Genomic DNA, 288,358 nt, shown 5'->3' with positions numbered 1-288,358 from the left:
GTGGTTAAAGAAAACATAAATGTGTATACCCCAGTATAATAAGAAGCTCAATTTAGTAACTTACTACCTTAGTGTAATGACCCTTTTCCTCTGAGAACTGGCTTTTACTCCAACCTAAACTAAGGCAGAGGAAACTCATTTTGACTGTAATGGCTACATGTATAATGAGATTAGGCTGACAGAATCCTGTTCTCTCTTTGCAGCCCAAAGGTATTCAATTCAAAACCTCCCTCTTTGCTTGGAAGGGGAAGGTGCTAACATTGGACCTGCTGGTCTCTTACCAGTCTACTCAAAACACATTTTCTTTTTTATTCCATCAATCTGACTTCAGTAACGAAAAATACTTCACAAAAAATGTTATCTAATGCTAAATCTCTAGATAAAGTTGCCTCCTTAACCAATAAACTCTGTTAAGCCTTCTAAGAAACCACAAAGAACATGCTGCTTTATGGAATATGAAATGAGGACCATAATCTTTCATTTCCTGGCATTCATATATACTTAATTGACTTATTAATTTGGTAACTTCTACCCATCCCAGCTAGCATGAATGTAAGAGAAAGAGAAGAGATTTTCAGTTTAAAGTTGTAGAGTGTATACAAAATTTTAAGCTTCTGCAAAACATTTTAGCAGACTTGCAGAGATGCAGGTATGTAGCACAGCAGCCAGATATTGTGCTGAGACACAGAGTAAAACTCTTTTGCTCTGTCCCAGTGTAACCTTTTCTCCAACTCAAAGGAGCAATAACTTTCAAGAGAAGAAGTGCCCATTTTGATAATTAATTCTATTTCTTTCACCTAATTATTTTTGGACCAGAATCATCCTAGTTTCAGTTGAAGCCTCACTTTGTGAAATACATCTTACCCTCAATTAGTACTTCAGTATAGATGAATCAGCCGTGCTTTGAGAGGGATTGTTTCAATTCTTCCACTTCAAAAAATACTAGTCTTTTTGACTCTAGCAGTAGAAATCATTGTGCTTTCTCTGTGGGATTAGATACCTCTCTGTAGGAGAAATATTTTTCACATCAATATTTCTAAATTGTTGTCAACAATTGCCTGTAAAGACTTGTGATCCAGGGCAGCAGTCAGTGCACCATCACATTTCCTTGGGACAATATCATACTCTCGTGTAGTATCACTGGACAGGATTTTTCAATTTTGGCACCAGCTATTTTAGCAGTTTTCCATCACATGTCTTTTAGTTTTAACTAGAACTTTTTTTTCCAGTGGTTTTACATTATTTAAAGAATGCGCAACAGAAAAACATACTCTTTCTGTGTGAAAATGACTTTTTTATTTTGGTGGAAAGCAGAGCACCACCATTATCTTAAAACAATAACTACATATTTTCCAAAGAAATAAAGTACAAAAAATCAAAAGACTACAAGCTTCCCTAATTTCCTTCAGGAAGAAACATGCACAATGGTTGCTGAATCTGTCAGTCCCCACGTGAAAGAAATAGGAGTATTGTTGAGCATAGAAATTCCCCAAGAATTCAATCCATCAGACAGAACTTATTATTCACAGGTTCAGAATTGACATGTCGTGAATCTCTTGTACTTCCTAGCATTCTTGATTCTCATCTCCTGTGATCAGTCTGCTTCTTACCATGGCCTGTGGTGCACCACAGACACCATTACAAACCTGCTGTTAAATCAATCACTGGGTGGCACCCAAGAGCCAGCTAAGAGATGTATTGAATTGCAGACACTCTCTAATAGACATATTTTAACAATTTCCTCCGTCTTCAGCAAAATTATGCTAATATTTTAGTTGAGTTTCCTTAAGTCTGGAACTCAAATTAAGTCTGTCTGTTTCGTTTTTATGATAGTGCTTGAAATCACTTGCAGACAAGGGGTTGTTGGACCATGAGATTTATAGTGGCAATGCCACAAAGGTGAAACACATCCTGAGGAAGAGGAAAGCAATCTGTATAGCCAGTGTTTTCACTGCAGTAAAGTTTATAGCAGTATTAAGGGAATGGTTACAAATCAGTTTGATGGTGTTGATTTCATTGAGAATAAGTATATTTACACTTGCAAGCTTTCTCTTAATAATTTTCGGTATGTTTTACACAATGGGGTTAGTGGAGGTTGAATCTGAGCATATTTCGGGAGTGACAAAATCTGTTTTTCTTTTTCCCACCCATCCTTCTACTTTACTTCACAAAAATAGCTTTATAACAGTTCCTAAGGGGCTGAGTCAAGGTTCAGCTATTTCACTGAGGCTCACTGATGTTTCTGAAGATGCTGCAGAATCTTTTATGTTCAGATGCTTTTGGTTATGATGTAGACGTGTGGGAAGTAAAATAAAGTGTATGAGTACCAAAAGTCACCCACTTCCTCTATTGGCTTCTTACCACCAGTTAATTACCTGGAAGGCTGGGGTTAGATTATATCATTTCCAAACATAAAGCTTTCTAAACGATGCAGGTTATAATAATTTTTCTTCCCTGCTGGCAATTGAATTGTTCACACCTCATTGTGCCTCTGTAGCATGCAAACTTTTCACCTGCAGAATATCTCTAAATTCAGTCACTTTGGGGCAAGGGAGAACCCTTAACACGTAAATATATAACAGATGTACAAGTGTAGTTGTGGATGATTATATTAGGTAGGGACAATAAAACAGATGACTTCTTCAGATAATCTTCCAGTTAAGAGATAATATTTGTTGAAGGACACTTGGGTCTGAAAGTCCTTTCCAGAGTAAATGAAGAGCTAGCAGCAGAAAACCAGAACCAGGGAGTTAAAAAAGAAAAAAAAAAAAGAAAAGGTAGACTCATGGTGGGGTTTAATTACTATTTCCAGCAATGGCAAGAGAAGGGTACACAAAGGGGAATTATGCAGCAGCAGCTGCACCCAGTGAGAGGGGGCAGATGGGGAGTACCCATTACCTGAGCAGGGATGCTGGTCAGCAGGCAGAAAAGGGCAGTGGAAAACATCTGTCAGATACCCATTTTGAAGGTATATTGCCTAAAATGCATCAGATGGTAAGGGCTGTATGCCCTGGACTGCAATGAACATAAGCCCATTTTCTCTCTCCTTCTCTCTTTGAATCCGTCGAGAGCTGTCCTTCAGCCAAGAACTTTACACTGTAAGTCCTTCAAAAAATTGGCTGTTGTTGTGGTGTCCTTGCACATCATGTCCAAAGCCTGCCCTCAGCACAGTCCCACAGTCCAGAGCAACACAGATATTACACTCAGCACTTCCCACTAACCACCTACCCCCCCGGCTTTCCCCTTGGCTTCTCCTCTGCTTCCTTCACATAGACCCAATTTTTGTCTCTTTCCTTTCCTAACTAAAACAGGCTTCCAATTAATGTTTGCCTTTAGGATGGTGTACCCTCCACAGTGCGGAGCAAGGCAAGGTCACAGACCCCACTTCCTTCCTTAAACTAAGTAAGCACAATTGTACGGGCCACACAAAGATGACTGTCCTTGTTCCTCCCTGCCTTTGTTCGTCCGTGCAAAAGATGCCTACAATCCAACACCCAAATAGGAAGGCAAAAACACATCTGAAAGTATGATAAAATCATCTTTGACACTTATGAGAGCTCTGATTTAAGATATAGACAACACATGCTTAGCTTCTGTCCCCAAATAACATGTAAGAAAAAGTTGACATGCCTGCTCATAGACGCTGTTTGGAGTGTATTAAATAGAACATCAATAGCTTGAGAAATGAGAATTCTCTAGAGATAAAGAGGTTAAGTCTTTTCATATAACAAATTAAGCTCCTATATAATTCTTAAGCTTTTTTATTTCAAGGGGTAGGAAAATGGTCTAGTTTTAGAAATTAAAATACTCTAAGTTAAATCCTTTCAGTGATTTTCTCTATAATGAAAAAATATTGTACTTTTGTGGAGAGCAATGAATAGTTATGGTAGTTGCCTTTTTCCTCTCATTTTAAAGAACAATAGGTCTATTCAAGAAATGTGGTTTTGTTCTTTTATTGAGCAATTTAAATATTCTAGTTTCCAGTTTCCTTATTTTAATGTTTGGTCATTCCTTGGAGTAGAAAAGCAATACAAAACACTTATTCCAGTATCACAACTTGGGACTTTATTTTTCTTCAGATAATCTTTTAAGAGTAGAGCAATAATTATATAATGTCTTTATAGTGAAGAGATTTTTCCTATTCTGTTTCTTACAAAAATGTTATTCATAATAACCAGAAGTATAACGTCAGCCTCTGTAAAGTTTCTGTGCCTTTGTGCAATGAGCATTCAAGGTAGGTTTTCAATCGGCAAAACTGGACAGAAACAAGAAGAAAATGTAATCATTCATTCCTAGAAAAAATGTTAAACCACAGGGGATGTGGATGTCAATGTGCACGCTCATCTGAGGAAGAGTAACTTTGCTCTTACCACTGTAGAACTTTACATCACTGAGTTTGCATTTATTTCTGACTCACACCCTCCTGGGTGACACCAGAGCCAGTGCAAGTTAAAGATTTCAGAAGGGAATTATAACAGGGAGGGCAAAACCTCAGTATATGTTTGAACGTGGTACATAAGTGCCACTTATCAAGGTATGGTAATACCTGATTCATTCATATATGGACTTTGCAGGTATGAGTTAAATACAAATATGTTTTTCTACATGATTAACTTGAAACCTGACTCTGGTCTGAGTTCAAGAGTGCACACTGCCAGATCACAGTAGGACTGTATCCCTAACCTGAGTATCCCAAGATACAATTTTTCTGCAGCTGAGAAACTGGCCTATTTCCCTCAAATTCACACTTGCAATGTGGCAGCGAGTGGTGAATAATTTGTACATGACACAAAGAGATGTCCTTTATGTTGTGTTGTTTTAATCAATTTCAATTAGCCATTGGACAAAAGTTATTTTAGTTTCTAAGTTCTGTATTTGACATGATGGTTACGATAAGAAGGAAGAATCAAATTAACAAAATGCAAGGATTCTTCTCTTGAAAACTTACAAGCACATTTGAACGTGGCTTTAACATGCTATAGAAATTACTGAAAGCAATAGTTTTGGTTATTTCTTGGACTGCAGGACTTCACTTTCTTCCTTTGCTTACTGTTAAGGAGCCACACAACTTGTGAGCCCTGTGTGGATTCAGAGCACACTGTGCCTTGAGGAACAGCAGAACAGGAAATCTGTCTGGAGAGGGCTCTTTCCCTTAACACAACAGCTGCTTCTGTTCAACGTGTTTATTCAACCTTAGTCAGATCTGGTCATTTAAGAGGTTGCATCTTACTATGATAACAGGTCCAATGGCATATTGTCATGGTTTAACCCCAGCCAACAGCCAAGCCCCTAAGCAGCTGCTCACTCACTCCCCCACCAGCAGGACAGGGGAGAGAATCAGAGGAGTAAAAGCTAGAAAACTTATGGATTGAGATAGACAGTTTAATAGAGAAGCAAAAGTCATGTATACAAAGGAAAGAAAAACAAAGAAATAATTCACTGCTTCCCAGGGGGCACCCAGGTGCTCAGCCATCTCCAGGAGAGAAGAGCTCCCTCATGTGCAGTTGTTACTTGGGAAGACAACCCCATCACTCCAAAAGTACCCCATTTCTCCTTCTTTCCCCAACTTTATGTACTGAGAATATCATCTGGAATATCTGGTTGGCTGGTTTGTTTGTTGGGGTAACTTGTCCTAGCTGTGTCTCCTCCCAGTTTCCCATTAATCTGTTACCAATAACTTTTTTTTTCCTCAGCAATAAATGACTCATTTCTTCAATGTAATTACCCATTTCTAACAATCAGTTCCTATATTTGTCTCATATATGTCCTTTAGTGATGCCAGTTTTCCCACTAACCAAAACAAACTGTATTTGCCTCTTTAATTCCAGTTGTCTTTTCACCACATTTAATTGAATACTCAGACCTTCTTTCCTCTCCAGCTCTGCTTCATTCTGCACTAGATATAATAATAGCATTGATCTTTTCCTATTTTATGTAGTTAGACATTTTTCTCTCCCATTTCTGTCTATTAGAAGAGTCTGGCAGGGGCATAAAATTATTTTCTCCCTTAGGAAGCCTAATCCATAAACTCACCATCCAACTCCATGCCAAGAAGAAATATATGTATATAAACTGCAGTCATTCTGCCATCTGCTAGCCTACACATGTCTAGCACTAGGCCAATTATATGGAGAAGTTCCAAGGCTACCACCATATTTTCAATATCAGATTGGAAATATTTTATCTCTTACTAAGCCAAAATAACATACCAAGAGTACCCAGTTAGAAGCCACCAAATAAAATGCTAGCCCTCTTCTAACTGAGCTGAGTAGAACACCTGTTTTGCTCTGAATGTCCACTTCTCACCTTAGAGCTGCTCTTACTTCAGTGCTCTTGTTTAGGGTGGAAGTCTTTTAAACCTCTGCTCCCAGGCATCAAAACTCATTCTTGTTAATTTACATCACCTGCAGGTACCTAGCAAGCTACGTTTTTTTCTGGGACTTTAAAAGGAACCACATGCTTCATTTTGTCTGCCAGTCAGATTAAATAAAATTGAGGTAATAGTTCAATACTCTGTGATTTCTGTGGAGACAATCAGATGTTCTTTAAATTGCAGTTTCTACTGGATATTCCCTCTCAAGATCATGTCTAACCTTAATGCTTTATTTGTATGGCAGTTCTAATAGGCCTTCAAAATTAGCCAGATAGCCAAAAAGTCATTCAAGCTCTCTTCTTTGGTTGTTATAATTTTCTTCCCTCCAGCCTAGATAATGCATAGTGCCATCACAGCTTTTTGGGATACATTGTTGTGATAATCTGTTTAATCAATCTCTTTGAGTGCATAGACTCTTCAATGGGGTTACTCACTTCTATTTAAAATATATGAAAAAAAAATATTTACCTTCACTTTCAAAGCCATCATACCCTACTTCCAGCCTACTGATACATCTCTTTCACTGCTAAATTGAGTCCTTCAGCAGTATGCGACTGTAATCTCGTCAGTTACGGACATTTTTAAGCAAATTCTATGCTTTCTTCCAGAATCAGCAAAATTTTGCCTCCATTTCCCCATAAAGATATCTCAGAGTCTTTCCTCAAAGCTCTTCTTTTCTGGGATGGCTCCCAGAAGCTAGCCATGTAGCCAAACCTCATTTACTGTTGTCTTGCAGTTGGACTGTGAGTTCTTTAGGGCACGGAGAAAGATGGGGATTCCCCACATGATGCAGTCATAGTCATTGTTCCTAACTGCTTTGATAGTGCAAATAATTATGCAAAATAGCAGCTGCAATAGCAGCAAAGAGTTGCAGCTGTCTGACTTATCTAAAACACTAAAGGATTTTTCAACAAGGCTTTTCCAGATGTGAAATTCATCATGAGTCACCACATCATGAGTCTCTTACTGTTCTGGTCACACAACAAAACCAATCAATTAGCTGAATTTTAGAAAGAATTTATTGATAAGATAGCTTTACTGTCAGGTGATTTGACAGATTATGAACAGTGCCATTTGCATATTTTTATCTTAAATGTTTGATATGTTTAAAAATGGCTCAACCTTAACTAGATCAGGCATTTTTCATTTTAAACAAAAACAAAAATGATTGAAATGGAAATAAAACCTTTTTTTTCATGAAGATAAAGTTAATACCATATATGATGCCTCAAATATTTCAGGAAAACTCAGAAGAAAATTGTACACTGAAGAAAAAATGTGCTGCATAAAAAGGCATACTTGTTTTGGATGCTGGCATTCAATCTGTATTATTAGTTTTCCAGTGCTGGTATAGACATTTCTCTAGTAAGTTTTGCACAAAAATCATGAAAAGCTTCTACACTACTACACCAGATTATTAATTGATACAGAAATTTAAAATTCACTTTGCATCTCTCCTTATGGTATAGATACTCTAATGTTCTTTCCCCATTACTGGAGATTCTAATTTTACATTTAAAGAAAAATCTAAGGGGTTTTTCCCCCCAGTATTCCTGAAATGTGGTATTTCTGATGTTACCCTAGTGTTCGTATAATCTACTGGGGAAAAAATAAAGTAATGGAAGTAGTTCAAAATCAGTATGAACTTTCTGAGAGCTAGAAGTGCTCTCCTTCTCTGACTGCTCACTCTTCATCTGTTTTCTTCTCATTGAAGAGCTCAGGCCTATCCCTGTAAGACCTTACCCCATGGTGGATGCTGCAAGTGAAGGTGGTGCTCAAGTCCCCCACAACTCTTCCAAGCCATGACCCCCTCACTCATCCCTCCCACAGGACCCACACTGACTGCATGTGAGAATGACTGGAAGCAGTGATTCTCCAATATTCATCTGAGGAAGAAATGAACAAAAATTCCCAGCTGGTTTTTTTGGGTTTTTTTTTTGTTTGTTAGTTTTTTGGGGGGGTTGTTTGTTTGTTTGTTTGTTTATTTTAATAAAGATGGAGTAAAAGCCACAAGCTGGTAAGTCTTGTGCTGGTAACCTGCAACACCTGCAAACCTACCACTTCTTCCAGCTCCAAGGAGAAAGAGTTGCTTCCTAAAAATGAATTTGTCTTTGCTCAAAGCTAATATGTCACCTGCTGCCTACATCCTCCAGGAACTTGTCATGCAATAAGCTTAGGAAAACAACTGTGACTGGTGTTCACACAGACTGAACAGACAGATCCAGCCTCCTCCTCACAGCTGCATCTGTTGCTGTGGACAGAAGTATTCACAGTCCATTTGGATCTCTCAAATTCACAGGACAACTTATTGTGTGAACAGAATTATTGAATACATACATTAATGAATGAATAGTTTCTAATTGTTTAGGCAGAGGACTGCTGCCTGACAGAACTTTGAGTCAGTATATTTTTAAAGTTATATTTTACACTGCTTTTCTTCTCATTTTGGAAACTAAGCAGAAGTTTGAATAGTTACAATTGAAGCAACAATGTGATGAAAAGTATTATCCACTTTAGATCTACTTAAACTTGTCACATTCAGTAAACACAGTGCAGAAAGAACAGATAGGAAATTTAAATGGCTTTGCAGTAAATTTATATTAGTCCAAACTGCTTTTTCAAATGAGGTCAGTAGGGTGCATTTTCCATTTAAGAGAGCCATCCAGACTTAGAAGACGTTATGCTGTACATGCTGGATTTTTCAAAGAAGAAAAAACACAGTTGGCAGGCAATTTAAACAAATACTACGTTGTCAGTTAATCCTTATAACTTCATGGCAGATATTTATTGTAAAGTAGGGTTCACATTGTTTAGACCTGATTTGATATTAATGTTTTTAATATCGAAGTAGTACTGGAACACAGACAGAAGTGTATACGTAGTACTTATCTACCTAAGCATCTGTCAAATTTTGGGGTAGGAACTATGCCACTACTTCCATTCTGCTGTAAACTGTGGGTGGTCAAACAAAGGGCTTGGTGATATTAATGCATTTAAAATTAAACTGTGGCTAGCAATCACTAATAAACATGTACAGTCAAGATACTCACCCTCACACTGGTGTAAATTTGGAATAGCTCCACAGGTTTAAGTGCGTGGCTGAAACTCACAGCACTAGGGAAAAGGAAGCTAAATGCAGTCCTGGTCTTATCATAAGTAAATGAAGAATCTCTTGCTTACCTTCTCCTTACCACAAAGCATTCCCAAATAATACTTCCTGGGATCTTAAAAACAAAAATTTAAGCTGTCTACTCTCCTGTCATAGCTGACCATACGCTGTGACTGTCCTCTCCTCTATGGCTTCAGAGTGTTGCAGGCAGTGACAACAATTTTATTAGGCAATGCAAATAGGAATACCAAAATGGAGAAGCACACAGAGGTGATCTGATGTGGCAGAGTACAAGAAGAGTAGCCAAAGCGTTACAGGAAGAAGAAATGCAGGCAACCTGTGTTCTTTCTCTCTGTGTATTTTTAGGCGTGCCCTGTGTGAGTGGTGAGAAGTGAGGACAAAGGGTACTGCTGGGACAGAGGGCTGCAGGAGAGAATGGAGAAAAGTAAGGTTATGTCCTGGGGCTGTCTGCAGGAGTTTCCAGCCCCTGAACACCCAAAGAATATCTTACAGTGCAGGAATGTAAAGGTAAGGAATTTTAGCATGTACAGCTCAGTAGTTCAGTGAGCTGTCCTCAGTTCTCAAGCTTTCCTCTGGGGCTCTGCAGGTCTTCCTTTTGTAGGGGCAGCTGCTAATTTTTTGCCTCTTTTCTGTCTTCCTACCCCTTATATGTGAAGAGTTTTCTAACCATGTTTAATCCCATTTTGCGTTAGAGGAGTGAAAAGTTGTGTGAATTGTGCTTCCACAGGAATTCCCACAGTGAGGGAGTGATCAGTGCTGCATAGCTGTCTTTTCATGCTTTATTAACAGATATTTATATTCCATAAATACCATCTCATACTCTGCCCCTTTCCTACAATGCCACCACTTTACTGGGAAACCTAAAGCCCCATTGGTCCTTTAACTCCCCTTTTACACTGAATCCAAAGTAAATAGCATTGCATTGAGAAAGATTGTTTGAAAGATTAGGTTACTCAATTAGAGGGATTTATTCTACCTTACCAACTTCCTTATAAACATTTTCATTTGAATTTTCAAGGGCAGGAGTCCATTCTCATAACAGGCATGGGCCAGGCTCCACATACTGTCTGACATTTCTTCGTGTGGTTTTTCTTAATCAAAATTGAAAGCTTCTTTTATCAAGCCACATGTTCACATCACCATGGATGTAAGCCACCACGGAAAGCTCAGAAAATCAAGGTCTCTGTCAACACATTTAGACATCAGCTGATGCTCCGCATAAATGGGAAGAGTGGATGCTGCTGTTATCCAGGGAGGTGATAGGTTGCTACTCAGCGACTAAGATACAAGAACAGAGATATGAGCATCACAGAGTCCCTTACTAAATTTCTTCCTGGGAGACAGCCATCATGTCCTGGAAACAGCAGTGTTCAAAGCTCAATGGCTCTGATTCACACAGAACTGTGCATGCGGATTTCCCTACACTGCTTAAGACTCCTAATAATGTTAGGAACGGTTTCTTTACAGGTTTCACAGATTCATAGTTTTCAAGGACAAAAAAATCCAACTTCCTATGCTGTGAGGGCTACCACTCTCCCCTGAAATAATTAACAGGAGCAAATGGAAGCAACAACCTCTGTTTGCACAGTTGGGACTAAATAAATAACAAAACACAATACCTACAGTAGATGATGCAGGAAACCAGAAGAACTGAGCTCTATTCCCACTGCCCCTGCTGTGACCCTCCTAAATGCCCACCATGTTCAGTCCTTTGGCTCTCTCTGCCACAGGACACTGCAGTGCTCCCCCCCATTACAGGATCCTTGCAAATTTTACTTCAGAAAGAAGATACCAGGGAGACACAGAGCAGTCATTTCCAAATGGTGTGCCTTTCAACAGGTTTCCAGTGAAAAACTGGAACCCAAGGAAGAAACAGTGTACTCTGATTGAAATTATGGCACTTTCCAGTCACTTGCAATGTAAAGTAGCCAGTCATAGTAATGTATATTTTTCCCATTCAAATAAAGAATGTGTATTATTATTGCCCTTTACATTTTTATTTTCCTTATTCCTTTACAATAACACATTCACTGACGTTGACTTCTACAATGTTCACCATACCAAGCCCACAGATCCTTGGAAAGGACTGAGTAGTATTTTACAGAACACTGCCAAAATATTCGTGAAGGTATCAGTGTGAGTTTCTAGTGTGAAATGTGCTATCTTCTGCCCAGAAGTTTCCACCCTCATAAGAATTAGCTACAGAAGAGGCTTTATGAAAAATACAAATATTCTATTACTGTGTGACAAAGGGGCTGAATAGATCCAAGCAAGGAAATATCATGAATAACCACCTTTTTCTGTGGTTCTCTAGGAAAAAAATGGCAAGAATCAGCAGAAGTCCTGTGTATCCCAGGGTCCCGCCTAATTCAGAGGTCTGAACAATCATGGACTTGTTACAGTGCATCTAGGAAAGAAAAAACAGAGACAGATAGACAGAAAAGACACACAAGAAAATATGGAAGATAAAATAAAATCCTTTTGCATCGCTCAGCCCAGTAGTTAAACAAAGCTTTCCTTTGCATCCCCAAAATAATTTTTGTTTAATCAATCAAGTAAATAGCATCATTTGAGTTCACATGTGGCTGGCATTGACACAGTCCTGCTGCTCCAGTATTAACTATCCTAGAGCTGCTAATAAGAGATTTTGATTAGAAAGGTTTGTAGTAGATTACTCAGCCACTGAAAGACCATTGCATAATGGCCATCCATATGTGAGATTGATGCCTATTTTGGGTTTACTTAGAAACAGAGGTCAGGCAAAGTTAAAAGGATAAAAACAGATTTATTTAATAAAGGGCCTTCAGGTACATTAAGGGCTTTGTCTGCCCAAAATAGACGATGGTCACGTTTAGACAGATATAACTTTGGTCTATTTGCACACCAGAGGTTAATTCTCCAATTACAGCTTCAGGTAGTGAAGTCATATATTCCCAGTTTGCTCCTCCCCCTGATTCACTTCTGTTTGTACTTTTTGGGGCTTGAGGCAGAGGGTGTCCTTGGTTCTCAGGCTTAGAAGGATTGTTTTGTCTGACCAAAATGTGAAGAGAGCTCACTAACACTCTATATGGAGTTTAGGAATTATACACTAATGCAGTACAGGATCTGAAAAATATAAAAGCTAAATTCTTAAGGCACCAAAACGTGTTCACTTTACTCAAAATTGAAAGGAAAAGCAGTGAATAGCATATCAACACAGAACAGGAAAAGAAAGATATGTTGTTCTCAAAGGAGCACCCATATGATTAAAGGTGAGCATGCATGTAACATTTGCATAGTCAGAAGCTTACAGAGGGACAACAACTATTTTAAAGTTAAGATAGGCCACCCATTCAAGGTTAAGTTTACCTGTCACAGGGGGAAAAAATCCTATTTTTGAGATAGCATTTTTCTCCGTGACAGCATGTCCATTTTTGCTTCTCCAGCAAAAATACTTTTTAAAAATTGCAATTGGTTTTGCACTTTATGTTCATGACTTATTTCAGAGATTCATTCTAATACCCCACATCCCTCTCAGAAACAGAAGACTTTTTCTCTGTTTTCTTACTGAAAGTCCACTTGAGCCCAGCACTGAGTCTTCAGTGGCATTGGTTACAATAGGGCAGAGTGTGTAACACAAGTTTCAGGAAACAATCTATTCTTTAAGTACATTCACTGGAAATAACAGTTTAGGAGTTTTCCAAGTCTGCATTTAAACCTGAACAATAGTATCTGGACCTATCCTCTAGGAACTTGTCTAGTCCCTTTGTAAGCCAGTTCAGGCTCTGAATATTCTGTCCCAATGAGTTTCATAATTTAACTATGGTTTAGTTCAAAATATTCCTCCTTTGATTTTCTTGAAATGCAGTGCCTAATAATTGCATTGAGCGCATTGTTATTATAGAAAATAATCATCCTCTGTTTGTTTCTCAATACTATTTGTTAATCTTACAGACCTCTATCAGACTCTCCTCTCATATTTTATGGGAATTCAGAGATGACTCTTTTCCCAGAAGCTCCTACCCTATTTTTCCTCTCACTTCATGGAAGCTGGTGTATGCTCCTAACCACCCTTGTTTAGTGCAACGGGGAATGAAGAGGGTATTCAAAAGATGGAAAAGTCAAGATTTGAATGATTGTGTTTCCTGTTTCTAATTCTTTCTCCACAGTTGTTAATATTACATGGCTTTAGGACCAGTCCTGGACACTAAGCTGGCCGATTCATCTAGCAAATGATGACTCACAAACGTATGTCTTGACTGGTCAGATCTAATCTGGAGCTTTTGTATGGGACCATTCAGGTTGTCTGGTTGGTTACAGACAGTCTCTGAAATGCTTTTGTTTGTATCAGCCTTGCTATCGAGAATAAGACCAGGATGAAGGATTGAGGCGTTATCACTCTAGGAACTGGGACAGCAATTCAGAAAGGGAAGATAGGAAAAAGCCTTTGTCTCAACTAAAGAGGATATAGCATAATTACTGACTGATCTGCTCTTTTTGAGACCAAAGATGAAGCATCATTTTGAAAACACGGTAAGAAATCAGAAGGGGCCTCAATGACACATCTGTCCCAGTCACTCTGACATGCCGTACTATTGCCAAGTGTGTGTGTGCCAAGACACACCATACTTCTCTCCTGCAATGACTACATTCTTGGGCTAGCACAGTCAAAGCTGTTGATCTTTGGGACACATTATAAGCCTATTTTATTCCTCAGTCATTAGTGGTTTTCTAGGGACCTAAGAGCAGTTAAAATGGTAGGAATGAGAAGTATTAGTGGGTTGCTTGCTGTATTTTTTAATGTGGGTCTTGGTTACTTCAAACTGTATTTTTGTTATTTTTTTCTGTTCATAGGGGTGATATTTGAAAATTTCTAAATCACTTGGAACCTCACATAGGCAATTCCTTCAGGACAGAGTAGTAGAAATAAATAAACATAATCTAGCCTGCTGCTTCCCTCCTTTTTTTGACATCTATGGCTGGAGTCAGCAGGCACCACACCAGTGCCCAGTGGTGCTGACCATCCTGTTGCCACCAGAGCCAGCAAGTTGTTTCAGAACCTGAGCCAGCAGAACTGGCATCAGGCACCATTTGCAATCTTTGCTCTGCCACATCCCTGAGGGGTTTCTAACAGAGTCCAAAAGTACAGTACTTTAGTAATACATCATCATGGTGATGAATGTAAAGTGTTTCTTCACTTGAACAATCCCCTATTATCTAAAAGCTCCATGTTAAAAAGAAATATTTGTCTTGAAGGGAAAACATTTTACTGTTCCTCATCTGTTTTTACAAATCCACACTTAGTCTGGCAAAGATATTCACTGTCATTTTAAATGAAAACTGACTGAATGTTACATCAGTTTAAAATTAACTCATAGTGCAGTTAGAATTTATTGTAAGGCAGCTGGTTTTTATTCCTATTTTTTGAAGAGAACATATGGATTATGACAGAACCTATTAAATATCTCTGGAGTGTATGTGGGAAGCTGTGTCATTTTACTCTGAGCTCCATCATTGAGTTTCTGTCTGAACATCTTAGTCTCCTGTAGGCTCCCATCAGGTTACAAGAAGATAGAAACCAGAAGAGAGTTTTGTAAGCATGCCTGAAAATAAAACTGGGTGAATGGCAGTTTTCTTTCTAAGGCTTTTTCTTACTTGTTCAGCTGACATTTGAAATAAGTCCAGGCTGTTCCTTTGCTTGCCAGAGTTAAAAAAAGATGAAATGTGCTCACTTGAATGTATGAACTGAGGATCATCAACTTTTCACCTCAAATCTGCATTATCTGGTATGATGGATGACCTGTTACACAGCAGTATATTTTGTAGAGATTTACCAATGCTTTTATTAGCTTACTTGCTGTTCCTAAACCTTATGGCAAATATATTCCTGCCACTTGGTTCATTTTATTGTGTTATGGTAGCAGTGTTTTCATATTCAGCAAAGCAAGAGAGCATTAAGATAGAACACAGCTGTCAGCCCATGCCTATAATGCCCTCCAGCAGCTTCAGTGAGAGGGTGAGCGAAAATAGCTTACTCAGTGGAAGCTGGATGGGAGATTTCTAGGCAGGCAATTACCTGGCTGGGAATTTGTGGAGGAAACTGTGGTTAATGCCCCTCCTCTCCTGAAAAGTGCATGGGATCTTTAGCAACCACAATGGTCAAGATTTCAGGGTTTAGTTTAATTATGGGGAGACGCTCTGTACCATTAACACAGAGAGGAAAGGAGGGGTAGAGTTTGGTATGCAGAGTGTGTGTGTGTTTTAAATGCCATTTGATAGCCTTTAAAAGCTCTGTGCTGGAGCAGCTCAGATGCTTTCTTGTTTAGAAAACTTATGAAGCAGAAATTCTGTTGAAAGAAACTTCACTAGAATACATTAAGATCTTTCATTTGTTGGCAGCTGACATGACTCTTACTGGTGTTTACAAAGAAGAAAATGTAATGTTTCATTTTATTAAATTGCAGAATTAGTCTTACTTGTTGCACTGTTGCAAACTTCTCAAGTGTTTCACTCTGCTTTGTTTTAAAGTATGCTTTGTGTTACTACCTGGTAATTAAGGCACTGATTCTATAAACAATGTCCCTGTGAGTTGCTGCTGCCTTCTTTGTCTGTACATTTTAAACATAACATTGCTGACACTAAAGGCAAATATTCAGTATTATGAACTGTATGTATTTTGACTTATAAGAGTTTATAGAATCCTTTGTGTATGAGAGAAAAAAAAAAAAAAGCAGAGTTTGACCATTATGTTCAAAGCTATTTTCAAAACTGGGATAACAACATTCAGACATAACAATAGGAGCCCTTTTATTTTATGTTTCCAACAACAAATACAATATTTCTGAAGAAAAAAAGCATTTTTCCACCACTGATTTTCAGCTGAACAAATAACAATTCATCTTACCAAAAGAGATGCTTACAGAAATACAAAGCAGTTAGAAGGAAATTAGATTATTTGAATACACTAAGATTCTCTTAAGTTGAAGCAACAGTGAAAAATTTCATCATGCTGACCTATCCACCACCACTTTTAGCACTGATGACACACTTGTGGCTTAAACTGGAGACATAAATCAGACTACTACTGACAAATCCAATTAATTTTGTGATCCCAGAAAATCTACGTATCTTTCTGGCACAATTTGAACTTACAAACAAGAAGACAGAGAACCAGCATGTCTGGAAACTTTTGCAAATACAGCAACATGCTGCTGCAGATCTACAAAGTAGGAATAATTCTGAAATTTGCATGAAGAATAGGTGTAGAAAAAGCTTTCCAAGGATAAAAAAGAACAATTGTAGGAATAATAGTCTGGGAAACTGGTGTGTTAAAAAGGCATAAGGCTCCAGTGTACTAAGCAATCTGTAGTCAGTGAAATTTATGTGGTGGGATGAAGTCTGTAAATTGCACTATTCACATTCAAGGTTATATAGTTCAGGGTACTGTTCATATTGTTTCAATATTTAACTGTGGTGAAAATAACTTTTCTTTGTTTTATCTGCATAGGAAGCTTATTTTCCACAGAGATTCCAAAAGTCAGTTTTATCCTTTAAATATTTCCTACTGTGCATCTTTTTTTCTCCAATATAAGTGATTCAGTGGTTTGAATAAAAGCCCAACAGACTGAGTTTCACCATGAATACAGCAGTCGGTGATCCCCTCCATACACGACCAGGAGATGGAAAAGGATCAAACCTTTTATAATTATAAATCACACGGCCTCTCTGGAGAGGCAAGGGAACCACTGCATGAGATACAAAAGGGTAAAGGAAGTGCTTCAATTTGCATTTTGCAGTACTACAAACACATTCTGTTGTCCACAGGAGAACATCTGCTCTCCCACCACCTTCAGTAACAGACTAATTTCCTCTCAAATCAGTCCTGCTGCAGTGGAAAGACAAAGGTTCTTTGTAGTCAAAATAAAAATAAAAGGTAATGTATTTCACAAGTTATGTTTTTAATAAATCCAAAAGAGCTAAAATATTTTAGTAGAACACCATCAAGTAATCCAACCACTAAATGCATCTCCAGTCCAAGATCACATGGGCTTCTAGCAGTCAGTCCACTTTGTTCCCTCTTCCATGAGTAGATCATTCTCCACTAAGTGAGGGTGAAAGAAACTTCAGAAGAACAAGGGGAAAACCACATCACAGCTCTCTTGAACTGCCTTTGGACCAATGAGAAATAAAGTTTTGAAAATTTCCTTTGTTTTATCCAAGAATATAGTGCAGTCATAATCTTACCCATTCTTTACCACTTGTCTTCCATAAGTCTTTTAATTTATGGGAATGTAAAGAAAGAAATAGAAAAAGATTGGATGGGTATCCATTAGAATATGAATGAAGGAGCATTTTATTTCCCCAGAAAAAGTAAATTCAATCTCACAGAATCACGAATGTTTTGTGTTTTCAGGGACCTTAAGGATCATCTAGTTCCTACTCCTCACCATGGGCAGGGACATCATTCACTAGAGCAGTTTTCTCAGAACTTCACTCACCCTAGTCCTGAACACTACCAGGGGTGGGGCACCCACCATTTATATCTAATTTATACCTACTGTCCTCCACTTTGAAGCCATCCTCCCCTTGTGCTGTCACTACGGCCTTGTAAAAAGTCCCTCTCTATCTTTCTTGTAGGCTCCCTTTCAGGTACTAGAAGGCCCCATTTAGGCCGCCCCAAAGCCATCTCTTCTCCAGGCGAAACAAACCAAATTCCCACAGATTTTCCTCATATGGAAATTCCTCTAAGCATTTCGATGTGCCTCCTGTGGACTTGCTACAGCAGCTCCATGTCCTTCCTGTGCTGGGGACCCCAGAGCTGGACAGGGCATTGCAGGTGGGTCTCATGAGGGCAGAGCAGAGGGGCAGAATCCCCTGCCTTGAGCTCTGGCCATGCTGCATTTGGTGCAGGCCAGGACAAGCTGGGTTTCTGGGCTGCAAGTGCACAAGGCTGGCTCTGTCCAGTCCCTCAGCCACCAGCACCCCCAAGGGCTGCTCTTGATCTGTTCAGCCCCAGAGTGTGTTGAGACCAGGGCCTGCCTTGAGGTTGCTTTAACTCACCGCTTCACAGTGCAGTTTTGGAAAAATTAGTATTAGTGTAGAGACATATTGTAATTTTTTTTTGTTTGGCAGCCGTGAATGAGAGGAGTGAATGCAAGGCAGACAGACGTGCGACTATCAGTTTCTGAGGCTGTTTTTCATTTTCTCCTTGAAAAAATGTTTTCTTAGAAAGGCACTGGATGAAATTCAGCCTTAGTGTGGCAACAGGAACTGCACAAGTGCCAAAATGAACAACATGAGCTGCAGATGATAATTTTTCTCGTTGAGGGTCACAATGCATCTACAATATTTGTGTTTCCCCTTCTCACTGCAACTTTAGAGCTATAGTTGGATATTCTCCTAATGGTGCTGTGCTTATCAGATGCAGTCTGTCACCCAGACCATCTTCCCTACCTGCAGATTATTGTGGATCTCAGGAATTTCTCTGAATAGTGGTTGTGAATAGGAAAAACAGATAGTTTTCTTGTAGACTGTATTACACAAATTATTCTCTTTTTTAGGCATGATGGAGGTTTAAAAAGGGTATCAATAGGCCTCTAAGGAGTTTTCATCTCAATCCAATGCTAAGCTTAGCTGTTGTACTTGCTAATTCTCAGGGCAAAATCTCATTTGTTCCACAGGACTCTTTTTCTTGTTTGACATGTGTTCACCAGTGGGAATTCCATCACCCTTTGATTTAATTCTTCCAGATGTTTCATGCATCCTATTAAGAGCCTCTTCAAAGGAAGAATAGTCATTGGTCTAGAAACCAGTTTCATTTTCATTGTTCCAGGGAAGGCAATAATTTTATGCTAGGAAACAGGAGCAAAAAAGTGTATGGGTAGTTGAACATATATGTGTCTATATGTGTATATATATAAATCAGTAATGAAGAACTCCCTAAAATCTTGTCAGTTAAACCCAATGGAAATATACTACATTTAAGCAGTAAATACATACATTAAAAAAATACATTCTATCTGAAGGTAACAGTATCCTTGGGAATGGAAGATTTAGGGCTTTTAACTTCTCCCCTTTCCATATAATGTTTTGCTTTGTGTTTATAAAGGGGTGTTGTTACAAAGAGGGGTAGTTTATTGCACCTGAAAGCCATAATGCCCTCATGAAAGACTGTAACTAAATAGACATTTGTAGAACAGATTTTACATTTTGGTACTTAAAACATTGTTACACTTCAAATAAGAAAAGTCAAAAGCATGGCTGAATCTTTGTGCTCACTCAGAACTTAAAGGTTGCTTGTATAGTAATTATTTTGTGAATGTTTCCATATTGGCTATTTGTATTATTTCCTGTAATCAAATTCACTGCAAACATCATTCCACTCTTATCTTAATGCATTTTCATCATTGCCATAAAACTATTCTTCAGGGATCATTACCTTTTTTTAATTCATTCATGACTTTTAAGTTTGGGAGCAAGGGTTAATTAGCTTTTTTTTTTTCAGCAAGTTTGACATAATGTTGTTCCTTTCCTGTTGCTCAAAAAAAATATATCACATCTGAATTTCTCATCCTAAATGTTAAAGAGAACATCCAACTAACACCCTTTTATAATACACTAGATTAACAAGTTCAAATCACTGGGTTATCAATTAATTCTTTTTCAGGAGTCTCTGCAGTTCCAGCTACTCTGTCTTTCAGGTATCCTGGAAAGGTACAAATGTCAGCAAATGCCAAATTTCTGGTATAAATTTATATATAATGGAAAACAGTTGGAAAAGTAATTTTCCTTTGTCTCAAAAAAAAAAAAAAAAAAAAAAAAAAAAAACCCAAAACAGTACTAAACAGGGAAAATATTTGATATCATAGGCTGTGTCACAAAGTCCTGTAGTTTTCCAGTTCCAGCTCTTTATCTCCAATAATTTGTCTCCAGATAATATATGGCATAATAATATGTCCTGTGTAATAGGACAGATTTTGCTGTCCTGGAGTTTCACCAATAAATCAGGTGAAACTGCACTGATTGCATGAGATTACAGCTAGTCTTTGGTTCAGCATTCCTTGTGACCTGACTATTGTAAGAGCAGAAAATGTTTCCCTCACTTACACATGGTACTTGAGAGGAACCTGGCCTGTAATGACTGTAGGAAAGATGTGCTGGCCCAGCTGTGCTCAGCCTCCAAGCTGCCATCCATGGCTCACCTGGATCTTGTCCTTTGGGTTGTAAGGAGGACCCACCTTTCCATTAGCCATGTAAGAAAGTCTAGAGCTGAGAATGCTCAGTATCCTGTACCAGAAGACTCACCCTCAAACTCAAACCCAAAATATCTGTGGAAGAACATCAGAGCCACACCTTTTTTTTTTTTTTTTTTTTTTTTTTTTTTTTTTTTTTTTTTTTGTCTTAGTGCCATAAATGTGTTGAAAATTGAACTTGGTAATTTTTGCTCAAAGTGGGCTAAAATACATTTATCAACAATTCTGTGAGCTTCAAGTTATTAATATTAATCTTTCTGAAATGGAATATATGTGCCAGACATATATTTGACCCTGTAGAAATACAGCAGAAAGAAACATTTGGATTTAACTAATTTGAGAGTCTTCCCAAAACAGCAGCTAGACATAGCATCTCCAGACAATCACATCTAAGACAATGTTCCCAGTTCCTACAGAAACTGCAACCCTACAAACATCATCACTTTTTCCACTTTAGCTGCTGAAAGAAAAATCTCCAGCTTCTTTGCTGTTACAATTTCTTTTTGACAAAAGTGGAAATATTTTAGAAAATCTGTGTTAGTCCACCCTCTGCCAGCAATAAGTCAAGGTTTTGGCTTGACAATTATTGACTCAGGTACAGAAGGAGACAACTGAAACCTTCCATGTGTGGCTGGCAGTTAGGTTGTTATGGATTATTAGGCTCACAAAAACAACTAGATCACAATCTGTAATTACTTGCACGTGGCAACAGGGACCTTTTTGGTTCCTAATACTAGAACATAATGCAATCTAATGGCTACAGGTGGGACTAAAATTACTTTTTAAGTGTGTAATTGTTCCCTGAAGCAAAATAATTCCTTATGGCCTTTGTCTTGAAGCCTTCCAGCTGAACATCTTTTCTCTTCATTCACAAGTTACTGAGTTCGATAACGTTCACTAATTTTGGTGCTGATCTAATCACTATCAATAAGGGTGACACAAGGAAATTAATTCTTCAACAGGGAAGAATGAAAGCCTGTGATCTTGAGAGCTCTTCCAAATAGGCTGGGTTAACACAATATTCCCTCCCTGAACGTGAAATTTATGGATGCAATCCATATCCCCTTGCCCTATCTGAAGTCAAGTTTATCCTTAAGTCTTCTAAAATACATCCTATTTTTGCTGAATATGTGTGCTTGTATGAGTTGTTTATCCCCTCAAGTTAAAAAAGGTATAAGATAGTGCATTAGGGTAAATAATGTCAGTCTCTAGTTCTGATGTTTCTATCTCTTTTCCAAAAGAGGAAGGTTGATAGTGATTAGTGGTGGTGTAGACGTGAGGATCCAAGTATTTTATTGGGGTACAGTCTGTAATTAGTTCTTTTTATTAACTTTGCTTCATATTCACCCTTCAAAACTTACCCCTAATGATGCTGTCATTATTTAGCTCGTAGGAAAACAATGTGATACACTTTGGAATGCAACTATCTCTGAATTATTTGAAATACTGTTACTTACAACTTATCCATGTCCTGAGGTCCAAACCATATTTGGTTTCCATTTTAACAGAATAGAACTCTTCTTAAAGAGGGGTGTGTTAGACGAAATGTTGAGTGAGTGTAACACATGCTGGTAGGGTAAGATGGAAGGGAGGAGCGCCTAGGAGGAGAATGTTCCCAGGCAGAAATGAAGGAAGCTGTAGCTCTTAAATGAATGGCAGGTTTCTTTCATGAGAAGGAAGATCAGTAGCAGTGGTCCCCAGTCATCACCTGCTCCACATATACTCAAGGCAATGACTCCTGATTGCTCCTTTTTTGTTAGCAGAGGTTTTACTCCACCTTGGAAAGAAAAGGGATAACCCAGTGTGAACTGAGTAGGGGGTAAAATGAGTGAAAGAAGGATTCAGCAGTAATTCTGCATTTCCTTGATTTTGTCAGTTTAAAGTTGACCTCTTAACATTAATGTAGATTTTGTCATTTATTTTTTATGCCTGGTGTATCTACCTTAATACAGGGACAACAGTTCATGCTGAGTGTTTTATACATAATTTATATCCAATACTAAAACCCTTTGTACTGCTTTAAGGGGTTATAAATTCAGTACAGCTGAATGGATATGTTAATGCAAAACTCCTGGCCTACACATTTTACTTGACATGAATTGCCTATGATTTTCCACTCTAGACATTTTGCCAGCAATACACATAAAAAAAGAGTTCCAGAATATATCAATGAACAATAAAAAAGCTACCTTCTTGGGAATATTCACATCTCTAATAATAATTATCCAACAACGTTGGGATCAGCTATTCATTGTTCACATTATGTTATTATCCACAAAGAAGTGCTATTTCCAAGACTTGTACACCATCCAAAGTTGTGGTTGTAGAGAAGTGTAACAACACTATATCCAATTTTATTGTGCTCCATTCATATCAAGTTAATGAAATACTGAGCGTTCTATTTTTTCTTGTTTGTTTACACTTTGGCTAACATGAGATAAACCCACTATTATGATACTTAAAAGTCCTCCTCAGTGTATTACATTGTGTTCTGTGAAATTAATACTATAAAATGCATCCACTTCATCCTTACTGCTCTATTTATTATTGGCCCTTCTATCTCTGCACAGTGACATTAGTGGTTAAGATGCTTCCTAGATGCAGCAAGCATAGTCCATTCCCACCAGAACCTGAACGTGTTGGGAGCAATTCTATAGATTGTGCCCCTTATACGTCTTGGGTTTCGCAGCTTGCAGGACTAAATATTAAATTATGATGTGACATAACAAAATAGGGAGAGAAAAGAGGGAAAAAAGCATGTGCAGAGCCAAGACAGAGCAGTGTGAGCTATTTAAAGGAGCTGTATTTGCAAGTTTGGAGCTCTACTCTAGGTGTTGGCACACACCAGTGTGCATGGACAGAAAATACTATGTCTGTCATGGGATCAATATTAAAAGGAAAACACAAAAGGACTGCATGTTTGTTTGGAACTCTCTGGTACTGCACTCCTTTATATGTGTGCAAACATGGTCCCTCCATCACCTAGAGGGCTTTTCTTCTCGTGCAGTCTCCATTCTTTGCACGTCTACAGTGGAGCCCCTTCATGAAGAACTTTCCAGGTGGAGACACAGCCACGCTGTAGAGCTGGTGTGGAAGTAGACAGGCAGATACCAAAGGCAGGCTGTGGTAAGAGCAATGAAAGATGTAGGAAACAAAGCTGCAGCCATTTTAGACTCTCTTTTTGCAGCAGGAGCTGGAGGAGAGCTCCTGCTGCTTTAGCCCTGCTGTGACTAAACAGAAGAGGGTCAGAATGCTGCTCTTAAATCTCTGGGTCCACCAGTTTCCCCTTCTTTCAATAACTGCTCAATGATGCATAGGATCATAGCCTCTCTGAGTCCAAGCAAGGATGGCTTTCTCCCCACCAAAACCCCAGGGGCATCCATTCTATACTGCAGAGCCAGATTTCATCTCTTGGAGAGGGAAAAGTAATGAATCCAAGAAAACTGGAAGGGAAATTCAGGAAGCCAGAGCATCATTATTGATGTTATAGCTTCTCATGAAAGGCTGTAAGGGATCTTTAAAGTTTAAAATAAGCTTTCAAAGCTTCAGTTTTATGTTCAAATAAAATAAAACAAAACAAAAATTAAATGAAAAAGGGATTTACTTATGGACACAACTTCTCTCAAAACCACACGGGAATTTTGATCAAACACAGAACCTTGAGGAAGTGTATTGTATTATGTACGATATTTCCAACAGCCCCCAAACTTCTCTTTGCAGCCTCTCATCCAGGTGCCTAACCAAACCAAACATGTCTTTAACTCATCCAGTCCTGCAGCCTCTCAGTCCACCCTGTTAAGAGTACAAGCCCTTAAGAAATATATAAATTTACTCTGTAAGTGCTGTGGAAACATGTCCAATGTGCCTTGTAGTGATATGTACACAAAAAACTGTCATCCCATGTAGAGTTAAAACAATACTCCCTTTCTTGTTTGCCAGGGAAATTGTTTGTTTGTTTTCCTGAAGGGGAGCACAATTGTTCAGACTATTGTAAGCTGAGTCAAAAGAGATTTCAGCAAAGAGTTACATTTCATTGAATTATTTGTGACAGCTTTGATTAATTGCAGATGTGCTAATCAGATTTTTTCAATCTCTTATTAACTACAGTACCTTTTTTTTCAGGACCTGATTTTCCTTCTTTGCTGGCGATAATGTAAACCTGACCTGAAGGCTGGCTTTGGTCCAGCCTTGGCAGCTTTCAGTCACTGCACAGAGGAACAGGTAGCCTCTGGCTCTTTGTTTGTTTTAAAATTTCTGTGATGATTGTGATCTGGCAGAAAGAAGACAGATCCAGATCTTGTTTTAAACAACTGTTGTAATGGGGAAGTTTTGTAAGATCCCTTAAAGCTAGTGATGAAAACAGGACAACTCTCCTCTGTCATTACACTCCACCAAACGTCAAAGATCAGAATCTGTCCTGGGTATTTAGGAAAAACTCCCCCTGAAAATTAATTAAGACCTAGAGTTTTAAATGTCACCATTATATATATATATATTTAAGAGATAAAAGGAAAAAATTACTTTGAGGTCACAATCAACACCTAAGTTAATATAAGTCAATTCTCTTTATTTTACTTACAGGCAGCAAGCAGTATCAGATTTCAACACATCACACACCTGCATCTTCAGGGTTTGTTTGCTTTCCATCCCATAACTGCATTCAGTAGACAATAGTAACAGTCAGTAAAAGCACAATATTTTCTAGGCTAAAATGAATGAAAATCCACATCAGAGTTGCAAGAGTTTATGTAAACATTAGAGACAGTAGGAGAAATTTGGGATATTACAAACAGCCCATAATTGTGCCATCAGATTGCTCAGAAACCACATGAGTTAACACCAAGGCATGATCAGTAAGGACTGATGTTTGTCATTGGGCTGCTACTACTCCTGCAAGTCAAGTTGTCACCTTTAGGAGTTTTTTGTACTCCTAATTCAATATGGAATTAATGAAAAATTCAAATTTTTTTTTTCAGGGCACAAAAACATCAGCAAGAACTAATAGGATTTTGTTTCTCTTTCCTCAAATTGCTTATATATGAGTCTTGACCTCCTGAAGTCAGTAAAAGGACTGTTTTTATGAAGCTTTGGATCTGCTCATTAAGTGCACAAGGGCTTTTGAACAGGAGGGCAGAGCACAAAGGTCCACACGTGTGGACATCTCTACAGCAGCGTATCTGAGTGTACAAGCAGGGGGCTCAGAGGGCGAATGCAGAAATGCTCTTAGATTTTGGGCATTTTTTGGGTTTTTTTTTCCCTCAAGGAGAGGGAACTTTTCAGCTTGAAAGTAATTCATCAGTTCAGCTTTTAGAGAAGAGTTACATAAAGAAAAAGGAAAGTTGTGATAAAAAATGTTAGCTTTTCAATGCGTCTTCTGACTATTTGTAAGTAATTGAGGTCTTTTGGGAGGAGACTTTCCTCTAATTATCTTCCCTTTTTAACTTGAGGTTAAGAACCTAATAAATCTCTCCAAGTAGTGCCCCTTCACCCCACAGACATCTTGAGCAGTACCACTGAGTTTCTGTGGCATGCAAGTAGAAACTACCACCCATTACGGCTACTTCATAAAATTACCTGCAAGCTGTCTTTCTGCTTTTACTGTTTTCCCCTTAAATTGGTTGGAAAATGTAAAAAATAGCTAGCTCAAGATGGAAAGAAAAGATGTGGTAAAAATGTGGAGTATTTGACTGTAAGGAGCTCTTGAAGTACTGGAAAGAGTTTCCAGAAAAATACATAGGAATCACCCCCCCTTGGATTTTTTTAAAATGTCTTTAAGCTGGAGACTTTAAGATGAGTGTCTTCTTAAAAGGAAAAGATTTGTTTTCTTGGCAAGAAGGGCAGGAGAGCAAGTCCTCTAACACCCATGGAGTTCAGGGATCAGTAGGGCAAAGCAGCTCAAAACCTCCCCTGGCTTCCACATGAAAAGCTGCTTGACTTCAGACTCCCCTGACTGTCATTATCAAGACATATCTCCAGACATGTTGCCACCAGATTGTCAGTTTTCTGTAATATGCCATTGGAGCTTCCTGCTACTCCTGCTCTAAAATATTCCTTCTTCTCCCTATGTCAGGCTCTTCGCTTTCTGGGGTTGCCAGCAAGCATCCTGGAGCATCTCACACATCTCCTCCTGTGATGGGTGTTCAGAGATTTCCTTTTCTTCCAACTGTCATGCATTCTTCAGTCCATGAATGTGAGGGTCAAGAAGAGAATTCAATTATACAGAAGTAAACTTCAAAAGCAGAATTATTAAACTATGTCTTTTTCTATACAAACTTGCCATGATTTGTATGGAAGATATTTTCATTTCCCAAAATGAAGAACAAAGGAGACAAGAGGAACAGTTGCAGTGAAAACATACAGATCATTTTCTTACTGACAACGTATTCTGTCTTTCTGTAAAACTGAAACATTTGAGAGACTCGTGTTTCCTGTCTCTCTTTTTCTCTCTCTCTTTGATTCTCTTTGTCTAAGCCCCTTTTTATTTTTAATCTTCTTTTGCAATTCCACTGCTGGAATTTAGCATTTCTTTTCCAGACAATCTTTCATGTATCCAACAGCAGGAACATTTTCTGCACAACCCCCAACTTCATCATGATGAAACATCTTCTGTGAGATCAGACTTGGCTCCTGATTGCTAACACCGGCTGTTGCTACCAAGAAACCTGGGGACTTTCCAGGTGAGATGTGACAGATTTCAGCATTGTACTTTACATATTGAATCCAACACTAGTTTAGTGCTTATAATGCAGAGTTGGAGAGGACTATTTATCTAAACAAGAAATAATTAAAATATTTAAATGCAGGATTTTATTTTAGTCATCCCCACTTGAAAGTTTTGACCTGATATTAGGAAGAATCTGGTCCTTCTTTAATCCTTCTTCTTTTGTATTTTACCTATGGCAGAAGAGAAAAATAAACATTTAGAATTTTTCTCACCTACTGCACAGTTAAATTTCTCATGTTGGAAACTTGGCTTACAGGTCATGTGGTAAGACATGTAAAAAAAATAAGAATTACCTGAGTGATGGAGGATGCTAAAACTATTCATATCTATACAGAAAGACAGTTGTTCTAGTTGCCTGTAGAATGCTTGAGTATCACTTGATTACTAGTCTTTTATTTTTATTCCTTTATCACCTGAATGTTTTAGTACCATCAGTGATGGATGATATTTTTCTGCATCTCTTCTGCCGCTGCTATGCGGTGAAGTTCAGCCACTCTGTACAAAGGTTAGGCCCAGTTAAAACAGCCTGTTAATTATTTATGAGACAGCAAGAAGACCAATGGGACTTCCAGTTGTCCTTCTGGAGCAATAATGAGACCATTACAGTCTATTTAACACCATGAAAAACAATATCCACAGGTGACCTTTCAGAATCATTGCCAAGTTGGATTTATGGCCATCATGTACTCTCATCAAGGAAGAATATCAAAGAGGGGCTTAATGTTAAGCTGGCACTTCAGCTGGTAACAGCGTCCTGAGGTTTGACAATAGTAAAATCTCTTCATTTTCCTTAATTTTGTTTAAGGGAGGGAATTAATCTCACAGACAGAAACTGATAGCTGGTATTTTTTTTTATAAGTTCTGGGAGCCTACTGAATACTTTGGGCATGTGCTGTGATATGACACAACAACAGTGCTGAGATATTTCTGTGTCTGTTTAAATAGTCAAAACATCTGTATGCAGAGAAAAACCTCAGCAGTCCATTCCTTCAGCCACAGAGTCTCTGAAAACAATGCCGGGTATTGAAATACTGAAACCTTTTTCAGTAGCAGTCAGGACACTGATGTACAAAATCTGAATATCACCATCACCTCCCAGGGATGGGAATTAACTTAAAAATAAAAAATACATGAAACTTTGTTTCCAGTTAGTAACTAAATCAAATGAAAAATATGGTTTGCCTGTCCTTTATGCTAGCAAATTATACTGAGGTAGATACAATTTCAATCCTGATCCCTAGGTGGGCTTGAGGAGACACGTACATCTATCAGAATGGTGACTATAGAAAGAAATAAAGGCTTAATCTAAATGCTGTCACTGAACAAAACAGCAGTGTGTAGGACACATGCAGCTGTGAAACTGCAGATGGAATAACAAGGAAACAGAAGCTAACTGCATGTCTTGAAACAGATGTGAAGCAGAAGGGGCATGTTCCAAGCAGCTGATTAAAAAAAAAAAAAAAAAAAAAAAAAAAAAGCTGCATTGAATGAATTATTGTATTTGATTGCTTATCAATAAATAAATAAATAAATAAATAAATAAATAAATAAATAAATAAATAAATAAATAAATAAATAAATAAATAAATGAAAATTGGAGATATACAGTTTTGAGAGATAGGCTCAGTCCTTGCCTAAATGCCTGCACAACAGCATGGCTGCATCTTCTTCATGTGACACAAAAGTGTGACCCAAAGTACCAGTGCCATGGGAACTGACAGGGAAGCAAAGCCTGGCACTCAAGGAAACCTGAATTCAAGCAGAAGACACAAAAGTGATGTTTATTCATCTTCTGTCATGAGCATCACATTTAGGGTCAAAGAGGTAACACCTTCCACCTTCTGTCTCGTCTGTCTCTTTTTCACCAAAGGACCAACAATAATCTTTTGCTCCCCTTCAGAAAAGGAACAGGCAGACAGTAGTTTTCTTCACTGTAAGGATCTGCTTAACTCCTTTGGTCATATGCCATTTCTTCATGTTGTCTCAGACTTCAGATATGAGCAACACCGACTCTTTTGCAGAGCTCTACCCAAGAAGTCTCCTCCTGTGTCCAATAATCCATCTGTCACTGCAGCTGCACAGCCCCAGCTGTCCTTGCTGCTGCTGCTGCTGGCTTTTGTGTTCCCAAAATTGCTGTCCCTAATTCCCTTCTGCATCACCATCTACCTCTGCCTTCAAACAGTCCCTTTCAGCCTACCAGAAAGGGTTGCAAAACTCAAGCATGTGTCTTCTCACTGCTGCCAGAGCCTTAACCAGTTCCATAAATTGCTGCTTGTGCTGCCTAATGCTGTAATGGTAATATAAATATTATCTATAAATAATAATGCAAAACTTTCAAAGCTGAAGTGACTGCAGATTCAGCAGAAATTTTTGTGACTCTTTTTATGTTGAATAGTTCCAAGACCCTCACACCTTCTGGAAAGGAGGAGTTTATTGAACTCCTATTCAGAAGGTGATTCACAAGGAGCATTCTGAAGGTAGAATTACCAGATTTTGCTTTAGGGCAACAGAATATGTATTCCTATTTGCCCTTCACAGTTCAGAAGCTAGAACAACTGCATATCCTCCTATAACTCATTAGCAGTAAGGAAATTGTAGGATTAAGTGTAGTATAACCTTCTCCTTCCTCCACTTACTTTTAAAATCCTTGAACTTTGTAACATGGACTTCTTTTCTTTTGTTTTCTTTTCCTTTTTTTCTTTTTTTTTTTTTTTTTTTTTTTTAATCCCACAGTAAATTAACTGGAGACTATTCACAAGTTAAATATTAAATGCTCTTATATCCAAGATCACCTAAATCCCAGGAACAATGTTGGCTGCTTTCCAATTCAAAGGCCTGTAATCTGTGTATTTTCTTCCAGTTCACTTTCAGAGCTCTATTTAATTCAGTGTAGTATGGTGGTCATCTGCAATTCAGTATTTTTAAAAGTCAACAGATATTTTAGGAAAAAAAATGTAAAAAATATGAGGTAAAAAAATATGTCTGTTCTTTTGAGGGTTTTGCATGAGCATTGTATTTGTGGTCTGCTCTTAAAGCCCTCTGAGATTCATCCTCTTTTCCACCTCCTTGCAGAACCTGATACACCATGTCAAAAGCAGAGCCAATATTTGAGGAATAGAGTATCTGTCCAAGTGGTTTCATCTGAGTTTTCACTTTGGATCTGTAGAGTACCTGCTAACAGGGAGCAGATTCCTCATTTCCTGCTGTTCTACGTACAACTGCATCGAAAATGGAACACTTGCATTGTCTCTGTTACTAAAATCGGGCCACATCCTCCCATCAAGTGATGTCTTCCTCAGGTACTCATTTAGCACTTTCATATTCCACTTTGAAATAAACCAGGGAGCAAAGTATCAGACAAGAACAACTGGGACATGATGTTTGGGGAGCAAATTATCCACACAGACCATCAGGTTTTGTCTATTCATTTTTACAGGTTCAAGAGAAATCATGACCAAAGGCTGCTTAGTCCCTACCCTCAACCCCCAAACTACAGTAAAAACAATTTTTAAGGAGAAATTGATTTTTGAAAAATTCTGCTTGTTTGTTTTAAAGGGACCACCACAATGTGTAAGTTCTTCAGAGGCCACTCTTCTTTAAGTCAGGTTGCTGCCTTGCTTTTCCAAACTAGTGTTCTCACCAAAGTAAAATACTGTATATTTTTGATCTGCCAGAGTTTGCTTCCAGAGCACAGGGAGCTGTTCTGTCTGAGCAGCAGCAGTCACCCTTTCTTCCTGACTAGCAGACACATGCTTTTGGTAATTGAATGCAGCTGTTCTCCTCTGTGCCCCTTCTTAAGCTTTTGAAGGAAATCCTACTTAGAGAAATGCCTGTGCCTCCAGCAGGGATCCAGAACACGAGGGAACACCGACTGGAAAGACCACATTTGCAAAGGGCAGGTACCAGCTGACCCCGTTCTTAAATCTCTGCAGCAAATTTGGGATGAGTGATGTCACAGTATAATTTCAACTACCTGAATTTCCTGCTGGCATTTCCTTTAAAGAATTCCACAAGTGAGATAGCCTCCTGGTGTCTTGGATGGAGGTGGCAAATTATTTTTGCAGTGAGATAAGAACACAAAAGAAGACTTCTGTAGACATCTATAGATGGCTTATCTTTTACCTGTTTGCACAGTTGCACTCATAGAGAGGTCGAGGGAGCAGAAGAGTCCTCAGTGATGGAGCCCTGGGTCAACATGGCCTCTCCCATAGTATCATGAAATTTTTGATGTAGGTGAGCCAGCAAATACAGCCATAAAAAGTTCATTTCACTCCTTTCTTTAAGACTTTTGTTTGTTATTTGTAACATCACCAGCAAACACAATTTTTTGTTTATACCTTCGCATGTAGATGAGACACTAAATGAGGACTTTGGATTTTCATAAGTAAGCACATATTTCAGCATTGCAAATTTTGGAAACAGGCTTTTAGGACAAAAGATTAATTTCTATAAATACAAATGAATATACTGTGACAGCTAATGGAAGGCATAAAATTAATATCAGAAATTAAGTCTCAGGAGAGGTAATAATAACAATAGCAAGACCTCAATAAAATAATAGCTTTATTTAAATTATGCAATTCCTGAGAGATATGCCAATGGAAGCATGACTGACAAGGGCAGTGGAAGTGCTGTAACTTTTAAAATGGATTTTAAATTAGGCAGATAGTTTCATTGTCTCAGAGTACAGACACAGGATCCAGTAGATAATGCTCAAGGCATAAGCCCAGATCAAATCTTGCTGCAGCAGCAGTATAAAAAGGAGCACAGAACAAGCAGTCAAAAGCCTGCTGACCATCCATTGAAGTGAGGGCACTTGAAAGCCCCTATTTGCTTTTGTTTCAGCCAGGAGTACAGTTCTCAGCATATGGGTGATGTAAAAATAACTCTCAAGGGTTGTGTCATGCATCCATCCACAGCATTTTAAATAAAAATGGGCTGATGTTCTAGAGATTAACTGCATTATAAGCATGTCTGTAGTACTCTGTGGAGTGAGGTGCAGTGTTTCCTGAGGCAGGGTTAAAATGTCCTTACTCTTGCAAAATGACATATCAGCCCAACTAGTGAACAACAATGCCCAAAGTGACAACAAAATTCTACTCTGGACATGAGGAGTGCAGGCTTCAGGCTGCTCAGGGAATTAGTAAGTAAAGTCCCCTGTGAACATTTTTTTGCAGATGCTAGGGTCCATCAGTGCTGGTTGCTATTTAAACATCACCTCCTAAGGGCACAGGAGCAGGCAATTCCCAAAGTGAGAAGTCAAGCAGGTGGGGCAGAAGGCTGGCTTGGCTGAACAGGAATCTTCTCTTGGAAATAAGGCATAAGGTGAAAAAGGAAGGTGTATGCCAAGTGGAAGCAAGGTCAGGTGACATGGGAAGAATACAGAGATGCTGCTCACTACTGCTGGGAGAAAATTCACGTGGCCAAAGGTCAATTGGAGTTGAAGTGGGCCAGAAATGTGGAGGACAATAAAAAGAGTTTTTTTCAAATATACTGGCAAAGGGCAATATAGAAGCAGCATCTGCCCATGACAGGATGGGGACAGTCTTCTCACAAACAGGGACAGATACAAGGCAGAGGTATTTAATGCATTCTTTTCTGTTTGTCTTCAACAAGAATGCAAACTGAGCTCAGCTCCCTGAGCTGGAGGACCATGACTCTGAGAATTATCAACTCCAGCCAGCCCTGAAATTGTGTGAGATCTGCTTCATCTGGAGCCCTACAAATCTATGGGGCCTGGTGGAGTTTTTCCAAGAATCCTCAAAGAACTACCTGATACCATTCTAAAGCCTCTCAATGATATTTGAGCTGTCTTGGGATTCTGGAGAGGTCCCAGCTCACTGGAAGCTGGTTAACATTGTCCCAGTTTTCAAGAAGGGCAAGAAGGAGCAAGAAGGCAAGGGCACTGGAACAGGCTCCCCCAGGGAAGTGGTCACAGCACCAACCTGACAGAGCTCAAGCAGAGCTTGGAAAATGCTCTCAGGCAGATGGTGTGACCCTTGGGGTGTCCTGTGTAGGGCCAGGAGTTGGGCTCAGTGATCCTGATGGAATCAATTTAGCATATTCTGTGATTCTATGAGTTTTATTTACACTGAGACAGGACTGGCTCAGGCACACCTACATCACCTCAAAAGGCATTAGCAGGCAACATGTGTCCATAGTCCTAAAGAAAAATTCTTCCACAACTAGCTACTGATAGTTTTACTACACTAAAAAATCTGTCACAGTGCTTCACGTGACTCTAGCTGAATTCTGCCCTCTGAATCTGGTAGCAAACTCTTCTGTAATTAGAAATCCAGGAAGAATTAGGGCAGCCTCCAAAATGTGAGCAGTTTTTACAAGAACTGTTCTCATGATTTGATGAATATCAGTGAGACAGCACAGCTCTAGGTGAGGATAGATCACAGCTCTTGAATACTTATTTATAGGAAGAGAGGAAGAATCTGTTAATATAACAGCACTTCTTGGCCTTTACTAAAACAAATGTTCTCAAAAGCTGAGAAAAATGCCAAACTAAAGAAGCCAGAATTTCTTGAGGGGAAATAAGCATTTTTCCATTGTCTTTTTTCTTTTACTCCTTAATTTTTTTGACATCATTTGAGAATCTTTTGGCTGCAGAAGCAAGTCTGCAGAAAAGAAAAATAAATTACTGATTCCTTCAGTTTACACTCTGGCATAAACATTTTAAACCTTGACTGTCTTGATTGCCTTCTGAATTAAAGCACTTCTGCTGAATGTGGTGATTTATTTATATTTTTGTTGTTTCTGTTGGCATTTTATGTTCATATATTTTTTGAACTACTTAATATAAAATAAACTCACACGCTGATAACTTTGAATCAGTGAAGTATTTTTAAAACCACATGTTTACAATAAAACAGTGAGAGCTTTGAAATCAAAGTTAAACTCAAATGAAACTAGGAAAAATGTCAGAAAGTTTTCTGTGCTTGTGAGTCTGATTCTGCCTCAACTCTAGTCTTTCCCCAGTAAGCCAATGAAGATACTTCACATATGCTCCCTTCAAGGAAAGCAGAATTCAGGCTTGTGTCTCCTCTTTTGGCTTAGATAATGAAAAATCCCAAAAGCTGAAGAAATTGAGCCATGTAGATAAAAGACTGCCTTACGAGACCCAAGGTTTTCATTCTTTCAGTGAAAATGTGAGTGTTGCTCCCTCTACTCTTGAATTTTTTATGCTCTTTGTATCCTTTTTGAAGGGGATTTTGGGGGAGAGTTTAAATAAAAGTCGCTTACTAGCTGCATTAAAAGTTTGAAATACATTGTATCACATCAACTCTGACCTGGTATGGAAGAACATTTTTCATCTTTACATTTTTGGCAGATTTGTATTGTGTTTTGATGGCAGGGAAAAGACCAATAAATGACAAAGACAAAAACGTCACTTGCTGGTAGTCAGACCTTTTCTGTGAAAATATAAACTAAATTAATGCTCTCTGAAGATTTCATCTTGCTTTAATTATAACTTAATAATGTTCTGGCAACTTAGTTTGAGAAAGGTAAGAAAAGTTAGGCATGTATTAGCTTCAAAGATGCCCCACACTTTAAAAACTCTAATTTTATAAGTAGGAAAAGGCACTTTTGGTGTGCAATTTGTGTCATCTTTAGTTACTGCTGTCTGGTTCATTGAATTTCAAGCTCTGTGACTGCAAGCTTGGCCTGTGCTTTCTGTTCTGACCACTTGAGGGAATCATTCTGTAGCTGTGGTCTGTAATTTTTTTTTTTTTTTTTTTTTTACACTAAGGAAGTAAGAAAAATTATATTTGTTGCGGAAAGTTTTCCAACTTTACTTCAACATGAAAGACATCACAAGGCACCGGCTCAGAAATAAATTACTCCCTACATACTAAATATCCAGGAAGGGAAAAAAATGTTGATAAATGAGAGTCTTGGGAGTTGCTAAGTGAGGTCCCTGCACACAATTTATGATCATGCACTCTTGGACTTCAGAATGATTAATACAGCTAATTCTCAGTAGAGTAAGAGCTGTTTTAGCCCAGGAGAGAACTGTATGCTATTGTTTATAGAAGCAGATAACATCAAAGTGGCCCACTGCTTGTGTTAAGCAAATAGAGAATTCTGGGTCAGTGCAAATTAATCCTAAAGGAGTAAGAAAAAGTTCTTAATGACTGTTAGATCGGTGTGTTATCACTTTTCATGCAACCAAAAATGGTAGAACTGTTAATGAGAATTACAAATGGCCTTGCTGGCTGCAGCGTGCTGGCAGCTGTCTATGAGCATGGTGACCATCCAGTCCTCTGGCAATCTGTAAATATGACAATCGCTAATGGAGTGAAGAAGATTTAGGCAATTCTCTGAGATATTTATGTGACTTCAAAATGGTCCCTGGCAACAAATACATGAAGTGCTTTACACTGTAATTAGCAGAGTGGACGAAAAGCCTTAAAACCCTTAACTTCTGTTCATACAGTAAGATCCAGTTTGCAGAAATAAATTAATTGAATTGACACATGTAGTAACTGTGGGGAGAAAAGAAAGTCTTGTTGGCTGTGTCTCTTAAGATGTGTTTTCACACAAAGGCAATTGAAGCACACATTTCATATTTGTTTAGAAAGAATTGGGACTGACAATATTGCAAAGTCAGCTACAAATTTCCTTAGAAGCATTGCTTTGCTCCCTTAAAGCACAATTTAACAGCTTGACCACAAGAAGGCCTAAAAAATAAACATCCTTTCTTGGTTTTGTGAGTTGGTTTGGGTTAGTAATGATTTCTGCACCTCTGAACATATCCCAACACATTATAATTCTGTTCCAGTCCTTTTGACATGATCTATGCATCACATTATGGGATGTAGCATGGCTGCTGACAGGTAAGGAGTGAGAATGGGTTGTAAGGGTACACTGGCCTTGTAAGCTGTGGGCTCCTGAGCTGCGCTGGCAGAGCAGGAGGGCAAAAGTCTCCTCAATTCTAGTTGGCAGGTTCATGCTTGTTTACAAGTAATCATAAAACAGTATCAATATTGCAATTCAGAGCTCTGTAAGTACAATTACTACAATTTAACTCTCCCACTATTGTCACCAGAAAAGTTATCTGTCTGTTAAATTTGTTTTGAAATAAATTGCCTCGTTTCACACAGGATCATTACATCAAGAAACTATTCACACAGTTATTAGGTCCTCTGATATATTGCCCTCTGGTAGTATGGTTTTCACTCAGCAAAATTCACACATACGTTTCAGTGCTTGACCCATAAAGCAAACCCTTTTCAGAATGCAGTAGCAGAAAATATAGGCTCCCCCCCTTGACTTACAGCTTTCCTTTCTACTGCTTCACATCTGGGGTGCATTTTTGCATATGGAGGCATTTTCCAGTGTAAGCCAAGGATGTGAAATACTCCTGTGTGGATATACAGAGGTAAAATGTCCTGCATAGGACACCAGATCTTTTTCTCCCTTACATTGATACCCCTACACGGGAGAGTTCTTTGTTCAGGGGATGCAACAGAGCAGAGCTGTAGCAGTCTTGTTTTATTCTAGTATCAAACTTCCCTGAAGGCCTCTAAGCTCTTTTGTACATATCTGGATGGGAGGTAACAGAGATCCCTATGTATGCTGTGTGGAGCAAATGAACCAACTTTTTAGCAACACACAGAGGAACTCAGATATTTGCCAAATAACTTTGGTGGGAAAAGTTGCTGACTTGCAAAATGGATAGCCTCCTGCAGGAGCCTTTACTTAGAAGTGACAAAAATCTCCCCTACACAAAATGAAAATTCATCTTCTCTTCCTCTCTTTAGCCCTTCTCACTTAGTTTGAGGAAGGTAAGCAGCTTTCCCTCTTATCCATGATAAATCAGTCCTCTAACCAGGAGCAGGCTGTCATCTTTGTCCTAGGGAAAATGACTGTAGGTGTCTCTCATGCCCACTGTCCCATCAATGCTTAACCAAACCATTTGAATTTAATTTTTCTAATCTTCTCACAGTAGTTTGTTCATTCTGTCATCAATCAAATTTGATGTTTCTCTCTGAACTCACTCCAGTATGTCTATATTTTTTGCTGGTATGTATCTACAACTAAACATAGTGTAATGAGTGCAGAACAGAGCTACAGTGTAATGGGCACAAAGAAAAAAACAACCTGTTTTTGACTGGGGTAACCACTGTCTAGCAGTCAATTTACAAAGTTTATGTCTGAAAAGGCAAAATGAGCTATTTTTCATTTGCAGATAAACTTCTGAAATCTTCCACCTCCACTCTAATTCCTAGAAAAGAGAGGAACAAAAGGAAAGCAATTGCTTTTGATACATCTCTGTCTGCCTCTCAGAACACTGTGCACAGACCCTTAAAATACCCTGCAGACTTTCTCAGTGCCTGGCTTATCCTGTTCACCCTTTCTAGCATCATCTGAGAAATACACTGTGCAACTGGCCAGTCTGACAGCTTTCACGATGCCGAAGTTTATGGCAACTGTAAATCTATTAAGCCACAATTTGCACTTAATAAAATGAAACAGCAAGTAGTTAAATGAAAGCTCAATCTTAAACTGGACAACATTTTTCAGGAAAAGTCATTGAGCCTGCTGTTGCTACTGCTGCCTTCCTCTGAGAAATTCAATCGTGCTGATTGAGGAAACCTGGAGAGAGCTGGCTATTCCTTCCTTTGGTTTGTAATTGCTCCGTAGACCATTTAATCATCTGTAGATGAAACAAAGCCTGTGCTGTGGAGTCCCGGAAGGGCAGGCATGCTCTTATCAACTCCTTCCTACCCACCAAGCAGAGCTGGGAGCTCATCGTGATGCTCTGAGCAGCCCTGCTGTCGAGGCAAGGAGCTGAGAGCAGATGGGCTCTTCCTGCTGTCACTACGCCAGCCTTCCTGCCTGCCTTGATTTCATTACAGCAAACTCTGCACAAGCCAATTTTTCAGGAGTGGGGTTTGGAGCACAGAATGAAGGTCTTTCTGCCTGAGAAGGCAGGCAGATACTGAGACACCCGCCAGGACAGGAGCTGCTTGATGCTGTCTGGATGAGAAGAGATAAGCCCTGAAAGTTAGATAAGATGAGCAAGGATTTACTGGCTCCTGTAAAATACATTCCTCTGTCAACCTTAAAATGTCTTTCTTCATACCACTGACTCTGAATGTGGTCCATATTGCATTGCTGCTGAGTGTCCAAGTGAATGGCCCTGTTTCACAGATGAATAGCCTGGTCAGAAACCATATCCCCAGTTTCATTAATTTGAAGAAAAAAAAAAAGCCTGGCCAGGGAAGGCACTGAGAGTGAGCTCGAAAACCAAAAACCTCATCCATCATACTAATTGGTTTAGAATATTAGCATTTATTTGAGATTTCAAATCCATTTGCTCCTGAATATAGGTAATTTGCCTAACAGCTCAGCACTACACAGTGCCTTTACACAGGTAAAGCTTGACACTGCCCTCTGCTCCTAGTTCGTATTTTCTGTACCAAGAGAATGCAGCACTTAAAATAGTTACAAGAACTGACTGCTCCTGGAGGGCATTTCTGGGCACATATCTTCCCCCTTTCCAAAACTTTTGTCAGGAAGGATTCTTATGAGGATATTTAATTCACAAAAAACACTCAGTGCTGACTAATGCTTGCCAATTAAGTCAGCCCATTGAATCAACAGTTTCCTGTTACCTGTTCCTTCAGGTAGAACAGCGGCTGATACCCCTGCCCTTTCCCAGGCTTCTGTGCAGGGACCTTTCCTGCCTGAAAACAGTGGGGACACCTGTTTTCTGAGCTCGGAAGGCCAGCACCTGAAATCCTAGGAATGGGCCTGCTATTGAGTAAAGGGTGCTTGATAAGGCAGCCACTGTGATAGGCAGCGGAAATTTGATGATGAAAGGAGATGCCTAATAGATTAATCTGGTGTGATTTGCCAAAACACAGGGTTTTCTGGAAGATTATCCACACTCGCAATAGGAAGCCCTTTGTTTGGTAAAAGTCCCCACTTATCATGGTATTCTTTATCTCAACAAGAAACATAATGGTTTACTTGTTTACATGCATGGCAGATATATTCAGAGCTGAGCTAAGGAACTGTGAACTCCTTTTCATTTGAAATGCTTCCAGCAGGCAGGTTATTAGCTGAGGGGGAACAAGCAGTTGGACACACATAAAATTTAAATCTGCCTTGCTTAGATTGGCAAAAATGAATGTTATTTCATCCACTGGGAAAATGTTTTACTTCCTGCTCAGATACTTTTGGAAGAAAATCACAAGCTCATTTGTAGCCATCATATATGTATGTATATATTTTTTTAGAGTTAAGTGGTATGTCTACAGAAACGTATTTGTTACTTTATACCAGTTATTTTCCACTAATATTAATTATTTTATTAGCTTGTCTTTACTTCTTCAATTTTGCTTTGCTTACTATAAAATGTGACTGATGGTTTTACATTATTTATACTGAATGTGTGGCTGGAATCTAGCCCTTGATGTACCTTGGATAGAACTGCTTTGGTTTCTGGAACTGATTTCTAAATACCTCACACATCCGGAAGTGCAGAACTACCAAAGTACTGTGTTCTTGAACTCTGAAAATAAACAAAAACTGCCGTGTTAGAAAACTGCTTTATTAAAGCCTTTTTTAGCAATCTTACGTCTCCAAAGTCTTTCATAGTGTGCAGTGTTAAGCTTGCTGGATACACAATGCACATGCTGCACAAAGAACGCACATTTCATTAAAGGAGCTGAAGTCTCACGGATTTGTTATCCTGTGCTCCTCGGCAGCAGTGTACTGTGTGCACCATATAGGATTTAAATTCACGGCAGAGGCAGCCAGTTTCCAAATCATACTAAGTACAGGGTAGGGGGGGTCACTTCAAAGAGGACTAAAAGAAAGAGAAGGCAAGTATGCAAACTGCTCACCCTGATGAGGATTAGTTACGTGGACCTACCTGCAGCCAGCACCAGTGTGAGGAAGGAACAGAAATTGCAAAGATGAGCAAAATGGATATGGAAATCTGATAAATCCACCAAAAGAATAGATGTGCAAAGATTTGTCTGTCTAGACCAGTGGACAGCTACAAATGGGGGTTAGTGCCTCATGCAAATGGATGCAGGGCAATGAAACATTACAATGGAGTAATGTTTGGCATAGATTTTGTTTTACTTATAGGACATATTTTATGGTATATGAAGATATTGGAAGTCTACTTTCTTCTTCCATATTCATATTTTACATTACTTATTTTACAATGTGCTCAGGCACACATTGTACTTTTTTTCTGTCTGCTCCAAACTTTCCTATAGCTGAAACTGCTTAAAGCCAAGTCCTGCAATTCAGCCTAGTCAGTGCACAGCTAAAACTGAGGAGTGCAGGGAAGGCCTTCAGAATTTGTTTGAAGAAAGAGCGAAATCATCACAATCTTTGCAAAATTTCTTCTTTGGGCTCATGGTGTCAATACATTGTCCATAAAAAAACCATCAGGAAAACCAAGTTTCGAATGTCATTTCCCTCTGTTATGTTTTGCACTATTTTCACTGAAGTGTCTGAATGAAGTCACATGCTGGAATATAACAGCAATTTCTGTCCACAATCAATGGGATGCTTTCAGAGGAAAGCTCTCAAGCGAGTGCAAGCCATACTGAACTGTGGCAGTACAGACAAAAAATAACTTTTAATGTGTTTCTTGGCACTTAGTTCTTTCTTCACATTTATTAAAACAATTGCTTTCAGTACTTTCTATATTTTCTTATTTAATGATTAAAACATTCTAAATAATTTTGCTGATTAAAACATTCTAGTAAAGTTGAGATGATTAAACATTTTAGCCTATTAAAGCATGTACTTCCACTAAAAAATGAAAACACCTTTCATTAGGGTATGGTCAGCCTTATTTTTCACACCCCTCCCTCATCTTTAACTATTCAGTGGAGGCTTCTAAAAGGTTCCTTGATTTTTTTTAATTTTTTTTTTCTCACGGGATGGGGATATTGTTTTGTAGGGGTTTTTTAATTGGTTGGTTTCTTTGTTGGTTTGGGGGTTTTGTTTTGTTTTAGTAAATGCACCACACTCATTTGTTTGTTATTAAAAGTTTATGGTTACATCACCCAACACTAAAAATAGAATATTTCCTTTTGCATAGATAGTAAAAATATTTCATCTGCCCAGGAGTTCTCCTAAAAAGTACCTTCTGTGTTGATCAAGTTTCTGCATGCACAGTCATAGATAGTCTATGGCTTTGAAACCCAGCCCCAGGGATAAAATTTGCCTGGTGGTGTTAGAATGTACTCAATTAGAAGATAACTTCTACATGTAACTTCTGTCTTGTTATAGTCATGCTGGCAGAAAAAGTGTCAGTCTACATGCCAAGTCACCTCTGGGAACACAAGGTTCCTTGAGAAAAGGAAATACAATGCTCAGCTGAGGAAGTGCTGCTGCACCATTCTAGAGCATAGTGCACTCCAGCGGAATCTGCAGCAGTGCTACAGGTCAGAGCAGACGTGAAGTTTTGAACAAACCTCCTGGTTGTTCCCACTCACTACCCTTTGGTTCCCAGCACAGAAGTGGTCTAAGAGCACATTCCACAAACATGTATTGGATGAAACTAAGCCAGATGTGCTCCAGGACTGGACCTAACTCACTCCAATAGGCAGCAGAGGTCCCAGACACAGTCACAAGCTAGACCAAAGCAAAGCCCCTCTGACACGCCTGGTCCTTGGGATCAACAGATTTGCTCGCCTGATCTGCTCATACCAGCCTGTACTACCTGCTACTGTACACATAATGTGTGACCAGCACTAATTTTGCCATATGGAAGGACGTCTATGTGAATGAAAACCCAGCAGTGTATTTCAGAGCAGGTTAAGATCTCCTGGCACAAAGAGAAGCACTGCGTCTTGAACGTGGTGTTTTGCTGAGAGTCAAGGCTTCGGTTGAAGCAAAATATCTTAGTAGATGCACAGAAGTCCTGACAGTCCTGCAGTCCTGACTGCCTAAATAAAAAAAACTCTGTTTCAAATCATTGCCCTGTGTTGTTGTGAATGTCCGTCACAGGAAAATATCCTAAGGATGCATGGAAGAAAATTACACATATATAACGATAAGGTGGCAGGCGATGGCCCATCTCTGGAGAGTAACACAGGCCCTTCAGTATTTCTGTTTGCCATTAGAGAGGGCCAAGACAGACCTTTGCTGCTGAAGCTCAAGGACTACTTTTTTTGCTTTGTTGCCCCAATAAGGTCTAGTAAAAGATACCAGCTCTGCTTGCAAGCCTTGACTCGGTTGTAAACTTAGATCATCCAAGCTACAACAACAAGAGGACAAACTCCACATAGTGCAAATGTAATTTGCAGGGTCAGCATGAAACTGATCCTGCCTCTTGGATGAAGAGAGAGCTATATATGTTGTGTCACATCCACAGAGCTGCCAGCACCTGCTAAGAATCTTCAACACAAATTGAAGCCAAAGTGAGCTGAGGTCACACTTCAGGCATGCCAGGATGGATGAAGTCATTGTGTTCAGCCACTCTGGCTAAATGCAGTGGCGATGTATAGATATCACACACCCACAGTCCTCTGCCCATCCTGTTCCAGTTGTCCTTGGTCCTGCATGATGGAGGATATGCAGGAAAGGTAGCCTCTTGGCTATATGGAGCAACTACAAAACTGATTTCCACAATGTTAGATTAGGTACAAACATTATAAACACAGCCAGAATTTAGGCCATCATATTTTCAAGGTTTTCCAGAGGATATTTTATATGGCTTAAATTGATCTTTGAAACAAGTGGGTGAGGCATATAGTATAATATTAATTTAGTTCTACTGACATCCCTAATGGAAAGACAAATGTTGTAGAAATCTTTACTAAACAGAAGAATGACTTTGGCATGTCAGCTCTCCATCACTGGATCTGAGGAAACAAAATGTTTATTGTTTCCAGGTCTCTGAGATCTTTAAAAAAAAAAAAAAAAAAGTCTTGGATTTATTTTTGGCAGCTGAAAATAAGAGTTTTCAATTCAGACAAAAGAATTCTTGTTTCTGGTGCTCATCCAAAAAATTAAATACAAAATAAAAAGTAATATACTTCTGTCTGTACCTTAATACCAATGAAGTGTGTGCTCTAATTTTCTACTCCTCTTGAATCATGATCTTTGTTCATGGATACATTTGTCTTCTTTAGCTCAGCTCATCTTCACTGAATCACAAGAACACATGATGTGTCACATCTCTTCACTCTGTCATTTGGCTGCACACATCCAGGAATTGACACTGTAGCTAAAGGTCATCAGACCTACAAAATTAGTATGGTCTTCACACAGAAACTCACACCCTTTCATGTTAGAGAGACAGCTTCTATTATGCTGTTTGGTGCCCAGCACACCATAGAAGTAAATGCAGCTGTTTAATTTTGGAGCCAGTAGACAGTTCCCATGAGCAGCAGCAAAATGACAACTGTTAGACTCGTGCTGTCTGCTTGTCCCTTCCATGTGTTCACTTTCCTATCCCTGGCCTCTGCACCCTGCCCATGGCTCATCACAGTCTGCAAAACTTGACAGAAGTATGTTCAGTTCTTCTCTGGAGAGGAGTCACCTTCCCAGTGTCAGCCTTGCAAGGCTCTTCTCTTAAATCCAAACCACCGGTGGAGAGAGATCCCTCCCTCTCTTCTCTATCCTCCTGCACAACACACATGGCAGAAGGATCTTGGTTGTCCTCTGCCAGTTCAAACAAAGGCTGGTCAGGAGGAATGAGCACTCCCATTGCCATCCTTTTCTACCACACAAAGGATGATCATTTATAGTAATTTACAATAATACAGCTTTGGAAAATATATATTGGAGGGGAAAGTGTTGTTTTAAGACCTACACAGAAATTTCAACATTCAACTAAGAAAAACGCAGTCAAATTTTAGTGGTAAAATATTTAAATCCCTGCATATTTGACAGATTATTCCATGTGAATGATAATGATTTGTTGTAAATGTCACCATAGCAGCTACACATAAATATATGCAGTCTAGTCTGACTTCAGAATAAAGTCAGCTTTATCTTTATTACCTGGTACCCCACCAAGACTAGAAGTATCCCCTTTGTGTTGTGGAGATATGAGACCCAATGTTTGCCCTATTTTTTCTTTTACTTAAATAGTGAGAAAATTGCAATGTAAGCTAGCCAGAAAATTTTGGCAGTTGCATGTTGGATAGACTTAAGGGGTGAAATATGAGAATTACAGAGACAAAAATGAAGGATGTTGTCAAGAACAGAAATTTAGACTTGGTAGCCACCCTCCTGGAGATGGTAAAAAAAAGTTATGAAAATGAATTAAGTTTCCAAGGAGTGAGTTAGAAAAGGAGAAAGGAAGCAATGAAAGAACAAAGCTTGAGACACCATGAGAGGAAGAGGAGAGGAAGTAAGTGAAAAGAGTAGAGGAAAGAGGAAGTAGAGTGGCTCCAGAAGCATTAGGAAATCAGACTTGGGAGCAACTCAGATGTCTGAAGGAGTGATCACAGAAGATGAGGGATGGAGAAGCAGCAAGAGAAATCCACTTGAAGAACATGAAAACACTCCAGGAAAGCTGGTGTGGAAAAAGGCATATGAAAGGGCAGTCCCTGAGACAGGGAATGAAGAGGAAATAGAAAACGACAGAGCCCATGAGGGAACCTCTCAGTCCTCTCTGCATGTGGCCATGCCACCTCTGCCCCTCTGGCCCGGTCTGGGAGGAAATGTGATGGCAAGTTGCATGGCTAATAAGGTAGCTGAGGATCTTCATGTCCTCCTCTCACAGAGAAATTTTGTTGCTTTAGGTCCATCTTGAGGGGGAAAGAAACCTTTTCTTATATTGTTGTGACTGTTTATCTTGTGCTGAGAGCAGGGTCAGAAGAAGCTCCTTTTCCACTTAGGCTCACTACACCACACACCTGAAGGCATTTAAGAGTAGTGACTAAGTTGGGAGTCAGGTTTCTCCAGCTCCCACACAGCCAGCAGAACAAGAGAGATCCTTCCAGGCAGCAAGTCAGGACTCCCAGCACAAAAGTCTCTTGACTTCCCTCTGGCCTGTATAGAGGAGCTGAGGATTCCAGCCCCCAGAGGGTTAGAGATCCACCACCAACTCTCCCAAGCCAGCTCCAGATTTCTTATACTGAAATCAAAAGCTATAGGCAAAGAGCAGTTAAAAGCTTAACCTTGTATGTCTACCAAGACTCCTCTTTTCCCTTTTTACTTTTTTTGAGCATGTCATTTCTTAAACACTCTTCACTTGGGACAAAAAATGGTGATACACCTATTGCTTCCAAATTTGAAAATACTTAAAACACATATACAAAATAATAGGAAGCTAACTTTAGTAACCTAAGTAAAGCTAAAATAAGTATTTTGTGGTGTTAAGCTTAGCATGTTGTCCTTTAAAAAAAAGCTTACATTGTTCACCTTGGTGGAAAAATACCACAGATCCTGTTTCAATTAAACGACTTCATTGAAAAAGCCATAGCATGAAGATTGAATGCTAGTATTTATTGAAAGTGATAAATTATCCAAGGATTATACTTTATAAACATGAGATTCAATGTCTAGGAAAGAATGTAATAACTACCTTAGGTATATTCTAGAAACAAGCTGTTCTGTGAGTAGTTAACAGAGCCTGAGCCCCTGTGTGTTTGTGTCTTATATCCTCTGCATGTTCCTCCTGTATTAACCCTATTCATCTCTCACATCCCCACCTGATAATCCCTTTTGGCAAGAAAGGGAACGGCCTGAAGCCGTCCCAGAGCCCTGGGTGAGCTGGCTGAGGCGTGGCCGTGAGTGCTTGCATGCACCCAGGCAGAAGCAAAGCTGACTTTGCCGAACAGGGGCCAAGCTACCTGGAAGAACAAATATCCTTTTTCTCTGCCATCCAACCACAAATTTTCAAGGCAGTTATTGGAACTTAATGATGTTTGGGATTTCTCCTCCTTTCTCAAATGTGGTTGAAATTGGCATGAATTTTTCTGGGGAGATGAAGGGGTAGTAGGAGGGAGAGAGTGAGAAAAAACTGGGCTAAAAATAACAATGTTTGGATTTTTCCAGGCCATTTATTCCGAAATATTAGAAAATGAAATATGTAAAGTAATACCTTTCCTCCCCCCAACTAAAAACGCACAGTACCAGACACAAATGTATTATTTTTGTTTTGATCTAGGAATACATTTTCATATACAATGACATCTGCATTTTCTTCAATTCAGAGTACACATACTTTGAGGTCTGTATTTTTCAACTTCTGAAAGGATGGACAGCACTTTAGAAAGCCGTTTGGACAGTGGGGGAAGACCACTGTCCAGTGTGTGGATTATTGTGGATATAAGCCCACAGCTGTGTGAGGAGCACATTGATAGAACCACATCTGTTTACATCTTGTTTCCCAAGACTGCCTAAATGATTTAGAGTTAATACTTGATTACATGGTTATTTTAATAATTCTGCAATGGTCCATAAGAAAAAGCCTGCTGTCTTCAGCAGTCTTGTCTAATTCATACTCTAGGTTCCACAACTCTTACTGATACTATGTCTTTACAAACTAAAGGGACTCTTTTTAATAGTCTATGCCATTGTGCTCACACTACTCATCATGAAGCTAGTTACAATTTTGGGGAGTTAAAAGCCTTTATTTAAAGTAACCAGGCTCAAAGGCTGGTGCATGGGCATAACTGATAGTAGTAGGGCTTGGAATGAAATTCAAGTCCTACATACTAATGCCAAAACCAAGACAGAGTAGGCTCAGGACAGCCCTGACTGCTTTTGACATTCTAATGCCATAAATAAATATCAATTACTGTATGTGAGAATGTTACCTTCCCTCAAGTTCATACTTTCACACTAGTTTCAATCTGGCTACTGCCTCTCCATTATCAATCTGTGCTCTCTTTCCCATGCCTGCCTCCATGGCTCTGACTGAATGTTACAGAGGTGCAACACACCAGATCAGCATGCCATGGATGAGATGCAGATGCATCTAGCAAAGGTTTTGAGCTTCTGTATGTTGTAATTTATAGTCTTCACAAGTGTCATTTTAAAGGAAGAGATTTACCCCCATACACATTTATCTCTTGTCTTTCCTCTTACCACACAACCTCCTGCATTTCTTTACTTTGCTCTTCTGATTTAGTATCTATTGTTTTGTTGTCCTTGTGTCCTTACAGAATGCCACCATTTTATAGATTTAGATGTCAATGGTGCAAAAAAAAGCAAAAGAAAATGGATCAGTATAAACATTGGCTTTGCAGAGACCTGCAATGGGCAAATGGCCAAGGAAACTCTGCTGCAACGAGAGAGAAAGCAAAGAAGCCAAAACTTTTAACTTTCACTGCCTTCAATACACATCAGTCTAATGTTCATTTCATCAGGAAAAATATGACTGACTTAGAAATCTAATTACATTGACCTTCAGGGGTGTTTTTTTACTTGCTGTCACTCCAAAGTCAGTAATACAAACTCTCAGAATATGATCTTAGTGCCCATAGTCCCTTGCTCTTGCTTCTAAAAACTAATGACAGTGCCTCTGTCCATAGTCCAGGTCTCAAGATGCCAAACTGTTGTTCTCTTTTTTGTTCCCACAGGAATGTTGCTGGACGCATGGATGGAGCTGAGAGTTTTCTTCAGATCAGCTTTTTGCGTATGCACTGTTTCACATTGAAAAAAGTCAAGAATCACACGTATGGAGAACGAACAACTTTATAGGGAAATAATGGGTTTGTCTGTTCTTGATTTCTTACATATTCGGTTACTTTCTGAATATATCATATGGATTATTGTACTCCAAATGCACTTTGGTGTAGACATCTACCAACACAATAATCAGTAGTGTTTACATTACAATCAGACTTGACTCATGCCTGTAAATTCATCCCCCATTTTTGTACTTACACACAGATTTTCTCCCCACTTTTCCCCCCAACAGACCACATAAAATGCAAGGAATGGTTCATAAAATCTAAACTCAAATCTGCAAAAGTTGCAAAATATCAGGATAAGGCTGCTGCTTAAGGTAGAAAAACAACTAGGATTGGGAGGTGGTCATCTGTGGCCCAACCCTGGAGGAAGATCTGAGATACTCTCAATGTATTTTAGCACCAGAAACAGAAGGAAATTTGAATGGTGACCCACAAGCATCTCACACCTCAGTCTAGGTTGTAAATCAGCCAAGATAAAATGGCTTTTAAGAATAGCAAAAGAGAGCAAGCATCCACTGACATGACATTTTACATAGTGGGTAAAATCATTTCAGGCAAAAGTAAGGCTTGAAGGTGCACCTTTGGGAGCTGCAGGTACCTGCATTCCAAATCTCATTCAGCTGTATTTCAACGTGTGGAAATGACAACTGCAACTCTTGCTCTCTGTGGACAGGTTTGCTCACGAGATTCTTATAAAAGATAGGAGATTTTGAACAGCAATTTTCTATGAAATTTGGATGAAGAAAAAAAGAAGGATCAGAGACAAGCAACAAGACCAACATTATTTCAGGCAGAGACACCATTTGAAGCAGTGAAATTGCCTGTCCCTAGTCCTGCCACAGTACCTGTGTGGCTGGTGTAGAGAACTGAATGTCAAATGGATAGAAAACTGTGGAAAACACAGTGCACCCTCAAACACTTGCCAGTCTATCTGGAAGGCCAAGTGACTTGACCCACAGTAGAGCAGTGTATGGAAAAGCCTTCACTATTGGAAGCACAAACGGTCTCTTGATTCGATGGAAAGCACTAGGAAGCAAAATCGTCAGGCAAAGATCACAGGTGTTCACAGGAACATAAATTCAATGAAAATTACCCAGAGGGTGAATTTAATTGGCAATCACAGCACTGTTTTGTCAGGTCTAATAGTTCCTCACCATGCTAAAAATCTAAATGCAACAGTACAGCAAAATAATAATTAAAAAAATATATGCGGTCAGGAAAAACATCAACAAAACCTCACAAAGAAATATATCTGGCATAAAAGTCCTAAAATAAACACTCTGCCAAATACTTGTTGGCAAGGACAAGTTTCCATTTAAGTTTGTAACATGACAAAAAAAATTCTATAAACTATTATTTGTTTTCTGTGTAAACTCTGCCTGTATGAAAGGTACCATGCTTTTTCTTTATTAGCCTTTTAAATTGGTGAAGTTTAGATTTTGTTCCACTCTGAAATTATCCTGAAACATACCCTGCACCAGAAGAACTGTGGATTAACAGTAAGCATAAGGAGTTTAATATCACAAACATCACAAAATGATAATTAATTTATGTAAAATGCCATAGTAAATGCACATCGTAAGATTGCAGTATTGTGGTAAATACATTTCTTTAAAAATTAACACTCATGCAGCAGATATCTTTTTTTCTGTATTCTTTAAATGTCCTGACTTCAAATTTCAAAATGCTTTTCTATGTCAATGACAATCTTAATAAACTACAATTAGTTCCACAAGGCACTTTCTGATGCACAAGCCCCTGGCTTGATTGCGGTGAATGGTGGGTATTTCCTGTGTTTAAGTCCACATATGGATTGAGTAAGGCAGTGGCAGAGAGACTACTGTTTTCCTTCACTACATCTTCATTTCTTTTTCAGAGGGTAAGCCTTTTTTGTTTTTCCTGGCTCTGTTGTCAAAACATTGACCAGAGTTTTGGCTCATGGTATTGGAATACGAGGCCAAAACAATCCTCTGAAAACCAGTGTGGCAAAATGTATTTTAAATCTATACATTCACCATTCAACCATGGGAGTAACCACGCCCACTGCCCCACTCTGTGGTTTAAAAACAACATGGGTTTGCCCCCAGAACGGTTTGATTTATTTGACAAGCTTTTTCAAGCTGGGTATATCAACATTTAAACTGTTCTGAGGCTTGGCTTCCTACATCACATGTACAGCAAGTATTAAAACACACTCTAATCATTTTCTGCCTCTATTAAACCAGACAAGGTGAATGCATTGTGCATTCTGAAAGATTTCTCTGAAGACCTGTCCGTCTCTCCAAAGACAGATAAGCTAAAGTGATTTTTTTGATTTTTTTTTTCTCTGAAACTTACAACTGGGACTTTTCAAATATTACCTTTATTAGATCCTTTTTGGAAAATACATTGTTATAATTAATATGTAGACTTAATTACTGTTTCTGACATGCTATAGTCCAATGCAAAACAGTAAGAGATGACACATTATAGAGAGTTCTTCATAAAATGTAGCAGAATGCACAAGTACACTGTGAGAGTACAAAATATTTTCATGCATTATTACAGCAATTCTCTTTCCTCGGGGGTAACAAAGAATACAAACAAAAACTTGGATGTAAAAATGAAATCAGGACAAGACCAATTTTGCACACATGACTGGGAAAATTGAAGCACAGAGATGGTGGGTGGTAGATTAAATAATCTATCCAAACAGAATCTAATATTCTGAGTGCTGGGGTGCAATTCCCCTGAACCAGAATCCCGGTATAATTTACTCCCAGCTTTTTTTTTTGTTCCGCTTTTTTGTGGTGGGTGCCACATCACTGAACCGGGCCTCTGTTGGTGCTGCTCGCATGGACATGATCTATGTAACAGTCACATAGAGAAATATATTCATACACATGCAACAATAAGCCTAAATTTAAGGTAAAGTGGTGGCTCTACCTTGAACCACCTATAAATGACCCGTGTGACACTTGAACCAAATTTAAATATCCTGCCAGAATTTACTCCCAAACGGCACGGCGGGAAGGAGAGAGCAGGCCAGGAAGCGCTTCTCGCCGTTAAATCGAACATAAACTTCACAGCCAAACCTGCCCCGTGTGTGCGTGCTGCGGAAAGCTTTACAAGGCTGGCGGGGGAATGCAGACGTGTGTGAAGGCACCGACACGCGTTGCGGCTCCTCTGCCGCCCTCAGCGCGGGGCTCCCCGGCCCAGCTCCGGCCGAGGGCAGCGCGCCGGGAAGCGCCGGCCCTAATTGAAAGAAAAGCAAAAGCAATTAGCCCGGGGGGAGGGCACTCCGCTTGATTGGCCGCTGCTGATGGATGTCCCTCCGCCCCCGGAGGCCGCCGCGGCCCCAGCACACCTCGGGCCTCCGGAGCTGCGGCGGGGCCCGGCCCGGCCGGGCTCGGTCCCGCCTGGCGATCCTCACTGCTCTGTGCGCAAACTCTTTCCCCCAGCGCGCCCGTCTGCTCCTCCTGCTGCGGATTCCCGACGGCCTTTCCTCACGAAAACCGTAAAAACCCAGCGCTGGACTTTAGCGGCTTAAAACACAGACCTAAAGGAAAAAAAAAAAAAAAAAAAACCAACCAACGTTAAGCAGCGTTTCAACAAACCCTATAAAGCCGAAATGCGAGACCAAGAGAGAAAAGAAAGGGGGAAGGACGAAAAGCTGAAAGTATCAGCGGGAATAGCAAATAGCTTAGTTTTCACTCCAGACACCATAACTTGTTTTACGATTAGTGATCTGTTTAAAGATTTGTCCTGGAAGTACTTGATATTGGGTTACAAAAGGTTACGCTAATTGCATTAAGCCATAATGACCCATGAAGCGCTGCAAAGGCTTAGAGAAATCACGTTTCTCCCATAAAGAAATAAATGTAGTAAATAAGTAAAAATAAAATAAAATAAAATCACAGCAGGGCGACGGGGCGGGACTCCCGGCGGAGGCAGCAGGGCGGGAGGCAGCGCCCCGGCGGCGGGGGGCTCCAGCCCCGGGAGCCCCCCGGTGCCCTCGCCCCCCGCCCGGCGCGGCCCCGGCGGGAGGGCGTGTGCCGGCCCTGGGCGCAGCCGCCCGCCTTATGGACCGGAATTAAATGTGTCTACCAATAATCTATAGTCTCGCTCGCCGGGGCAGAGCAGACAAACAAAATCGTTCCAAATGAAAAGAAAACACTATTTCTTAGAAGTGTTTAGGAGGGTGCACAGCAGGGCATATTTTCTTTCTTACTGGCAAGGGTTTGTAACTGGATCCCTTAACATTACTGAGAACATGAAAACATGAAACAAAAGTATTGATCCAAGAATTCGCCGAAGAAAAGTATCCAAATACACACTGGTTTATTTGAATTTTTTTTTTTAAGGTTACATCAGATGTTTACGTGGGAAGTCCAAGCTTGAGAAACAGCCCCTCCGTGCCTCATTCAAACACACGGGGAGGAAAGTGTCGTTTGTGTTGTTAAATTTACATTACGTTCCCTTTAATTGCATCAGCTGCTAGATAGATCTAGGAATAATGGCATTTAAGAGGAAAATAGCAATCATCTTCAGAAGACTGCAGCATAATGGAGGAACCTAATTAATTTAACTTTGCAGTCTTCCATAATGGCTGCACTTTATCACTTCCACAGATGGAGCTTGAAGGAATTAACAATGCTGTTTATCCCAGCAGACATCTCTGACTGTGGTTAGCCAATGGCAGATTTCCCATTAAAGATGCATTTCTTCACTTGAGGGAAACCAACCCGAGCCCTGGCAATAGCTGTTGAAACTTGCTATTACTATATGTGTGTGGGATATTGAAAACCTGAGAAAATGCACGATATGTGTCTCTTTATGGTCTCATCAAGTGACGCTGGAAGAAGACAGGGTGTTTCCTTGCTTACCAGAGCCAAGGTTTTTCCAGTACCATTTCGGTTTCTCTTCCCTTTGTTTCCCCCTTCACTATTTTTTTTTCTTTACAACGTATCCTGCAAATGTATTTTTTTCCTTTAAAAAAGTCAGTACGTGTCTTTTTCTAGACATGTAGAATTCAACCCCTCTCCTAGATGATTTGCAATGTTTACAGGCTTTTCATGCCTGAGAAACCTGAGTAGACCTGAGGTAAGCACTCCTCCACACACAAAACACAGTAAAAACCGGATTACTTGAACAAGTTGATTGTTTATTATTTCAGGAAACAATGCATTTTCCACGCTGCCATATTCTTGGGTGCGCACACACACCCTCCAGTCACCCGTGGGTGTCAGAGGAGAATCGAAGGGAGAGATATGCAGTGATACCAACCTAGGTATGACCCACAGCACTTAAATGCTCTACACCATTACCCGCATAGCTGGGCTATTAAAAAGTGTTGTTTGGCACCTTTGAGAGGGGTATTTTTTACCCCAGCAGCAGGGACCTGGGGAGTCAGCCACAGCAGTGAAGCAGATGAGCACACCCGTCCACACCACTGTCTCTACCCGCTCTGTACAAATAGAAATGTTTTGCGGGGACTTGGAGCCAAGGATGGTTCGGCGTTCTATGTGCTTATGTATTCCGAGGTGGTTCTTAAAAAGTATTGGTTTTTTGTTGTTGTTGTTGTTTTTGTTTTTTTTTTTTTAAGGCTAATTGACATCCGGAGTTTATTGTTGCGGCTGATTTGGGGGAGGGAGTGAGGCGGGGCGGAAAAGGGCGGGTTTGCGCGCTTCCAAGTGCCTGGCAAGCAAAACTCCCATCCTTGAACTTAGACCTTACCACCGTCCAAAATGACAATTTCGTACCGTTCTTACACCCTGGCAGAGAAAGCGTCTTTTCCATCCCTCGTTTTTATGCAGCAGCGTCCAATAGAAACCAGCCCATGCATGGAAAAAATGCAGGGCTGCTGGTAAAATTCATACAGCTCTCAGTTTTTATAAAGTAAAGGTGAATAGCAGCCCAGGAGCCACCTGGGCTGCTTGCACCCTGTTATTTAGGAAGGCAGGTTTGGCTCCAAACCTGAATTTGTTAATCTGGCAGGTACCTGCACCAGCAGTCAGTGGCGTGACAATGAGTATTTAAGTCATACTGTCATTTCTCTCCTTTTCAGAATAAGTCCCCTGCTGCTGAGAGCTTGGAGGGGAGAAGCGCCTGCCTTTCACCCCAGCCAGGAGTGCTCCCATCTCAGGGCTCCTTCAGGCAGGTGCGGCAGGGAGAGTGCCGGGATCTGAGCCGCTGACCTGCGCCGTGACGCGCCCAGCTCATGAGGAGACAGTGATGCCGCTTCGCTAACTGGTCTGGGCACCACCATCTGAAAATAACCTGGCACATCTATGTATCTATACTTCCACGGGGAACAGGAAAAATATTTAAAAGGAATATATAGACGAACGGGCGCAGGAAGTAGCGCGGGGGATCTCAGGCTCCGGCTGGCACACAGCTTAAGTCTGAGAGAGGGGCAAAACGTGAGATGCAACTGCGTGAAAATCAGCTACACCAGAAAAAAAAAAAGAAAGAAAAAGAAAAGAAAAAGAAAAAGAAAAAGAAAAAGAAAAAGAAAAAGAAAAGAAAAGAAACAACAGCCAAAACTCGGGGCGGGAAAAGATACTAGACGCGGCCGCACGGTGAATCCCGCAGAGGCGCGCTGGCAGGGCAGCGCCGGCGAGCCGGCTGCACCTGCTCTGCCCGCGGCCCCCCCGCGCACACCCGCCGGGCCCGGTGAGCTGAGGGGAGCTCTGCGGTCTCCCGGGGCCGGGGTGGGGATGCTGCCGGGTGTCCGTGATGCGGTCGCTGCAGGTGGTTAAGTTTTGCTTATGATGTAGGATAACGCCGCTGTGGGACCGTGACGCTCTGCAAATCCCGCCCGTGCTCCAGCCCCTTCTTACTCGGCAGTCACATATCCCCAGTGATACTGATTTCACTGAAAATAAAGTTGTTTTTTATTTTTTTAAACCGGCAAAGGGTAGCTATTAAAAAGAACACAAATTCCAGCGGGAAGCTTTCCCGCATGCTGCGGGATCCCACTGTCCCCTCGGAGGTGCGGGAAGGCCCCCGCCGCCCCCGTGTCCCGCGCAGAGCGGTGGGCGGGAGAGGAGCGACCGAGGCGGGAGTAGAGCAGGGAGAGGAAGGTGGCCGCTCCTCCCCTCGGCTCGGGGAGAATCGCCAGGGAATCCAGCAGGACTTTCCTGTTTACTCGGCCCCAGTGGCCCCCGCTGGTGCTACCTCTGGTGCCGGCGCCCCAGGGCGGGGAACACAGAAGCGGGAGCACGGGGAGATTCTGGCGGCTGCGGTCAGCCAGGAGATGGGAAGGCTGCAAGGCTAGCTGCTCTGTAGCTGGGACCTGGGCTGTTCTTGTCCTGCTCAGCCAGGGAGCAGAGCTGCTGTGCGGAGGCAGCAGCATCCTCCCCCTTCCTTGTCTGAACAGTCGAAGGCCAAGCCTCCCTGGCGTTCCCGCAGAGCTGACCTGCAGCTGGGTCATCAGGGCCGGAGCAGAAGTTCTGACGCGCCCCCCGGTATCACACCCCCGCCCTCCTCACTCATCCCCCGCAGCTCAGGCTGCCTTCGGCTCCATTGCAGCGCAAGCCGCTGCTGCAAGGCGGCCGGGCCGGGGCAGGGCTGGGCCGGCCCCAGGTAGGGCGCGGAGCAGGGCGGCTGCCGCGGGCGGGGAGCTGCGACCGCCTCCCCCGGCGCTTCCCGCCGCCGAGAGCGCTCCGTCCGGAGTTTGAAACGGGGAGATCACGTAAATCTTAAAATCTCCTATGAAAATTAATAAAAACACACGAAATCCTAGACAGTCCATAGCAACTGATTTTAAACTACCGTTTTACGCGCTTCATTATCCACCTAAATATAACCACGGCGTGATTTAATGTAGTTCACGGAGACCACAGGCATTTTTGGCTTCCCTTAGCCTTTTTATTCTAGCGTCAACATTTGACTGTATCTGGGAGTTGGGATAAGACCAAGGAACAAGAAACAGACTGCATTCGATGTGTTTGTCTCGGTGTCACTTCCAACCAACTTGGGGAACCCCTAGCGCTTCAAACTCTGTTTTTTTCGGTAATTGTCCCCGTGCCTTCGTTTTCTGCCACCGTTATGTCCCGACTGCAGTTTCTCTGGAAGCTGGAGACCCCGGTCGGGCTTGCTGGAGGCGCGGGTTGGCTTTAATCAGCGTAGTCAGAGAACCAGAATCAGGTGTGGATTTGTTTCAGGGCATGTTTGCATCAATCAGTATTTTCGTTACAATCTTGTCAACAGTTTTAATTCAAAGCGTATGCTAAAGACGAAGAAACTGAGCCATACAAGGGAAAGAGTTATTTTTAGAAAAATATCGTTAAACAAATTGGCATGGATGAAATATTCTGACGATACTAGAGGCTAACATTTTTTTCTTAGCTTTATCAACAACGAGGCGGCTCGATGCTGTGTGGCAGGGCGGTCTGTAATTTTGGCGAGCCTCGACCGTGGCCTGCCAATCCATAGGAGCGCATCCTCTCCTCCTGAACTTTTCCTGTCCGTCTGTGGCAGGCGCAGACAGAGCCCCGCGCTTGGCCCAGCACCAGGAGCGGCGGTGCGGGCACTGAGGTCTGCGAGCGGGGTCACAGCGGCAGCCCTGGCGCGCCTCGGGGCGTTCCGCGCCGCCCGCACCCCGTTCCCTCCCCGCGCCCTCCGGCGCAGCACCTCCCTGGGGACCCGCGGAGCATCACCCCGGTGCTGCGGGCAGGGAGGGGCGGGAGCTCCCATCGGCTGCCCAGGCTTTGCGCGGCGGGCGGCGGAGAGCTTGTACGCGGCTTTGCGGGGGCAGCCGATGCAGGCGCGGCTCTCTGCCCGGCGCATCTCCCGCGGAGCCAGGGCCGAGCCAGCCACCCCACCGCCCCGCCCGGGAGGTTAAACTCACCGGATTACAGGCTAACCCGACCGAGAAGCGCTCCTACCTGCGCTGTATTTTTGGCTTAGCTATTTGCGTGGGGCTGGGGGGCCCGGCTGCGCGGACGCCCCTGCGTGCGTCTGGCCGGCTCTTTTAGCTCCCGCTCTCCGGCATCCCCAGCTCACTTTTCACATCAAATAGGCCATTAACTTTTGATCCTGCCTGTTACATTCCAGGTTTCCCAGTGATGTTTCCTGCACACTGAGCCCCCCCCCCCCCCCCCTTTCTCTCCCACTTCGCATTTAAACACGACCCGGTAGATCTGAATTTCTGTCGAAAATGTAATTTTGAACACATGCACTCATTCGTCTCTTCGCGCTTGGCCTCACACCGAAGTCCCTCTCGTAGGAGGGACCTAACTTTTTAGATGCCCCAGAAGAGCGTTGAAATTTTGGCTTGCTTACATCTTTCAGCGACCGAGCCAGAACGAGACCTATTAAAGCACCGACTAGTGCCTGCGAAGACAATAGCCATAACTTCAAAGTCCTTACGCGACTATTGGCAATGGCTGCGCTCAAGCGCTAAAAAAAAAAAAAAAACCAGAAAAAGGGATCAGTGGGACATTCTCTACTCCCGTTTAGAACGTTATTAAGCAGGAGCAGTGACTCAGGCTTCAGCCGAATAGATTTTGCGGTTTTTCTCCCCCATATGATCTAGTTTCCTCTCTTGGCCGTAAGAAACCACTGGAATGACCGAACAGGGTTGGAGGAGCCTCTCTTGGGTGTCACAGGAGGTCACCTCAGCGAAACAAGGGTCGGTCCATGGTGGGTGGAAGGGGATGATTTCACGCATGGTTGCACCCCAGTCCCGGCCCACCTTCCGGCTTCCCCCAAACCTCGCTGCGGGGGACCGAGGCGGCAGAGCCACCGGGTGCGCTCCTGCCACGTCCTTCGGAGCATCATTCAAGGGCTCCACGTCCCTCGAGCCTGGAAAGTCCCACCAAACAGCCAGGGAGGGGAGTGTTCAAAGCACTGGGCTCAGCACCCCCTGGCCGGCTCCGCGCTTCCCCGGGCCCGCGGAGGCGGAGCGGGGCGGGCGGCGAGCGCGGCGCGGCTGGGGCAGCTGCGGCCGGGAGGCACCGCTTCCCCCTGCTCCCTGGTCTGCTCCTAGCACGTTTGCACTGCCGAATTTCATAGTGGGAAAATATTTACTTAAAATTCGCCTTTTCGTTAAATTTTTTGACAAAAAATTCTCTTTCTAGAGTATTTCCAGACGTGTAAACCACGAAGGAACTTGAGCAAACTCAGAGATGGTAATTTTAAATTCAAACATTTCTCACCAGATATCTAAGGATGATACTTTTTCCTATTAACCTGTCAGAAATGTGTTGCAATGCCTTCATATAATTTTACTCATTAAAAGAATATATTTTTTTATTTTGTCATCATTACAATAAATATTTGCCTTGTGAGTTAATATTTTCTTCGAAGACACCTTAACCTCCTGTTACAAACACTATTTCCTCAGATATGCTAAGAAATTTTCTGCATTGAACCTAGTGAGGATACAGGTAATGACAGATTAGCAAGACTTAACATTGTCAGCAAAAATGATTAAATTACACCGACCAGCCTCTTGGACTGCTGGGAGTTAAATCGAGTCATAATGTTCTAAAGAAAAACAAAGAATGTGAAATACGTACCAGTTTCCCAAGACTCCTTTGATTGAACTTCTGTACCTGATAAACTGCACTTCAAAATTTGCTATAGTGACTGCACTTAACTACTTTATAAACGGTCTTATGTTAAATAATGCGCAAGTCCATGTTAGCAGAATACGACATTAAACAAGTGGCTTGTCACTCTGAATGGTTCAGCCTCCCTTTAATACCGACATTAGGTACACAGGCTTCTGATTTCAGGCCTTTACTGCTGAAAAATCTCATCTAGAGTTGTGGAGACAGCAAGGTTAAGGGTGTTCTTTCACTGCACATGGAGTATTCAGTTTTAAGATCTTAATGAGCTAAGGCACAATTAAAATTACCAGACAGTTTAAAATACATTATTTCATTGATAATTTACTCTATAATCTGGGTTTAGCCAGTTATTTCATGGAGTAAAATTTTGTAAATCCATGTATTCATAAATAGTTCGGGGAGTAGTTTCACTAAAACATAAGTGTCTACATTGTTAGACCTTAGCATCCGAGATTCATTTTCAGATATTGAAAAAACAGTGCTCAAAAGTCATTGGAAGTCAGAGGGACTTCTCCCACTGACCTGGAGACTGTGGGAAGTTTCCATCTGCAGCGACACAATTAGCAGATTATGAAACTGGAAGACGATCTTATCTGCTCCTCCACACAATGCTAAATGGCTGCTTTTCCCACCTACCTCCATCTTCATTAATTCTAGACAACCACCTATCAGAAAGATAGCGACAAAATAATGCATTACTAGGGGAGTGGGGTGGGGGATGAGCAGCATGACAGAGGGAAAAATATTTTAAATTATATTTAAATCATCCAATCACATGGAAGATAACAAACATTGGTGGTATTGAAAACATAAGCATCACATATGAAAATGGTTTCTTTGGGGGAGTTAAATAAAGTATAATAAAAAATTAGAAAATGAGACAGATTAATATTTGAATGGACTATTTGTTATTTGTCTTCTCCTGGGACCTTTTAAAGGAATTGGTGGAGACCTGTTGTCACATGTGGCTCACCAACACGGCATTGTGGCTGCCAGTTTGTACTGGATCCCAACAGCATCTGTCTCAGAAATGTTTCCAGGTTCCACTAGAAGCCATTAGGCGCCATTTGAATATTGTCTTTTTTCGTAGTAATAAAAATCTTGCTTTTAATTACATCTACATGTAGCCAAGATGTAGCATCTGATCCTGGAACTAAAAAGCTGAGTTTTATTTGTCCTTTTTTGCATGGATAAGTCAGGTTTATACTCATGGCAGTGCTTTTGTTCATAACAAAATGCCCGTCGGTGACTGAAGGAACCAAAGTCTGAAAAGACTTTAAGAGAGACAAAAGAACATTTACTAACTAAGGAAGTCCCGTTTTATACTTCCTTTCCAGTATGAAACTTAAGTGAAACATATTGTAGAAATTGAATGTAAGCTTGAGATGCTTGTAGAAAGTTAAACCCCAGTGCTGGGGTTTTTTTAAACTCATCAGGGCAAGGTAGCAGCAAACCACAGTAGACCTGATCCAGAAAGAAAATGTCATACAGATAGGACACAAAAATGTCCCTGGAAATGAACTCGAATCCTCCAGTCTTTTAAACCACACTGTACTCTTGAATGATGAATTTTGTATTTGGATCCCTTGCTTAGCTGAAAGAAGTGTAAAGACAGCTCCCTACTGGCAAAGTATCTGAGGAGGTTACAGAATGCTGTTTATTTCAGCTAGTGTCTGGAATAAATTATGTTCAAGAAATTGGCTCCTGATACTCCTATTTCAGATGAGAATTTGTACAGAGTGCTAAGTCCTAACACTTCTGGCCAAACCATGGGATTCATTAGGATTTGCCATTCATCATACCTGCCAGAAGCTCTCAGATTTGGAGAGGTGCTTGTTTTGAGGAGTGAAAGAATAACAGAAGAGAAACTGTTTACCTTGGCATTACTGTCAGTTCTCAAAGGCACCGGTCTTTCAAATTTCATGGCTATGAGTTGTCAGACCTAATATGCTTTCTTACTATTCCTACTGAAATTCATTAGCTACATAAGGAAGACCCACACCAGCTTCAGCTGACATTATAGGTCGAATAAACCACTTAACATTTCAGAGGTTTCTATTGCAGATAAGGGGATAAATGGCAGCAGGTGACCTGACAGCTCTTGGGGTGGGAGGGAGTTTTCACAACTGGTTTTTAATCCAGTAGCAACAGCAGATGCTTGACAACTCATTAGACTGGACTCTGGGAAGCAGGATGGCAATCTCACTGCTATTCTAAACATTTTGATCTATAAACCATGTTTACCAATTTCCTATTGTGAAGGATAATTATGCTGATTTTTCACTCAGTGCCTAACTATTATATAGGCTTCACTTGGTTCTTCTCACAACATTAACAGCTTAAAAACCTGCAGAAAAGTAAAGCCAACAGAAATACCTCTAAGCCAAATCTAAGACAATCCACATCACTTACCATCACAATGTCCAGGGCTTCCTGTAGGAAGGAGGTCCACTCTTTTATAAGCAAGTTGAGGGCACTCATGGTCCTCCTTGGAGCTGTATTGCCAGCATTCTCACATGCCTGTGCAACAATTCTGCCCATGCTGCAGGGGACATTCATATTTTATTCTGAGGTATCCAACACAAAAATAAGAGCACCTCTGGGGAATTAGATGTGCTCTGGCAGAGACCCTCTTAAATATTTTTGGTACGCGTATAGTTTTTGAATACTCTCCTACTTGCTCAAAATTACTAAATAGATATGAAATACAAATATTTGATTTTTATTTTTACCAGTAAGATTTCTAGGTGAAAAAATAATTTGGACATACACTTAGCCCCACACGTAATTTTGAAAAAAGGCTTCATGCCAAAGTGGATAGTTAAACAAAGATCATGAATTTCTGAAGAAACTGCTCTGTGCAAGGTAGAATATGGGTTGCACATGTCTATTCCACAAGTCCAGGACAAAGTAAGTTGCAGAGATGAGGTTTTCCATTTTGCTTCTAGAGATTTTTATAGAATCACATGTGCTGTTCTCCATTACATACTCCACTGCAAGGCAGCAAGTGGATCTGTGACTTTACCTTTCCTGAGTCTTTCTCAAAATCTGTGAACCAAAATTTTTACAGCCTACAGATCACAGCTCAGGTATGCTACAGCAATTTAATCTGCTTCCCTGCAGTGCAAAAATCCATTATCCCATTGTTGTAGGTCAAGGTGAATTTTGGCTACTGGATTAAATAGGAATTAAACTCAGTTTTGTACCTTAAAACTATGTAGAAAAAGAAAGACAATGTTCAAGTAATACAGGTACAATGAAAATTTAAAAAAATATATACATATAAACATCCTGTATTTGTCAAGTCCAAATACAGCCTAATGTATTAGGACGTTAGGCTGTATTTAACTTCAGAAGAATGTGGACTCCATCTCTGTGAGTATTTTTTATATGGCCCCACGTGTGACATTTTAATTAACTCTCACTCTTTAATTTACAGGACAAGAAGAAACATGTGGAGGAAAAAACCCTTACAATTGTTAAAAAGTTAAAATGGATTCCATGTGATTTGCGTCCTTCAGGACAAACATTACATATTCTAGTGATTTAAATGGCATTACTTGTATATACATAAATGCTTGTGGGGACATAATTTCAATTTCTTTAAAGGTAGAGAGAGGTGTTTTGCTTTCTGAAACTGGCATAAAAGCACACTAAGAGAGCTGGGAAAATAGTGGAAGAGTATGTACTGAAGACAAAGAAGTGGAATGGAAGAACTTGAAGCAATGACAACTTTTTTTTTTTTTTTCCTTTTCTGGTTTAAGGGAGGAGGAGAAGGCCTGGACTGCAGTGCTCATATTTACAGCTATAGGTAAAAAACACTTCAGCAGCTCTGCTTGCTTCAGTGTCTGGACCAGGTTGCCAGACTGAGCAGGGCTTTCATCTGTGTTATGATGATGTCCGTGCTATACACCTTATGCAGGGTGTAAATTCATGTCGCCGGGATGAGGAAGCGAAGAGGATGTTCTATCATTGTTCTGCAGTAACTTTATAACTGAAGCATAAGACATATGGAATCTGACCCATGCTTTCTCTCTTCATGCTTAATGAGGAGGGGTGGATGCGTACAAGCTCGGATTTTAGGGATGGCCCGAAGTCCGCGGGGTCAGGTGCCATATGCCTAGCACAGCTTCTCCCAGCGCAGCATTCCCATGCAGATCTTGACGCCTTGACTCATTCTGTGCCTTCAAGCGATGGCTTTACCCACGATGGTGAGGAGCAGCGGTGTCAGACAGGCCCCTGGGGCCGGGGGATGCTGCCGGTACCTTTCCGACTGCCCACCGTGCGGGCCCGGCGCTGCCAAGACAGCGGCGGAGCTTCCAGCTGGGCTCGGGCGTGTAACCTGCAGCCGTCCCTTACCTCCCGCAGCGCTGCAGGAAGCCGGCGTTCCTCAGGGCCCATCCTTCCCTCGCTAATAACATCATAATTCTCAGAAATTTAAAAAAAAAAAAATTGAAAGAAAATAATGATTTTAAAGCGTGTGTTGGTGGGGCGGCCATGGGGGGCGGCCAGCGGCGCTCTCGTGTGTGACGGCGGGCCGAGAGCGGCGGCGGCGGGCGGCGCGGCCGGGCAGGCGCGGGAGCGCGGCTCGCCCGGCGCCGCGGGAGCCCCGGTGCCGGCCGGGGCCGCCGGGCGCTGCGGCGCGTCGGCGGCGCTGGACGCGTGTTGTGTGCCGGAGGACAGCGCTGCGGACGCTTGGCCGTGTGTGAGCGTGTCCGCCTTCGCCCCGCTCCCGGGGCTGCCGGCGGTGGGCACGGCAAGTGCCGGGGGAGCGAGGAGCGCTCAGCTCCTCCTCCGACGGACGGGGAAAAGAGAGCGATGCCGGGGCACCGACGGCGACCCCGCCGAGCGCCTCCGCACCGGTATCCGGGCACGGCCCCGCTGGGGCGGCCGCCTTCCCGCCGGGAGCCCGCTGGCTGCCTGCCTCCTGCGGGTCGGGGCACGGAGGGATGCTCCGGTGCTCCCCCATCTCCGCTCCGCGCATCCCAGCACCTGGGGAGTGCTGAGCAAGGGCAGCAGGGAGGGGATGCACCCACAGGTGTATCCTGCCTCAGCTCGCTTTCTGGGGTTCTTATTTCTCCCGCCGTCACCTAGGACCTTCAAAGTGATGGATGGATGTGGCTTCTTATGAAATGGTTTTGGTCTCTGTTGTTCATCCTGGAGATAAAGCTTTTTTTTTTTTTTTTTTTTTTTTTTTTTTTTTTTTCTCAGGAAATACTCTGTTCTTTAAGACTATACTCAAATTGGCAGTTTTTCTATCACAAAATCAAAGGTCAGAGTATTCTTCAATTATGAAAATATAACAGTAGGCTTCCTCCCTCGCTCCCCCCCCCCCTTTTTTTCCCTTTTAGATTCGTAGGAGCAGTGTTGTTTAAATTGCAAAGGGTAGCTCCCATTGACTTTTAGCAGCAAAACACTGTTATTGTTACATATGCTCCAGCAAAATGCAGTATGAACAACAGCACCACACAGTTGCTACGTTTGAAGACTCACACTTTCCATAATACTTTAAAATAAAAATATGGTTATAAGAACAGAAAATGATCATTCTGTGCTGTCAGAAGTTCTTTAAAAAGAGTGGTGTGTGGAAAGTCCCTATGAAACAATTTCCAGATTAGAGCTGTTCATTCTCTGCCAAAAGCTGTGTAAGCATGAACTGTAATGAGGGTAGTTGTAGGATCATGGAGTAGACACAGAGCAGGTAGTCCAGCTGCAGCAGAAAATAAGAGACAGAAGGGCTATATGTATGGAAATGTCCCTAATTGAGAACTGCAGCTTGTGGAGGTAGCTGGCACATCTTCTGAAGGCTGGTCTAGATACATTCCTCCCAAACCTTCGTTCTAGCTTGTACACAACTTGTTCTACTGAACCTTTTAAAATGTGTGGATTACTCTTTCTGAATGGTTCACCAGTCCTCAAAATTTTAGAAATTATAATAGCATCAATAAAAGTATTTATAACCCATCTAAGCAGAAGTTAAGTCAGTGCTTCCTTATGTGACCATAACCAATGGTTACCAATAGCATCAATAACTGGTGTTATTCATTCCAAGCTTGATGCATCATTACTAATTTTCTTCATTAGCTACATCTTCCCATGTGAAGTGAATCACAAACAGGGTAGGAAGAGAAAGGAGGAAACAAACCACTCTTTTTTTTCTTGTTTGTGGCTCTGTCCTCCTTGTGCTGCAAAACTTGTCACTATGGGCAAGGTGAGGTACGGACTCTGGCAGGGGAATTGTAAACTCTTCAGAGATAATTTGAATGGTTTCTCCTAGTCAGCTAGAAACTGGGGCCCTCTGGCATCCTGTGCATTTTCAGAATTTTATGTTATTTTCTTTGTTTCTCTCATTCAATTGCTTCATTATAGAATCCAAAAATATTATTGCTCAAAATAAACTTTCCTTCTAGATTTAGAGAAAAGGAGAGAGATCCAAAATTCAGAGTTTAAACTGAGTTAAGAGGCTTGAGATTTTCTTCCTTTCTCTCATTTTTACTCTCTCTATCTTTGACTGCTTAATCTGATATACCAAACATCATAAGATAATGATTTCTCAAATGTCTGGACACTTTTAGTGCTTTCTTTTCCTTCTTCTTCTTTTTTTTTTCCTTTTTCCTTTGTGACACAGGATATCTTCTCACTCTGATTGTGCTAATCCTACTGCATGGAGCTAGGAAGTAAAATATGTATTTACCATTGGGTTCTGTTACCTGGGTCAAACTACCATGAAAAGGTTCTAATGGTTGGACCAGGAAAAATTTGCCTGGATTTGATGGTGTGACAGTGAGCTGTGGCTACCTGGCAGTGACACCCAGAGGGGCAGCTCCTGGGGGAGCCTGGGGGCAGCTGCTGTCCCTAATGAAGCCCTGGGCAGGGGCTGGGGGCGTGGGCAGTGCCGGCAGTCAGCGCCCCAGTCTGCTCAGGGCCCCCCGTACTGTGCCTGGAGAAATCACGGAGGTGAACTCCCACCCTCTGAGGTGGGTCTGCGTTTTTGCAGCTCCCCTTATAATGAAGTGAGCTAGGAGAAAGCTCTTTTTATTTATAAGAACGGAAATTGTGTGTAAAGTCCTTAAAATCGAGGGGGCCACAGCTGGGTACTTCATATGCTTTTAAAAGCTTTTCCAACTCGAGGTTGTTTCTCTGTCCTTCCCATGCTGTTTCCATAGCAAGTCACACCTACTGCTACTTTAGGCAATTGGCCTAATTCCTGAAAATTTTGAATTTTAATTACTCAGCTCAATCGCTTGAGCTCTTTGTCATCTGAATATTGAAGGGGATTGCATGGTGCTGCGTGAATAAAATTTTCTTTTTTTATGTTTTAGGTTATATTGTTCTCAGAAGAAAGTGAAATATTTTGTTCAAAATGATAGTGTAGTTTATTCTTCACTTTTTCCTTTATTATGAAATATTATTTATAAAAACTTAGCTATAACATTATTTGATAAGTTAAACTATTTTTATAATAGTTGTAAAAATCATGTTCTTTAGATAATAACCATTGTCTTTTCTGTTCTTCCCGCTTAATATATTGCCATAGTCAGTAATATTTAACAATAATTAAAGTTTCTTCTTGAGCTGTGGTGGTGAAAAAGATTGCAAGACTATTAGGATAAGCAAACACTTCAGAAGTGTGCCTGTTGCTAGAGGACAGACTGATTTATTTAACTACTTAGTTTCTACTGTGTTTTGCTCTTGAGTGTTTTGGTTTTTCCATGAATGTATATAAAGTTCATTCTCATTGGTAGGTACAGTTTGGAGACATGGGGAACTGAAACTAAATATTGTTGTTTGACTAGGTGCATTTTTTGCTGACAAAAACCACAAAATGCATCTTTGTGTGGTTGTGTAAGCAAAACCTATTTATCAAGGTTCCAAATCCTTAAGTTTTCAGTTTTTCTTATGTTAAAAATGAGAAGTTACTGAATTCATTTTCTTGAAAACATAGTCTGGAAGAAATCAGAGAAGAAGGATGTCATCTGTCAAGCAAAATATATGATGAAGTTGAACAGAACAGCATTAAAAACCAAAAGTGTTTTAGCATTGTTTTGCAAGGAATTGGGAGTCTTATAAATACTCCTACAATAATTTTCTTCTTCTCTCCTGTAATATTCCAATGCAAATTGTCCAAATTTGTCAGCCATGTATTGGTGGGGTTTAATTTCATAAGGAGTGGCTGCTGGCTAGAAAAAAGAGAGAGGTTCCAGCCAGTGCCTCCTTGCTTGACCCACTGACAGCAGGGATGGCCCCACAGGGAGCTGGGCAGTGCCTTCCAAGGCAAGAGCCTGAGGATGTAGAACAGAAACGTGAAGGAAAATTAGCATCATTGTTAGGTAAAAACAGTATCACTTCTGCCTTAAAACTAGTTTTCAGTTAGTGAATTTCAGTTAGTGGGTATTTTCACCATAGGCCAGGCTTCCAAGGGTATTTAGGTGGCTAAAGGTGCAGCTGGGTCTTCACTGTAATTCACAAGGGTGCTTGCAGTATAAACAAACAGACAAACAAGTATAAATGGCTTAGGCTGATGTGGTGCCTTTAAATGTCCCGTTGGATCTCACACTGACAGATTTGACAATTTAGTAGTACAGCCTTTTGGTTTTCTCAGTATTAGGACCGTTCATGCTCTTTCATTTGGACTTAACAGAGGTTGAAAAAGATCCCATTCTCAGAAATTAGTCCAAATGAAGAAAATAGACTACTTGCACCTACTATGAAACTCATCCCAATTTCAAGTCGGTACCTCTACTGCAGGAAGAAAAGTATTTGTAGAAATTGATCCATTGTAAAGATTGAAAATGACATGCTCCTTGTGGTGTGTGGTTGTTGTGACTTACCAGTGAAAATTTTGGTGACCTCAAGAGACAGGGAAGTTTCCTTTTTGCAAAGAGGAGGGCAGCATCCTTAGCCTTGCTGCTGGTGGTGTGAGGAAGGCCCCTGCTATGCACACTGGGTTGCTGGTTTTGTTGTGAGATCTGCAAGTGGCACTCCCACAGAGACACCAGAGACATGGCTCTATGCCACACAAGGACAACTACACAGCTCCCAAGGGCACGGGGAGTTCGGAGGCAGCTGGGTTCTCACAGAAGCACTGGGACCTCAGCTGGCCCTGAGCCAGCGCTTGGGTCCCCTCTCCAGGAGATGCCAAGGCTTTGGCCTCTGTGTTTCCTCGTTGAATGTTGGCTTTCTATAGCCAGGGTGATTCCCTTGCACCCATGCTTTCTGTAACCCATCTATCTGGGTGGATTTTTCTGCTCTCTGGGATGCTGTGGCATCCACTACTGAAAATATTGCCGATATACGTGAATGCTTTTACCAGCTTGGGGGAAGCCTGGGTTTTAATGAAGGTTATTACAACTTCAGACCCAAATTTACATGATTTAAAAAAAAAATAATTAAAACTTAAAAAAATTATACAACTAAGACATTTTACCTAGAGGAAAATTACTTTAATTGCTCTGTGTAAACCTTAAAACCTCTACATGTGACCTGTATTATTTATAACTAGCAGACTTTTACCTGTTTGCACTGAATTATGCAGAAGCAGGACAAGTTGCTTGCTGTTAGACCACAAACTTTTATAGACTGCGTATATTTTACAAACTACTTTAAAAGCACATGTAAAATAATAAGTAATGCCCTACCTTTAATCTATATTTATAATAGGTGTAGAAAGGCTTCTTAAAGCACATATAATTACTACATTGTACAGAACCACACAGGTTGAAAGAAAGCTTTGTTTGTAAAGTATCTTACACTTCTTTCCTGAGCTAGGTAAGTGTTCCAGTTGCAAGTTATGATTCGTAGCTCAACATTTTTCTTGTATGTATTTCATATTCCTTATTAGCCATGACACTTCACCAAAAAGTGTTAATCTGTTCATCCCCCCCACTTTTTGTAGTCTGTTTGACACATAGAAAGCAGAAAACAGATCTATTGCTCAAAGACATGATGACAAAGGAATTGGCTGTTGCATTGGTTTTGTTCTTTGTTAATGCTACATAAATAAAATCAGGGAAATTCTAACTTTTTGATGATAAAGATCCTATGGAATGCTAAGAGGAAAGCTGTTTAATCCTTATTCGAGGCAAAGTTCACCTTGTAAAATGTAATTTTAATAATTTTTAAAAGCAGAATTTTTATGTTTTCACCTTAAGAATATTCTTTATTTCCTGTCCTAAACTGTTAGTGTGTTTTTCTGCTGAACAGTTTCAACCTACTTTTCAGATACAAATAAGTTGATCCCACTGGATAGTTTAAATGCAGTATTAATTCTGTAAGTAATTTAGAAAAGAAATTCTGGCAAGCAAGTAACCAGTATAATTTTAACATTGTTCTACATCTTGGCTTTTGTGTGCATTTAGTATTCAATGAAAAATATGATCTTTTGCTATGTTTGGAGAGCTCTGCTTTTAGAATAACATTATTGTTTTAAATTTTTGTATGGATATGTCTCCCACTTTAGCCTTTTGTGGAGCTTCCTGACTGAGGCACCCTGTGGGGTGTTTGTGTGAGGGAGATTGAACTTAGAAATGTGCCCATTGCAGGCACCAGGTTTCATACCTGAAACACATACCAGGTCCTAATTCCTGTTCAAAACCATTCCTGGCCATTGGATGCATGAAGCAACTCAAAGACTTCATGAAGACAGTTTTTGAAACAGTTATATTTCAGTAAAACATATTTCAGTTATATTTTAGATCTTGTAAAAGCAATGGCAAATTATTTTCTTCATTTTTTCTAGTTCTTCAGTCTTATTACACTTCTAAGTTTTGAATACTGCATTGTCAGGCTTCTATCTCCACTGCAGGAGAGTTTTCTTTGTATTTGACCATCTCTTCCAATGCTGAGAGACCAGAGAGCTCTTCTGAGCTTGCTGAAATTAGCAACTAGGAGATTCCCATAAAAACATGCCAATATCTTTTGCCTTTGTTTGTTTCTTCAGGTAGGACTTTTCTGTTATCCTCACTCCACTCCCCAAAGGTCTCAATAAGTGTGCTAATCAGGCAGAATCATTTTTGGAGGTTTCTTCCACTTGAGGTGAATAGCAAGGAGAGTGGTGAAGAACTGCTCAAGGACATTATGAGACAAGTCAGTAGATGGTAAAATGGCAACTGAAATTCTGCAGATATAAATGTAAACTGCTAAACCTCCGTTTAAACAGTTGTAGCAGCACATGGAAGGTGATCAGCCCTGGGCTGACCCTTTCAGAAGTGGGGTCGTGGCATCTAAGATAATTCCAAGAAAATTTGTGCAGTTCTCAGTAATCCCCCCTAAAATAGATGTTCAGAACTGCTAGGAACCAAAGAAAAAAAATTACATAGGCTTCAGGAGGAGAATAGACAAGTACTTGAGAGAGTTGTACTGAGGATTGCCACACAGATGAGCTCCATCTGTCTCAGGAAACCCTCTGAGCTGAAATGGCAGAAAACTGGGAAAATGCTGTAAAAATAGCATATGCTTGTTCTGTTCTTGCTCTTTTGTCCTGTTATGGCTGTTGAAGGAACAGCACCAGAAGGGTTGTTGGCTTCAACCAGTTGTGTTCTCAACACCTTTTTCCTGTTCAATTTGATGGTATATGGAGAAATGGGGAACAAACTCAACAACAGAGTTGTTCCTTCAAGACATACTTAGGCTTACAGTGTGATGGCAATTTTATAAATGCAATCAGGATTTAGAAAGTAGCACAGATGTATTTTCCAGACTGTCACTGATATCATTTGCCTGTGATGTATTTTTTGTGTTCATAATGCTTCATTTCTATCTTCTTTCTTGCTTGCTTTTGCTCTTGAGTCTCCTTGGTTATTCTGGTTCAACACCCAGTGAGATTCCTGTGTAGGCAGAGGAGACCTCATGTTTCCTTACCAGAAATTTAACTTCTCAGTCAACTTAAAAATGTTAGTGAAATACCATAGTTTTAATCTTTAAAGTAAAGTTAAAAGTGATTACCTAGATAGCAAAACAAAATTCTTGATACTTAATTTACATTATTTACTTATAAAGAATGAGATTAATTTGATGCTAGACCTAGACTTGACAGTGAGTGTAAGAGCCATGGGTTTTAGACATGCCTGTCCAGGACACCAGAGTGCTTGTTCTATTTTATATAAAGGAAACCTTACAAATAAAACTGAAAACTTCCAGCCTCCTCTCCCACAGGTTTACTTCAGCCTCAAGTCCTGCTACGCCATGCATTTCTGCTTGATGGTAGTGGAAAAAAAGATCTGATGAGATGAACATGGATGTTTATGGGGGTGCAGAAATAGTGACCTCCCCCCTGTGCTGTTGTTCAGTATGTTGCCTGCATGCTGCATGGTTTGCACACCCCCAGAATCTGTCTCTGCTCAGCGTCAGCTCTGCAGTTGGTGTGGGATGCCTTCATGCAGATGTGCATGGTAGGTCCCACACATCTGGGCACCTGTCTGTTTTGCTGGAGTCCCTGAGGCTCACTGGAAGGCAAGATGCTGTATTGCATCTGCAGGCATTCCAGGCTGAATCAGAGGTGGTCTTCAGTCACAGCCCTGGAGTTAATTGTTTATAAAGCTGCTGAAAGGTCCCTACTAAATTTCATTTTTAAAAAATACCTTTCCCTCTTCCATTTTATTTCCTTCCTCTTTTTTTTTCTTCCTTTTCAATTTTCAGCTGTTACACTTGGCAAGTTTCTTTCCCAGCATTTGGAAATAATTGTTTTCTAAATGCTACCCAGGTTATCTGCCAAATTTAACACCTTAAAAGGAAGCAGGGGTGGGGGACGAGAGACCTACCTGGGAATAGAGTGAATGTAGTGAGTCTTTAGAAAGTGCTGAAAAGGAAATTTACCAAATATAGCACCTAAAATCAAAACCATTGAGTTCCCTCACATTAACTGTAAAATACCACATGCTATCATCTACAGGGTAAAAAAAGGCCATTTCACTCAGCCTCAAAACTTCTTTTTTTTTATTTTCTTTACTAAAAGATAAAGCACGTGTGGCTTTTTGGGTTCTTTTTCTTCTAACAAATGTGTATAGTTTGGGGAAGTACAATTTTTTCAAAGTGTTACTGGAAAAATCCCATCAGTTCCTAAGAAAACATAAGAAAATAAGTAAGAGCAAAGCAGAAACCACTGATGGCACTGAAAATGACCTTATCTTGGAGACTTTGCAATGGCACGATCAGCCGGGAGGTTGTAAGACAGGATTGATTTTGCTGGTGGTGCAGGAACAGGATGAAAACTTTAATTCCTTCTCCTTGGTGATGGAAGGGCTAAGGCAGCCCAAGGTATTGTGTTGGTGCTGTTTCTGATCACTGTGAGTTTTGTCAGGGGCTCAGTGCAGCTGAAGGTGTGTTACAGCAGCCCTGGGACAGCTCCAGGATGTGGATTAGTGGCAGTGGACGTCTTGCATGGGAAATGCACAGCTTTTATGAAGAACAGCTTGGCAAGCTTAAAGAATCAGGTTCCTTGTCCTTAAATGTAGGTGTCTAGGTGCCAGGGGTCAGCCATGGCCAGTTGCTTTTGGACACCCTTGTGTTTGGTACTCTCTCTGCAAGTGGTCAGCCTCCCCTGGCACCTCCCAGCCCTAGGAGTGTATTTCTCAGTGACTGTGTTTAACATCTGCTTAACACTGGCTTTTGCCAGGTTTTCAGGTGGGTGCTCAGATGGGGACAGGGGAACAGCACTTCCCTGGCAAGGAGCTCCTTAAAGCTCCTGCCACCTTGGCAGCGTGCTGGGAGGGGCTGGCAGCCGCCCTGTGCCTGGCGGCAAAGGCGCGTGTTGAGATCCGCGTGCGTGGGGAAAATTGCATGGTGTTGGCTAACGTTTCAGAAAGGAGGGAATAAAAATCCCCCATAAATCACTTTCTGTGCTTCTCTGTGAGGTTTTTTAGTGCCCTTTTAAATGGTAATAGCTGCTTGGAAAGAGGGCTGGTCATCGTGTCTGGTACTACAGTACTTCTTTAGCTGGTGGGACTCTTAATACTGTTGTGTATTTAATGGTAATAATATTTTACACAGCAAATGACTTCCAAAGAAGTAGAGAAAAATAAAACAGGATATGTGCTTTCATGACTTCCCTTCAATTTAGATCTTGTCTTTTTCAATAAGTTGAGTTTTTGTCCTACTCATGTTTGAAGGCACATTTTGCATATAACAGCTTCTCTGTAATAGATACCGTGTAATTTGGATGTATTTTTTGATACATTAACATGTCAAGGGAATTTAATTAGTTTTTGTAAAGCTTCACTAAAAGTTAAAAATAACTTAAGATGACAATTAGAATCAGGATAACTAAGTTGCTCATGTTTAAAAGTTGAATTTTTCAAAATTAAAATTACTTAATTATTATTACTTGATTGTGGATCAGCTGTTGTGTATTAACATCTAAGCCCCATGATTTGATTCTGCTACCAGAGGTCTCTGCTGTCTTCTGAACAAGACAAGTCTTTGCCCCTAGCAGTGTGGGTGAGTGCCCACATATATAGGAGCTTTTTGTAAACCTCTTTTGCAGTGACATGAAGTGCAGCGTATGTCAGAGCAGAAATTACAAGAGTAGGCTCTTTTAACAGTGGTGTGTTATAGGAATCTTTCCCAGAGAGAGAAAATATTTGCCACAGCAGCTCCTGCAAGTTAGGTTGCCTAATTACGGCTGAGCTATAATACACTCTAAAACATATATGCTTTTTCCTTCTGGGCTTCAAGAGAAAATTACCAGTCTTTGTAAAGTTTTCTTTCCATTAGTAAAGAGAGCGCTGCTGATCTGAAAATCCATCAGGTCATCCATACCAGCATTACATCAATTGACTTTTGAATATTTTTCCATTAGAAAAGGCTCCATTTTATTTCCTCGCTGAAGTGGCAGACTTTCAGTTTGTGCGGTTTTTCCATTTATTGAGTTTTGCAATAAAACAGTTTTTGAAACAGATGTCAGTCATTGCTTAGTAGTGGGGCATTGTAAGAGGGCTGTTTTCTTCTCTCTTTTTTTTTCAGTTAGAAAAAAATCTTTTCCTTCCCTCCCTAATTTTAATTGTCACTTTTTAAAGCTGTAAATAGTTTTCTAACCTATAATCTGGTGTCAGAACAAATATAAGCACCAAACCCTGATTTCACAGAAATATTGCAGATTGGCCATTGTTCTCAGCAGGAGCAGGACTGGATTTGATCTCTCAATTGTAAACCAGAAAGAAGGGAGTGGATGCATTGCAGAAGCATGGTTCATATTAGCATCTTCCTTAGGGTGTGGAGTGGACCTGTTAACACTTTCCTAATGCTTAGGTTTTATAGAAGTAGCCAAATGTTGCAATGAGTAGTGTCCAAAACTCCGGGTTTGAAGGGATTTTTTTACTTTCTTGCTAGAGTCTTATCCAGGTAGAAAGATAAATAAGATTTTGGGTCCTGATTGTAAATTATATGTATTTCATATGCAGAGTGGTTTTAGAACAAACTGTATATCTTCAGACCATATCTTCAACTGTCACAGAAGAGCAAAGTGCTATTCACATTTCTGTGTCGATAACGTGTGTCTGTGTATATATATATATACACACTTAAAAAACCCCAGATTTTAATTTTTATTCTTTACTGACAGCATTTTCCCCATGTATTAAAAAAAAAGTGCCAGTTTTTCTAATGAAGATTTTAGCTGGGTTGGTTTAAATTATTCCAATGAATAATTCTGAATTTTAAGAGGTATACAGCATTTTATTCTAAAGGCGGAAGGAAACCATACTTTGGGTTGATACCTGTTTGGGAGGGTAAACCTTTTTTGCCTCATATGAGTACTTCACTGTTACTTTAAACATCAAAGAGCACCCTTTCCAAAGGTGAGAGAACACAAAGTATCCCATATTTATAATTTATGAGGCCTAAGACTGTGACCTAATGTAAACTTGAAGAGATTTAGTATAAAAATATCCTTAGCTTGAGGGCAACGTTGGAAAACTTTGTGGATTTTCTTTTTTATCCTGGCTCAGTCTGCAATCATATTGCTTTGTTATTATTTCCTCTTAGCATTAAAGTATGATTGACATTGATAGATATCAGGGGAAGGCTGAGCTTCCTAAAGGAAAAAAAAAAAAAGGAAAAAAAAGAAGAAGAGATGTGTTGTTGGCACAGAAATAGTGGCGGTAGGAGCGTTCCTGGCTGCCTTTTATTCTTCTGCAGACAGTGAGCACAACGGGGCTCTCGCTGCCTGCTTTTTGCTAGCATGGATTCGCAATAAACAGCTCAGCTATGTGTTTATTTTCAAGACTGATTCAATTCTTCAAAGGCAACTGCTCCCAACTTGTGAATACTTGTTAGTTGCTGGAAAGTTGCAGAAGTGAAGATCAGCTCCTAGTTTCATGCCAACAAATTAATCCGACGATGTGGTGCTGTCTTTTCCACAGGTGTGTGTGTGCTAGGACTGTCTGAAGCTCCCTGTAACTAATAGCCCGTATATAATTTGGAAGGAGAAATCTTCAATGGAAGACCCCGAGGGAATAAATGGGAAGTCTGTAAGTAAACAACTTGTCAGTCCTGAGAAAAAAAAGTTGTGGCTTTTAAAGTGGCAATTATTTTTGTGGCAACCAAGCAAAGGAAAGTCTTAGAGAGCTACATGCACTTTTAGTGATTGGAAGAAGCAGGGAATTATGAAATTAATTGAGAGATGGAGGCTTATGCTAAAGCTACAGAAAATTAAGTATGGCTTTAAAAATCTTTGTCTTCAGTGATTCATATTACAAAATGATGATTGTTCTCTAAGAAATATTTGGCCCACTGTGTTTATGTTGTTAACATTTTTATCTGTTAGAGAGTTTTCGTCCCATTACTTGAAGTTATTTCTCTTTGCCTGTATGAATATATGCAAATACTGCCTCTGGGAGAAGCGAGTACAACTCCTAGCTGCAAAGTCTTAAGAACAGTTGCAAAACAATATAGTAGCATTGTTGTTTGTCGTAAGTTCCTGTTTGTAGAGTCACAATAATAAGAAATTTTGCAAACTATCAGGCACAATTAAGAATGTTTCATGCATGGTCAAATGATTAGTTGTGTGTTTTGGATTTGTTAGTTTAATTTGTGACATCATTCTTGGCATTCAGTGAAATTCAAAATGCTGCATATATGTTTTTATTCTGAGTTGTTTAACAAGTGTGTGTATTGAGATTACCTTATTTTTACCAATTGTAAAATAAGTCCAAAAGCTATTTAGTAAATTTAATTAGATTTATTTCCTGCATTTTTTCCTGATGTGTTTATTTTCTACATTTGACAGTAGTCTATTCTCTCTCACTTTTCCCTTTGTATTTTATGTTTCTATATCCAGTTTCCCTGATGCTTCCATTTCATGTAGCAACAGGGTAGAAAAAACCAAGCCCCTTGATAATAAGCCTGTTGCGTTGCGTGTTTTTGTTACACTTCATGTGTAGTGCAATTTTTGCTGTCTGAAGCAATATGGATTTGATTATTTTCCGATGTTCATTTTTTCCAGTCTTGTCTCTATGTGTGTGTTTGGGTATTTATCCATCACTGCTACCACCATGTGTGGACAGGACCAGTTAACTTTTAGGGAAAGGGTGGCCATGGTTACCAACAGGCACTACACAGGGATGGTCCTGTTTGCAGTTGCCGTGCCAGAGCTTTCAGCACCACCCAGGCTCCTCGTTCTATTTGGAATCAGGCTTTCCTCCATGCATGAAAAGCCTTTCCCTAATGCTGTCAGGATTTTCTGTGGCTTCCACTGCAATACTTCCCCTCTGTGTGCCCGGCATAGCCTGGGCTTTGTGTGCTGTGGAGGGTTTGGGCTGGGTAATTGTGTGCTGGGGCTGTATGTAATGACAAATGTAACTGTCACTTAGCATAACAGGAGTATTAAGGGAAATATTTGTTCATGGTTTGGCACCACCAGCACTCCTGTTGGGGTTATTCAATCCATTCCTTCTTTTCACCACTTAGTCCAGAGAGCCTGTAAAACAGAGTCTGCTCAGAGTTTCCCTTCACATTACCCAAGTGGGTGGTAGTTGTTGATGCTATCAGGATTATCAAAATCTAAGCCAGTAACTGCTGGATAGACCCACTGCACTGACCAGGACTCAGGCTTCTGTAAATGAGGACTGAGGTGCCCAAAGTTACATGACACAGGGCAGAGTGTGACTCTGCTGATTGCAGTGTCATTGGAGAGGTTTAAAATTGGGGTATTAAACCCTGGCATCAGATCCTTCAATTAGGTCTCCATTCATAACTGGACAGTCTGCTGCATTTGCAACAGCCACTTGACCAACAGGGAGATTTCCTAAAAGCAGTAGTCAGAAGCAAAATAATCTCAGTGAAAATAATGACGGCATGAACATTGTTTTTTGTTTATTTTGCTCTCTGTGTGTGCATAGAAAGAAAGAGAGGGTGAGGGATAGATTAGCACTCTGTAATTAGAAACCAGAAACCAAAATCTGTTTGGGATTTAAGATCCCAAATACATGTAGTGACTCTGAAAACCTGGTGCTAGTCAACAGAAAAAGAATAAAATTTCCCTACACATACCATTTGAGAGGTGATTTAATTTTGCACTGGCCAATGCAAACTATGTGGTGGAAGCAATTTCAGGTACATGTGGATAAGGGAGGAACTTTATTCAACAACTGAGAAATGCAGCTGGATAATGTAAAAAATGTTATCAGACAACAGTATGAGAGATTATATGAGGAAGTACTTTGCCATTGTCTTTGGCCAAGATTTCTCTTTTGAGGAAGAGGATGGTGTTGCACTTGGGAATACAGCCTGTCAGTGTTGATGTGTACAGAAGATTCTATAATAAGCCCAGTGAAGTCACTTCTGCACTTCTGTTATACTCACACAGCTGAGAGAGTATTTTAGCCATTTTCTAATCAAGAAATGGTTCTAATTGTACTAACTGTCACATGCTTGATTTGCATTCTGTAGGAAATGGATTTCAGACTTGGGCTTGCAAACCTGAACATTACGTCTGCCCCTGCCTTTCCTTTACTAGGTGCTTGAGAAAGAAGCAGAACACAAACCTGAGGCTGGCTGGACAGAGGATGTCAGTGTTTTATTCTGTCTGAAAATTTCGCTGAAGTTCTGTTGCTTTCTTTCCAAGTCCAAAAAAGACTTTAAAACTTGTTTGCTAATGATATATGCACCTATCAAAGGTGGTTCACTCATGTTTCATCAAGCTAAAACAAATTGTTGGGTTTTCTTAATTGGTATTTTCTTCACCATCCTGAAGGGGCTTTTCTGCCTGCCAGTCATTTGCAACAAGTCCCACTGCTCAAATATACTTGAGAAATAAAATACCAGCCTCTTGTTTTAATTATTTTTGAGATGAGAATGTAATTTTGGGTGTTACAGAAATTCTAATTGTAAGGAGCCTGAGACTGTGTAATAGTACATCTTATACCAAATTGATTTTAAAAAAATTTATGCAAAATTATCATTGCTTAAATTTCTGGTAGGCTAAGTCTACCAGTTCCAAACTTGGCATTGGCATGAATCTGTTGCCCTAGAAACCCTCTAGAAGCCCTAAAAACATGACAAACACTGATAAGATTCAGCATGATAACCCAGGTAGTTAGAGATACCCTGATGATGACTTCCAAAAAAAAACTCTAAAAAGGCAGTGTAGAGGTCAGCAGGTATTTTATTTCGTTTGATTTGCCTGTGATTTTTTTTAATGTGTGGGGTTTATTTATTTGCAAAACTCAGCACAAGAAAATTTTCACAATACTGGCATGTTTTCAGCAATTACTATACCCTCTGGGGATATTTTGGGGGGCTTTTCTTCCATAACTCTCTCTCTGGTAGCAATATTAAGTTATTATATAACATAAAATAATTTTCATTCCTACCCTGTCCAGGCTCATAATTGAAAATTCTCATTGCAAAATTGCACACCAAGAAGTATTTTCAGCATCGAGTGTTTTTGATGGTGGAGTTTGCCCATCTGGAAAACAGAGTGAAGACTCTGAGGCCCTCAGCAGTCAAGGTAGATCCAAATAGTGTGTACCCAATGAGCCAAAAAAGGAGGTGCTCTTGGTCCACTCCTGCAGTTAGTCTTCTCTGATTCCCCCCACGGCCCCCAAACCTCAGCTTTCAGTCAGCACTCTGGGCAGCCTGGCTGTGGATTCCCAACTTCTTTCTCCTCCCTGCTGCTCCCTGGACACTTCTCCCGTGCCACGTACCGGAGACCAGCACTTTGCACCGAAAATTCATCTCCTACCTCCGTTAGTGGAAAGACACAGAGCAAGTAGCTGGTTTCAGCAAGAAAGGGGGGGGGAGAAAATAAAAACCCAAACCAAAAAACATCCAGCACCTGGCTGCAGCAAAATAATGAATTTTGCAGCAAACATGCGAGATTCTGTGGAATCTTGGAAAAATGCCAGACTCCACGACCACAGAAATGCTGAGTCCATGGGGCCCAGAGAGAGATGGCTGGGGAAGTTCACATCTCTCTGTCTTTGTTTCAAGCTCCTTGCAGTCTTACTGAGGCATCAGATTACACTCTCTTCACATTTTCAAGGTTATCTTCACTACCAGAAGGGCTAGAAAGTTCATTTTGTTTCAAGGCGAGCCAGGATCCGGCAGCACAACTCTTGAGCACTTTCAGAGGCCACTGCCACGGTGGTGGCATGGCTGTGCCTGAGGGCATGGCTGGTGACCTGCAGATTTGAACAGCATCATCAATGACATGTTTGTCATGCTTACTCACATTACCTGTTTGTCACATTAGGGAACAAAGTCTATGAGGAGGAAGGGTGAAAATAGAAATATTTTACCTTCGGTTGAAAACTTAGAGCATTGTCAGTGTGAAAGTCATGCATGTGCTGCCTAGTTTTTCTCAAAGACTGGCAAAGTTCTCCCCTCTGTGTTCCCCTCCTGTTCTGAAGAAATGTGTGACACGCTTCCTTTTTGGAAAGCTCTGCAAGGCAATAACCAACAAGCACCATGCAATTGCAATCTGTAACTGAGCCTATAAAATGTAATCGCCTGCACCCTTCCCACTCCCCTTCCCCTCTCTATCTTCAATTGGTAGAATATTGGAAACATAAGCCACAAAACCCACTTATTACACTCAGTAAGTGTCAAAAAGAATGAACAGCCGGAACTAGCTGATGTATTTAAGTTCCCCAAACTGAAGTGAGCTGCTGCTAGGCTGTCTATAGCAACTGCTCAATCAGTAACTATTAATAGAATTTTTTCTTTCAAAACATTTTAGTGAAAACACTCCTGAAAATTATAAGATGTTTGTGGACAGTTTGAAAACATTATTCACTACAGGCTCTCCATTCATCTGTGTTTGCAGAAACACCAGGGAGAAATTCTTGTCACTTAAAATGTATCTTTCCTAAGGTGCCATAGGCAGCAGTGCTTGTATCACTGACAGAAGTACTGCTACCCACCGCTTGTAGCATTGGGCATATTCCTCAAGGTCACAAACGTCTTGCAGGGGTTTTGTTGGGGTCCATCAACAGATACCAGCACTTATCTTGGTTACAAATCCTTGTTTCCTCAAATCCTTGCTTTGATACAGTGTGAGGCATTTTTAGACGACTTGTAAAAGTGGGTATGTGAGAAATATACAATCCATCTGACTTTTTCCAGCCACTGTGTGCAACTGTTCAGCGTGGAGTCTCTTCTTGAAAGTCTTGATGAAGTTGTAGCTTAGCCCTTAACAGTAAAAAGCAAACTGCCAGTGAAGTTTATTTTCTTTTTTACTAGGTTTTCTGGACCATTGTTCCGCTCGAAGAGCCATGTTTGTTAGTTTTGGCTCTCTGACTTCTCTTCCTTAAGGATAAGCTCTCCTTAGGCAGTTGTACAGCTATGCACTGAAAGACTGCATAGCAGTTTATTCACAGCCCAAGCTCCAGCCGAATTCAACTGTGTGACTTCCTGGCTTAAGCAGGGGTGCATCCGTAATGTAAATACCTACTTGATTCTGTGGAAAACCAGGAGGTTTTTTGTTTGTTCTTGTAAAAGATTCCTGCGGGAAGCTTAACTTTAAAGTTGGCATCCAGCCTTCTGTGCTGTGACTCGGATACTGATCTGATTTTGTGCTTTCATTGACATTTTTATACTTGAAAATTTTTAATTCAACATTAGCTTTGCTTACAAGCTACAGAGCAGAATAAAATCACATTACAAACATTGTAGTATTAGATTTTATCACCATTATTTCTTCTCGTCTGCCCAGGGATTTCTACATGTTCGGTAGAACTAATTTGCAGTCAGACACTGAGGTCTTCTAGAAGGCCAGCAGGCTCCACAAACTAATTTATCCAAATAACCAATCCCTCATAGGCCAACCATAGAAGGACACCAAAATGGCCTAAGCAGGCAAAGCCCCCTTTTGAAGTCTGGAATGTTTTGACTGACTTGAAACAGGCGGCAGGAATGAAGGGATAATTTTCAGTGACCCATGGGACTTTTTTGCCATTTTCAAATATTAGGTAAAACAAAGAGAAATTGCTTGTTCTAATTTAGAAAGACTTAACAATCCGGAAGGTAACCAGACTCAGAATTGAGTACTAAGGTATAGAGCTGAAGTTTACTTAATGCAGTGAAGGTTTGCATCTGGGTGTATGGTATTTACACACCCACACATACACAGGCTGCTTTACTTATACATGCCTAAACTGTTTTTTGAATTTGGCTTCTATAAAAAAACTTTAATGCAAAGTATATTTATGCAAAATTAAGTGGACTACCTGAAATGCTGTTTTTAAGTACATACGATTTTTCTCGAAATGATAATTTCTAATTAAGAGGATGTGTTTCTGTTGCTGTTTCAAAAGCTGGGATAGTCATTCAGATGCCAAGACTTCCATGCCATCCCTGTTTTCTTCCACTCCCTGTCCTGGTACATTTGAGTAAATGTGGAAGTTAATACAATTTTAAGTGCGTTTTCTAGTCTAAAGTACTCTTGCAGGTACAAAGGAGAAGTGTTTTGATGCATACATAAACCCACAATTTTCTATGAATACTTCTAGGGAGAAAGAGAGAATCTGAATATTAAGAAATAAAATGAAAACTTTACAGATCAGGTATTTCATGTTCAGCTACTTGAATGTGCATCTTAAAGACAGTGTGGAGCAATCACATGGATTTCAGCAGCTTTTTTAGAGACATTCTCTTGTAAATTTGGTCTCAAGTTTACCATGCATATTTATGTGATACCCTGTATTTAGCAACACTAATGGCAGACCAACTCCAGCACTCAGCTTCATCCCCATGACATTGACTTGCAGGTAAGCTGGAGCTTCCCAGCAGAAGGAATGTTGTCTGTAAGAAGGGTGACTAAGCCAGTAGTGAAGCTGCTCTACTTGTGCTTAATAGAATTATGTTACCTAAAAGCAGTATTTTGACAAGGATTTTGGTCACCAACTCACCCTTTTCCTTCTGACATCTTGGGTGGTTCTTGGCATGGAGCAGTGCTGTTTAGCTCACATGTATGTCCTGATAACTGTATGGATAGCAATGTTAGCAGATGGGAGGTTCAAGCTGTCACTTAAATATTTATGGTACTGGGTTGGGCTGTGGCTGTCACTGGTGTTGCTCCTGTATACAGAACAAACTCCTAGTTTTAGTTTGTTATTTTATGTGGGATAGTAAAATATAGTTCATTCTTACTGTTGTCCTATGGTAATATAAAATACAATAGAAAGAGAAAGAAATCCTGTTTAAGTGCAGTTTTCAATCCTGTATATACTGACCTCAGATTAGTGAATTTCAGAAACATGATGTTTAAATTAATGTTATTTTGGTGTGAGTTTATATATGTGTGTGTCTGTGTGCATGGAATGTATTAGATTAAATTAAGTTACATTCCAGCTTTTACTTGAGGAATATAATTTTGTTAGTAGTTAATAATGTTAATGCCATGATTTTCTCATATTATGTTTACATATATAGCTACAGTAAAATCAAATTATATTTGCTGGGGGTAAGATTAATCAGTCAAGGAGCTGTTTGCAACATGAGAAATTTAAATTCAGACTTTGTAGGAAAGAGATTCTTCTCTATTTCTGTCTGCCTTGCTGTAGCTGTACTGTCTAGACTCTCCTGGAAGTCGTAGACTCAGTGGTCTCGTGGTCCGTGCACAGCACAGCAGCAGAGTCTGGCAGTGAATAGAAAGCTTCATAGGGATTTCTCATCAATCACATAGAATTTGTCATTTCGGCATTTTTGGCATTCAAAGCCTTATGTTCTGCCACCACCATTCCCATGGGGTGGACTTTCCATTGTACTGACAATGCACCTCTACAACTGTGCAGTGTAGCAGATCGGAGAAAATTTCTCCCTAGCTCCTATGGAGGTCAGCTCCTACCCCAAGGCACAGGATTTGATTATCCTGATTGTAATTTACAGAGCTGTAAATGCTGTTAGTGGTCATGAGTCAAGGAATGAAGTTGCTTGGAGATTAAAAAAAAAAAGTCTTTATCTATTTTTTTAAAATTCTATTTTCAAAGAAGAAGGTAGGAGAGTAAGTAATTTCAGACACATTTTTATACTTTCCCTATGCTGTAGAGTAATTTTAAAATATAATCTAAGTGTAGCATTTGGGCAAAATGAATGGGGATTCAGTGTGTGAGCTTTTAGAGTAAGCACTGCTTTGGTGCTCATAGATTCAGGAATTTGCTCTTGCTGAATGTGTGTTTAGTACTGTAGATATTTTTAGAAAGTAAGCATGATCTATTTTTTATTTTATTTTTATTCTTAATAATTGGACATATTTTTCATGTTTGACCACCCTTTTAGGCCTGTAAATAATTTAAAAGATCTAAAAGTATCTCAGTATTCAGAATCAACTAGTTAAATGCTTATATGCCTGGCTTTCACCTTCAGTTATATGTACATGAAGAAAGAATCTAAATTTAGGGTTGCCCTGTTCCACTTCTTTTTTTCTATTCTAGTTTGAAGCATTTGTTTTTTGGGGGACAGGCAAGGTGTATTTAATGGTAGGCTGATGAGTCCCTCAGACCTTTGTCCTTTGCAACAATACTTTGAAGAGGGAGAAGGTGCAAGATCTATATTATGTTTTTCTCTGGTTTTTGCAAGGCTCTGTAAAAGCTAAGTGGCACATCAAGCAGGTTTCTATAGTGCAGACACTGCATAAATCCTCTGCTCAGTCCCTGTAAGGGCTGTATGCTGCCATTATGCTTTCTATAAACAGAAGACAAGCACACTGCCAAATCCTCGCAGCTCTGGACATCAGCTCTTTCTGTTCTTAGCTTGTTTTGTTTATTGATGCTCAAAGACTGTCTTATTTGCCAGTATTGCATCCGCTTTTGATCATCAGGAGCAAAGAGTATCTTGCACTTCTTGGTGGCTTGGAATCTCCATCTTTGCAATTTCTTCTCCATCTGCAATTTTTTAAATAAAATAATTACCTCTGTTGAGTGTAATTAATTTGATTTTGTATTTTGGTCTGACTAGTGAGACTTAAAGTCAAAAACTACTCAGAAGCAAACACTTTCAGGGCTGGACAGGAAAACAAGAGCCTCGTATGACAGCTTGAAGAACCAGAGTGGGACTAGCACAGGAGAGCAAGAGGTGAGTGCCACCAGATTGGGATAGACAACTTAGCCTGGTGTTCTGGGACTGGTGGCAGACAGTTAATGAGAGTAGGAGAAAGAGAGCAAATCCTGCTTTTGAGAGGATGGAAGATACATCCAAAACATTGTGTTTAATGCTGTCCTTCATGAATTTGCTTTTGGATATGTGTGGCTTTGATTCTCTGTAGTGGTAAGTTCCACAACATAATTATGCCTTTTCAAAGAAAGTGGTTCTGTTGTTTTATGCTTGCTGCATAATAACTGCAGCAAAAACATGGGGTTTTTAAGTTTTCCTGACATGAGAAATAATGACTTGCCAATCTCTGTTCACTTCCTGCAGTCTCTTTCCTGATGTGGTAGAATTCTCTTGTTTTCATTACATGAAGGTGTCTCTTCCAAGCTGAAGAGCCTTGTTTTTTCCCGAGGCTGCTGCTGAGCTTTGTGTGGGAGATTCAAGATGTGAGTATTCTGGCTTTGTGATGTTCTCTGTTTTACTCTGTATTTCCTTCCTAATATTTTTAAACACTACATCCACTCTTTTGACTGCCATTGGCCACTAAGGCCTTGTTTTCAGAAAATTATTCAGAACAACTGCAAGATCTCTTCCTTGGGAGCAATAGATAATTTAGCACTTATCCTTGCCCATTCTCAGTTTGAGTTGTCTTTTACTTCGCATTTACCAACACAGAATTTCACCAGCTCTTGTCATGTGTCACCATAAAAGCAGTTTTCTGTAGGCAGATTTACTTTGAGCTGACTTGAGTTATGTAGCAAATTTATAACCTCGCTGTTTGTCATCTTTTCCAGGGTATTTATGTTTAATAGACCAGGTCATTTTGCAATTCCGCTAGTAACATTGTGAAAACTGCCCACTTACTCAGTTCCATCCTTTAAATAGTAATCATGACAAATCTTTTACCTTATGAAAAAATTGTTTAAGAGCTTTTGGCTCATGAAAGCTTTTCAGAAATCTAAATATACTACATTAACCAAATCATCCTTATCCAAATAATCATTAACTCCTTACAGAAACGCTAGTAATCTTGAAGTTATGGCTTCTCTTTACAAAGCCATGCTTTCTCTTCCCCATTACATCATATTCCCCTGTGCCTACCAATTATCTTGTTTATTATAGCAGCTGATTTGATCATGCTTCCATTGTTTTAGAGCTCTTGGGTGAACTCTTGAATCTGGCTGGTTTGTGTCCCTTCATTTTGTTAATCTTTCCCAAAGCTTCTGCTGATACTTTGTTTTAGAGCTGTCAAGGTCTTATCTTTTTGGATAGTGAGCATCATTCAAATAATTAATTTAATTGTTTCTGTAATGGTCTTGTCTTGACTGAATTTTTCTTTGTTACTACAGTTAAATGTTGGCTTTTTGCATATTTTTAATGAAGTTTTTATATTAATCTGAGACAATAACAAATGGTTCTTCAGGGCTGGGTTATTTTTTTGCCTATGTTTTCCTGTGTTTGCATTTGAATCTACTGAACATGAGCCCTTTTCCAGTTTCAGGTATTTAACTGTAGTGTGTGGCACTCAGCTTGTGTAATGTCTCTGATGGACATTCAGAACCTTTCTCACTGAAGCTAATCAGGAAAAAAAAAAGTCTTGGAAGCTAAAGCTCTGTATGAACTTGTGATGAATTAGGTTAAATAGTTTTTTGCAAAAAAAACCTCCAGAAACTGGGGGTACTGGCATCAGCTGCAAATCAGGAAGATGTGATTCCACCCCCTCCTCACTCTGTTCTCTGGTGATGGTACTTTGGGAGTCTGCCCGTGACAGAGAGCTTGGGCCAGCACAGAGAGGGGAATGAACACCTCGCCATTATGATCAAGTGTTCTGCTCACTTGGCTACAGGTGAGCAACTTCTTCCAGACAAACAAAAGGAATGGTGCTTTCCTGGAGGAGCAGTTTGAATTCTAGCTGTAATCAGGCAGAAATGTGGATTAAGCTCTCTTTTTCATTCTTTGGCTTGTAAGATAGGGTTGTAGGAAACACCTGCCTCAGCCACCTACCTGCTTTTTCTGTTGTCATCCAATCTTTTTGTTAAAAGCTCTGTCTCCAAAACTTTCTTCTTCTCCTGCTAGCAAAGTTTCTGGATAGTTCTGATTTATTGTCTGACTCAAAAGGGATAGACAGATAGGTTTTGGGAGAGTGGGAACATAACTTTCCAGAAGAACTTGCATATGGGAGTGTATTTTGCTTTCCTTTTGGAACCTGCATCTTACTGACCGAGAAAAGATATTGCTGGGAAACATTCAGTTATTTATGTAATATTATTTTAAGGTCAACTAGTAGCTTTGTGAGTTTCAAAAAATATATATGTCCTTTATATATAGGAGAAGATCAAAGACCCATTCTGGCAGATGGCACAGAGAGAGGAAAGGGAAAAGCAAGCTGTCACTTAAAGAAATTGCATGTTTAGTTCAGAGCAACATACGATGCAAGACTAAATTTTAGAGTTTTAAGCTCATCTGTTCTAAAAGCAAATTCTGAGAGATGAATTATTTAATTTACCTTTTTAAAATATTATAATTTTTAAATGAAAAATGAATTTATTCAATACTGTTAATAAGTAATTCAGTGACTACTTTTTCTTATATTTTGGGTTGAACAGTTGCAGTCTTTGAAGACTGACTCTTATACAGGGCTTTGTCCCTGTTGTTAAAGATCAGTAACCAGTCAGATCTATTGAGACTCAGTCCCCAGGCAGTTTAGCACCCCTGGCTTCAGTGGGCACTTGCAGCCAGTGTCTGCTGCAGTGTTGCTAGGTAAATCTTAGAGCTTGGGACCGAAGAGACACTCTCCATCATCACTCCTGTGCACTGCAGCTAAATCCCGAGCAAGTCAGTTGGAGTGCAAAATGTGTGGTTCTGCTCCTATCTTGTGCTCTTCTTTCTCCACTTTATTCTTCTTCTTTCCCCTCTCTGTTGCCTTCTGTTCACGAAAAGTGAGTCCTAATTTACTTGCGTGATTCCTCTAGCATATGAGTTGTGAATCCTCAAGTAGTAAAGGTGCTAAAACCATACCTTACACTGTCTGTAGCAGCATAGTTTGTAGATCTGAGAACAGCTCATAAGATCATGAGCCCAACTTGGTCAACATATTACAATTAAAGGTGTACAGGTGACAAAAGCTGTTTCTATTTTAATTGTATCTCCTTCTACTCTTGCTTTTATCGGGCACCAGCAATATAGCAGCTCCAAATCCCTTTTCTGTCTCTTCCCAGGCTTCTTCCAGGGGAAGAGTTAATCCAATGACCATTGGATTATAATGGCATAACAAAAGATTTTATCCGCTTGTTGACCTCCTCATGAAATATTTTGGCATATAAGTGGGAAGAGAACAAGACGTGTTAGCAGAAAGAAAGCAGTTGTAATACCTTAAAATTCTGAAAGCATTAATTGCTTTTCTTTATTAAAGATTTAGACAGTCTGTGTGTGGATCATTATGATGGTGGGGTGTGATGATTCCTCTATACTTGAAATGCCCAGATGTATTGACTGCTTGTCATCATATAGTGAGAAGGGTCATGCCAGCACCTTTGGATCCCTGGGCCTTTTAGAGCATCTCCTGTGTGTTAGAGCTGTTACCTGCATGTTGTGGCACTCAGTGTGTTGTGCAGGAGGAGGTTGTGCTGAGCAAAGGTAGGGAGGAAGGAGGGAATTGCACTATGTAGTGTAATCGAAGAGTGGGTAATGACATGCTGTGGAAGATAACTCTGAATGGGAAGTGAGGCAACTGAGATTGGGAAAAAAAGAAGGATGTCATTTGCTCATTCCTTTTACCTCCAGCTGAAAGCACTCCTCCACTTACTTGCCTTTCCCAGCCTTTGATTTCTCATCTTTGTTCTCATGTTTTACTGGCACCAAAAAGTCCTTTATTTCAGTTGACCAAGGATCATAGCCACACATGCCTGAAAAATTATTTGTGCCTGTGAGATCTTCAGTCTTTTATAGCCCACCATGAAAATAAAAATGGATGTTAAATATTTTTCCAACATGACTTTGAAAGTTATCAGTTATGTACTTCTGCTGATGAGCATTTTCACTATTTGCTTACTTCACACTAATGCCAGATTTACACTGATGCAGTTTAGGTCATCCTGACTCCTTTCCTTAAGCCCAGGTACACCTTTGGCTTCACTCCCATGGATTGTCAGCTGGTGCTAATAATAAACTGCAGATTTCAGCTGTCTTTGCCGAAAAGCCAGTGCTCTTTTGGGGACTTTTGTTTTCTCTGCACTCATCTTATTCAACCACTGATGTTTTGTGCCGCTGTAGTTTCTCATTGTCAGTGGCTAAGTAGGAAAACATTATTCGCTGCGAAGTGTTCACAGGGCGTTCAGCATTAAAGACAGCTGCTACAAATAGAAGTCCTGTCCTTCTTGGTTTTGCTGAGCAGTTGAGGATAGTTTGTGTCAAACGAACTCAGTGGGAGATTTTATGTTGTTGTTACTGCTGTTACTTAGAGAGGACTGCAAACTCTTGCCACATTTTTTATTGCACATGGCATTTACTGCGTTTACTGTCATGGAGTTCTTGTCTTAGTATTTTTCTTTTTACAGGGTTGCTTGGCAAATGTTTCATGCTTAAGTATCTTTCATACCAAAGCCTTGTGAGATACAAGTTTAGAGGGCATTATTATTCTTCCTGCACGTCTTGCACCCTGCTGGGAAATAGAGAGAGTTACATTTATAAGTCAAAGAGGATTGTCAGAAACAAGTGGTGCTGACAAACCCGTAGTGTTTTGTGCTTTAACATTTGTTTTCTGTGAGTAATTTGTAGGTATAAAAGTAACATTTGAGTAAATTAAGTGATAGGAACTGTTACACAGGACCTGTGTAGGTCTGCCAAGAAAAATAAACGTGAGTGTGATGAAGTGTGTGATGGTGGTGTTAGCAGAGCTGTAGAGGCTCTTGGAGGGACGCTAAACAAGCATCATTGGGATCATAAACAAGCTGACCATGTGGAGTCCAGGAGCTGGTATTCTGAAACAGACATTCTCTAAATCCACCACAACCTTTCATTTTACGGTTCATAAAGGAGTTTTAAAACTTTGTTATTTTTATTAGTTCTGAATCTGTCAAAATTGGAGGAGTGGATTAACTGTAACATCTGATGTGTTTAATCCAAGATCTTGTGTTAGCCTAAACTGTCACTAGAGGTTTCATGATTGCTCTGCTGACACTTTTTAAACATCTAAGACAGTAAGGAGGAAATGAAATTTCTCTGCTTTGAGATCTCCTTGTTCTGGTAGTAAGGAGGGTTTTGTCATTAGGACATCGATCTGACTTTGGGAAATGAATCCTCTCCACGGCAAACTGCAAACTGCTTCTATGACTGTGATGCACTGTAATTTGTCTCTGCCTATTCTTTGTCTGCAAAATGGGACAGTAACGTTTTCCTTCTCATCATATTAGTCTAAATAATTTGAGCTAGTTGTGGTAAGCATCTGTTATATATACAGGTTGCACTAAGCACTGTCTTATAGTCCTGAGCATTGAATTTATCATTTTCAAAGTAAAATGAGAGTGCCAGGCATGAAAAATGAACTATGAAGATCTATGAAGATCTCTGTGTAAGTGCTCAAAGCAACTATATTCCAGTGGTCAAATACAAAACACACAGAGACTGACCCATATGTTTTTGAACTGATAAGATCTGAAGTCTAAATTTGAACACTGTATTATCTGTCCCCATGGAGGGAATGAGAATTGTGTGTGCAGAGCTAAAGCTGTGAATTTGATCCAGAACTTTGTTCTGTATTCTGTAAATGCAGTAATTTCTCTAAAGGCATATTATTTTGTTTGACTCCTTCTGCTTTGTGAGTGCACACACTTTTTATCATGGTTGTTATACAGTTTATGAAAAAAGGTATGCTTTGGTGCTATTTAAATGCTAGAGCAATTATTTTCTATAGCAGACATTGGCATTTTAAAATGCTAAGCACATCTTTAAGTGACACTATTCAATACTTTCACATTTCTTTGTTCTCATCTGGCCAGAATATAGTGTGGGAATATTCTGCATTAACCCAAAATATAAAATTTGTGTAGTAGTTTTTAGTATATTGAGTAGTTTAATGCAAAGAGGTACTGAGAGGCAAATTAAGAAAATACCAGGATAAATAAAGCTGATTTTAACTTTTTTCTTTAGCTGTTTTTAAGATAGGACAAAGTTAGTAGTCTTACTTTTAGCCATCTGCTGTTGCTACTGTGTACAAATGATACTACATGAACAGAGGGCTACGTGATGCAATTTTAATAGCAGCAAGAATCTATTCTCTGGTAACTTGATGGTTTTTTAAACAATGCAAATTTTAGGATCTTTATTTTTAAATTATAAATGTAAAGATAGTTGCCATATGTATTTCTCCTATTTAATTTATATTTAACTGTGGTTGGTCTATTAATCTTTGTTTCGAACATTAAATGCTTTCCTCATGGCAGCTGTCCATTCACTAGTACCATGACTACTGGCATGTTAAGTTCAAAGTGGAATGTCTTGGAGAATTCAGATAATATATTTAGTTCCTGTCACCAGACAGCACAAGGCACCAGTGCGTCTCGTTCTCAGAAGAGAAAGCCAGATACTTTCACTGCAATGTTCCCCTTCAGTTAATATAATTTGGGGTGGGTTTTTTAGCATAAGTGGTAATCAAGTCTATCAGCATGATTTTTGTTCCTGTAATCTTTGGTGTTATGAATACCTGGAAGAAAGTTTTAAACAAAATAATTTTAAAACTAGTGCCAGAGAGAATATGAAGGAGATTATATGTTTTTTGTTTGTTTGTTTGTTTGTTTGTTTGTTTTTTTCCCAGTGCTTAAATATATTTGTGACAAAAAATAAGCTGGAACTGGAGTGGATGCAGAACTCCGGGTCTGAATGATCAGCCATTTTAAAATGAATTATAAAAGCTTATAGAAGAGAAAACTTTCCCAAGAGTGTATTGAAAGGCTTAACCCATATTTCTAGAAAATTGCAGCTGTCAGGCTTTCTTTTATTACCCTAGCAAAATGCTGTGTCAGGTGTTACAAAGAAGTTTGGCCATGCATTTAGAAAATTAATAGCTTCCTTACATCAGATGTGTTAAATAGAAGTGTCTGGTTGTACAGCCAGTTGTCATATTTTGATGTTCCTACTGAAAGTTATTTCTTTCACGGTATAATTTACATTCAATAATTAAGCTATGAGGAAAGACTCATCTTCATGCATGTAAAAAAGATCTATAGGATGAGACTATTGTTATGCCAGTCTTGCTGCATAAAGTGTCAGGTGCTGCTGAGAGTATGCCATTCAATCACAGGGAATTCCAGTGTGGAACAATAAAGAATTGCAAATTTACCACAAGGAAAAAATTGGTATTGACATATTCTTATGTATCCCTAATAAACTGTGTTCAGTTTTCCAAAGAACATATTCACAGGCAGTAGAAGTATCTTATACTGATGCTCTGAGAATTAGTGATTAGCATATTGAAAACTGCACTACTCTAATGGTGATTTGTTTTCTTCTTGTGTGTAATTTCCCATGTTGAACCTGATGTTTATTGTATCTTACCTTGTCATTGTGCATCTCCAAGAAGAATCAGGCTTCATCTTCTTATCTTCCTACTAGGAAAAAAAGGAGCAGTGAGATCAAAACCAGTTGTCTTAGCTTATTCTCGTATGAAATGTTCCCCCTAATCTTGATAGACTCCTGTTAGGCCCTTTCTAACGTCTTAGATTGGGAAGGCCAAAACTAGACACAGTAATTCAGATGCAGTCTCTTAAGTGCCAAATAGAAGGGGGGAAAACATTCTATGATTTGCTGCTTGCACTCTTGCTAACACAGCCCCATATTCTCTGGCTTCCTTCACTTCTCATAGCTCATGATGCTTCAAATGCTCTCTCATCCTTTTCTGTAAATCTGCACCCAGTCAGCTCCCAGCCTGCACTGTTGCATGGGGGTATTCTGTCCTGCCATGGGACTGGGCATTTCCCTTTGTTGAACTCCATGAGTTTCCTACAGACCCATATCTCCAAATTATCAACATCACTCTGGTGAACTGCAGCTCTGCCCAACCAGTCTGGGCAAACTTGTCAACTTGGCAGTCTACAAACTTGTTCAGAGTATACACCACCCCTCACCCTGCTTCTTTGTAAAGATAGCAAACATTATGGGCTGTATTATCAATGCCTGATAAGATGACACTGGCCTTTACATGGCTGATCACAAGCCTTCAAGCCCAAATTTTCCGGCTGCCTTATCTTCTACATATTTTTCTGAAAGGATAATGTGAGAGGCTTGCAGACTCTTGTCCACAGACCCAGTTGTTTCATCTCGCAAGCAATCAAGTTAAGCACAAGTCATGCTTGTTAAATCCATGCTGGCTATTCCTTTCTATCTTCTTGTCTGTCCTGTGCCTAAAAATGGTTTCTGAAAGGTTTTGTTCCATAATCTTCCTGGAGACTGAGGTTAGGTTGACTGGCCTGTATTTTCCCAGAGTCTTCTTGTTATTCTTGATGATGATATTGCATTATTTTTTGAAGTCTTAAGGAGTCTCCTCTAATCATTGTGACCTCTCAGAGATGCTCTGTGATGCCACTTTCCTGCCTTTATCCTCACACACTCATGCTGTGTCTCTGTACTCCTCATGAGTAGCCTGTTCCTGCCTACACCCTCTGTGTTCTTCTCTGTTGTGTTTAAGCAGAATTGAGTGTCTTTTTCATCCATGTTGGCCTTTTGCCTTTCCTGCTCAGATTCCTGAGTGTTGGAAAGGACAGAGCGTTGGGGAGGTTGTTCTTGATGGTGAACCATCTTTCCTGGGCCCCTCTACTCCCGTGGGGTCCTGCCAGCAGGTCCCACCTGCTCTTCTGAATGATCAGATGGGGGAGTGGGGCTGTGCTGCGTTCCTGCTCTCGCCCGTCACTGTGCAGTACCCACTGCTGAGTCTGCCAAACCTGTGCTGCTTTCAAACCAGGAGGTTCCCTATCCTCCTCCCTGTCCTGATAATGGATTTGAGACATGCTCCTTTCTCCCAAGGTGAGAACAATTTTTCAAGGTCACTCTTATCCCTAAGCATCAAAGGAAATAGCTTTAAATAAGCAGCCATTTTGCCTGGAAATTGGCAATAATTAACAGTGGCTGCTCATTTCAGCAAAAAAAAACAAAAAAAAACCAAAAAACAGTAAAATATGAGTGCAGATTGAGGATGTAAACCATGGCTGTTAGGTTAGGAGATTGATCTAAGTGTGCTCTTTTCTGGTTTTTTTCCCCTTTGAAGAAGAATGCAAAGTAATTATTGTATTGTGAATGACTACTGTTCCTGTGTAATGCTTATGGCATAAACACACCCCTTGACTTTTGAGAGTGTGATAGAATTTTATCAATTCCTGAGGGAAGTTCTCGTTTTTTAATGATCAGCAATTTTCTGTCACTTTGTCTAATTGATAATGTTTATGCCTGTACAGTGTACATAACAGAAAACTGCTTTTGTGGCAACTTCTAAAAGCTGAAACTAGGCTACAAAATTTGATAACCGCAAAAAATATTTAATGTAGCTAAACACCAGGGCCCAAATATTTTCCCATTATGTAATGCACAAAACAAGTTCAATACCCACAACATTAAAACAATGCTTTTCCCTACTTTCTGGGATGCCTCCAGTTCCCTGCCTTTTATACTGAGGGTTTTTTTAAGTACTCCAGTTGTTGCCCTTGTCTGCAGGGAAGAACAGTAATCACTAAATTAGTAAATTTACTAATACAGTGACAAAAAGCCGTAACTCTTTGGTACCTGTTAGTGGACTTATCTTTGCTCACATTGTTATAAGTCATGATGAAGAGTACAGTACTGAACTGATGATTGAGACATGAAGCTGAATGCAAAGACTGAGTTATGTAGATACAGGTGATCAAATGTTTTCAGTTCCTCTGCCTTTTCCACCTTATCCACTTTATGCTACTGAGTGCTAGATGTAACATGATTAATTCTGAAATTGTTAAGGAGTTATTCAAGAAGAATTACCAAAAACTAGTTTAAATTGTATTGTCCCTTCTGAGTTGCAGTCAGGTTTCCATCAAGTAAACTGCTGCACTGTTTGCCTTAAGCCTGGGGATATCATTAACAAAAAATGCTATTTGTGTTAAATTATAAAATCTAGTTTTATAAAGTAGCTTGCATTATGTAGTGCTAAAACTGGGTCCATCACAGATACTTCCTTTAAGGTCTTAAATCTGATGAACCTATATGTAAGGTTTCAAAATAATTTTATTTTCTAAAATATGCAAAAATAATAATGATAATAATAGCAATAGGCCTGAAATTTCATCTCTTCTTGATCCTTCAGGGGTAAGAATTAGACTTACTCAGTGGTTTCTGGAATAGTTGTGGTAGTTGAAACTCCATAAAGCAACTCAAAGATCTTAAAAAATGAGCAGGTTTAAAAAGACTACATAAGTTACAAAAGGGTGTTACTGATGGATTTTTGAAATAACATTACGCCAAATTTTTTTTTATATCCCTTACAGTTCAGTTTCTCCTTAATGAGATTTATACAAGAATTCACAAAGGGAAAAACTAGGCATGTAGTTGAATATTAATGCCGTTGTTTTCAGCTGTGGTGAAGCTGCAGTTCAGCAATATCCGTGATGAAGTGGTTGATTTTAAACTTTTTGTTCCAGTGACTTGCCTTTTTCTGTAAAACACACCTGAATAAAAACATGGTACATGCATATATAATTATGTTATATAAATACATATGTATGTTATTTATTTTAGGTTAACTGGGAAGATGTTTAGAAAACTTCTCAGTAGTACTGTAAGTGTTACTATCATCAGTAGAGAAGGGATCTCAAGTTTGCATAAAAGAAAAATTATCTATTAAAACAAATTTTGTTTTAAAAAGTAATTGAATTTTTCAAGTATTTATCCCTAATCCCTTGCTTTAATTCCTTCTGTATTATCTTTTCATCTCAGCAGAAGCAAAGTGTTACAATCACAAAACATTCAAAGTTAGTATGTTATATCTCCTAGAAGGAGCCTTGTAAAAGGGACTTTTACACTCTTTTCTGGGTATCTGATTGAAAAAAAAAATTATCAAGGAAACTCTCCTAGTGTCAAGATTCATTTTTAAGGTAGGTGATATTTCTGAACACCAGCCAGCATGAATATTAGGCAGATCATTTGTCACACTCTTTGATTTTGCTTGATTTTTGATTGTGAGCTTTCAGGTTATACAGTCGAAATCAGCAAGAACTCATTGATTTCAGAGGGATGAGGCTCCCAATTTTTTTGCAATTGTCATTTTTGCTTACTTGAGATATCTCCATGGCCCAAATTCTTCCCTTTTTATATATATGGCAGTTTCTACTAGTTGATAATTGGTTTGTAGTGGATTAATCTGTTAGTCTGTTGTGCATTTCAAAGACTATTATTTTGAATTCTATCAGATTAAAAGTAGACCTTTGGTGCAATTTATGAAGCTCAGTTTTCAGTAGCTGTCTCCTCCTTGGATTTCCTATTATCTAAAATCTGACTGAGGTTATGAGGCAGACTTTCCATTTATGGGGAAGGATCACTCTTCCACTGAGGCATCTCTGTCCCCTAGCAATGTAGAAGCTGGCCTCTGGCTATCAAATTCAAATGTTACCAAAGAATGATAAACACATGGCCTGCATGACAGTAAAATACTTGGTGGTTTTTCTTTTGAGGTGAAGTTGGATTTTTGTTTGCTGTGGAATTCAAAAAAGAGTAAAAATGAAAAAACATATTTAGTTTTAACATATACCCTTTAACATAATAACCTTTCTGTCATGTAAATATTAAATATAAATAAAAGGGATGTCAAAGTAAACCTTTAAGCATCATCATGTGTTGAAAAGACACCTCTGAGTAAAAGAAATTAGATACCAAGTAGCATTCCATTGGATCTTTTTAAAATTCAGATCACATCTACCTTAAGAGGACACTTTGGATCTTTTGCACAGTCAGATTATGAAATCTTGGGAAAGCAATTGTAAGTTTTTTAAGATCCCAGAAGAAGTAAGATGGAGAGTGTGAAGGAAAGTGTTATCTCCACTGTGTGACTTCTGTGTCCTACATGTTTTGTTGGGAGCTTGTGTAGTACTTCTGTGTGTACCACAGCAGCCCCTGAAAGTGAATTACCAACGTAATAGCCAGTATTAATAGTAAGAAATAAATTTATTGATGTCTACTCACTGGAAAGTGACTAATAGCAGGACTACTTATAATTAAGGAAAAAAAAAAAACCAACCAAAAAAAACCCCAGGTCCTGGCCAACACAGAAGTGATGCAGAACCATAAAAATTTTGATGTGTTTTAATGTTTATTTCCCTTTTTGTGGTACTAAACAGTGCTAATAGAGCAACAGACTTTTAAGATTCATCTGCAACTATAAGTCTTAGTTAAAAATTATTACACCTTATCCAGATATTTGTGGATCATAGTCTCACTTGCAAGGTGCCCCATTTCATTATGCACATTCCTGAAAATTAAAAGTACAACATGATTGATTTTATTTGATAGGATTTGCTCTTCCTTTGTAAACACTCAATGTGTTATATAGATAACAATGTCTAGAGGATTTAGATGAATGTGCCTGGAAGACAGTTTTAACCATCCTCTTTCAGATGAACCAGAGGGGACAGGCTGACTGTCTTGAGGAGCAGAAAATGTTTCTATGTCTAGTCAAGACATAGAAATTTAGAGGGATCAGTGACCTAATTAAAGAACATGAATTCTTCTAGTGTTGACGCCTAAAGTTCAAATGTCCTTTTTATACAGGAAACTCGCCTGCCTGGCTGCTACACAAATATTAAAACAACTCTGTGTGAGACCAGGTTTTTTGAGCATCTGGTCTGCAGCACCATGAGACAGTAGCTAAATCTTTGCTATGCAAGACCTCCTTGTCAATCTTGAGCCTAAACATAGTAACCAGTGTAATAGGATGTTTATTAGGGGAAACAAATAATTAATGTCTTGAGATAAGCTCCTAACAGAGACTACATTCCTCCTGCAAGTTGCTCTGAAATGACTACTGTATTTTCTTTCTGACTGTATTTCTTTCAGGAAGAGACTCGGCATGCCTGCTAAAGTAATTTGTAGCCTTGTCTTCCATATAAATGAATGTCAAGGTTGAATAAGATAACTAATGAGTTGGACGACTTCATACTTGAACACCAGAAGAGATGTAGCTCCAAGTTTCCTTCCTCTAATCCTTGGTGGCTTGCTCATATTCTCATAACTTTTTCTCCCAACCAACTTCTCACTGTGTGTTTCTGGAAAAAAATACCTTATCTAGGGCTTATCCAAATCAAATCTACATCATTACCACATTCACCTTGGGACAAAAAGCCCTTGCAAGTCAGGAGTAAAATATGGAAACAGTGGTTTCCAACTGTTCTAAATCTTTACATTTTTATAACTAAATATTTAAGTGTCTGAAATCTAACTAATAAATTGAAAGCTTTCAAAATCACAACCAGGAGGTATGCTGTACCTTATAGCACATGTTTTAAAAAGGAAATGACTGAATAAATTAAAACATAGGAAGACAATCTGAGTTACATAATAGCTATATGTATTAAATCATTCAGGAGAAGTTGCAGCTGAACTAACACTCTGTAAAAATGAACTCTCTGTGGTAGACTCTTCACTCACTGAACTTATTTAAAATGTAACAGAGATGAGAGAATGGCTGTTTTCTGTTCCAGATTGCTGCCATGGAAGAGATATGTTCAGATTTATTCCTTCCAGAGCAGAAGTTGATGATTTAGTTACATACAAGGGAGAAGCAATTAACTGTATCTTTCAGTTTGAATCTGATGCTTATTTGAAATTACATTTAACCCCTAACCAATTCTTTCCCTCTTATCTAAATGCTGATCTATAAAAGGAAGAAAGCATGATCTATTCATAGAGAAGACATTGTGGATGTAATTAGAAATTGTTTACGGTCTGCATAAATGCCAGGTCTAAATGCTTTCCCCATAAATGCTCATTTAAGCATCCCATTGATCATTTTTTTTTCTCAAAATGTTTAATCATGTTTTCACTTCAAGTACATGACATAACTACAATCCAGCTAAAATTAAAGTCTTAATAGCCTAATATGCAGTCCCTTACTGGGGCCCCCTTACAGACCAACCAGCCTTATGAATTCAAATCTTACTGTTTTATCTAAATTAGAGGCCAATGAGCTGGAACACATAATTTAATTTTATGATGCACTGAAAGTATTTCAGTAAGTAGTCATACCAGACTGCTACAGCACTCAGTCTCGGAAGGACATTTTACAGGTTGTCTGTATAATAGATTTTAAAGGACAAAAGTTATATTTTATCAGAAAATGTAGAAATATTTTTCATCTGGCAGAAGGGTACCTTTATTGTTTTTTAAAATAACTTAGTTTGGAAAATACTTTGCCATGTATCAGAGCAAAACATTCCAGTTAGTACATGGAGAATGAACTCTCTTCCTTTCTTCTCTTCCTTTTTTCAAAAGGGATACTTTTGAAAAAAGTATCAGAGCTGCTTTCTAGTAATCTTTCTTTTGTAGCTGCTATAAAAATATTATCTTTTATTTTGTCAAAGAAAGAAACATAAACATATATTAAGTTCCCTATATTCATATGCTGAAAGCATTAATATTTCATTTTTGCACTAGAACTTACAAGTTCAAGAGATTGTCCACCCATGCATCCTGGAAAAATGAATTCCCGTATCAAGGTGGATGCAATTGGTAATTCTATAATGTATAAAACTTTTACTACAAAAATTACTTTAACTGAATTATTTAGCTTAGGAGAAATGCACAAAAAAAAGTAGTATTAATTGGAAGGAACCCATTGTATTTTCTGTCTTGCTTTCTAATCAGTAATTTAAATAAAATCAGAGATATTTTGCTGATATTTCAGGGAAGAGCTTTACTGTGTGAGATGGCTTGAATGGTTGCTCCATCTCTTCCTGGCTTATGCTGCAGTTTGGGCAATGTCAATGAAAGAGGAGAGCACAAATGCAATGTGTCCTGTATTTCCCAATGTCTTAGAGGAAGCAGCCAAGTTGAATCTGTTGCAGTTAGGCTCATGAGAATGTAGAATTGGCTGAACTGTGAATACTTAAGTTCATTTCATTCAACAGGGCTTCCAATTTTAAACCAGAGGTGGACAGACTTCTTCACTGTGGGAACCCCATCCTAAAATCTCTGGGGATAAAAAGCTGCCTGGGGTCCATTGCATACTCAGGAGAGTCAAAGAGAGAAGGAGTGTGATTTCCCAGTAAGAAGTGAAAGAAGAGTCCCTGTGCTCCATAGGGTTGACCTGCCTCGCATCTGAGTCCCAAAGCAGCTGAAGGATGTCACCTTTAGCAAGCTGGACTCTCCTGGCAATATGGATTACGTGGCAGCCCAACTAAAACCCTTCTGCTTGCCTTTCTATTTAGCAGGGAAATCCTTTGAACAACCACTTCTGTCTAGCACCACATCTTGGCCAGCCTTATCTGATTGCTTTAAGAATCTGAGTCAGCTTAAGCATTAACCTCAGGAGTAAATGGTCTCATTATAATCAGCACAGCTACCAACAGGCTAAACTTATGGTTTGTGATTTAGGACCCTCCATTAAGGGATGAATAGAGTGGATTCTAGTGGTTCCATATGTCCATTCATTTTTTATTTATTGAAGGGTACTGCATCAGCCACAGTTCAAACCAAGTGGCTTTACAACACATTATTATAATCTATTTCAGCAAGGAACATACAGTATGTTGTGAGGTTAGACACAAGCCTTGTTCATTTGAAAAAATACAGTTCATGTGGGAGTGAAGTGAAAACATGTTTATTGAATTTAGAACTCCTCTATGTTCCATTCAAGGATTTAAGATTATTTATTTTGCTAAATTTTTGTGAGTTTGTTCTACTAAAATCAGTGCTTGAAACTGGGATTTGCTATTTTTAGGGTTATAGAAGAGTTTTCTTTAGAGACACTCACCAGGAATGGGACTACTCTGTTATATAGAAATCCAGGGAGGATAAAGTCCATTCTTGGCTGATGCAGTTGTTTAAGCGGTAATGCTAAAAATGATATAAGACAATTCTCAGTTATCAATACTTGCTTTACCATTTATCTACAAAGAACATTTGTTATACTTATGTAGATGTAAATGTATATATATATATGTGAGGCCATGTGAGACTAATTATCATTGATCTATGAATAAAATAACACCTTTTAAACTTTTAATGAATTTTTTCTTTGCTACATTACATACCACCATAACATTTTAAACATGCCATATGTAAAATGAACAGTCTTGATAGAAGCATGGATGAGAAATTCAACAGATTGTTTCATCTATCACTGTCTCTGAAGCAGAATCAAACATCTTAATTACCATTGTACCACTGGGACACTTATCTAACATGATGGTGGTATTTACTCCATTCCCATTTCACAGAGGGTAATTCACTGCCTTTGTAGGAGACTTTTAGGAATCAGTAATGATATAAATCTCATTCTTCTTCTCAATTTCAATTTTCTTTCTAGATCCACCAACCCTAGATCCACCAAGCTCTTTGAGCAATTCCTGATAGCTCATGTTTCCTCAGCTTGATTGTCTGTGTTGCTCTTTGCAAGGTTCACTTGCTGGGGAGGATTACTTTGCATATCACAACAGGATAAACATTTTTTTTACACATATTGCTTAGATGTGATTTTTGATCTGTTCCAAAACCATTTCTCCGTAGCTTCAACTTATGCAGTAGTGACTTTCTCATATCTGTGCAGCTTCTTGTTTAGATGTTGTAGTTGTTTTACATATTAAGTGTAATTTTAGTTGATGATAATTAGAAGAAATCAAAAAGATAGGCTCCGTTTTCTCACTTGACATTTGGGGAATTCTAAAAATTTTCAGTGAGAATCTTGAATTTCAATTTTGCTTTTATTTCACTTGATGTTTGTATTTTACCACTGTTGTTGAAATAAATGTTCAATACAGTAGAACTTTACCATACTTAGAATGAAATCACTCATTCTGCATTTGAAATGATTAAAATTTATGTATTTTTTTAAATGTAGCTATATTACCAGTCTCGTTTTACTTATTTTTTTAGTGGAAGAACTAAAGGATATCTATTTTTTCTGGTAATTTCTATACATAATTTATTTATGTATTTATTTTGTCATCAGCTCAGGCATAAACTTTTGGTGTTGATTATGTTCCATATCATGGCTTTCTTAGTCCATGTTCTTGCAGATAGGCATTTGCACGTAACTAATGTGGTTGACGTTGAGGTGATACAGTTAAACACGTGTTTGCATCTTTGGAGAACTGAGTCTTTACTTTGAGATCTCCAGAGAAGCAAATCAGTGTGCTTTCCTCCCTGGAGAGTGTCTCATGCATTATAACAACAAATAATACGAGGAATGCGTGTCTTTTCTTATTCCAGCATATTATTCAAGTGCCTGCCGATTTCTTTGGCAAATACTTTTGTTGTCTGATGACATTTCCATCATTAGTATGAATTTCCCTTCAAGGCAGGCATTTTTCAATCAACGGTAATTTGCATATAATTTATCAAGAGAAAAGAAAAGCAAAATAATTTTATTTAAAAATTTCCCTTTGTTTTAAGTGTCATTAGCAGTTCTGACTAATCAGATTTTTACAATCTCATCAGGCGCTTTTAGAAAATCTCTATGAACTCATCTAGAGGATGCATTTATTCCTAAGTGTCCTGTATTGCATTACAGCACAGTAACAAGTCACCGACTGCTACAGATGTTTATGTGAAATGCAATTAACACTCTGCCAATTTAGTTTTTATAGGGACACAATCAATTTTTATTCATTTTAAAGCTGGAATGCTTTCTTTTATTGTGTGCTGCCTCTCTGCAGATTATATAGCTAAACAAATTATTCTGTTTGTAGTAAATGGGAGTGTTTAGGCAGACAGTACTGTGCCATGGATCACATATAAGATAGGAATGCAATATTTGGATTACGTAGAATGTGTAGGAACTAAATGTATTTAAATACATTTAAGTTATCTTTATTATTTTAAAAAGTCACATAGTAATGTGATTGCAGGTATTTAGAGACAGTTTTTTAATCCCAGTCTTGGTTCTCTGATGTGCTTAGTGTCCACAACTACTGTAGCTTTCATTATTAGGAAAATAGGAAACTCAGTTTGTTCAGGGGCTCCTTTAACAATGACATTTTCTCAGGTACTTGACTTAGGTAAAGTATTTGCAGTGAACAATGCTGAATTATTATACAATAATCTTTTCTGCATAAAGAGACCCAGAGTAAGTGGTACGGTCAGGAAACATGGGAATGTTGTTGTAGATAATGGCTTTGAAAGAGTTGTGAAGAATGGAGTTTTCTGGATGGTCTCTGTTGGGTAATATTTTTTGGATATTAAGGGTGATGTCAAGTCAAGTAAACAGAAGTCCAAAAAGAGGACTGGACGTGGCATGAATGTAAGGAAACATTTTTCTTAGAATGAGTTAACTTCTGCACTTAGCAAAATTATTGATAAAATTGGCTTGTTCTCATGCAGCAGACATTTTTTTTCTAGGTGGTGGTTCTACCCTATATAAACACCTCTTGTTGTGGCTTTGGTGATCACATGCAGAATCTGTAAAAATAGCTCTTCCTTGCTTTAGCCACATGCCCATATTATTTCCTTCCTTATGCATTCATTTGCTTTTCTCCCTTGACTATTGGGATATATTGGTCTGCTTTTAAGAAAGCTTTGCAAAGAGTTGCCCCCTTCCTGTCCTCAGTGTGTCGAGCTGCATCACCAGGCTGGCCAGGGAGACACTTGGGCACCTGCAGGTGGCTCCTGCTGGACAGTGGTTGATCCCCTGGGCATCCCTGTTGTGCCTTACCTCAGCAAACAGCCTCAGCCCTGTCCTTCTGCCAATACTGATTTCTCTTCCTGAGTGGATCTTCCTGATCACTCTTGTTTCTCATGTTCGTGTTCATTCCCAGGGTCTTCCAACTTCTTGTTCTTTCATTTTCCAACCCCTAGTCCTGCATTGCCCCTTAGAGTCCCGCATCCCCATCTCCTGTCCTTGCTAATCCTTAGCTTTCTTCCTTCCTCTGCTCACTGGTGTGCCTATTCTTCATGCTTTTCTCAGCCACAGAGCTCATTTTCTCTTTCAGCTACTCTTCTTTCCCTGCATTTGAATCAACTTCTTTCTCTGTCCTTTGTAAACACTAGACAGAGAATGAGAGGAAGGAAAAGATCATTAAAAAGAAGATAAATCCCATTGCTGACCTAATTTTGTGAGACAGCTCTCAGAATTCCTCAAAGCATGCCAAGTGTGAACAGATTGGTCCATAGGACTGACTTGCTAAAATGTGATATGTTGTCAAGTCTCTCCTATAAACTTCAGTTTTCCAGGGTTAACTATTTATTATGAGATTCATAGTAGTGTTAATATTTGCTGCCCTGAAATGAATTTCACATTCCTAATGTATTGCACAGCTTAAAAAATGATAATTTTAAAATAATGATAATTATTTTGAATATGGGTGAAATTGCTTTCTTTCTTATGATTCTAGAAACAGCTGAACACTTTGCTTGACATTTTATGTCAATCAGCTTGATATTGGGAAGCTGCAAATTTGTTGTGGAACTTGTTCACCTAGTAGCTAAAGCATGTGTACACTTAAGCTTTCTAGGCTTCTGCCAGCCAGGCTGGGAGGTAAGTTGGAAAGCCATTTCTTCTCAAGCGCTTTTCTACCCTTTCCCTGTCAGGCTGCAAGGATTTTAAGTGTTTTTATAGCCCCTGTCACTCAGAGAATGCTTTTATTGTGCCTACTGGCAGAACCACCTCTGTGTAACCTGTGTAACTATTAAAATACTTTTAGAGAACACAGTAGGCATGTGCATCCTATGTGTGTTTAAAGCGCACATTTACATCCTGTGAATTTTTGATGCATGTTTCAGGGAGGTTTCAATCTAACTCCAGATGTATGGGTTCTTGGAGGCAGTCTTGTCTTTTTATTTGCCTGTCAAGTGTTATGAATCTTTGTAGTTTTGTTAACCATACCAGTGTTAATTTATTTAGGGTGCAGTACCAGTATGTTGCTGAATTTTCTTGACCTCAAGCACTGAGACAGAAATGTAGCTTAAAGCACAGAAGTAGTTTTCTTAAATTTAAACTGTGACTATAAATAATGCACATTCTTTTGTGTAATTAAATAATTGATATTTCCCCAAAATTTAGTTATAAACTACTGAAATTAAATGTTTAAAGCTAAGATTTCTATAAAATGCATCTAAGAACTTTATAGAGGACCACAACACAAATCTAAAGAAAGTACTTACAGTTTATATTAAACCTTTTTACTTTAGATTAATATATAAGGATGTTCATGTGTTCAGAGAAAATGTACAAAGGTTTTGTTTTCTTTTTCCTATGTTTTTCACCTGACCTGGCTTTCTGTGACAAGTAACAAAGAATTAGTACCTTTGGTGCTGATACTAATAACTCTCAATGCAGAGTTTTCTGAGGCCTCCCTGCAGACAGCATGAAGGCTTCTTGTTTCACTTCTTAAAATTTATTAGTATTCAAGTTCAGTGAAGCCTAGATGAATAATTGCAGAAAATAAACACCCCTAGGAAGTATGAACAAGGTGAGCTGTGGAAGCTGCTCTTACACTGAAATCAGATGAGATCTGCATTTGGCTCTTTCATGTTTCTCCTGCAGTTTTTCAAAGGGAAATGGTACAATGACAATGACCATTTTTAGTGCCACGCTGTAATTACTAAAGAGTTAGGACACAAACTATTGTGAAGCAAGCAAAAAAAAAAAAAAAAAAAAAAAGACTGAAAATGACCAACAAGGACACTGTAATGAACACTTCATTGCACCTCAAATGAAATCCAGATGTTCTTTGTTAGCTTCAGCAGCAAGCCTTCTGTTTCGATAGAGGAAATTGTACCTTCATATTTTTTTGTAGGTTTAATAGATAATATGGCAGAGGTATGTTTCTCTACCTTTCTGAACTTTTATGGCATATTTAACATTGCTGATATAAATAACAACCCATGGTGCTGGAATTTTATCATTTGAACTGTATAGTGCTTTATTTAAAAAAGCCCTGTAACACAATTTGCCTAGCAAATGGAAAATATTTCTGCAAAATCCCTATTGAAAAACTACAAAAAACCCCCTATTTCCTTACCATTTCACTGCACCAGAAGGGATACTGCAAATAAAATGATGTTGTAAATAGATTTTCAGCATAATTTTGATTTAATAGGTCATAAATATCACTTTTCTGAACATTCTCCAAGTTCTAGTGGGACTGCCTAGGTCTGGCAAATCATCCACTGACAGGAAACTGAAAATTCCTGGGAGAATTAATCACAACTATTTATGTGTATGTGTGTATCTATATCAATACATACCTAGACATTCAGAAATATATAGCATTGCATATAATCCCTGGACTTTAAAAGCATATTGGCTTGTAGAGCATCTACAGCTGCTAAGTCAGGTATTAGGTGCTTCAGTTACTCATGTAAGCCTGCAGTTCTGCTGCAAACACAAATTCAAGGACACGGCTAGAGCCTGACAATGTTAAAACTTCAGCCTTTAAGGAAAGGGTTTAATCAGAGATGTCCAGAACTGATTCTGGAAATCCATAGCACTTTATAAATTCACTTCATATTTCTCCAGGTCATCAGGTTGTTCTACAGCACATGGTATGTGGCCACCTAAATCCTTAGTAGGTAGTGAGGATCCTGTCCCTGCCCAGAAATGATACAGATAATTTTCCTGTACCATCTGTTTCCTTTCTCATCAGGAAAAGTGAAACTAGAAGGACAGAGAGGTCATGGTGAAACTATCTGCTCTGTGTTTCATTAGTTTTTGGACTGTGTTAGTAAAGTACAGGGTGGGCTGCTCTTTGTTTTAGCTGGAGGTGAGGAATGGAGAATAGTCAGCTTCTTGGAGCTGCCCCTCTCCACTATGTCTGAACATAGTTTTAGGATTATGTATATTGTACTATTTCATGAATTACTAATGTAATATGAATCATTACAATCTGCCAATCAAGGCCTACTGAATGGAAATGTACTGTAACATGCCAAGATCTACTGGGAGACAATTTAATTTATGGCTTATTGACTAAGATTTCTTACCATTTTCTATTGAGCTTTTAATATATGCTAAGTAAGGCTTTATGAAGACACTTTTTGTATAATGAGTGGTGTGGGAACTCTGAAAGCCTAGCATGCAGTGGCTGATGCTAAGCAAATACTAGAGGTACATGTTCTTGCTTTGTGCATTAATTCTTCTGTAATCAATATTTAATTATTTAGCCATTTATCTGTTTTAACAGTTAACAACTTAGTGGGTTAGGACTGTAGAAAAATTCAGTTTGGAAGGCAATCCAGGAGGTCCCTCACTCATCCTCCTGCTCAAAGCAAGATCATGCATAAAGCCAGACCAAGTGGCTCAGGGCTTTATCTAGTCCAATCTTGAAAAACCTCCAAGTTTTTAACCTCAGGGTGAAAAAGATTTTCCTATTATACACTCTAAAGCTCTTGAATTTCAGCTTGTGCCTGCTGTCCTGAATCCCCCACCAGGCATCAAGCACTGTTAAGAGCCTGGTTCTTTTCTTCTTAATGACCTTCTTGCAGGTACTGGAAGGCTGCAATTAGGTTCCCCTTTACCTGCTAAACTTGGTAGATTTTGTGTGATTTATTCCACTGGCTAAGCCACCTGTTATTTTGAGAAATAAAGACCACATTTTAGCTTTTAAACAACTCTCAACAGCTCTCTGTTGGCACGTTTAGGTCCCCCAGATTTTTTTGCCCTCTCCTTTGTTTGTTAGGACCATGCCCTTCCCTGCTGTACCAGTGTTGGTCTGACATCAGTGAGTAGGTGTGAGTGTTGTGCCCAGAGGTTCATTTTAGGAAGAGCTAAAATGTTGGGAGGGATATTTAGGTTGTGGATACTCAAAGCTCTGTGTTACATGCATGAGTTTTGAGTGCCTCTTCCCATGATAGGAGTAGTCTGGTGTTTATATAAATCACACAAGGTTCCTCTAAAGGTCAGGTCTCCTCTCTTCTACTGTTCCCACTTAATCTATTCAGGAGGACATACTGTCTTGGCATCCTTTTTGCTTTCTGCCCTTTTGATGGGATTTTAAACTTTAAAATGAAAGTCAGACGTACAAAGCTACTGGGAACACAAGTTTATCTTCAGAGAACTTCTGTTTTACTGATCTTCACCAGATTATACCATTTAACTACTACTTAGTATTTCATAAACTCATAGGACATCTTCTTGATTGCTCTCTGGTTTGCTGTGCGTTTTTTTTTAGCACAGTTAATTTTCATCATGAGGTTTCTCAAAAATATTCATACTATGAAAAATGGTTCATCTGCTTTTATGAACATTTAATGTTTGTTAGGACCATGCCCTTCCCTGCTGTACCAGTGTTGGTCTGACATCAGTGAGTAGTTGTGAGTGTTGTGCCCAGAGGTTCATTTTAGGAAGAGCTAAAATGTTGGGAGGGATATTTAGGTTGTGGATACTCAAAGCTCTGTGTTACATGCATGAGTTTTGAGTGCCTCTTCCCATGATAGGAGTAGTCTGGTGTTTATATAAATCACACAAGGTTCCTCTAAAGGTCAGGTCTCCTCTCTTCTACTGTTCCCACTTAATCTATTCAGGAGGACATACTGTCTTGGCATCCTTTTTGCTTTCTGCCCTTTTGATGGGATTTTAAACTTTAAAATGAAAGTCAGATGTACAAAGGGAACACAAGTTTATCTTCAGAGAACTTCTGTTTTGCTGATCTTCACCAGATTATACCATTTAACTACTACTTAGTATTTCATAAACTCATAGGACATCTTCTCCTTGATTGCTCTCTGGTTTGCTGTGCGTTTTTTTTTAGCACAGTTAATTTTCATCATGAGGTTTCTCAAAAATATTCATACTATGAAAAATGGTTCATCTGCTTTTATGAGCATTTAAATTTTTTTTGCAAATGAATGAATCTCAGCCTTCTGGGGATCTATCTCAAAGTTGTCATCAGCTATCTTTGTTACTTTGCGTTCAAGAATGTTTTGTTCCTGTGTCTGGATGAAGACTAGACTTAAGGGAGTAGTGGGGACATTCCCATACATGCTCAAAGGGAATTAAAGGGCGTGTCTTATATTTGTTTCAAAGAAAAATGCTAAAATTGACAAAACATAAGCATTCTATGTATCAATCCCATTTTTTACATTTCCCGTTTGAAAAAGATATCCTGTGTATGCCTAGAGAAAGAAGTGAAAATCTGTTACTTTCCAGCCAGCAGTTTAAGAATACAGAACTGACCTGTCCAGCTGTATTAACAGGTTTGCATTCAGCAGTTACAGCACACCAGAAATTACTTTGTGTAAGGTGTTGGAGAGACCAGATTAATAGATTTTTTTTTTTTTTTTGGAGCCTTGCTCTTCTCTCACAACTTTATGCTTGACTCCAATGTTTCTGTCCCTATAGGGCTCCTGAGAACTTGTAGCTGGGTTGTGTGAAGCTGAGGCTTTCATAAAGTCTTAATGAAATATATCCAACAGATCATTTCCAGCACAAACTGTTAGTAGGAAACATAAAGAATTCCTTGAGATTCTCTGATAGTTTTATGCTTGATATCTAGATTTTCCCCCCACAGAATGTGTTATTTCTACTGTAAAGACTCAGTTTACAATGGTTAGGTGTAGAGATAGAAAGCTTTTCCTTTTGATTTCTATCTTTATGGAAATGAACAGTGGTGTAGCATTTTGTTCTCATCCTTGGAAGACTTGTAGGAGGTTTAGTGCCACCTGAGACTGTGGAGAGACGTACTAGATGGAGGGACAGAGAAGCATGAGGAAGGAAGGGAGCAGATCTCCAGATCCTTCTGAATATCAAAAGATGTGATCATTTGGATTTGGCAACAGCTATTGAGTGAACATGATCAACGTATGGATAGATTGACAGTTTGCTCTTTGATTAGTTGACTTTTGTTTGATTGCATCCCTGAGGTGCCTTAGGAAGAGTTCATTTAGCAACACGTAACCAGTCTGAGTTCTACAGATTTTGACCAGTTTTACCAGAGAATCCCTCCCATGCTGCAAGCAGCAAAAATATTAGTGTTTTGGTTTCTTTCTATTTGGTTTCTTTGGTTTCTTTTTAAGTAGATTTTTTTTTCTCCAGCATAACTGAAGTTTTGTTGTTCAATATGCCAACTAGTATGTCTCATGGAGAACTGAGGTCATGGAAAGCGGCTGGGGAAGGACTTCACAGCAGAAGGAAGGAGTCCAGAAATGGCAGTAAAACTGTGGTTTTTCATTTGTTTGTTGAAGCCTATTAAATTTATGTTTAACTGAACAAACTTACAAGATATGGATTGATACACTGAGGAAAAAACCTCTGGGGTCATTCCGTATTTCATATTGTAATAATTGAAAGTGTAAATGCCTGTGCTAGTGCTTGGGTTTTTTAAATAAAAGCTAGGCTGAAATACTGATTCATGGGACTTGTGGAAATAATAAAATATATATTTATTTGGGAAGTCATTCTCAGGTTTAATTTATATATTTTAAATAGGTCATGCACAGTTTATCCCAATGTCATCATAGAAGAGATTCACTTCTTCTTGAAGTGATAATACTACAGTAAAATTATATTCACAGGAGTAGATTTCAAAAGAAATATTAGCTAAATCAAAAAAGCCCCAAATGCACAATAACTTAGATACAGATGCAGTTTTAGAAATGAGTTTTGGTTTGCCTTTGAAAGGGCCATATCGCATGTATTTCTTCCATTGCCTGCTCATTCCTGTGCTTTGAGGTTCAGTAACGCAGTGAGCAGAGCTTCGCAAAGGCATTAGCTGGTGCCAAGAACTGACTCCTCACTAGGAGATGCTGATGTGTAGAATCAGGTTAGAAAATAAGCTGCTGATGCAGCTCACTTAAAATATTTCCATACTGTACCATGGTGATTTGACTGTTTTAGAGTACATGGAGCCACTGTTCTGCCACATGTGAATGTTAAATTTTGTGAGTACTGGAGTATAGTGTGAAAACTCTGTCTGCCAAAGTTTGGACTTTTAGGTGGCTGACAGGAATTTTCTTAAAGAAAAAAAAGCCATAAAACCAGAATTTTTTCTTCTTAGGTAGATTTCCATCAAAATATCTCCATGTCTCTTTCTGATTTGAGTCTTTTTTCTCTTTTATGACTTATTGGAATTTTATCATACAGGCTGGGAAAGCAGGAGCAGATTCCTATGAGTAGAAATCATGGAATGTAATTCAAATCTAGGGTATGATCACTATTGCAACATCATGTGTAGAAGTCTGCTGAGGTTTTGGGGTAAGAAAACTAGTTCCTGGAGGCAGGGGGAATGAACTTTGTAACTTAATAAGAAAAATAGAAGGTTCACTCTTTAAAAAAAACAAAATTCCTCTGCCCCGAAAGTCTTAAACTTTGGATACCAGTCAGAATATTTCAGCATTGAAGTTATGCTCCAATAAGACATTGTGGAAATGCAATCTGAAAAAGGAAAAAAAAATATTACTGTATTTCTCCTGTATTTTATATAAAACAGGGGAACTCTCAATTTTATAATGCCTTGTGTGTTTTAGCTTGGTGTACTGGAGGTCTCTTTTACTGGAGATTTCCTTAGAGAAGATGGGAGGTGGATGGAGAACTTCATTAGTTCTTAAAGGACTATAATCATCAGGGATCTTACTTCCCAGCCATTTGAATTGAATAATCTGTAATAAAATGTACGCAAATATTTATATAGGTAACTGTGCCTGAAGAAGTTTATTTATAGCAAAGAACATCTTAATTTCAGTACATTTTCTCTGAATCTTCTTTCATAGACACCAAGAATATCTAACTCTCCTGGAAATCAGGCTACCAAATTCTGGGTACCCTAGACAGAAAACACAGCCACTTTCATTTTCTCAAGACATGTATATTTTTGTTTCTTTGTTTGTGAAGAAATAGATAGAAGAGGGTATCCTTTTGCAAATCCTCATTGGAATAAAAACCATCCACTTATTCCTTTTGTAAAAGCCAAAACATCAATCAGTCAGGCTATTAAACTGTAACAATCTAAATATAACAGTTGAGAAGGAAAGAGGCACTACATCTCTGTAATGACTCGTGAATGATTCATTTGTGTTAGTGTAAAATTAAACACCTACTTTTTATACAAAGTGAGGAACTGTTTGTGTTTTCAATGCTGAAGGAGGTGCTAAACCAAATAAGAGAGCAGCAGCAAGAAAGCCAAATGGCATGGTGTTTGTTCAGCTTAAGAAGGGGGTGGTCAAAATGAGTAACTATACTGAAAGCACTGAAGCATATTTTTGTATGAGGTAACCAGTGAGTGTGGAAGTGTAAATCCCTCAGAGAATATGTGTGAGACACAATGAGGTTTCTGCATTCTTCGTGTGAGTCACTGAGAAGGTGAACAAAAACCAGACAGATACAGTGTATTTGGATTTTGCAAGAAAGGTTTAGATTCTCACAAGAAATAATTCAAGAAGCATGTTACTGCTAAACTTCCATGTGGATTGAAAAGTGTCTGGGAGAATAAAAATAGGAGATTGATATTCATCGTGGAAAACCTTCAGCATTTATAATAAACGTACCTTGATTAATGTACTTATTAATCAACTCAAAATAGGATGACTGGAGAGATGGCAAATTTAAGACAAGATAATTTAGGTGAAGATTAGGAAAGCCTGAAGAACTCCTGTGGGACCTCATATAACTGGCAAATGTGATGCAAACTATTTGGTAGGACAATGTGGGCTGCTGTAGTCATAGCTTCTACAGACATTTGAACATAATATTATGTAGCTTATTGCCACTTCTGCTCATAGAATAGCACCAAACAAAAATTAAAATTATCTCGTTGATACTAGAAAAAAAGTATTTTCTTTGTGCAAGTAATAGTCCTGTGTTACTGATAGAAGAAAAAAATCACTTTTAAGGCTCAGAAAGATTTAGAAGGGTATTTACAAAGGTAAAGCAGATAATAAGTGCTGTAATAAAAATATTTTCTTATGTATGTTACATAATCCTTGTGCTTCAGAAGGCACAATCATGGGCAACTGTATCCCTCTGTTTTTCTAAAAGAGTGATTGTAATCTTTCTGATAAAAATGTCTGGTACCATCAGACAAACTGCAAGCCTGAGGTGCTACAGTGGTCGTTGGATTCAGGGTCTACCAGTAAAGATTAAAATTTCTAAATGAGAATGCTTGTGAGTGTACAGGTCATGGAAAAGTGAAAGTTCAGATTGCAAACTCATCCATTTAGCTTTTTGGGTCTTTCACATTTATTGTGTGCAAGGTGACACTTCTGTCTTATCTGTAAAGATATAACCTTCAGTATTCATATTAATTCATAACTGATCACCTGCAAATGAGCTAACTACTTAGACTTGTATGGTTTTAGTATCCTACCCTAGCTAAGTGCTTCTGGAGACTTAAAGCTCAAAACTCAGCCCACTCAAAAAGCTTGTTAATGGGTCCCACGTGACACAGTTATCAATTTTTTAGTATCAGATATACATGCTGTATCCATTATAACTTTCACTTAGGGGCAGGCTTGCCCTAACTGTACAGAAGCTTGTAAGGCTTTGCTTTTATTTTTTGTCTGAAAGAAGGAAAAAAATTAACAATGCTAGATGAGAGTGAAACTGCATATTGCAAAAGGCAATGTTCACTGTGTCTGTGGCAGAGACAGGGCCTGATGCACTGCAAAGGCTTGCAAGATTCTCTCTCTGTTTTTAACATTTCCCAGGTTGTTTAAATGTGCATTGTAAGCAATGATAAAATGACAAGTTATCATTGATCTGTCCTTTCTTCCATCTCAGAGGGATTCATTAAATAATGCATGTACCCATGTGAATTACCCTTCTTCACTATACTATCCCCAGACCATTAGCCAAATATAGCATCAGCAGCATCTTTCAACCCCTAAGAACCCTTTGGCTTTCATTTAATTAAATTATCCCATTATGAAAACTCTTATAATGAGATTAAATTTAATTATTTATTAGACACTTATTTGCACTAGGGAACCTATCAATTATGCATGGTTGTGCTAAACATTTTTCAATCCATCACCTTTTCTTTTCATGGAAGGTGCAATTTATTAAGTGCAACTGAAGTACTGTAACAGAAGAGCTCTAGCAGAAATGTGCATGCCATATTAGTTCAATTAATTGCAAATGTAATAGGAAAACAGAAATATGAAAATTTATCCTCTCTCCTTTTGAAGTAAAGAACATTGACAGTATTGCATATTTTGCAATTATTTGGTGCATCTCAGTTTTAGATCCTTCCTAATAAAGTTCATGGACAGTCATTTTAAATCATAATTTTGTTTGTATTTTGTGTGTTAATGGCTCCTAATTGCACAGAAAATTCAGATGTAAAACATAATTAGACTAGTTCAAAGAAATGTTTGCAGCACACTGTGACTTGTTAAGCACACACAATAATAATTATTTATAGAAGACTGATATTCTCGTAATATAAATTACACAATCATAAAGATTAGATTTTAGGCAACTTGTTAAGTCATATAAGCATAAAACATTGTCAGTCACATATCTTCTTGATAAACATTTGGATATGAAGGCAAAAACTGTAAGCTACCAATAATTGTTTCAAGCAGAATGGCATTTTCTAATGAATTTAAGAAAAAGATATAAATGTCAATACAGCTCTGAGCTTTTCTTTTATAAGACCTTGTCAATATGTAATTAATTATTCAACTAGAGTTCTGTGTGGCTCAGGGCAGCATTTCAAAGAGCTTTCTTTTATAAATCGCAAAGTCATCCTAAGATTGCTTTTAGTTGATTCTTCTTTTTTCCCATTTAGAAACTGTGTGTATATAAAAGCTCATGGACACCTGTGAGGTGGCATATGCAGTGCAATGATAAAGTCAAGCAAGAGGCTTTTTAGTAGCAGTAGACTTTAGCATATGCTTTTAATACTTTGCAAAATTCTGCCTTGCTTTAAAAGTGCTCTTGTTTCATGTTCAGATTTGAATGGGGGTCAAACAGAAAGATTTATTTCCTTTTTTTTCCTCACTTATGCATGTAAGAGGATGTTTGCTTCATTAACTTTGAAATTCACTGGCCAAATAGACTGCATATTTTAGAGGATTTAAGTAAATGTGCCCCAAAGTTCACACAAATTATTATAGAGCATTTCAGTCCTCATCTTGAAGGAATGAGACATGATGCATCTGTTAATAAAAACAAAAGAGTATTGCTTGTATTTGGCAAAACAGTCGTGTTTTGTATTTAAGACTTTATCAATGTCACCTGTTGCTATTATTTGGTACTTTCTTCCTGAAAGTCAGGACAGTTAATTAAATCTCAGTGTACCCTGGTGGGTTTGATAGAATGGCTTTATTCCTGTGAGGGAGATTACATTCATTAGGACAACGTTCCAGATGATATTCAGAACTTAGGTTTGCTTTTTGGTATGCTGCTTTTGCCAGCCGAGAATTTAGCTCATATTTTCCAGAATAACCACTCGTCTCCCACTTGGATAGATATAGTCCTGTGTAAGATTGGGATGTAGTTACACAGAAGTTGTTTCTTCTGTTAAAGTACCAAGATCTTATATGAAGCAAGTGATGGTACCATAACTGGTAATTTTTGGTTTCTGACACTTCCTCTGCAGAACCAAACCTCTGAATGAAGCTTAAAAATAGTGTCTACAGGAAAACCCTTGCATCTTTACAGTACAATGAGATTACCATCTGTAAATCCTTGAATAGTGAAAGGGTGAGTTGCATCCATGTCTTCCCAGCCTAAAAGCAGCATTTTAATATATTTTTCAGCAAGTTGCTGCAAAAACTTCATTTTAACTTTGGCAAAGATTTCTGTATTTCTCAAACCTTGCTGCTGCAGTTAGCTGTGGAACAGCCCATCTTTGTCTGTGTTGGGGGCTGGTAAATTGGCAGTGGTTATTCTCATTTTTCCCACTGTATAATCAATTGGCAGCTTTGAACTCTACTTTGAAATCTCCTTCAAGGATCACGTACACTACGCACTACAATATGGTAGCAAATAATTTTAAATGCATACTTGAGACATGAAAATGAGATTAAAATAAAAATGAACATGAAAAGGCATGCTTGAGATATGACATCTGTCAGCCACCTGCTTAAATTATAGCTATCCAGTTAGGCCAGATGTACTGGTAGGTGTATGCAATTTTTACACCTATATTGCGTGAAAGTTTCAGTGTTTGCAGACTGATTGTGGTTGCAACTCTCCATATACTCCTCTCTTTCTTTACATGTGATGATACCTTTCTTTTTTCAGGTGAAAAAAGTGAGCTTTCTAAGAGCTTCAAAGGCTGAAGCTTTACACAAGCCCTAAAATGAGTTTATGTTGTGGATCAGGGTTTTTTGATACATCTTCTCAATACTTTGAATACAAGTTTTGATAGTTTTACTTGAGCAAAGACATGATCTATGAGGAAAATTAGAATTTCAGTGATGAATTCATCATTGGTATGAAAATCTTGTAGGCAGGCTTTTTATGTAAATCTTGCTAAAGACTTAACTTTCTTCAAAATCCCTTATCTTTTGCATTTAATAAAGACCATAATTAATAGAACAATGCATAGATATTAGTATCTTTAAAATCTACTGATTTCAGCTGTGTTCAATTTTTGAGCTTTATTTTTAACACTGATGGTAAAAACACATGACATGATTGAGTCTAGTTGGTTATAATCTTTGGGCACTTGTCTTTATTTATAAAGGAGAGAATCAATTTAGTATGGTTCTGGATTAATATAATTTTAAAATGTTTTAAAAAAGTGAGTTTAGTACTAGTATTACTTAGAGTAAATTTTCATCTTTGGTGCTTGTTTAGTGCTTTCCCCTTCCATTACTGTTTTACTAGAAACAGGTTTCTGAAGAGGAGTTAAGATAGTAGTAAAAATAATGTTGTATAAGGGAAATTATATTGAAAAGGAAAAACTTGTTTAAACCAGAGGGAAACATGGATTTTCAGAAAATTGCAGGATACAGTAATTTTTTTAGGACATTCTAAATGCAAAGACTTTTCAGCTTCTTTATTTTTACAGCTTTTAAAATAGTTTTTGATAGGAGAGACTTCATTTGGTTTAGGCGAAGAGATTCCTGATTTGAGACTTGCTTGTTTCAGGAAAAAAATCCTTTTCTGAAGAGCATTGATCGTTTTCCCAGATCAGATAAATCTAACTGGAAATCATCAAGGCATCAGGTCATTAAGTGAGAACGAAAGACTCTTGCTTCACCTCTCCCTAATGCAAAGCTTTTTTCCCCAGCATTTTTGGCCCTGAGGTTGCCAACAGTCTTCCCTTTCGCTTTGAAACAAGCTGACAGCCTCAGGCATTCCAGTAGGCCAAACAAAGCCTTTTCAAGACCTGCTTGGTGGAAAATCAGATAATTCATGAGGTCATACATGGTGTCCATTGTTGTTGGCTTGCAGTTCTTTTCCGGTGGTCTCATCCTTCCCTGCATTGCTATGGTGCCTTTGGTTTTATTTTTTGGTATCCATCAAAGTAGACTGAAATAATGGGTTAAGAAAGATGCTCTTCATTGACATCACTCTTGCTTATCATCTGCTGCTACGTGGTGAAGAGGAGAAAGTCAGTCTGGTCCACATATGAGAGAAGACAGTCCAGCTGTTAACTGGACATCAGGTCTGAGATTGAAAAAAAAACTCAAACAATCTATAATATAAATAAGAAGTGACTTCTTGATTGCAGCCATAGCTGGTCCCTGAAAGGAAGCAATGCACAATTTTTGTCTGTAGTGTGGTTTTCCTTCCTTCAGCAGCTCGATAGGATGAGCCTGATTTCTTGAGGTACAGTTTTACTTTTGTGGGTAGGGACTGAAAGGCTTTCGTGTGACAACTGACAGATCTTATCCCCTGGGGACTGTCTTTCTATGTAAAATGAAGTTGCCCTGTCAGCAAAATCAAAAACTTCATTAAAATAGCTGAACAGAACTGTAAATGGAGATCAGGCAGTGTCTTGTTATAACCTGGTTTCCTAAAGCAAAAAGGCTTTTGCAACCACATTCTTTGTATGTGTCTGTCTAGCTGCATGTCTCCTAATAATAACTTTTAAATTTCTTGGGAAGTCTCAATCCAGTCTGATGGAAAGCTAGCCAGCCTCACACGTGTCACACTCCTTTAAGCTTTAGGAAAACACAAAGATGGATTGTGCAGAATGTGTGGAAGTATCCTTGACTGATGAGAGGCTAAAGACAAATGTACCTTTGGGTGGACATCTGTGGAGCTCTAGGATGGAGCTGCTGTGTACTGCTGGTGGTATGGTTGGAGGCATGCCGGTCTCCAGTGCAGGCAAGCTGCCTTTTGGTCCTAAAGGTGCTGTTGATGACCCAACCCCTTGTGTGTCCCTCTCCCCAGACTGAGGTGTTGGTAAGAGGTACCTGGCTGGGCTGTGTCAACCCCAAGCCATTGCACCTTCAGGACTTCAAAGCCTAGATAATTCACTTTTAAGCAACTTGCATCCCAAAAGCCAGACTCTTTCCTCTCCAGAACTACACCAATCTCATCAGCACACCTCTCCTTCTTCCCTGCCACTTGATTCCCTTCTCTTAAGCCACCCCGTGATCTTCTCTTCGAGTTTCCCAGCACAGAAGCTCCAAACCCATTGCAGCTGCTCCACCACTAGATCTCAGCCTGGTTCAAAGCACTGCTTTGAGCCAGCCGTCCTCCCCCTGGCTGCCCATGTTCATTGCCTCTGCCTCCATGAGCACTGGATCTCTTGAAGTTATCTGTGTGGGGAAAAATGTCCTCCCTCCCTTCCCCCACTCCTGGTTTTCAGGAGATGTAAAAAAAAAAACTGGTTAGAAGCAGCAACTGTGAAAATTGAAGCCTGTGAGCTATAAAACAGAGGGAATCTCTGGCAAGGCCCTGTAAGTAACTCTAAGCCTGTAATTCTCTCTACTCACAGCCTTGCTCTAAAATACCCTGGCTGACCTTCCTGGCACATTGTGGGGAAAGTTCAAATATAGTCAAATGCAAAAATCTTTCATTTATACTTGCTGTCATTAGCTTCTGGAATGTCAAAGCACAATTTCTCTTGATGGGTTACAGGTTGATTATCTCTTACTCTAGTTTTAGTGGTTCTTTTGATCCTTTTTTTTTTTTTTCGTAATTGTACTTCTAATTATTTTAGAAGTTCCCAGGATACTGATACTCTATGCATCTAAAAGGCATTTCAGCAAAAATATTAGTGGAAATATCCTTAGAGATGAGGATTAGGAGAAGCACAAGGAATAGAGTAACTATCATTAGGTTGGAGACTTTTTCTTCTGAGTATAAAATGCTAATGGAGTATCCTGTAGTGTCTGTATGAAAAGACTCTATGTTCCTTCTGTATTTATAGATTGCAGAGTGGGAGATGCAGACAGTGCATACCCGGAATTAGATAGTTATTTTAGATGGTGGAAAGCAGGAGGGAAATTTTCAAATTAGAGTGTGAGAACATAACCATGTGACTTACTCAAATTAATAGGAACTGCATAGTGTAGTCTCTATGCACCACTTTGAAAATTTCCCCGGGTGTTTTTATGCAGTCAGAATAATATGCAGGTGATGAAGCAAAAGCCAGTGTAAATAAAAAGTGATCACATAATTTTACATGTTTTTAATTATTGACATAAACTCCACTTTTCTCCAGAAATAAAAAATACATATGAATGGAGTAGCTAAACACAAAAGAAAACTGTTCAGCAATTATTTAGAATGGAAATATTTTTTAATTTACTTTTAATGAAGTCACTGTCCTTGCTTGCACATTTAGAAAACATATTTAAAATCTTTACTCCCATGTATGTATAAAACACCCCAAAATACAGATTATTGCATCACTCTAGAGGACATGTTTATGTCAATCAGATCACCAGGTATCAAACAACCTTCTAGTAAAGTATCCAGAGTCTTAATTTGATCTCAGCATTGGGTTAAACTAATTCTTTGTACTCTGAAGACTGCGCTGCATCTGCATCCTGCACTGCAGAATGATATGAGGAAGGTGTAGGAGGTAAAAAGAAAGGCTTCTGCCTTTGCTTCAGAACCCATCTATCCACTGTGTCCTGTGTCCAGTTACTGCTGGCTTAGTAAAAGACACATGGTGCTTATCATTAATTAAGTCATGAATGGTGTTAACTTTATTATCCACTGGGCTTTCATTCAACATCATAAATCCAAAGCAAAGCTCATGGTTTCTGATTGTCAGTTCAGCTCAGGGAAAGAATGAAAGATGAAGTGGTTATTACTGAAAACAAATGTCATATGGTGTCTGCATCCCCTCCAAAACCCAAGAGCTGCAGAACTAATTTCAGCTGTTAGTATATTTCTGTACCACCTTGGCTTTCCCAGGACAGATGCAGCAGGTCAAAAAATGATAATGCCTGTAAAATGAGAATAATTCTGAATCAATATAGCCCTTAAAAAGCCTGGCATGAAAAGTAGGTATTCTGCAGCTTTCCCTGTCTACCAAGTGGTTTTCACATTTTGAATCCTTGTCAAACCAAGCAGCAATCTTCCGCCAAATAATTCCATCACCAATTAGTCTGTCATGGGCTCTGTCAGTTCATCTTAACTTCCCTGCCCTATAGACTGAATGCTGGATGCAAGAGATCAGAGAAAAAAAATGTTTTGCTTTCTCTCTGTATAACACAGCTTTAACCAAAGGATCCTCAACTGCTGACGTTGTGAAGCAACAAAATTCCTTCCCAAGACCCCAAACTCAACAAAGAAACAATCACATCTCCAGCAGGACCCAGAGTCTCACACCCTTCCTAGCAAGATGTGATGTAGGAACGGTTAGATGTGTAAGGAGGAATATATAACAAATCAGTATCAGAGAGAGTGATCCCCTACAAATAAAATACAAACACCTTTTTGATCCTATAGAATATCTAAGAGAATAAATTCCCCTGGCAAATACGTGTGGGTATTCTCCCAGAGAAGGAAATTTTAACAGGCTTGTGTAAAGAAAGGCAAACTGTGTAAATTGAGTAATGAAACAGTAAATTGTGAACTGGAAAATCGTGCAAGGTGACTGTGGGCATCATCAGCTGTTGCTGGCAGCTCATGAACAAATGGAGGGCAAAACCTTGAGCCACCCAGTTTGTGGTGCCACAGCAGTGTCCATACTGCCAGTATAATTCAGAATATCAGTGATTCCAACTTCAGGGGTTCACGTAAAGAGAGATGAGAGAGTGAACACAGAAATGATCTAATAAATACATCCACTCCTTCCTCTTATCTGCAGAGTCAAGAGGAGGGAAGTAAGCATCTGACTTGCCATAGTCAGTCACCCCTGCGTGGGAGAACAAACTCCTAAGAAGGCATTTGTAACAAGTTTAGGGGTGAGACAATGCATTGACTTCTGTGATAAATGTTCTCTGAAAAGTAATTTCCAGAGCTAGCAAGGAATTATGTAAATAGAGAAATAATCAGATAAGGTGATCAACAGTGAGGAAATGAAACAGTCTTTCAGGGTTCAGTTATGAAAAGATGATGGGAATGCATTTAGCACTATTCAGCTAATGAAGTTAGAGTTGTAATTTCAGGCAGGTGAGGAAACCAAACTAATTTTAAATGATAAATCAATATTTATGTTTTTTAGGCTTGGAGGAAGTCAGGACTTCAATTTTTTTTTCTTTTTTTGATTTCTATTTTGTGAATCTATTTGCACATTTCAGAAGTACATTTTTTGGGATTTTCAAATAATGGAGCTAATCCAAGACCAATACAAGTGATGAAAATTTACTGGATTAACTTCTTTCAGTATAGCCAAACCTACAGAGATGTTAATATGGATAGAATGGCATTTGATGTTAGACAGGGAAGGATGCTGTGGCTTATTAGTTCTTATGGGATGGAAGGAGAGAAACACATTGTCATATGCTAAAGGAGATAGTAACTGTCACTCCCCTGAGCACATGACATCAATGTGGAAATCTTATGAAGTCTGGTTATCACTGTTTTTATTAAATATTAGGTTATCACATTTCCACTGATGTCTGCCTGTGTACTTTCATAATTTTTACTGTTAGACATCACTGCTTTCTGATTGCAAATACTTTGCACTGCTACTAGCTCTCAGCTTTTGAGAGAAGATTTATTGGTATTATCCATGGACCTTTCTAGCAAGAGAAAAGCTACACATGCTTAAACAGCGCTGAAGTTGGAAATTAGGCAGGTATCCGTAAGCTGTGCAGTGCAGTTTTATTGAACCAGAGAAACTTATGTCTTGCAAAGTTAAAAGCAGGCTCAGGTGATGTCCTTTGCAGCTGCAGTGTGCCTGGAGCTGTGGGCTTTGTGGTTTTCAAAACCCTAACCCTAGGCGTAACCCTAACCCTAACCCTAGCCCTAGGCAGGAAAAGCAGCCTAGGGCTAGGGATGGTTCCAGGGAAAAAGCTGTGAGGGAAGGCATCTTTTGGCAGTTTTGTGTTCCTCTTGAGATGCCCTTTGCAGCTGCAGTGCGCCTGGAGCCCTGGGCTTTGTGGTCTGCAAAACCCTAACCCTAGGCATAGCCCTAACCCTAACCCTAGCCCAAGGCTGCTTTTCCTGCCAAGGGCTAGGGCTGGTTCCAGGGAAGAAGCTGTGGAGGTAGGCATGTTGTGGCAATTTTGCGTTGCTTTTGGGATGCCCTTCGCAGCTGCAGTGTGCCTGGAGTCCTGGCTTTGTGGCAGCTTTTTTGGGGTTTCACAGAGGAACAAGAGGAAACTGGGGGGAGCCACTCTCCATCCCTTGGATTTCCCATTTTCAACTGCTCCTGAGACCACCACACAGGTCCTGAGACTATTTCTGAATTCAAAACCATTCTAGACACAGATTAAGCTTCTGGAGGGGAAGCCTTCATTCTGGAGGCTTGTGGGGTGGGTTAGCACTTCATCAGTGGCTGCAGGGGCTGGGGATGCTTTAGTGTGTGACCAAAGCCCATTGGGGTTTAGTGGAGCAGGAGGTGTCCTCAGCCAGGGCAATGCAGCCTTTGTGTCCCAAGCACCATAAGGCATCACATGCAGCATTGAGTCTCCAGAAGTTTAATTCTGGTTTGTTTTTTTCTATAACCAGCCATCTGCAGCGCAGATATATTCCACATTGGTGGAATATATTTCAAACTAATGCATTTCCAGGCTACCAAAGCTAATAAATTTTCCAAGGTGTCTCTAATTTAGGCTTTTGTGCTTTCCAAAAGGGCTATTAAAAATCAGCCTGGTTCCAAAAAATATCCTGCTTGTAATTAAAGTGGCAAAGACAAATAAGCATTTCTGAGTTGCACACAACACATTCCTTATACTGATAGCAGACAGATTGCAATTTTTTAAAAATCAAATTATAAGAGTTAAAACCAGGTTACTCAAGTTTGCTTCAAGTTCTTCATGCAGTTGTCTGCCGTTGTGTGCAGCTCTGTGTCCTGTTCTCCTTATGATAGTGCATTCTTCTGGTACCACTGCAAGAAAAGCATTCTGCCTCTGCCCAGTGTGCAGCACCCATGCTGTGTCTCTCAGCTCATGAGCTGGCATCCAGTGCAAGATGCATTTTCATTTGCCTGGGCCTAATTTAGCAACACTGTTTAATGGAGTGGTTGTGTATGGAAGTTCCTGCGTTGTGCAAAGCAAGGCATTCCTAAAGATGCATTTTCAGAACTTCCTAAGGTGAAAAGTTTGGGTGGATATGAATGCTTTGCTCTTTTGGGCATGCAGATGTGGTACAAGTGAGAGGGGCAAGGTATAGGATTTGGTTTTTTAGATACTGGAATCACAACTTTGCTTGTTCTTAATTTTTGTGAAACTCACTTGAAATTTTTGGTTTAACTTATTTCCCTCTTAATTAGTGAAAGGTTTTTAGGGACAAAACTTCTGACTGTTGTCTGTGACTTTCCCCCCTCCGCCCCCACCCTTAAGCCCAGTTTAGGGACAAAACTTCTGACTGTTGTCTGTGACTTTCCCCCCCCCGCCCCCCCCCTTGAGCCCATGTTTGAATGGATCTGTCATCTTGTGTTTGTGAGCTCAAAGTGTAATTATGAATAATTGGTTTAAGAATTAAATATTTCTACAGAAGGGTATATTTTAAAGCAGAATATATATGTAGAAAATCAGTATAATGCCATTAATTAAAAAAAAAAAATCCATATTAGTAGCCTGGAAGTATCCAAGCAGTAAAAAGACTTTAAGCTTTGTTTACATTGTGGCTGCAAGAGGTGCCTCTCTTTAAGTATTTAGATAAACAAACCAAAGCTGCTGTTTTCATTAGCATGTAACACAGAGCCCAGTTTCCTTACCTGAGAGAGCCTTAAACTAAAATTCAGTGGCAGAAAGCAATTTGATCTCTTGCAAATATGAGTCTTGATAAACCTTATGCTATGGAAAAAAAACCCCAACAAACCAACCTTCAAATTTCGTACTTATTGACATTGCTTAATAAAAACATCTCGAGTGCTGGTGCTTCTGGGTGTGTTTCCAATAGCAATGTGATTGCAAGGCTCCGTGGATAAAGTTACCAATCCTTTGAATTCTGACCTTCAGTCTAAAACAGCTTTAGAGGTTACTCTTTTTCCTTTTTGTGAGATTGCAGAGAAAAAGTTAATGCTGCTGGAAGGAAGCGGGGGAGGGAGCTGGGCTTGGAGATGAGAACTGGGTCTTTGAAGCCATCTGAGAAGTTTTCCTTTGGCCTTGATTTGTAACAACAAATATTGGCAGTCTGAGTCAGTAATTATATGAAGTTTCAAAATAGAGTTGAATGCTTTATTTTGAAACTTCTGTGAATACAATTACTATTGAGACCCAATTGATTCTAAGGGAAATTATACTGTTGGGTTTGACAGTCTGGATTCTTGGGGCAGCTGTAGCCACCAAAACCCGAAAGTAGCTTAAGTCTATCATCTGTGTCCACAGGGAGAGGACACCTCAAAATTGGGTCCCCTGCATTGACTGGAAGTGCTTTTCTCTCCCCTGCAGATGAGGGTTTGGATGATCACCTTTTGACTAAATCCTTAATTTTAGATGACTACGCATTGGTGAGAATTTAGCTTCTGCTGAACAATTGATGCTCATGATATAATTACTGTAATGTTTAGAAGTATTTATAGTGTTAAATTACCTAAAACAGTTTCTGGGAAAAAACATTGTTGCAAATGTAAAATAAATCACAGGACTATTCAAACTTAGACCTTCACTTTGTCCTTTTCATTACAAGGCCCACAGTGGGGAATATTCATGCATGTCACTTTTAGAAGACATTCAGATCACCAAAAGAAACATTTGTGTGACTGGATGTTTAAGAGTTAAGGATGCACATATTTACTAATGTGTATGTAATAATTTCAGCTAATGCAAGGTTTGTAATTTGAATCTGTATTTATGAGTCACTTATATTCATCATAAATGCAGGTTTGTCTTAATAATTTGTCAAAGTGAGACTGGGTTGCTGTTCTTCCAATAGTCTTTCTAATTCAAAATGATTTAATCAATAATTATTTTCTCTATATAATATTTTTTGGGCTTTTTGTGCAAACTTATATGTCAGTAGCTGAAAAATTATGTAATAATTGGCACAAATAACTAAAATACAGTAATGATCCACTGCTCCATCTACTGTTGAACAGTGACATGAATAACACTCCAGAAATAAAATTGCATTTAGGAAATAATAACAAAATGGAATTTACAATAAAAAAAACCCTATTGTTTCTGTGGTTAGAGAACAAACATCTTTTCCTAACAGTGTATTCTGAGTATGACTTTAATTCAGAGTAGAAAGAGGAACTTTCCATCTTCTCTTTCACCTTATAGAAGGTGATGAGAAAACTGCTTTTGTTTATGGTAGTGGGAAAAATTTAGAAAAAAGACAATCTAATATTACTGAGCTGACTCATGTCATACAGGGCACTGTATTTATATTACTAGCAAAAATGTAAGTTATTGCTGTGAAAAAAAAATGTGCAATGGTTTGTAAGTTCTACCTTTATTCTAGTAGCACTAAATGAAAGATGAGGAAGGCCTAAGCAGTCGTGGGAGGATGAACTATGGAAAAATGGCATGTGTGTGAAATGATGTGTTTTTTAGTCTTTGCAGAACCACAGGACTTGATTATTTTGTCAGCTCACTGGTAATCTCTCATTTGTAGTGTGCTTTCCTGCAGCCCAGTCTTCCAAGGAACTACTGATCATAGCTTTTATCACCCTTAGAATGCTAGCAAGCTGCTTCTCATCATCAGTGGTGCATTTGATTTGACTTCTTCATTTTTATAAACAAATTATTATTCACATCTCACAATGAAGGGTGATTATTTTCAAAGTTTAGGCAGTTATGTTTCCATGCTGAGCTGCAGTAAAAGCCTGAATGTCAATTAGAAAAATTAGCTGTTTCCTAAGGAACCTCACAGCTTGCAATTTACTCCCTTCATTTCACCTATCTTGTAAACTACTATTGATAATTTTCAAATAACTTTCTTCAGACACATCTTTATTGTCTTCAGCAGGACTTATTTTATAAATAGTTACATGTTTATATGTCTTTTGAGCAGAAGTTTTTGTGCAACAAATAAAAGTAACGCTCCCCTTGTTTCTTAGGTACTGCAGACAGTATTAAAAATCCCCCTGTAAAACTCTTGAACTTTATTGGAAAATGGAAGGCAATTTTCTATAGCTCAATTTAATAGCTAAGACATTGCTAAAATGAAGACTGTTGTAGTTGGAAAAGCGACATTACTCTTAAACCTGAAGTAGATCTTAGAGCTCTGCCCTCAGGATGTCACAGACCTGCTGTCTCGGTCTTTAGGGAAAAGCCATCACTTTTGGGTAGAATATCTACTTCCAGTGATCTGGAGACCAAAGATTTTCAGTATTTTTGTGTGCCAGTCATTCCCTTCCTGAGATTTCAAGGAGAGACAAGTAATGTAGGGTGTTGAAAAATACCTGAAGGGAAATGATTGTATTAGATACATTTAAGTTCATCTAGGAAACCTGTCCTTCACCCTGACAAACTACTTTTTTATTTTGCATTTAGAATACTGAGTATATATATAATTTGCACTGCTAGTGCTTGAAAATAGATATATATATATACACACACTTACTATTTTTTCCTCCCTTTAACATAATGCTTTTAAGATGCAAGAAATCTACTGAAAAAAACCGAGCATGCTTTCACTTTGGAGCGTGAAAAATTGAGATACACTAAGGAATTGGCTTTCAAACTAGACTTTGAACACTTCTTCTGGGCAGTCTGCATTTTTTTATGTCATAGCTGTCAGCTATTTCAGAAGCACATGTAAGTCATGCATTCATTCAAAAAGCTAAAGCAGCACCAACTTAAGATTAATAAAGATTACTATTTCCTATTTTTAATTATACTAAATGGTTCTGTAATTTGCACTGAAATGATGGATTGAAAACAGCTACAATTTCATGCAAACTAGCAAAACTAGCAAATTTGAGCCAGCAGTTCATCCGTGTTTTGGCTAAGGCCGATGGCTAACAGCACATACCTTTTCTTATAACACGTTACACAGACCTTAGTTCAATATGAATTTTATCCAATATATCTTGAAAGAATATAATTAAATTGTTCTTCTTGGGCACACTGATAGTTTTTGGACAGAACACTTTAAATGGTTGATGTCTGTCACTTTTTCTATTTGTATTTACCAAGGCCTTTCTGCTTTTGCTCACATGAGTAGCATGAGACAATATGGGCTCCTGTCAAATGCTGCAAACTTCTGTTCCAGCCAGAGATGTCTCTAGGCAACAGCTGCTGCTATGTGTAAGATAAAACTTGTATGGAGGCATAGGAGGGATATTGCTGCTTCAGAGGGTTCTGACGTCACACTGCAGTTGTTATGGGGAGAGCCAGGTGGTGGCTCTCAGGAGCAATGGGATACATCTTTTGCTTTAGTGAAGTGTGGTCTTCCTAGGCCTATTTCTGATATTAAATATTTAAGTAGTTTTTCCTGCTTGGAGACAAACATATGAACACCCCACTGTTCCATATCCATCTTACATCTAATTTTTCTTAATTACCAGAACATCTGCAATCATGGCACCTAAGCACCCAGTAAATGTTGTGCTCCAGATGGACCCATTTTACTTGCGCTAAAACAAGTGTGTGACACTGCATATGAAGTTAAAGCCATATTGCATGAGTAATGGTTGTAATAATATACCCAGTGGCTTGTTGTGCATTTGACGTTATGTAATAGGCCTGGTCCTTTACTTCTTCAGACTCTTGAGATGCCAGCTGCATTAATGGGAATGCAGAATCAGGACAAATTTAGGCATGATGTAAACATATGCAAATCCCACTGAAATTTCTATTCCAAACCCAGTGTTAGTGCAATTGTGGTTTGAAAATTATGTTGGGTGCCAGTGACCAACAACCCACCCTGCACTGATTTGGTATGAAGTTACTGGGAAGAACAAACCCCAAAAGATAAGTAAACAAACCTCTTTTAAGTAGGTTTCAAATCGGTGCAGTACTCGGCTGTCATAATTAGATTACCTATGGAAATAAAAAGAACTGCACTCACTTAAACCAAATGAAGCTCTGGTCCATGGTATCAGCTGTAGCATAAGTTCATAGGTTAGACCCTATCACGGGGTAATGATATACACTGATCTGAAGTCCAATCTTCAGACATCAGATAAAGAACTTTAAGGCACTCTTTAATGGCTGTATAAACACAGAGGACCCTACTTTATCTCATATTCCCCATCTAGATCATTTATATGGCTTCAGTTCCCATACTGCCTACATGCCATACTACAGAAGAGATTAAAAATTCAAAGCTGATTCTTTCCTTGCAATGCATCGTCAACACCCTTTTTCTGATCATCTTAGCCTCTGTGTAATTTATCCCATGTTTATCCTCACATCATCAAGCTCTGTACGTGTGTGCGGGGATCTGTCTTACTTTAATTAAATACAGAGACTGGGCACACTCCTGAAGTTATTACTTAGATGTAACTCCCAGTAGGGACTACAACAAACTAAACAACCATAAGCCTGTTTCAGTCACCTTTTCATTTAAAATACTAAAATTTATTCATATATTTGTGCTATTTGGTTTTGGTTTTTATTTTCAATAATGGAATGAAATAGATTTATGCTAAAATTTGCATGCATCATTGAAGTCACAGTCTTCTTTTTAATATTTTTTTATTTCCATACCATCATTTAAGTATCACTGTTTTTGAAAAAGGGTTTTGAGTTACATTTTCCAGTGTTAGATTGTACCTCACAACAACAATATTATATTTTTTGAGTTTTTCTAGAAATAAAAAAAACCAAAACTTCTGCTTTGTTAAAGTCTGTGCCTGATGTTATTCTTTTAATAGATGTAGGTCCTACAGTCAGTGAAGCAAGATGCGCCTTTATATTAGATTTGGTAGGGCTTTTAAAAAGCGATCTTATTAGCACTGGTAAAGAATTCAGTGGTAAGCTTTTTCCAGAAGATCGTGGCTGTTCCAAAAAAGCATATAGTTCAGAATGATTGCATAGCCTTGTGCTTCAGGGTTTCAGTGACTTTTACCTGACAAAACTGCGTGACTCCATAATAAGCAATTTGTATTTCATTCGCAGTTTAATATAGAACACGATAAATAGTTTTCTTGGTGTGAGATGTGGTTTGTGACTCTGAAGAAGTGATGGGATTGTGTTTGTGCTGGCTACGCAGACGGGCCCAATCGAAAGCTGCTTATTTTGACCTGGGTTCCCATATATGGTGTGTGACTGTCCCGAGATCCCTTTTCTCCGCTAAACAAAATGAAATCCTAGGTGCGTTTTCAGCTCGAGGTTGACTTGTAGCTTTGCAAACCGATCTGCTTTCCTGAAGTATTCCCAATGTACTTGCTGCAAAATAATGTCTCACTTACTGGGATGTAGTAGCCAGAAGATATTTCTCCTCTAGAAGTATTGCTTTCACATTCACAGATTAGTTAATTGAAGGTAAGGATATATTAGCAGTGAATAACCAGAGGTTTTTGTAAAGAGAAAAAAAGTTCTGTTTCAATCTGTTTATACAGTATAAATTTGGGGGGTTTGTTGATTTTTCGTTTTGTTCTGGTTTTTTAAAATTTAGTACTTTAGACCTAGCGTGGTATTAAGACTTCTTTTTTGGTACTACGAATCGTTACTCTGTTTTCCTCATCATATGTGGATTATGCGCACTGAAAAACAGTGTAAAAAAATTAGTGTTACATGAAGTGAAAGATACTGTCTGCATAGTGGAAATACTCTGGAGAATGCTGGTCAAATTTAGTTGCTATGTACGTTATAATGTTTTTTAATGTAATGTACGTATTTTTGAAAGACTTTTTTTTTTAATTATGAGCAAGTAAAAGTTCTGTAATAGAAAAGCATCATAAACCCATTTCAGTTTAATGGTTTACTAATTAAATAACTTAATTACCTATTGATTGGTAAAAGCTAAGGTTACTTAATGCACAAATTTAACTCTATGCAACCATCTCTTCCTTCTTTGGAAACATTTATACAGTCTGTAGAAACAGACTTTATACCGTTTCAAATTTTAAAGCTTTAGTAAGTGATTAGTAATAATTAAAATACGAATTTGACTATATTTGCAATTGTTTTCAGGCATAGAGGTATTTAATGGTTTAAGTGGTTTAAACCATTTTAAAAGTTCCAGATATTTTATTTAATAAGTGCCCTTGAATTGGAGAAGGCTAGCTTAAATAGTTTTAGCAGACCCTTTCTTTACAAGGTTGCAAGAATCTCAGATATTTGAGAACAAATCTGTTACATATCCAATCAAAACGGCATGTCCGGACGTGCACGCTGGTTGTATGCTTAAGAGCCTCTAGGAGTATCCCTATTTAGCTTCTCTCACTGATATAATGTTGGTGTAATTCCAGTTATTCTATTAGGACGGCTTTAGTTTAAACCCAGTTTACAAGAGGGGACGCATCTACGGACAATTCAACTTTCTAAATGAGGCGGGACCAGAGGGATTTTCAGGAGTTTTTCTGGGGTGAGGCTGAGGAAGGTGCGAGGAAGGGGGCCCCTGTCGGCCGGGCAGGGGCGGAGGGGGCGGCCGGGGGCCAGGGCCGCGCACTTTCCGCGGCGGAGCGCGGCAGCCCCGGCTGCGTTTCGCCCGTGCGCGAAGGCTGACTCCAGACCGCGCAAGCCTCATTGCAGTTGTTGCTTTTAAACCAATAAGGCTGGGACAAGAGAATAGCTGCGGTTTGCATTACAAAAACAAAAACAAAACCCAAAGGGGAAAAAAAAAAAAAAAAAAATAAAACCAAAAAAAAAAAAAAAAAAAAGCGAAGGGGAGTGAGAAGGAAAGCGGGCTCGGGAGCGGCGGCGTGCCCCCAGGCAGTGCCTGGGCAGACACACACGGCTGAGCAAACAGACGGCGGGGCTGCAGGCAGCCTCCCTTGGCCGCGCTTTGTCTGCCCAGCCCCGGCCCGGCGCGGCCCGGCCCCGGGGCGCTCCGGCCCCCCGCGCCATGGCAGGCGCGGCCGCCGCGCTCTGACCCGCGGAGCTGCGCGCCGGCACCGTGAGTACCGGGGGCACTGACGGCGGGACGGGCCAGCCGGGGGGACAGCGCCGGGAAAGGGGCCGTGCCCAGCCCGGCTGCCCGGGAGCGCGGGGTCCCGGGCGGCGCGGAGGGGCAGCGGCGCTTTCCGCGCGTTCTGCCGCTCCAAGGGAGAGCGGCGCTCAATTATAAATCACTGGGGGCAGCAGTTAATTTTGGCCGTAGTTCAGGCTGGGGTTTGTAAGCTTCCCGCAAAACAGATGTTAGGAGGTTCTGTTTATTGTGATCAGCCAGGTTTGGGGATTCTCCTGTTTGATTTCCTCGAGTGCTAATGGTTCGGCAGATAGGAGTAACGTGATGGGGAGATGTTAAATGGGAGGTGGAAATAGGCACGTACGGTACGAAACCAGCAGACCTTGTTGAAAGAGACATGAGAGCGTGAGAAAAATAATAAAAAAATTGGGAGGAAGAATGCTTGACAGAGATTTTGACAGTGCTTTCTGAAGCAGGAAATCCTTTTGCTTAATATGTTTAAATTTTGCAAACACCAAGGAAAACATGCAGATCCCCACAGGAGAACTTTTCAGGATGACAGAATAAACATCTACACAACTGAAATATCTGACGTTTATTGACGTTTTAGGTGGCTTATTCAGAACGGTGATCTTAGAACAGGGAAGTTAAAGACCTTCTGAAGTCTCGTTAAATTTACATCTTCCTTTTGAGCAACCAGGACCCACCAAACATTCTCTTGGTGTTTCAAACACCAAGAGGAAGGACTGGTCTTTACAGTGCAAGATTGATTCTGGAAAAATAAAGGTGTTAGTGCACTTAAAATTGCTTCTTTGAAGGTGGCTGGGGTTTGGTGTGGTTTTCTTTCTTCTGTAAGCAAACATTCAAAACTGAGGTAAGCGGAAGAGATAAAAGCTTTCCGGGAAAAAAAATGATAGTGTGTTTCATGTAGTTTGTTTTAATTTAAAAATGAGCACCGGGGGAAATTTGGAATAAGAAGTGGAAATGTGGTGTAGTGTAGCATTGGAAGTTTTTAACTTTAGATACCATGTATAAAGATTATTTTATTTTCCAACCCACACTGAGATGGTTCGCAAAGCATCTGCCAGAACGCAGACTACTGTTTTGAGGTGTCAAATAAGTGAATAGTATTTACACGGATACGCACTGGTAAAAGTACATATACGTGTGTGTTAAGACATTACAGAATTATAGGTGTATAAACATGTAAGCACGTGGCATTTTCATGTTGCTCACAAACCTATGACATGCAGTTTTTAGCCAAGCACCTCGCTGCTGTCAGAGTTTTCCCAAGGCCTGGAAGGGTCTGGAAATGAGCAGCCATCCCCTCTCAGCAGTTCTGCACAGTGATAGACGGATTGAGTCATGCTTCACCTTAGGAGAAAAAAAGAATGAGTAATCATTTTGTTTGAATTGTAATAAGTATGAAATATTTGTCAGGAGCCAAAAAAATCTTGGAAAAGCAGAAGGACATTCTTAAATGGCTGGTCATAATAGAAGCATTGTCACATTGTAGTATTTCTTAAGGGGAAGAAAGTGTTGGGATTTCAAAATGTTTCATTCATGAGTGTATGAAATGAGCACACAGGATAGCACTTCAGAAGCATTTAAACTGGCAATTAAAAATTTAATAACTGCAATTACTTGCTTTTGCTTTAATAAGTACAATTTGTCTTTGATGTGAATATCTAATGAAAAAGCCCAACCTCTTGGAGCCCAGCGATATATGATTATTAAAAGAGGGAAAATATTACCAAGCTTCCTGGATTGCCAGCAAGGTGCCTTTCTGCAGCCAATTTTAGTTTTGTAACATTTTGGCTGTTGAAGCCATTATGTCGGTAGATACCGACTGCGTTGTTCTTGTAGGGAGGTAAAGAGTGCTGTTGGGAGAAAAGTCCCTTTCCCTCCCTCCCTCCACCCCTTACTAAAAATGACAGATTTTTTTTTTTTTTTCCCCTAAGAAGGAACACCCTCATTTGAAAACTGCCATTGTCTTTGAAATTTGCTTCTTTAAAGTAGAACTGTATTTTAAGAGAAAACGTGTGTGCTGGCTATAGTTTTCTGGGTTAAATTCTTATTTTCACTTTGAAAATTTCTTTTCAGCTGGAAAAATGTTTTAAATTATAGCCATTAAAAAAATTGCTCCTAGCAAGCAAAAATACTGTGGAAAACCTGTAATTTAGACAAGTACCTACATTTTATTTGCTCTGTGCTGCTGAAATTTAGAATCTCTTCCCATTTACAGTTTACTTTTCACAGAACATTATTAACTTTTTGGCTTCATACATGATCTTCTGTCAGATGCTTTTGATTTGTAATTTAGCAAAGTATAATAAACAGTGCAAAAGTCATGAATTTTCCTCTGCATCCTGAGCTCTGTGGTAGGGAATATGTGATAAAATGTGTACCTTAAGTCCTGTTTGATGATCTCTCAAAGCAAGTTTGCCTTCTGGAAATAATTTCTGGGGTTGAAGAGCATGGTATTAACAGATTTAATGTGGCTATTCAGTGGATTGGTGGAGTACTATGTGAGGTTTAACAAAATGAGAGAGACAAATTGAACATCAACAAAACCTACATCTGTGAAGAATTATAAATTTAATTAGAAAAAAGGGCAAACTTAAAAGACCTCATTAACTAATCAGAATTTGATGTTACTGATTTAAGATTCTTAAATGGATGAATTTTAAGTAGCTTTGCTATCATTGTCCTTTTTTTCTTGCCATGTACTACATAGTGCCCAATCTGCAGTCTGTATTAGGGAGAAAGATGTGACTGTTGCTGACAAAAATCAAATTATACAGAGTAATGTTTTTGAAGTATTAAGAAGAACGTGTATGCCATTTAGCCTATAAGGCATTTTTAGTTTAAGCAGAGCACTGAGTATGAAGGGGGTGTGACAGTTCCTTTTTTTTTTTTTAAATGTGACCCATTTCTGTCCAGATAAGGCCAAGCATTTGTGTTTTTTCCCCCCACTTTTTATTTGATATGTGAGTTATATTGCCAAACTTCAATTACCCAGAAACCTGTTGACAAAATGGGAATATATGAGAGAAAGCACAAGCACACACCACCCAGAAATGTTTTTATTCTATGAATTAACTGCTCGTCATAAGTGTGGTTCCTTACTAGGTTGTAATTTTGTACTGCACATAAAAAACTGAAAGCATGTGAAGTGTAGCATTTTGTAAACTGTAACTAATTTCAGTCACATCTGTGTCTAATTGTTGTCTGCATTCGCATTCTTGAGAGTAGATTTATTTTTCCTGGACCACTCTGTGGATTCAGCTGACCAGCCTAAGTGAGGATTAGTTGTTTTAAAGTTATTTTGATTAAAGAGTCATTTTTAAATTTGGTAACGTGCAACACATGGTTTAAATAATCCTTGAGACACAAAGGAATATATCTAAAGTATGTCTAATGAAAATGAAAATTGTGGATATGAACTTTCACAAATCATGGAGTGTTGGAGGACATTTAAGGTATATATTTAATTCACTGTGAATGAGGTGGTTATTTTTTTTTGCCCTGTCCTACAAATACCGAAATGAGATCATTCTTGCTATGCACATACATGAACATGTATGTATATATCTGTGTGTGTATATATATATATATATAAAATGTATATATTTTCAAATGTACAGAAGTTGCTATTTTTGTAAAAATTTGTTACGTAAAATAGTGAGGATTACATTTTTTAAAAAATTTAAATCAAGTACCAATAAATGTGTAGTGCATGTTGGAAAATATCAGTTATTTAAAGCATCCATTTGAAAAAGGAAGTTTTTTTCGATTAGAAAAGATGGGTTTTATAAGATCCTGTGCAAGAGGGAGTGAAGATAGCTCTGTAGGCAAACTTAGTTCTCACCTATAATTTTTTCCAGGTGTTTAGAAGTAACAGCAGAAGCATATCCTAAGGCACTCTGCAGCAGTTTCTGGGGTAAAGAACTAAGGGGAAAAAAATTCCTTACACCAAAATGCAGAGTTTTGACTCTATTTGCTAGTCTAGTTTGATTTGGCATGCAACAATGTATTGAAAAGCGTGTTATGCAGTACTTTAAGTACCCAGTTATAAAAAGATTGATGTTCTTCAGCATGCATTATTGCATGCTTCTTGACATCATTTGTAATGTTCTTCCTTGCCTGACTGCCCCTAGCAGTTGTTTACTCTTGCTAGTAGTAATTCTGTCTGTGATTAAAAATAACAAAAAACCCACCCTACAGACACATAAGTAGGATTTGCTCGGATGATTTTTATGGCACTTAAAATGCCTCATCTCCCTTGTCTTTGCTCTGTGATCATTTAAGAGATGTCAGTTCAGGTTGAATGGGAACGCACAAGAAAGATCCTCGCAGCAGACATTAAGAGGATATATACCTTGCCCAGAGAAGCTTTCGTGTGCTTTGGAGCTAACAGTGTCTAGGAGTGTATTTCCACCTGAATTTTATCACCTGCTGACAATTGTTACTGCCTAGAGTTTGTTAGTAAAGCAGCAGAGGTTTTCTGATGGAATATGAAAACTATTACTCACCTGAGTTATAAAAAGGAATAATTCGATTAGACGAAAAATTATTGATGGGCTTTCCAGTGGAAAAAGATTCCTTTTCTTCATGAGCGACCTCAGCGGTAAATTTTACAGCTTCCTCCCATTTATTTAGCCAGAAGTATCCTTTTAAGTAATTTTATCAGAAATCTCATTAGCAGCTGGGATTTTTAGGAGTAAGACTATGCAATAATGTGGAGTTTTTATTTTAATTTGACCTGGCTGGAGATGGGCTTCTTTCAGAGGTGTTCTGTAAGGCTGTGTGCTATGTAGTGAAGGTCTTTGACATAGGTAGACTTGCCCTTTGTTATCCTCTATCCCTCCTCCCCAAAAATAACATCATCACCAACTTGCCTTTGGGGTGAGCTTGACTTGTGGGTTCCCTGTGGCCCAGGCACAAAGGAAGGATGGCGAAGAGCAAAGAAAGAGGAAAACCAGTATGATGAGGGCAAGACTCTGTCAGGAGAGAGGGAGAAAGGAGGGATGCGAAGGGCGAGAGGATGCTGAGGGGCTCGGGCAGGAGCCGCGGGTGCTGCCCTGGGCGGGCGGCGCGGCGGGGTTACCTTTGCGGGCTGCAGGCAGAGCCGAGCCGAGCCGAGCCGGGCCGGGCCGGGCCGGGCCGGGCCGGGCCGAGCCGGGGGAGGAGTGAGCCCCTGTGCAGCTGTCACGGGCCCCTGATGAATCACTATCCCGTCACTTGGCTGCCGTCCCCTGGCGCGGGGAGGAGGGAGAGAGACCTGCCGGGGAAACAGCAGTTGAGCCTTCAATTTAAAGACAATATGCCTTTCAGGGGCACCGCACCCTCCTCCTCTCCCTTTGGATTTAAAGGACAGAATTGTCATCCGTAGTGATATCCTTTCTTTAAATTAAGGCCTCGTAGTAAAGTGGAGTAATAGAAGCTTCTGTTTGTTTCCCTGGTTTGCAGGTGCAGAAGTCCCAAACCAGTTCAGATGTTGCTGTTTCCTCGAGCTGCAGGTAAGGATTTGACCAAAAAAATGCTAATTTTTTGTGAGTCTTCTATTGTTGGGGATTTTTTTTTAACTTCAAGTGATAAGCAAAATATTTATTCTTGTTTCTCACATTAAGCAGATGAGTAAGTGCTGGAGCGCAGCCTTACGTCTGTGCAACCACGTCTGTAAACCATGAACACGTAACTTTTCCACTAAATTGTTCGAGTTTGTATTCAATGCAGGCATTTTGAACTCATTGCAGTATCATCTTCTTCTTTTTGTGTAGAATGTTTTAGGTAAAGAAATATTAAATGATCTATGTTTAGAATCTGTGATAAAATTTCAGTTAAAACACAAAAGCTTTGTAGCTAAAAAGACACTTAGAGTATTTATACCATTACTGCAGGAGTAATTTTATATATAATTTTAATAGTCTTTAAAAGATCCTAAGCATTTCTTTTAAACTGAAAAATTACTAGTTCAACTGCCTTGGAGGCACAGTAACCTATGAAGTTTCTACTGGGAGCAATTACTTAGAATGAGTACGTCAAATAACAATATCAAAAGTTTTAGCTATAAAGGAGCAGAAGGATAGGGAACTTCACTCATAAGCCCCAGCACCAACCAAGGGATATGTCATGGTGGTGGTGACTGTTAATATAGGGCTATTGAAAGCACAAATCTTAAATATTCAGCTGCTTTTGTGCGCCTTAAACATTTAATTTTTGCTTTAGCTGGGGATTGCTCTTTCCTCATTTTGACTAAGCGACAGCTGCTGAGGCACAGCAGAGTGCTCAGGCACACTAACGCCTGTATGGACTCACTGTACATCGGTCAGATCCCTTTCCAATTGGGCACGCTTTATGTAATCCACAAAGCAAACAAGTGAGCAGACATAATAATGTTTTAATGCTGCATTTGTTTCAAAGGAAACAGAGGAACAATTAAGTAGTTTGCCAGAGTAAACACATACATCAGGAATATCTCATTCCCTGTCAGTAGATGATAGGTTTCCACAATTGCTTCAAGTGTTTTATTTGTTTTGGAGGTCCGTTATATTGCCACTGAGTGGTAAATCTTGAAAAAGCAGAGTGTTAATTTGTTTTAAGAGAATATACGTCTTCATATGTTGGTGATTCCATCTTTGTACATATTTTAAAAATACAAGATTACACCAAATTTTAAAGTGCAGTGCTTGGAATCTAGGTTTTATTTAGTTGCAAGCTGCAAAAATAATTAAAGAAGCTGGCCACTCATGTGTGGGGCTACAACATGAGTTAAACACTGGAAAAGATCAAGTTGGGAAAAGTAGCTGATTTTTTGCTAAGTCTTTCTGGGATGTTGGTAAATAGCAGGCTGCATCTTATAAAGGCAGTTCGTCTGTAATTCATGATGACTTATGTCACTAAAACGAGTTGCATCTTGTTTTCAGGTCTATGGAAATGCAGGATCTAGCCAGCCCACACAGACGACTAAGTGGTAGTAGTGAATCCCCCAGTGGTCCAAAACTTGATAACTCCCATATAAATAATAATTCCATGACACCCAATGGCACAGAAGGTGAGCCAGCTTTTTTTTTTTTTTTTCAGTGTTTCATAATTTGTTTTTTCTCCTTTTTTGCTTTGGTGTTCTTACAGTCAGCAAGCTATATAATGTTTTACTATTTTAGGTGTTCCGTGTTTATTCATATGGTACATAAAGGCAATGTTCAATGTTTATCAGTAGTTACTATTATCAAGTTTCAGCAATAGTTTTCATTACAGATTTATGTTTCTTTCATGGAGTTTGAGTGGACTGAGCAGGTAGTATGTGCAGAGCTTAAATTAAAAAAGGTCAAAAAACTGAAAAAGACGTTTAATGATGAGAGAAAAGAAGTAGGTGTTTACAATTGCCATAGTACAAAATGTAATTTTTCAGTCTTTTTTTTCTATTTTGGTATTTCTTTATGTTCTCACTTTCTGCAAGCTCCTAAGGCTATGAGAATTTTGTCAAGTAGGCTAATAAAACTGAGTGTTGAAAGTTCCCCAGGCTAGCTTGCTGCTCTGATGGAGTGGCCAAAATTCAAACAGGTGTAGTAATTCAATGGGGTAAACTGATACCTATTTCTCAAGAAGCAGTCAGGCAGTTGATAAGTTATGTTTGTTCTCAGTAGAATACTAACAACAGAACAACCTAACAGCTTTGCCAGTAATATAATACATCTATAATACATATAATAATGTATGTAATGAAACACAGAAGAGTTTATGAAAGAAGCAGCAAAAAATGCTCTTTCCTGTAGCATTTCTATGGAAATAGTGGGAAAGATCATACGTGACATTTAACTAGTTGTGTGAACAGAGACTTAATGCATTACTAGAAGACAGAGTCATGCAGGTTCAGTATTGCTCTTTAGTGTAAATGTGTAGGTAAACTGCTACAACTGTTGTAGCAAAGATATGAGTTTTTTTTTTTCCTGAGAACTGGGTTGTAGTAGTGCTGTCAAACTCTTTAGGATTATGGACATGCATTTTTCCAGGAAAGGCACATGCCAATCAAACAGATGTTGTCCCCCCACTCAATTCCCCACATATCTTTGTTATTCATTGTAATTGGAGTCCTTGGTAGTGGGGACAGTTTATGGGTTATCAGATTAACAGGGACTTGTGCCAGACTTGTGTGTAATTTACTTTTTGCTATTGCTGTAAAAGTATTGCTTCAATCAAATATTAAGCTGTTAAAAAAACCCCACACCTATTTAAAGGATAACTAAAGTGCTTACTGTGCTCATGGAGTTTAAACAGGAAAATATTTTATGTCCATAAATGAATCTTCTTCCTTTAAAATAAACAAGTATGTTATTATATTTTTATATCATATTACCAGGTATAGACCACTTTTGGTACAGAATAAAATTGCCCTTTCAAATTAAAATTCCTCTACCTCACAGAAGCCTTTGTTGTAAACTTCATGAGCTTTTCTACCTTCTATATAACGTGAAGGTTCTTTTGTAGCAAAAAAAAAAAAAAAAAAAAAATAGGGAGTGTTCCTTGAAACACTGAAAGATGTTCATCGTCTGACTTGACTTTTTGTTCGACGTGTAGGGCTGTGTGCATCCACTGTGAGAAGTGCTTAATATTACTTCATCAGGAAATGAGGTGTATGTTGTATCTATTAATGCACTAACCTCAGGTAGAAAATAATTTTGGAAATAATATCTCAGCTTCTAGATAGGTATCAGTTTATTGAAGGAAGTCAATTAAACCATGGTAACTTATTTGTCTAGAACACTAGAACTTTCCAGTTTAGAAGAATTTGGAGTGAATTCTACCCAGAAAGCTGTAACTTGCAATAGATGTTTGCCTCCTGAGTCGAAGCCAAATGGTTTTCTTTTGTCTGCCCTTTTCCCTCAGGTGACATGACCCTCCTCAGCACTGCAGACTGGCTGCTCAGCCCTAGCACACAGAGCCCCGCAGGTTTGGGTGCTGCAGTGGGCGCAGCAGGCGTGGGCACTCAGCATGCGATTGCGGATGTTGTTCCCAAAGTGTCCTGAGAGACAGCTTGTGCTTGGCGGTTCTGCTCTCAGCTCTCTAATTTGAAAATTCCTGTCTCTGATTGCTCTTAAGTGACAAAGAAGGGAAAGTTTTTCAAGGAAACTAGTAGAAAAATTTATTTCTGAACGAGATGTGTGCCAAGAGACAAAATTTGTGAGTGAAGCAGATGCCTAAGAATCTGAAGGTGGAATTTTTACTGCTAATCTGTTTTATCTTGAGAAAATGTTTTGTTAGGCTCCTTGAGCTGCTAAAGAGACTTAAAAAGGAGTGGAGTGATTGAAGCCAAAGTTTCCTATTTTTTTTTTAACGAAGGTTGAAGTAAAATTATTTTTTCTGGGATTCTTGAAGCAGAATCCTGCTGAGACAGGAGTGGCTGGTTGTAAGGATGTGGTTGTAAGGGCTCACCAAACTCTTTCTAGATGCTGCAATGTGGTTTGCTTGTTTGTTGCACGTGGAGTGGAGATGTGGGTTGCTAAATCTTCACATGTCAAATATAATATGTGAAATCAGCTTCTACCATGCACACATTCTCACTAACGTGAGAGAACCCTCCTTCCCTAGCATAAGAGATCTTCATGTGACTGAGAAGAAGGGCCTCTAGGTATTTGCATGTTATAAATATCTTGTAAAGATATGTTAAATTTGATTTGACTATGGGTGTGATTTTGACAGGTTTCCATACCCTGAAGCACAGGATATGTTCACTAGATGAGGGGAAGGGAAGAAGAAAGAAAAAGGAAAAAAAAATACCTGTCCCAAAGTGAAATGGCTGCATTTCAAACAAATGTTCATTAATTCCTCTAAGGCACATTTTCAGACTTGTCTTCTATTGATGTTTTTCTGCAGGAGGATGTGGTTGGAAGATAGCTCACTTTGTTAGCCAATATTTTTAGCTTCACAACTAGCTGTAAGTTTTCAAAACACTGAATGGGGATTTAGTTGTGTGATTGAGTCTGAATTTAATCTCTACGTGCAGCTTATGTATAATAACTCTTTGTGTGCTTAATTTCACTTTGAGAGAGCAAAATTCTTCTCTTGGCCAGGCAGCATGGTCTTCACTGATGAGGAAGTAACAAGGAAATTATAGACCTTGACCAGACAGAAATTTCCCAGGATCAAATGCAGAGGACTAAAATGTCTGGCTAAAGCACTCAGAAAAATCAGGCATAGTATGCCAAAGTGATGCTGACTATATAAATACTACAGTATTTGAGGTTTTCCTGTTCTCTTTAAGAGTATTTTCACAACATGCCCTCTATTGTAGAAAAGAGCAGGCGCTGGGCACCATAAAAATTATGGCCTTGTATAACTTGCCTAAGAAAATCTCTTTAAAAAAATTACTGGAGTAGGGATCAAAATGTTCGTAGTTTTGCCTTATCTCTAATCTTCTTTGCCAGGGAATTGCCATGGTGGGTTGATACTGAAGGAGTTAAAGGAACAATAACAACAGAAGCTCATGAAATTGCCATTCATTAAGTTTTATCAGACAGCTGGTGGCTTTTCCAACACAGTGCCCACTTTGGTAGATACCCTTTAGAGGGGAAAGGCCGTGAGTAATCAGTAAACTTGAAAGGAGTAGGAAATCTGTTTTCCATGGCAGACCACTGCTCCCAGTTTCTGCCTACGGTGATCTTTACTTTTATCTTAAGAATGTAAATCAAATCTGATGGATAGCATAGAGTGAGAAACAGAAGCCTGTGGCCCATCATGATGATGTTTTATGCAACTGAAATGGAAAATAATAGATGAAGACTGGGAGAAGGAGCTGTTATTTTCTGAGAAACTTCTCTTCATTCATTTAAGCAGTACAGACCTGCTACTGCCCTTTTATTTGAGTGTTCAAGAAGGAAGGAGGGAAAGCATTGTCATATCAAGTGGGAAGGGAAAATGGATAACAAATTGAAGATCAGATTTTCAAAGATACATAGGAAGGGAGGCTTCAAAGGGAGTTGGACATCAAAAATGCTTTGGAAAAAATGATTCTTACTCTTTAAGTACCTGCTGCAACATGAGAATGAGATCTGACACAAAGGCAGTCAAAGCTCTCCACTATGAGACTATCTGATTTGTGGCCATTAAGAAGGTTGTTTTAAGTCTGCTGAACATAAATCCATCTTCGGGGTTTCAAAAGGCAGCACTGTGTGGTATGTTTGCTGTCAAGTTGCAGTATTACAGAATGGAGAAAAAATTGTTTTCAGTATTTCCTAAAGTAATGGGGGAGTAAGATGTTAAAATCTATAGAGAGGGTAGAGCTGGTCATTTTTATGGCATGTGATGTAGATTTCTCTAAGTAAATTATATTTCTATAAATTATATTTCTTGAAATTCTAGCAATACTTTGTAGCACTCAAAATAGTCTTTCAGTATTGCAATTAAGCAATTCAGATTGGCAGTGGTTGATTTTTAATTTATTCCTATTTTTTTATATTCTTTGGTTTTTTTGTGTGCTTTGGGATACAAAGTTGCGGTAGGTGATGATAATCAGACAAAATAATGGTTTTTTTGATGATTCTGGTTGGATTCCAGTACCTTTTAATTACTCATTTCTGGAGTTCCTGCTAATTATGTATGCTGAAATTTCTATACTTGTGTTTGCACTAAGGAGCTTGATGGTATGAAACTTGTAATTGATACCTCTGTATTTAGACATCCTGAAATAATAGCATACTAAAGGTAGATGCAATATTTGCCATTTAGTAGGGTATTAGCATCAAGAGCTGTGGATGCTGACTTCTTTACTCATCCCAGAAGAGTGCAAGAGGACTGTTGTTTGGCCAGAGGCAAAAACTGCAGGGGTCCTGGGCTCCCAAAAGCAAGCTAGGGGTCTGTAGATGCTTGTAAGGATCTTCCACCTGATGTCACTTCTGGAGGATAAAAATCAGATACAGCTGATTTATGTGACGGCAAGGGGCTGACTTGGACTATCCTTTCTTCCCTGCTCTTCACCTTTTCTTCTTTGCTGTATTACATTGGCTTTCTTCTAGACTCTTACCTGTGCTTTTATTCTTCTGCTTCACCAAGAGTCTTTCTGTCCTGAGCACATGTAGCATAATGCTCCATTATTCCTCTTTCATAGGCATTTGGCCAGTGAAATGACTTGTCCACTTCTCTGCTGACTCAGTTGAGCAACTCCGGTTGCAAGGTCTTGGGGAGGAGAGTGGATAATAAATATTTACTTACTGTCTTTTCTATATGTATGTCCATCCATTTTTGAAAGAGTCTCTATTTCAGTTTCCTCCATAAGTTTTTCCTGAAAGAAAGGACCTCCTTTAAGTAATAAGTGAATAGCAATACTGGTTCCCCCAGGCATTTGAGGTAAACAAAATACTCCAAATGACAAATTACTTTAAAAAAAAAAAAAAAAAAAAGGAAAATCTTAGAAGCACCACTATTTTAAAAGCATTTATTTTTGAAAGCTTCTCATATAAATGTTCACAACACATGCTGTTTCAGACAGTGGAAGAAGTATGAGAGCACGCTCTGAGTGTGTCCAAGGGCCCCAGAGTGGTTGTGCCCAGGCTATGGGGTTTCAAGGACCTGTGAGGATGTCCACTTCTTTTCTGAAAACTAGCCCAAACACATCGTTCTAGGGGTGGTGTCTTTCCAGTGGGAGCAGCCTGTTATGCACGTGTGTGTACAGTTGTGTGATTCCATACAAAAATGTCATGTGAAGTGTCATTTGTCATATGCCTGGGCAATAACACAGATGAGAAGGAAATCCAGCCCCAGCTGTCACTGTGCACCTGCAGAAGGAACAGAAGTAGAACATCTTAGTCAAAGATCACACCTTAATAGGGTAGTATTTGAAGAGCCTTAGCCACTTGAAACTTGTGGCTTGATGATGTAGCATTTGCATTTGCACCTTATAATCTTCTGATGGATTTTGCTTGGCACAAGTGGATAAAAAAGCATGAATCTTGGTTACACTTCAGGGTTAGCCATGTCATTTGACTCCTGGTCAGTGAGTGAAGTACCTGTGTCACAAGATTTGATGAAATGAGCTAGGGAATTTGTGCTGCTGGTGCTAGCTGGAGGGGAGCAGAAGCTAGCACTATCTCTCTTTGTGAATTTGGCTTTAGGTCTGTCAGTCCTGGAGTTCAGACACTGGCCAAATGTAGACCATATTATTTCCCATTTATGAAAAGTCCCACCTGCTTTGTCATTGTGCTTCTGTCTTCATGAGGTAGAGTTGTGTCTTGTACACCTAAATGGCAGAGCAGGCTTGACTTCCCCATGCTGCTCTCCTGTTCACTTGAAGATCTCCATGTTCCCAGACACAGTGAAGACAGCCTTCTTTGCCCTTAATGACTGGGCCTGTGATGTCTTGTGGTCATTTTGTCTGGCTTTGGTTAAAGAATATGAATACTGTTTGGGAACACTGCAAATTGTTAACATGTACATGGTCAGATTCCCAACTGAAAAGAGGAAAAGAAAAAAGGAAATAGAGTAGTCCATGACACTTTTAAAAGGATTGGTTTTGGATATATGCTGCCTCCATTTGCAGGGGAGAGATACAAATATTTGGTATAATTGGACATGTGAGTGTGAAGGCATAAGAACCTTAATTTAACTCAGATAATCTCATTTCCCAGCTGCAGTGAATTTTAACCCATGACTGTACTTGTCAGATAAAAATCCAAGTCGAATCTTGCTTAGCAGCTGCAAATACTGTTCACCTTTGTCTCTATCCAGATGTTTTTGAATTTTCTTTCTGATTTTGCACTGTAGCAGTGACACCATTTCTTTGTAAATTTAAAGTTTTTACTGCTAGATGAGGAGGTACAAGGATGTTAAAGCTCTTTCATCTGAAATGCATAAGAGGAAGATGAGAGTCTTGGGGGTGTATGTGGTAAAACCTAAGTGTTAACCACAGCCCAAATATTGGAGAAGTTTTGAAGCCTCTCACATCAGAGGAGGGGAAAGCAGGGAACAGTCTGGGCTTGAACTAGAATGTGCTGCTTTGAGCAGGGACTTTTTTTTGAAAACCATACAAAAATTTAGGCTGGAAATTACCTTCTGGTAGTTTCCAGACAATGAGATTCAGGAAGAGTTCTCTTCTTTGAGAAGCAGTAACAAGTAAGTTTATCAGGCTTCATGGTCAGAAGCTGATGATTTGATAATCTGTGATAGAAAGAGACAATAATATCTTGGATATGAATTAGTGTAATTGAATAGCCTGTAAACTTTTTATAATTGCAAGATTCTTCACTACAAACAGAGGGTTGTTTGAATAAAATAATGGGAAATCTAATCAGCTTAGAGGTTCAAGATAGAATTTTTGTCTTGTTAGTAAAAATTATCTTTGTGCTTCTGGGTGAACTTTGGGCTTCTATAGTGAGTACAGAAAGAGGATGATGTCAAGCAAAACAGTGTGTGAATAGCAATTGATTATACATAAAGCACTTAATCAAGACTTACATGGTGTTTAATTACTACTGTTATTTGAAGATGCCAGCCAAAATAGGTCAAGAGATTGTGTTTTTATGTATGTCTATAAAGAAAATAACTACCACACTTTGTTGAGTCTCTTGTAGCCCATGAACAATGAGAGCTGTCAGCCAAGAATAATTTAATTTTTCCCACTTTTTTTGTAAAATACAAAGAATATAACATCATGGTGTTAATTCAATCTTAAAACTGCAAAATTAAAACCTGTTTAATGTCTGACATGTTTGCAATATTTCTATTCTGATTTAATGCATATGGCGTAGCTGTTAACAAAGATGAGTTCAATAGAGCAAGCCTTATATGTATTTAATGTAATAAAAGCAATTCTTTTAAAAGATATTTTAAAACCTTACTTTTTGCTTGAATGTGCAAATCTTTATGAAGTATTCCTACAATTTCTGTGCTAGAAGTAGCCAAATATTAGGTCTCAAAATCCTTATTTAAAATAGCCAGCATCTCATTCCTCACAACATTTTACTGATATTTATACCAGGAACTGCATGACAAGCTGTGAACTCAGAAAGTTGTTACTTGGCCAGTGAACCACATGAACTTGTGGGTTCTGGTCTGAAGTTCTCTCTCTCAATAGAGTTCAGAAACTGCCATGTAAGTAATTTTTAACCACCTTTGGCTATACAGCTGACAAAACAGGGTACATTGCACTTGCAATCTCTGAGTTCCTTTAGAAGAAAAATCTTAGCAATCTATATAATATTAGACTAGCAGTTGTGACATGTATGAATTTTTTTGCTTTTTTTCTCCAAGCTAGCATTTGTGCTATTATCTGCTACTCCTATTTTTTCAACTGTTCTGTGTGTTTACTTACACAGTTTCTTTTAAAGTATTTTTAGAATCTCAAAAATTACTACAAGCAAAAAATGAGGGGAAAAAAATCTCTTTGTTGACATAGTTTCTTAAGCTGCTTGATATATAAACCAAATCTAAATCACTAGTTCTAAATAAACACTAACTTTTTGCAGCAGGTTAAAAAGACATTAGTGTACTTCTTGAACTTCTAATCTATTACATGAGTGGTTTGGGTGGCACTAAAACTTAGTAGTACATTGCTAAATCAGAGTCTGTCTCTAGAATTCAAGTCTGATGATTCTGCACCTCTGTGAAGGTCAGTTTTGATAAAGGAGCAGCAGAAATGGGAGCTTTCCTGTGTCACTTTCCACAGTTTCTGCCACAACTGAGCATGGTGTTGGCTGCTACTGGCAAGCTTGCACTATGTGTTGTCTGGATGTGGCAATATTCCCACTCATTTCCCTGTGTCATCTTGTGAAAGCTTAGGACATGTCACAGAAATGTTAATTGCCATGGAAAATGTGAGGAGCTGAGCTCCAGAGCACCCGTAAGCAGCACATGGCAGGGCCAGATCTGTGCCCGCCCAAAGCCTGGCTTCCTTGGACAGCTCCATATGTCTCTCTTTATAGATGACTCATGTGCTGCTGGGATAGACTGTGAGACTTGTGTTCTTAGGCAGTCCCTTTGCAGTTCTCTTTCCCTCTGGTTCTGGGGTGAAATATGCTCCGTGGTAGGTCAGTTTTGCCTTGGACAAACAAGAGACCTTCCTTTGCAGTAAGAGAACATGTAAATATTTCCAACAGGCAAACCCATGGCTATTCTTCTCAGTTTATTTCTATGTATTGGAAGATTTTATCCTCTTAAATGTGCTTAAGCTGATAGAAGGAAATATGCAGCAATTTTCAGGCATTTTGATTAAAATGCTTGGGGAATGAAAAGTTTTTCAGTACCTATTCATCTTTATTAAATTCCCAGCTATCTGTGACACAAAGGTTCATTAAGGTTGTGGTTGTTTCTAAAGACAGCATTCTAGGGCATATTTGTTATCACCCAAGGTATCCAGATCCAGGGATCCAGGAATAATGGGAATATTCTTTCTTATATCCTGGGGGTTTTTTTTTATATTTGGGAGATTGAAGCTGAGAAGAGAAAACAAAACATTTTAATGAAAAATTGGTGAGCACCTCAGTCAGCAACTAGAATTCCTTCCCATGAAGATGCACTGCACTGTATTTAATTTTTTTCCTGTACCTTTAAAAGTAGTATGTGTAGCATACAGCATTCAGTTTAAAACTGTGTTGCACAGAAGTATTGCTCATTAGTCATAGAAATGGAAATTACATTTTGACAATGTTTTTCTGAAAATGGTATCTTAAACAATGGTCCAAATAGGTGCTCAGAGGCTCATCCAACCTGTCCTTGTACATTTCAAGTGATGGTGCAGCCACAGCTCCTCTGGGCAACCTGTGACTCACTGCCCTCAGAGTAAAGGATTCCTTCCTGATATCTACTCTAAACCTACTATCTTTCCCTTTGGATCCATTCTCCCTTTTCGTGACACTACATGTTCTTGGAAAAGGTCCTTCTCCATTTTTCTTGTAGGCTTTCCTTGCAGGGGAGATGCTCCACCCCTCCAGTCATCTTGGTGTCCTTGCTCTGGACTCGTTCCAACAGCTCCATGTCCTTCCTGTGCTGGATGCAAGACTCCCAGCAGTGCCTCAGAGAGCAGAGCAGGGGGCAGAATCCCCTCCCTTCCCTGCTGGCCACATTGCTTTTGATGCAGCCCTGGATGCAGTTGGGCTTTCTGGGCTGGAAATGGACATCTCCAGCTCTCACCTAACTTCTCATCCTCCAGAAATCCCAAGTCCTTTTCAGAAGGGCTGCTTTTTATTTAGAACAACTGACACTATACTTCTCTATACTATGTGCGGCAGTTCAGCGTAGTCCTCAGACTGCTAATTTGCAGTGATCCAAAAATGAAGAATATGGAATATTGTTTCTCCAATATAGAAGAGTTTGGAGAAAGCATATACTGAAAAATTCCACCCTTTACTCCAGGTTAGGTGGATCTGTCTTATCTTCCTCTCTTTTTCCTCACCACAGATACCAGCATAGAGGAAAGCGTCTTTCATTGTTATTCCCAAAGTACAATTGCATTATGGAAATTAGGTTCAGAAGACTTGCAGATTCTGGGGAAACTTGGAGTAGTCTATGAAAGAAGCATGAGTCTGACTGTAAAATGTAACTGTGATAACTTTTAAGAAGAGGCAGAAGATAATGTAGATCCTATAATTTTTCATATTTAGATTGACAAACTGTAGAACAGGCTGTAAAAAATGTTTCTGAAAAATTACTTATGATAGACACTCTGCAATAAATATTTCATTGTATCTATGTGTTAGACTTTCAGTATTTAGTCACTAAATGGATGGTGAATAACTTACATGCTGTGTTTTTAAGTAATACCTTTGTAATGGAGTTAGGGTTCAAATAATGAGCACACTTTTGGAGTGAACCTCGTGGCCACCTTTTCTTACCATGTTAATTCCCATTAGGGAGTCTCTTGGACTTCGCTTGTTTCAAAAAAGCTGCTTTGCGGAAGTGCAGCTCATGTTCTCAAGCTGAATAAATGCTCTCAAAAATTCCCAACGTCTGGACACTGGGCCCTCTGCCCCAACCATTTCACTTCATGAAACTTTCCTAAATGGACTGCATTGCTTGTTAATGCAGACACAGCAGAGTTTTGTGTGCAGCTAAGCATTGACCTCCCAAGCTGGCAGGCAGAAATCATGTATGAGAGACAAAAGAAAATACTGGGCAATTAGTAAAATCTTGAGAGATTTCTTACAAATTCCATGGAGGAGGCTTGGTGAAGGAAATAAGACATGCAGAAATAAGAATGTGGGAATGTGGACTGACAATGAAAGGAAAGGTCTTTTGTGAAAAGAGGGAAGTGCCTCTGCCTCACCCTTTTCAAACTCGGTACCAAAGGTTTCTGCTAGGGATGGCTGTAAGTCCTGAACACACATATATAGACAAACAGTATGGAGAGCAGCTATTGGTGCCTATTTTGCATCCATGCCAAGTCAGCCCCATCCTTGCTCTTTGGATCAGGATACTGTCCTGATCTTAACATTACAGACTTTGCAATGGAGTGACAGAAAGGGAAATTGTTGCACTGGAGTGACAGAAAGGGAAATTGTTTTTTACTTGAGGTTTTATTAAAAGTCATTATTTGATTATTGATTATGAATCAGCATGAGCCAGGCAATAATCTCTTGGTCTGTTTCTTTTTTACGCTCAGACAGCTGTGTTACGTTGTGGGTACAGAGGGATAAAATGTAAAAGCATTCTTTGAAGTATTTGGTGAGGACTGTGTCCTCTTTTTTTTTTATTCAGGGTTGTTGAGTATAAAGTTGGTTTTCATTTTGAGAGGAGAAATCCACCACAAGAAAAGTGTTTTACTTCATCACAAATCCTTAATTTTCCTCTGAAAAATTATTTAATTGGAAGCAAAATTTGAACAGCCCTCGGCGAAAACCATTTAAAAATTATTTCCTCTTTTGTCTTATTCAATTTGCTGTCTTTCAAGTCTGTAAATGCTGTGAGACCTGATCTAAATGTGGATCCTTATTGTTGGGTCTGTAGGATTAAGAGGAATCAGGACAGGTGCAGAGAGTTGCATGGGGACTTCTGGTTTGTTACAGTGGCTCTTATTCCTTGGGGACAGGAATAACCCTATTGATCATCTTATATTTATGTGTAAATCATAGCTGCCAGTATTTTGCACTGTTTGTATACACAAATACATCAAATGCAAAATATGGATAGCCATGATTTAGAACATTTTTGGCAGATTTTTGCTTTATTGAGTTTGTGTTTGTAGTGAGTGTGTGTGCATGTGCCTGCAAGAGTATTAGGAGCATATAGAATATCTTCTGTTTATATTTCTATAGTTAAAACAGAACCAATGAACAGCAGTGAGATCGCTACTACTACTACCACAGACGGGTCTTTAGACAATTTCTCAGGATCAGGTAAGGAATAAACAAAATTCTTAAGCTCAGCATTTTTTCATTTATTATTTTCTTATCCCATGTAATCTAAACCTATGCACCTCTCTTAAAAAGCCTTTTGTACTTTCCATCTTTTGCCAATTTCTGTACACTTTAGTCTAAGTCAACAGGAGTTTTCCCCAAGTAAGGAGCATTACAGTATCAGGCTTATTAACGTCCATTGATGTCTTTGGTGGGAGTCTCACTAGGGAGTATTCTGGCCCAAAGTAATTACTTTTTGTTTTCTGTGAATAAACATACATGCCTCTGTGGTTATTATTCTAACTGGGGGGTAGGTCTTCCTCACTTATTGTAATTTATTATTACCAAAGTATTCATTCTTTTGCCTGGCTTCTTTTCTTAGAGGAAGCCAAATGCATCTTAGCTTCTGACATACAGGATACAAACACTGTGAGAAAAACCTAAGGTGCTAAGGTATTTGCTCAGTTTTGCACACCTGTGGACTAACTGTGGTATTTCTAGCACATTGGTTTTATGGTGCAAATAAAATCAGAAAAGGATCTAATACTATATTGTGGGATTACATTTCAGTAGTAGCAAAATTTGACATCTCACAACCAGTCAGACTCCTGGTCTGACAAGCCCTTTTCTAGTCTTGTCACAGCCTCCATTTTCTGCACAGGCTATTGAGTTTGAAAGCATCAAGCCTGAAAGCCCAAAGAAAGGTTTCTAAGGTATTTTAATTCTCTGAAAGAAGAAAATACAGTTTGTACCTAATTGTAGCTACATCCATCTGTGGTGATCTGAGTAAAGGTTGGAGTGTAACGCTTGGCATGTCTGCAGCCTCACAGGCCACAGAAAAGAAAAATTATTGGATGTAGAAGGCACAGAAAGAGACTCCCTGCTTCCCTCCCAGAGTGTAAAGATGATGGATTTTCCCTGTAGCTGGCCAGGAAGGGGGTAGCTGGTGAGGGGTAATTATGTGTGCCTTGTTTATTTCCAAGCACTTAGCAATAAGGCCTGTTGTTTCTCGGGCTCTCTGATCTTACAGTAGTCTCATAACCTGCTGCTGACCCTTTCCTGGCAAAGGCTCCCAAGCCCACCCTTGGGACCGAGCAGAGAAGTGACACCCAGAGAGCAACCAGAGAGGGAAAGGCTCCCAAAAATATCATCCTGAGCAGAGGAGGCCAGCAGAGCTGCCACGCTCTGAGCAGCGCCCAGAGATGCTGACCGGGGCGAGCTGTGCTGGGGCTGCTCGGGGAGCGGCTCGCGGTGCAGCCTCCTCCGCTCACCTGTTCCATTAGCAGTGGACAGCCTTCTGCAATACTGATTTGAAGGGCTGAAAGCATTTTAGACAGCAGATAAGGGGAAGAAAATAGAAGTGTAATAAGGTAATACATAGTCTGTAATAGGAATTATTTTTTTTTAAAAGAGGCACGTGCTCTGAAGCGGGCCATGTGTTTTCAATCGAGGCACGCATAAAGCTCCTTCATAAAATGTAGGTCTTAAAAATTCTAAAAGTTAATAAAATGTTGCACTTGAGATATCAGCAATCCTTTGAAAATATGAAGGGAAATGTTTCCATTAGGAAATAGGTTGTTTGCATTGTAAATGTTGCCTGTGTTCAACCAAAGAATAAACTGTGGCTCAGGAATTGTACAAAGGGGCAATTTAGTATTTGAGATTTGCGATCAAGATTTTAATGTTAAGCATTCCTGTATAGTTCCTCATAAAATATTATTTTCTATCTAAGGTATCAATGATATTTGAATTTAATTAAAGTCATGTTAATTCTCTGAAATTCTATTAGGAAAAATAATATTTATCTTTGGTGTGTGTATTTACACTTCTGTATGCTTTCTTTTCTCCTTGGTGCAGCAATTGGAAGCAGTGGTTTCAGCCCAAGACAAACACACCAGTTCTCCCCACCACAGATTTACCCTTCCAAGTATGATATCTTTTTAAAATAATAATAGTAGTAGTAATAATAATAACTGGAATAGGCAGATTTTAACCTCATTTAAAATAATAATTGAGTCCATCTGTTAAGCCATAATTTACACTGCAGCAGCTTCTAAGGAAAAAAAAAATTAAATGCTAAGAATGTATTTGAAAAATATTTGTAAAGTTCGTATTTCACTTATTCTTTTATTATCAATTTCTTATTGTTTCTTTATTATTCTATTATTCTTATTATTTCTTCCTTATTTTGTCTCTTAAAGTTTCCGTTGTCTAGCACAGCCTATGATTATGTGTTAATGAAGCAGCAGGATTATAATAAGGCTAAAAATAAGTACATGCGTGTCTGTCTAATGGAGTGTCTGTCCTATTTTCTGTCACTTGTAATCAATAGCAGACCCTACCCACATATTCTCCCTACCCCGTCTTCACAAGCGATGGCTGCCTATGGGCAGACGCAGTTTACAGCGGGAATGCAGCAAGCTACAGCCTATGCCACTTACCCCCAGCCTGGCCAGCCCTACGGAATCCCTTCCTATGGTAAGAAATCCCGGCTGGGATCTTTTATTCCTGAGGTAAATTTCCTTTAGATCAAGCCTGTGTGACCCTTAGGTGAGTGCTTAGTGGGACAGCTGTGCTCTAGAGCATTTCTTGTGAAGGGCTGTTAATTTTCTCACCTTGGAATGAGTGATGTTTAATTTATGTATTAAAGAGTTAAAAAGGTACTCAAGAAAATAAACCCATATTGGGGTTGTGAGGAGAGGCTCATCATTAGCTTCTTGTTGGTGACATCAAAAATGCAGCAGTGAAATGGGAAAAGAGATCTCAGGGTTTCCATGACACAGACCCAGCCCCTGGCGACTCGCTCAGGGCTCTGCTCCCCAGCAGTGTGTGAGGTTACAGCAGGGTGTAAAAGTCTGAATTTCAGCTGGTACAGATTACTAGAACCCAGATGAATCTGCAAGGCTGTGCTGATTTTCAGAAGGCAAAAAAACTGATTCAATGTGCCTCCATCCAAAAAAAAAACCCCTCTTTTTCCAATGGTTTAAAACTCCCTGGAGGTGAAAATTGAGGTAAATTGCCACTAAAGCTCTGTCTGCCTGATGAAGAAGATAGTACTAAGTAGCAAATATTTCCCAAAAAATTTAATTTAAAAACAAGCTGCCATGGGTGAGACCATTTTCCTGCCAGACTGTCTGCTGGCAGACCACATAACAGTGCAGCAGCAAGGATGCATTATTAGAAAATAGGTCTTATATTCCTCTGGGGGAATATATTAAAAATATACAATCCACATGCTTTGAGCAGTATATTTTGTAAAAATCCATTCAGATAATGTAAGTTTTATACCAAAAGGACAGAACTTGCCATATAAGCTATCCACTTTAAAAGTATTAAAAGTTTTAAGTGCAAAACTGGTGAATCTCTCATCTTGAAGTCTGCAAGTTGAAAATCCACTGGATCTCAAGTATACCCTATGACAGATTATGGTGAAGACTAGGCAAAAGAAATGCACTATTTTACCTTTTACTATAAAATAGGTTTCTAAGTATCTATTGGATGTTTCAGTTTCAGTTCAAATGCTCATATTTTAAACTTACACTATGAGGTGGGAAGACTTGGACACAAATAAGAGCTCCTGTTGCTGATGGGAGCTCATCTGCTAATTCCATCTGGATCAGGGGGGATGATAACAGACAACCCTTTTCCCCACCCTGCTTTTGTTGACCTGTTTCTCCTGTGGACACCTCGTCTTCATACTTGGCTGACTGCTAGGCTTGGGCAGCCCAAACAGTGACTTTTTTGTTTTTTGCTTGGTTCCTCTGGATTAAATTCTGACCTCACTGAAGTCAATTCTAAAATTCCCACTGACTTCAGCCAGGCCTTGATTTCACTGCTTGAGTTTAGCTGTCTCACTGTCGTCGGAGCTGTAATTGAGAGTTGCTTTACTTGGCAACTGCTTGTGGGGGTTAACATGCTTGCCTGCTCTTTTGTTTTGGTTTGGTTTTTTGCCTAGTCCATCCCCCATGCCTAGGACTTCAGACAAATTTGCAGTGTTTTACATTGCAGAGCTACTTATGACCACTGAAATCCTCAGCTCCTGAGCCAAGAGAATTTTTATGTGTTTTGTTCTTTTCAGACTTGTGCCTTGTGGCTGGTGCTAAGGTGCTCATTGCTGATGTACTTTACAGGAGTAATATTTAAAAGCAAATAAATATTAAAAAGTTTTCGGACTTAACTTATATTTTTTGCATATTTAAGGCATGCCATGTAATCTATGCTCCCAAATGAAATTGGGGAGCATTAGGGCACTCATTTGCAATAGGCATGAGCTGAAGCCTTGCTTAGAGCCAAAATTCTACTCTTTGATCTGCAGTTTAGACCCCATGTACCCTCTGTCTTGCCTTTCTTTCATCCAGGCAGAAATCTTACAGCAGTATAAAGGGAGAAGACTTATGCCTATGTGAAAGGAAAAAACTGAGTTGAGGCCTCTTTCTTTTTGTTTCTTTACTCTGGGTCTGCTAGAAGAAAGAGTATTTGTGAGTTTTTGTATTAGCCTGCCTCAGGTTTTCTCTCTAGAGTAGAGTTTGGGAAGGTGCTGTCTCAGAGACCTCTAGCCTCTTCATTTTTCCAGCTCCCCACCTCCACAGCCATGCAGGCAGGAAGGGGGGTGGAGGGGAATGCCACTGACAGCTGCTGCCCTGGGGCTCCTGGCTCTGCTTCATCTGCAAAGCCCCTGAGGAGGCTGGAGAATTTCCTGAAGCTCTTTCCTCCTGATTGCTCCAGCACTAGCATCTAGCAAAGGCTTTGCTTACCAATTTCTTTACCTTCCAGATCCTGGCAGTCCTCTTGTGTCACTGTCCCTTCCCACTTCCTTGAGTACATTAGACTTGGGAGAAGGGATCACCAAGTGATGAGTGAAGGCTTTGGAGATGAGAGCAAGGGTGAGAGTAAGTCCCAGGAGATGAAAAGCTCTTCATAGCATGGAGGTTTGCAAAAGGGCATGTCAGTGCCAAGTTGTCTTCACTCAAGTGGCATCCTCCTACTGCTGCTTTTGATCATCTTCTGCTCCGTCTGAGATGGAGAGTTGGATCAGGCTGCTAGGAGAAATTTAGACTAGAAATTTAATGCTTGATTTAGTTAAACTTTCTCTAAGCCATATTTAATCAGCATTTCAGAAGTCCTTAAACAGACAGCAAATAGGGATTGTTGATACCAAGCCATCCTCAGCAGGAGTTTCCCCTTGGAAATGAGGTGTCAACATTTGCCATTCGAACTGCTTAATTGTAACATGAAACAGAAGAATCAAGTAAGCATGAGGGAAAAACAAGCAAACAGGTTTAGCTCAGCAGTTAGAAGGTGTGGCAGAAGGAATTGAGGTTAATTAATGGCAACAATTGAAAAATAATTACTTAGATGGTAGAAAACATGCTGCCATTTGTCTATAGGGAGGTATTGAAGTTTTGCCAATGCAATAATTTCTGAGCCCACTCCTACCTTGAAACATTGTTGAATATTGTCTAAAGAAAAATCCAACCAGGAAATGAACTTAGATTAACAGTAATTTTCAAAGGAATGTTACTAATTCACACTTAGTAAATTCAGTTCAAATATTGTTGGTTTCTGAACAATGAGTTATCACTGAATGCTACAGTGAAACCTAAGAGTATTGTATCACTTTTCCATTCCTTTGGCTATAATTATTTTTAAATGGTAGTTCATGTTAGGACAACCTTATAATTAAAACTAAGAGACAGAGGCTGAATTGTGTGCATTTCCTCAGTATTTTGCTTACTGATATTTGCTTGCTCATTGTCTTACAAATTGAGAAAAGAATCACTGAAACTGGGCAGCATGTCATTCACTGATGAGACTTTGGATTATTTTATAACTAAATTTAGAAATGAGAGAGTAATGTGGTGTGTAATGGATTTCTCTGCCAGTGTAGATTAATGACTCTGCTATATTTTTCCCAGTTCAGGAGATTGCTTTAGAAACAGTTCCTGTCTCTTAGGTGCTTATTTGTTAAGAACTGAATTAATGTTTAATTACCTTTGAAAAATCATCATTGCACTTAATACTGCTAATTCTCTGTATCCACTTCTAATTCTTAAAAAAACCATTATTGGAGCTGTGTGATTTTCATGTAGGAATAATATACAATGTAATTTTCATTTATGTCATTAGTGGGTAGATGGCAGGAGAGCTTGGCTATGCTATGCTTCATTAAAATCATATGAAGTTGCTAATCTGCCTCTGCCTAATGTCATGAATATATGGAAAAGTTTGCCTCTGGCAGGAAAGGAAAAAAGGAATAAAGCAACTTCCTGTTCATGTATAAATTTCTTTTGCAGTTATTGGAAACACAGTTTTGAATTTAACCTCTCCCTGGTGAACTTCAGTTTTCAGTGTGCTCTTAGACTGCCCTTACCCCATTAATTTTTGTATGCTCTCAATATTTGTTCTCTCAGGCAATAGTAGGTATATGTTAAAATTGTTGTTAATTAAGTGATTTTATTTTCCATCCCTGTTTGAATATGAACAAATAGATTTGCTGTCACTAACTGATTTAGGTGCATTGTGGGCAGGCATCAAGACAGAAGGTGGATTGGCACAGTCCCAGTCACCTGGACAGACAGGATTTCTCAGCTACGGTGCCAGCTTTAGCACACCTCAACCTGGACAGGCTCCCTATAGCTACCAGATGCAAGGTCTGTATAAACAGATATTACTATTCATTAGATATAGCTAATACTATGGGGGGGGGGGGGGGGGGGGGGTTCCTCCTTATTTTGGTATATTCCTAGAATAAAAATGAATGCTTGCTTGAGCACTTTGATTTTATTGCAGTTGGAGATAAAATGATGATTGCCTTTGCTGAGGGAGCAACAGACCAGCTTTCAGCAGTTTAGAAGAACCCTTGCTTCATTAAATTTTAAACAGTGAAATATTCTAGTGTTGTTACAGTAAAAAAATGCATCTCTGAATAGCAGTAGTTTAGCAAACAGTGAATGAGACAAAGCTAGTCCTGCAAAACGTGACAGGATTATGAATTTAGGAAGTGCCAAATATAATTTGACACCTGAGCATGTTTGAGGAGGGAGAAGAAGATAAAAATACCTACTGCAGCTGTGGAGGTAGCTAAATAATGATTGAAGTCTGTTTCTTTGAAGTCTATTTAAAAGCTGTAAGTCTTTGTATGTGCAGGCTATTATTATCAATTATATTTTGTAGCTGTACTTGCCTCTTTAGTTTATTTAATGTCTTTCCACCTTGTTCTCCCAATTCCTTTTCCCTCTTCTGTATTGAGAAGTCACTGGGTGTGCCTGGTTCTGGATTGTTCACCACTTAATGGATATTTTAAAAAAATCTTTGTTTAGCAGAAATAGTTAATTTGGGATGTTTGCTGCAGGCCTTTTCACCCTGATTGGCAGTAGATACGAGGTGTATTGCAGATTTTGGACTTGTTGAAATAAGTCATCAATCACAGAAATGGACCACATTTTTTTATAAGTTTAGCACATTTATATATTATCAAGCTCAGTCTAAACTGTGTGCCACCAAGTAAATGCTCCATGAAATGTCTTGAGGCAGAAGTGCTTTCAGAGACTAAGTGAATAAGATTTTGCTTTTGTTCCACACCTTTAAGGATATATTGATCCAGTCCTTTGCTCAGACACAAGAAAGATGTTTTTTGGTGCATTTTTTTTTAATCTCCTTTTGAACTGTGTGTTGAGTAGCTCCATAGGGCCGAAGTGACCCTCTGGCTTCTCAAATATTGCTGATTTATAGTCCTCTGACAAGCAAGAGGGACAGGACCAGAGTAGCACATGGATTTTCATCTACATGCTGAATAGTGAGGATCTTCTCCTCATCAGAGTAAATATAACCAAACAAGGTTACTGCTTTTGCTTTCTGCAGGCAGCTACGCAAAAGAACTCAAACACACCTCCACACCTACTTCCACACCCACCTTCCCCCCTCCAAAAATCCTACCTCTCTGTAGGAGAAAGCTCAAAATGCTTGCCAGCAGCAACTAAAATGAACTTCTGAATCAACATTTCAGCTTTTAAGGAAGTGATAATTCACAGTTGCTAGGAAATAGTATGATTGAAAAATCATGTCTGTGCTGCTTATAATTTCTATTGCAGTAGTGCCTTCATGCCACGGTCATATACTGGGTTCCTGTTGTGTTAACTTCTACAGGGAAATAAAAATATAGTCCATAGAAGTTGGAGGCTAAAATTAAACACACAGACTAGAAGAGCCTAATGAAACACTAAAGCTGACACTGTTTATGTATAATAAACAGTTGGCACCCCATACTGGTTATCTAACAGCTCTAAAGGTGTTTTTTGAAAGATCTCGAGCAGAGGGATGTCAATAAAAAGGGATTTTAGGGAGGACAGGGAAATAGTTTTGCAGATGTGGGAAACTCATTCAGTAGAGGGAGGGAAGAGGGAGCAGCAAAGGATAATGTAGAGAGTGCTTGGAAATTTTTAAGAGAAAGCTGTAAGTAATATGAATTCTGGCATTAGTAGTGCAAAGCTAGGACTCTGTCAATAGACTGCACAGAGTCTGCTATAAACGGTATTGCTTTTTTTTTCTTCGCTATATGCAAAATTTGTATAAGATCAGAATTTTCAAGCTCAGCAAATGGTGACAGTTGTCAAGAGATGGAACAGTAACATCTTGGAAAGCATTTCATCTGTATACTTTGAGAGGCAAGGATCTTAAAATATACTGCAAAAAGAAATATGTTAAAGATGATCCCGTTGTGAAGCTCTAATAGGAAAAGGATCAGAAGCAATGATTTAATGATGGAATTGTCTGCAGGGCTTAGTGGGGAGGGGGGTCTTAGCCTGGGTTGTAATTGGGCTGAGAGCTACCCACCTGTGGAAGTCAGTGAATCACTGACAGTCTGACTTGAGCAGAAGAGACACAGGTCAGACTTGGAGCATCCCTGTGGTGTGTATGTCCTTTCTTTTGTGCTCATAAACAGCACAATGTGTGGGTGAGGGAAGGACTGGTGTTTGAAACCTTGGAGACCATCAGATTGGAAATAAGGAGAATATTTCAAATTAAATGACTGGTGGAGTTGTTAGTTGCTAAGTAAAAAAGAATAATATTTCTGAACAGGTCTTTCTTGCAGTTAAATGTTTGACAATATATGTCTGTACTGCACATGAGAATATATGTCTTTGTAATATTTTCATTAAGTAAACTTGTGTATTTGAAACAACTCTAATTCTTCCTTTTGATTGGACAGCTGTTAAAAGTAAACAGGAACATTTGTTTCTCTTCCCTGATTTAATTTTGGAAAGAGAACCTATTCATAATTTCAACTATTATTTAAGGACAAAATTGATTCTCATGACAGAAGATGGGATTACTGCTGCTGCTGTTCAGTTGTTTGTGCAGAAACCTCCAGAGAGGAAAATGAGTTTATTCTCCCTTTTCCCTCTAGCAGGCTGCAGCCTCAGCCTTGTCATAGCCTGCAATAACTGTTCTTCATCTCCTGCGTGCAGCTGCTGAGCTGCTAAATGGAGATAATGGATCCCACAACCTACTCCGCAGCCGAGCGTTACATGACAGCGGCTCGGGGCCCTGCTGGCATTCCTGCCTGCGGCAAAGGGGATTTCCTAGCGGCCTTGCAGTTGTCCTGCTCATGTTCCCTGACTGGGGTTACCTCGTGCTCCAAAGCTTTGGAGTTAATTCTGGTTCCTCTCCCTGGGATGAATGTCTGCCTGCAATGTAGAGACACTGCCTCGTGGTGCGTGTGCAGCCAATTAAACCCAGTGCTTTTCCTGACCCTGCTAAAATTACAGCATCATTAGTCACCGAACAATAGTGGGGCGAGAGGCTGCCAACTTATGAAAATTGTAAGGAGAATTGTTGCCTGTGACTGACTCCTTGCTAAGTTTATTCTGGTAATTGGATTTTTGTTTGTCACAAATTTATAATCTCAATAAGGAAGTGTGCATAGGGGAGGGGGTGAGAAGAGGACTCAGGCAGTTCTGCGACCCATCTCCCCACTCCCCACTCCCCCCTCCCCCTTACTTTATTTAACGAGTGTCTTCCTTAAGCTGTTTTTCATATAAGTTGCTTCATAGATGTTGAAAGACCACTTACATGACTAATGGCTGTGGGAATGGGCCCTTGTTCCTATATTGGCAGATTTATAAGGATTGCACAGTGAGGATAAATGAAGTGGAGAAGGGCTGGGGGAAACAGCAAGGAAAGAACTCCATTTGCAAATATCTTATTTGGGTCTCCTTTGATTGTGATAAAAAGCATGGCTTGTACCCTTCACCCGAGGACCCTACCACTGGTGGAAGGGTGCTAGACCTGCGATGAGCGCTAGCATTGCTTTAGTTACCGAGGCTGTGATGATAGAGAATAACTATCCCTTTGGTTTGGGAATTCAGCCGTAAAAAAGTAAACGTTAAGGTATTTGGTTATTATTATACAGTATAAAAATATTGTGCTGGATGGCTAAGCAGTTACTAGGACAACAAGGGGGAGTTTGCCAAGGATTTTTAAACACTGTAAGCAAACGGAAGAAACCTTGAGCTTAAATAGCCCATCTGGCCGTCTAAGGCTTTCCCAAGAGAGCTGCACTAAACTTCTGCCACATACATTGTACCCTGATGATAGACATAGCCCATGGCAAGGAGACTGAGCTAGGAAAGCAAATGGGCTTCTGTGGCCAATACACGGGGGAGGACCTTATCCCGTGCCCGCGGCGGCACAGGGCGCGCCCCGCACCTGGAGCGCGCCCTACTCCCAGCAGGGGCCGGCCGCCTTCCGACGCTGACTGGGATTCCCAGCTTTAATGTGGGTCAGAGCTCTTTGCAAAATAGACCTTTGACCTGCAATTTACAGCTTTTATCACATTTTAAAGCTATGTAGACAGCCAACTTAGGGCAGTAAATCTTGTATGTTTTGTGGCGATTCTTATTTTTGTGTTTGTTCAGCTAAGGCAGGGTAGCGGCTCTATGCCATGTTATGGCTGAATATTTAAAAAACAATTTGAAAAATCATGAGTATTTTAAAAACAACTTAAGGCCTGTAGTTCTGGGTGGCCCACAGAGCTGTTTCTGAGAAACCTGCTTCATGTTTGTTACGGTCTAGGAGACCCTTACCCCTCCTCCATAGAAGCCAGTGCTGACCATGAGATGAAAGAGAGATCTGCATGTTAGTGTGTGTGTGTGTCTTTGTCTGGGAGGGAGAGATGCTGGCTGGCATGTAATTACTTTTCTCATTTGCTCTTGCAAATTATTTTCCAGACTTTCTGAGGAAAGATAATGTGTTCCTCAAACAAAGTCTGGGTTTTTTTTACTTATAACTATGAGAGGCCTTTTATATCTCTTTAGAGTGGCTCAAACTGTGCACCTTTAAAACCTGGATTTGAATGTATTACTGCATCTTCAAAAAACCCCACAGAAATAAGAAGAGACACAGTGACTTATATTTTTCCAGCCAGAGCATTATTAGAAATGAAATGTTATTTCAAAGTTTTGCAGTTTGAAATATTTTTCAGATGTATTTTGGCTTTCGTGTTTGTCACAATAAGAAAAAAAAAAATAACATCTGTTTTCCAATTTTAAATTAAATTTAAAACATGTTTTTCTCATTAGTACTGTTTATCTGTACTATCTGCTAAACTTGGATGTCAACTCTTCTGCTGAAGTAATCTGATTTTAGTTCACAGGATTAGTAGCATCTATCAACAATCAGAGATTTTGCACTAATAGAAGATAGAAGATAAATGTTTATAGTAATTTCATACATTAAGCTTCATCCTTTACTCCCACTGCTGTTGGACTTCTCATCTACTTCTTTGAGACTTAACTTGTATGTGATTTTAGTAACTTTTGAAGTCAAAACATTTAAATATTTTTCCTTCTGACTTCTCATAGCTACGATACATGTGGGTCTGGTGGCTTTTTGTTTAAGAAAAGCAAATAGCTCACAGATGTCCTTCAGGGGTTGTAGTAAGTATGGACCCCTGCCTGCATTCTGTCCTCTTTGGATCTGCAAGAAATGTTGCTTCTCCCAATGAGTAACCTCTTTTTGGATTTGGTTGTTAATTGAGTTGTGTTGGGTACATCAGAGGACTGGTGCATCTGTATGCCTGACTCCCTGTTTTCATCCCTCCTTGTCTCCTTTGCTCACCTGCAAGTCTTACTCCCAAGGTCTCTGTATATCTTTGCACTGGGGCAGATTTTGGTGGTGAGGGAGGCTGTAAACAACCTGTGCACTTTAATACCCTGTGCTGACTGGTGCTCTCCTGCTGGATGAGTTCAATAGGTTGCCTCATTACAGACTTTGTGGTGGCTTATGCAGCTTCACCCTGTGCATCCATATGTCTCAGCTGGTGGCTGTGTCACTCCTGGGTTACAGCCAGCGAGGGCAAGACAGCTGAAAGGGGGCTGTTGCCCTTTTAGTGGAACAGCTTCTCAGGTTGGGTATTAAACGAGAGCCCCATCTGTCTATTTTTGGTGGCTTGTGAAAGCTGGAGGAGGGAGATGAAGGCAGTAATTCAGTCTCTGGGCTAAATTCCGTCTCGGGTCTCCCTTTTCAGAGAGGTACTCTTTTCCCTCTTGTGTCATGCCCAGTACACTCTGTCAAAAGAGGAAGGGTTTGCAGCCCAAGGCTGTCTCTGATCGATTAGTGAGTCCTAATGGCTTTGCAGTCGGACTGAGCTGTTTGAAGCAGGGAGTTACAGCTTTTGCTGCTCCTGTGAGGGGTTGAGGCTCAGGGAGGGGAAAGGACACAGTTCTCAAAGGCGGCAGGAGAAACAGATCCACCGGGATTTCGTAAGGGGGGATGGTGTCTCTCGGGACAAGGCTTGCCTCCACTGTTCAACAAAAAAAAACAAAAAAAAAAAAAAAAAACAAAAAAACAAACAAAAAAAACAAAAAAAACAAACAAAAAAAAAAACAAACAAACAAACAAAAAAAACCAAACAAAAAAAACCCCTCTTTACTTCCACAGTGCTGGGTGTTATTCAGAGGTGCAATAGCCGAATTTTCAATCAGACCTGAGGTCTGTCCAGAATTCCAGTCTAAATTTCAAGGGGATTTTTTTATTGTAATAATGAAACACAGAGTGTAAGAACTATGAATTATCACTTTCTAAGTATTAACATGTTACAGAGCTGAATTGGTCAACATATGGGAAATATTACAAATATGCCATAATGTTATGATATAATTGTGTGATAGAAGTTATTTTCCAATAGTTTGTTTTAGTAATTCACATCATTTTCCCTTTCATTTCAGGCAGCAGTTTTACAACATCATCAGGAATATATGCAGGAAATAATTCACTCACAAATTCTACTGGATTTAATAGTTCACAGCAGGTAAATTTGTAAATAGGAGTTCAGCAAACTTTGGCAAACTTAGAATTCTCTTCCACTGAAAAAATGTAGCTCTTAAATAGCTTGTTGAAAGAAATTGTCATCTTTCAAGTTAAAGTAAAGTCTATAAATGTTTTTCTTCAATCTGTCATCTTAGAACTAATTGTCAGAGGTTGATGTTCTTATTCACACATCTTCAGCAGTGTGTCTAATAAACTGCTTGTATGAGAAGACATAATAAATTATGTGTAATTTAGATTTTGCTTTACTGCCTCACAGTTTTAGGTCCTACAGCATCCAGTACAGGAAGCATACGTGCTCAAAGTCTGACATGTGTTTGTAGCTATATTTTGGAATTTATACTAAAAAGTAACAAAACTTTGATGGACTGCTCAGTTGGTTTTTTGTCTTGCAGGAATATCCCTCTTATCCCAGTTTTGGCCAGGGCCAATATGCACAGTATTATAATAGCTCACCATACCCTTCACATTACATGACAAACAGCAACACCAGCCCTACGACACCCTCCACAAATGCAACATACCAGCTTCAAGAACCACCATCTGGCATCACCAGTCAAGCAGTTACAGATCCTGCAGCAGGTAATTACATGGATTTTATGGTCCCTATGAGGAACATTTTTGTAAGTTGAAAGGGGATTGAATTGGATTTTTTTTGTGTAGTTGTTGATTTTTTTTATTATTATTTCTTAATCCTGAGCCTGTGGCATATCTCGGACAGATTTTATCAGAAAATAGACTAAAGAAAAAAAGAGGATCAGTAACAGTTTTAAAGCTTGCCTAGAATACAAGTTATTTGTATTTATTTGTAAAGTGTGTTAAAAATTGCAGGTATGTATAAGTCTTTACAGTAAACAAGAACCTGGGGCTTTTAAGCTCTATATTCATTAAGATAAACCCCTTTGATTTTTCTTAAATAAAACTGAAATCAGGAGGCCTTCAAACCATAACCCAACTGTCTACTTGAAAGAACCTTTTGAGTTCTTTATTTCAGAGGGCATAATAATGCTTGCAATGGAGAGTTGAAATTGCACAGGTGTTTCCATTTTAAGAAAAGATTTTCAGTGGCTTATTCTTTTTCCCAGTCATTTTACCTTTCTTCGTGGAATTTGGCAGTCCTTTACTAGTTGAGATATTTTTTGAACATTTATACCAAACTGCTCCAGCTGTTTTTGGAAATGAGGGGTGAAAAATACTTTTCTCATTATTAAAAAAAAAAAAAAGCTAAAATCCATCTTTTTAACAGATGAAGCATGTCAGTCATTAGTAGATGGCAGAAGTACGAAGTCTGTCAGAGAGAAAGTCCCAGGTTGCAGATGTGTTTCTTAGTAATGCAGGAAGAAGCAGTTATGATTTGGCAGTGGTATCAGGTGGTTCTGTTTTGGACTTCTTTGGGATGATGTTGATTTTAGTTCACTTGTAGCACTTGATGGGACTGATCTTCTATGTGCAATGCTAAATTTTACTATAATTTGCTAGGCCTCTGTTGCTTTTCTGCATGAGTGTGCACCTGGAGAAAATGTTATGCAGTGCTGTCTTTTTTGAGACATGTGCTGCAAGTAGGGAAGAAAATACAGCTGGCATGTGCATTTATATACATGAGGTCATGTGTGTGCACTGTATTGGAGAAAGGAATCTTTCTAAATATATGAGTGCTTATTGGGGTCTGTGGCATTTAGATATGGATGCATATTGATGTCTGCAAAATTATCCTGCTTTTCACTTTTAAAAAATATTTTGCTTTTGTTTTCTTATGATTTTGTTTGCTTTTCTTTTTAAGTTGGAAGCAGTTAAGTTCCTCTTAGCCCAAAACCCTATGGTGATCAAGTTTTAGCTGTTATCAAGATACTAAAATTGAATCATTGTATCATCTGTGTCACGATCTTCTGCAAAGTCTTTGCATGTATTTCTCTAAAGTCATTGATCTTTACTATTGTATTTACTTCCTAAAACCTACAGTAAATGTGCATATGAAGAGAGGAGGTATATTTTTCCCACACTCAAACTTAGTGACTTAAAGACTGTCCTCCTATATAAATAGTTTTCTATGCTTTATAAGCCTGAACAGAACTTTTCTCAGTTCCTTTTTAAGAAGTCTTTATTTTCTCCCTCACATCTTCCATATTCTTGTTATGACAGTTTTGTCTAAAACTTTGAAAGAATTTGGTGAGCTTTCTTGTGGATGAGTTCTGCACCTAATCCTTCTTCTAATTTGTTATTTCATGTATTGAAAGTTGTATATGTATTGAAAATATAAGCTTTCATGTATTGAAAGCTGTATCCATGGATGCCCTACCACTGCTTGCTTAGCCCTGTCTCAGATGTGTGCACACCTCCTCTGACATTGCTGGGACTTCAGTTTCTTTTCCCAAGATATTATTGTTACTGATTTAACAGTTCTGAAAAAGTTCCTTCCAGCAGTTTGCAAATAACAACTCCTAATGTAGCTATGGGGTTATCATGGGCTGGCTGCCTCCACCAGAGGCAGGGGCACATGTAGGAAAGTACCTGGTCTCCAAGACCACTCTATTAGAAGGAGCTGATGAAAGTCATCTCCATCAATGTGGCTGCAATCAGCAGAAGGTATAGGGCCAAATTTCTCCATTTTTCTTTTTGCAGTTTTTTTCTTTATGCAGTTAGGTTAGGATCAAGCCCATTTAGGCTCCTTCTGTATTGCCTGGAGAGAGGTGAACACTTCCAACTGGAGTTCAATTGAACAACTGATGCCACAGCCTCTGCACTGGAATGAAAGCAGTTTAAAGTGGCTGAAGTGCCAGTGCTGATTTCTAAGGAGAAATTAGGCAAGGAACTTCTGCTGCCTCACCTTCAATGCTAGTAGAAAGGAAGGAAGGAACCATCAGTGAATCCAGTGCTGTGCTTGCCATTTCTCCTTGGACAGTGTAAATGGCTGTACTTTTTTTCTTGTTGAGGTTTGTAGCTAACCTTCCGTTGAGCTCATACACAATCTCCTTGGAGGACAAAGCAAGGCTGGGCCCAGAGAAAAGAGGGATCAACATGTAGGAAGGGAATGCTGGTGGAGTGGGGACAAGTGGAAGGCATATTCAACAGAAGAAATTCATAGCTGAGTCCAAAACACAGAACAAAAGAGCAAAATAAACAAATTTCTGTTACAGTTAGTAAAATTTCTGCGGCTGTTTTGCCACATCTGCTTAAGTTAGGCTGCTGATTCTTTACCACAACTGGAATGCTTCATATGAGAGATGGTGGGGAGCAGTGCAGAGCCATCACATTTTGTAGGATGGGCTCCAGCTGCTGAATTGCAGCTGTCTATCCTTAGACATCTTCTATATTAAAAAAACCCATGTAATCTGTGTGGTTATGAACTATGCCAGGACAAGCACAGAACAGCCTTCAGACTTTACAGAGGCACCAAAATAATTTGACAGACATAGGTGGTTTCTATGAATTTGGGCCAATAAGTGAAACAGAAGAGTCTGCTAAGAAAAATGTGAAAGGGAGAAAGTAATTATGTGCCCTTGTGACATTTTTAGTAGAGTTTTGCCGACTCAGAAATCTCAGATAATTTCACTTGAAATATGTTTCATTCCTTGTCCAAATATAAAATAATCCTTTTATGATTTTCCTCAGCTACTAGTTAAATTTGAAAGTTTTTGCCATGCAATCCAGAACATGCAGAGATTCTTGCAGAAAAACCTGAGATTTTCCATGCTCAGTGTTTCTTCTTTCTCTTTGCTTTCAGGATTTGAAACTTTCTTGTACCATAGTCAGGATAAAATAATTCATTGCCCATATGTTTATAGTCTTTGTATCCATAAATCAGATATACAAATTAATGTTATTTTCTTGTGAACAAAAGCCTGTATTTTTCTTAGTGATGTAATCAGAAAGTTGCTGATTTTTTTGTCTAAGCTGTAGTGTGTAAGAGAAGTAATAAGAATCAAAATTATAAAAGAGAATAGTAGTAGATAAAGGAGCAAATATTTGTTCTCCCTTCCAATATTTAAATTCATTTAAATAGGTTGAGAGCGAACAAAAGCAGTATTTCTTTATGTTGCATGTAGCTAAGCTGTGTGGCTCTTTGCTGCAGGATGTTGTGGATGCAAAAAGTTTATGCCAGTTCAAGCATAACTTCGACAAGCTCAAATATTAAATTTACAGAGACAACAAGAAATTCTTGATGCACAAGATCACTGGAGACTGGGGATAAATTAGTGCTGTGTGGATGTCTGTCCTTTTTATGCTTTCTTACTTAGTTTCCAGCTGTTTGCCAATGTTGAAACTTACCCTGGAGAGATGGAGTTATGCCCCCATCCACTTTGCCTACCCTGATCCTCAAAAATTCTTAGTGCAACATTCATAACATTATTTCTAGGAGTTAATATAGAAAAAACTACCTTTGCTACAGACATAATCGTTTTTTCTTGCAATATTTCAACTCCGTCATCACAACTGGTAATAAAAAGTTCTTGATTTGTGCAATTTTTTTTTCATCCAGTCAGGAAGGCTGAATTTATGCTCTGTAATGATGTATTTATAATTTATTAAACAGTGTTTCTCACAAGAGAGGCTTGCATTGTTCTTGAGATTCAATCTCTTTCATTTTTCTTGGTTTCTGTAATAAGTGTGTTTAATATATTACTGGAAGGTTTGGGGTTTTTTTTCATATTACTCACATACTTCACAATGCAGTTTAAAAACCTCACAAAGGCTGTGCCAGTCAGCAAAACTTGGTCTCAGCCATGGGCCACTATTTTGCTCTCAAAGACTAAACTTCTTTTTCCTTGAGTACTACATCATCTTTAGTATTGCAAAAGGGAAAGCCACTTTTACAGTTTCTTCTTATCGTGTTTCATAACAATAAATTAGAGACAGAAAAATGGAAGAGGGAAAATAGTTTATGTAGACAACTTTTCTTTCTTATATGGAAAGAAATGCAGCTATATTTGCAGTACATTTCTGGTATTCTAATGTTTGTTCTTTTTCATAAATATAAATGAAGAATAAATCTAGAGGATACATTATACAAGGAAGGAAAATCACAGAAAATTCTGTAGAAACAGAAATTAAATTGGATGCAATGATGAATGGCAAAGTGCAGTACTGGTTGTTCTCCTGAGATGCTTATCTTTGGTTTTGGTGGGATTAAAAGTAACAATGATTTAAAATTGTTTGAAAACTGAACTAATGAGTAAGCAAGTAATAACTAGAAAGGATTCAGGTACTACTAGCCCATTATGCATTGCTTCATCTTTTTTCTTCAATAAAGAACGTTGGAGCACAAAAATCTGGACCACTGTCAGTTGTGGTCATAAATAGTTTATAAATACTGTTATATATGATATTTTGTCATTATTTTAAATATGCAATCCTAAATCAAAACCTCAACCAGGCTTTGAAATAAATAGTCATTTTTGCCACTATTTTTAACAGACTGTTGAGAGCTTCTGTCAAGTTTATAATAGCATGCTCTTAATTCTGAATATACAAATATTAAATTTGTTTTTCAAGCGAAGATTTTGACATTTTGTCAAAACAGCACTAGAGATATACTTCTGTGATCCTGCCAGCAGGCACTATTGTATTTCTTGCAATATTTACTTAGTGCTTTTACTTACTACTAATACAGTATTATGTTTTATAGAGAAGTAAAAAAAGAACATCCACAAATACACTTGATTCTGCTGCATTGTTTAATCCTGGTCCAGTTGTATGCAAGTAGGAGTTTGTATAGGTGCTCATGGAATTTGTGTTTAGTTGTATTTATGCAAAAGGCAACTTATGCAAAAGTAAGAAAATCATAGTGTGAGACTGACATATTCAAATTACTTGAATCTTGTATTTTTGTTCTGGTACACAGGAGTTGAAATAACACTGGCAAAATGAAGTATAAGATTTAAGGGGAAGCCATTTATCTGGGCACAATGTAAATGGAAAATTTTTTGTACATAGCTACTCGTAGAGACATTTGACTGTACTAACTCCCCTGGACCCACCTTATCCATGTAATTTACATTGTGACATGAGATATGATTACTTTGATAATGTACGTTTACTCTTTTTTGCATAACCTTTTAGTGTAGTAGGGAAAAAGTCTGATAAAATTTGCAATGCCTTTGTCAACAGCAAAAGCTTTACACCCACACACCAGCTGGATTTACCTAGAGACACACTTGATTTTTGGCTTTCTGGCATAGCTAGTTTTCCCCAGATTTGTCATTGAACACTATTGCTGTACATCAAAATCAACAGTAAGAAAATGCAGCAATTACTATGGGGGGATTTTCATAACAAGCAGAAATGAATTACAGAATATGGTGTTGCAAATGCTGTCTCTGCAGCCGTCTGTTCATAAATAATCAAGGTGTTTTTGTTTTTGATGTGATGGAAAATTGTCCTGTGTGACAAAACCATCAACACTGCCCAGAGTGATGTATAAAGGGAAGTATAAGCTGATGAACTCTTATGTCAAGTTGCAGTGTTGTGGTGCCTTGAAGCATAGAGGAAAGTCTGATACAGTATGGTCCATGTATTTTAGTTAAGAATGTAAACACATTTAATTCCTCATAGTTATGTTTTTGTCAGGCTTGATGTCATTGTGTGCTACAGGGGTTGCTACCAGGTCAGAAGCAGGGGAGTACCAGTCACACCTGGAAAACAAGATATTTATAGAATCTGGGCTTAAAATGTTTTTTTCTGACTGACTGTAGGAGTCAAGAGTGGGTCTTTTACACTTATCCAAGGTTCCGAAGAAGGTGAAGCAGAAGTAAGCTATAACATTTAGTGTCTGCCTGGAGCAAAGCACAAAGAGTTGGTATAGCAGGGAGATCTAAAATGATGTGTACGTCCATGGATGCAGAAGAATAACTGTTGCTACAGTTGCTATTAATACAAATTTGTATTAACTGTTGCTATTAATACAAATTTGTGAAAGCATTGCAACACAGAGCCACTGCACTGGCAGCCTGGAGTGCTGGATCAGCCAGGCTGTACCCTGCCTGCTGCAGGGGCCACCAGCAGGCACCTCAGGAGCATCAAGGACAGGCCAGGCTTGTGTAAGATTTGCCCTAAGCATCTTTCCAGATCCCAGATATTTTTGTCTCAGGTGATTTCCAGACCTGCTATTGTTTGTGTGTTTAGGGTGTGCCTGCATTAGCATTTTAATTTTGAGTAGGGTCTTTTTCGGTGTGAAGCTTTGGCTCAGCAGGGCAGTCCTAGGGCACTCAAGCAGAGTCCTTCCAGTCAAAGCTAACCTGGAAGGTGTCCTCCAGAACAGCTCCTCATTGCTCCAGCCCCTTCTGAGGGTGCCCAGAAGATTAGATCAGAATGCACTTGCACTGAAATAACCTCTCAGAAACAGCCAGTGCAGCCTGATGTAGTTGCCACCACTTGCCTGATCCCACAGGTCTAACTTGCTAATGTGGTGCAGCTGTAGCACCCCTGAATATTTCACTTCCAGGGATGTTTTCAGGCCCCTCTTGAACCCATGTAATATTCTGGGAGGCTGGCATGTTTTGTTTGTTTTTTTTTTTAGCAAAATGTGTACAAATCTCGTAGCTTTTGTCTGGACTCCTTGTATTTAGCCAGGCTGCTGCCAGCTCCCTTTGGCGATCTTGCTTTTGTGTTGGACAGGCAATGGGTCTGATCCTCACCCTCTTCTCTGCCCATGGTTATGTGGAGGGCAGAGTTTTCTCCTGTACTTACTTGGGTTTGTGATGCTCAAGGACAGGATAAAATTGAATTCAGTGCTTTAGAAAAATCATCATTTCACTTGGCTAGTATTAAAGTATGTCTGATACCATGAAGTCAGCTGAAGTTGAACAATTTAATCTTCTCTTAGCAATGATTATAAGGTAATGAGTGTAGTGATAACTTGATTTGTGGCTATGTAAATTGACTTCAGCAAGTCTTTTGATGACGTTGACAGTTAAATGTTTTCACTTAGCAATTTTAAAAGCAAGTTAGGCTAAGGCAGTTTGGCAGGAATTACAGCAGAAGAATAAAAAGCTGTTTAGGAAATCATGTCCAGAGAGAAGTCAATGAGAGCTCACTGTTAAAACAGAGGGATGGCTACAGCAGCATTCCTCAGTGTCTGCCTTGGGCCTAGCACCAGAGCACATTTTCATTAATCATTATGTGACGGAACAGAATGTGTTTGCCTATTAAATATGTAGATGACACCATGCTGAGAGGGGCTGTGAGGCACTTTGGAGACGGGAAGAGAACTCAAAAAATGGAGACGTGATCTGAATAGGAGCAGGTGTGAGGTATACATTTAGGCAGGAATGATGAACTGCACAAATGTGGGACAGGGAATGTTGGCAGCTTCTTCCAGGCTCTACCTTTCCCTGCAGACTGCTCTCAGTACTCCAGATATTAGTGGCACACAGAGTACCCTCAGCCACTGTTGTTTTTCTTTCTCCAGAATTTGTCAGGGCTGGGCTTGTTGAGGCTCAGGTCTCAGGTGGACACTGAATTCTTTAACTGTGTTTCCTTATGAGGCCCTGAGAGTGACCATTGGACACTGAGCTGGTGACACAGCCATGCACACAGAGGCTTCCCTTTATATACATGGAACAAGTTTCCTGCACACAATGTCATGTTTTCCCCCACTGGTTGATGCCATCTGTCACGCTGTTTGTAACACTGATCTCCTGGGCAGGCTCAGAAGCTGCAGGTATTAGCAATTTTGCTTGTTCAATCATGTGCAAAGTTTGTCCAAGTCTTTGAGAAACAATCAGTTCAATGTCACTTCTTCCTCAGAGGGTGATCTAGGAATGCCCAATCTAATATTTATGGAAATACTGTAGAACATGCAAATTTTTTCTGGCCAGTTGGTGAGCAGGGGAGGGTAGCCTGCAGAACATTCAGGAAGTCAAGCTTTGCTTGACTTTGCTTTGCATTACTTTGTCCAGTTTGGTGAGACTGTAGAGAATGAGAATCAGAGCCTAGCAAAGAAGATTGACAGGGAAGGGTTAATCTAACAACAAAGGGGATCTCTGAACAGTCTTCAAATGCATGCAGATACAATAGAGGGAATAATTTTTCCCCCACTTTCAAAGATTAAACTTTTACTGCTGTAACGAATGCTGAAGTTGTATGTTCTGGTGACACAGCTGTCCAAGCAGCAGAGATTTCCTGGAGAGATCCATCAGAGCAGGACAGACAAATCTTTCTTGGGAATGATGGAAGTACAGTGGTCCCGAGAAGGGTCCTGAGGCAGGGTTGGGAGTCTTTCTGTCAGGTGAGATCCAGACACATTACCTGTGAAGGGGAAATGGAAGTGAGCCTCCACCCAAACTTGTAGCCCTGTGTTTGAAATTTTGAATAAAGTATTTATAAGTGAAAGGTGTTTGCAAAAATGGAGAGCTGGATGCCTCTTACAGACAGATTTTCTTCCCTGCCCCCACCATGCTCTGATCTCTCTCCTCACTCATTTAGGTTTGCTTGTTTGTTTATTTGTCATGGAGTTTTGTTTACACTCTTTCCATCTTACCTGTTCCTTACTTGTTTTAGTATTACTCCAGAAAGTTTAAACTTTTAGGCATAGCATGTCTGTAGGAAAAATTTCTAAAACTGGGAACTAAAGCCACTCTCCTAAAAACAGTGTCAGAGAGCAAAAGGAGCAGTAATTTAAATTATTCAATAGAAAATGCAATTTTTCATTACATCTAAGTTTTGAAGTACATATTTAGGACATCATTGGCCAGTATATCTGTTGAAGAAATTCTGGTCTGTTTATTTTATGAGCTTATAATTAATTTCAAGGCTTTTGTGCACAATTTTCTTTCTCTTTTCTTTTTATTAAATATTTTAACAATCAAAATAATGTATAGCAGAAAAATTTACTGGGAAAATTTGTACTGTTTGTTACAATTTCTTTTCTTTATGGTTCAGTACAGTAGATGAAAGAGCAGTCAGCATTCAAATTTTAAATACTTTAAACAAGTATTCTAAGGTGTGAATTGTCATAGGAAAAGATATATATTATTGGGATGTATAGATAGATGTGGCTGGATAATTGTTGTTATTTGACACATAGAGAATCACTCTTTTAGTATAGGTCAGATATCTTCAGAAGGTTCTGTGCTTAAATTTGAGTTACATCTTAACTTGTTCTGCTTTGTTTGATGTAGTCTGAAATATTTAGGTAAATATGTAATGTGAAATATGTAAGCTGTGCAAATTCTCAATAAGTGTAGATTTGAAGGCTGAGCATGAGAATTTCAAGACCTTTTCCTTTCATTCAGCACAAGTAACTGTTATTATTTTGAGTAACTGTGCATATGTGGTGCTACACAGATGTCCAGAGTCTCCTCCTTAATTTAACCTTTGACCTCAACAGGATGTTTGCCTAGGAGAGAGAATCCCTTGTGTGAGGAGTATACCTGTCTGTTCAAGCTGGAATGCCATGGTCTAGGCAGATTCAAACAAAAAATTTTGTATCTACTGAACTCTAAAAAGTAGTTAATATTAACTGAGCAGTAAAGTTGAGAAACATAAAAATTGCAACTGCCTTCACTAAAGTAGTATTTTTAGGAAAAACAAAAGAAAACATGGTAACTAACAAAATAAAAATATTTGTGAAATTCAGACTATGAAAGGAAGTTTTCAAAAGAGATTTAAAAATGTATTGTTGCATTTCTAAAGACTATGGTACTGCTAATTAAATTAATGAGAAGGAAAAGAGATGCTCAGTGTTTGCTTTGTTAATGTGCAAGCATTCACTATGATAGAGTCTGTGGAGGTTAAAAGTAGCAAAATCTCTTCAAACTGTCATGTTTTCAGAAAAACTCTGCTATTCTTAACTACATGAATCGTCATTCTTTTTGCACCTGTTCAGTAACAGTAAATATTCTTATAAATAAATGTGGCTACAGCATAATAATTAGCATGTAATACTGTTTGTGAAGATTTGTATTCTGTCTTGAAGGTGCTCATTGGAAATGTTCAGTGTTTATTAGGCCTTTGAAAAATACTAGAAATACCATCTTCATAGCTGATGCTTATTTAACACTTAATTAATTTAAATTACTGAGGGAAAAGAAATATTCTGGTTTATGCTATATTTTGGAATAATTCTATTCTTCTGGCTCAAATGTAGCAATCTAAAAGAGTCTCCAACCAGGCAATTTGGAAAATTTTTCAATTTATATATGTCTGGGTTTTTTTCACACCTGGTTGGATTTTTCTTACCTGTCACCATGACAGTTATTTTAAATAATTTAAGGTATTTAAGTTTGAAAAGCTAGAGTTAAATTAATGTTGTTTTATGAAAAACTGGTATCCCTTAAAATTGTTTGCTTAATCTTGTCATAATCGAAGGAATGAAGCGATGAAGTTTTTTTCTACTAAGTCTTTTATAGGCGTTTACTGAAATAATTTATCACTCTTTCTACATATAATTTGAGCTAGATTGAATTAATTTATGAATCAATATGACCACTTACCATTTTATATTTAATTATTTTAGTTGAGACTGGGTTTGATGTGAGCGAGTAAGTTGAACATTTTGAACATTGAACTGAAGGGTAAAAGTGTTCTTTCTCTCTTTACCACGGCAGAGTACAGTACAATCCACAGCCCATCAACCCCCATTAAAGACTCAGATTCAGATAGATTGCGTCGTAGCTCAGATGGGAAATCACGTGGACGTGGCAGAAGAAACAATAATCCTTCACCACCACCTGACTCTGATCTGGAGGTACTATGTATTAAATGTCTTTGGCCTGTTACAGAACTTTTTTTTTATTTTATTTTCTCATTATTTTTATTAACACAAAGAAGTGTTATTTACACGTCTAAAATAAAGTGGCATTGAAACTTCCTTTTTCCTAACAGTATTTTCATAGAAAATAGGATTTTTCTTCTAAAAAACGTTCTTCAGGAAGAGCTTCTACTTCCTTGGAAAAATACTGGGTGTTTCTTTCTCCTTTTGATTAAACAAAGCAAACAAACAAACAAACCAAAAGAAACCAAAAGGGGAAAAAAAAAAAAGAAAGAAAGAGAAGGAGCAATCTTTTCCCAAGGCAAAGAAAGGTTTTCATTTGGACAGGAGACACTTGTAGCACAATAGTGGGGTTTGTTCTCTCATGCTCTGTTCACATTCCTCGCAGTGGCCCAGGGTTTATGTTGAGAACACATCTCCAGTGACACACCACAGCTATAAGTGTCCACAGTGCATTACTTTTCCTTTGCAGAAGCTTACCCCATTTGTCATCATGGGAAATACAATCTCACCAGGATTTAAAATGTTTGTATTTGTACACTTTATTTTTCATTAACTTACCATTTTTTGTGTGGTCAGAGGACAAATTTAAAACACGTATTTTCCATTGTCTCTAAGCAAAAGAATTATTTTCTGATGCCATAAGTTTTATACATACATCATCCAAGTTCGTAGTTTTTGTTCTTCAGATGCCTAAAATGCATTAAAATTAACATAAGGGAAATAAAGTGCTTAGCAGCAATCTGCTTTGTTTTGGTTTTAGAGGTAATTTTCAAGGGCACTTACATGAATTTTTGTAAGACTTTTGTCTTGTAAGACTTGCAGAAATACGGAATTCTAACCCTGAATATTTACTTTTCAGATGCTTCTCTTTGTTTATTTCTTAGAGATAGTTTCTATCTGACATCAAGCTTCAAAAATTACATTGTACAGTCTCATTTTCTGTGTATATTTGACTATACTATAATTCTGTTCTAATAGAAGGATTTGATATAATAGCAATTATAGTAAAAAGCTAACAGATTGTATTACCCTACCCTGGAAAAAAAAAACCAACTTGTTACTATTGAAAATAATTGGCAGGGAAGCTATGGTTTTAATATGCAACCATATCAGTACAATTTTCCCATTTGTGTGCTTACTGATTCAAATTTTAACTTTCCATTTCAAGTATTAGCTTCACAAAGGAACACATTGATTTGATTCTCTTTTTACAGAGAGTATTCATTTGGGATTTGGATGAGACAATCATCATTTTCCATTCCTTGCTTACAGGGTCCTATGCTAACAGATATGGAAGGGTAAGTGTCAAGAAACTGATGAAAATTTTCTGTAATATTTGCTGGTTTATGGTTGATACACAAGGAGTACCAGAACATTAATTGATATTTAGAGGCAAACTGGTACTGGCCTTACAAGACAAAAAAATACCAAGCTGTTTCACATGTCCATGATTTGCAGTTGCTCAGCTCTTGTATTCACTACATATTTAAATAATGTTGGGATACTCAAAGTTAGTACTTTGACCATTTGAGGTTTGGTTTGTAGATACAGGTTGTCTGAAACCTGTTGATATCATCAAAATCTGCAAAGATCTGCATCCCCTCAGAGAGTGAAGAACTTCCAGGAATGATTGCTATGATGGATTGGCTGTGCTCTGTATTGAGAGGGAAAGAGGAGGAATTCTTTTGGACATGGCCAGATTAGTCTAAAATTTTTTGCCTTTGATTTTTTAAAAATCTAAATATTGACTGATGTTTTTAAAAGTCTGCTTATGAGTCAAATCTTTATATTATGCACAGTCTATAAATCATAACTGAACTGATGAATATGTCTACAGACAGCAGATTTCCTTGGTAATTCTCAGAAGAGAAACATGATTTTAGGTGAATAAGAACAGTTTATGAATGGAATGTCCTTATGAGATCAAACTTCTTTTTGCTGGGATTATATTTGAAAGCTAACAGCTTGTGCTAAAATCTGTTACAGACTTTTATGTTCACCTCCTGTGAGTTATAACTGGAATGTGATTTTTTGTTAACCTCAAAAACTTCTATGCGTAAAGAACAACTACATAGTTTTGTCTGGCTTCATGTAATGCCTCTGTGTTCTTGTAGAGCTTCTATTTAGCACTAAAAGGTTTTACCCTACACCCAGCTGAGTGAAGGGCAAAGCTACCTCCAGTTCAGTCCGTGCCTGGGTCAGGTCTCAATAGATTTTTGCTATAATATCTATAAAAATCTAAAGCAGTACTACTTTGCAACCTTTCTTACTTGTTCAGGTAAGGTTTGTTTGCAGAAATGTTTACTGTAAAAACAATGTATCTGTTTGAGGAATATAATTAGGTTTTTTCATTATATGTCAGTAAAGCAAGTTAATTCAGCAGCCTTGGTTTCCTAGGTGTTGTTAGTTTATGTTCAGTTAATTCAGCAGCCTTGGTTTCCTAGGTGTTGTTAGTTTATATTTAGATAATAAAAAGAAACTAGAACTTAAATGTTTCAACAATTATTGTCTGGATATGTGTGGACAAAAGCACTTATAGAAGAGTATTAAATATTTACCAAAAGTTGTTTTCCATTTTTCAAATTAAACCAGCTTTTGTGTGGTACCCCAAAATCTATTACAATTTGGTTCAGAATGAGGAGAACAAGTCCAAGTGCTTGCAGGAAAGCTCAGTGACAACAGAATCTCACCACTGGCTTTTGGCCAGCAGAGTAGCACTGGAAAAGCCTAATTAATTAGTCTCTGCCATGGAAGTACTAATGTGAGCATATTTTTTCCATTTGTTACTAGTTCCCTGTAGTGGATTCATTAATTAGGACCTGAACATAAACACTTTATTGCTGGGTGGCTGAAGTTGAGGAAAGTGGCTGGGATTCAGTTGCAAAGAGATATAAATACGTACGCTGCAGGGAGGGGGCTGACTCCTGCTTGCAGCTCCATCACTGTTGGCACTGTTTACATAAGAAGTAGCTTTTGCCCAGCTGGCTCTGGTTTCATGGCATCTGGCACAATATTCCTGCATTGCTAAATGACAGCCAACTGTTGATGTTGAGAGGAATGATGGCATTGCTGCTTAATCTTTGGATAAATATGAAATCTTTTTGGTGAGGGGTAGCAACATGCCTGTCCATGGCTCTCAGATGATGGCATGAAACTGTGCCATTTTGTTTTTGTTTTCCTAAGGTTTCATTCAAATCAGAGTTTCTCTTGGGCTATTGACAGCTTCAGACAACAGTTAGTAATTGCCAAGGATGTTAGAGAGACAGTGTCAAATGTTCAAAGCAAACATGCTAAAACATGAGAATTTTAGGGTTTGTTTGTGGCAGCAGAAGGTGCATGTTTTTAAAAGAGGGCTTGCCTGTGATTAATGGCATTTAAAGTAAGAAATCTGGACCATAAGTTAATCTGAAAAAAAAAGAAAGTTGAGGGGAATTATTATTCTTTTCACCTGTATTCTTGTTTATGAGCAATCCAACATCATGTTCTCTTATAAATCTGCACTATGGTGAGGGCTAGAGATGCCCTTTTAAAAAATTAAATCTAGGGTGATCACATAATCATTAAAATACAAAAGCTGGATCTTCAAACAAACAAAAATGTCCTAATTAAATAATAGGGGATTTGGCAACTTGGCATTCAGCTCTTTTCATAATGCCTGAGCGAGTTTCATGGTGAATGACTATGAATGATGTTCAGCCTTGCTGCTGAAGGGATTGATTTTCTTTGCCTAATTCTCTACCTCATTCTTCCTAACTTCTTCCTTGTGCCACCTTTTTCTGTATCTTCTTACTTTTTAATCTGTTTTTATCACCTGCTCTCCTTTAGCTGCTATTGTGCTCTATTTTCCTCCTGCTTTTTTCCTTCAGTTTTGTTGTAACATAATGATACCTTTATTTTTCAGTTTACGTAGTCACGGCAAAAATTACTCCATAAAGCACTACATTTTTATTTAAGGATTATTTGAATTTAATGGAAATATATGAAACTCTAAGAATATGCCCTTCCAGAAGATTAGACCAAAAAACCCAAAACATTTTCATTTGCTTTAGGAATTTTTTAACTATGTACAGAGAGAGATGTATTGATCAAATATAATGTTGCCAGTTAGTTTAATTGACATTAGGGCTGATTAAGTTTTGGCATTTGGAAAAAGTTGGAGCCCTTTAAGATCTTGGAGCAGGTGAAAATACATCTCAGTATTGGCACAGAATACTGTGGTCTTGACATACATTTCCATTCCCAGTGAAAGCAGTTATATGCAGAGGTTTTAAAGGAATTTTCCTTTAAATTATAAGCTATTTTATTGGGGTTTAATATACTTTAGAGATAGAGAAAAACAAAGCCTGGTTTCACTTAACCCTTCATTTGTGACCTGTAGGCTTAAGTGGAAAATAAGCCTGGTACCCAAAGTGAACTTTCCTGTTTTTCAGCTTCTTGTTCCTTCACCAAACAAAGAAATCAAGTAGGTAGAATTTAGAAATGACATACAGGCAATGTTTTGGCTCCAATGCCAGTATTCAAAACAAAAGGCCTACTTAAGCAGTTTGACATTGGTATTTCTTTTCTTTAGTTAAACTGTACCTCCCTCAGAGATTTGTACCTGATTTTGACCATACCTGAAAAGACGCTGACTGAACCTGCAAATCCCAGGCAAAAAGAGGAGATTGTTAGCTTTCCTACTCATTGTGTGACACCTCACAATAATTAGTTAGCAATTAGTGGCTTAAAATTGCAAAAGAAGGTTGGGTATGGGATTATTTTTTTAAAAACCTTGTTCTAGCCTTGTCTTTTTTTAAAGTTTACAGCCCCCACTGTAATGTCTGATGGCAGAGTTTGATATACTATGATGCTTTAAACCGAGGTTCTTGTACTTTTCATTAGAGCAGTTGCAAGTTTGTGACTACACAGATATTTAAAATGCTAATGCAGATAATGTTTTTGCTTCTGTTAAATATGTAGTTACCAAGAGCCACAGTTTAACATAGTTTTTGTGTTAAGTGGAACTTCCTATACAAAAAGATTGTATTTAAACTAGGAATTAAGCTTTCTTTGAAAAACAATCCATTCAGTTTATTCTTTTAGCTTTTGTGTTATTTAATCTGACACTTTCAGTAGGTGCCAATGAGTTTCTTATATTTTTTCTGCCTAATTAAATTAACCTAATAAATGGCATTATTTTAGTATTGCTTTGGAGAAAACCATTCTGTTTTATTTCTGCCATGTAAAAATACCTTGGAGTAAAATGGTTAGAAAGCTTTACAAAAATCTCTTTTCACAGACTCAGAAATGTGATAAAAATGTTCAATAATAAAAAAAGCAAGTAATGTCCACTGAAATGTAAAATATATATTTGCAGCCATTAGTTTAAAATTAGTCAAATGGGTTCGTAACCAATATCATGCTCTGTTGCCCATTTATTCTGCTTTTCAAAATGATGTTCCTATTTAGGGATGGAAGTCAGAATGGAAATATTTCTATCTTGTTGCATTAATAGTTGATACTCAAATCTTCATTTGCATCTTAGACATGGCTAGTGAACTTCATTTGCATCTTAGACATTTAGCCCATCTAATTCCTTTAATAAATAGAACAGAGGCTCCTGTGAAGTGTCTTCTGTTACTGCTCAGGCACAAGAGAAATCTTTGTCTGTTTTTTAAAAAAAAAGAAGCCCAATGAACTGTAGGATGTGTAGGATGATGAGCTGCTAACTGGGCACAAAGATAAGCAGAAATGTCAAAATGTCAAAGGGAGAAAAAGCCTCAGGCCTAGCTAGAGAGAAAATACCACCTGCTTTCCACCTCACATGCCTACAAAAGTAAAGCAGAGGAAGGCACAGGTCTACAAATAGAACAATATTAAAACAGAGAGACAGAATACTTTTGTTCATATTTCAAAGTGTTTCCATTTGAACTAAGAAGCCAAAAATTCCTTTTTTTTTTTTTTTTTTTTTTTTTTTTTTGGCTGTGCCAGTTTAAATAAAAGACTTATATTTAAGGACAAAGTTCATCAAAATAGCATGATGCAATTTTTTTCCCATTTATAAGGGCTATTTTTTTATTCTAAAATCTTACTCTTAATGGATATGAGTTCAAGAATAGATGTTTTGTCTGCTCATTGTAACTTTGCTTTGAAATTTCAAAAATTCTTTCTCTGGATAGCAGTTCTTGGGTTTTGGCATTTCCAGAAGGCAAACAGGCTGCCAAATCACCATTCTTTTCCAGCTCTTCAGTACTGACGCATTTTGCCTTTCTAACCAGTAGTTACAGAAAAATGTTTGAAAGTTCAGAGATCATGTTGGAGCATCTATTAATTTGATTGAGAGGTGGAAAAAGAAACTAAGGACTGCATCTCTTGCTTTTTAACTGTGACTTGTCATCAAGTTTAGAATATTAGCTTATTTTAAGTAAAATATGGGTTGCCACTTCTTCAGTTCTATTTAAAATATAATTCCTAACAAACTAACATTATTAATAGAGGCTGTTGGGGGATAATATGACATGTTCTTTCAAACTTATGCTCCTGTGCTCCTGGATAGACTTGGCATTATAAATGAGAAACTCTATATCAAATGTATGTATTAGGGTCTCTTTTCAATTTTTCAGATTGAAAATATATAAAACACCCAAAAAAATCAAAACAAGACAAACATCTGTAATGCGTTTGGTAACCACAATGCTGAACATGCTTTTTGAGTTTATTAGCTCAGTAAGGAGTAAGTTGTTATGGTAATTTCTGAAGAGAAGTTAAAGTGTGTTATGTATTAATAACAAACAATAGTTTTGTTCACTCTGCATGGGTGGGCCAAACTGGAAACATAATTAAACCTTTTTGACAATCAAGGAGTGGTTTTAAATATAATTACCATTTGCAAATAAAACATCAATAGTTCTTTGCTTTAAAGTTACTAGGTATTCCCAGGACTGAATCCTGTCATTTGTGACCAGTTTATTTTGAGTAACAATATTATTATCATACCCCTGCTTGATCATAAAACTTGTGGACAGTTGCAGAATCTGGAGAAGTTTTAGGTGAAATGGATTTGCCCCTTCTGCACAGAGCAAAGAGCCAGTGCCAGGGATGCATGAAGGGGACCACAGAAGTCCCACTGCAAAATCAAGGAGTCAGTTGAGTTAAAGTCATATTTTTGAGTGTTACTGGGAAGTGTTGTAGTGAAGTGTTAGGCAGTTACTGAACTGAAACTGACAAAGCAGATGTTGCATTTGATACAAGTAGCATGCTATGAAAAGCTGTCCCTCCAGTTTGTATTTGGGTATGTGTGTTAGGCACAGTATTGATGGTGTACTTGCTTAATTTCTTCTTTAAGGATCCTCCCACTTCTGTGTCCCTTGGACTCCGAATGGAAGAGATGATTTTCAATTTGGCGGACACACATCTATTCTTTAACGATTTAGAAGTAAGTGTTCATTCTTTTAAAATGCACAGAGATGATCTAATATTTAATATTTGTCTGGTTTTCTGTGTTGTTAGATGCTTTGACAATTATTTGCAGAGTTTCAATACAGAAATGCTTAGAAAATAGCTATATAATTTAGTCATTAGGATATATAATAATATCTACACTAATTGTCTTCACTGACATTCAAAGGTTACTACAGTTTAAATGGTAGAGTTTTGTCCTCACAGGTTTTAGCACTTATGATGACAGTAGACAAGTTTCAGAAGTGGATACACTGAAGGAACCTATAAACATACAGAATTCAATAGTCTGCACAGACCATTAAATATTAAACTCCACCTTCTATAAACAGTTGATGGCTGGGTACAGATTTCTTGCTTACGTGCCACGGTGGGCAAGTGTTACCTTATCCCCGAGGGATATCATAAATGTTGTATGGGCTGTCTGTGGGATGTTCCTGGGGCTGCTGTGCCTGCAGCAGGCACGGGCTGTTCTGAGCCAGGGTGCCTCTGCCTGCAGCAAGGAGCTGCGGGTGCCTTGCCAAGGGCTTTTTTAGCCTACATAGCCTATGGTTTGGCAACACCTAGGAGATCCTTCCAAAGCTCTCCAAACTGCTGAAAGAGACTGTCACTGTAATGCCTGGCTGTTTCATCTTAAAAGGGAAAAAAGCAATTTCTGATCACATTTTAATAACGCAAAAACATGAAAACAGTCAGATTTCTTTCCCATCATAGTGAAGACAGCTGTTTATTTAAAATCCAGCTGTTAAGCAAGCTTGTGGTGGGGCTGCCAACACACATTAATCATCAAGTTGTTGTTTTGCTAGATTTTAGAATAGCGTGTTATTCCAGACAGCAAAAGAATCTAAAAGATTCAAATGCAACTTTTGCTGATCAAAGTTAATTGGCAGCAATTGGCCTTTAAATATTTCCTGATGTTTCCCTTTTCGAAATCAAGCAAAATACACCTTATTCAATAGATGAGCCAAAATAATTTGAAAAATGCCAGTGTGTGATAGACCTCAAATGTGGTTTGTCCAACATCTGTCCTATATTTTGATTTCTTTTCATCTAAAAAGAAACCACTCACAGATGATTTGGCATCTAAGAATGTAATGAAATTATTGAACATGCTTTTTTTTTTTTCTTCCATTCCTTAGAGTATTTATTTTTTATACTTACAGTAAAATAGCTGGTTTCTTTAAATTTTAAAGTAGCATTTTCTTCCATTAAGGTAGCAGTATTTAAAGATATGATTGTTTTGGACATAAGAAGCACCAATGAGTTGCATGTATAAGACTTATTTTTCAGTATTATCTAAAAATATAGCAATGCTAGTGATTTTCCAACTCTGTTTCTGATTATATTTCATTTTAACCAGAGCAGAATGAAAAAGTGCTACTCTTTCTGTATTTAAGTATATTTAATAAAGTTCAGTGTGTTTTCATTTGCTCTGCAGAGCCAGATATGTAGCTACTTCATACAGGATTGTCAACCTCACTGACTTTAATGGAAGTTAATCAAATGCATCGTAAGGGTGGCAGATTATCTTCTGCTAATAGACATGTTGCAGCCTTAACAATACAGCACAGTAGTTCATTCACTCAAGAACTTTGTAGCTGTGTATGAGAAAACAGCTTCTGGTTCATGGAGGCAGAGAAGCTCACTGCTAAGCCTGATTCTTTGCATTTCCACCATAACAAGCCAGTTTATGTTGTATGTCCAAACTGAAGTGTAATAGTTTGTGTACCCTGGTCTGCCTTCCTCATACATAGGGGCACTCAGGAGTGAGCAGTTGTGTGCATGTCCTCGTACACCAGCCCTAATCCTCATGGCTGGGGAACATGGGCTCCAGTCTGAGGGATCGTGCCTTGTCCAAGGGGTGAAGAGCACATTCAGTGAGCGTAGACAAGCCTTCAGGTACACTTCCTTTGTGGGAAGCAGCATGTAAGGACTAGACATCATCACAGACTGGGGTTTTCAGTTCACCAGCAGTGACAGATTTTTGAACATGTCACAGAAATGTGGTGTTCTTGAAGGAGCATATCCTTCTGGAACCACTGTCATTCTTGTGAGCATCACCATTGAACTAGCAGGGCCTGCCAGTTTCCCAAGGGCTGTGACCTCAGGGCAGATTCCTCACATCCATCTCAGAAACTCAAAAGACCTTCCTTGTTTGGTGATTTGGAAGTGCAGGCTGCTCACTGCTTGACAGGCTTTCAGGAAAACTGTGGACAATTAGGTTTGGATATGCCTCAGGCCTGAAGCATCTATTCTCACTGATGAAGAACTAAGTCTGAAAGATCTAGCTCAGGTCTGAGCTTTCCAGATCATCAGCATAAGTATCTGGGCTGTTGGGATTGAAAACATTTGTAGGCACATTGCCTGTGAGCTGCAGAGCTTGGGTACTCTTGCCCAGCAGTAGTATGAAGAATAGTAAAGCTGGATTTGGAACATATCTTACCCACAGAGTAGATGTGTCTTTGAGCCTAGGCTTAATTCAAAGTGGGAACCTGAAAGCTGATGCCCTCTGCCTCACCCAGGCTCAGAGGGAACCCTTCTTGGCACATAGAGAGGCATCTTTTAAATCCAGGCAATCATCTGTCATAACTTTGGCCTCTGATGCACATTTTTCCAGATACCACAAGTTAATGTTTTTAAATAAAAAAATCTTCTTTCATCCAGCACATTCCAGAAAACTCTATAATCAGAATAGCTCTCTTGTTATCCAAGGGAAAATATTTTTTCGTCTTATAAAATACTGAAGATGGAATGAACATTTTGAATGCAAAGGGCAAAGTTGCAGCAGTGAGCTCTGAAGCAGAGTTTGATTTATGTATGACCTAACTGGCTTTTCAAAGCTCAGCCTAGAGGTTTAGGAATGTTATTAGGTTAAATTCTAAACTTCGGCAGTCAATTTTTAGTCTGTGTAAAGTGAATTAATGCCAATGTGAATCAGTTGAATTTAGTAGGGGGTACAGCCAGGTAAATGGATCATCTATTTTTATGTATGTTGTTCTTTATGTAATAATAATAATATAATAATAATAGTAATTGAAAATTTCAAACTCATTGAAAAAAATCAGTCAGACCTAACTATCTAGCTTTGAAGTCAGTATTCTGTTTCTGGATGTGTGAACTACAGTTAGATTTGCACCCTTGTACTGGTTCTTATTTTATTGCTTTGAAAAAAAATAAAATACATTGCTTATTTCCTTCACTTTGCACAGATTTATTTAGAGTAATTAATTCCAAAGTGATGTAATAGCAAATAATTTAGGAATATTCCTTAAACAGCATGTTAAAGGGGTATGACATGATTTTTAACATACTGAAAAGAAAAATATTAATGTTTACTTATGTATAATTTGATCTAAATACCATAATAAACAGTATTTTCATGCAGTAATTACCAGTAATTTCATAATGAAATTATAGAAGTGTACTAGGCTAAACAGTAGAAGGTAGTGCATTGTTCTAAAAATTTAGATTCCAAAATCTGCATTTGGGCTTCTGAACAAAAGCTTTTGGTTTTCAGTATTGAAGTTTTATATTTAAATGTCTCATGCTCTCTGTTTTATAGTTGAATTTTAATTGTGTGGAAGAGGAAATAACTGCATTGATGTAGTGCCCTCAAGAGAACCACAGTTATCTCATCTGAAAAGAATGCTTGATTTTGCATGCTGATTATGTTGTGATAGGGATAATAAGGTATAATATTTTAAAGGTGTATATGGAGCAATTACACATATTATGTATTTTAGGAGGTATGCTCCAGTGTTTTAGGGAAATGAGCAACTTGATGATAGGACTAAAACGTGACATCCACTGAGGTGATCAGCTGTGGTGCAGGTGTGTTCTACAGCAGAGCAGGGGAACGTGGCTCACAGGGGGATCCTCAGCCAGGGAAGCCCCAGGGGAGCACAGAGACCCACCAGGAGCCAGCTGCTCTTATGAGAATGTCTTACTCTCCTGGCATGTGCGAGGCCAGGGTAATGGTGGCCAATCCCTCTTCCCAAAGTAGGCAGCCCTGGTGAGCACTGTGTCCAGGAGCACTGTGGCCAGGACAGGCAGACAGGTCATGGTGTGGCAGTTTGCTCAGCAGGGTGCACAGGCAGGGTGACAACTCAGAGGAGGGACATCCGCTGGCCAAGGGCAGACACGTGAAGTCTACCAGCAACCAAGCATCATCCTGTAGCCATCTGCACAGGTCAGGGGCGCTCATCCCACCTGACTGCCAAGGCAGAATGGTGGGCACTCATCTGAGAGCAAAGGCTGCAGCTCAGATGGGGGATCTGCACCTCTGTCCTGACAGTGGCCAATGCCTCCACGCAGACAGGGCTGGTGAAGGACAAGACTGCAGTGCAGAACTCAGACTGCAGAAAGTGAATAGAGGCTTCTCCTGGGGCAGGGACAGGACAGAAGACCTGCATGCCAAAGGTGTGCCAGGTGGAGGAACTCCTGTAGCAAGTGGCTGAGCTGCAGGAGGCAGCAGGAAGCCTGCATAGCATTGGGGAGGCTGAGAAGAAACTGTATAGCTGGTTCAGTGCAGTTGCATAGCTGCTTCCTAGTGCAATCTGCAGGAGACCCACAGCCCATGGCCAAACAGCCAAAACCTCTCCCATTGGCACACACAGAAGGGAGGGAGAGCAATAACATAGCAGAATGTAAGCAAGGACCTGCAGGAGGAAGATGCCTCCCCAAAATCTGAGGTGCCCCTGCAGAACTGCTTCACTGCTGTGCAGACTGACTAAGGAGAGACACATCACAGAGGAGAGACGCTGGAGCTGAGTAAGGAGCTTGACCCCATAACCCCCCATGTAACAATCACAGCAACTAAGAGAAGGTAAGAGGTGATAGTAGTCGGTAACTCAATTCTGAGAGTCTTATTTGCCAGCATCAGGTGCTCTCTAGAGAGGTGTGATGTTTGCCAGAGTCTTGTATTAGGGGTGTGTCTCTCGGGCTGTGACCCCAAGACAGGATGTCACCAATAGACTGCCAAACCTCTTACTGTCCTCTGACTTCTGTCTGCTGCTGTCATTTCACATGGGCACCAGCAATACCGTCTAAGGAAACAAAAAAAGTCAAGATGGAGTCCAGAGCCCTGGGAGCAGCAGTAAGGGATTTTGGAGTGCGGGTACTTTTTTCATCAATCCTCCCAGCCATAAAAAAGGAGTTTGAAAGGGCCAGTCAGATCTGGGAAATTGACAAATGGTTGCAGAACTGGGATCCCAGAGAGAAGTTCAGGTATTTTAGAGCATGGGACTTGCTTGAGAAACCCGGTCTGGTGGGGCTGATTGGCTTCATCGGTCAGAGAAGAACATCTTCAGTCATAGGCTTGAAGAAGAGGGCTTTAAACTAAAGTTTAAAGCCCTCTTTAAACTGGAGGGCTGCTGTAGGAGAGGAAATTCAATCCATCCCACTCTTACCCATCTGATACCTGTGGTAGACATAGGTGTCCAGAGTTTGGAGTGGGATCACAGGTCAGCAGAAGAGCACCTGAAGAAGAGCACAAAGGAATTCCAGCCACTCCAGCCAGTAAGTTGGCTTCATCAGAGGCCCATCTTGAATGCTTCTATGCAAACACACACAACATGGGGAGTAAACAAGAGGAGTTAGAGGCATGAGCATGTCTGCAGGTCTATGATCTTATTGGCATCACAGAGACCAGTGGAATGACTCTTGTGATTGGAGTGCTGGAATGAAAATATGCAAGATGTTTAGGAAGGACAGGCAGGGGAGACAGATGGGACCTGTAACCCTCTGTGTCAGTGGATGTCAATGCTGGAATGCATACAGCACTGCCTGGAGATAGATAAGGAGCTGACTGGGAGCTTATGGGAGAGCAGGGAACAGGTGACATTATGTGGGGGTCTGCTACGGACCACCTAACCGGGGCAGCAAGGAGGGTGCACAGGAAGCTCACAGTCCTGCACTTCAAAAGAAAAACTTTGGCTTCTTCAGCAATGTGCATCTGGGTAAATCTGGGTATGTTCTATATTGGGTAAATCTGGAGGAGACTGGATTGAGGGCAGTCCTGGGTAGAAGGATTTGGAGGTGTTCATTGACAAGAAGCTGAACATGACCTGCAAAACATGTTTGCTGCCCAAAATGTCAGTTGTGTCCTGGGCTGCATCAAAAGCATGACCAGCGGGTTGAGGAGGGGATTGTTCCCATTTAGTCTGCTCTCCTGAGATCACCCCTGGAGTACTGTGTCCAGCTCTGGGGTCCCAGCTAAAGAGGGGTGTAGAGTGAGTCCAGAGGAGATCACAAAGGTGATGAGAGGATTGGAGCACCTCTCAAATGAGGAAAGGATGAGAGAGTTGGAGTTATTCAGCCTGAAAAAGAGAAGGCTCCAGGAAAACCTTATCGTGGCCTTCTATAGAGGGGAGAGCCAGAGAGGGACTTTCTACAAGGTGTCATGTAGTCACAGGACAAGGGTTGTTGGTTTTAAACTGAAAGAGGATAGGTTTGGGTTAGGTATTAGGTAGAAATTCTTTAGTGTGAGGTTGGTGAGACACTGGAACAGGCTGCCCAGGGAAGTTGTGGATGCCCATCCCTGGAAGGGTGCAAGGCCAGGTTGGATGCAGCTTTGAGCAATCTGATCTAGTGGAAGGTGTCTCTGCCCATGTCATGGGGCTTGGAACTGGATGACCTTTAAGGTCTTTTCCAACCAAAACTATTTTGTGATTCTATCTGCATCTTTAAAGATTGTATATGTTTATACTGGTACTTTTAAAAGTGTATTCATTTTTTTGGCATATCAGGTGCATATTATAACAAGGTATGTTAAAGGTATAACTAGGTATTGGTGGCTGTGAATTATTAGGAACATCTTATTAGAAAAAGTTTCTTCAATGCTTTGCAAACTTTGTTCTAAAATGACAGCATCTCATTAGATCTGTTCCTTTAGAGGTATATACTGAGGCTGAATATGTCATTTATTAAGTCTTTTCTTGTGTAATCTTGCCTAACATTTAGAATACTTTTTCTTTTTGGTTTGTGTTGAATTTTATTGAAGTAATTAAAAGCAAATTAATTTGTAGTTTTATTTCATGGGTTTTTTTTTTCTTTTAGGACTTTTATTTCTGTTTGTTCATTTCACGTTTTTTGGTGTAGGCTTTTGTTGGAAGGTTCAAAATGAGAATCTAATGATACTACAAAAAATCAAATTTTCACACCTTTGGCAAATATATAGATGCATGGTCGTTATTAGCACTAATTTTTCTGCCATTTGTGAAGTATATATATTGTTCAACCATGGGTTCACAATTCACTTCTGTTTGTGGAGTCTATGCAAAAGGATAATATGTTTATGGGAGTAGTTTATAATGTATGGCAGTATGGTATCAGTTTCCAGGCTACATTAGTTGTTGATATATTTCTCTTGAAATAAATCAACTAAAGATAAGATATCAGGGAATGCCATAGGGTGCTACTGTCAAGCAGTAACTTTGGTTCTTTGGGAAAAAAATTAGAATAGTCAGTTAGTCAGTTATATTCTAAAAATCAAGGATGGTGACCTTGATTAATTTTTTCTGAGATTGTTACTTAAAATCCACTTGGTGTTCCACATCTAGTATGTTTGTGATGAGCACAATCTCTTCTGTGTGTCAAAAAGAGCACCACATTAGCATATTACTGTGCACGGACCCCTCTGGAAAGCTGCCTGTGTTGGAGTTGCACATGATTTCCATAAGATGCAACTCTGTCATTAACCTCAGCTGGCTGGACCATCAGCCAGCCCAGGGCAGGCATTGGCCAAGGTGCTCCCATCCCAGCCTGGCTACCAGGCAGCACCTTCACTCCTCTGTCCTGCCCACCTGCCACCACCAAGGTCAGTTAGGCACCAAGCAGCAGGACAAGAGCAGCCCAGTTCTCTGCCTCTTCTCTCCATTAAATAAAGTTAGATTAATACAGGGGCATTTTACAAATCCTGCATTTTACACATACCGGAACATTTCCAGCTTTAATGAAGCATTGAGGTGCTGTCTTCCACAGATGCATATTCTCACAGTTTAAAGCAGAGAATAAACAGCATTTATGTCCTTGCACTTTCATGCTCTGTGTTTGCTTTGCAAACCTCCTCCCTCCATCCACAGGGCAGTAAATACTTCCAGGACTCTTACAAGTCTGTAACTGCTAGCTTGAATTTACTCAGATCTAGAAGTTGATAGGGAGAAATTAACTATCGGGGTTTTTTTAATGAACACTGCTTTTGGTGGATTGTTTCTTGTATAATTTACTATGTGGAAGTTCTGCTCTTGTTTGTGGCGCCCAGTCATTAGACTGTGAGTATTTATCAATTCTACCTTTCCTTCCTATTCTTTTTCAACTCAAGACTGTGTGGAGGACAGCTTTTTTACTTGAAATGTGGTGGAGATGTCTGACACCCAGCAGTATGCTGAGCCCTTCTGTTCCCTAAAGGAACATAAAGGATTTCTAAGGCACACATTGCAAGGTAGACTCCTGTGTCACTAAAACAGATTGGGATACACTCTGCACTAGCACCAGGCACTACAGGGATTTCCAAGATGGGAGATCATCGTCAGAGCTCAGGGATAAGAAAGGAAACAACTAATACCCGGGACAACATCCATAAAGCCTGACCATGAAGCAGAGCTCCTTGAACATTAGTTCCTTTTTGGCCTTTGCCTTCAATTCTTACAGGTGAAACCTGGCTGCCTCCCTGCTGCTGGAAGCAAATGTACCCTATAAATCACTTCTGGCACTCAAGGAGACCTTTTTTCATGACAGGGACATATATCCTCTTTTCATCAGCCTGAAAACTTCTCCTTTGTAGGTATCAGTAACACCACAGGAGACTAAGTGACTTTCCTCACAGGTCCTTCAGTGACCGTGCACACAGCTATGTCCCCAGTGTACCACGCAGTGCCCTGTAGGAATGCCTTTGAAGCAATACAGCCATATGTTCTGTTTCTTTAATCTGAAGGAGAAAGGGAAATCATTTCCCCTCAGACCTGGGTCTGAGGTTCTTTAATACACCACAGACTCAGACTGGTAACTTTTAGCACAGTAGCACTCCAAAGGATGATTTGGGATCCTGGGCATTATGATAATTCACATTATTGAATTCATTACTGTGTTCAGCAGGCTTACCGTATGCAAAGTATTGCACATCTCAAAGAACCATGACCACTGTAGGGTAAAATGCTCTTCTTTCTGAAAGCATTTTAGCACATCTGGTCCTAGATTCAAATAATCTAACAAATGAAGTGCTTGGATGCAAGCCAGCTCTTAAGTGCAGACTTTGAGCAAGCTCCAAAGCAAGCTGGGAGGGCAGGTTGGCCACTATTAGCAGTGCAGAAGTCCATCATTTATTCTTCCACACCTTGTAGAAATGTCATGGAGCCAGCTTTGGACAGCCATGACAGGTATGACGTTGCCTGGGTTTATAGAGATCCACAGTGACAGGAGTTGGGGAAGCTGCAGTCAGACCAAGGAAGTGCAGAAGAAGGATTGTGAAACATCATTACCAGAGAGAAAAGCTTTCTCAACTTCTCCACAAAATGAAAATCAGATCAAGGTCATTTTGTGTCTAAAGCTGTACTCCAAGCCCTGAATGTTGACAGAGTGAGCCTTTGTTGGCATTAGGTACTAATCTCTTGTCTGGTGCATATTTTACATACATATTTATGTAGATGACACGACATGAGGTCTGTGTTTGTGGTTGCCGATACTTTGTAATTCCTGATCACTGTACCTTAGTCTTCTCACCATGGTGATGATAAGGATGATATTTACAGATACAAGGATGATAATTCTGTCATATGTCAATTCACTCAAGAGAGAAAAGCAGCAGTTGAGTCTGGTGATTATAGCAGTTACCGTGTACAGTTGTAGCTGGCTTTCTAACACAGCTTCAGCTTGGTCTCTTTAACATATTAGTCCTCAGGAACATACTGGCACAACTTCTCTCTCTACTGGCACAATTAAGAAATATGTATATTCAAACACGGGAAAAGAAAAAAAGTACACTGGAATCCCTAACTCTTTCTTAACAGTGCTACTCTTGGTTCAGCACCCAGCCTTTACTGAGTATGGGTGACTGTCCCAGTCCTGCTGCAATACCTTACACTTTATTGCATTTCATGAAGTTCATATTAGCCCACTCCTCAGGCTTGTCAGTGTCCCTCTGGACGGCATCCCACTTGTCGGTGGAATACATGCTAGTGCAAAAAGATCTGTGCTAGGCAGCACTCTAACTTTTAATGGTATGAGACCCATCTCCAAGATGGTATACTAAAAGTAATTTCTATCAAAATGTAAAAACATGTTTTGTCTGTGTATTTTCCCAAATTAGATATTCAAAGGTGTTCCTTCCAGTGACAGAACTAACATTCTTGTCCTTTTCCCAGGGGAAAAAACCAAATGCTGGCATGCTTTCCAGGTAGCAATTGTACCTCCCTGTTACAGCTAGGTTCTGCAGAGTCTGAAATATCAGATTTAGGATCAGCGAGGTCAGGAGATAGTGTGTTGAAGGACAGTGGTAAGGCACCTGGAAGCCATTGCAATACCTGAATCAAAGCTGTGTATAGGCAGAGGCTGTTACTGGAATCCCAGATCCACCCCATATGTCAGCTTCAATTGCAGCAGAAAGCTCAGAGCCAGTAATGAAACAATAGAGTTGTTTTAAAAAGCCGAAGTCTTGATGGAATATAAGGGATGCAAAACTGACTGCAAGAATTGTAACAGATTGAGAACTTTGCAACCATTAGCAGATTTCAAAGCACTATCTTATGTTATATTGCTGACACATAAAAATGCCCTTAATGAATTTTTATTCATTAAGGTTGCAAAGTTGCTGATATGTGCCACAGATCTTTGCTACAATGCAAATCATTCCCTAAGGACAGACACAATACAGTGCTTGACGGTTCATCGTATTATATCCAAAACTAGATAATAATGTGATTTATCGTGAAGGCCTCTTAGTGCCAGAATTGTCTCTTCAGATTTGAATAAGTTCATTTTATTAATTGAATCATCTGAAACAATAGAGCAGTAATGTCAAATAAATTAACAAATAGTTGATGCTAACAGTAAAAGCAGTTAATGTACTAATTATGGTATTGTTTTCCTTTTATTCTTAGAGAGGCTTCACTTTGGCTTTTAATATTTAATGGAACTGATGTGAACTTTTTTTAACATTTTATTTAGGCATTATGAATTTGATAACACTGAACAAAATCCTATCTACTATTATAGGTGTCAAGACTTGTTCATAACACTAAGTATTCCAATATTAGTTTGCAATCAAAAAAGTTTTTTAAATTAAAATAACATTCCTGAACAGTAGATTTGGTGTTTTGGTCTCTGATTAAGCTGACAGATGTGTAAAATCTCATATAGCCAGTCAAGTCCCTGGTGCAGCTGCGAGTGCTAAAGAGTGCAAGTTATTCCAGCTAAGATCAACATTAATTTACACTCAAATATCTTTCCCAGTCTGCCCTTTCTATTCACGTAATGCAGTTATTTTGTGCTGATTCCACTACTTTGTGGAAAATAATTTTTTTTTCTCATTGGACTCTTCCAATAAAAAAAACCCAGAAGGCAAACTGAAGAGAGCGTAATAGTAAACCTTTAGAAAAAATATTTCCTGATTGACATAGGAACCATTTTAAAATCTCATATTTGAATTATTCTGGTTGTTTTTTTGAGTGGATTAGTGTCTGAAAATTATGTAATGTAATCATTTTAGGAAAGCTAGGTGAAACTAAGTGTCATCCTTACATCCTATTTTGCAGGGTGAGAGTACATTAGCCAGTCCTTACATAAGTACAAAGATTTGAAACCACAGTTTAAGCATCTTAGCAATATGCATGGTAGGTGGTTTCTATCAATCTTGTCAGCCTAGCTTTAAATTTGGCATGGATTTACAAATTTGTTTACAAGTTGTTTGATATCATGAAAGCTATTTCTGCTGGTGTGGTTATGTGTGAGTGCTATGATTGAAGTTTAAATGTTAAGAAAATATGCATACATATGAATTTTAAACATACCTGTGCTGGGGTTTTATGTTGTTTTGTTTGTTTGTTTGTTTTGGTTTTTTGGTAGCAATTATATTAAAATATTTCCACAGGGAAAAAATTTAAGAAGTTTCTTTCATTCATTTTCTTTTAAAAGCACGAAAAGAGTGCTTGAAGTTGGTTCCCAAAATGTTTGAGTTTCACAGTCTCAGGAGATTTCTACTGTTTCAGTGTGGTTACAATAAGGCCTCTATCTGAATTTCATCCAGTTCAATGGCCTAATGAAACTGTAAAGAAAGGGGGAGAGCATTATTTCCTTTGCTCATTGCAGTATCACTTCTATTTTCTGTGGTTTAAAGTCAGATTTGACTCTTGTTAATTGCATTTATAAATTTTTTTCTTTAGATAACTTCAAGAGGCTGGGTGATCCTATAGCACACTAAAACTACCTTAAAGTGTGCTGGTAAAGCGTGAGGCTTTAACAAGGACTTACAAAAATTGTAGACAAAAAGTTTAACAAAAGAAACAATGAAGTATTGAAGGAATAGAGCATTTATTTTATTTTGTTGGGTTTTCCATGATCTTTGTCCAGTCAGAGCAAGGCAGTCCAGGCATTATGTGGGGGTTACCTGTGGCACTGTGCCGTCAGGAGATGAGAGTTCACGCGTGTTCACTGACAGCTGGAGCGGACTGCTGAGTACTGGCTCAGCTGAAATGCTGTCACGAGAAAGATCAGCTTTACCTAAGCAAATTATACTTTCTGAACTGTAGAAAATCCTTTCAATCAGCTAAAAGACCTCATCTTTTTCTCTGCATATTTGTATAATTCATATTGTGAATGTAAAGTATGAATACACAGGGGAATCACTGCTTCCCTAGCACTGTTGGGCAAAGGGGAGAGACAGCTGTAGCAGCAGCTAGAACACGAGAGAGACAGTTTCTAGGAATTTTCTTTGGCTTTAAAAAGTTTAAAAATACAAATATTTAAATTCATTTATTGGAACAAAATGTGTATCTTTCTCTCAAAGGTGTGTTCACAAGTCCAGAACTCCCATTATTGCCTTGGTCGAACGAATAAAGCATAAATCAAGCTGTGGTTACCTACAAACAAAGATTTACAAGCAGAACAAAATAGACAGTGAAAACATACACCACCTTTTTTTTTTTGTTCCATCAGTTTAATAAACTCAGACAGAAATTTGAATGCAAGCAATACAACCTCTGACTCCCAAACTGTCAAGAGGATTTACTAACAGAACTAACATCTCTTTCCTGAATCTAATCTCCATTAGTTTGGTATTTAACACAGCAAATATAATGACTAGCAGAAGTACCTTCCACAAAAAACATAAAGCAAACAGGTTTTATTTCTAATTTTTCATTACATTGTAAATTCATAAATCTTTCTTTACCATAGGAGAGTAGAAAAAACTTTTGTATGTATGCAAAAAAAAAGTAGAAAAAAGTTTTGTATGAATGCAAATTTTTACTTTATAATCAAAACCACATTCAAATGGTATGGAATATTTCATGTATTGGGAAAGAGTATCTAATTTTTAGTACAACAATGTATAGTGAGAAAAAACCCTGAATACTGCTTGAATAAGTCAAATTCAGTCTTTTAAAAAATTATTTATAAATTTATTTACTTAAATGAAGTACTATGAAAAAATAATTTTAAAACCTTGCTGACACCAGAAAAGCTTTTACTATAAAATTAAATATCGGTGTGGTAATAGAGCTATTATGAGTGAACTACATGTGGTCGTGCAAAGGGTTAAGCTGTGTGATTTCAGGATAAAAGGTTTCCTGAGTTGACTATTATTCCTATGGTCTGCCAACAACTTTGCAATAAATGGAATGATTTTTATGGGAATGTGGTTATTCACAGCAAGACTACAGTTGGTGTCAGTATGAAAAATTCTTCTTTAGTAGATTCTCTCAGCAGGAATAACAGATCTGAAAGAAAGGAAAAAAGTAGCTACAGAGAACTCTGGCTGGTGTTGGTGACAAATTATGTTTACAAAATGATGTGGTAACTCATTGAAAAAGAAGAAATCAGAACAACAGTAAATCAGAGTATTTCTCCTCTAAGCACTGCTGTTCCAAAACAAGTTACCTGTGATTGTGACTATTGTTTAATAGCTCGTTTTTCTTGACCATAAAACAAGTGAGACTTCTAGGCTTTCAGTTGCAGGGGTGTGAAAAAGTGCTTCAGAAATCAGTACAATTACCTCAAAGTTATAGCAAAGTCCAAGGCAAAACATAAAATATTGGTAGATATGAATTAAAATAATTCAGGAGAAAGGGAAAAAATTGCAGCATCAGAATTTAATATAATTTTATCGTTATTTACTTTATTTATAATTTTTATAAATTCTGTTATTTCCTGTATCACTTGACTATTTTTCACATCTTTATGGTTTTTGAAATGATATTATTAGAAGAAAATTGTGATGGACAATGCATTAAAATATTGATGAACTTAGCATTAACAGTTATCTCATTTACATTTGGTTTGTGATAAGCTTTCAGAATGCTGAAAAGATTAACCCACTGATTAAGTCTGCAACACCATCAGTAGAGCTGGTATTGTCTTCCATTCAAAATGAGGGTTAAAGTTACATAGAATTTAATGATTCTCTTACAATCATACAGCAACTTTGTAGGTTTTAGTTGTTCAACCATTCATAAGTTAAGTTTTTGGAATATGAAAAGGGTTGTTATTATTTGTATTGTTTGGTTGTTTGTTTTTCTTTTTTTAATAAATAAGTAGCAGGAGTACTTCTTTTAAGAAGTAAACGCAACAGATTTGCTTTGAGTGTTTCCTGCTCTTTGTTTTCCTCATGGAAAATTACCCCACTTCTATTTAAAACATTTCATTTGTAAATTTATCGCGGTGTTGCAAAACCTCAGGGTTTTTTATTATGGTGTGAATTTGGTTTGTTGTGCTGGGATCACCAATGATGTGCCAGCAAGGAAGAAAATCTACCTAGATGTGTCAATGTCAGTAAAAAAGAAAAAAAAATCCAGTATAAAGCAACTGTGTTGTTGGTAGGTGGAGGTCAACCACTGTAGAGATAAAGGGATAAGTTTACCAACCTAAAAATAAATATTGACCATGATGATGCCAAAGAAAATAAATTTCTTAGAAAGTTACATTTCACATTCTCTCAGAATAGAAAAATAGTGTGTGCATTCTTTAAAATCCTAAGAAATGTTTCTTCAATAGAAATATTTTAAAAACAATCTATGAAAGAAAAACTTTTTTGCTTGAGAAGAGTTTTCAACAGAGTATAATAGTTAAAGATGAGCTGAGAGAGGTATCAGCTCTTGGTGACTGTTGAATGTAATCATTCATGATTGTTTTTGCCAGATGACCTTCATTTAGCAATAAACAATGGACAGAAGCTCATATTCAGACCTCTAGGTCTAGTTCTACTGCTGTGAGAAATATCTGTTTTCCTTGAGGCATGAATGTGATTTTGGCAGAGTTGGTTTGATTTGGCTGTGATTGGAGGATGGATCCTGGAAAGTCTTAGCAAAACTTTGGCTCTTCTTTTCCTAATTGGTTAGTAGATGTTGAATGAGAAACATCTGAGGTGGCTTCTTTAAAAAAAAAAAAGCAAAAAACACCATACATAGAAAGGACTGTAGAACATACCGAAAATAGATGTCTGGACCATCAGACTCAAAAAAATAAGCAATTACAGGAAAGATTGTTGAATAAACCTTATTCCTGGTGAGATACAAGGAATGGTTTCAGGGAGAGGAAAGCTTCAAACAGAGCAGACTGAATTATTTTCCTCCCACCCCCAAATACCATAAGGATGGCAGCTGAACAAATCTTTGGTCACCCAGAGTGGAGTCATCAGGTCCCTGCAGAGGAATATCTATTCAAAAATTGCATTTCTCATTTGGTTGAAATAAGAGTTCACCTCCTCCCCATGTTTGTGATGTCTGTAATGGGAACCTCCTGACCAGATAGTGACTAGGGATACTTTGTGAGAAGCATGTGATTCAACTTCTGATAGTTCATCAACAGAGAGTTCTGGGAAAGCAAAATGTAATTATTCCTAAACCTTTTAACAACTTTAAGTTTATTTTTAGAGATACAAACCTTATTTTTAAAGTACTATATGTTCTATGAAGAGTTGGCAAAGACAAGTTCACTTTCTAAGGAACTCGTCAACAATTGTGAAGTCCCTTCCAGGAGGTATCAGAACGGTTCCCTTTTCACGTTCAGACTGAGACACAAAACCCATCTATTTGCATTTAATTTTCCACAGTAGCAATTCAAGAGCAGCTCAGTTCAGTGCAGGAAGGAAGGGTAGAGAGAAGAAAGGAAATACAAATCACAGCACAGAGTTTTCCCTAATATGTGTGTGAGGGAATGACTGGAAATTGTTTCTCATCTGTGATTACTACTACCATGGGTGACTTGCAGAAAGTTCATGAAGTTCCACTTCACGAATGTGGGACTAAATTACATCACACATGTAGCTGTAGGTAAATTAACAAAAATGCAAAACAAAGTCTTCATTCAGGCAGAACTGTGGCTTTGCTGGTGTGTGCAAAACACAGCTAAAAGCCTCAACCCCTCTGAAATGCAAGATTCCTTGCTATTGTGGAATGTGCTGCTGCAGTTCCTTAGTGTTAGAGCTACAAAGAATAACAAATACCTCCTTTGCTCACTTGAGAAGACCATTCCTGTAGGCTTATGCAACTTATTAACCACTTAATTTCTTTCACATGGCAAACGACAAGTACCTTCATGCTAGGTGCCACTAAAAATAGAGCCTATATGATTTCCTTTCTCAAGAGGATCACATGCGTTGTTCTTTGCAGATGTACAGCTCAGCTGATATACCCAGGAGCCTACCATGCTCATAGCATCACTTTATCACTTTATTCACCTTTCTGTTGCTTCTCCCTGAGTTGCCAGCTGGGGTTGAACCACCACAGGCTGTAAGGTGGCACAAAAACTCTTGTCTCTCTAGCTGACAATCTCAGAGCTCTGACAAAGGACTGTTGCCCTCTTCTCTGTCTGGGCAAGGCAGTGATGGGTCAGCTCACTCCCCACTTCTGCCACTGAGCAGCAGCACAACGGCCAACATCTGCCCCACAACACTGGGAGTGGGAAAGGAAAGGAAAGAGAAAATTCAAAGTGTTGTGGAGAGGTCTTCAGGCTGCCCACAGAAGAAAATGCTCTTGCTGTCCATACTGGCAAGGTTAGCAGAGAGAATTTTAAACCCTGCCTTTGTCCCATTAGCAGATAATTAAAAAGATGGGAGACTCACTCTCTCAAAGTGTTGCAGCTTCATTTTGAACATCCATTTAGAAGATTATCAACAGCATCAAGGCCCTGCAAGTTTATTATTCACCAAGTGAATAATATATATTATATTATTATTCACCAAGTGAATTAATTGATTGTGTGGAACTGAAAGACACAGCTTAGGTCATCTAGTGAAAATTTCAACATGAAACCCTAATTTCCAGAGAAATGAGACATTTTAAGGTTTTTGTGAAAAAATCATTCTTTTCATGAGTTTAATTTTTAGGTCCTTTAAAATGTAAATATATTTTATCAATCTTTAGTGTATATTTTCAACAAAATCTATATGTTCCTAAAAGTATACTTTCAAGTTAATGAGTTTGGGATAATTAATTACATTCTGATGAGATTCATGGCTTTTTTTGGTCTTAAAATGTCTAGTATTTTATTTTCACTGTCTCCCATTAATCATAGAATTTTTTTCTCTTTGCAAAAGTATATATTAGCAGATAATAGAAATTATATAATAAAGAAAGTATTTACATGTAAAGTGCTGGCCTTTTAAAATACAGTTAATTTGACACTTTGAACTTAACACCATTCTCTCCAGGAATAAAACACACCCTTCAAGCAGATTCACTTGAGTTTTATTTAGCTGTTTCTATCTAATGGTAAAATTCTTTCTTTGACCCTCTTCCCCCTCTTCCCTTCACTTTTCCTGCAAAATATACAGAAATAGAATAGCGTAATAAAATAGAATAGCAAATTATTTTGTCAGAGTTGGAGCAAGACCTGATTGTTAGAGAGGCAGTGTTATCCACTGCAGTTGCCATGTAGATACTTCTTTAGGTTATGTTTTATTTTAAATTGGATTCTTCCAGTTACAAGTTGCAGTTGAAATGAAAATGTAAACCTTGGTTTACATAGCTACTTCAATAACACAAATTGCAGAATAAGGTCTTTATTTTGGAATATACACTGTTTACTTTAGGAGTATCATATTTGATCCATATGCATTTGTTGATGTGAGCAAGCAAAATAGCTTTTTAATCACTTTTTTATCAGAAAAGAATGGCATCCATTGTGTGCTATAAAAGGTTACATGTTTGGTGCAGGAGAGTGCTTTAAAGTCATTGGCTGTGAAAAAGAGTTTGTAAATAATTTCAGTTAGTCTTCAATGTTTATAACAGCTTATACAGTTAATATATAAAAGTTTATATAGATAATAAATTAATTTTTTGTTCTGATGTTCTATTTAACAATAAAAGATAGGATTTGCAGGGTTTTGGTAGGGTTTTTGTGGGTTTTTTTTTTTAACATGATAAGCTTCTCTTTATAGTCTTAAGTTTAAAATGGGAGCATTTTGAAAGCCTTCGCAGCCCAATTTAATTCCTTGACTGTTCATCCACAAATTGTCAGACAGAATGAAGTGGATTTCAAGAACTCTCTTTGTTCTTAATATCCTGTGCCTGACCCACAGGTAATCTGCACCTTTTCTCTTCAGCACTGAATAATTGTGGTGGGAAAGAAGAGAAAATGTTAGGGTCACAGAGTGCAGGCTAGACAGAGATGACAGGTCCTGCCAATGGAGTGCCAGCGCAGAGGAGCTGCGAACCGCGGTCGCTGCTCTTTCACATGGATTGTGCTGCGCCTTAGCAGGCGCTCCGCGATGACGGCTCAGGAAGCTCAGCACTTCAGCCTTTGTTGCCTCGGCTTGAAAGGAGGTGCAGAGGGGTTTTTTTTGTAATTAACAAGCACAGAAGTACAGTGGAGAAGCATTAGGTACATTCATTATATATATATACACACACACACACACACACACACACAGGATGTAGATGTAATGTTGTTCAATTTTCCAACCTGCACAGGGATTTTATCCTTCTAGTCAAGTGAAAACCAGAGGTTGACTCCTAAAGCTTAATGAATGCTGGCAAATAGTGTTGGTACATCTGGTCACAACTATGAGTAAAAAGGTGGGGGCATGGGGTGTTCACAGCCTAGCTTTGAAATATGTAATTGTTGACTGGAAAAAAAAAATCTGACAATTTGAAACTCTGTGATTCCTAAAGAAGCACGTTGTGATGGCTAATAGGAGTGATGAGTATTTGTGGAATAGATAATAGTCTTAAAGGGCGTATACAACTGAAAGTGTATATATATATATCTTATTCCTGGAAAAGACATAAACAGAGGTAGTGCTGTCATAAAAAGATACATTAAAATCACAGCAGTGTACACTTGGGCATTTTTTAAATTTTTTTTTTTTTACAGATACTTCACATTTATAAAGGATTGCATCTTTAACTTGTTTTGCTAGATCTGTTCTCACATGTACATGACCAAATTTCTCTACTGTTCAGTAGGGAAAATGAAGCAGTGGATATAATTGCGTAATGACAGATATGAGAGGAACAGAGAATCCCAGCAATCATTTCCTGTGAGTTGGCCAGCTTCCAGGATGTCTCAATGGGCCCGCTGATGTAAAGGCAAAATGAAAATAGCTCATTCTGAAGGGTAGTTGTTGGTCGGGATTTTTTTTCCCTCTCTCATTTGACTTTGCAGACTAAGGTATTGGAACAATTAGTTGGCAGTGTGGTGTTAGTTTTCTCACGGTAAATTAAGCAGATTATCCAAATGTGGAAATGTATTTTAGCTACAATCAGCAGATTTGAAACTGTAATACTTCAGTATCCTCTGAGGTTATGTTAATATTATTCACGTTATTCCTCTCTATAATGTGCAGACTTTTCCAGAGTTACCTTATGTCAGTGTTTATTCAAAGACAGCAGAATTATTAGGTTTATTTTTGTTAGTTTTGTAACACAGAAATATAGAGGATCAGCATGCTAACTGTTGCGTCACTCCACTTGGCATGTAGTATTGGCACGGATAAGAGAACCATTATAACAGCCTTAATCTCTTTTTTTATTATTATTGTTATTAACTTTCCTACAGTAAGTTGAGTAGTGAAGCGTATTTTACATAATTATGGCAGAAGTACACAACTTGACGGGTGGTAGTGAAGGAGCAAAGTAATATAAATATTTGCAGAACATTTCTGCCATAAGTTAATGCTTTGCATATGAATCTTTATAAAGATCCTAAGTTAGTTTAAAGGAATGATTCCAGAGGACTACATAGGTCCAGGCATTTTAAGAGCTGTGAATGATGACTGTGGAGCATCTCTGGGAGTTTTTGGCTTGTCATACAAAAACAGAAAAGAGAAGGAGCAAAACTCGGCAGGAAGAAGTTAACAAATGCTTTGGGAATGGAGACGGGAGAAGACATATGCTTTCCATGTACAAATCTTAGGCTAGACTCACCTAGTCATTCATTTTTGGTTGCTGTTTGTCTTTGGCTTGCTGCATTTCACTGGAGACACTCACTTAGCAAATGGTTGCAACAGCTTTAAGTTGCTCCTGCAAGCACATATCTGCTGCTGCTTTGAGCCCCAAAGCAGAGCTGATAGAAGGGAATGGAGAAACAAATCTCAGCTATTCCATGCAACATCTGTTGGTTTAATTGAGCTGCTGCAGGAGATTCAATCTAAGCTACCAGCTGTGGCACAGAAGGGTCTGAGGGACATAAACACATGGATCCATGCAAGCCAGCTGTGTGAAAGAGCAAAAAAGGACAGTACCATGGGCAGTAACTTCTTAAGCTACTATTGGTAGATTTGCCAGGTTACACATGCTGACAATCCCATTTTCCCTCAAAATATTATTTCTAAACAATACCAAGTGCATTTGCTTTCCAGGGATTGATCTGAAAGTGCAGAGCTGCATCTCAGCCTGTCTGGCTGAAATACAAATCTTTAGTACAAACATGTTATCACTTGTAGTTCCTCCTGAAGCTTTCAAACTGGATACATTAAAGCTGCAAGGTCAACACGTTTAGGAGCAAAACACAGCTAGCTGCATAGGCTTTATATGTAAGCCACAGGATATTTTGCTCCTTATTTGCCAATTCAGCCTATTTTAACAGAATCCCACAATTTTAATTTTCTGCTTTGGGCTTGACTGCTAAACTGATCCTGTCATAATAAAATACATCTGCATAAATAACAGTGTTTCTACAGGGACTCTCAGTATTTGTTTCAGATCTCACTTTGCCAGAGAATTAGAGGGAGAATTTTAGTACTGTATTTCCTATGAAAATTTTACAAAAATGTCATATACATTTGTGAAAGTTTGAAATGGTGAGTGAGCCTGTGAACATACTTTTTTTTTTTTTCTGAATGACCATTTAGCTATAAGTCAGCTCCCCTCGCAGAAGCTTTTCTGAGTAGTACTTGAGGATTTTAGAGTCTATGTGTATATATACACCTTTGTGAAAATGTTCTGGTTTGAAGGGCATGCTTTATTTTTTGGGCAGTGTTTTGCCATATCCCTGATCATGGTGCATATTGAGCTAACTGCTGTTTTAAGTTGTTGACTGTGCGTGTTCTTGCTTATATCTAATCAGAGGACTGAGCAGTGTCTCACAGGTAGCTCACAAATGGAATGTTCCACACAAACCAAGCAGGTGAAAACAAATACAGGGGGTTCTGGTGGAAGAATGGACCACATCAATTAATGATGGGTGGGTAATTGGCTTCTTTGAAGAATTGCTCCTAAATAACTTCCCTGCTAAAAGAGCAATTGCTAAATGAATGTTTTTCCTTACCATGTTCAGGGGTGGAAAAATGCAGCCATCACTCATTAGCCCAAAGTCCAAGTCAGCTAGACAGTGTGAAAAAATACCTGGCACTCAAAGCTCACATTTAGCCCCAAAGCCGTGCCCTGCCACTCAAAAGGAACAAAACAGTCGTGCACTGTTTGTGACCTCCCTTTAGCTGTAACATAGTGTCAATCACATTGGGCTTTAATCCTTTCCAAATTATAACATGTATCTCTTGTGCTTTGTTCCTTTCCTGCCTTTTTTTCTTCTTTTATTCCTGACAAAAGAGAACACTATCTCTCTCTTATTATAGTCAGTATTTTGTCTGAAATTTGCGGTGCTTGTGACATTTTCTTCCTTTATCTTGCTTTCTTGTCACTGTTTCTGTACCTTTGCCCTACCAGTTTTTAGTCTCGGATTTATTTCCTGGGCTTTTCTCTCCAAAATAATTGTTTGTTTTGCTGCCACAATTTCTATTTCTAACGTATCACTACAGTTCTCACTTTCTGCCTACTAAGCAGGTGGTTAGGCAGAAGGGGAGAATGTCATGATCCAAGGCTTGTGATGGTCCCAAGATCTTGCACTGTGACTTAAAGCTCCAAGTCCCCAGGTTCTCTCTAACTGTGGTATCTAAGATGTAGTGATCTCATTCTTCCTGCCTCTATCTTTTCCCTGAGAGAGTTGAAATTGGAAATTTTTTGAGTTATTCCTTCTTCCATCTGCTCCTTTGAGAAGATGAGCTTCTAGTGCTTCCTTCAGTTTTGTGGGTAAAAAAAAAAAAAAAAAAAAAAAAAAGTTTCTTTTTCACAGATTTCTATTTTGAGTCCTCTTCTCCAGCAGCTTGTTGCAGTTGTCATGCATAGTTTCTAAGCTGGAGAAGGAGAAATCACTGAGCAGTAGAAGAGTAACTAAAGTGGGACACTAATGAATTCAGGAGGGTGTTGCTTCTTTAGCTTACACTCAGCTCATATTTGAATTGTTGATGTGGTATGCATTTGGATGGGCATTTGCTCTAGGTTTTAAACGAAAAACAGTTTTAAAATTATGTGAATTTGATAACTTGCTGAAGAAGCTTCTGGCTCTTTTTTCTGCCAAGTTGATTTTCAAAGCCTGGCAGCATATGCTCACACTTGCATTTTCAGCTGTGTCTGTACATCTAATGCATTTGGTCTGCCTAAGGAGGAAATTCACTGTACGCTGGTTAAATATGAGCAAATGTAGTATTGTCTCTGCTGTGCTGGTTATCACTCCCACCTCTCCCTTTAGCACAAGCTACCTATACATAAGATACAGAAGAGTAGGCATTGCAGTAAGAATATGTTGTACAAGTGCAAAAGATCACACCTTGTTCTTCAAAACATTTCAAGTTTCTGAGGCATTTTTGTAAACCAATGTTTTTAAAAATCTAGAATCCACAGCCACCATGTGAGGCCACATAGGCTTCTTCAGCTTTTTGCTTATCTGAGGTTGTTGACCTCAGGAGAGGAGGAGAAGGTTACAGGGTCAAAGTCTTTTCCTCCTTGGAGCTTGCTGCTTGCTGGGAGAGGGTTGGCTGGAAAATAGATGTTTTAGAAAAAGGGTTGAGGGTCATGATTTTAATTCTGTTAGGGAACAGCTGGTTTGAGTTTCTTTCCACTTCTATCTTCCCTCCCTTCCTCACAAATCCATGGAGAGAGAAAAATTTGTTCAGAGTAAAGCAACACAAAAATAAAGGATTGCAGTATTTTCATCTTTAAAATAGATCATATTTATTATAGGGCTTCACATTAGGAGAGAGAATAGGAAATTATTAAAATAATTGAAATCCATTATTGTTACAAGCATTGAATTGATATTGATCTAGAGTGTCAGAGGTTTATTTGTTTTCCTGCCCACGGTTAAAATGTTAATAGTAATGTTTTAATGGATTTTTTTTTTGTGGATAAACAATATACATTGCAATTTTTAACTTAGTGATGGACAAAGCTAATTTTTAATACATTGTGTTAGTTTGCAGACAAGAAGCTGAAGAAAAACGGTTTGATTTGGGTATTTCTGTTCAGATTTTCTTCATCTTTGCATGCTGCTTTCATGCACTAAGACCAAAGAGAGAGAAGGAAACTCACAACTCTCAAATGAATGGCAAACTAGGAACAGATTTTTCATCTGCACTCCTCTGAAACACTGGCCTCAGGCTGTGTTGGTGTGTGGCTCAACAGCAATCAGAGGTCATAATTTCATTGGCGGTTAGCATCAGGTTTAATTTTTCTAATATGTTACATTTACCAAAATGTCTGGTTTCAGTTACACTTATGCACTGACTGAATCAGCTTTGAGCAGCATTATGTTTTAAAGTACCTGAAAGGCTACAAGAACATTTATGGAACACATATGCTAATTGTTTTTAACCACTTTCCTTTCTAAACACAAAAATGTGTTTTTGGAAAGCCATTTAACAGTAGTAGCTAATGACGGTGTGTATTTATTCTAAGAAATGAGCACAAGGAATAAGTAAAATAGTTGTTTTAACAAGACTGCCATCTACTGATTTCCACAATTAAAAATATCCCTGATGACTAGATTGGTCATAGATTTTTTTTTAGTAGCTTTGTTTTCAAGATTTGCAAAATCAAGAAAATTATAAAATCTCTCTGTCACCTTAGGAATGCGACCAGGTTCACATTGACGACGTGTCTTCGGATGACAACGGTCAAGATTTAAGGTACAAGAGAACTCATTAAGATAAAAAGCTGCTTCGCAAATTCCTTCCTGGGCAAGGGATGGGCTGCTGGAATGCTCACATTAACCTGCTCTCTTTTAACTGTCTTCTTTTCAACCCAGCCAAGTGGGTAGCGGGTGGTTCCATGTAGCCTGTTGCCTTTCATTAATCTGTGGGGTTTTTTATCTCTGCCTAGCACGTATAACTTTGGAACAGACGGCTTTCCCGCGGCTGCCACCAGCGCCAATCTGTGCCTGGCGACCGGCGTGCGCGGAGGGGTGGACTGGATGCGGAAACTGGCCTTCCGCTACAGACGAGTAAAAGAAATATACAACACCTACAAAAATAACGTTGGAGGCAAGTGACTCTGGAGTGTCTGACAAACACGGATTAGAGGTCGGAAATGGGAAGAGCTGGTTTCTACTCCTCTCTAGGAGTGTTTAGTGTGCTGCTTAGTTTGCATTGTGCAGAAAATTGTCTGAGCTGGTGAAAGCAAAGGAAAATGACAGAGCACTACTTAGTACCAGTGCAGACATGCCCTTGTCTACTCCACAGGTCTGCTTGGTCCAGCAAAAAGAGAGGCTTGGTTACAGCTGAGAGCAGAAATTGAAGCTTTGACAGATTCTTGGTTAACACTTGCACTGAAAGCACTCACCCTCATACATTCGAGGTGAGTATTAAGAGTAGGAAGGAAGCTCTAGCATGTCTGATGATGATCTGGAAGAGGCTGTCTGGTGTGGTGGGCAAAATGCTGAAGCTGGAGGACCTTGTCCTCACTTCTTACTCTGATCTGTCTGTGCTGCACCTTGTTCCTAGATACGGTAGTAAAAAAAAATATGTTCTTTTTAAGTGGTAATAATAATGTTGAAGGGTTCCTATGGGAGGGCTAAGGTTTTCCTTCTATTTTTTTTTATATTTTATTTTTTCCTGTTTTGTTAAAAAAGGATATTTGCATTTTCTCTTCCATAGGACAAACTGTGTGAACATTCTCGTAACAACTACTCAACTAATTCCAGCTCTGGCAAAAGTCTTGTTGTATGGACTAGGGGTTGTATTTCCCATAGAGAATATTTACAGTGCAACTAAAATAGGTGAGCTATTTTCATCATGTTGTGATACATTTAAAGCTGTATTTCTAAAATGAAAAGGTATTGTAGTCTGACTATATTTAATTCTAACTTGCTTTCACTGTAGCAAATACAGAGATTAGTAACACCCGATCCTCATGAAACATTGCTAAAGCATCCTAAAAGTGCTTTTTGAATGTGTGATGATCCAGCACAGAAAGCTTTTTGTAGCTCTGTTAACAGTGGTACAGCCTCTGTTGGGAATAAATGTTAAAAAAAATTGCTTTTTTTTCATCATTTCTCAAAACTGTGGGGCTATGTAGCAGTTGAGAAGGATTTTTAATAGGCAGTAAGTAAAGAACACTGAAGTATCCCAGGAGTAGCAGTAGGAAAAATTCTGTAAAGGTAAGCCCTGGCTTATTTGTTTTCATGGACTCTGGAGAAAATTTTGGTAAACAATTTACCTGAAGCAAGAGTGTTTTGCTGCAGAATGTAATTATTTAAGTTTTTTCATACTGACTGTAATAAGCTTCAGCCAGGCAAATGTTTATTTCTGTTTTCTGGTTCAGTATAAAAGATGTTATTTTGAGTATGTAGAAGTACCCCAGAGCAGATGGCAATGGTGTTGGTAGTTTTTAATGTGATTATGACATATCTGTTCTGTCTCAGATTCCCCCATAATATGGGCTACAAGAACACATTTTTCATGCGTTCTGAAGTATCTATAATGCAGCAAGCTCAAATGGTGGGATATTTTTTGATTTTTTTTTTTAAACAAGACAAAACAAAAATTGAAATTCGTTCACAGTTTTACAGAGAAATTTGAAAGCATTCCCATAAAAATATTTAATGTTTTCCTAAATATAAAAGTTATAGTGCCCTCTATCAAAACTTTATAGTAAATTATAGCTTTGAAATATAGTGCTATAAAGACACATTTTAATTAAAACATATTTTAACAAATTTTCACTTGTGACTTCACATACATGGGATAGAAGGGTGGTTTTGGAAAAAATGTGCTCTGTCACTGACTGTCACAGGAAACTATGAGATTTTTTTAACTTGACATGATTTGTAATATTCAAACACCATTCCAACTTAGTGTTGGAGGTTTCTTATCCCTGATGCTACTCTTAAATGGTACCATTAAGTAGTTTGGCTTCTATAATGGCTAGAAAACTTCATTTAATTTCCAACCTACATTTTCTTATGCTTTTATTTTTCTTTAGCTGAAATAACTATTTTATAAACCACAACTTGTCCCATCCACTTCTGTAGACACTCAGGTTAGCATGTCCCATGGCCAGACTAAAGTGACCTTTCATAATGGGGACATTTGGGAAAACTCAACTTCAGACTTTTTGCTTTCTTTTTTCTTCTCAGTACCATACCTGAAACCTCCCAGTATGGGTACAAATTGAAAGAGAGGAAATTTAGGTTAGCTCTTAGGAAGAAATTCTTTACTGTAAGGGTGGTGAGCCACTGAAACAGGTTGCCCAGGGAGGTTGTGCCACAACCCTGGCAGTGTTCAAGACCAGGTTGGGTAAGGCCTTGGATAACCTGGATAACCTTGGATAACCTTGGATAACCTTAAATAAGCTATTATAGTGTGAGTGTCCCTGCATATGCCAGGGTGAGTTGGTACTAGATGATTTTAAGGTCCCTTCCAACCCTTAACATTTCTTTGTTTTTTTGGTACTTGTGCATAGGGCTGGAGCACTGAGATCATTTCCCTAGGTGTGTGCAGGGAAGGAATGACCTATATGAATGGATCCCAGTGCAGGATCAAGGGCATGGCCCATGTATTGCATTCATTACAGACATTTAAATCTTAATCTTTTGGGTGACCTTCTAAGTCAGGGAACTACTGTTTTAGGAGCTGTGATTAATCATGTCACAAGTTTTGGATAAAAAGCTAGAATTTCAACTCAGCTTCAATCAATTTACTAAAATCAGGGTGCTGGTAATAAACAAATGGTAGATAATTCTTCTGGTGGTGAAACTCCCCACAAAACCTGTGTCATATTAGGGAATGAAACAAGAAAGGTCATATTGTGGACCTCTAGTATGCTGTCTTTGCTGCAATCAGCCTTGATAGACTGTCCTGAGGGACACACTCTTCTCATCTTTGTAGCTCTACTTAAGAATTCCAAGGGTTGGGGAGATCCAGCTAAAAAGTTATTTATTTTATGACATCCCATCACCACCTATCTTGAATAGTCTGATTTTTTTCTTTCAGGAAAGGAAAGTTGTTTTGAGCGAATAATTCAAAGATTTGGAAGAAAAGTAGTGTATGTTGTTATAGGAGACGGTGTCGAAGAAGAACAAGGCGCAAAAAAGGTAATGACCTTCTTTTGGTGAGGGTTGGTTTCAAGAGTCTGGAAAATTGTCTTTTCTTCAGAATGGGACAGCATGCACTGACATTTAGGCTGGATATCTTTGCCTTATAAAATCTGTGTTGACTATATCTAGTAGAAAGCCAGGTAAGACTACAGATAATGATTTGCCCTGCTGCTCTCCAAAAGACACATTAAACTATGTATGTTTGATGCATTTCAAAAAGGGGCCAGAAAATGGGCCCTGGCTTTTGTGCCAAGAACTAACAGTTCTGTTTTCCTTGGCAACCCAAAATACCACATAGGATATTATGAATGTAAGCAAAATATGGTGATTCTTAGTGATCAAAGGCAGTGTGCCGTTTGACTGTATGAAACATATATATGTCACACCTTAAAAAGACATGTAGGACCGGAGTAGGTATACAGGAATTTCCGTTTTCTTGTGTGTCCATAATTTGAATTCTTTGTTCCGACAACAACCTGTGGCTTGGCATGCATTCATAATCTCAGATAACTGAGCAGAGGATATTATTTGACTGTCTATTATTTTTTTGCTTTTCACTGAGAAGAAGGGAAAAAATAACTTTTTTTTTTTTCAATGTGAATTAAGCTGTATAAAAAGCAACACTTCCCATTCATAAATAATGGGCTTTATTTGTAGTCTTGCTAGAAAAACTACCCAAGGTAGTCTGCAGATACACACTCTTTGCTTAGAGGAATGAGGCATAACCTTGGCTATTTGAATAATAGGAGAAAGAGCAGGAAAATGGGCATTTTTGTTCTTCCTTCCTTTCACAGATAAATTGCTTTTACACAGCTGCTTTTTCACCACAAAACTCTCTGTGATACTTCTATCTCTTTCCACTGTGACTTTCTAAATTGGAGAAGTGAAACTAATTAGTCCACATGGCATTTTAACAACCATTGACTGGTTTTGCTTCATGAAATCTGGGTTTTGTGCCCCTGAAGCCTTGCGGGTAGGTTCCCGGCTCGTCCCAGCACTTTGCAGAGTCTCAGTTTCATATATCCCTTTGGCGGGCTGACGGGAACAGTTTGCTCCTTTCTCCTTCAGAAATGCCTTTCATCTTTGCAGAGAAATGTTTTCCCGCTGCAAATGATTACATTTTAAAAGCTGTATTTAAGATCAGGGGGGGAAAAAAAATTCCTTCTCTTTGTTCCTTTTCTGTTTCTCGGTGAAATAGTGTTGTATATGATAATGGCAGGAGTAGTCCTTTTGGTAACATTATCTATTCCACTGCTTTTTTCAACAGGAAACATGATTCAGAAAAGCATAAGAGAAAGCCTTTCCAGTCGCTAAGAGGAGTAGCAGTATAGAAAGTTCCTTTGTGCAATTACTTGTGTGTATTCTTTCCTAGTGGAAGGAATTTTCAGGTTGAAAGCATGTTAGATGCTCTGGATTAAATTATCTGCTGCAGCAATGCCAGAGAAGTCAATAAGTAGACCAGCAGCCCTGCCTTTCTGCATAAACTATCAATCTGATTTAGGAAAATGCTTCTGTGATTCTTGTCCTGCTTCTTACTCCACCAAATAAGAAATCACCATTTCCCTCTATGAATGCAGGATTTCCTTTTTAGTTTTTTCCTTCACATCCTGCAAGAGTCTTCTCTGGAGAGCACACAAACAAAACAGAAACTTTGCCTCCCCAAAACTACCCAAAGCATCTCAACCCAGAGTGGCATAACTGTCCCGTGACATTGTCATGCTTACCCCTGAATTTTGGTAGCTGGTTCCTTCTCGCCGTGCTTCCCATCAGCATGTCAGGTTTTGTGGTATTCTTCAGAGAAGGAACAGGTCTTCTGTCCCCCCTTTGCACAGCAGTTTTCTGTAGGGCTTTGGCCTGTGGTGAAGCCATCAGTATATGTGAGCATAAACAGTGCAACTATTTAGAGCATAAACAGTACAGCCTTCTTTAGATGGCCCTTCATTGTCTAGATGTAAACTGTAATGAGTCTTTTCAAGTGTGCATATAAATTCAAGCCTATTTAATTAGTGATTTTTTTTTTTTATTCCCTGTTCATTCAGTGGATTAAGAAAAGGTTTACCTTACAGCTTAGGAGGTGAGAAAGTTAAGGTTTATTATTGAAAAAAAATTACCAATAATTTATAAATTGCTTCATCATAAAACAAGATTTTCATATAGGTCCTTCATTCATGGACAATATTGAGTCAATATAGCAGTAGGAAAGTAAAAGAAACATTTAAAATATTTTTATTAATGTCATTAGTATAAAAATTCAATGATAGAAACTTTTAATGCCACTTAAAATATCATTGTTTTGTTGAGAAACACTTTTAGGATAAACAGTTTGTTCATAAAATGCCTCTTTTGGGTGATGTAAGTAAACGTAATACACTGAGGAAAATGCACGCTGTTACATTTCTGGTAACATTAGTCGAACTATGATATTGACACCTTTGTTTAGCTGCCACTTCCAGCAAAATATTTGAGGAAACAATTAAAACTCTCAGGATGTTTGTCTTGTGGATTGAGGAATGACCATACCCTTCTGGGTCAGTGCAGCAGCCTGTGAACTTGTCTGTAACGCCAGGGTTCACCCACAGGTTGCTACCTGCATATCAGCTTCCCCAGGAAAAGAGGGACTGGAGGGCAGAGAGAAATCAGTGTGAAAGCCCAAAGGGTGCTCTGGAGCTGCTGGCACCAGTGCCAGTGTGGGTCAGAGCCACCGCCTCTGAGTGCCACTGCGGTGACACAGCTGTTCTCAGTACCAGGGTCTGGGGGTTCCTGCCAGAGACTCCATTGTCTCAGCATTTTGGTTTGCTTTGCTTTGTTTTGTGGTTTGGTTTTGGAGGTTATTTTCTTTGGCTTTGTTGTGTTTTGTTGTGTTTTGTTTTGTGCTCATCTTTTGCCTTTGCCTTTAGAGACACATTCAGGAAATACTAATAAGACAGAAAAAACGCAACTCCTGAGTTTTTCTGCTTAGGAGAATTCTCCAAAGGATTTCTAATTTGTGAGATGAGACAAAGGCTTCTCTGCACTGAGGAGCTGGATTTTACATCAGGTGATTCGGGAGAGCCTAGGCAAATGGGCTTCTCCTTTGTCTCCAAAATGGTTATGCTGCCTTGGAGGAAAAATCATAAATCTTTGTGGAGCAATAAATAGAATATAAATGGGTATCCAATATGCCACTGCTTTTAAGCTCAGAGTCACACTGTGCTGGTCAGGTTTGGGGTAGGAAGTAAAGACAGCCGCTTAGCAAATCTGGCAGGAATACAATAAAAATACCGTGAAAAATGACAAAAACTGATGAGTTTTCTATTCAAATCCATCACAAATCTCAGGAGTAAGTTTTTTGCATAAATATGTATTCATTTAAGGGAAGAAGGATAGAGGATAATCTGCACTTTTTGCTGCTGCTATCAAAAAATGCATTTGTTTTGCATGCATATTAATAGCAACATTGTTTTGTGGAGTAAAATAGCTGAAGTTTTGTACATGTAGTAGGTACATGCTGAAAACAAAATTATTTCTATTTCAGAAATAAAATAGCTTAATATCTTAGGTTCTTTAATAGTACTTAATTATTAGGCTTACTAAATTTGTAGTTTCATTTTTTATGCTTTTTACATCAAAACCAAAATTTTGCCACCATATTTAATTTCATAAATCAAATCATTTAAAAGTTCATAGATGTTTTATTACTCAGTATCATCTACCAAAAAAGTAATGATTTTTAAAAGACAAAAGCTTCATATTTACTTGGAATATGTTGAAATAGTAGATTTAGGGTTCCCTTAGATACTGGATGCATCCAGTTTCACCACCTATTTATTAGTGGTTAGCATTTGTCATCCATTCTCCCGCAGCAGCAAATGCGAGATTAGCATTTCTTGCTTGGCTCAGAATAGAAGCATTCTTCATGACACGGGTGTGCTAAGTGTTGGCAGGGAAGGATGGCTTTTTAAAGGCAATATTTAGTACATATATACGTGTATACGTATATACATATATGCAAAGGATATCTTGCTCTCTCAAATGATCTCAAGTCATTTGGCAAGAGAAAATGTACTTCTGTCTCATGGGTGTGTTGCCACTTTTGACATGGCTGAATAGTTGTGAATCAACAATGCATGTTAATACAGGAATAATAGATAAGGTTTTGTATGATAATTTTGTTACTTTAAAGGTTCTAGTTTCATACAATCATTATTTTAGATGGGGTGAAAATTAGCATACATGCCTTATGAAAACACATGCATATATATGAACACATATGTGTGAGGCTCTATATATACACACAAACATACAGATATGTATAGAGCTGTATCAGGTTTGTTTCCCCTCCTCACAGCTCTGGAGGCTGGACTGTAGAGTCAGACTGATAGAAATCTGAATTGGCCACGTTCAGCCATACCAAGGGCATCAGAGCAAATTCCAGGCCCGTGCAGCCACCATGTTCCTGGCATGCTTTATTTCTTGGGAGTGTACAGCTGGCCTTTAGACCTACATGAAGGAGAACTGAAAATAAATATAATCCTGAGATTTACACAACCTCCTTTTTTTCATGAGACTCTATTGTCATTCCACACTTTGCTGCTGTAACTGCATGGAGTTACAGGTATACTCCTTTCACAGACAGACATTAAAGCAGAGGACACTTAACTGAATTTGAGATAGAAATATATAGTGAAAATTATGACTGCTTACAGTTTTGGTTTAAATCTGATCGTCAACAGCTGACCCATAAACAGAGTAATCCAAAACTTGATATTGCACATGGGCATCTAGTAAGAGGTGCTGTCATTTGATTTAGCAGAAGCTAAACCTTCTGTAAAATCAATCAGTGGCTTTAACTGCTCTGTCTGCCTGGTGTTTGTATGATCTGTGATGCTGAGGTTGTTACTAGGGAAGCAGTATAAAGCTGGAGCTGCATGGAGTGGGAGCTGGAAGCCAAGAATTTATTCCTATAGTTCTCCCTCTTCATTGGTTTGCTGCCTGACCTTGGAGGGCATCCATATCATTGACTCTTGGCTTCTGCAGAGGCACTTTGCATAGGCAGGTGTTCACCAAAGTCTCTGCCAGCCACATCATAGGTATTCTGTTCCACCTCCCTGCCCAGTGGCTAAAGCAGACCTGCTGCCAGGCTGACTAAGAGGAGGAGCAGAGAGCTATGGCTGGCTGTCAGGGAGACCAGCTGTGTCCCACCTGACAGGGGTTTGAGTTAGAAGAGGGAAGCTGCAACCTCCCACAAAAAGAAGGCAGCACTGCTGAGCATTGCTGACCTGTGCAGTCATCTGCCAAACACAGCATGGACCTGCTGCAAGCACAAGCCTGTGACTCTTTGTGCTTGATGTAGTATCCCTATCAGATATTTCAAATTCTGTCAGAAAGATCTTGCAGCCTAAGTTACAGATTGGTGCACAGAAGCTTTTGCAAAATTCAGAGAATGGCTTGACTAGCAATTTTTATTTTGTATTGGTCTTGCTGGTTCATTTCCTGAATATGATGCAAGAAGTTCATCTTTAGGAAATCTTTGAGTTTGGAAGCAGCAGTGTCTGGCCTGACAGAGCACAGAGGGTAGGCTGTCTGTATAATGCCACAGGGAAGAAAGACCCTGGGATGTGGAGCTGTAACTGAGTGAGCTAACTGCATCTGCTTTCTGTAGCTGGTGGAGCACAGAGACAGTACAGTGGAAGTCCAGATTGAAGATGTAGGGAAAAAAATGTTGTAGTGTTTAACATTTCCTTCTTAAGGAAAAGATACATCTATAATAGTGTTTTGGAAATATTACAAGCTTTTATTTTTTTTGAAAAAAATATCTGTCTTGTCTCTGAATTTTGTTTGGTTTGTTCTCTCCATTGTCAGCCATCGCTCATGAATTTATCTTCTAGCTGAGATTCGATCAGCTCTTTCTCAAGGCTTTCTAACACTCTAAAGCAAAGCAAAGCAGAACAGAAACTGTTTCAATGGTGTTTTCTTGGGGGTCATTTTGTTTTCTTCCTGAAGAAATTCCTTTGCTCTAGAAGCTGGGCATACTCGGAATGTGGGCATGTGTTGTTGTGTCCATATTGCGTCTTCATTCAGATCAGGAGTGTCATATCAAAGAGGATGTAATAGACTGAGTGTTAAGGTGTTTGTTTTCTGAAAGAGGTATAAAAATTACAGTAAATGTGCAGCTGGAAACAGTGAGTTTAACATTGCTTTCAAAATTTTTATCTAACTTAAAATTTGAGAAGACCAGAATGACAAAAGGAGAGCAGAATAAAAGTGACAGAGGAGATGGAGTTTTGCCTCTGATTTCAGTGGAATTAGGAATTTACTCAGGAGCTGCTGAAGTAGGATGATGAAAGCATATTTGGGAAATCATAGCTAAAATGGTTGGTAAACTTAGAAGCTAATGTGATAATAAATTGCTTGTGGTTTGCCTCCTAAAGATGCCAGGACACAAACTGACCCAATGAAAAGGTAAACACAATCATGTTAGCCTTCAGAATACTGTTGAATTGAAACTATTTTCCCACTGGATTTATAGAATAATTTCCTGACAGACGCTGATGGTTATATTTTTTCTTTTTTTTTTAATTTATGCAAAAGTTCTTGTTGACATTAGAACCCCTAGTTTCAAGTATAAAGGCAGTTCTTAAGTAGATTTTTGCCCTTAATGATTGAGGTAATCTGTGCTTTTTGCTGGGATTTATGTTTTTGGTTTATTCAGGTTCTTTGCAAAAGTATTTGTGTCCCAGACAGATTTTATTACAACTAATAGGAAAAAAATATGTATTTAATGTCCCATATGGAAAAGATGCTCTAAGATCAGTGTTAGCAATGACCAGTGTTATACAAGCCACTGGGATAAAAATCTTTTCAAAGTGATGTGACACATCACACATAACAGGAGTTATTCTGAATCACCATTTCTCTGTTCTTAGCTCATCTGCCAAGAGTAGATTTTTACAAGAAGCAAACACATTTTGATAGTAAACAACACTTTCACTTTCTTTATTTTCTTTCTGTTCCTTTCCTTAAACTACCCACATGCTTCATGTGTATGTTATTTGGTTTCTTTTTTTCCAGAAGTAATATGTTCTTCTGCACAGTTCTGAAATCTGTTTTTCATATAAAGAGATTAGAAGCCCCTCCCTTCCTTATGATCTCCTGATGTGTTTGCTGTAGTTCCTATTGTAAATAGATTTGCTGTTATTGAGAATTCATGCTTAGGGGGTGGGTCAGAGAAATCAGACATAAACATGAAGGACTCAAGGTTTTAAGAGCTCTTTTTCTCTCCCCCAAGTGTTCTCTTATCCCTGTGAAAGACAAAGGGTGCGTCTAAATACCAGACTGCTTGGGGTTATTTTCACATGTTGTCTGTGCTGTTCACAGCATGCTATGCCGTTTTGGAGGATCTCGAGCCACTCTGACCTTATGGCCCTTCACCATGCCTTGGAACTGGAGTACTTGTAGCAGCTTAGCAGCACTTTCAAACCTCAGAGCCTCCTTCTGCCCGTGGATGAGATGCCTGTGTCTTGTGTCAGCATTGGACTACAGAACTCTGTGATTTCAACGTGTTGACGTACAGCTGCAATTGGTCTTAACCCTTGGCCTTTCAGTGAGGGGAGGAGCATGTTCTTTTCTTCAGAACAGCTGTTGGCTCTGGTACTGCGAGTCCAACGAAAATAAGCCATGCGAGTGTTTGAACAACTCATCTTTACCGTATTCGCTACCAAAAAGAAATAGAGAAGGAAAAAAACAAAGTGGGGGGAAAAAAAAGAAGAAGAAAAGAAAAGGAAAGGAAAAAGAGGTTCATACCTGTGAAGAAAAGAAAAAGGACCTGCAAATGCTTTGTAGTTTTTAGCCTCTTCAATGTGACACACACCATTTCTTCAACACAGCAAACTTGATTGCACAATGAAGACTGAGATTTTACAAAATACCAGTGGAGTAATTTTCTTATAAAGAAGGTTTACGTTTTGGTTTCTCATACCCAGGGTACTCTGTACATCTTTACTTATTTATGAACAGACTGTATTTTGACATCATATAACTGAGGATATGTATAATAGGATTAAAGGCTATTATAAGCCTTTGCCTTATGGTACAGCAACTACTTTTGATTTTAGCACATTACAGAGTAGTTTAAAATATGTCTAATTTAAACTAATAGGTACATCACTGAGACAATCATGTACAGGAAGAATTTTTTGTGTAAATTTGTAATAATGAATGATTCTTTTACATATTGTTAAGGTAAATGCTATTGAAAGATAGTAATGCCTTGTTGGTGAAGAATGAGGCCACGTGTGCACAAACTTGTGCAGTGCCTTATCAATGTGTTGGATATAAATATGTAGATAATGGATTTTTTTTAGATAAATTTGTCAAGACCAAAAGCATGGATGTCAAGTGTCAATAGGAATTGGGTTTTGTTCTCAGCTGTTTCTCTGCCATTTTCTTCTCTCACCCACTCTATGAAAAGATTGATTTTGTGTGTCCCCCCTGGTTGAAGCAAATACAGATAAAACCCAAGTGAAGAGGAGGCCTTTATTGTCTTTTTGTTTCCTCTTTTAAAGTTAACATATTAACTCTTTCTTAGAGTATTAAAAAATTGAGTAGGAGGTCATTCCATAAAGAAATAGAGAATGAACACAAATATATTTTAAGATGTAACTTAAACTGGAACCTTGGTACTGAATAGCTTTTTTCTCATCCAAAAATGAAGGAAACTATCATCACTAATATTTTTAGAAATTAGAAATGAGAATATTTTGGAAAAATTAAACAAGAATGCTCATATACATTTAAGTTTTTTAATCCTCTTCCACCAGGAGTCAGATTTTCCTAAGATATAACATCCATTGCCGGCAATGGAAATGCTGAAATGGTTATCACCAAGGAGTTAAAATTTGCTTTTGTCTGTACTAACTTAAAGGACAAACCTAGACTGTGTCTGTCTGTGACTTGTGACTTTTCTGATCTTGAAGGCTTTGAGCTACTTGGTTAAATAAACTGTTAGTCTGACTTTTTTTTGGCTTGAATTGTACCAATTCCCTTGGCCCAGTTAAATATCTTATTAAAAATAAGCCTTACCTTTGTTGCTAATTTTCTGGTTTTTCTTCTTTCATTTTTTTAAAAAAACCACCAGCCTCAAAACAGCTACCTGCAAAGCTACAGAGCACCAATGTAGCTACAAATCAACACCCTTCTCTATTGGAGGAATCACATTGCTGCTAGAATAAAATATTTGTGGATTGCCTTAGTACCAACAGAGAGGTTTTTATCTTACTAAGACTTGCACGTGTGCTTTACTTTACCCAGTATGAGTGCTGAAACTTGTGCAGCACTCACATGCGTGCATAAAGCACATTGTGGATAGTTTTTAGAATTGAGACTATCATTTTCTTTCCTCAAGCAAAGTAGACAGTGATGGGGGGATTGGTTGTCTTTTTTTTCTTTGGCTCTTTTCAATTTTTAGTCACTCGCGGACTGAAAAAAATAACAAAGTTTATCTGGGCCTTATTGTACAAAAAGTGTGTTGTGTCCACAATTGTGTACAGAATTTTTCTTCATTAATTTTGTTTTAAATTAATAAAATTGATTTGTGAACGTATTAAACAATTGTCTTGTATGCAAGTCTGTGGTATTTCTGCCCTCTGGGCTGGGAATGAGGAGACATCTCTCATCTCTTTGCTGTCTCAAGACACAGAAGTTGTTCACTTTCTGGTGCCCAGCTGAGATGTTAAATAGGTTAAAGAATACTTGCAACCAGTTTACAGCAGTTGTTTCACTTGTCAGCAGCAGCTTGAGATGGTCAGTGCAGAACAAGGCCTTGGTGTCCTGGAAATATCTCTGAGTTACTCACAGCAAATGCCTGAACTTCATGGTGCCTCTGTCATCCAAAGGAATCCATATGCTGAATGGATGAGTCTGCCATTCAGACGTCTCACTCAGGGCTACAAGTCCCATCCTCTGAGGTTTAACAGGCTTGAACATCTGGAAATTCAGGACTAGCATTTAACTTTACCAAGCATGGAGCAGACCTGCCCTTTAAATTGGGAAGAGTGCCAGTGACCACCATTTAATAGCAATTTTATAGTTTTGTTGTACGCACATGGTCTGGTGAAGATCCCTCTGCTTCTCTGCCCATCAGTGAGAGCCTTGGCTGCCAGCAGGTTATTCCTTACTCTCACTTGCTGGTCTAGTGAGACCTAACAAATGGAAGCAAATCCAAGGACCTACATACATCTCCATACTTGGCATCACCAGGGAAGTTGCATGCTCAGAGTTGAATTAAGTGTTTTCAGCACAGCAGCAATGATGCTGGAAATTAGTGTGATGAAGTAAGCACTTAAATGCCCCCTGAAGTCAGTGTCTTTCTTTCTGAGCAACTAAATACTCAGATTTTGATTTTTTTTTTTCTTTTAAGGAGCATCATATGAAAACCCTTTTTAAATCAAAATCTTGTAAGAAAGCAAGGGATCCTATAGAGTGAAGGAGGTAATGTAGGCAGCTCATAAACTTGGGGTCCACTTTTTGAAACATGTCGGTACTGCTTGAAGTTTCCATTCCTTAGATGCTCACTGATAAAAATGTTCAGCTGTAATGGTTTTTGTTCTAAGAATAACACACATGTAACTTTTAGGTAGTGCCAAGAAAGTGAAATTAAAAATAGTAATTATTATTATTTATGTCTCTCATGGCTGGAATGCATGCTCAGTGAGTGATACCTTTGTCTCAAAAATGCTTGCAATGCAAGCCAATAAAATATTGTTAGAAATTTTTTTTGCCTTTTCCTTCAGTTTTCTGCTTCTCTCAGTGTTGAATTCTGCCCTACATGAGTAGAGGATGGATATCAAGAGACCCGTTTCTTTGTGTCATATGACAAGGGAGAGGCACAGACCTTTCCCAGTCTTCCTGTCCTTTGTCAATGGCCACTTTTGCCATTCTCTGTTTAGCCAGGGACTGGCTCTACCAAAACTGTCCACCTCTGTTGTGCAGGCAAGGGGCTAGAAGGAAATGGGAAAATCCAGGGGAAAACAGTCATCTCCCAGGTTGGAAAAAACCACAAAGAAATGTGAGGATTACAAGGCTAAAACTGCAGAGAGGATCTGCATGTAACCAGGAAGGGTCACTGAGTAGAGCACCAGTACTCCTAGATGGGCCCCCAGCAGCTTCTCAGGATTATGCTCAGGAATTTGATGGGACAAGAGACCAGTGAGAGGTTCCACAGTCTCTTTGGCTACTCTATCCCACCAACTTCATGGATGGCACGTTGGCCACAGCATGGTGGACATAACTCAGTATGGGCCTCAGGATGGTGTAAATCAAGGGGGGCTGGTTACCATCCCTCTTCTGACTCCTCCTGAAACTCCTGCCCTGTCCCCATTACCTCTCTACAGCTGGCATGCACCATGTACCAGAAAAGACACAGCAAAGATGGAAATCTCTGGAGTACGTGCCCTGAATTCCCTCCACAACCTATTAACTGTGTGAATTTCTCTGTACTATACATGTGCATATATACACACACATACATATACATACATATAAATATATAGCTAGATACACAAATATAGATAGACATATTTGTTTCTGAGCTTTGTTATGACAGCAAAATTAAAATGGTATATCACTGAACCTGTTGCCTAAGTGACTTTATGCAAATGGTCCCTTACTCTTGTTCTCCAGCACAGCTATGGAAGATAAATAAAGATAAATAAACATTTGACTACTCAAATCATCCATCTTTGTAACTGTCAGCATTTCAGTATGTGTGAGTATAAATAAACTTCCACCAGTTCTGACACACCAGGGAAATTTTTTTTGGTTGTTTTTTACTAATATTCTATACTGCCATTTCTGCTTTTTAAGTGGCTGTTTGTTCCTGCTAATGGTAATAGAATAACAGCAGAAGAAAAATAAAATATTTGGATTTATCTAAAGCTAAATACAGATATGCCAGCTCTGTGGAAGCCACATGATGTTGCCAGCTGACGTGGAAGTCAGGCATAGGTGCAAGTATGCTATTAGCGATCTGCCCTTCCTGTCGCTTCGCCAGCGCTGGCAGTGTCTCTGCTGCGAAGAGGTATTTGTGGCTTGGGTTTTGTTTCTCACCCTCACTTAGAAATGTTTTGCATGGAGTGGTCTCTGCTGCTTCCTGAAGGGCTGGCCTTTGACACTGTGCTGTTTCCATTCTTATGCACAGGTGCATTGTTGTCTAAAGTGGGAGTTGAATCATTTGCGAAGGAAGCCCCAGCCTGCTTCATTTTATTCATTGCCAAGTCATGTCAAATTTGACATGGAAGTGCAGTGAGATCTAGATATCACATTAAGTTTAATATCTGAGACTGCAGTGATAGGTGGTATACTGCAGAGAAGGCAAAAAGTAGTTAGAAATAAAGACAAAACATAAATTGATTTGGAAAATGTAAGATAATAAATCTGGGAGAAAATAATGCAAAGCAAGGAGTGAGGAAGAATGCTGAGCTGTCTGAGAATGAGTTGTCTGAGAATGGAGAAAATTATGTTTGGGAAGGCAAATTAATTTTTTGGCTCTGCCACAGAACACCCCAGGAGCTGTTAGGACTCAGGCTCAGCAAAGCTAAATGTCACTGTGCTGGCCACCTGCAGGACATCCAGGGCTTCAGGTGGTCATGCATGCTCTCCATGGAGAGAACTGGGAGCCTCAGTGAGGAGCTGTTGAAGCCAGCTACTGGCACCAGAACTGTGCACAAAATCCTGACCTTATCAGGAACTTGGGCACCACATCTTGCCCCCTAAGTGGTGGCTGGAATTCTTTCCTGTGCAGGACCAGGGGCTGCCCATGCTGAGGAACATGGCAGGAGCTGTCCATGTCCTTTGCAGCTGTCACTGTTTACCCTCTGCAGAAGCTTAGTGATTACTCACCACTTGCACAGGATACAGGTGACTTTAGACCAGGTCTGTTTTCAACCCTGTCCAGAACTATGTGGGAACTGCATGCTGTTAATATTCTCAGAGAGCTGGAGGAGTTCCGTGGGAGCAAAAGAAAGGAGAAGTGCAAATGTGCAGGCTCTCAGTGAAGCACACAAGGATGTTGTTTGCAGAGCAAAACCACTTTGCCTCTCTGTAGCTGCTTAATGCAAAGTACAGAAAGTTCTGGGAACTGGCACATAAATCAGGGCTCCTGTCTCTGAGGCATGTGCTCACACCACCAAATCCAGTGCTGCCCTTAGGTCCTCTCAGAAAAATCCACTGGATGGACTGAATGCCTCCTCTTATGGTTTCCTTCCTCTTATGGTTTCAGTCCAGCACGCCACTAAGCCCCATGCAGACACTCACTCACTCCCCTCACGCTTGAATGGGGGAGAGAATTGGAAGAGTGAAAGTGAGGAGACTCATTGATTGAGATGAAGACAGTTTGATAGCTAAAGCCAAGGCTGTGCACACAAACAAAGCAGAACAAGGTCTTAATTCACTATTTCATTGGCAGGTAGGTGTTCAACCATCCCAGCTGAAAGCAGGGCTCCATCACACATAATGGTGACTTGACAGAACACCATTGCTCCAAATATCCCCCCTCTTCCTTCTTCATTCCCCATCTTTGTATGCTGAGCATGATGCCATATGGTGGGAAATATCCCTTTGGTCAGTTGTGGTCAGCTGTCCCAGCAGTGTCCCCTCCCAGCTCCTTGCATACCCCCAGCTGCTCACTGCTGGAGTGAGGCACAGAAAAGGCCTTGACTCTGTGCAAGCACTGCTTAGCAGTAACTAAAACATCCCTGAATTGCTAACACTGTTTTCAGCCTAAATCCAAAACACAGTCTCATACAAGCTACTGTGAAGAAAATTAACTCTATCCCAGCCAAAACCAGCAAAACACCTCTCCAGAGTAAACAAGTGCAGTTCTCAGTACCAAGACAAGCAACTGAATAGAAACAAAACCATTCCCCTTTACCTCAAGAAATGCTATAATTCCAGAAGGGATTATTAACTTTGCATTAAATTCATGTTCCAGCTCCTAAATCTATCTGTGCAGTCATTATTTATATGTGACTCACTTAAAATTCAGTAGAGCATCTGTATCATAGATATCAGAGGTCTACTTACATGCCATTTGGTATTTGTCACTAATCTGGGGTCACAGGGGGTCTGCCCAGTAATATTTCCACTACACAGCAGGTAAATCCTCTCAGACTGCTCCTTATACCTTCTTATAAAATGAGAGTTTGAAATTCAATTTAAACCATACAAGTTTATACCTAGTAAGAGCCTTCCTGTAGCCCTTTTGTTTTAAGACAGAAAGTTTTTAAAGGGGAGTAGGAACAAAAAACCACCCCTAAACTATGTACTTAGTTCTCTAGAAGACAAGGAAAACTCAGCAAAATAAAATTAGGAAGGTTGCAATATCCCTTTTAAACAACAGTTATGTTGGGGGGGAAAGTCAGGTCTTGTGAATATTTGCATTCTTTTTGATATTTCTATAGTCCAGCTGTAATGCACTGTTCTGTAAGATTTTTTTTGTCCAGAATTTCTCAAATACTTCCTCTTATGCCACCTGATTCATCTTTCCATTGCTCCAGCATCTGTGTGAACCAGCAGATCTAAAGATTCTGCTGATTGTTCTTGGGCATTTCCCTGCAGAAGAACCAAAACAGGTGATGGGTGTGCCAAGAAGGTAAGAGAGACCTTTGCTCTTGGGAGCAAAGGTGCCCTTGTTACTTTTGGCTGTTCTTGCTTAACACAGGCAACAGGTGTGTGTTAAATGACAGTTGAGAAATTCGATTTCTGAACAATTTTTTTTTGTGATTTCCTTTCTTACAGATAAGCAGAATTGTGATTCCTTGAAGTCAAAGAATACATTTCCATCAAAACCTGAAGAGAAACTGTCTATTAAAAATTCCAGGCATTGGGTTGCCCATTGGTTTCAATTATAGTTATGGGCAACCGTGCAGGTCTGTAACTGTAGACCATTAAAGCTTACTGGCCTTTTTGCTTATTTTTTGCTCTTTTCTTTCCACAAGGAAAGGAACAGGAGCAAGACAAACGTGATGAGTGCTATGGCAGCCTGAAGCCAGAGCTTTGACTGGAGACTTTTATTTAGTTCTTGAATCATGTTTTGCTTGGAAATGTGGTTTGGTGTTTATCCTCCTTCCTGCTGAGCAGTCCAAGTCCTGAGCTAGGACACTCAGTGATGAGAGAAGATATTGATCTCATGGATCTCTTTTTTTCCTTTCTTTTCTTATTTTTTTAACATATTTTCTCCCACATTTGTCTGTAAAGAACTGATCTTTTATGACCTTATTCATGCCATTTAAACTTTTTCCTAATCCATGCAATGCCCTTCTCCATATTCCATGATACTCCAGAGTTTTAAACATTGACACCTGAGACAGAAGCTATTTGACACTTCCATAATAGTATGTAATGCATTTTCTTCTCTTCTGAGATGGAGAGTACTGCACCTGAAATGTGGAGAAAAAGTTACAGTTTGGATACTAATATTTTCCACAGCCTTCTAATTACTCTTTCATCTGTACCAAATATAGACTGATGTTCAAACCTTTTGTAGGTTGCTGGCAGGATTTTGAATGGTTATGTTGTCTCTGGTCAGGTTTCTAAAACCATTCTAGTAATTTTGAAAACATGCTGGCAAAAGGAGTCTGTTCCACAAGGCACTTGGTTTAGTTCTTAGACAGTGGCTTTCTGGTGAATATTTGTGGTATCGTTCTAAAGTGTGGAAGTACATGGGATTTCTAAACCCTCAGTTTCCTGGTGGGAATAATTCTGGACAGATGGTTTTACTATCCAGATGACAAACTAATTGCCAGCAATTTTGTAGAAATAAAAATCTTATTTGAAATTATGACCTAATTGTTATATAAAAGAAGAATAAACCATTGTAAATGCATCATTGTGTAACATGAATCTGAATATGAGCTAAGAATGCTGCCTTCAAATCAGTCTGTTAATTACACTTCCCTAGACTTGTAAGTTCATTCTGTTCATTCAGAAGTCTAAAGTATAGGGAGATTTTGGCTCTCATAAATGGAAAAAAATAATTTAATCCACTCCTTTCTAAATGGAAATGGAAAGTAGACCCCCTTCAAATGTACTTTGAATCAAAATGAGGGACAGCTGCAGTCTGAGGTTAAATCCCATTATTTCCATAATTTGGTAGAGAGATTGAGATTTGGATTTTGACCTTTAGGTTTACTAATCCACCTAAATAACCAAACGATATCACTTTTAATCTGAAAGAGGGTAACTAAGAGAGAAAAGCTAAGAAAGATGCAATTTTCTTGTGGCAGAACTGATGCCTCAAGTTTTAGCTTTCATATTTTCAGATTCTATACTGCTTTAGAGTCTGACTCTGAACTTCATGTAAATTGTTAGCAAGGTCTCTTCACAGTCTGCTTAGACAAAACTATCCTTTTCCAGCCTGAGAACCAAGGACACCGTTGCAGCTTTGGGCCCAAAAGGTATAAACAACAGTGAATTGAGGAGAGCAATCTGGAAGGATGGGACTTCATAACCTGAAGTTGCAATTGGACAATTAACCCCAATATGTAAATGGACCAGAACGTATAAAAGCATGAAAATCCGTGACCAGTCCATCTTGGGTCCATCTTGGGCAGAGCCATGGCCGGGCTCTTGTGCTGCCCAAGGTGTATCCTTTGAAGGCTTTTTATTAAATACCTACTTTATTCCTCTAACTCTGTCTAGCCTCTGTTCCAGCTAGCCTCTCGAGGCATCAGAACTGGCACATGAACATGCTGAATCACATGTAACAAGCGTTCCCCAGACCTCTAACCTGTGTGCCTCATTCCCTGTCACTTGGATTTCACTTCTAGCATCAACAATGGTCAGTATCAGTATGGATATGGGGAGTTCCCAAACGCACCCAGGGCCACCAGGTGTCCTGCCCACCCATCATCAGATACTCTGTTTTGATTCCATGTTTATGCAGAAATTAGTATTTTAGGCTATTCCATATACAGCCCTACTTCATATATCTGCAGAGTCCATTCCTCAGCCCATTGACCATGGCCTTTGGATATTATGTAATAGTAATTCCCTGTGTTCACAGTTGTTGTAGTAATGCTGCAAGAACATGAAATAGCAGAGCTGTGTCTTGTTGTCATGGCATCTTATCTCTTTTAAACAGGTTGGATTCCTATTAATTAAATTTGAGTCAAGTCACTGAGTTACATGTCAGTTCCTCATGTTTCATTCATTTTATATCTTCCCTTGAAGGACAGTTTTCTGTTTTCTCTTCATGTTCAATGATTCCCAAAGGCAGCCTGGGTAAAATAAACAGAATATCATGTATTTATGTCTATGGATAGAAGAAAGGCTTTTTTTCAAAGTACTTCTTAACAAGAACATGCAAAATTTAAGCCTGTCTACAGATACAATGCCAGGAAGAAAAACTGCATTGAGTTTATAAATAAAATTAATCATCAATTCTCCAAAACATACACTAACTGTGATGTTGGTGATATAGCCTATTAAAAAATAGGCTATATTAGCCTATAGCAGTCAGACTCTAACCAACTCTGATATCCTTATATATTCTTATAAATCTACAGTGGTTTGTAGTTTTCTTTGCTTCAAAGAGGAAGGCAAACAAATACAAGTGAAAGCCACTTTATGATTTGAAGCTACATAGCCAAAAGTTGAATCTGTGCAACCATGTCATTTTATTTATCCACCAGCACTGATGTTTGGTTCTGCCAGAACTCCCCAAATCTTCAGGTCTGTAGCACAGACAGTAAATCTAAAAGAACCATGCTTTAGTAACAGCTGCAAAACACCAAAGACCCCAAAACCAAATAGGATAATGGTAAAAACCTCTGCCCACAAACCTAACTTGTGGTGTCTGCTACTTTGCCACAGCATTTAAGCTTGCCAGATGCTGTCTGCATCAGTCTGCAAGCATTCTAGTATTCCTTCATTTAAGAGTAGTTGAGGATGTATGGTGTATAACAACCATTCTAGATCTTTAAAAATAAAAGGCTAAGCCAGGCTAGGCTAGGTTAAAAAGCAGGTTGAATAACAAAACTGATGGGAAAACATCAATTATTATTTGTGTCTCAGAAACTAAAAGACAGGCAGCAGTCTGGGAGAAAGGATCAGCCAGGCTAGGAGATGTGCTTTGGCTTAGAGAGCACGTTGCATGCCATGCCAGCATCTGTGGTTCATTTCAGAGTGCATGGATGCTGAAATATCTTGTAATAATTATTGTAAACAAGAGCAACTCCAATGTGAGAGAGGGAGAGAAAATTATGAGGAGGAGACCGTGGATATCAGAAGTCTAATTAATTACTTTAGTATACTATACTATATACGTTGCATCTAAACTGACTCTGTCTTGCACTCACCCTTGCACACAACTGTACAGAACTGCACTCATCTCTGATTCTCCCGTGACTGTCTCGTGACAGTCTGGACACACACACTCTCCTGGCCCTGAAAGACCAAGGGAACAAAACATCCTCACTCTGGGTAAACAATCTCCATATTGCATCTTACTTTGGCACAACACAGGCACAGCAAGTGATAAGAGTTGTGTTTTCTCTTTCTCTGATGTTCAGAGAATGTGAATCCCAGAAACATTCTTGGGAAGAATTGTGCCTTGCTTTTCTCTATGAAGAGAAATGTAGCAACACATAATTTGGCTGGGGCTTAACCAATCCCCTGGAAAGAAGAGCAAGCAGTGCTCCATGGCAGGAGCAGCCAAGTTTGTTCGACAGCAGCACAGCCGTGTATGACCCTTCTCTGGACTGGGGATCTTCACTTATACCCCTGCTGCTCTTGCAGGGACAGCTGAGCCCATGCAGAGCTAAAATACTGAACCCCGTGCAGAGTTGCACAGCATGTACATCCCCTGGATGCTGCCTAGGAAAGTAAAGTGTGAATACAGCCAGCAGGAAAAAGTCCTTATCCTTGCCAACGCTTGTCCTCCAATGCACCTCATGGAAGTACATTTTCCAGTTTGAGCTGGTATCTTGTGGGTCAACAGCAATGTATTGGAAGGACTGCAAGTGCAGCTCCAGTATCTAGGAAAGCCAGATTGCATCCTCTGATTTCCCCATGTCAGGACAGGTAAGTGACTTATTGACTGTATCTGATGTCTCTTACCTCTTAGTAAGGAAAACATCATACACAGACAAGTGTTGGGACATGGGAAGATTACAGATGTGAGGTATGGTGTATTTCTCCAACTCACAAAAAGGTCAGATGGCTTCGGTGCTGTCCATGTTTTATTGTATGTGCATTTTTATTTTAGTTTGTAGTATTATTCCTATTTCAATTGTTCTATTTTCTTTACTCCCCACACATCCTAGTGGGTCAAACAGACTTGATGTTTTAGAGACAGTCCCACTTCTCCTTCTCCTGATGGATTTCTGTGTCCCTTTAGAGGGTACCACTGTGGCCTAACTCTGGCTTTCCAAATGATGCATAGGGTCATTTGCAATGGGAGGTAGGGAAAATGGTCATCCTTGGTGACCACACAACAAAAGTATATGGAGATGACATTTCCTCTAAATTCAAGGCTGGTGGCTCTGCAGGGAAGGGTGAACCTCATCTCTTGTTGAATTTGGTAACATGTCTGGAGGAGAAAGCTTCTTACAAGCAAAGCTCCTAACTCCACTTCTGCTCCTGACCATGGCTCCCATGTTGGCTACTGCAAGGTGTGTAACAGATAATTTATAGTCCAGGAGCCTTTCACATTTGAACTGGAATTGAATCCTAGAGCTGCTGTGCCAGCTGAATGGTAAAGGTGTTGTGAAAGGTTTGCTTTTGTTTGAAGGGAATGATCTGAATGTGGGGGAGGGAGGAAGAAATAGTTTTACAGAAAAAGCTGCTTCAAATCCAGTATTATTAGACCAGTTCTAATGCCACTTTTCTCTCTCCCATATTAAATGGAATTCTCAGCTCTTCATAAACCTCTTTTTCTTCCTCCTTTTTTTTTAAACCTGATAGGCTACCCAGTAATTGAGATGTCTGGACAAGGATCGGGGAGTTTATTTTGTTTTCCTCAGAGTCTGTTTTTTTAAAAACTGTGAGGATAAATGAAAGGAAGTCTTGACAATATGAGCATTTGATTAGACATCTGTTAAAAAGAGTATGTGAACATTTTCTGTGACATTTGTTTTTAAATATGGTATCTAGCAGGTCAGCTGCTTCTAAAGTTGTAAATGAGTCTTAGTGATGCATCTCAGCAAGAATTAGAACTTGGCAGGTTCTCCTGAAAAACTTACAAATTTTTAATTGGAATTTATCCATTAAAGAAATTGGAACCTTTAAAGATCTGTCAGGCACTGACATGAACTGCATGAACAAAAGGGTTATCCCTTGTACCAGCTGATCTTCATGTGTCCAAGGGGATTCCATCTGTGGCAGGTTGACCCCAGCTGGATAGCAGGTGCCCACCAAACATGGTCTATCACTTCCCCACACTACAAGAGAGAGACAATATTACAAAAGATTCATGACTTGAGGTAAGGACAAGGAAAGATCACTCACTAATTACCATAATGGGCAAAACAGACGCAACTTGTGTCTGTTAATTGAACTTGTGTCTGTTAATTAATTGAATTTATTACCAATCAGAATTCTTCCTGGGCTTTGCCTTTTCGAGATGGGGAATAATGGTCATGGTTGGTTTATCATTCATTGTTTCTGCTGATGCTGCTCAGGGAGAAGAGTCCTTCCCCTGGTCCAGAGTGGGGTCCCTCCCAGAGGAGACAGTTCTTCATGAACTTCTCCAGCATGAGTCTATCCCACAGGAAACAGGTCTCCATGAACTGTTCAAATATGGGCCCTTTCCCACGGGATGCAGTCCATAATGAACAGGTTCCTACAGTGTGGGTCCTCCACAGGGTCACAAGTCCTACCAGGAAATTTTCTCCAGCATGGGTTCCTCTCTGCAAATGTTTGCAAGACACTGCCAGGATCCTGCTCCAGTGTGGGCCTCCCACAGGGTCACAGCCTTCTTTTGAGCATCCAGCTGCTCTGCTCTGGGCTGCAGGTGAATTCCCCATGGATCTCCATGGGCTGCAGGGTCACAGCTGCTTCACCATGTTCTTCACCACAGGCTGCAGAGGAATCCCAGCTCTGCTGCCTGGAGCATCTCCTGCCCCTCCTTCTGCACTGACCTTGGTACCTGAAGAGCTGTTTCTCTCACATATTCTCACTTCCTTCTTCCCTGAGCACAATTACATCTGCACAATAACTTTCCTTCTTAAATATGTTTCTGCAGAGGCATTGCCACCATCTCCCATTGACTCAGCTCAGGCCAGCAACACATCCATCCTGGAACCATCTGGCATTGGCTCTGCCAGATATTGGGGAACCTTCTGGCAGCTTCTCACAGAAGGCACTCCTGTAGCCCCACTCTTCCTGCCATGTAAACCCAATGCACCAGCACAACAGCAGAATCTAAGGAAAAAATCTAGAAATCACCTCTCTCTTGATTTTATTGTCAGTATATTTGTGGGAGCACTACAGCCTGGGTCTTTTAAGGAGGTTGGGATGACAATACCTGTCTCACTCAGGATGATGTCATTCCTGTCCTAATTTAAGATAATACAAAGAAGCTCACAGGTTATAAATTGCCAAAAAGAATATGCTCAGGCTGCAAGCCAAAAAGACTTTTTGGGGGGTTTTCTTTGCCTGTTGAAAGATAAATTGGGAGCAGAACTGGAATGTGGAAGAAACATTCTAGCTCTCTGGAATATCTGGGTTTATCCAAAGACCTGATGCCTATTCTGACTGTGTAATTTCTAATCTTTTTTGTTTAAATCCTACTTTACATTTTATTTTTTAAAATGTGATATTCCATCAATATTGCAGTATATTTTATGTTGTGAATACAAGTACTTCTGCTCACAGTAGAACTTAACTCTACTGCTATCCATAGTTGCCAACTGGGGAAAACAAAACATCTTTTATGCCAGGTGATATTTTGCATTCCCATCTCCCCACCTGCTCCACATGCCTACAGTCACACCTGTACTAATGACACTCTTCTCCAGGCAAGATCTCATCCATCCCAGGTGCTGCTTTCATACCTCCTTCCTTCTTTCAAAGCATTCCCAAGCAGAAAGGGAGACCCTCCCTGTGTGTTGCTTATAGCATACTAGAAGTTGATTTTCTGTTCTGGAAAGCATCTACTCAAGAAAAATAATTTCAGCTATTTACACTCATAATCAGAAATTGCTGACTTTTAGGAGGGAAGCACATGAATCAAGTGGAAGTTGTTAAAAATGTTTTATTCTTATCAGCATCAGCATGGAGTAAGAAAATTTGTGTTCTCATATTGACAGAACGTGGCTTGCCTGGGTTAAAATACACATTTACCTCTGCTACTGGTTTAGAAATGCTTCAGGAGTACACAAAGGATTTTTAAAAATAAAAGCATGGTGCCTCAGGGAGTACCGCTAGTTTAAATAACACATGAAAGTATTTATGAGTCTTTTTTTATGAGGTGGTCAAAGCAAAGACCATCCAGCATGTAACATAAGACTGGCTAAAGAAGAAAGATTTTTCAAAACCACATTGGAGAATTAAGCATGAATGGAATTTTATTTCAGTCTCTATTGCTTATTTAAATTAATGAGGTTTTCAGGTGCAGTCTAAATGATAATACAGATCGAAGTAAATTTTGCCAGGGAGCTGGACTCTAGTTTATTATTCAAAGAAGGCTACTGACTAATGTTGATGTAATCCTAAATAGACAATAAGTTTAGTGAAAGTAATTTTTTTAAGACTTTCAAACACTTTAAAGGACACTGAAATTGCATTAATTCATTCATTAGAAAAGGAGACTAGTATTTCTGAATTGTCCAAGGTGCCTTCACAGCAGATCTGCCAGTATCTATCCTGTATGTCCAACCACAGAAAAGTGCAGAATAAAGATCTTTGTCTCCAATTTGGTTGGGCAGTGCCACTCAGTAGTTCCTGCCGCATTTTTGTAGAGTTACTGAGATTTTTCCTACTGGGGGAAGAAGCTTCAGTCCATCCCCATGTCAAGAGATCACTTCTAGGTCTAATTCCTAAGATTACCAAATCCTGGCCCAGTTCCTAGAGATCCTAGGAGGATTTTAAGTACTACAAGTCAAAACTGGTCTCACACTCTTTCCTTCCACTTTGTGCAGAATCATTCACACTCTGGTTCCAAGTCTTCTGTTTTTGATCCTAACTTTCCTATCTCCACATAGGCCTCAGAGATAGAAGATTGCTTTCAGACACTTCTAATCCCAGGTGTTTTCTGTTTACCAGATCAGGGTACCTACTGACCAAATGCACCAATCTCAGTAAACTGAGCTTTATTCTTCTTGGATTGTACCTCACAAACCAGACAGAACCCACTGACTTAATATTATTCACTAATTCTGTGTTAGGCTTCATGGCAACTGTGCAAATACTTAAAGGATGTGCAGAAGTACAGGCTGATGAGGGAATTTTTTGAATAGACATTCTCGTGTTTCTGCCTTAACTATGCATGTACATATTTAGCTAATTAAGACAGTTATTTGAAATCACTTTTGCAATTACTGTGCTAGTTAGTAGGGTGGAACAGAACAAAATTTATTACAATGGGACTATTCTTAACTGCTAACAGTAAAACATGGACATAAAACCTCAATTTTTCCAGAACAAACTTTATCAGAAAGAAAAGGAAAGCTTTTAGCATGCTATTTGTGTGACTTCATTGTGAATAAGTTTGGTGAAGTGCTCTGTTTGAAAAATCAGCTAAATATACTTTGGGCCACATTTTACTTTGGGTCTTTTGGGGATTTTTGTTGTTCCTTTTGTAACTGGGGAAATTTGTCTTAAGCTGGTATCACTGTTGTCCATTTTGTAACATCAAACCACAGCCTCCTACAGGAAATGTAAATAAATCCCAGTGGCATGGAACTTCAATAACCTTAAACCATTTTACACCTAAATGAGAGCATCTGTGGAAGGGATTAGCATGCTGTAATTTATGTGCAGTACTTCCCACCTTGAGCCGGTTCGCCTTAACTTTTCCCAGTGTCCCTAGGCAGACAGGCAAAGACGGAAAGAGCCTGGGCTGCACTGCTTCAGTCACTTCATGGAACAGTTCCATAGATCTGAGTGCTTGAAAGTGATGTTGCACAGAGACTCCTAGATTTTGGTGTAGGAGCTTCAACCAATGGACTCAGATCATTCACAGCAATGCTGCAGCTGAGTAGGTCTTTCAGTGATTTATCATTAGTGATGAGGACAGTACGTCTGTCCTGGTAACCGTTGTCGCTGAAAAGCATGTTGTTGGCTATGGTAATGGAGATTAAAAGCATCTTAAAATGAAACAGCTGCAGTTTCTCAGTTGTTATTCATTAACATTTCATTGTTTGATCTGTTTTATTGATTTTCATTGTGCATAAAATACACAAAATGTGCAGAAAATTTGATACCGAATGGAAGAGCAGTAGAGAGGGAAAATCATGCAGTGTGAGGAACGACTACAGTGAAACAGGCAGGCTGAACTGAGATGGGCATGAATTCACTGAAGGAAGTGGACTAAGCTGCCACCCTTCCTTCAAAAAGGCTGGAAAGAGAACCATGAAATTCCTCTGTGGAAGTGTGTAAAAGAAATGATAGCAGCCTCTCAAAACAGAACACAACCCTTTACCTCTACTCAAAGGGGTGTAAGATCATGCTCAAAAACATTACTGTGTTTGGCCAAAACCAAAGTTGTCTCCCACTGCTTAATATTACCTGGGTTTAGGAACACAGGGTTTGCAGCCAGAGAGAACTGCATGCAAGTTAGATCTGACTCTATCATCAATTTCTCCTCTTAAAGAGAATAACCTTCAAGCCTCCAATTTTTTTGGCACAGATAATCAAGCTGAAAAGGGTAACAACATAATCTGCATGAACAGTACAAACTGTGCCTGGTGGTCAGGGAGCCAAACTGGCATTATCCAAATCCCAGGGAGGCCAATGGGATGACTCTGATTTCACCCAAAGTGTGCCTTGGATCAAGTCCAGCAGTAGCCCATGTATCATCTAAGCCTCTATTGCTTCCCTCTCAAGGTACCCATTGTCTTCACTTTAGGTGCTTACAAAACACTTTGCAGCACTCTGAGAACAGAGATGTTACCCTGTCACTGTGCTGTTTGTTAAAGACAGAGAAGACGCTTTATGACAGTGAAGCACGTCTTCCCGTCAAGGAACACTCCTGCTTCATAAAGCAGGTGCTGTCTCCAGCGCTGCCTTTGTCCCTGACAGCAGTCAGGGCCCTGAACATGTGCAGTCAACATGTGCCCTGACGAGGATGGGAGCATCTAAGGCAAATCTTGTGAAGTTCCATAATGTGATTCCCAGGCCATTTTTTCTTCCCTTGGACTGCATGCACAACAAAGCCATGATGGGATTCTCAGTATGCCTGGGCTTACTGCCATATGAACAGCAGTTGCATCCTGGCAGAGGAATAGTCTAGCCCTGGGCATTCCTTTCCTGTAGTCTGGGAGTATTTCAGGTCTGGCATCTACCTGCAATTGGTCCGGGAACAGGGTTTGCCTGGGTGACCCAGGCTGGACACTTGACGTTCTTATGCAAGCGTCTGCCTTTTCCTGTAGCCATGCCGTGAGTTTACAGTACAGACTATCAGCTTTGCTCTATGGGAGCCAAACACTGACCTTCTTCTATTTCATTCTCCTAAAGCCTCTTTTCCTGTGATATTCATTTGCATTGCTGAGTAGTCCAAGCATATTTAGACTACTATCTGTCCCTCTCCAACTACAACAAGCACTTATCTGGCACGATAAATATAAAAATTGTAATAACAGAGCTGTCTATGAGTGTTCATTTGAGCACACCTCATAAACCCAAGGGAAAGGCTGAATGTAGTGACATATTTCATTAAACAACAACTGATGTTTTATTTAACTCAATAATTAAAAGTTTTACAAAAAATCACCTCAGGGTGGTTTCTTAATAGCTTAGTTTCAACTTAATGCCCAAGTCTACATTGCCCAAGTCAATATGATAATTGTCCAAGAGAATAATTTTAATATAAGTAATAAAGGTTCGTACAGATTCAGATATGTTTCCCTCAAGACAATGAGAAATGTTTCTATAGAGATTATGATGACTGCTTCAATTAGTCCATCATTCTTCTGTGCACAAACTATAGAAGACTCCCAAATGATTTGAGTAGACAGTTTACTGCAGCAGGTCATGTTTAAAAGCAGCAGGTTTAAAAGCATGGAGCATTTAAACAATGGTATTCAGCTGGTTTAGCTCCCATTCAGAGAATATTCTTGCTTGCTGGAAGGACAGTGTACTGCTTAAAGCAGAATATGTAAAGAAAGATTCTGGCTTCTCAGTTGCCACACTTGTCTTTTTTTCTTTTTTTTTAATTGCTTATTTTTTATGAACTGAAGATTTTTGAAGGGACATAACAAAAGCCGTTAGCAGGGCAATGTCTTGGGAGCAGTTAATTAGTGAGAACATGATATGAAAGAGGGATTAAACTTCCCCTTTGTCTTGGTGAAATGGATTCTAGCTCCTGCATGGTCTATTCCCAGTCTGATGCAGAAGCTTGACAGCTCTGCTCATGCACTAAGAGCTATAAACTATATTCTCATGCTGCCGCTACAACGTCTGGTATCAGCTCTGCCCTTTTTATGCCCTCTCAATCTTAACTTTTTTTCCCTTCCTTGCTGCTGTCTTCTTGATGAAATAGCTTCATAAGCCTTTTGTGACACATCACTTCTCTTTTCTGTCTTGCTAATGGTTTTTATGTTTGGGCTCATTTCTCTGACACATGACACATTTACCTTGCAAACACTGTGGTACCAGAAGATGTTACTCACCCTGACAGATTTTTGCTATGCCAGCACAGTCTCAGCAGTAAGCATGGAGAGTTTTTCCTAATCTACTTCAGCGCAGGGTTTGTGGATCAACTCAAACCTCGGTGATGAGTTTTGAAGTTTATCTGGGCTAATTTACCCTAGGTGGCCTGGATAGTGTAGAGCTGTGGGCTCGCAGAAGGTCCAGTGAGCTGGCAATGGAGAAATGAGGACAGTTAAGTCTTCAAGTACTCTAGTTTGATCTGGCAGAATGCATCATTCCATGTCCCAGAGTTTCTTTACAAGCAAACCGTGATCCCTTAGTTTGTGCCTTGTCTTGTACATACTTAAATATGGCTGAAAAAATATTTGAAAGGCAGGGATTTCATGCAAGTGTCTGGGCTTTACCTGGAAGCAGTAGTTTGCACCATTATTGACCAGGTAAGACCTTGGCCTTCTGTATTTTAGGCATGTGCATAACGCTATACATATGTGAGTTACTGCATGTGAGCGTTGCTGTGTAAAGTAGAACAGTCATGATCTTAGTGAAGCATGAATGAGAATTGTTATAGAATTACCATAATAGTGTTTATAGTAGGAGGTATAAATGGTACCATGAGGCTGATTAAAGCTAAAGAGCTACTTCTTGCTGATTAAAATTAGCTCTTCACTGAATTGCTTGCCAAAGAATGCCATTAAAATACAGTCAATTGATCTTACAGGCTGCATTTTTTGTGTGTTTTAAATGCAGAGCTCAAGATTTTCACATGGAGAACTATATGTATTCTGACCACAGGTACAGTGAGTTGAGTGGAACAATCTACCTGCAGCAGTAGGAATAGCTGGGACTTTGTACACATTGTTACCTTACACATTTGCAAGCTCTCATAAGCTTTTAAAAGTAAAAATCTATCACCTATTTCTTTAGTTTGCGGGTAAGTCTCCATCAGTCTGCTTTAACATTTAGCTATGTCATAGGATTACATTTCAGGAATTTGAGGGGACGGAATCATTTTGGTTTCCCTAAGGGCCACCAATTGAGTATGTGATCTGGGTGTTCAGTTTCCCAAAGTCCGTACACTACTCATGGTTAAGTTTTAAGATGCTGCGCTTGTATTTGTTCAGTCATTACTTTCAGTGAAAGAACAGAATCTTTCACCTCACAAATCTCACTTTCTCCATTTCTTTCCTCCAAACAAAACCTTCTCCCACCGTTCTGGTTACAGTTCCTGATAATGTAGTTGATACATAGCCAGCTCTGTATTTTGCTGGTATCTGCTTTTGCTTTCATAACTCAGCAGGGTCTATTGCTTCCTCCAAGTCCCGCCAAAATTTGACATAAATTTTCACACCCTTCCCTTTGTTTTAATACTTGATACCCCCAATCATCTTCCCTGCTGATTCTCTGAAAGCACCATGAAAACTGATTTTGATCTCACTGTGAATCTGACCAAATAAGATTAGCATTTAACAAAAAACTCTTTTAGAAACAAAGCCCTGAAGACTAAATGTAATCATGCTCATTCTGAGAGCAGCAGTCATTTGTCCTTGGCTTGTTTTTCCCAGAAATGACTAGCACAGGCATATTTTTTCATCAGGGTAGTTGGCTCTGTTCTCACTTGGCTGGTCTTAGAAGATGATTTCAGTTACAGTTTCATCTGCCAAGTCCCATATTCCCTTGTGACCTCGTTTGGATTTTAGTTTTCCAGCTAGACCACCTGCCTGGTGTTAATTAGTTATGGTTTCCTTTTCATATGCAAAACTGTTTTAATTTCATGAGCTGGCACAGATTTACCTGGGCTTTCCTCCTGGTCCTACTGTACAAGCAGCGCTGCCTGCCTAGACCTGTCATCTACACTATAAAATCAGCCAGCCTCAATCAGATATGACAAATTGTTCAATGGGAAGGGCTCGGAGAAGAGAAGCAGCAATTAAATTTCTTGGTTCCCACTTTGAGGCTATTGTTGTCTCTGGACTCAAAAATCCTTGTCTGACTGAGTTGCTGGTGATTTTTTTTCTAGAGCTTGATGGTTTTAATCCAAAGAGGGAGAGGTAAAATGTCTTCAATAAGTACTAGAAGTCCATGTGCCCACCTATTTATAGTCAAGATATACAACTCTGGCAGGGCTGCTTTTTCACACCCAGACTAATTACTGTGTGCTTGTTACTAAATCAGGCTGGACTGGTGTCCTGTTACTACGATAGGTACTCCAAGTAACCTCTGTGCAGCCTACCCCTCTGTTCCCTTTGCAACTGGTGTTATGGAAATTATTGCAAGCATACTTGACAGAAGTTGCATGGCGCTGAGGATGTCCACCAGCCTGGTTCTCATAGCAATGGCACACTAGCCCACAATATCCTGGGCTATCTCTGGTCTGAATAAATAGCCAGACCCTTCTTTGTTGTTTTTTTGGTTTTTTTTTTTTTTGACAGAGGTATTCTTCAATCCCTTCATAGCAACCTTGTGCCTTTTGTCCTGACCAACGGGCTTCCCTGCAGGCAACACAGATTTTTTTCCCCTGGATTTTATTTCTCCACTTCTGGGACTCAAGATTTGCAGTTTACTTTTTGGAGGTTTGTCATTGTTCATAAATGATGATAAAATTGGTAAATAATATTTACCTTTTCAAATCTTCTGTCAGATTAGAAGGGCATCTTCTTCTGATGCCCTTCTAATCCATCACAGAACAAGATGCCCACTTCTTGGTCTGAGTTGTATTGCTTAGTTACAGCAGTGAGTGCTTGGATATTCTGATTCTGCTGGAGTTGTCATCACATCCAGAGCTTGATTTGAATAAATAAACAATAAATCTCAGTTATTTTCCTGGGAATCCCTTTGTGTCATGGAAAAATTTCTGTTAAAATTTCATAGTGTTATGAAGGAACAATAAAGACAACCAAGCCCTGCATTGAAAACAAGATTGTTATTAGGGCAGTTTGGTACAAAGTCTGTCCAACACCAAATGATGCCATATCAAATGCTGATGCTGAATATGTGATCCATATGTTTGTGGTGGGCAAAATCATGCAAAGCCATCTCTGTGCATAGTTTTCCTTCTTAAGTCTTGCTTCTTTCATTCAGTGTGTGTCATCTCCGCAAGATTTCATAGGCCAGTATCTTCTAAACAGAGAGGTACAGTTAAATTCCTCTAATATGAACTGAGACCACAGAATTTCCCGAATTACTCCAGACACATTATATCTAACTGAAACAGCATCTATTTTCTAGAAAGACGTAAAAATGGCCATGTAAGGAGTTAAGGTAGGATTCTATTTTAGCGATGTAAAATCAGATATTTAATGCACAACACCCTCAAGGTCCATTCACAAGCCTTCCACTTCAAGACCACTCTTTGAGGTGTCTTTAGCGTTGTATGTCTCTCAAATGAAACCTAAGCTTGGTTAGGTCAGAGATGTAGCTTTCAGATGGTAAAAATAAAGGATACAAACTTTCTCTCTTTTCATCAATGACAAATGTACCAACTTTTCCTTTTTATCTTTAAGATGTGAATGGCACATGCAAGTTTTGATTCTGACATATCAGCTGTCATCTATATGGTTTTTGTCCCTAAGCTGTTCTATTTTAAAGATGCTAAGTTTGATGGCAACACCGGTGCTGTCATCAGTCTCCTGAGACAAGTGACATGAGGCACCAGCTGGTGCCTTTTCCTGTTTCTACACCACGTAGGTTAGATAAAGAGTAACTGTACAAGTGGGCAGAAACCAAATATTTCATTGTGGATAGAGGATGTGGCTGTACTAAAAAGAGGCCTAATATTTTAAATTGGGCTGAACTGGTCTGTCTCCTCAGATACTTTTCACAATGTAACAAGAGACCATCCTGTGAAGACTCAACTTCAGTGAGGCCAGACAGCTCCAAACTTACATACTTTAGGCTTCAACCCAGAGATATGACGAGGATGGAGCTGACCTCAAGCATATGAGTTACACTGCTGACTGTCACAGAACTACTTACTTGGTTAAGTGTCTTTGTATATCAAAGTTTTTGTGGGTTCATTATCAGCTCCTTTGAAATGAGAGAGGTACCTTAAATGCCCTTCAAATACTAAAGAGGTAGATGACCCTTAATACCACTCAAATTGTATCTGAACTAATAAATTAAACATGCTTGAAAACACTTTCTGGCAATGAGCACAGATGGTACTTGTGTACACATTGTCACATTGTCTTGCCCTTCAAAGTGGGGTCCCTGCATTCAGGTTGCCACTGAGAAGGCTTTCCATCCCTTTCTCACCCTCAGATCATGTCTGGATATTTAGTGTGAGCCAAAACCATCCCTGTGACCTTTTTAAAAATGTAGAAGTAAATGTAATTGAAACACTGTTCCTGGGAGCATCCCTTGCCACTTTTTAATTTACTAGAATAGTCCTAGCCTCAGAGACTGAACACTCCTCTAAGGTTACTTACACAGGCAAGCACAGAGGGAGGAGAAAATTAGTTAGTTAGGAAAACAATCACATTGTGCTTTCTACAAAAACCACATATACTTAACTGTGATAATCTGGTCAAAAGGAAATAGACTTTCACTAGGCTATTGAAATGCTGAAAGATTTCAGACCATGAAGCTTCCTATGTGCCAAATCCAAATCTCTATCCAATAAATACTTAGAAGCTTTGGCTGTTTTGAGAATTACATTTTAATATCTGTTATAAAATATTATTTTGTGCATTTAAAAATAAATATTTTTAAATGGGAAAGGGACACAAAATGACCACAAGACAAAATATTCCTTCAGAAGTCTAATTCAGCTTGAAAGATTAAATGTAAAAGAAGAAAATTCCTATCAGCTGTAAGCTTCTGTTAAATCAATAGCATTACTGTCTTTATCACATAGCATTGACAAGCCATCCATTTCCACTGGGTTAAGACTGTACTGTCATGAAAAAAAGACCATTTGCACTGAAGAGTCCCTGTTTGAAACAGATCAAATACAACATCCTTATCCAAAGGTAGCAAGCCAGTGCAAACGACTTACTAATTGATATACAGTAAGCCAAATTCCACTCTGTGAAATGTGTGCAACTTAATAACTTTGCAAAGTATCTTAGCAGAATATGGCCAGTTTCAGAATATGCTATAATTTTTGAATTTTCACAGAAACTGTGTCCCTGTTCTAAAACTATGGCAGTCCCTTCCCTTTTACATCAATTCTCACAGTGAACTTTCAGGCTGTGTAAATAATTTGCTGACATGCAAGATACAAATGCAGCCTTGCTACTGCTGGAGCTGAGGCCATTGCCTGAAACTTCCCGCTTCCCTCAATTATGTGTACTTTGGTGAAACCAGATACATCCATCTCTGCATGCTTTAAGAGTACCAGTTCTTTTGAAAACTTTTCAGAAAAGACATCAGAGCTGATGTACCTTACAGTATATGACTCTATTGAGAATAAATGAGGGGGGAGCAAACTGAAAGAAGGGGAAGAAGAATAGCTGAGAGCCCCAGCAACAGCACAGAGCCGCAGGAAGTGGCTAATGAAACTGGATCCCACAGCAGCTGTGTGTCTAGCAGAGATTTCACTGGTCTGTCAAGAGGATAACAGGAGGATGTACAGCCTGGCACACACGTAACAATTTGCAATTAAAAACAGTTAGAGGACTTTTTTAAAAGGACTACTTCACAGAAAAAATATTAAAATAAAATGATTTTTGTTTATGTGTTTGAAAAATGTAAGCATATATATGTATATATATACTTGAAATTACCTCAGTCCTGTAGGGCATTTTCAAGAAAAATTTTGTTATATAGATTTTCCCCTTGTAGTATTCATGCTGCCAGAGAAGGTGCTCAGCTAGTCCTGTTGAATTATTAGAAATATAGTTACATTGTTTTACCAAATCAAAGAAGTGATCTCTGAAATTCCAGAAGTGATACAGAACGGAAACAGCAAAAGTGGTCTTGAGATACGCTTCAGAATTGAATGTGGGGAACTTTTAACTTACTTCTTAAATTCACCAGTTCTTGAGGAATTACCAAACTATCACATGAACAGGACAGGCTTTGAAATGCTTTCCAGGTCTGTGGGTTGAAAGGAAGGAATTTTTCACAAAGAAGAGTAAAATGAAACCTGTAGTGTGAGGAGGAACCATCCCACTTTCTAATTCATCATACATAAAAGCCAAGCACCAGCCACAAATTGAGCTGGGGTTACTGCGGATCTTTAATAAACGCCAGCCTTTCTAGGCCAGAGCCTTTGTCAAAGACTAAGTCTCATTTCAGAGGGACAGGGAGTAAGACTGTGCGCATTTCAGTACTGCATAGGTAACTCGTGTTATTGTCCTAGGTTTTGGGTAGCTAATTGATACTGCTGTGGATGTAGCCCTGCTTGAATGGAGTTCTGGTATGAGAATTTGATAAATTTTTTCATAAAGGCAGGTTTTTCAGCATGAACTGAGGTCTCTGCTGTTATAGCTACTTGTAATTTTTCTCTGAGCTATCAATTTTAAAGCCAGTGTTGCCATGTCTATACCATATTTATCCCTTAAAATGCACCTAATTTCCCTGGATTTTAACTATTTGAGGTTTCCAAGGTAGTCTATTCTATACACCTGCAATATGACAGCTTGACTCTGAGCACAGAATTAACAGCTACAATGGGAATGGCAAATATGTCAGGGAGCATCATGGGCAGAAATCCTCCTGTCCTGCTGCAGGTTTGAAATGAGTAAGAGTTGCTAAGACTCATATCAAGGAGGAAGTCACATCCTAGATGAATCTCTTGCAGTATTCCTCTCAAGGCATTAGTTCATGTTACTGAAATCTGGACAAGTTAATATCTTGAAAGCTTTCTTCAATCCCTGGAATTCCAGACCAATCCATACAGCCCGGTTGCCCTAATCTGAAGTTTTTACCATCATCCAGGGAGACAGAGTCAGATGAGCTGCTCTGAAAGCATCTAAAACAGAAGCAATTCCTTCTGGAGGTGCTTGTCTCTTTTCTAGACACCAACAAGAACCTAGCTTGTGAGCTAGGACAAGCTTATAATTTTCAGCTAGGTAGAAGTATGTGAAATTACTCTGGTGTGGTTAAATCCCTCCAGTTCATTGTTGCAACAAGTCAAGACAGTTGTGGTAGGCAAATGAAGTCAACTGCTACTGATGCCCAGCTGCTTGCTCCTACCCAACTCCCCGAGGCTACTGCCTCCTCAGTTCAGATTGTGTAAGTAATTGTCAATGAACTCTGCGTTTGTGAATGAACCAGGGAGAAAAAATGGCAGAATGGAGCATTTTGAGGTGGAAACCAACAAATATGAATTGGCAGCAGCTGGACGACATCATCTGTCCATGACTGAAGTTTTAATTACGTGGTCTTGAGCCTCAGCCCTGCATGGCAGAGTACTCTGTATTATTATGAAAGTTGTATCACCAAAGGAAAGGGGGAAGAGGTTTTCTCCCCTGTATATGAGCACAGGAGAAGCAGAGGCAGCCCATGGTAACTCCTCAGGCAGGCAGTGTGAAGCAACAACCCTGTGAAGGTTCTTCAACGGCAAATCTGAGAAATCAGCTGCTTTTCCAGTGTGACAACTCAGCACCACGCAGTAATAAAAAGGGAGTTTTTAAACAATTTTAGCTCCGAGTTCCTCTCAGATAGTTATACTGTGACCAATTTCCAGAAATACCTTCCTGTCATCTGCAGAGAAAATGCTCAGTGGTAGGTCATGAAAGAAAAGCAGAATGTGTGTATATTCAGTTCCAGCTGAACAGCTCTTATTTTTTCTCTGGTTTTTTTTTTATACACAAGATGCTACAAACAGTATTCTGATGATATTATGTTGCTCCTGGTCCCTGAATCCCTAGTGGGTTAAAAGCTGCAAGCTCTGTGTGCACTCACATCCCCTGGAAGAACTACAGTAATATGCAAATGGAACATGTCATCACTAATTCCTGGGAAAGACAGAGAAAATATACAAAAAGTTTAATGAACGGAAGAAGAAAGAGAAGTGGTAACTGACGTTTCTAGCTAGGGAATATGACAATCAGCAGCAGGGCTACCAGCCAAATCCTCTTATAGGCCCAAAAATGCTAAAAGCTTTAGCTGAGTGTAAACAAATGCCATGTTCAGTGAAAAGCAGTCTTGAGGGACAGATCTGTTAACCATCAGTGGGCATGTTTCATCTCACCGCTCCTTCCAGGCAGTTAAAGGGAGCTTTGTGTACCTGCCTACAGACAGGAGCTGCAGCTCTGTCATGCAGGAAACCATTGCCTTCCCCTCAGGCCTAAAAGGGAAGACTATAGCTACTGCCTACATATATAAAATATAATACAGACCATTTATAAACACAGAATTCTTCAAACGCCTTCCCTTAGGCTACCACTTTTAAATTTAAACACAAAGAGAACAAGGGGAATGTCAAATTCAGGTGAAAACTGAGGATAGATTTATTTTTTTAATTTAGTGCATAAAGAGTCCATCTTGTTACATAAGCCTGCAATGGCATGAAGTATTACTTGTTGCTTAAAAAAATTAAATCATGCCTTAAAAACAAGTGCAAGCAGAAGCCCAGGAAAACATTTAACTTTGGTTTCACCCCCAGCTCAGAGTAGTCCCACTGCAGGCAACAGCAGTGCTCGTGTACTTGATGTCCTGCCCGTGCTTTGGTGTACCTTTGTCTTGTGTCACAATGACCTTAATCCATGAGAGAAACCAGACATTCCCCCTTTTAAGTGACTATGTTCTTCATGCCTGCACACACCAAAAGCCAAGTCATTCAGATCACCTGGGGTTCCCAAGTTGCTTATTGAAATGACACTTTCTTACAGTCAGTGAGCTGTTCAGCTAGTGAATCAAAATATCTCAAAGCAGATATTTAACTGCTTTGGTTGATTTTAACAGTTTTGTAGATTTCTTCTGAGTTACTTAACTCAAAGCAAATATTTACAGAAAGAGACCACAAAGTCTGACTGCGCCATTTTGGGGGGGAACATTGGTTTTTTGCTTTCTAGCACTACCTCGGAGGAGGCCTAGCAGGGTCTCAGTCTCTTCCCCCAAGTGGCAAGAAACAGGATGAGAGGAAATGGCCTCAAACTGCACCAGAGGAGATTTAAATTCAACATTAGGAAAATTTTCTCACCTAAAGGGTTTGTAAGTATTGGAACAGGCTGCCCAGAGAAGTGGTTGAGTCACTGTCCCTGGAAGTATTTAAAAGACATGGAGATGTGACACCTGGGGACCTGGTTTAGTGGTGGCCTTGGCAGTGCTGGGTTAACAGTTGGAATCTGTGGTATTGGAAGTCTTTTACAAAGTAAACTCTTCTGTTACCCTATTGCTCTATGAGCTGGTGATCTCTAAACTGCTCCCTTCCAACTTCATTTGCTCTGTGTACATTTAAAAGAAAATCTACAAGACAGAACAATGTTAAGAAACTCCCACAAGGAATTGCTCAGACTGTGCTTGCTGAACTAGGAGGTCTCCTTGCTGCAGCAGTAACTCTCTGGGTTCAGCCCACCATCATGGAGTACCATCACATCAGTGAGGATCTGCACAGCCACAGCAATGGGGGATGCTGACCAGAGTCTGCTCAAGCATTCCTGCAAACCAGTTCCAGGGATAGCAGAATCCACTGGAACTGGTGCACTTGCTTTATTTGCCTATCACAGTCATAAACCTGTGGTTAACCTACTGACAACCTGTGGTTCAATACATTAAAATAATTACAATTCAATGAACAAACTCCCAAAAAAAGTGTTATCAGCAAGAAAAAGATGTGTTTGAAGAGTAATACAAATCATGCTGTCAGGTCAAATCAATGTAAGTTTCTGGGACTGTGTGGCAGTAATTTGAGTGGAGCACTCTCATGGCTGTGCTCCTTTTTTTTATCCAACAGTGTTTTGAGGATATCTCACCTGCAGACAAGGAGTGTTTACAGATATTTGCCAACTTATTTTTTTTCTTGATGATTTCTGAATGCTAAAAAGTTAACCTTGCTAGCTCTTCTCTACAGTGGAAAATTTTCCTGCGTTACCTAAAGGTAGCACACTAATGACTACTGGCACAATATGAGTTCTGAAACACAATCTCTGCAGAGATTTACACTCTTCAGGCTTTTATTTTCCAATCTGAAGAGATTATTTAATGGTTCTTAATCTCAGGTCCCCTGGACTATAGTGATATATCTGTGAGTTACCCAGAAAGCCTAAGAAATCTCCTACATGGATGAATTTTAATTAAACCATGAGTGATGGCTGGTGTCTCCCAGGTCTTTGACCTTGCTGTTGGTCTGAGCTGTGTAGTTGGCAGTGGCGGGGGTGAGATTCCCGGGATGTATCCCCACCTGGACCACATGCTGCATCTTGCCTTCCCACATCATGACCTGAGTCTCCTACCCTTCCTGGGGCAGCAGATGTGATAAGACATCACTGCTTCTTGCCAGGATAACAAAATACATTGCCTGCCTGGCTCAGACTGCCTGGAATGAGCACAGTTCTCTCTGCTGAGCATCCTTCAGGAGAATTATTCTTGGCCTCTGTTGCAAAAATGAAAATAAAGCCCCAACCCCGCTCCTCTAACCTCCATCCGAAACCTGAGAAGCACTACTAACAGGCCTTTTGTTACTTGAAAGCCATGAGCTTGACTTCCCTGACTGCCTGTCAGAATGCCCCAACTCTGGCAAATCATATTCACAGGCCAAAATGTAAACTCGGGCCAAATGTGTTCACTTTGAGAGCTTCTATACTCATGTATATATTTATGTCTATACTCAGAAAAAGTGACTCAGTTTTAAGGTGTTATCATCTGTAAACATACAGTCGCATTTAGGAGTTGTAGATCTACCTCAGGAATAAATTACACTTTGGATTGGTCGCTAGCTTCATTAAATCCACTAATCTATCTTTCCTAAAATTCCTTCTAACAACCGGAACCACTCTGAGAAATTTAAAATGACCTTCTTCATGTACAAAAATTATTAAGCTCTCCTTCAGAGATAAACTTGCCCTGCAGAGCTGGACAGGGAGAAGTCCTCTTGCCCCACTGATTACCTGGCATAACCCTGTGAGATGTCACAAAATTGACTGGGACAGTTTATGGAATGGCAGGGTGGGGAGCAGGATGTAAGTTTGTTCTAAAATCAGTGAAACTTTGACTAGTTCATAAAATCACACAAAAAGGCACCTACCTTCTTTTTCCTACCATAAACTGCTGTGAATGCACAGCCTACTGACTGCAGACATTCCAGTGAGACTCAAGAAAAAAGTTCATTAAGTTAGATGAAATACAGGTCAGGAAAAGATTTGTACTACAGTCTTATGTTGCACATTGATTTTTATTATGTTTTCCTGTCCACTTCAGTTTTCTTTAGGAATTCTACCTGTATCAAAGAGAAAACAGGTCAGGCAATAGCAAAATATCCTTCTAAATGAGCTGTATAGATAATCACATAGTACAGACTTTTCCCCTCTCTCTGCCTGGAAATGGGGAACTTTTTCATTGGCTTCTTTTGATGTTATATTCCTGTCACCATTCTGAGGCATATCAATAGTGTGATTAATGTTGCAATTTTTTCCTACATAAAAGCCTGGAAGTGGTAGAACTTTAATATAAATTGTATTGCATTAGAATAATTGCTAGGGAGCATAGGATGGTATTGACACAAACAATTCTTACCTACTCAAGGAATGAAAAATCAGCAAGAGACAAACAGCCACTGTAGTCCAAGTGATAACATTCCAAATTATGAGGTAATCCCAAAAAGAAGCATTTTTTTTTTTCTCACAAAAGCTCTGCTTTAAGCTGTAAAAGCAAGGAATAGGTCAAGGAAATGGTCATGAAAAGTGTACATGAACTGATTTTGGTCTGCAAACCTTCCAAGTACCTGATGCTTTAAGTGATCACTCTTGGAATGCATTATGAAATTATAAATATGTATTTAACGAACAGAATAAGTCTTTGAGAATTTCAGTCAAGTGTAAGGAAATATCTAAGAGAGCATAGCCAAAAGGAAAGTACTTTCCCATTTTACAGTAATAGATGTGTGTGGGATTCAAAATATAGCACTGAGGTAACACAATACCATGCAGTGCATGACTTGCAAAACCACAGACATACACTGCTACTGACATGGCTGAGGATATATTTAGCAGAGCTCTAGAAGATTAAATAAATGAAATTTTGGATCTTAGGTCAATGGACCAATTCATTTTCCATTCTGAGAACATACAAAATACAAAAGTATAATCCTTCAAAACAATAATTAATTTCACTGAGTTTTTTTTTTTTCTTTTGTGGAATACTGCAATTAGAAAAAAGTATTTTTTACCATTTCACTTTCATGCTTGAAAATGGATATCTTTCTATGCAAAGGCCCTTTGCTTAAATAATGGATTACAAGGGGGAAAGTTCAGATTAATGTTATAAAGAATAAGCACAATAAAGCACAACTCTCCCTAAATGAAGATTAACTCTTGTCTTGGGTAAATTTTGTAAAAAGTAATGAAATAATTAGGAACAGAAGGAAAGGTGCCTTCTGCACAATTTAATCTAGTCTTCTGTTAAGTGCAGAATTAGGTTTCTTAGGTTTTTGGAATTGCAAAGTAACATTTCATTCAGATAAGGAAAAAAAACTCTAACAAGGATCTGGATCTGGATAGAGGATTGTGACTTTTAATAAGGGAGGAGAGTGACACTTGAAATTTTAATGAAATAAATATACAGTATTTAAGGCATGTTCCATGAACGTGGAGGAATTTAATAAAAGGTTTGCAAAAGCAAAGAAGGATATTTTTCTCATCTTGAACTGAAAAGAAAACACGCTGGCATGAGACAAGATTTGAGAAGAGGTACTGATAATTTGGTGGAAAAAATAATTTTTGAGAAACTTCACAAAACAATGTCAGGGTAGTCCAGCTGTAGGAACTTTTGTCACAGAATCTGTCAAGTCGTGAGAGCTTTATTATCATATTGTGGGGTGTCCTTGAAATTGCTGGAAATGGTGATGGCTTTCTAATTTCTGAGAAACATAACACTTCTGATTTTAGCTACTCTAGCTCATTACCTCCAGTTCCTTTTTTTTTTTTCCTTAAAGATTCTCCACAATTCATCCAGCTGAAAAGTGACAATAAGGAAAAGGTTTTCTTATGATAAGGAAGCCACTGTGAATGCACTCCAGCCACAATCCCCATCCAACGAATGTGCCTTTCCTCACCACAGGAAAGGAAGACCAATTTTTATGACCCTGTTGAACGCCTTCCATCTGGCCAGGACCTCTCTTCAATGGCAGAAGAGGAGGAAAATTCCAACAGAATCTCATTGGCAAGAGGTGGTGTCTGGTCCTCACAATTCCCTAGTGGAAAAAGCCATACATAGGATACCTTAATTTTGAGGGTAATCTAAAGGAAAGCTGTTCAGTTAGCAACAGGTTGCCTCAGTTATGCGTGACTGGTCCCTCATCCTTTCTTTCCCAGCTACCTGAGAACAGCTCTTCTCCTGTACTGTCTATTCTTTCCCATCCCAGCGAAATGAGGGAACCACAAAGTTAGAATTATTTTGAATTCAGGATTTATAAAGGCAAAACTAAAGACATATGTTTTATTAGCAACTGACACGTGCAATATTTTCCCTCTGTGTTACAGTGTTTAAATACCTTATCAGCCAGAGCAATAATCCCAAAAACCTCAGTACTTTTCTCTAGTGGTCCTATGAACTGATGACTCCTGAGCCACTGTCAAGTAAGAGATTTTGATCAGATTATCTGAAATAATGCCAGGAAGCATGATAAATTAAGGTAATTAGTCACTGTCCCTACAGGTCTGCCTGGCCTGTGAAGAGGAGACAGTCTGCTCTTCTTGCAGACAGAAAATCACAGGGCATCCCAGCCCCGTGAAAAGAGGGCTCAGAATGCCTCGCCTCCAAAATTAACATCATCAAGACAAGACTGAGAAAGAAAGAGGGAGAAATTAAGAGAACTTTTTTAATGTCTTGATTTTTCCCTTATTTACAAAATCAGCCACAAACACATTTTCAGCACAGTGAATTTAGGTATTTTTTCTAAATAATATTTACCTGTGACTGATTTTTCTGCACAACATGACCAGAGGCAGCCAAATCTGGAACTAGACCTGATCCATTGGCTCACTGAGGACTACATTCAGCCTCCTTCAGAGCTCAGGGCTGCTCAGAGTGAGCCATAGCTCTATTATTACAAAGGGACTTACAAAGTCACTGCTGATCTAACACACATATCCCTGCAGTAATAAGCTTAGACATTTCCCGTAGATCAGGTTACAAGTGAGAATTGTGCATGCATTTCTATATATTTAGATTCCTACTAACTAGGAGGTGAGTGTAAGCAGTAACCACTCTGCGGGTCCAGCTGTCCCTTTATAGTTATCAAGCCATAAAGTTCTCACATGAGAAAAGGTGTCAGTATACCTAAAGACAGCAAATCATGCAGAGGTGTTGAAGAAGGTGAAGATTTACTGCAGACATGTGCAACTGGGCATTAACGTGGCTGGAAGTCATTGATGCTGTTGAAGGAGGAAGGATTTGTTTGTCTCACAGGCTGTGGTATTTTACCCATTTTCTGATGTGATATTCTGATTTCACTTTTCCATAGCAGAAAACCATATGTAAATCTTCTTTAAAACATGGTAAAGATAACTGTTGTGTCTTTAAGGTGCAGGAGAGTTGCTGAGTGTTGGCTGCTGGCAAAGCTATGCCAATGGGATGGTATGAGGGGGAAGAGAAGATGAAGGTTTTGTCCAGGGACAGCCATGGTCACACAAAGAGCCTGCAGAGCAGAGCAGGGGCTGGTTTTCAGTCCCACTGCAGACAAATCGTGGTTGCAAAGTGGCAGCAATGCCCCTTCAGACCTCTGAAGGCTGCAGCTATAAGCACAACTTTTTGGATTTCTGCATCAAAAACCTCTCTGTACCCTAAATGAGGAGCCTTAGACACTGCTATGAGATCAGATAACGAAATTAATGTGTGGAGGGGCTGTGAGAGCCCAGATTTGAGATTTATAATTTATGCACGTTGATATAGCAAAGAAGCAGGACCAAATATTGCTCTGTCGGTAATAGCGTAAATCCTTATGGACTTCCTGGAAGTCAGTGAATCTTGTTCCAGATTTGTGCAGGCTTGTCCCTCTATGTTTGTTAATATACTTAATTAAATCTTGTTCTAATTTGAGTGGCATACAGTGCTGGAAAACTCAAAGCTAGCCACAAAGTTATAGAAACACAGATACAAGGCACAGAATAAGCACAAACTGACATTTTTAACCATTACATTTGCTCCACAGAATACAGTATTTTGTTGAAAAGAAAAGGACTTGGTAGGAATTATTGTAACTCACCATGATTAGATAGTGTTTTTTCAGTGCAAATTGAAGACAGTATATTTGTCTTGAAATAAAGGTTTGATTTGCAACACTGTGATGCTCTCTAAAACAAGGTCTTGCTATAAATTTGAAATATGATAGTCGTATTTAGGAACATAGTAGTCTTCTGATAAAAATGTCCACCTTCTTGGACCAAACAATCAAAAGCCCAAATTGTTCAGCACTTTTCATACTATTAAATACTTCAACTATTCTTACTTTTGGTCCAATCATAGCAAATAATGAGGTATCACTTAATGAACATGTTGTAACAACCAAATTATTTTTCTGACACAAAGCAGAGAACTACATTGCAATTCACACACAAATAAAATTGTTAACAAAACTTCCAAAAAAAAAAAAAAAAACCAAAATCAAAAAAACAACAAACAAAAAAACCAACAGGACAGATTCCTGTGGAAGATACATTTTCTACTGCTGATAAAATTTGTGTTTTACAGAACCAAGATCACTGGAAGAACTCATAGTCTGGTGTTGGTGTGCTTAAACTCAGAGTAAGCTGTATGTGTGCAACAGGAAAAACAGAATATTAGAGCAAAATTTATGTTATGTATTTCTGAAAGTAGTGGAACATTTATCCATGTAGGTCTGGATTTCCTCTAGCAAAAGATGGTAGAGTATATTTAATTTTAAAAAATTTAAATCCACAGTGCCCATTGTATTTTTGTCTCAATATTTTTAGGTGAAAAATAACAGCCCTGGAACTTTTTTTTTTTTTGCATTTCTCAAATGCCACCTCTTTTATTAAACCCTCTATGTAAAACCATATCAGTGTACCTGAGGGAAAATTATACCGCCACTAATTTAGATATAGTCAAATCAAAACCATTTTCACAAATGACTGGCAGATTTTTTGCATTTGGTTTACATGGTTGGGCATGTTTCTTTTCATTGCTCAGTTGTTTCTAATGAGTATATTTGTTTAGACTATGAGGAACTAAAAATAATTGTAAATATTCTCTGGTTATTGAAAGGAGAACTCAAATACTTATCAGAATACACTGAGATTTATATATATGCATATATTCAGTATAATAAAGTGTTTGGTTTTGGTTGTTTTTGTTTTTTTTTTAATGGAAGGGCTCCAACATATAGGAATTTCACATGTTTTTACTAAACCAGACCCCCCAGGGCTTTTCAGCAAATATCCAGCTGAAGGGGATTAGCTGGAAAAGGCAAATAGCTAGAAAATCTGGGAGCAGCTCTAATCCACCATTCCAGCTTCCAACTCCATGTGGACACACGTATTCATTGGTTTTTCCTGGATTATTCATAGGTTACTATAGGTTTATATTTACAAAATATACCTGAGACTACTATGTTTCAAGAGGATTTTCCTTTGGAAGGAGTTGCAAAGTTATTGGCTTTGTCCCATTCTCCATTCTTGCAGTGAATGTAGCTTCATGGGCCTGAAACTAATTTATTTGCCACAATAAAATTATCACACACACAAAGTCTGTCAGACCCAAGTTTGGAAATCCTTACTCAGATCTAATTAGGCAAAAGCCTGGCTCTAATTAGAAAAAATATCATATATTCCCAATTCACCTACAGTACTTCACACAGAACACAATTATATTCTCCAGTGGAAACAAATTTTAGTCTTCCACCACAAATAAGAGAACCCACTGTGTGAAAGGTAATCTGCTGAAATGAAGCCCTCTTCAACTTATTTAAGTTCTAAACTAACACAAATATTCCTAATATTAGATTTTATGTAAGAAGTAAAGCTTCTAAACTGTTTAACTAAGAGCATATGCCTGAGAATTCTTGTGGTTATACACCATATTTCTGATGCTTGTCCTTTACATCAGGCTTCCCATTAATTCCTTTGGAACAAGGATTTCCCTCATAGTACTCTTTATGATACTAAACAGTTTCACTAAGTTCACTTCCCAGGTTTTTTTTTAATCTATGTCACATTCATTCACAGCAAATGTAATAAAACACTCAAGTCTCAATTTTTGCTAATATTTATGTGCTATGACCACAAAAAGTAATTGAACTGCTCATGTAAGTAAAAATTTGGCCTCCTGATTTGTATCAGATTTGCAGAAGACAGTCTCAACATTTCATCACTCTTGTAATTTAATAAAAATTTCTATATGCTGAAGAGAAAAGGCTGAATACAAGAGATTCCTCTGCCAGGCTGGTAAAAGCTTAGAGCAAGTGTATGGATTTAGACTGAGGAAACACACAGGCACTTGTGCCATGCTTCAGTTCATCTGGCATGTGCAAGGAACCATAATTACAAATACAGGAATGTCTGACATGTACTTGCCCACTAGTGCTGTTGTATCTCTGCCAGAACAGGCAGTAAATATATCACTGGAAAGTTACAGTAGAGATAATATGAAAACGATTATCATGGGTAGTTTCAGGCCCTTCTGCAGGGTAGTCACGTTTGCTGGGCCATAAAAACTCATTTTCCCCAATTTCAAGCCAGTTTGGACACTATAGGTTTGAGAGTTTAGCTTAAACACCAATATTAACCAGTTTTTTAATTGTCAAGAAGTGATTAAAACATGAGAGGGATGAAGAAGAACAAAGGGGATATCAAAGATTGTTAGTCACAAAAATGCTATGGATTAGGCTGAAAGTCAGCTTCAGGTGACTGAAAACTGTTTTTAATGGAGCTCAGCTATACCAGCAAAAAATAAGCTGGTAAGCCATTGTGTTGCTAAATAATCACTAGATAAGTAGAGCCCACCAATTTGTGTGAGCTCAGCTGTGTTTTCCTGAAGACTGGAAGAATGCTATCCCATTGTAAAACCCTTACATAGGCTTCCTCTTAGCTAGAAAGCCATTTTCTCAAAAGGGGGTACAAGAGCATGAGTAATGAACAGCGCAAGATGGCAAATCTGAGGGCAGTGAGAGGATGAAAAGTTTGTAAAACTTTCTAGCATTTTTGAAGCTATGAAGAAACATATGAAAGATATCAAATATAAAACACCAAGACAATTGTCTGAATATTCACCTTCACATGCACATAAATTGCTATTAAGAATATTCACCAATGCAGATCTAAATGGAAATGGGGCCACTAATGGAAAATCTAAATCTAATGGAGCTGTTGTCTCTCAAAATAGATGAACATGTTCCTACAAATAAAGAGACCTTTATATTACCACAATCAGAGTACCTATCTACAAAAGACACCCCCACACCAAAAAGGGAGAGAGAAGTCCCTCACTTTTTCTCTCTTATCATGAGATAATTAAGTACTAAATTAAAATTTACTGTAGGAATAATACATATTTGGTTTCTGTAGTATGTGAGATATTAGAGAATGGTTGAAAAACATATGTGCCTGTGATTTGTCCAGGTTTTGTGTGTAATAAACAGTCTCCTATAGGAAGCCATATAAGACTATTTATGGCTGCAAGCAAACTATTCTGTCAGTAGCCTCACTCAGCTTTCAGCATGTGATTACAGGACCCAAGGAATTTCATGCAGAAGCCTGAACCTTTATGTGTATTTTACTGTGAGATGTGTGCATTCATAGTGCTATGAACATAGCTCTGAAATCACCCTGTAGTCAATATTTTTCCAAATTTATTAAACTGAGAACTAAGGTTTGTCACGCTTGCTAGTTTGGTGGATGTTTCTCAGATCTTCTACATAGTTCCTCAGCAAAGTGAGCAAAATACATACAAATAATTTAAATACATGAGGGTTTGAGGCATTACAGATAAATTGCCAGAGATAAGCAGGTCTGCAAATGAGTCAATTGCTCTTGTAGGGCTTTCTATCAAGTGGCTGATGCTGTGTGATAGGCACTTGCCCTGGGAGGGTGGGGTGCAGCCAAGGATCCCCAGTTATGCAGAATCACCTGTCTGGGCAGAGGGCAGGCATGGGGCTCTGCTGCCCCAAGCAGCTGGGGCACAGCAGGGTGGGGCCAAGGGGAGCCACCTCCTTTGAAAGGAGGTTCGGGCCACACCAGCCACCTGCTCAGCTGGTGCTACCAAAGAGCTGAAATGTGGCCCAAAATCGATCTGCTTTCCAATATTGTTAGTATTGTGTTCAAAACATATTGCTGAGCTGGTGGAAGAATACACACTGCTATTCAGGTTTTCAAATATTTCAGGATCGGATGTTGGGCCCAGATTTTTCTCAAGCTCATATTCAGACACCCAAGTTTTCATAACATTTCAAAACCAGAGAATCATAGAATGGTTTGGATTGAAAGAGACCTTAAAGGTCATTTAGTTTCAAACCCCCTGCCATGGTCAGGAGGTTTCACTAGACCATGTTGCTCGGAGCTGCATCCAGCCTGGCCTTGAACACTTGCAGGGTTGGGGCATCCACAGCTTTCTGAGCAGCCTGTTCTAGTGCCTCACCACCCTCACAGGAAAGAATTTCTTTCTGATATCTAATCTAAACCCACGCTCTTTTAGTTTTAATCCACTCCTCCCTTCTTCTGTCACTACATGTTCTTGTAAAAAGTCCTTCTCCATTTTTCTTGCAGTCTCTTTTCAGGTAATGAAAGGCCACAGTTAGGTCACCCCAAAGCCTTCTGTTTTTCAGGCTAAACAACCCTGACTCTCTCATAGCCTTTCCTTGTAGGAAAGGTGCTCTATTCCTCTAATTATCTTGGTGGCCCTCCTCTGGACTTGCTACAGGAGGCTGGTGTGCTGGGGACCCCAGAGCCGGACGTGGCACTGCAGGTGGGATCTCACCAGAGCAGGGTGGAGGTGAAGAATCCCCTCCCTCACCTTGCTGGCCACGCTGCTATGTATGCAGCCCAGGATACAATTGGCTTTCTGGGCTGCCAGTTCACATTTCCAGCTGGTGTCCAGCCTCTCACCCACCAGCACTGCCAAGTCCTTCTCAGCAGAGGTGCTCTCACTCAGTTCATCCCCCAGCCTGCATTGATATCGGGGGTTGTCCTAACCCACATCCAGCACTTGGCACTGGGTGTTATTAAATCCCATGAGATTCTCAAGAGACCACTTCTCAAGCTTGTTCAGGTGCTTCTGGATGGCTTCAGGTGTGGCAATTGCAGCATTCAGCTTGGTGTCTTCTGTGAATTTGAGGCTGAACTCAATCTCTTTGTCTATGTGATTAATGAAGATAGAATCACAGAATCACAGAATTACAGAATAAGCTAAGTTGGAAGGGAATCAGAAAGATCATCAAGTCCAACTCCTGGCCCTGCACCCAGGAGGACCATCCCCAAGAGTCACACCATCTGCCTGAGAGCATTGTCCAAATACTTCTTGAACTCTTGTAAGGTTTGGTGCTGTGACCACTTCCCTGGGGGGCCTGTACCAGTGCCCAACCCCACTCTGGGGGAAGAACCTTTATGTAACATCCCACATAAACGTCCCCTGTCCTCAGGACGCACCAGAGAGAAGAGATTGTTAATTAACACTGGTGCCAGTATGGACCCCTGAGGGATGCCACTTGTCACTTATGCTTGTCATGACTCTCAGCCATTGATCACTGCCCTCTGGATGCAGGTATCCAAACCCTTTCTTATCCATCTAACAGTCCAGTCATCAAATGCATCTCTAATTTAGAAAGCAGGATGTGGGTTTACAGAAATACAGTTAAATGTAATCTGTAACTTTTTCTTGTCTGCTAATGTAGTTCCTCCATTGTAGAAGGCCATTAGTTTGGTCAGGCAGGACTTGGTGTTGGTAAAGCCTTGCTGGCTTTCTTAAATCACGTCCCTGTTCTGCAAGTTTCTTAGCTTAGTTTCTGGAAGGGTTGGTTCCACGATCTGCCCAGGCACAGAGGTAAGGCTGACCAGACTAGTTCCCAGCATCCTCCTTTCTACTGTTTTTTAAGAAGGGTATAATTTCCTTTTTTCAGTCACCTGGGACTTCACCTGACTGCCATGACATTTCAAATATCATGGAGAGTGGCTTGGAAACTACATCAGCCAATTTCCTTAGGACTATGAGGTACAGCTCATGATGTCATATAGCCTGAAGTACAATCAGGTCTCTCAGGAGGCTAACACTGAAGACTGTGGCAAAAAAAATCTTACCTCAGCCTTCTCCTCACCTGCTGTTACCAGTATTCCAGCATCGTTTTTCCAAAGGGAATGTTTTCTTTGACCTTTTCTGGTAAATGTACTTGTATAACATACTTGTTAACATACTTTTTATTCTTTACATACCTTCAGTTCCAGGTTCAGTTCCATCTACACCTTGGCCCTCCTCACCCCATCCCTACACAACTTTGCTTCATCTCTATACTCTTCCCAGGTTACCTGTCCTTGTTTCCATGCCTCTGCATTTGCTTCTTTCCCTTAAGTTTGTGTTCCATGGAAGATTTCACTGAAGATCTGCCAGCTCTGTTTCACCCACTTGTCCCAGAGGGCAGTCTTCCAGGGGATCTTATTGGCTATCTCCTTGAAGATCTGGAAGTTTGTTTTCCTGAAGCCCTGCAATACTCTGTTTGCAGTCAGGCTGTCACACGAACTCAGTTTGCAGCAGGGATACAATCCTGATCATACAACATGCTGTCCTCCATGAGAGTCCAGAATGGAAACACTCCCAGTGGATAGCAGCATGGGAGAGAAAGGAAAATATACTGCAATCAAGAATGGACCATGAAAACATATGGGTGCATGGGCTGGCAAACGCTGGTTCTAGGAACATAGCATTTTAAATAAGCATCAGACTGCACTTTCACCATACACACAGTATGTGCACATGTGCAGTAGTTTAATGTGACATAGAAGTACTGGTTTATCTGTGCATTGTGTAACATTCATTAGTGCCCCTGGAGTGAAAGTGTTTGGTATTGGGAGGCAGAACTTGGAGAAACAAGAACTGAGACTGGAAAGGCAAGAAGTCTGAAAGAAATGCAAGGGCAAAACTGAGGACGCACAACCCTCATGTGTCAAACCTTTCCACGACCCAAGTAGCACAAAATTCCCACTGAAAATCTGGATGGTAAGTACTCTGCTTGCTCCTAACTACTGACTGTGTCATTCTAAGAAGTGAGATTGCTAGAAGCTTTTAGAAGGAAACACAACACCTTAATAGCACCTCCCATACTGAAGGATATATCACTACCTCAATGATTAAACACTCCCAGGGTTGACAGTGGCAGTTGACAACTCAGTTGAAACTAACCCCAATTGTCTTTATGGCATAGACATGTCTGTTCACACTGGAAATGTCTTTTCCGTTTCCTTCTCTATTTGGCAAAAACCATTTTTCTAGCATACTTTTCAAGTTTGGGATAATTAGAGCATTGATCCTGAAATCTGAGCCACCATGGGATGGATACAGAGCTGTAGTTTGTGCAGAGTCTTGTGGGTTTCAGGCTCCATAGTCCCATATCTGATTGTAGATTGGAGACATTTAATTCCATGTTCACACAGGAATATTTTCTTGGGGATAATCATAGTAAGTGCTAGCAAATACTCCTATGTTTTATACGGATGGGAAGATTCCTATTTTTATCAGCTGCAGCCCAGATTGTAACACTCTGCCTGATGTACAGCATGCCAGAAAAAAATGGAAGTTTGGCTTCCAGGAGATTTATTTTTCCCTCTGTAGCTACCTTTTAAACTGAGAATTACTTGCAGTCCCCTCCAATATACTGTGATTCAAGAAAGAAAGACAATCCAGAGCAGAAATCATCTAGCTAAGAAGTAATTTTTTTCTTCCCAAAGAATATTTCTTTTCCTTTGCAAATTCATGGAACTGTGCTAAATTAATATGAAATCTGTTAAAAATAATGCACTACATGCTCACTTATGGTTTCATTTTTTCAGAGCATGATCTTTCTATGGGTTTTTTTTTTTATTTATAAGCAAATTATCGATCCAAGAGGAATTGTTTCAACTCACAAATCATAAATACAGTGTGATTTTTGCCTCAATTTGTTTTAAAATCTATTTTGACATCTTTGTCAAAATAGTTTGAAACAATCCAGTACATAAAGGGTTAGCAGATTTCTACATTTTACATGACTAATCTCAATCAAGAAAGGAGGAAAACAGATGCAAAAGGGGCTGTGTAGGGTGCAAGGTGTGAGCTGAAAAGGACAAGCAAGTCTGAGCACATCTATTTTGTGTTTGGTTCTGCAAAGAGATAAAGCAAGTTCAGAGGTGAAGGTCAAGGTCATGAAACATCCTGAGCACTTTGTCCTTTTGGATGAATTTGACACAGATGTACAGTCCTGATCACACAAATCTGATCTATAGCTAAAAATATGGAACAAAATGGGACTGTAAAAATTCAGTGAAATTATACTTATTTGAAAACTCTATTTCCTATAAGGCAGATTTTTTTTTAATGTTTATTTTTATATGGAAAGTGTTGGTATTGGAACAGCTTCAATCAATTAGCAAGGGATAATAAGAGTGATTCTGAGATTGCAAAATCTCATCAGTTGAATTGCTTCAATACCAGAAGCCTGAGCCAGCTTGTCACAAGATACCACATCTCTGCATCCTACTGCTCAGATTCCAAACAGCCTGTAAAATATTTCAGTTTTGGTGAGGCTCCAGCTAGCATTTCCAATATAAAGTTTGTTATCCATGCAGTTTTGATGCACCTGGATTTCCCTGAATTTTTTCACTGAGGAATTGGGGATGTAGCACCAAGTCCTGAAACATGGAGCACTGGCTAGTGTCTGGTGAGGAGCAAAACATCTGGCTACAATGGGTAGGGTTTGCTGGCAGGGCTGGTGTCCTCTTGAGAAAAACCAGAGCTGTTTTGAGTGCCCAGCACCAGTCAGCACTGCAAAGGCTTCCAAATCTCCCTGAGCTCTACTTAAAAAATGGAGCTGCCCTGAAGCAAGCTGTTTGCCACACCAGGGATTGTCATTAACCCTCTGGTGCCAGAAGTCACAGCTGAAGTTTAGTGAATTTGCCTGAGTCCTAATCCCTTGCTTACATCCTACACCGTCAGCACACCTGCGGAGTGTCCCTGCTCCGAGTCCCGGTTCCCACAAGTGCAGCTGTCAGAGCACATCCAGCTTTTGGGATGAGGGCCTGAGTGAGGTTTGGGATATGGCTATGCAGTAGAACAGGTTCCTGTAGCTGTTTTATTTCCCACTTCCACACCTCTGTGACTGCCTTTGTAACTTTGCAAATCCTCACTGAAAATGTCTTCCCCGTTGTTTAAATGTTCTTCTTCCAGCAAGTGCATCCTCTGCACCAATGGGACCTGTTTGTTGCTGACTCAGTTCTTTTGCAGTTTACTTCTATATTTATATGCCTTTTTTTGTGCCCTGGCCACAACTGTGATGCAAAGAAAATGTAGTGAAGATATTCAATACTTTTCCATTACCCTTGGCACCAAATTTCCTTCAAAACTCAGCTCATTTTGTTTTAAGTCACAAACCCAGGTGAGAATAGCTGAGCAAAAAAGGTGAAAAGTGAAGCAAACAACTGGCCCACAAAAATCCAACAGCCTAAATGAACTTTCTACCTTTCCACAATAAAGCATTCATAAGCATGGTAGTTAGATACTCCCATTATTAATGATTCACTAGCAGTGTATTCATTAGTAATAAGCACTAGTGTCATGTCAATAGTGCATCTAAATTGAGCTAATTACATTACCTGATGCCTCATATTTTATGTGTATAATTTATTACTTGTGGGATAAAACCCTTGGCTTTTCTCCAAAGACAGGCAAACAGGCCTGGTTGTTTGTTCTCCACTAGAACTAGAACAAAGTAAAATCCTTAATATCCCATCCCAGTCAACACTTTCAGATCTGTCCAGTGGTCCAAATTTTGTAGGAACTGTGACGTTTGCCACTTTTTCTCATGTAGAGAGCTGTGAATGGTCTTTTTGCCTCATGTTTGCTCTGCTTTAGCTCTGTGCCCTCACTCCTGCCCAAACCTCTGAGGCAGCTGCAAGTCAGGGGGAGAGGAAGCACCTCAGACATCATTTGCCACAAATACCTCTAGGAAGGAGCTAGTATTGTCCTTGATCAGTATCTCTGTGTTGCTTTAATATTACCACAACTGTCTGCAAGTCGACATGCTCTTTGAAAGGTTTCCAGACACTGAAAAACACACAAAACTTTCTGAGGTGTCATTTTCTCTCCCAAGTAAATTAATTAGGCACCCCTTCCAGAAGCAATGTTCTTCTCTAGGTAGTATGAAGACAATGTTCACAGTAAGGAAAATGTTCAGAACATTTTCAAAATATTTTTTTTATTAAAAATATGGACTTTTTTTGACTTAATTTCTTCACTCTTTGACCAGATATGATTGCTTATGCTTTTGCATCCCCACCTGCTGATTGCTCACCTTTAGAAGTCTAAAGACTAAGACAGGAGAGATAGGCAGTGAAGACGGTCATACTGTCTAAGTTCAGGAACCTAACTTTAGTGAATAATTTATCCCAGGCAATTACCCTGGACTTTTACTGTAGTCAGTGGAAAAAGATACTTCCAAGCATATATTCAAATCACTTAAATTAGGTTCCAAAGGTGGCACACCAGATGCAACCTTCTTATTTAAATTTGGGGTGGTAATTTGCTTTCAAAGGAAAATTCAGAGAGCCTTTGTATACAATCCTGTGCACAGTTTAGCATCTATTTTTGCAGTGACTTGATAGATGTAAGTCTAAACACAGTGCCTTTTGACTAAGCTATTAAAAATAGTATTGAAAAAAAAATTATGGACTTGCATTTCTGAAAACATGTTACATCACATCCCTCAAACAGAAAGGAATACTCTAAAGAGGGTAATATGACATGACTGTGTGGATTTCAGGACTAGTCATGTAGCTGGGGCAATTCCTCAAGTCTGTACATCTTCTCTTAGCACAGATTTTAAGAAGAGCTCCTGTGAAACTTATGTCACCTGGACAGAGGACTATAGTTGTTTGAAGGCTCCATTCTCCCCAGATATTTCTGCAGAAATCCTCTTATCTACATGGCAAAGACATCTATGGTGTTAGTTAACTGATTTATCATACAAATACAGAACTTCTGTTGGTGAAATTCTCCTAGGGCTGTGAGTGGGACTTTACACTCTTCTGAAGAAATGGCAGAAATGTTGTGAGAGACAAACTGCTCATTAGGGGATGAGTCTTAGACACTTGGAAACTCAGATGTGCTGAGGGAATGAACCCTGCAGACTTTGACATGTACTGTGTGCTCAATATCTAAAAAGGGTTCAGGAAACACCCTCCTTGTGTTTCAAACCTCCACTTCAGTAGTAGAAAGAACCAAAAGGCATAAGTGGAAAGAACCAAAGGGCAAATTTCCACAAAGGCTGTCAGCTGCCTGCTGTTGGTTGCTGAGGGTCATGTTCTGAACCCCAAAACCCAAAGAGGGTCCCATGTTTTCTGCAGCGAGGCTGGGATTTTTTCTGTCAGTGACCTCTCCTCTTGTTCTTCCCAAAGTGCTGGAAACAAAAGAATAAATGCTTAGAGTAAGTGACTCAAAACACAGGAAGGTTCATTCTGCAGGGACTGTATGGAAAAATCTGAAGGAAACCTTGACATAAAACAAATCCAATACCTATTCCTACCAGAGTCTCATATTACAGTTATACTGACTGACATATTATAGCTGGCAAGGACTAATGCTACTGTAAAAAAATCCATGATGTCATTTTGACTGTTCAAATACTTATGAAAATAATTTTTGAAAAACTTCCTATTCAACTTTTACTACAAATACAGTATAACTGGCTAGAAGTGAAGAAATTGCCGTTTCACTTTAATTGACACAATGGAAAAATTCCATAAACTGGGGAATAAAAGCATGTTGTTCTAGACAAATATTTTTCAATATAATTTTATTCTCTTTTGCTGTCAACATTTGAGACCTCATAATAAAAAATGTTTTATTTGATTTATCCATTCTACTGGAGACTATGAATCTTGAGTTCGTGTAGCAAGGTCAGAGAAGTTTAGGAATTCAGTGGTCTCAAATGAATGTCAGTTAGCTAAGAGGTGCTCAAGGAGGGTCTATTAATAATGAAAGCTCCAGGCAAATGTATAATGCAAGCCCTTCAGATCACAACACAGAGCTCAGATTCTCTTGAGAGTCATCTGAGGACAAGATGCTTTGTTGTAATGAAGAGAATATAATGTGCAGGGACAGGAACAAAAATCTATATTGTGCATTCTATATGTGTGCTTTTATATCATATTATTGCTACATAAATAATAACAAGAGACCCACAAATAGATAGTGAAGACTTCAAAGGACCATTTTCTACCATGCAGTTTTTAATATTTGAAAGTAGTAAAATATGTAAAAAGTCCAAATGCACACTATTGTATATATGGTCATAATCTGCATAGAGCAAACAGTTTCACAAAAGCCTCATCCTACATTTGAGTTAGGAACAAAACTGACTTCCAAGAGAGGCATAAATGTATGAGCTTAATTACCAGTATACAATATATTTAAATCAATTTGCTTCTTTAAAAAAGTCAGGAAGTTTTAAAAATAAGAAAATACTGATTTTACTAGTTAGGAAAACAAAAAAGGTATTTTCCGTTTTTTAAGAATGGAGTGCATGAAAGTAACATAACAAATTAATGGGATGGTAGGACTGAAGGAGAGGTTTTGCTGGTTCCTAAGCCAACATTCACACTACTGTTAGAATGTCAATAGATGAAAATAATATATTAAAATAGATGAAAAAAAATAGATGAAAAAAAATATTTTTTTTTTCTTTGTTTAAGGAAATGCATCTCCACACTGTTCTCAAGAGCTTCAAAGGTGCCCCCTCTGTTCCAAGACCATGAATGGGTCCTCTAATGCTTGACAAGAGTGACCAGCTCTTGGCGCAGGTACAGAACCAGTTCAACCAAGGCTGTGCAGAGGCAGTTCCCATGGTCCAGACACGTCTTGACTGTACATTCCCAGCTCCCCTCCCCAGGAACTGCTTCTGGTTTACATGCAGGCTTGATGGCACAGGTGGACAGTGTGGTCAGCACCCACACCTCATCTGTGCTGCTGGGGCACCTGAAGTCAGAGACAATCAGCTGGTGGGTCAGGCTTGGCCTGCCACTTGGGGTGGGCTTACTGAGGGATTTACATAGTGTGGACTAACGGGGCTGAGACCTCAGCAGACATGTCAGTTCATGTATTTTACACATCCAGCTCGCACATCTGGCTCTTATTTCTACCAATGGCATCTGGTGTGTGCACTTCAGTAGCCAAAGGCTATTGTCAGGCAGGTTGTCAGCTGTAGCCCAGAACCAGGCAATTCCTTTTGGCTGTGGCCCAGTGCCTGAGCTGACAGTGGACAGCATGTCTGTGTGACTCAGTGTGGCAGGGATAACTACACCTTGTCCTGTGAGAAAACTGCAGCCATTCTGTTGTACTAAACAGCAGTCCTACTTTTGCCTTCACCCATAACCTCTCCAGGCCACTTCAAGTTCTTCAGGGTGTCAGGGTTACATCAGCTTTGCTCATGAAAAACTGAGCTAACACAAATCTTGCTCTGGAGTCCCACTGACCCCAGCCACCATTGTGTGTGAACATTTATAACTGCATTTCCCAAAGACAACAAATGGTAAAAGCATTTCTTATTTAAAGTATTAAGTAATAAATATTTGTTATTATTTTTTCTAGTACTCTTTTTAATACTGATCCACAAGAAGAAAGACTGCAAGTTACTAAGGCTGTTCATTGTAAGCCATTCAGAACTGCTTAAGTCTCACTGCAAATCTTGTCCCAGGCTTCTGAACCCATATTTTCTCAGGCAACTTTTCAATATTTTTTTTTTAGTTACACCAGTGTTCTATCTTACCAGCTTACTATTGCTAAGAGAAAGAAAGTCACAGGTGTATCTTTTAAGATACTTCATAATCCTAAGAACTTTTAGCCCTAGGCAGGAAAAGATGCTGGGAGGTTGTAGTTGCCAAAGCACATGAGAGGTCACCTTCTCTAGTCCCTTGAGGTTTGTCTGCTGGCTGGTGTTTAAAGAAAGGCTCCTATCCTGGTTTTGGGAAATGGAAAGAGTTTCCCTCCTGGGATTTAGTAAGAGGCTCATGATACATTTATGTCATAGAGATCAGAACAAATTAAAGAACAAATGTTTCTAGCTGGGATCAGATTCTTGGGGAACATCCAGACTGGTGTGATATCCAAGAATAACTGCCTAGAAAGCTCTATTTTACCCTTTACCAGCTTGTGGAGGAAGGCCAAGCATTTGTCACCTAGTTTTGTATGACATTTTGAGATTTTTATGCTGTTATTAGAACTGGTCCTAACATGAGCTTATGAGATGGAACATCACCTATACATGCCAATTGGGGAATGTACTTGTTAGCTTACATCTGCTGTTACATCAACATGGTTTATAAAATCAAATATAGGATATAGCCATTATCCTCCAGAGTCCATGCAAGTGCAAAAAATCTAATATAGACATGTAAAGGGACATGTAAATAAGCAGAATGATGATATTTTTCACAGCATGTGGTAATATATTTATTTCAGTAAGGGCATGGACTGACCTTATCAGTCAGACCCCTACACCTATTAACTCCTCACAATCAAGATGTCAAAATACTGATAGTGCCTATAAAACAACCAATTTGGTTAGTAGCATTTCATGTTGCAATGTTCTGAGGACACAGATTAAATTGGCACCTCACAGCATCTGTGAACTTTATTTATTCCTTCTCTACTTAATTTCAGAATTCTTCAGTGACCTACTAATCCCTTGTGTACACTGCATCTGATGGCATGCACACAAGAGAAGAGTATTAAAGGTTTAATCATTTGCCAGTTGGGCTGTGGAGAGACAATTGTTTGTTTCAAATGCAGCATGTTCTTTGGAAGTGTTTAACATTCCTACTTGCAGCTGTTGAAAGTTGCAAATGTTATGCTTCCATTATGGCTGCTGTAGGGGACCACAGAAGCGGTTCCGTGACGGAAATGTTTAGGTCTGTGTGCTGCAAATCCATTTCAGAAGTTCCAAGCAGATATTAGCCTTCTTCCTATACCCTACTTTCTGCAGGTGCTGAGCCCAGAAGGGACCTGCATCAATTCCCAGAGCATGCTCTTCTTTGAACACAGCCATCACTGGGGCCCAGATTAAGGAACACAGAGTGCCTAATCCTTGTAGACTAGATCAGCATTTAAAGCATCCTAAAACACAGGATTATAAAGACAACTGTCTTTTTGCCCTTGAGGCAGAGATAAGACAATTCAGAGCTCACTGAGGCACCTTGACAGGATGTTTACGAAGAAAAATGCATTGTGGGGAGACAATCTTTCGCATACCACCATAGACGTGTCATTTGAATTGTATAAGGAAGTTCTTCATCACTTTTAATGGGGAAAAAAGCAATTTGCCTACCTTTTCCTCCACTCATCTCTTGACCTCTAGTACAGAGAGAGATTGGATCTAGGAACCAAAAATTCACGTTTACAAATAACCCTGCAAAACCTACACAGCCACTGATACTAGATGCCTTTTTGTTGTCCATATTCCTCCAGCAGATCTAAAAAAAATAAAATTATTAGTAACTAAGTCATTAGAATTAAGCTAAGGAAAATTCCAAATGTAAAAGCTTCTCTAAAGATGTTTACTGAAGCTCCCTTGATGTGATTGCCTTTGGCTATATTACAGCCATAGCTTGTTTTGAGGAGCTTGAATGTCTGCAGTCTGAAAAAAGTGCTGACAGGAAAACTTAAATGTAACAAATGTTGCATAAAAAAGGGCTAAATTGGTAATGGTCATTGTTTTGTTTCCACTGTGACTTAAAATGAGAAATGAGGAGGAGGTTTAAATTGGGGTTTAATGAGAGATTTTTCACTTAAAAACATAATTAGGATATTGAAAAGTCTAACAACATATGAAGATTCAAACAGGGTGGAGTTGAAGAGCAGTGAGTGGAGAGCATTTTGGGGCATGGCTGATGAATAGCAGTCCAAAGAAAAAGGATGGATTAGATAGACAAATGGTTCTATTCATACTAATTTCCCAAATTTCACTGTAGTCTTTGGAATGGGGATTATTATTAATTAGGCTCTTGCAGCTCCTTTTGAACACTTATTATCTTAGCTAAGAAATACCATAATTAAACATGATATGAAAAACATGGTGTTATGGAACCATGGAACAAAAAACTTTCACAAGACTGGAATGCACCACTTTTAACTTTGCTAGTATGAAGAATTTATTTCTAGACAATATTATTAGTTCACTTACAGAATACTTTAACCACCAAAATTTTAAATTTTTGTAGTTAGAAACATTTTATAAGTGAATGTCTAAATGCAACTCTTAACACTTCCACTGCAGGTATTCAAAGCTATTGGACAACCACTTTTATTTAGATGCCAAAATACAGATGTAGGAGTCAAAACTCATCAATCAGATTTTAGTATCTGCATTTCAGACTACAACTCCAATCTCACCTTTATTTAGAATAGAAAAAAAAATAGAAAAAAAAAATCAAACAAAGAAAACCCTAAGACCTGAGCCAAATCTGATTAATTTGGAATTTTCTCGCACCTAGTGTTATCAAGCAAAGGATGATGATTGGAAAGGGAAACCAAAGTGGAGATTGAGGAAAGGACTCAGAGAGAAGTGTGAGAAATTAAGCATGAAGAAGGGAGTGAAACGGTGAAGACAAAAGAAACAAGATTAAATGGGATAAGGTCTGGGGGGAAAAATCCTTTCTGGCCAGACCTATGGAAACTGATGGCCTAGTGATTATAATTTTGTTTGTAGATTGTCTCTGAATCACTGCCAACATCAGATAATTTAGCTATGGCTGGAGTTTAGGAATGAGTTACCTTTTTCCTCTGTGGAAGGAAAATCACTTTGCAAGACATTTTGTAGGGCATTTCATTGATTCAAACTGTAGCTGAAGTTGGCACCTGATAATAGAATAAATAAATTTTTGAGCCCTGGCCACAACACAGAAATCAAAATAATTTTTTTAAAAATATCTACACTTTCAGAAAGTCTGATTTTCAACACTCACCCATGCAAATATTAAATTATTGCTCGTGTAATCAGGATTCAGAAACAAAGGGGGACGTGTAAGAATGTTAATGTAGTTTTTGGTGCATACTATATAATGAGTGAAACAAGACATTAAAAGCTATATTATGCAAAATGAATATGAATGCAGGATTATTTTGAAAGCCCCTTTGGAAAGAAATGGTGGACTTCTGTAAACTGAAGAGTAAAACCTGAGTAGTTTAAGTAGGTGTTTAGTGTAAGAGGTTTTAGGTTTGTTGTGGTAGCATTGTCTTCCACAACAACTGGAAAATCTGACTCAGAGTGGGAAAAGCAACATGCCTCAGGGTCTCAGGATGAGAGACAGTTGAGTAACTTCAGATTGTTTATGGGAACGTTTTCATGGGGTGCAGGTGAAAGGAATCACAAGCTCAGCCATAGTCACAAGGCTGGAAAATATCTCTTGAGTCATATGAAGTTTGGGATAGTGATCTTGGAGAACACAGATAGAAGCACACGCAGTGAGACGAGGACTAAAGCTATGCATACTTCGGCCTGTTTGTCTGAGGACATTCTATTTCTGTAGCTGTAGGAGAGCTGCTGTCCTGCTCTGTGAGAGTCAACTTTTCTTTAAACATTAAGTCCCAGAGGCCTTTATTTCATTTTAGCTCTGTAAATTATTTCCTTCTAAAATTATAATAAACTTTAAATGGCAGGTAACTTTTTTTTCAATGCTGATGTAATTTGTTCCATCCTGTAGTAAGTGTCCTTGTGTCCTGTCTCTTACGTCAGAAGAGAACCGGGAAGTTCTTCTGACTACCTCAGAAGAACTGAGGTAGTCAGTACAAAGAAAATGTGAACCTGTCATTCTTCTGATCACATCACTAAAACCATCTTGGAAAACAGTCCAGGCTCTTCCAACTCTGCTTCTTCAGTCATTGGAAATGGAGGTCAACAAATTTATGTATATATGTATACATATATATATATATATATATATATATATGTATGTATGTGTGTGTGTGTGTATATATATATATCTCTACACATATATATAGGGTGTCTGCTCATGGGCTCTGCATGATCACTATCTCCACCAACACCTTGTGCCCTCCTCACTCCCACTTAGCTCCAGCTGGAGGTCTTTCTGAGACCATCACCTGCTTTGACCCTTGCTTCCATCTCCCTCTGAATGCAATAATACAGAAGCCTGGCACAAAGTGCTTTTTCTAGACACAGCAGTTTCACAGATGTATACGCTACCTCAGTTTTCTAAAAATAACAAAGGACAGGAAATGCTGAGCTTCACTTCTTCCCCCTGTATTACAGAGCATTCAGTGGCATAAGTGAAAATGAGAGTCATAAAGAAATATCTTTGATACAGACACACAGGGAAGTGGGTTAGTAATACACACCATATTTTTTTTATTTGGTAAGAAGTTCAGACTTCTTAATGTCCTGTTACATATCTGAAGCATTATGTGCACATGCCTGACCAATTAGGTTAAGTCTATACATCATGCTGTTTCATCACTACTTAAATTCAGTGAATTATTTCCCAGCCAGATTTTATTTTCTGATGTACTCAGCCATCCATGTAAGGAGTAGAGCAAAGGAAATGCATCTCTTCTTCTGCTGTAAAAAAAAAAAAAAAGATTTCCATAACTAAAAAACCAAAATATTTCTGTTTTCAGTGCTGTTGTCATAAAATATATTCCATGGAGTTTGTTTAACTAAAACAAAAGTTGAGATCTCAGGATGATTCCCGTCTTCTAAATATATGATCCAGAAAACAGAGAAAAGTAAAGATCTATTATAACTCACTGAAGAAATCTCTTCAGGCTTGCAAAAAGCAATCCAACAGGGATGCTAGACTGTCTGTGCAGAAAGATTTTTGTAATTCTGTGGACATTTGTGGCCAGTGTTGGTGTACCTAGCATTCAGTGACAGCCAGCTGGGCTAACAAATGGACATAGAGGAAAATCCTGGTATGCAACACAGATGCTTTGCACTGCATCAGCACCCACAAGGCCAGTGTTGCCAGCTACCTCAGAGGTTTTAAGTATTATACATCCAGATAAGAACTTTTCCAGTGTTTCTGAATGAAACATTCTGAGTGATAAAGCATGGCTGAAAAGCAGACATGGCACCTGGCATCTGTAATACTTTTTTCAACATTTTTGCTGCTTGGCTATTGTTTCCAGCAAAAGAAGGCTAAAACAATGCAGTGCACTCTTTCCCAAATGTTCAGTACATAGAAGTAAGGAGGCAAAAGACCCCAAAGAAAGTAATGAAGTAGTGCAAAGGCTTGAGAACAGGTTTGAACATCGTTCTAACAAAAGAGATTGCAGATTTGGGGAGGATTAGACATGCTGATAGGATTTTTTAAAATTGCATATGCAAGCAAATGCAAGAGCATAGAAAATATGCAGAAGAGAAAACCTGAATCAAGAGGTAATTTGTTATATCTGTATTTTGATAACTGCTGCAAAAGTTACATCAGTAGATGATACAGATAAAAAAGGTATTTAAAAACCAGGTTTTCTCCTCTATATTTATGACATTGATCAGCTTTTTATGCCTTCATTTTACAACTACTGTGTTTTCAGTTTACCTTCTTGGCAATCAAAACTGAAAAGGCACTTTATAACATCTGTATGCAATTTTTACAGACACTAGTGATTCATAAACTTTGATTTCAAAGACATTTCCTACAACTCTTCTTGCTCCACAGGACCACATGAGTTTCCCCACAAAAATGTTTGATTTGTTTCCAGAGTTTATCTCACAATTTCTGTTGTCTTGGGGATGAAGCGGTTTTCTTATAGCTCAATCATTGGGAGCTATTAAGTCAGCAAGTTCAAACAAATTCCTGATCCAGGAAAGGGTTCCTCAACCTTTTTTACTCTGTGCTTCTTTTGTTGCTTTTGATAAATATTTCTGAATTGAACAAAAAAAAAAAAAAAAAAAAAAAAAAAAAAAAAAAAAAAAAAAAAAAACAAAAGAACAAATCTAATCATAATTATAATAATATAACTTGAACTTTATCCATATGGCTTCCATGATTGAAACAGACAAATAAAATATATCTTAAGATAAGGTGGGAACAATTGAGGAAAGAAAGTTGTAACAGGTTGGAATAAATTGAAACTAATGTTTTCCAAACAAAAATTGGAATATGTAAATATGCAAATAATAAAATATTGATTTTGACATTGCTATTACAAAACCATACATTAAAATTCAGTCAGGGTTGAGGCCACACACTGGTAATTTAAAGCTTAAATGCATTATAAAACTCTCATAAATATCTCACATGTAATTTTGTAACATCCACTGAAAAAACCATTATGGGAACCCCAAAAACATGTGGTCTGTTTGAAAGAAAGCTGTGTTGAAGTGGAATGGCAGACAAGAGCATGTCTGATGCATGCTAAATGCAGTCATCCTTGCTACCACATCATATTGGTGGAAGTGACAAATGAGAAGGGGATTTCTAGCAAGTAACATTCTTATGGGCTTGTAGTGGGATCTAGCTTGTGCTCAGTGGCTAAATACTTCTTTTAAAAAAGCAACACATAAAGAATGAGTCTGAGAGGAGTAATTCCTGCAATTGTTTGCTTCAGAAAATGTTACAGGATAAGGATTGTAGATTGTGGATTCTGAGTTTTTATTGGACTAGTTTCAGGCATTGGCTGTACATTTAAATGAAGTGCAATAAAAATATTTGGAAGTAAAAGGAAAAGGAAACTATTCTCTAAAGTCAACAGAGAGGTGGGTTTTATTTGGTGAGGTAAGGCAAGATCAGGTACAATCATATCAATATTTTTGGGATTACTGTTTTGAAGATTTTATGGCATTAAAAAAGAATAACTACACTTTCAACTAGTTGTGGGGTCTCACAGATTCCAGTTATTCAAAGAAAAACACAAAAAAAATGGCCAGAACTGTTGAGCTTTAAAGAATTCAGTATATCCTACCTAAGTGACTTGGGCTGAGAGCTAGCAAATGCCTCTACATCTTTTCAAACCTGATCATGAAGGTGCTTTTCAGCAGGCGGAAGTGGATCCAAAAGATGTGGACAGAGGTGTTTTCAAGGTGAGAATTCTGGGTTTGGCTTGTGTCATTCTTCTAGGACCTCTCTGACATTACTGGTGAAGGTACTTCCTGTCATGCCTCCTGCTTGCTTCTGAGGCTGGCTGAGAATTTGATGCACACTGACCATTTCCAGCACGAATTGACGAACGCACAGCCAATGCTGATGAGTTGAAAACTGGACCAAAACGCAACATGAGCTCTTTCAGAAAGAAGTTCTTCACTTCAGCTGCATGCTCCACATAGGGAATTTCCACTGACAAGACAAAATATCACCAGCACAGATCTGGTTGAGTTCCCAGTCAGACTTAATGTCTTGCAGGGCTACACCAGTAGTGCAAAAGGTCTATTTTCATGTAACCAAAATTATTACATGGTTTGGGACAGAAGAGGAAAATTGACTTTATTTCCTAGCTGTGCTGGGAACCTGTTGAAGTAAAAATGGCTCTAAAATGGTCTTTCAGTCACTTAAGCTGCATTTTGAAACTCAGTTCATAGTTGACACAGAATGAATAAGTGCTCGAAATACGAACACCAAAGAGAGAGAGGAGTCAGTCTCTGACAGAAAAAAGTACTAAACTACCTGAACAATACTACTTTTCAGCTACCTGTACACTTTTTTACTTGCTTCTATCAGACAAAATTCTAGTAAAAATGAAACATATTTTAACAAGGGTTCTTCATAATAAAAAAGAAATCTTTCTTGTGGCAGGGATACACTTCATCAGGCAGACCTGTAGGCTTGGGGAGATGTGTGTTTTGTGCAAGTGGCCTCATAGGAACATCTGCAAACGTTGTCTTCTCATAGAACAAGGAGCTGGTGGCCCGGAGGGATTTTGTCCCCAAGGTTTTTGCATGTTCACAGTTCCTATTTCTGCTGCTAGGACAATGGAGAAGGGTGTTGCTGGAATATAGCCCACAGCAAAGAGATTGCTCAAACAGAGGATCTTGATGTTAAAATTATGTGTTACTGGAATTTTGGTTGGTAGTTGCCAACATCTTGGAACAGTTTAGTTTCCGCTATACTATTGAAATTATTTTCAGTTGGAACATCTGGAACACAAAGATGTTACGTAAAGAGCAATCCCATTGAATGATGGGAGAAGGTGTCATCTTATTATATGGTGTGACAGGGTGGTCTCCTGAAGGAATGCTATAGTGGAGGTGGGAGTGAATGAATGGAATATGCATAATGTGGAATCATATTGTTGCCTTGCTGTGACTTATCCTTTTCTTTTGTGTTGTACCTATATATGGCTGCTGTCTTTCTGTTGCCCAAAGGCTACACAGTCTATATAAGAAAGAGCAAAATGTACTGTGTGAGTTAGTATAAAAAACAAATTAACCAATTGCTTAAACCTCCTTGGAAGCTGACCTGAGGAATCTTCAGTTGTTGCCCAGTTTCCGTGTTTGTCAAGAGACCTGCTGAGAAAAGGGATTGCTGCTACAGAACAGAGAAACTTGCGTGTTGGTGGGGAGTCTTTTTCTTTCTTCTTCCGTACAAGGGTATTTCTAAGTTGAGGTGGAATGTTTTTTCAAATAAGGCAGAACTGCTGCTTCATTTAGCCTGGTGACATACCGCATATACTTGGGACATACAGAGGATTAAGATCCTCTTATTATTTTAAGCCTTGGATGTCTCAGAGGTGTGACTTAGAGGAAAACTTCTAGTATACAGAAATGGTACAGGAAATTGACCCAGGGAGCTTGACTTCTTTGGCTATTATTTACACTGAGGAAGAATAGTGGCCTAACTGTTCACTTAAACAGCACAATTAGTGCAATTAAACTGCAGGATGGCTGGAGAACCTTACACCCATGACTATCCAAAGACATTTTATGCAACAACAGAAAGACAGAAGATCTATGTGGTTTGCAGGAAAAGGTTTCAGCTGGTAAAGTGGAATATTTACCTGGACAAGAGACAGATAGAGGGGGAGCAAAAAGTAACAAGTTTTGCTTGGAAGATCAGAGGAAAAGGGAACGTCTTAATGAAAAAAAAAAAATACACTCTTATAGGTAGATTTTCTGCAATTAGAATGATGCAGTTTGTGAGTTGTGCCATACCTTTCAGCACAAAATGGATCTATGTCCATTTAGCAAATCAATACATGAACCTCGAAAGAGAGTCACTTTCTCTGCTCTACAGCAAAGTGTTTGCTGCAAACGGGTGCTCTCTCCTCAACAACACCGGTAAATGATATGGAATTCGCCAAATATGGGCTGCAAAACAAAATGGCCCTTTTCAAGCCTTTTCCCATAGCAGTCTGGGGAAAGAAATGCCTGATTATGTCAGGCCCAGATGGTTCATGTAAAGAGTAGGTCAGTCATACTGTTCTTCCATTTCTGTGTGTGATTTTGTAATCATCTCCTTGATGCAAGCTAGTTTTTAAGCTCCCAAAAAGAGCTCAGGGAAGAGTGTGATATTTAAGCCTAGACATCTTTTTTCATCTGGGTTTCCTGTCACAATGCCAATGTCTCTGTGTGCAAAGTTTTGGCAGCCTGAAATACTTTGATATATTTTTTCCCAGGCTTCAAAAGGAAAGGTAAACAATGGGCTTGCGACTCCAGGGCAAGCATCAGTAGCCAAGAGTTTACGAGATAGATCATCTTCTTTATGATTTTGGCATCACTTTAAGTATTTGGCCATGTAAAAGGGATGTATGAAAGAAAAAGAAACTCATTTAGTGGTTTTTGAGGAGGCAGGTTTGATGCCTTAAGGTTATTTCTGGTCCACACAGGTTTCATAGGATTTTGATTCTTGCTAGAGGTAAAAGAGAGAGCAACGCTTCATCAAAGACTAAATAAAATCTATTTAAAACCAAACAGAAAAGTTGAATTTTTAGTAGCTCCTTGAAAGATATTTGGATTTCCTCGACAGTCCAAACAATATCTAAATTAAAAGTGAAAAAAGGATCATGGAAGCTTAATAGTGCTTTGGATATTTATTTTATATGATTTATATACACCGACAGAGCAGTCATGAGTTCAATATGCATGTAGTGTGCTTCTTTTTTGTTAAAATGCTGCTATATTATCTAGTAAACATAATCTTGCAACTGATAAGGTCTAAACATGAGAGCATACTTTAAAGGATGATTTTGGGGTTTTTTGCCTGGAAAGACAATTCTAAAATCCTTAAATGTTCAGTCCCACTTCTAATGAGTAATCCAGTAATCTGGCCATGGGAGGGTGACATTTGACAACTGAGACTGAGAGGGGAATAAATATTAAGAACAATGAGATGTTCTTAATGATATTTTCCAACCTAAATGACTCAATGACTCTATGGAGCGAATTGCAATTTAGTGCAAAGTGAGAAAAGAACCCTCAGAAAAATGTAAAGCAGCAAAACCAGGAGATAGTCTAACAAAATATATGGGGAAATTTCTGATGGGACAGGGTATAGATGATGGATTAATAATATGGAGTGTATCATTTGATTTATTGAACATTGGCAGAAGCAGGCTGTTCTATTCAGATTTGTCCATCCAACTTGCCACAGTAGTAGCAATTATAATGGCAACTAAGCTGTTATAATTGCTGTAAGTAACAGTGGTGCTATATACAACATAGGGTCTTTCTCTTTTTAGTTTTTCTTACACTGAATGTGAAATCAAAGTTATTAAAATATAAATACAATACAAATCCAACGCAATCTGGAAAAGTAGGCTGGATGACCATATAGCAGTTAGAACTTTCTGCTTTACATCTGTCTCAGCTTAGGGAGTGTAAATCTGGCTTGTAATTCAACAGTGGAAAAGGTAGATCTTGTACTAAGAAGACTTTTCAACATGGGACAAATGTCATAACAAATAATCAGTGTATTCACCTGAGCAAGAGATTGAGATACTAGAAAAACCTCTGTAAATAGAAAATCTTTCCCTCTTTCCTTTTCTTTATAATTTTTTTACCCTTTTTAAGTGTGCATTATCCTCAAAAACATATTATCCCTAGAAAATGTCCTGCAGATTTGGAATTGCATTCAAAGAGAAATACTAGTAACTTAAGCATGTCATATCTGAAGACCAGGAAAGTTTCCCTCTTCTTTTACCAGATGTTGTTATCATGTGCTGCAACGCTCAGTCTTCCCTTGGTTGTCCAAACTACCTTACAAATTTCACATATCCTTTTGCCCCACATTCTTAGGAGGGGGTATAAATGGTCTATAAGGGTGCTTCCAGTTATTGAAGAGACTAAAATTGTGTTTCACAATAAACATTTTCACAATGAACATTTTCACATTCCATTTGCATAATTTCTTAAGGTGGAAGATACTGCCCAAAAAAGCATCTGTGGCATCAGAGGTCTAAAGCCTCTTTGGCTGGATTAATAAGCCCTTCTTTGCTCCAGGCTAACTTCTTTCATTTACTTGACTTATATAGCCAGGGAGCTCTTATATTTTACTAGAAATGACTGTACAATACATTCCATTAAAATTATAATTCCATATTAATTTAATTTAGTGTGAAGCAAAGAAAAAATCTGACCTTCAAATTTCTGGTGTTTTCATTTGTTTTCTTGAGTATTTATGTAGAACCTCCACCTCAGAACAGATATTCAGGCAAGGTGAACCTCAGCTAATGCCAAGGTCCCCAGCCCTGCCATCAACTCTATATTTGCAGACATATTTGCACATATAAAAGTCCCAACTCTGTCAAAATGAATGAGACTGACTGCAACAGCTCTGAAAGACTGTGAGAAATTTGACAGTGAGAAAAGAATATTTTACAGGTGCTGCTGCATCTAATTTATTACACAAAATTTGGGGATGCAGTAGTTAAGAGCCTTCCTAAATTAGATGATCTGCTAGTGGGGCCACTAGGATGTGGGCAGTGGATTTTCTTTGTATGAAGCTCAGTGAAGAAAATGGATCACTTTTGCTTAAAATCTCATGCTCACAAAATTTCATGTGTCAGTTTTAAGTGCAAAATGAGTCTCCTGAGATTCTGAGTTTTAAAATATTTGTGGAGATGCATAGGCATTTTCACACAGCTTTATCTCAGCACTGTAAAATTCCCATGATTTCTCCTGAGTACTCTGTGACTGTATAAAACCCTGAAACAGTTGAGAAGGATCAGATCAGCCTGCTGTTGTAATGGGGGAAGTTCAGACTACATCTGTTCTAAGAAAAAAAATATGTACAAATGCTGTGGATCTTTTAGCTATTTTCCTTGACTAAATATAGAATAGTGAGCCTGTCAGTCAATAACCTGAAGTTTCCTCAGCCTTTTAAGGGAATTCTTCCCTTCAAAGAACTTTTTAGAACCTCTTAAGCAACCATCTCTCAGGCTTTTATTTTACTGTCTGGTCTCTCTGTTGCTGAAAAAAAAGAGATTAATCAGCAGCTAAAGCCTCTTACGCTTGTCTCTCCATAAGATTTATGCATCAAAGAGCACTCTGCTCCAGGGGTAAAGGTCACTTTCACAGATACATTTCCCCATATATTGCCAACTGTTTCTACTTTTCAAAGAGCAGTGGGTTCCCTCATACCAGATAGTTTTCATGACTATGTTTAGAAAAAGTCAGTTTATAAGAGAAGCTTTCTCCATTTGTCTCTTTTGAAAGATTTTATAGATAGGATATAATATTGCTTTTTCTTCAGTTTTTGCTAGTTATTTGAAATGCATTCTGTGCCACTTTGAAGTCTTCAGAACCCCACTGCTGTAGTCACCAAATGAACCTTGATGGTGTTTTTGCATTTGAGACTTCTCTGGAAACCAAACAAAGGAGAAGGCAGAAGAGAGAGAGGTGGTCCAGAAGCATCAGGCTCATCTTCATCTTCTCAATGTGAACAGGAGCACTGGGAGAGAAAATTCTTACAGAAATAGAGGTGGGAGCCAAAGAAAGGGAAAAAGCAGATCAAGGAGTTAGGAAAGCAGCAGGTGAAGTTGAGCAAGTCTTGCAGAAGACACATTAAGAATCTTAGAAAAATTATTACTTTTGCTGCCAAACCTAAAATTATCAAGCATTAAATTAGTTCAAGCTAAAACAGTAACTGTTTGTATTTAAAACTATGTCCATTTTCATAGTCAAGACTTATGGACACAAGGATTTAGATATATTGAATATGTTCATACTTCAGGTCTACTTCAGGTCTTGATGCTTCACCTGCTAATTCAAATCAGATCAGATCTCTATCTTTTTACATACCCATACTACTGTCCTGTAAAGATGAGATTATAAAATACACTCTTTCACTTTGCAACCTTCCATTTACTTATATTTTTAAGGGGTATGTTCTTGGAAGTGCCCATTACATCACAAAAGGTTTTTAACTTGCTGGAGCTCATGAACCATTCCTTTCCATGTCTCTGGAAAGGTATGATTAGTAAACTCTAGCAAGTTAAAAGGTTAAGGTTTTCACACCTTTCTTCTGTCTCCTAGAAGACCTTGACAAAAATTCCATACATTTAATTATTAAATAAGAAAGCCAGGGCAAAAATTTTCTTAGTAACTTTATTACTCTCCAAGTAGTCACAAAGAAGTCATTCAACAAAAACAAAGAGCAATCTTCCAGCCCTTCAGTAACCAGCAAAAGCTTATTTTTGTCAAAAATGTTATTTCTTGTCATTCCTCAAGTTTTTCTTCAACCAAATATAAAATTTATTTATGGGGGATTGTTGTTGTTGTTACTGTTGTTGTTGTTGTGCTTTGCTTTGAGGGTTTTTTGCAAACAAAGTTTTTCAGACATCTTTTGTTTTTGCTAAATGAGGAAAAAACACAAGCAAAACCAATTCTGGTATGACTTTATGACTTTGTCCTTCCCACTTCAGTGACCTCTTTAGAGGACATTCTGGTTTCCATTTTCCATGTGTGTTAGCTTGACAGCCTGCAGATATACATGTACAATTGTAGATATACATATAAGATATATTTCCCCTCTCTTTTAAAGATATGGTTTCATTTTCCCCTCCTTTTATTGACAGACTTCTCATTGATTTCAGTGTTCATAAAAGCAATGATGACAGATAGATGTCTGTAACTGAACAACCCACAGTGGAGTTCACTTGTCTAGCAGGTATTTCTTTTTTGCTTTTTCCCACTGACTTTTTTCACTTTATCTGGAGCAAGTGTATTTAGGAATTTATGGATTGTTTCCACTGAACAATGTAAAAAAATATAGAATTTTGCTGGGCAGCAAAGTTTCCTACTGTTTTTTTCTTCCCTACTGCATAGCTTCACATTTCTATGACTTTAATGAAATTTTAACAGTTTGATTCTAACTGATCTCACATTTTTTTTATCCAGTATTCTTCTGTTTTGCAAGAGAGAATAAGACTTCTTGATATCTTGTAAGAGTTCATAACTAGCTCTCTCAGCACATGTAATATGCTAGTTGCTCCACAAAAAACAATTCTTTATTTTCTGTGGATCATTCCACGGTAATCACAAAAATGTTTATGTTCAGGTCTTAAAATGAGTTCTATGAGAAACAAACTTACAAAAGCTACCAGTGAGAGAAAACTGGTTGGAAGGAAGAGCAATTGCAACATTAGAAGTTGGGAGATTCTTTATGGCAAAACTAGAGCTTTGTAAAACAAAGTGCAACTTGGCAGCTTGTGAGGCAGTTAGCAGAGCTGAGGTTTTAAGCAGAACTTGGAGGGAACTTCAGGTGCTTTTCCAGGGATTTGAGTCAAATATGTCATCTGGAGTGGACTCACCTGTCAGCACAGACAGTTCAGGGAAATACCAAGACCTGTCTCTTTGTCCCTATTTTTCAAAGTAGAGCAAACTGAATTTAGCACATAAAACTTGCAGTTCTCTCCACCCCCCTGCCCCTTTCCTTTCCCCTGTTTTATTTGTCTAGCAGTTGCCAGCAGGGATCAGACACTAGGAACAGTTCAGTCAGCACCTTTTTCTGGAGCACAAGCAGCAGACCAGAATTTATTGGCTTTATTCACCACAGGGCTGATCACTACATCCAAGAAAGAGCCTCTCCTGCAGGGTGGTGATGCTTTGCCACCAGCCCAGTCAGCCGGCTCCGACTGCAGGTTTTAAGCTTTGTTTCATGCCCCTCGGGCTGAGAAAAGCCTGTGCCTTCTGGAATGCTAACCATCCTTGTGGGATCGGATGCCTCTGTTTCATCAGACAATAAATTAGAGAGCTCGTGTTGGACTGGAAGTGACCATTTCACCTAGCTTGGGCTGGGGATAAAGAGACGTGGTTGAGCTCTGGCTCGAAAGACTGGCCAAGAGTCATATTTATCAAGTGGATCTCTATCCATCTTCTGGGTGGAAAACGGTAGCTGAAGCACTTCCCCTGCTGCAGCACACTTTATAAAGCCGTGGGGGGGGGTTGGGAAGGGGCTTAGTGAGAACGAGAGGCGTGGGGGCTGCTTTGTGGGGCAGCCTGCAGTGACACGGCAACCCAGACATATGGTGTCATTACTCAGCCGACACAAATTTGACACTTGGTGAATTTATTATATTTTGGTTTGCTCCTGGTGCCTGAAAGGCTTTGCAACTGTCTCTTCATAGGGCCTGTCACAGATGTTGATGTATTTTCCTCCTCCACAGCCAGGTTTTACTGTGGAAACTGATACAACTTCACGATAGAATTTCTGGATGAATTATTCACGCATTGCATGCTTTCTGCACATAGGGGGTTGGAAGAAATCCATCCTATTCAATAAATGGCCTCTTTAATCCCCTTTAACAGAGAATTTTCCCTGACTTTAAACCATTTCTATTATCACCTTTGTGATCCTAATGTTTTGGATAACATATTTATAGTTAATAGCTTTGTTAAATTTTTCACTATATTTCACCTTAACATGCAATTAAATTCTCCAGACACAGTGATGAAACTGATACATCGAAGAGACAATAAACCATATGGCCCAGATTCTCAGCATCTTAACTTTTGGTAGCCCTTTTTTTCCTTTTTTTTTTTTTTTAATTTTTTTATCCTGCAGATCATTCCACGTCCAGTGATTTATAGGCTAATTCCTGAAATATCTCAATATTTGTTGTTGTAGACAGAATGGGCTGCTGCTAATGTCAGTACCATCTGTGGAGATGATTTTTTAATTGAAAAGAATTTTCAGTCTTGAGAATAGAGAGTTGGATGAACTCATCACTGCCCCCTGAGAGAAGATTAATGAAATGAAAACATATAGTACTGCTTTAATACCTGGAGAAGTAATAAGGATGCATCAAGTGACAATATAGAGCATGGTGCGTGGGGGTAAATTGCTTTAACACAACAGGCAAAGTCCATCCAAGAATTAAAAACTGTGTTTGCTGTTTTAAAAACTATTGAAGCATTGATGCTTTGTACCAAAACTCCTGATTACATTTTCTTCCTGACTTCTAACTCCAGAAGCAGAGTTCAGATTCACATTCTCTTGCTCTTGACCCCACACGCTATAATTCATATTCCCAAAAAATCCTGTTTAATTTAATATTAAATAGCTACTTGCCTATAGCAAAGTCTTGAAATCAAATGGCTGCATGGATATTAATCCTTTCCAAAACTGGTGATACTGCTTTTGAAAGACAGAAGCAAGTAAAACTATGTAAATTTATATTTATTATCTAAAATATGAGTTTTGTCTTAGTATAAAGCTTACACTGCCTTGAAAAGAATTGGTAATTTAAAGCCTATTACATTTTTCCTCAGATTACAGTGCTTTGTATATTGTTAGTACAGCCTGCATTGCTGAGTCGCCAGTTCTTAAACTGGAATTTATATTCATATTTTGGAAAATTGCCTTTCTCCACAAAGTTCCATAAATTAAGATCTCAACCCTGAACTCTCATGGCAGTATTCAAATATGGAAAATATTGAAACTACCTGGCCTCCACCCCAGTGTTTTGTAGAAGGATGACTAGTAAGCTTTTAAGGTATTATAAATAAGAATTTCCCAGAGTGTTTCAATTTACACAATAACTTTAAATGAAATGCAGAGACTACATTATTTTTTATGGCTTTAGTAAAAAACTAGTATACTTTCTTTTTTAACTTTTTTCCCCCAACAATTGCATATTATTCATAAAAGTAATGTATTTAAAATAAAAACTTAAATTGACAAAATCCTGTCATTGCTACATCATTGTTCCATGAAATAAGTAACAGTACAGCAAAATATCTTTGAAAAATTTGTAAAAGATTTTTTTCAATAGCTTGTAGCTTTCTTTTAAGTTTATGTAGAGCAGGAAATTTTCTTCTAAAAATGGATTAACCTGAGCTGGACAGACACCATCATTGTTTCCCAATCTGAACCCTAAGCTCTAATTTCTCATGGTCTAACCAAGTTAGTAAAGGAAAACAAATTGCAACATTCCAGAAAATATATGCTGTTTTAAATGATAAATTGGTAAATCAGACAATGGAGCAAATATGGAATTTAAGTGCTTATTTACCTTGGCTTTTTTGATGTTAATACACATACAACAATCCAGTGAACTGCCAGTGATTTGGATGTAATATCTGGAGATCCATTTCTGGAACTGGGAGATCAGAATATGGGGTAGTGACCTTATTACACTGCTTCTGTAAACGGGAGAATTATGCATTCTGAGTGATGCTTTTCTGTTCTTTTAGTCTTTAAATACATTCATAAGCTACAGGAAGCTTCTCATAAGCTGAGGAAAGAAAGCAACCATCTAAAATTTTGATGTAAGACACAGCAGTAGAAGACTTTACTCAGACTGGTTACAGTCATAAAGTTGTATAGCACAGTCACATCTTGGACAAAAATAAATTTTAAAAACCCCATGCTTAGAATATTTCATTTTGGTGTTGTGAGGAATTGCATAGGTACACCTTTCCTTTACTCCCTTTGATTGGTGTCTCTTACATATGCCACTTGCCATGCAAGCACTTCTCTGGTTGGAAAAAAACAACAACAAAAAAGAAATCTAATAGTATAATTACTGCAGCCAATTGCTGTGTTATGATTGCTCTTGGCCCAAAAAAAGGTTTGCAGTTACTCTGCCAACAAAAATTGTATATGTGTGGGAGTGTTTATTTTTTTTTTCTCCTAAAGACACTGGCCCAGTTGAAACTGCAATAGTAAAGACCGAGATGTGCTTCTGGATTTGCAACATCTTGCAATGATTGTAGGTCCCAGAGTTAGTATTTTCTAGAGGGGACAATTGTCCTTTTTCACTTGATGCCGACTCTTTTGCAGCGATGTGTCGCTGTGCAGGCACAAGCATGTTTGAAGGTTAGCTCTGCTGAGTTCCTGCTGCTCAGGAAATGCCATTGAGGTGCAAAGGCTGTGAGCAATTCGAGTACAGGGCTGATGGAACAGTAGCCAGGAGCTGCTGTTAAAAAGGCAGCCATACTGATCCACTGACATACATCTTTGCTTTAGCTGACAAAAAAACTCTCCATCTCCTTTTCCCAGGCTTATCTGCATATGTGCTGGAGGTACAAAGAGCAATGACCCAGAGGGCCAGTGCCAGACCCCATGCCTTGAAAGTCTCTTCAAGACTTGTAACCTTTCCCCTCCTTGAAGTCCCTACTGAAAACTCATCTCTCACTCAGGCACGTGTTAAATTACAGATGGAGAATGGCCAGGCAGGTTGGGAGCTATCTAGGAAAGATGTGCATCCAGGCTGTTCAGCTGGAAGATCACAGCAGCAGTACTGAGCATCAGTTCCCTCTTCAATGTGCACTCCAAACACGTGTGAAGGCTTTTATGACTCTGAGCTGAGCCTCTGTCATGCAGTCATACCTCCAGAGAAGAGCAAGACCAGCCCTCAGGAGCTGCAATATTAGCAATATTAGTGTAAGACCATTCCCTCCCACTGGAGCTTTTCCTGCCCCAGTTTGCCCTACAACCCCGTTACTACAGACTGAACCCAAGAATGACACTTCCCTGTAGCCCCTAGCACAGTGCCCACAAATCTCCCAAACAGCCCTTTACCAGCAGAGAATAACACTCAGGTGAACACCTATTAAAGGAGAGCTAATTACAAGCTCCGAACAAGGGAATTTTCTCCTTTATTTTCCCATTTGCATGATTCTCAGCATTTAATCTTTTTCAGTGCTTTGGTGAATGACCTGTAGTCCACAGCTTTGAAAGAGAATGTAGTTCAGCTTCCAGTGCCATTGCTATGGTAATACATGAAGACTCAAACAAGGAAGAAAGGAATAGCAGGAGCAAGCCACAGAAATAATCCTTTTGTCCGCCATAAATGTTGAATGATAATTTATATTATCAACAACAATACTTTTAAAGATATAAAGTTTTGCTAGTAACAAATATTTCAGCCTTCACCCCTCCATGCAGACCTCCTTTAAAATCCTGTAAACTTAATGGTTTGCAATCTGATTCTACCACAATTTTTTGGGCTTCTAATGGCAACTATTGCAATTACTGCAGTAAATATAATTTGGTGAACCTAAAAAAATAAATGCAGGTGACAGGTCTTAAAAATCTGATATTCATTGCTAAGCATTCTGCTGGAAAGCATGGCTCTAAATTTATTTCATTTCCCTGTTTTGTAAAGGAGTGCAGCAAGGGGAAAAGAAGAGGGAAGAAACTGAAAATTATTCTGGGGAATTGCCCTATTTCACTGAGTTGTTGTTATGTGCTTTACTTTAACAAGCCAGCTCGAAACTTAGAGGTGGCCCAAAAATGGATGATGTGATACAATGGGAAACTGTTCAAATTCAACACAGCTGAAGAATAGCCTGTTACTTGGCAGGTATTTTGGCACTTACAAATCCTTTTCCCCTTGCCTTTTTCTTATGCAATATTTAATCTCATTGTAACCTTTTTCCCACTTCATTCTGCTTGTCACTGCCACCTTGCCAGTTGTGTTTTTGTAGAATGCATTTTAAGTAGCATTTTTATATTTGGAACTTTGAAAGTAAATATTTTTTTAGTGTGTATGAGAGTAAGCAGACTGTACAATCTTGCATTCACCTTGGAGAATTTACATTATTTTTATGGCTAGTATATATGTGCAAAAGCGGAGTGACAGAATAACAAATATATCAGATAATAAATATTTTTATACGTTTGTTATTCAGAGTAGTAGAGAATATAAATTTTTTAACATGGGTTTTTTTAATATGATAATATTAAAGAATTTGAAAGGCAAACCTTTAAGTGCATTCATTTTAAAGAGAAAAGGAAGAAAGGATAAAACTTGCAGGAAGGGTAGTCACTAACATTTCCTTTTGAGCAAGAGCAGTCTCAAATAATATTGAAAATAAACGGACCTAGCTCTGTTAGTATTCATTGTACACTTTATGTTCCTCATATCCAAAGACAGATGTGTGGTGTAGTAAGTTTTAGCTATATGAGCAGAATATTTGAACCTACAATATTGTCAGGAACTTACCTCTTATACCTCATTTATTCCAGTAGCTTCTTTCAGCCTTTGGTGTTTGGGGTGGGATTTTTTGGTTGTGTTATGGAGTTTTTTAGGTTTTTGTTTTGTTTTGTTTTGTTTTGGCACAGTGGGGGCAATTAAAAGAAGTCTTTCACCATCTTTATTTTGAAATTCATTCCTCTGTCATCTTCAGTCTATTGTTTCTACATTGGTCTCTAGCCATTCTCATGTTCTGCTTTCATTTGGTTCCTTTCTGACTGAAAACAGAATGAAGTTGACCCAATGAAGGAAATTTGGGGAACCTTTAAAGGCGCTCTAAAACTGGCTCCTTGGATCTCTTACTAACTTCTGACCCCAGAGGAAATGAGCTGAAACAAACAGGACTATTAATATGGGTTTGGATGGTTTTTTTTCCTAAATCCATGCTACCAAAGGCTTCTTTGTTGGCTCACTACTCCACTGTTGGTCTGTAGCTCTGTGGAATGGAAATGGCAGGATCTGTGGAGGGAGGAGAAAGGGCTGCTCAATTTTACTAGTTATGGTTTTTATGTGAAGCCAATGTGAATTCTGCCTCACCTACTCACAGCATTTTTAAATGGTTTAACTCAGAGGTTTCTAAACTTTTGAGCTATATGAAAGTCAAATTCAGTTTTCTGGTGTTTAGGTGTCAACACACAGAGTTACTGGCTGTTGGAGCAGTCTCTTATTTTTGATGCTTAATCTTGTGATCAGTAGCAAATAAGCCAAGGAGTGATGCTTTTTACAAATCTGCTAGAGAGGCAGATATAGCCCTGGGTGTTAGCAGGGTCTGAGGTGATTCAGGAAGCAGCTAGAGGTCTCTGAAAAGCTTTGGCAGAGTTTTTAATGAGTTTTTTTTTGGGCATTCAGCAGTCTCCATGAAGGCCAGGTCTGTTTAAAAATAACAGCTATTTACCTTAAGGGTTCTTACAACATGAGCCAGGCTTTTTGGCCTCTGACTTTGAGCATGCTTACATGCAGCAGCATTTTTCCTTTTAAATGGAAAAATATACGAGCACAGAGTAAAGCATGTCTATTTTTGATTGCATTATGCATTTCAAAGTGATCCAGGATGTATTTTAGGAAGAGGAGGCTGTTGTCTAGCAACCACAGTGGCCAGTGGGATCTTTCCAGTAGCATTGGAGAGACAACACTGGGTATGACAGAACATAAAGTAAGAAAGGGGGAAATTTTACTTATTTTCTGTAGGAAATTACAATTTTGACTCTCAGAGCAGCCTTATGTATAATAGCTCCTTCTCTGAAGAAAGTAATTTTTTTCTGTTATATAGCTTGTGTGATGCTTCTTTTTCAGTCAATCTTTTACATCTCACAGATGGAAAATTATGCTTCT

General features: G+C 39.0%; 1 protein-coding gene and 1 long non-coding RNA gene across 11 annotated transcripts; one reads left to right on the top strand and one right to left on the bottom strand.

The window, feature by feature from the left end:
* Positions 1–50,447: 50,447 nt before the first annotated feature.
* Positions 50,448–52,053, bottom strand: LOC121340202. The gene is made up of 3 exons (XR_005953269.1): positions 52,001–52,053; positions 51,450–51,641; positions 50,448–51,337 (listed from the first exon to the last, which is right to left on the bottom strand). It is a non-coding gene; the product is annotated as an uncharacterized LOC121340202 (long non-coding RNA).
* Positions 52,054–75,017: 22,964 nt separating this feature from the next.
* EYA1 (EYA transcriptional coactivator and phosphatase 1) lies at positions 75,018–220,171 on the top strand. 10 transcript variants are annotated; one of them, XM_041412705.1, is made up of 20 exons: positions 75,100–75,125; positions 84,511–84,629; positions 136,247–136,296; positions 137,704–137,831; positions 139,664–139,726; positions 150,016–150,096; positions 151,954–152,023; positions 152,429–152,574; positions 156,609–156,746; positions 163,323–163,405; positions 163,818–164,004; positions 174,966–175,105; positions 176,347–176,430; positions 182,457–182,546; positions 207,121–207,179; positions 207,373–207,533; positions 207,732–207,846; positions 208,146–208,267; positions 210,483–210,583; positions 217,943–220,171. In XM_041412705.1, the coding sequence occupies exons 4-20, from the start codon at positions 137,708–137,710 to the stop codon at positions 218,021–218,023; spliced, it is 1,845 nt and encodes a 614-aa protein (XP_041268639.1). In that variant the 5' UTR covers positions 75,100–75,125; positions 84,511–84,629; positions 136,247–136,296; positions 137,704–137,707; the 3' UTR covers positions 218,024–220,171. The 10 variants fall into 10 exon arrangements, with proteins under 10 accessions (XP_041268630.1, XP_041268632.1, XP_041268629.1 ...); XM_041412696.1 differs by lacking the exon at positions 84,511–84,629 and having other exon boundaries at positions 75,018–75,125; positions 152,432–152,574; XM_041412698.1 differs by lacking the exon at positions 84,511–84,629 and having other exon boundaries at positions 75,018–75,125; positions 156,624–156,746.
* The last annotated feature ends 68,187 nt before the right edge of the window (positions 220,172–288,358 follow it).

The sequence above is a fragment of the Onychostruthus taczanowskii genome, unplaced genomic scaffold, assembly GCF_017590055.1.
Source record: "Onychostruthus taczanowskii isolate IOZ18803 unplaced genomic scaffold, ASM1759005v1 scaffold4, whole genome shotgun sequence".
Lineage (NCBI taxonomy): Eukaryota > Metazoa > Chordata > Aves > Passeriformes > Passeridae > Onychostruthus > Onychostruthus taczanowskii.
Note: the sequence above shows the minus strand (reverse complement) of the source record. Positions and strands in the feature narration are given on the sequence as shown.

Coding starts and splice junctions, on each gene's coding strand:
- EYA1 (XM_041412695.1), top strand. CDS start 75,093: ATGGAAGACCCCGAGGGAATAAATGGGAAGTCT. Junction 136,297..137,703: donor GCTGTTTCCTCGAGCTGCAG/GTAAGGATTTGA, acceptor TCTTGTTTTCAG/GTCTATGGAAATGCAGGATC. Junction 207,847..208,145: donor CTCACCCTCATACATTCGAG/GTGAGTATTAAG, acceptor TCTCTTCCATAG/GACAAACTGTGTGAACATTC.